Source organism: Bufo bufo, chromosome 5 (assembly GCF_905171765.1).
Source record: "Bufo bufo chromosome 5, aBufBuf1.1, whole genome shotgun sequence".
Lineage (NCBI taxonomy): Eukaryota > Metazoa > Chordata > Amphibia > Anura > Bufonidae > Bufo > Bufo bufo.
The window spans coordinates 117,691,396-117,979,753 of NC_053393.1; the positions used below are offsets into that span (position 1 = coordinate 117,691,396).

At 44.9% G+C, this 288,358-nt stretch overlaps 2 protein-coding genes across 3 annotated transcripts; one reads left to right on the forward strand and one right to left on the reverse strand.

The window, feature by feature from the left end:
• Positions 1–27,217: 27,217 nt before the first annotated feature.
• On the reverse strand, positions 27,218–84,668 carry MTFR1 (mitochondrial fission regulator 1). 2 transcript variants are annotated; one of them, XM_040431797.1, is made up of 10 exons: positions 84,522–84,668; positions 75,141–75,173; positions 68,617–68,681; positions 61,045–61,190; positions 54,133–54,231; positions 46,913–47,025; positions 39,068–39,306; positions 35,427–35,685; positions 29,588–29,750; positions 27,218–28,346 (listed from the first exon to the last, which is right to left on the reverse strand). In XM_040431797.1, exons 4-10 carry the CDS (start codon positions 61,108–61,110, stop codon positions 28,281–28,283), a joined length of 1,005 nt encoding a protein of 334 aa, XP_040287731.1. In that variant the 5' UTR covers positions 61,111–61,190; positions 68,617–68,681; positions 75,141–75,173; positions 84,522–84,668; the 3' UTR covers positions 27,218–28,280. The 2 variants fall into 2 exon arrangements, with proteins under 2 accessions (XP_040287731.1, XP_040287730.1); XM_040431796.1 differs by lacking the exon at positions 75,141–75,173.
• A 19,551-nt stretch (positions 84,669–104,219) lies between these two features.
• Positions 104,220–152,966, forward strand: ARMC1 (armadillo repeat containing 1). The gene is made up of 7 exons (XM_040432817.1): positions 104,220–104,309; positions 112,646–112,844; positions 116,792–116,883; positions 123,786–123,975; positions 138,647–138,763; positions 142,192–142,266; positions 152,607–152,966. Exons 2-7 carry the CDS (start codon positions 112,683–112,685, stop codon positions 152,796–152,798), a joined length of 828 nt encoding a protein of 275 aa, XP_040288751.1. The 5' UTR covers positions 104,220–104,309; positions 112,646–112,682; the 3' UTR covers positions 152,799–152,966.
• The last annotated feature ends 135,392 nt before the right edge of the window (positions 152,967–288,358 follow it).

Consider the following 288,358-nt stretch of genomic DNA (forward strand, 5'->3'; position numbering starts at 1 on the left):
CAATAAAGGCGGCGGGAGGCGGGGAGAGCAGCATTGGAGACACCTAGGCCGCTGCCCCCTTGACTTCAAACCTGACTTGAAGCACGGGGCAGCGACTGAATAAAACATTGATTTCTCAAGGAGGCTAAATGCGGCTAAACGAAGAAAAAGTGCATTAGGAAACTACTATGCAGCACTATAAGGTACTATTAACAGCTTAATAAGCGATTTTTTGGTGACAGATTCCCTTTAAGCTCACTTACATAAGGAACGCGGCGTCCGTCTTACAATAGTTGCCGGCCTCCACCCCCTGTTGGGGGTCAGTCACTGTCAGGGACACTGTTATGGGGGGGGGGGGCCCATACATTTTTTTTGCTATGGGGCCCATGCATTTCTAGCTACGCCCCTGCAATGAACATTTAGAAACGCTCAGTGAGGGTAGCATAGTAGAGGTGACAGGTTCCCTTTAAGGACTGGGCCCTTTTTATTATTTTTCCCTCCCCACATTATTGTAGCCTTACCTTTTTTAATTGTCCATTCATATAGGCATATAAGAGCTTATTTTTTGCAGGATAATTTTATTTTTATTTTTTTTCATGGCACCATTTAATTTGCCATGTCTTGTATTGGAAAATGGGTAAAAATGCTTTGAGGGGTGAAATTGAAAAAAAAAATAAAAAATACAATAAATGGTTTTTAGGTCTTGATATTACAGCATTCACTGTGCTAAAAATGACATGACTTCCTTATTCTGCGGCTCTATAGGAATACAGCGATGCCAAATTTGTATAGTTTTTGTTTTACTACTTTAAAAAAAATTAAAACCCCATAACTTTAAAATTTCTGTCCACAGAGCTGTGTGAGGGCAGTTTTATTTTGGACGGATTGTGCTTTTTATTGGTACCATTTCTGGGGTAGGTACCATTTTTTCTTTTTTTGGGGGGGGGGGGGAGAAGCTATGCAAGGGGGACCAAAAAAAATGGCAAATAGTTTTTTTTTCCTGTTATGGCATATACCACGCAGGAAAATTTTTAATAGTAAAGACATTTTGAAACATGGCAACAACTGATTTACATAGTTCATACGGTTGAAAAAAAAAAAAGACATAAGTCCAAGTTCAACCAAGGGATGGGTGGGGACATGACTTTTAGAAAAGGGAGTGAGACTCAAACTTCTACACATTTTCATAAGCATTAATGTAATTTACTTTTAGGAATTAATCGAAACCCTTTTTAAAACCATCCACTGTTCCTGCTGTGACCACGTCCTGAGGTAGTCTATCCCACAGTTCTCATAGTAAAGAAGTTTTGACTCTTCTGGAGACTGAACTTTTTCTTCTCCAGTCTTAGGCAGTGCCCCCTTGTCTTTTGAGGGGATTTTACATAGAACAGCTTTTCACCATGTTTTTCGTATGGCCCATTTAAGTATTTGTATAGGTTAATCATGTTCCCCCTTAGATGTCTCTTCTCAAGACTAAATAAATGTAATTATTTTAATCTTCACTCATAACCTCCATGCCCCTTATCAGTTTAGTTGCTCTCCTCTGTACTTTTTCCAGCTGCAGTGCGTCCTTTCTATGGACTGGTGCCCAGAACTGAACGGCATATTCCAGATGAGGCGGCACCAACGCTTTGTAAAGTGGTAATATAACATCCCTGCCCTGCGAGTCCATGCCTTGTTTAATAGATGACAATGTCCTGCTAGCCTTAAAAGCAGCTGATTGACATTGTATGCTGTTATTTAATCTATGATCTACAAGTGACTCTCCCAGTGCTACATCCCCTAAGACATATAAAGCACAGAGATTATTACTACCAAGATGCATAACTTTACATTTGTCCACATTGAACCTCATTTACCAAGTTGCTGCCCAAACACTCAGACTGTTCAAGTCAGCTTGTAGTTTATGGACATCTTCCATAGACTGCACAGTACTGCGAAAATAGAAATGGTGCTATTAATCCCATCCTCAATATCATTAATAAATAAATTAAATAATTAAGGGCCCAGCACTGAACCTTGGGGTACACCACTTATAACCTGGGACCATTCTGAATAGGAATCATTGGCCACAACTCTCTGGACACGGTCCTTCAGCCAGTTTCCAATCCAATTACAAACTATACTTTCCAAGACTATAGACCTTACTTTACCTATTAAACGTCTGAGGAACAGTATCAAAATCCAAGAACATCCACAGCTGCCCCTCTGGCCAGAGGTGTTATGTTTTTATTTTTTATTGTTAATTTATTTTTTTATATAAACATGAGAAATGGGGTGATTTAAATTGTAATATTTTTAACGCTAACTTTTAGCCCCCTGAGGGCTCATGCACACTACCATTATTTTAGTCTGCATCCGATCCACTTTTTTTTTTTTTGGGTCGCGTGCAGACCCATTCATTTCAATGGGGCCGCAAAAGATATGGACAATCACAATGTGTGCTGTCTGTATGTCCGTTTTGTGGCAACCACAAAAAAAAATAGCACGTCCTATTCTTGTCTCTATTACGGACAAAGATAGGACAGTTCTACTATGGGCCAGGCATTCCGTTCCACAGAATGCACACGGCTGGTATCCATGTTTTGCGGACCACAAAAACGGCTACAGTCGTGTGCAAGAGCCCTTAGGGGTACTAGATCGCTTGTCCCATAGCCCACAATAGAGAACTATTATGGTCTATGGCAGAGTTTCTTAACTCCAGTCATCAGGACCCACCAGTCATGTTTTCAGGATTTTCTTAGTATTGAGCAGGTGATATAATTAGTGTCCATGCATCAGGACTTACCACAGGTATTCATTCTGTGGGATATTCTCAAATCCTGACCAGTAGGTGGGTCCCGAGGACTGGAGTTGATGGCTAGGAGCGGAGATGGTGGCACAGAGGGAGCTGTATGGAGCAGGCTGCTGCATATGTGGTCATTTAACCCTATGGTGAGGTTAGGCAAAGGGAGGGTGCTCCCTCTGCCTTGCAATCATCACAGGGCTCCCATTGGTTAGCATGACAGCTCTGGGTCTGTTGAGGGTTTGGCTCAGCAGGCAGAGCGTCACAATCCCATAGACCAGGGTTTCTCAATCCCAGTGAAATACTTACCTTTCCTGTAGGGGTGCTGCACTGTCACACAGCATCAGGTCATAGTGCACGTAAGAGCGCACTATGTCCTGACGATGGCAGGTGACCACGGAGCAGAGAGTAATAGCAAGCGCTTCCCTCATGCTCCGTGGTCACATGCAAATATTTTGCATCAAGGTTTCATTTTTGTCATCAAGTTACTAGAGTACTTGTTGCAGCCCTAGTCCCATGTTCATAAGCCTGCATTGCTGAGAAAAATGATGTTTTAATAAATATGAATGAGCCTCTAGGAACAACAGGGGCATTGCTGTTACACCTAGAGGCTCAGCTCTCACTGCAACTGCCATGCCCTCTGCACTTTGACAAGGCCAGGCGGTGATAACGTCATCACACGGGGCTGTCCCATCCTGAGTGATAAAATACAAAAAAGAAAAGTCAGTCCTGTGTCCCAACACGGACAATTACTTGCGCTGCTGCTGGTCCCGGAGTAGTGTGGTAGGTCGTGCACACTGATAGATACAATATGAAGAATGGTGGAACCGCGCTGCTCTGGACTGTGTCTCCCGATAAAAGTGGATGGCATAGGGTGAGCCCCTTTCCCCGGCACCCAAAGGATCCAATCCTCCACAGATCTCCTCCTCTACAGGGTTAGAATGGGATAGGCAGAATAGTGAAGCACCCTTTGCAATCTTTTGTTAAAAGGTTTTATTATACTCACAAGAGTCGGTAGACAAAAAGCATGTAATACAAATCAGAACGTCAAGTTCCTGCCCGACCCGGGTTTCGCTGCCTCGCTTCTTCAGGGGCAATAACTGTGCATGCTTACACTCAGGCCCTTAAATAGCCCAGCTGATCTCAATCACTAAGCCGGTGTGGTTCCGGGCCATGCAGCAGTTTACAAAACACGATTATCTATCTTACATTATCAGTTTATCATTACCAATCCTTTATGTATTCACATCTACATTAAATATACAGAATAAATAAATAAAAAGGGAAATGACTCCCTCTATTACAAAATCATCCACATGTATATCCTTTTTTGGTTACCGCAATATTACACATTATATTTCAGCCTTTTTCACATTAAAGCTGTACCATCAAATACCCAAAATTTCCTACAGCATACAGTATCTATATTGCCGTCCCTTATGCTCCACCCACTCCTAAAGCATAGTACCGGTGTTCTCCACCCACTCCTATAACGTCGTCCGGGTATCCCTGACCCCGCCTCCCTCCTCTGTCGTGCACAGCATGTGGCGGCACCGTCCAATTAAACGGTCCAGCCACCATGACGTCACCCACAGGTCCTTAAGAGGCCAGGTAAAGGAAAGCCAGCTGACGCTAACGGTAAGGACAAACTTCTTCAGCATAAATTATATACACTGCCGTCCCTTATACTACCCACTCCTGGATCCAAATCAGGCAATCTCCACCCACTCCTATAACGTCATCCGGGTATCCTCGACCCCGCCTCCCTCCCCCGGCGTGCACATCATGGGGCATCACCGCCCAACCCCCATGGCGTCACCCACAGGTCCTTAGGAAGCCAGGTAGAGGAAAGCCAGATGTCGCCAATGGTAAGAACAATTTACAGTATACATGGTTTCAGGTCAAATTCAATGTTTAACCCGCCTGGTTGTAGGGTTCCTAGTTGATAGATCCACTCAACCTCTTTTCTATTAATCTGTGCCAACGAATCCCCTCCTCGCCAATGTTGTTTAACGCTTTCTACTCCGGCAAATTTTAGGCCCCGCGGATTTTTATCATGCTTTAACCCCTTAAGGACCGGGCTCATTTTCACCTTAAGGACCAGGCCATTTTTTGCAAATCTGACCAGTGTCACTTTAAGTGCTCATAACTTTAAAACACTTTGACTTACCCAGGCCGTTCTGAGATTGTTTTTTCGTCACATATTGTACTTCATGACACTGCTAAAATTGGGTCAAAAAAGTTAATTTTTTTGCATAAAAAAATACAATTTTTACCGTAAATTTTGAAAAATTTGCAAATTTCAAATTTTCAGTTTCTCTACCTCTGTAATACATAGTAATACCCCCAAAAATTGTGATGACTTTACATTCCCCATATGTCTACTTCATGCTTGAATTGTTTTGGGAATGATATTTTATTTTTTGGGGATGTTACAAGGCTTAGAAGTTTAGAAGCAAATTTTGAAATTTTCAGAAATCTTCAAAATCCCACTTTTTATGGACCAGTTCAGGTTTGAAGTCATATTGTGAGGCTTAGATAATAGAAACCTCCCAAAAATGACCCCATTCTAGAAACTACACCCCTCAAGGTATTCAAAACTGTTTTTTCAAACTTTGTTAACCCTTTAGGTGTTCCACAAGAGTTAATGGCAGATGGAGAAACAATTTTGAAATTTATATTTTTTGGAAAATTTTCCAATATAATCAATTTTTTCCAGGAGTAAAACAAGGGTTAACTGCCAAACAACACTCAAAATGGGTTGCCCTGATTCTGTAGTTTGCAAAAACACCCCATATGTGGTCGTAAACTACTGTTTGGCCGAACGGTAGCACATAGAAGGAGGGGAACACCATATGGGTTTTGGAAGGCAGATTTGGCAGGACTGGTTTTGTTTATACCATGTCCCATTTGAAGCCCCCTGTTGCACCCCTAGAATAGAAATTTCAAAAAAGTGACTCCATCTTAGAAAGTACACCCCTCAAGGTATTCAAAACTGGGTTTACAAACTTTGTTAACCCTTTAGGTGTTCCACAAGAGTTAATGGCAGATGGAGAAACAATTTTGAAATTTCTATTTTTTGGAAAACTTTCCAATATAATCAATTTTTTCCAGGAGTAAAACAAGGGTTAACTGCCAAACAACACTCAAAATGGGTTGCCCTGATTCTGTAGTTTGCAAAAACACCCCATATGTGGTCGTAAACTACTGTTTGGCCGAACGGTAGCACATAGAAGGAGGGGAACACCATATGGGTTTTGGAAGGCAGATTTGGTAGGACTGGTTTTGTTTATACCATGTCCCATTTGAAGCCCCCTGTTGCACCCCTAGAATAGAAATTTCAAAAAAGTGACTCCATCTAAGAAAGTACACCCCTCAAGGTATTCAAAACTGGGTTTACAAACTTTGTTAACCCTTTAGGTGTTCCACAAGAGTTAATGGCAGATGGAGAAACAATTTTGAAATTTATATTTTTTGGAAAACTTTCCAATATAATCAATTTTTTCCAGGAGTAAAACAAGGGTTAACTGCCAAACAACACTCAAAATGGGTTGCCCTGATTCTGTAGTTTGCAAAAACACCCCATATGTGGTCGTAAACTACTGTTTGGCCGAACGGTAGCACATAGAAGGAGGGGAACACCATATGGGTTTTGGAAGGCAGATTTGGTAGGACTGGTTTTGTTTATACCATGTCCCATTTGAAGCCCCCTGTTGCACCCCTAGAATAGAAATTTCAAAAAAGTGACTCCATCTAAGAAAGTACACCCCTCAAGGTATTCAAAACTGGGTTTACAAACTTTGTTAACCCTTTAGGTGTTCCACAAGAGTTAATGGCAGATGGAGAAACAATTTTGAAATTTATATTTTTTGGAAAATTTTCCAATATAATCAATTTTTTCCAGGAGTAAAACAAGGGTTAACTGCCAAACAACACTCAAAATGGGTTGCCCTGATTCTGTAGTTTGCAAAAACACCCCATATGTGGTCGTAAACTACTGTTTGGCCGAACGGTAGCACATAGAAGGAGGGGAACACCATATGGGTTTTGGAAGGCAGATTTGGTAGGACTGGTTTTGTTTATACCATGTCCCATTTGAAGCCCCCTGTTGCACCCCTAGAATAGAAATTTCAAAAAAGTGACTCCATCTAAGAAAGTACACCCCTCAAGGTATTCAAAACTGGGTTTACAAACTTTGTTAACCCTTTAGGTGTTCCACAAGAGTTAATGGCAGATGGAGAAACAATTTTGAAATTTATATTTTTTGGAAAATTTTCCAATATAATCAATTTTTTCCAGGAGTAAAACAAGGGTTAACTGCCAAACAACACTCAAAATGGGTTGCCCTGATTCTGTAGTTTTCATAAACACCCCATATGTGGTTGTAAACTACTGTTTGGCCGAACGGTAGCACATAGAAGGAGGGGAACACCATATGGGTTTTGGAAGGCAGATTTGGCAGGACTGGTTTTGTTTATACCATGTCCCATTTGAAGCCCCCTGTTGCACCCCTAGAATAGAAATTTCAAAAAAGTGACTCCATCTAAGAAAGTACACCCCTCAAGGTATTCAAAACTGGGTTTACAAACTTTGTTAACCCTTTAGGTGTTCCACAAGAGTTAATGGCAGATGGAGAAACAATTTTGAAATTTATATTTTTTGGAAAATTTTCCAATATAATCAATTTTTTCCAGGAGTAAAACAAGGGTTAACTGCCAAACAACACTCAAAATGGGTTGCCCTGATTCTGTAGTTTGCAAAAACACCCCATATGTGGTCGTAAACTACTATTTGGCTAAACGGCAGGACATAGAAGAAGGGGAACGTCATTTTTGGAAGGCAGATTTTGCTGGACTGGTTTATTGACACCATGTACCCTTTCAAGCCCCCTGATGCACCCCTAGAGTAGAAACTCCATAAAAGTGACCCCATCTAGGAAACTACGGGATAAGGTGGTTGTTGTTTTGGGACTATTTTTGGGGTAAATTTGATTTTTGGTTGCTCTATATTACTCTTTTTTGAGGCAATGTAACAAAAAAATGTAATTCTAAAATTGTTTCTACATTCACTATTTGGTTTTGTGGAACACCTAAAGGGTTAACATAGTTTGTAAAGTAACTTTTGAATACCTTGAGGGGTGTAGTTTCTTAGATGGGGTCACTTTTTTGGAGTTTCTAGTCTAGGCTACATCAGGGGGGGCTTCTAATGGGACATGGTGTCAAAAAAAAAACTGTCCATCAAAATATGCCTTCCAGAAACCATATGGAGTTCCCTTCGTTCTATGCCCTGCCGTGCGGCTATATAACCATTTACGACCACATATGGGGTGTTTCTGCAAACTACAGAATCGGGGCAATAAATATTTAGTTTTGTTTGGCTGTTAACCCTTGCTTTATTACCGGCAAAATGGATTCAAATTGAAATTTTGCCCAAAAATTGGTGTTTTGGCACAGTTTTTATTTTATATTTTTAACACCGTTCATCCGAGGCGTTTGGTCAAAAGTTATTTTTATAGCGACGACTTTTACGCACGCGACGATGCCCAATATGTATGGCTCTCAGACTTTGGAGACACTAAGCAGGCATCCTAAAACTGCGGCCCTCCAGATATTGTAAAACTACAATTCCCACCATGCCCTGCTGATGGCTGTAGGTTGTCTGGGCATGCTGGGAGTTATAGTTTTACAACATCTGGAGGGCCGCAGTTTGAGGATGCCTGCTCTAAAACTAATATTTTTTGGGGAAAGAAAAATTGTTTCCGTGTCTCCAAAGTCTGAGAGCCATAGTGTTTTATGTTCTCTAGTGGACTGTTGAGGATTATAAAAATTTAGTACTCCATGGAAGTGTGATACTCCCTGAAGCAACCGTCAATGCAGAGGCCCGGATGATCGGGGCAAGTGTCACATTGAGTAGTGGTGTCCTTCCGTATCCCCCTCCTGCGACACACTCTGCACTTTTTTTGGGTTCGTCCCTTCTTTCCAGTATGGGGGACCACACCTGGAAAGTGTTGGCCAGGGACGATCCGGGCGCCTCCAATTCCCGAGGTACTCCGGCCTGCTCTTTCCCGGTCCGAAAAGATCAGGTCTTTGAGGACTGCCTCATAGAACTGGAGGAATGTCCCTGTGCTGCCAGCGCTTCGGGATAGTACAAAAGAGTTGTACATGGCAACCTGTACCAAGTAGACCGCAACTTTTTTGTACCATGCCCGGGTTTTGCGCATGGCGTTATATGGCGTGAGGACTTGATCAGAGAGATCAACTCCTCCCATATACCGATTGTAGTCGACGATACAATCGGGCTTGAGGACCGTTGCCGCGGTACCTCGCACAGGGACAGGGGTGGTGCCGTTACCGTGGATTGTGGACAGCATAAGGACATCCCTCTTGTCCTTATACCTGACCAGCAACAGGTTTCCACTGGTAAGGGCACGGGTCTCACCCCTGGGGATAGGTACCTGGAGGGGGTAGGCAGGGAGGCCGCGTTGATTTTTCCGCACGGTCCCACAAGCGAACGTGGATCTGGCGGCAAGGGACCTGAACAAGGGAATGCTGGTATAAAAGTTATCCACGTACAAGTGGTAACCATTATCCAGCAGTGGGTACATAAGGTCCCACACGAGTTTCCCGCTAACACCCAGAGTGGGGGGACATTCTGGGGGTTGAATACGGGAATCTCGCCCCTCGTACACACGAAATTTGTAAGTGTACCCTGAGGCACTCTCACAAATTTTGTATAGCTTCACGCCATACCTCGCCCGCTTTGTGGGAATGTATTGGCGGAAACTGAGTCTCCCCTTGAACGCAACGAGAGACTCATCAACCGCGACCTCCCTTCCAGGTACGTAGGCCTCCATGAATTTGGCCCCAAAGTGATCGATGACCGGCCGTATCTTATACAGCCGGTCATAGGCAGGATCACCTCGGGGTGGACATGCTGCATTATCGGAATAATGCAGACATTTCCGGATGGCCTCAAACCGTGTACGTGTCATGACCATACTGTACAGTGGGGTCTGGTATAGGACGTCCCCACTCCAGTATTGCCTGACACTGGGTTTTTGGACTAGACCCATATGCAGCACGAGGCCCCAAAATGTCCTCATCTCGGCTGCACTGACCGGCGTCCAGCCACCGGGTCTAGCCAAAACTGAGCCTGGGTTTTGAGCGACGAACTGTTGGGCGTACAGATTCGTCTGCTCCACCATCAAATTCACCAGTGGGTTACTGAAAAAAAAACTAAAATAGTCTATTTCAGTAAACCCCACTGTGGGAATCTGGATTCCAGGATTGCCAGCAAAATCCGGAATCTCAGGCTCAAAGTCCACTGGGGGACACCAGCTAAGTTCATCGGCAGGGGGCTCCGGTGGACTTATTTGGTGGGCCGGGAAACCAGTACGAACCCCAGGGCGGCTCGTACTAGTGTGGGCCACAGGATCCCTAGCATGTGGGGCCCCTGGCTCCGCCTGGTGGCGTCTCCGACGCCTTGGTGGCTCATCGTCATCCGATGATGATGAGGAGGATGCGGATGACAAAAGGAATGTGGGGTCATCCTCATCCTCACTGGGGCTCTCAGAGTCGGAGGCAATCTGGGCGTATGCCTCCTCGGCCGAGAACATCCGGCGGGCCATGGGTGTGTGTGCGTGTAGGTGTGCGTGTGTGGAAACCTTTATTCTATGTGCGTGTGTGTGGGGGCAACGGGTGTTCACGTACTAAAAAAGGCAAAAAAAAAAGGGCAAGTGTTAGGAAAAAAAAAAGTTAAAACTTGCTGATCAGTGGTACAACGCTGATCAGCGGTCGGTGGGGTGGTGGGGCGGGCGATGCGCTAACACTGGACGGACGCAAAAAAGTGCCGGCCAGTCAGCGCACGCAAAAAAAAAAAAAAGTGGTGGTGAGGAAGGGGGGAGGCTGGTGTGGGGTGGGGGAGGGGGGCTGGTGGGGGGTGGGGGGGGGGGGGGGGGGGGGGGGGGGGGGGGACAAGTGGCAGGGGGGGTCTGGGTTAGGGTTAGATGGATAGATGGAAGTTTGGAATAAAAGTTTTTTTTTTTTTTTTTTTTTTTTTTTCCTAACTAACTTTTCCCTTCTTTCCCTGCCTAACGGTGCCTCTCCCTCACTGACCCTAACCTACCTGGATGGCGATTAGGGGGACACAGGAGCTCGTTCTGGACGGTGCTGCACGGTCAGGGTGCTGGACAGGAAGAGGAGGGGAGAGAGGAGCGCAGGAAGTTTGAATCTCGCGCCTCTCTCCCCTGCACCAATCAGCACCCTGGACAGCGGCGTTCAGCACCAGGGCCAGCACCGCCTCTCCAAATCCTCGGACTGCGATAGGTGGTGTAAAATTACGCCACCGATCGCAGTCTTTTTCCGGTTCATCGGGTCACAGGACACCCGAATGGACCGGAAACGCAGAAAACCGCAGGTCTGAATTGACCTGCGGTTTTCTGCGATCGCCGATACGGGGGGGTCAAATGACCCCCCCCTGCGTTGTTACGGGATGCCGGCTGAATGATTTCAGCCGGCGTCCCGTTCCGATTAACCCCTGCGGCGCCGGAATTCCGAATTTAAGTCAGGACGTACCTGTACGCCCTTGGTCCTTAAGGACTCGGGAAATAGGGCGTACCGGTACGCCCTGCGTCCTTAAGGGGTTAATTTAAAATGAGCTGATACACTATGGGTCATCAGGCCTTTTCTTATATTACGCAGATGCTCTTGTATTCTGACTTTCAGATTCCTGACCGTCCTACCCACGTACTGGAGCCCACAAGGGCACTCCAGCACGTATATGATGCCCTCCTTTTCGCATGAGCAGTCTCCTCTTATGCGAAAATCAACCCCATTCTTTTTGGATGTTACGGAATTAGTGTATCTCTGCCGTTCTTTCAAACTCCGATTTTTACACCCTGCGCAAAACCCACACCAGGTAAATTTTCCTCCTTCTTTATGCGTCTTTATATTCATTGGGGGGATGGCACTATGTACAAGTTTTGTTCTGATGCTTGCAGCTTTCTTAAAAATAAAAGAGGGATTCGTAGGTATCGTTTTTCCTAGTATCGGATCATTCTTCAGTATTCCCCAGTTCTTTTTTACCATTTTCTTAATGTTATCGGACATAGAACAAAATGTAGTTACAAAGGAAAATCTGTAGTCCCTATCCACCTTTTTGCCTATCCCTTTCATATATTCCTTTCCTCCCCCTTTTTCTATCTCCACATTTTGTATGCACTCATCCAGACTAGCCTCATCATAACCTCTTTTCACAAATCTATCCTTTAATACCCCACACTGTGTCCTATAGTCACTCGTCACTGTACAATTACGGGCCATCCTCTTGAACTGACCTTTCGGTATGTTCTTGAGCCATGGGCCGTAGTGACAGCTCTTTAAATCAATGTAGGAGTTGACATCTGTTTCTTTGAAGTATGACTTAGTCATGAAGCGGCCATCTTCTATCCGTATACACAGGTCTAAAAAGTTAACACTCACATTACTGATGTCCCCCCACAAATCGCAGGTTCCAATCATTGTTGTTCAGCTGGCTAATGAACAACTCAAGTCCCTCTCTTCCTCCTTCCCACACTAGGAGACAGTCATCGATATACCTCCTCCAGAAAGTCAATTTTCCTCCTGGGGTGTCCGCTCCTAGTGTGGGAAGGATGGCAGTCTCCTCCCAGGCACCCATGAAAATATTAGCAAAACTGGGGGCGAATTTCGCCCCCATCGCCGTGCCAATACACTGTACGTAGTGTGAGTCTTTAAACCAAAAATAGTTGTAGTCAAGGCAGTAACTGAGGCACCCTAAAATAAAATTTCTTTGTTGATCCCCTATTCTTTCATCATTCCTGATCCTGCTTTCTACCGCCTCCATTCCTAATTTCTTTGGGATAACTGTGTACAGGGATGCCACATCAATTGTGGCCATCCATGTATTCACGGTTGGAGGGCTAAGTTCTTTAATGAGGTGTAACACAGATCCAGTGTCTTTCAAATGCGAAGGGTTCTGTAACACATATCCCTGCAAATAAAAGTCAATGTACTCCGTGATCCTACACGTCAACGAGTTGAGCCCCGAAATAATTGGCCTCCCCGGGGGTCTGTTGGGTTTTTATGCACCTTGGGCAGGTGATAAATCACCGGCACCAAGGGAAATGGAATGGAAAGGTATTCATATTCCTTCTTATTCAGTATCCCTTTCTTAAAGCCCTCTGATAGAATATTATCAAGGATCCGTTTGTACTCCTGGGTGGGGTTGCTTTTCAGTTTTTTTAAAAAACTGAAAAGCAACCCCACCCAGGAGTACAAACGGATCCTTGATAATATTCTATCAGAGGGCTTTAAGAAAGGGATACTGAATAAGAAGGAATATGAATACCTTTCCATTCCATTTCCCTTGGTGCCGGTGATTTATCACCTGCCCAAGGTGCATAAAAACCCAACAGACCCCCGGGGAGGCCAATTATTTCGGGGCTCAACTCGTTGACGTGTAGGATCACGGAGTACATTGACTTTTATTTGCAGGGATATGTGTTACAGAACCCTTCCCATTTGAAAGACACTGGATCTGTGTTACACCTCATTAAAGAACTTAGCCCTCCAACCGTGAATACATGGATGGCCACAGTTGATGTGGCATCCCTGTACACAGTTATCCCAAAGAAATTAGGAATGGAGGCGGTAGAAAGCAGGATCAGGAATGATGAAAGAATAGGGGATCAACAAAGAAATTTTATTTTAGGGTGCCTCAGTTACTGCCTTGACTACAACTATTTTTGGTTTAAAGACTCACACTACGTACAGTGTATTGGCACGGCGATGGGGGCGAAATTCGCCCCCAGTTTTGCTAATATTTTCATGGGTGCCTGGGAGGAGACTGCCATCCTTCCCACACTAGGAGCGGACACCCCAGGAGGAAAATTGACTTTCTGGAGGAGGTATATCGATGACTGTCTCCTAGTGTGGGAAGGAGGAAGAGAGGGACTTGAGTTGTTCATTAGCCAGCTGAACAACAATGATTGGAACCTGCGATTTGTGGGGGGACATCAGTAATGTGAGTGTTAACTTTTTAGACCTGTGTATACGGATAGAAGATGGCCGCTTCATGACTAAGTCATACTTCAAAGAAACAGATGTCAACTCCTACATTGATTTAAAGAGCTGTCACTACGGCCCATGGCTCAAGAACATACCGAAAGGTCAGTTCAAGAGGATGGCCCGTAATTGTACAGTGACGAGTGACTATAGGACACAGTGTGGGGTATTAAAGGATAGATTTGTGGAAAGAGGTTATGATGAGGCTAGTCTGGATGAGTGCATACAAAATGTGGAGATAGAAAAAGGGGGAGGAAAGGAACATATGAAAGGGATAGGCAAAAAGGTGGATAGGGACTACAGATTTTCCTTTGTAACTAAATTTTGTTCTATGTCCGATAACATTAAGAAAATGGTAAAAAAGAACTGGGGAATACTGAAGAATGATCCGATACTAGGAAAAACGATACCTACGAATCCCTCTTTTATTTTTAAGGAAGCTGCAAGCATCAGAACAAAACTTGTACATAGTGCCATCCCCCAATGAATATAAAGACGCATAAAGAAGGAGGAAAATTTACCTGGTGTGGGTTTTGCGCAGCGTGTAAAAATCGGAGTTTGAAAGAACGGCAGAGATACACTAATTCCGTAACATCCAAAAAGAATGGGGTTGATTTTCGCATAAGAGGAGACTGCTCATGCGAAAAGGAGGGCATCGTATACGTGCTGGAGTGCCCTTGTGGGCTCCAGTACGTGGGGAGGACGGTCAGGAAGCTGAAAGTCAGAATACAAGAGCATCTGCGTAATATAAGAAAAGGCCTGATGACCCATAGTGTATCAGCTCATTTTAAATTAAAGCATGATAAAAATCCGCGGGGCCTAAAATTTGCCGGAGTAGAAAGCGTTAAACAACATTGGCGAGGAGGGGATTCGTTGGCACAGATTAATAGAAAAGAGGTTGAGTGGATCTATCAACTAGGAACCCTACAACCAGGCGGGTTAAACATTGAATTTGACCTGAAACCATGTATACTGTAAATTGTTCTTACCATTGGCGACATCTGGCTTTCCTCTACCTGGCTTCCTAAGGACCTGTGGGTGACGCCATGGGGGTTGGGCGGTGATGCCCCATGATGTGCACGCCGGGGGAGGGAGGCGGGGTCGAGGATACCCGGATGACGTTATAGGAGTGGGTGGAGATTGCCTGATTTGGATCCAGGAGTGGGTAGTATAAGGGACGGCAGTGTATATAATTTATGCTGAAGAAGTTTGTCCTTACCGTTAGCGTCAGCTGGCTTTCCTTTACCTGGCCTCTTAAGGACCTGTGGGTGACGTCATGGTGGCTGGACCGTTTAATTGGATGGTGCCGCCACATGCTGTGCACGACAGAGGAGGGAGGCGGGGTCAGGGATACCCGGACGACGTTATAGGAGTGGGTGGAGAACACCGGTACTATGCTTTAGGAGTGGGTGGAGCATAAGGGACGGCAATATAGATACTGTATGCTGTAGGAAATTTTGGGTATTTGATGGTACAGCTTTAATGTGAAAAAGGCTGAAATATAATGTGTAATATTGCGGTAACCAAAAAAGGATATACATGTGGATGATTTTGTAATAGAGGGAGTCATTTCCCTTTTTATTTATTTATTCTGTATATTTAATGTAGATGTGAATACATAAAGGATTGGTAATGATAAACTGATAATGTAAGATAGATAATCGTGTTTTGTAAACTGCTGCATGGCCCGGAACCACACCGGCTTAGTGATTGAGATCAGCTGGGCTATTTAAGGGCCTGAGTGTAAGCATGCGCAGTTATTGCCCCTGAAGAAGCGAGGCAGCGAAACCCGGGTCGGGCAGGAACTTGACGTTCTGATTTGTATTACATGCTTTTTGTCTACCGACTCTTGTGAGTATAATAAAACCTTTTAACAAAAGATTGCAAAGGGTGCTTCACTATTCTGCCTATCCCATTCTAACCCTGTAGAGGAGGAGATCTGTGGAGGATTGGATCCTTTGGGTGCCGGGGAAAGGGGCTCACCCTATGCCATCCACTTTTATCGGGAGACACAGTCCAGAGCAGCGCGGTTCCACCATTCTTCATATTGTATCTATCAGTGTGCACGACCTACCACACTACTCCGGGACCAGCAGCAGCGCAAGTAATTGTCCGTGTTGGGACACAGGACTGACTTTTCTTTTTTGTATTTTATCACTCAGGATGGGACAGCCCCGTGTGATGACGTTATCACCGCCTGGCCTTGTCAAAGTGCAGAGGGCATGGCCGTTGCAGTGAGAGCTGAGCCTCTAGGTGTAACAGCAATGCCCCTGTTGTTCCTAGAGGCTCATTCATATTTATTAAAACATCATTTTTCTCAGCAATGCAGGCTTATGAACATGGGACTAGGGCTGCAACAAGTACTCTAGTAACTTGATGACAAAAATGAAACCTTGATGCAAAATATTTGCATGTGACCACTGAGCATGAGGGAAGCGCTTGCTATTACTCTCTGCTCCGTGGTCACCTGCCATCGTCAGGACATAGTGCGCTCTTACGTGCACTATGACCTGATGCTGTGTGACAGTGCAGCACCCCTACAGGAAAGGTAAGTATTTCACTGGGATTGAGAAACCCTGGTCTATGGGATTGTGACGCTCTGCCTGCTGAGCCAAACCCTCAACAGACCCAGAGCTGTCATGCTAACCAATGGGAGCCCTGTGATGATTGCAAGGCAGAGGGAGCACCCTCCCTTTGCCTAACCTCACCATAGGGTTAAATGACCACATATGCAGCAGCCTGCTCCATACAGCTCCCTCTGTGCCACCATCTCCGCTCCTAGCCATCAACTCCAGTCCTCGGGACCCACCTACTGGTCAGGATTTGAGAATATCCCACAGAATGAATACCTGTGGTAAGTCCTGATGCATGGACACTAATTATATCACCTGCTCAATACTAAGAAAATCCTGAAAACATGACTGGTGGGTCCTGATGACTGGAGTTAAGAAACTCTGCCATAGACCATAATAGTTCACAATAACATAACCCCACCACACAGAAGACCACAGGTTCCCAGCGGTGTAAACATCATTACTTGTTGTTTGTGTGTGTCCATAGAGTGCAAGATAGCGGTGGTGACGTGATTAACCCATGTCATCCCTTTCTCTGCAATTTAGGACAAGCCCCAAAGTGGGGGACTAGTGGGATTTAAATTAGTTATCTAATTTATTTGTCCTTTGTGGCAGGGGTATGTTATTGTGACCAAAACATTTTTGGGATTTTTGTACTTACCATAAAATCCCTTTCTCGTTCAATTCATTGGGGGACATAGCACCATAGGTATATGCCCAGCTACCACTAGGAAGCGACACTAGATATCAAAAAGGTGAGCTATACCCTCTCCACAGCCACTTAGGCTAATCGGTTTGTACCAATAGCAGTAGGAGAGAGAAACAAAAGCGAAGAACCAACATGTCCCAGACTGGGAAAAGAAACAACAACAACAGCAGCCTGATGACAGGAAAAGAAGTGAAAACAAAGGGTGGGATCTATGTCCCCCAATGAATTGAACGAGAAAGGGATTTTACGGTAAGTACAAAAATCCAATTTTTGCGTTAATGCCATTGGGGGACACAGCACCATGGGACGTCCCAAAGCATTCCGCCGAGGGTGGGAAGGAAATCTCATGCAAAAAGTTGGACGCACAGGTGCTGGAGAACCCTGCATGAAATGGTTCCAAAGGAAAAAATAAAGGAGACGGTCAGGATTCCAAGCCTGGGAAAAGAGCCCAAGAAGGAACAAGGCTTTAACTAGTTTAGATAGAGATACATCAACTTTGGGGCAAGTTGTTAATAGGGTCTCGTCTTCACAGAAGGGGAGGCGACATGTCATCGTTTTTGGAATAAACAGTTTTTTATCTGGGTATTTCCATTCTCTTTAAATTAGTTCCATCATGTTTTTATGGACCGGAAACACCCTCTTTTTTCTTTGTTCTAGACCACTATACATTTGGTCCTGGACAGACCTCTGCACTTTTTCGTCTGAAAGCCCCATAGTAGCCCTAATGGCTTTTACTAACTCCTTTGTGTCCTCAGAGGGAAAGGAAGTTTTTATATTCTGAATCAGACCTGGAAGAGATCTCGGAATCCTCATCCTCCGAATCCAGTTCTGAGTCAGAGGATGACGACCGGGAGATGCTCATTTTAGTATCTCTGTGTTTAGAGCTAGATGTGCCAGGGGTAACTACAGGACTTTCTGCCATGGCAGATCTCATTTCTTCCCTTATTACATCTCGCAGCTCCTCTCTATTTAACGGGACTAAGTCCTTCACCATATTAGAGGTACATTTCTTATAAAGCTTTTTGTTATACGTGTCGGGCAATCTAGCTGAGCAAATAACACATTTTTTAGTTTTTGGACTAGCTTTTTTCTGAGCTACGACCTTCTCACTCTGCATTTACACAGGGAGAGAAACCAGAGAGAGAGAGACGGGCACATACTGGGGTTAGCAAAGGGTAATGTAACCAGCATTCCCCATCCCCAGGACCTTAACTTACGATAGAGGGTCCCTGAGAGGTTTCCATCTGACCAGCTTGCTCAGACATGTTAGCACCATCCCATCTACAAACCCCTCTTAAATACTCTCACCTGCAGACCTCAGATCAGTGGGCGACTTCCGCCATGATCCAGCGTGCCGACTTGTAGCTCCGCCCCCTCAGCATGCGTTCCACAGAGCGGAAGTTCCGTTTGGAACGCACGTGAGCCGCATACGACTTCCGGTGGCGTTATCGCGAGAGCCGAAACTATCGGATCGCAATGAGGAGCTTTTCAACAGACCGGAGGGACTCACTGAGTGTCCGGTCGCACATGGACTTCCACGCACAGCGGGAGGTAAGGAGCAGCAATCTCGGCCATCTTCAGAGCACCTCAATACCCAACTCCCTCATGTGCAGATAAGGCATGTTTTTCTTCTTACTGCTCTGCCTGCCTGCCTGAAACAGAACGGGCTCATAGCATGTGCCATGAGGATGATCCTTCTCCTACATCTGAAGGGACAGGAAGACACTGAGGAAGAGCTGAAGGAGGGTCTAATTTATACTTCCTGTCCCTACTTGGTTGGAGGCAGGTCATCTCTCATGGTATGCCGTCATGGAGGATGAAAGGGAAAACACCCGATTCCTTCCGAGGTGGGATAGGGAGCAAGGCAGATGTCCCACAAGAACCAAGAGTTGAACAAGTGAGCACTAAAGAGCCCAGAGGAAGGATCTGGAAGAACCAGGGCTACTCCTGAAGAAACAGGAGAGTAGCACTGCAACGTCTGTTGGTAACGACCTAGCACTTTGCATAAGGAAGGATGCTCCAGGAGGAGAATCCATAGGAGGACAGACACAAGAAAATTAGACTATGAGGGTACCTGGCAGGAGGAAAAATGCTTGGAAAAAAGGACAGAGCAGTCCTTAACCAAGGAAAAAAAACTTCCTGGAAACAAGCTAAAAGACCCTGTGGACCGCCCCTCGGCAAAAGGAAGGCGCTTCTATAAGGCCTGGAAGCAAAAGGAACCCGACCAGAAAGAGGACACAGCAAGGAAAAAACTAACTTGTCAGAGACCAAAAAGAGGGCCTGTCTGTGGCCAACTTCCTGTAAAGGCCAGGGTAGAGAGGAACCATGGGAAGGGAGCAAGCCTCCTTCCGCACCAAGGCATGTGGGCAAAGAGAAGCACCCTATGAGAAGGTGGAAACCCCATCCTGCTAGAGAAAGCAGCCAACCCATGGGGGAGGAGGGGGTCCTAGGTAATGGCCAGGAAAAGGGAACGTAAAGACCTGCTTCCCATAAAAAAGAGGCTAGGATCCAGCCGCCGAAAAACTAAAAATATCGCTGTGAAATGTAAGACCAGAGATATACCTTGCCACATGAAGTCTCAGGGAAAAGGGAAACCGTAGCAGGCCCTGGTAATACAAGCGGAGACACGTCTGAGAAATATTGGAGTAAAAGAGAGAGGACTCCAAACAGCCTAAGGAGGAACAGTTCTCACTTTCGGGATGGAGCTTACCTCGTTTTGAGAATACGATCCAAATTGCAAACCGAAGCATTAAACTCCCAGATACCAGGTACTTGGGGGGACCTAGGAGGGAAAAGAACCAAACTGGGCCCAAAGAAGCAGCTGTCATACAGAGCATGTGCGGTCAGGAATGCCACGAGTAGATTCCCCAGAGGTAACCGGCCAGCTAGATGGTCAAAGAATCATTGGGGCAGGGACCAAGCAATATTACCCAGACAGAAGCTCAAGTAGGGTCCACAGAACTGGACCACATGAGGACAATAATAGCCAGATTATCAAGGGAAAAATTAAAAGGTATCCACCCTGTGAAGGCGTACGTACTTGGGACACCACATAGGTGTGCTGGCGTGCTAAACACGGTGACGGGTAAAGCACCACGTACTGGAGAGGCGGCAAGCTGACTTACCTGTGTGGAATATCCTTTGCAGCCAGGTGAGTGCCATTTGAAAATCCACTAAGGGGATACCAACCCTGGAGAGGTTCCTCAGTGGACATTTGTCTTTGACAACCCAGAGATTCTGTATGGTGGAAGACCACCTGATGCTCTGTTCCGAGTCAGAATCGGTGCAGAGGTGTCCCCTGAGGAGGCGTAAGATGCGTCAGGGAAGAATACGTCACCAGCCTCAGACCTGTCCTGGGGGTGACCAGAGGATGCCGAGGAGGAGCGGGACTTAGTTGTGACAACCCGAGGTAGTTTGCGGCACCTGGTGTCTGAATGTGAGCGTGCCCTGTCCGCAGAGGAGTCCCTGGGAGGGGCAGAGGCGGTCGCAATTTGAGCAGGCAAGCGGTCCAGCGACTCCACCGTGGATTGGGAGAGTCGGACAAGGTTCCCTATGGCTTGGGACAGGGAAGAGACCCATTCAGGAGGGACAGACACAGAAGGGGTGGTCAGGGAGACAGGAAGGGCCTGTGAGCAAGGTACTGCGCACAGACAGGGAAGGCTTACCGCATGGCAACTTTTTATCGCAACAGGCACATGTAAAATACATGGCGACCAGATGCGGGAGCTGGGAATGAGAGTCCTCTCTGGAGGAGGATATGGGGGCTGATATTAAGCCAGAAAAAAAGAAAAACAGCCAGGCAGAGGCTGTCCTACGGAACCCCAGGTGCCGTGTCCCTGAAGAGGTGCTGCAGCAGCTGCAGAAACGTGCAAGGTTTGCTGGCAAGATGGAGGCTCTTTCTTCTTGAAAAAGAGGTAAAGTGGAAACCTCCCCCCACAGGGTTAAAGCCCGCACTTGGCTGGGATAGGAGGGGAAGAGAACCCCCATAAGCAGAGGAGCAGAAAATGGCGAAGAAAAAGCCCGGGAAGCGAGGGGGGGGTGTCTGGGAGAAGACACAGCCTAGGCGAGAAAGAAGCGCTGGAAATCTGGGGCTCTCCGGAAATGAAAATAAACGGGTGAGGGGGCTCCTGAGGAGCTACGCTCAGGGTGGGTAAAAATGGGGCAAAAGGAACACCAGGGGCCTAGTCCCGGCAGAAGCCGGGGACTAAATTAGAAGGAAAGGCCGGGAGAGGCATGGGTGGCCAGGGAGGTGAAGGATACCCAAGGGAGGGAAGAAAAAGGGGAAAGAAGGGACCTAACCAGGCCCCACAAATAAAATGAATCCCATCCCTTGGCCAGAAAGGGGGGTTTAAACCTGCGGGAACTCTTGGGGCAGGGACGTAGGGGAGAATACTTGCCGTCCGGCGTCTTCAGGCGCCGCAGGGTCACCCCTTCAGCAAACTCAACACTTACGTGGCATTGCCGGCAGGCCACTGCAGATGCAGTAATAGGGGACTGGGTGACCGGTGTAAGTACTTAAAAGTACGTGCCAGCAGGGGGTGCAACTATCCTGCAGCAGGTAGAGACCTGCATAAGAAAGGGAAAAAAAGAATAAAATAAAAATAAAAAGCAGCAAGACCTGCAAAAAACAGAGCAGGTCATGTCTGCCTCCTACAGACACTAAACTAAAACTGATTAGCCTAGTGGCTGTGCAGAGAGTATAGCCCACCTGGGCGGAGCCAACCTTTTTGTTTCTAGTGTCACCTCCTAGTGGGAGCTGGGCATATACCCATGGTGCTGTGTCCCCCAATTACATTAACGAGAAATGTATGTTTACATACCTTCACTGGACAAAGGTCACTATCACCATCCATCTTTGTATTTGCTACTGGATCTAGCAGACGACCTTCAGTTGTTCCCTTGGTAGTTTGGTCACGGTGGGACCAGACATTACACACCAAAAACAGAGTATGTGCCGCCATCTAAGACTACGTACAGGATAAACTGTGCAGAAACTTTTTTCTTCCTCACTCCAAATAAACATATTAAATGGGAAGAGCAGGTTAAAAGCAATCTTCTGACAGGTTAAATATGTCACCATCAATGTAGTCCGTACAGCCATGAAATTTCGGTTACTGGAAATGCCGTACATCAATGTTCAAGTCCTGCTGTACCACATTCAGACAGGGGCATATTGGGGGAGATTTACCATCTCCCTGGCACCAGAAAATTGGCTTTAAGAAGTCACAAGCTGTGCGTTTGTTAAAAAGTTGCAAGTGCCTCTTTTTACGGCACCCTCACCACTTTTCCAAAACAGGGTGTGGCCAACACTAATTTATCTTCATCTACACCAGTTTTCTGGCTGAAATGAAGCCAGAAATCTACAGCAGCGCAGAGCTTCCTTGGATTTTTGTTTAGGCACACGGACTGCCGATGATGCACCTAATTTTTGATGAGGTCTGTGCCTTGTCATAAATTAGGCACATCCTCCAGCAGCGCAGGGGATATCAAGAACAGCGCAAAATTCTCCCCCGTTGTGCCTGCATTTAACAGTCTGTACTTACCAGTGTTTAAAGAGAAGGGTAAGGAAGGCATTTTATTGGCACATATGGATAACTGGCACACACAACCTATACGTCAACGCAGCTTTAGTGTTTATTGTCCAAGTTGAAAACATAAAATCAATGCAAAACTCAATATGCAATAAAATATTCAATAGGTCCAACCGTAAAATATATATACGACTTTCCGGTTTACTTCTGCTGTACCTGTAAGGCCTCATGCACACACCCATATTGTTATTATCTGTATTTTCGTGGATAGCAAACTGCAAGGTCGACTCTACGGAACCTTGCACACGTCTTTTTTTTGCAGATCAATTTTCTGCAAATTATAGCACGTGTCCTGTACTCTATTTTGCAGACAAGAATGGTCTTTTCTATTGAGTGAGGAAAACACAGATGATATCCGTTTTTTGCTGGCCGAAATACGGACACTGTTGTGTGCATGAGACCTGTGTAAGCATTTAAGGTGAAAGCACAGGGATTATAAGCACTTCAAGGCATGATGAGGAGCAGTATCATGAGTAATGTGACGACCCGGATAATCAGAAACCCTTAGGCTACCTGCATACATTGCAGATTACGCAGGTATTTTCCATGCAGATTCTCCTATAGAAAAACCACAGCGTATTACCAGCAAATGTCATAAAACGTAGCTTTTTTTTTTTTATTCCATGCGGACATTGATCTGCCATGCAGATTTAGAAATCCGAAGCATGTCAATTATGTTTGCAATTTTTGGAGCGGATTTCAACTTTTTCAATGTGTGGCTAAACCACATCAAATCCGCAAGAAAAAAACGAAAAAAAAAAACGCAAGCAAATGCAAGTTTGTGCAGAAAAGCACAGAAATCAGCACAGATACTTTTACGGAACTTCTGCATGTTTAGCCACACCTGTGTGCAGGTAGCCTTAAAGAGCCACTAACCCTAAAGTAATCAAGCTGACGAAATAATAAATAAAAAGTTCAGCATTAGAGGCCAAGCGCTAATATTCATACCAATGTTTATAAAGGTTTCTGGATCTTCCCGAAATCAACAATTTTTTCTAAATGGAATTCCTGTCATACGTGAAGAAATCTAAATCTTCCTCTCCAGTCTAAAATGGACAAGAACAGGGGGTGTATCCAGTTACAGTTTGGGGTCCTATTCAATGGATTGTCCAGGCAGGTGTAAATAAAGTTTACGGAAATACTGTGTTCCCCCATCTTGTAATATCTCCAGAACTTGAGGCCAATACATGCACTGCTATACGGTATCAGTCTCGTGCTGCAATTTATCCCCATGTCCTACATATTACAATGTAGGTGCTTGTGGCCAATCAGATCACTGATTTCAAACGTTTGTCGTGTCAAAAAAAATAAAGTTTACATACAATGGGAATAGAGACGTGAACTATTTTTTTTTTTTTGTGAAACATGTCAGTGCACATAAATTCACCACCTGTGTTCCAAACAAGATTTCCTTGGGAAATTGAAAATTTTAGGCTGCCAAGTATAGATTGAGAGACACCACCCATCACTATTACCACTAAGAGATGCACCCAACTGCAAATAACCACAATCCACTGCTACACATCCAGAAACCCTTCATCATAATGCAAACACTTCCATGTACAACCCTATACAGCAAGGTGCTTAATGTGACATTGACAGTGTTACTAGTATTTATATGCTTTTATGTAAAGAATCATACCAAGCACTTTTTTTTTATTTTTTAAACCAACCGCAGTGTAGGGGTCTTTCACACAAGCAACTGTATTTTTACAGATTTTTTTTTTAAAAACAAGTATTTTTCGAGGTTTTATTCTGTAACTCTTTTCTTCTCGTCTGCTTTCAAGCTCTACAGAGACCGCAATAGTAAAAAAAAAAAATAATCTGTAAAAAATGCCACATCCAGGGCATGCTGTGCTTTGGTTAATTTAGAAAGAAAAAATGTCACAAACTGTAAAATCAAAAATGCTGTATTGACCTTCGAAATAACATAAACACCAACAACAAAGCCCTCTGTGTGAATCCAGCTTCAGACCTCATGCACATGGCTATAGTTTTGGTCCGCATCCGATCTGAGTTTTTGCGGATCGGATGTGGACCCATTCATTTCAATGGGGCTGCAAGGGATGCAGACACCCTGTGCTGTCCGCATCCAAAAATTCTTTCTACTGCCCCGCAAAAAAAAAGTAGAACATGTCCTAATCCTAATTTTGCAGACAAGAAGGAATTTCTCAAATAACAAAAAAATTTAAAAGGGGGAGGAGATGCAGATCAGCAGAATGCGGAACGCACACGATCGGTATCTGTGTTTCGCAAATCCGCGATTTGCTCATACAGTTGTGTGCATGAGGCCAAAGAAACATTAAGAAACCAACTTTTTTTTTTTTTTTTGGGAGAGCGGCATCTTCCTCTAGAGATCATTCTTCTACACAGTAATACAGGTGGCACAAGCACAGGGTGACATCTTCCACCAGTCCAAACAACTGGTGCGCACCCCCCAATACACACCAGACAGCATTACAACTTTACATTGGTTCTGCATCTTCCGGCACTCCAGCTGTTCTGAAACCACAAGTCCCAGAATTCTCTCACTTCTACGGGAGATACAAGAACAGTTGGAACAAGTGGCCATGCTGGGAGTTGTAGTTTCATAGCAACTGCAGTGCCAGACACAGGGATGATCAAACCTTTACCTAGCGCTTTTATTCTTCGAGAAGTGCGAAATTTATTATTACTACCTACAGGTATATGTTCTGACAGATATAGAATGAAATGGACGATATCTGGGTGCAGTCGTGAAACACCCACCACATGATGACCCACACATTTAGGCGCTCATTCCTACCCACAGGTGTATCTAAGTTATATGTTCCTGGGTATCTTCCGATTCCTGATGTTTGGAGACATATATACAAAATGGGGCAGTACTAAAGAAATATCCCTGACCCTCCAGACACTGCTTCCTATACCTAGGGACCCAATCTATAAGCAGCACCTGAACAGGCTTATAATGCAAGGAAATGGTACAATGTCTCATTTAAACAGCAGTATTTATCAGTTGAAGCAGTTTTGCAGATTTCTTAATATACTGATGAAAAGGTGGGGGATGGAGAGCCGAAACTTGCTTGTGTGGATGCACTTTGAGGTCTGAAGACCTGTTCTGGAGAGTAATACTGCGGTCTGGCATATATCACAATGTAACACACAGAATACAGATGCTGGAGACTTGTGATAGATCGCATCTAACGTGGGTGATGGCAATGCGTGGTACCACATTAGGCAGTGTGGAGAGGTTGAATATTAAAGGGGTTCTCCAGGCTTTTAATATTGATGCAAAGAAAAAGGGGGTTAGTCAGCACATCCCAATGCGAAGGTGCACACTGCCATGGCTAGAAACACAAAGAAAAAAAAAACTATGCGACAGCACTCTGCAAACCAAATAAAGTACAATCATGCCATAGTAATAGAAAATATTCTGGTGCTAATGCTACACTTATTTAGTACTGATCAGCTGTATGGTGAGACGGCACACGCAGTGCACACGTGCCGTTTCCTGTCTCTCTTCCTGTCCGCTGCTGTTCCATACGGCGGAGAGCAGGAAGAGAGAAGGGAGACAACACGCACCGGTCTCCTCATAAAGCTGATCGGCGCGGGTGCCGGGTGTCGAACCCCCGCCAATCTGATATTGTTGACCTATCCTGAGGAGAGGTCATCAATAGAAAAAGCCCGAACAACCCCTTTAATGCTCCCCAATAGTCAAGACTGCTTCAATACTTGCCAAGTGTTCACCACACACAAAAAAAACAAGACAACTTCTGTTATGTTGAAAAAAAAAAAAAAAATTTAACTTAAAAGGGGTTCTTTGGAATTTACATATTAATTATCTATCCTCATAAAATGGACCGACTCAGACTCCAAAAATATACAATAAATTGATAGTTAGTTCAATGCAGCATGTGCTGAATATATTTTCATTTGAATGTGGGAAAATGATGAAATGCCCTATAAATGTCTGATCTAAAGATCTAGGCTTTTAGTTGAGATGAATATGTGCTGCCCTTTATGTAGATGCTCAGTAGTGAAGCTCCTCCGCTACAGATCAGAGGAAAAAGGCACTGGGAAGGAATGGCTGCACTCATCTCAGATCTGATAGAGAAAACAAGATTAAAGAGGTTTTCTCACTAGTTACAAAGATCAGCTTTCAACATAAAGGGACAGTTAAAAGAAGACATTGCCTAAATCCATTGGTTAGTAGATTTTTCTTTAGTCAAACTATAGAGTCTAGACAGTTCAGCAGGTCTCTCACTGCACACAGGTTTCTATGGTAACCTGCAGATCTGATTAGCTGAGAGCAGGAGTGACCTCGCCCCCGCGGAACGATGGGACTGAGCTCTGAGTGAATTTATAAGGTTTAGCAGAATTACCTGCAGTAAGCAAAAGGTCCAAGTGTTGTGAGGACTGAGAAGCATGGCTTTACCTGTAATTGTGTTAGAGATCACAATCTCCTGCTTTGTCAAAGTTAATATATGCTAATAACTGCTGGAGACACCCCCCCCCAAGGAGACAGAGTGAGTGCAAACTGCCTGTCAACCAGTGAGAAAACCTCTTTAAGGCTACTTCTTAGTATATCTAAACTTTCAATAAACTGCACATAAATCATTTGTCCAGTTCATGTTCTCTCTCTATGCTTTATGTTTTAGTTTGCTCCTCTGAGCTCATGTTTGGAGAGGTTAGCTGCTCTGATGGCTTTTATATGCTATACATAGGATATAAGGGGGAAAACTGTTTTCTAGCAACTCAAATTTAGAAATACAGAAACACAAAAAAAGTTTAAATTATCGCTTAAACATGCACCATGTATGAGGGAGTGGGAGTCGGGGCTTTGGCTTACTGACTCCACAGCCCTGAGGGCATCAATATGTAAATCCTGGAGAACGCCTTTAAGAATAAAAATAAATAAATTACCAAGCAGTTCCAGAGCGACATCTGAAGATCCTGGTAACCAGTTAAACACAGTTACTGGAAAACACTTCAAAGGGAAATACATACAAAATGATCTTCTAATGTGTCACATGTATTAGATCACATTAGTTAGATTACAATCAGTGATTTCCAGAAGGAATGGGCTCTACAGAATGCGTTATACCCCCCCCCCCCCTTTGTCACTGCTCCGAGACTTCTGTTATTGGAAATCAGACATAAAAGGACCACATTAATGATGCTTGCATCAGATTTCCAGTAACGAACCAGAAAATCAGTGGTGAGCCAATGTGACCTTCTATGACATATCAGCAGACTGGATTACCTACCCATCAATATAAAGTGCCTCTTTGAAGTGAAGGGTGGGAGACCCGTCTACAACAGACCAGCAGCAATATACAATATGACTCTCGTTCTCAAGCCATAGTACCAAAACCTTTATAAATACATTGCTAGTACTCCATCATGTAGTTACTATGTACTACAATTCTATCTTGCAAGACTTAGTGTTCCATCAGATTGTGAGCAGTTCACAGGGTCCCTTCGGGGAATGACCCATTGCACTTCCACCATCACTATAAATACTGACAGCCCTGGTTAGAAGAGTCAGTTGTGAACTAGAAGAGCCCCAAATCTGTGGTGTCATGAATTTGAAGACTCAATAAGGCTCTTCATTTTCCCTGTTGATTTCAGCATGTGAGGTCCAAACTGGGGAAGAAAAAAAAAAAGGTAAATGGTTAGAAATTAACATAACCAATGGAAACTGAGAATAACACTTTTTTTTTCTTCTTTTTTTTTTTTTAGCTCTGCTACATCTGCACATCAATAGTCCTTGGTGGACCTGGAACCTTCAACACCATCATGGGCACTGCTGCTCTATTTAGCTTTATGGCAGGGGCAGACTGGCTATAGACCCTACTGAGAAAATTCTGGGTGGGCCGAGGCCCAGGAGCCACCTGAGCCCTCCTCAAGCCGCCAGATATGTAACGATCTGACACTGCCAATGCTAATTAATGATGGAAGCATCAGGTGCCTACCCGGTATATAACTGACCGGGTACCACAGGTGCCCTCCTCAATTCAACTGTATCACCAATAGTATGATGGTAATACAGGTAAATACTGTGGTGGGCACAGGAGTCCATGGCTTCCTGTCCTGCTGTTAATGCTCATAGAAACCAGGCCTTTAGGATAGAAGCCTATGGGGCAGTGTACAGGTGACATAGGGATGCAGGCATCTAAGGCCTCAAGCTGGAAGAGGCCTGTGGCCTGCACTGTGGATAGTATGGCTGACCCCACCTAATTGTATTTCCCCAACTTCTGTCAATTTGGTTGGGCCACCTTAAGGTCTTTCCCATCGAGTCCACCCATGCTCTATGGGTCTCCTGGAGACAGCTGAGAGCTTGTAGTGATTATCTTCAGCAATCCCATAAAGCTGAATGGAGCAGCGGACACATGGGGGAACATGGATCCCTGTTTTCATGATCAGCGGGGGTCCCACTGGTCAGATCCCTGACGATCGATACGTTCTTGTATTAGGACAACCACTTTATGGTCACGGTAGAGTATTATAACTGCAGAACTCTTTAACCCTGCAGCTGCCAGGGAATGTGTAGCCCTCTAACACATTGTGAAAATGCCACTCTGCACTTTACACTTGTGGGCACCTTTATGCCATCTTGCAACGTTTTATAAAGAAAATGAATAGAAAGTCGTGTTTGTAGCTAAACGTCTGGCCCAAGCAGAGCTATGCGGAAAGTCCATACATGCCACATATGTCTATGTCCTCGTGCTCATATCTTCCCAAAATCACCAGCACTGAAGAGACCAAAAAATCTATCATCCAGATGGCCCGATTTGGGTCCAGGGGCCATTAGATGTGCAAGTGGTCACTCCTTTAGTAGAAAAAGGAATAACAAATGGCCATTTTGTTACATGCTCCTCACTTACCAGTGGAGTTTCTGTGACCTTTTTGTGCTCCACTTTAGGAAGACTTTTTTCGTCCGATTCCCCATAACTGTCACTTCTATATCTGTAGGCAAACTTCTTTTTTAAAGCTTCTGCAATGAGAGTGGCAGGATCAGCAGGATCACTGGGTTTAGGTTCTTCACTCCTATAAAAAAATAAAATACTGGTATTAGGAATTCTGTTACATAGGAGGCTTTCAGAAGGTTGTCTGCTTCAGCTCATGGCATATTGGGTATTCGGTATGGATGTGGGGGTCACTGGATCAGGATCCCCTTTATTAGGTAAAGATGCCTCCAACTTAAACTGGAGGATCTCCTCCACTGAAAATAAAATTCTATAATGTTCCCTTTGACTGAACTGGAGACAATCCCTTTAAGGGGTAAGAGATTCATTTGGCTTTTAAGGTGGCCTTACAACTCACATAGGGCTCAGTCAAAGGTTCATTTGGCCACCAGCTATTTCTCCTAACACCCTCCCCATGAGAGCAAAGAACTGGACATGTTGAAATCAAATATGCCTGATCCTTCTTTCCCCGACATCTGCCATCAGAGAAGAGTCGGAAACACCATCCATATTGGAGCAATGCATTGTGGGAGATGATATCACGGTCACAGCTTAGTATTAGATCTGCAAAGTGCACATAAAAACAGATTCCAAAAAATTATCCAGCTGAGTTTTTTATTTTATTTTTTACTTTTTGTAGTGATCAGTGAGAAAGACTGCGCACAGCTCAAAATCAGTACAATATAAGTAAAGGAAAGGTACATAGTGGCTCAACTGCATATGGAGATCATAGCTAAAATGTTACATAGTCTTAAAAGGTTTGCCATTTTCTCATCCCAAAAACGGAATCAATATTATCCGGAGGCTGCGTCTGGTATCGCAGCTGCTCCTCATTCACTTCAGTGGGGTTGATCTGCAATACCACACACAACCCATAGCTTTATTTTGGAGAAGGAAGCAAGCCTTTTTTTCTAATCTTAAATAAGCTCTTTAAAGGGGTTATCCCACAAGAATATAACAATACAACGAAAATCCCATTTCAAATGAAGTATTATTGCAAGAAAAATAGTTCAGTTTTTCTATGCACATGACATTTTCCTCTCTGGTAGCGCCCCCTGCTGTTTATCCTTCTGGTCCACCTTCCCCTGCATTCAGTGGGGGACTAACATGCTCAGTACTTTCCCATGAGTGCAGGCGTAGTGATCTTGTAGTGAAGCAGCTGGGACATTCGTCCATACTTCTAAATTCATAGAACTATATACATATGTATTTTTGGCTCTATACACCACCAGAATGGATTTAAAATGCAACGAACAAGATGTGCTTTAACTGCAGACTGTCAGCTTTAATTTGAGGGTATTTACATCCAAATCAGGTGAACGGTGTAGGAATTACAACAGTTTGCATATGTGCCTCCCACTTGTAAAGGGACCAAAAGTAATGGGACACAATAATAATCATAAATCAAACTTTCACTTTTTAATACTGGTTTGCAAATCCTTTGCAGCCAATTACAGCCTGAAGTCTGAAACGCATAGACATCACCAGATGCTGGGTTTTATCCCTGGTGATGCTCTGCCAGGCCTCTACTGCAACGGTCTTCAGTTCCTGCTTGTTCTTGGGGCATTTTCCCTTCAGTTTTGTCTTCAGCAAGTGAAATGCATGCTCAATCGGATTCAGGTCAGGTGATTGACTTGGCCATTGCATAACATTCCACTTCTTTCCCTTAAAAACTCTTTGGTTGCTTTTGCAGTATGCTTTGGGTCATTGTCCATCTGCATTGTGAAGCGCCGTCCAATGAGTTCTGAAGCATTTGGCTGAATATGAGCAGATAATATTGCCCCAAACACTTCAGAATTCATCCTGCTGCTTTTGTCAGCAGTCACGAACCAGTTCCATTGGCAGCCATACATGCCCATGCCATGACACTACCACCACCATGCTTCACTGATGAGGTGGTATGCTTAGGATCATGAGCAGTTCCTTTCCTTCTCCATACTCTTCTCATCACTCTGGTGCAAGTTAATCTTGGTCTCACTTGTCCATAGGATGTTGTTCCAGAACTGTGAAGGCTTTTTTAGATGTTGTTTGGCAAACTCTAATCTGGCCTTCCTGTTTTTGAGGCTCACCAATGGTTTACATCTTGTGGTCAACCCTCTGTATTCACTGTGGTGAAGTCTTCTCTTGATTCTCGACTTTGACACACATACAGCTACCTCTTGGAGAGTGTTCTTGATCTGGCCAACTGTTGTGAAGGGTGTTTTCTTCACCAGGGAAAGAATTCTTCGGTCATCCACCACAGTTGTTTTCCGTTGTCTTCCGGGTCTTTTGGTGTTGCTGAGCTCACCGGTGCGTTCCTTCTTTTTAAGAATGTTCCAAACAGTTGTTTTGGCCATGCCTAATGTTTTAGCTATCTCTCTGATGGGTTTGTTTTGTTTTTTCAGCCTAATGATGGCTTGCTTCACTGATAGTGACAGCTCTTTGGATCTCATCTTGAGAGTTGACAGCAACAGATTCCAAATACAAATAGCACACTTGAAATTAACTCTGGACCTTTTATCTGCTCATTGTAATTGGGATAATGAGGGAATAACACACACCTGGCCATGGAACAGATGAGAAGCCAATTGTCCCTTTACTTTTGGTTCCTTAACAAGTGGGAGGCACATATGCAAACTGTTGTAATTCCTACACCGTTCACCTGATTTGGATGTAGATACCCTCAAATTAAAGCTGACAGTCTGCAGTTATAGCACATCTTGTTCATTTTATTTCAAATCCATTGTGGTGGTGTATAGAGGCAAAAATGTTAGCTTTGTGTCGATGTCCCAATATTTATGGACCTGACTGTAGCTACATCTCTCTCTAGACAGTGGAGAAGGAAATTGTAGGGGATTACATACCGTATGTAAGGGTAGTTTCAGACGAGCGAGTTGTCTGCGGGAAACGCTGCATGTGGGAGAGTGATCACCCGGCCTGGACTCTGCTCTTGCAACGGGATCTCACTGCATTATAATGATTTATAATGCTGTGCGTCCCAACCCGACATTGGCTGTGATGAACTGTACTGCCATAAGGCCGTCAGTGCAATTCATCACAGCTGATGCCAGGCACAGACACACGGCATTATACATCATTATAAGAAGGTTACAGGAGCAGAGTTCAGGCCTGAAATCACACACCCACATGCAGAGTGTTTCCCACCGACAACTGCTTGTCTGAAGCTACCCTACCTCGGGGGCTATATGTGAGGGACTATTTTCTATACAGAGGAGGAAGGGGGTTAACAAGAGCTAATTGTAATGCATCTTGGGAGATGCCGGTGCTGGATGAGCTGCTGCCCACACACAGAAAGGAAAGAAAGTTCTCCAGATAAGTGAGCAATAGAGTTTTAAACTTGTGCGATAACCCCTTTAAGCAGAAAACGTGCATTGTCATACACTATAGCCAAAGGCCCAAACCCCATGAATTGTAATAATTGTCATGGTGCTCATTTTACTTGGTGTCTATGACGCTTATAGCACTGTGCAGGTGAGAGACTATGAATGTAACCATATCCCAGTGTAACACAATGTGGGCAACGCAGCACACGGTACCTGGGCATCCAGCAATGTGCCACTGATGCAACAGCAAGAGAAAAGTAGTCTAAACTGCTTAGAAAGGAAAGAGTTAATTAGCGCCAGCGCTGCAGCCAATGCAATGCATGTGTGCAGAACTGTAAAAATACATGAATCTGATGACAAAATGATAAGAACACTTTCACATCCGTTATATAAAAAAATAATCTACATATACTGCACATCTATTTTATGGCAGCCATGTGCCATCATCCGCCCCACCACAAGACACCAGATTGCCCGCCGACTGCCACAGACAGCAAGTGACTTTAGTGTTACTTCCAGGTAAGGTTGCGTTCTTTGTTTTAAAGGGGTTGCTCAACTCTTTTTCACAGACCCCACATCGTGGCCAGACCTGTGATGGTAATCACACATATCTAATTCCAGCTGCTGGTGTCTGGCTCTATCACTGTCCTGCATCATTCTGCGTCAATGGCTAATTTGATTAGGGTCACGTGACCACTTCAGCAAATGACTGGCCGGAGAGGTCACGTGTCACCCATGCGGCACGTGGCCGCTGCAGCCAGTCACCGGATGTTGACTCTCGGAGACCCAAGCCCGCAGAGCTGGTGAAGGAGCAGGAACCTAGCATGTATGATTACCACCACAGGTCCACCTACGCTGTGGGGTCTGAAGACATGATAAGAGTATCAAGTGCTTATAAATATATTGTTCAAACCGCTGTCTGAGGTGGAACCCACACCCAGATACTTACATCAAGTGAATATGACAAATGAATTTGGTTGGAATATCCCTCGACTGCCCCCGTCCAATAAACCAGAGAACCCAACACCCTGCATGTTGCCGACGCACTAAAGCTGAATTTTACTTGCTTGGTGGGGAGTAGGGTTGTTTCTATACCATAAAAAAGTATTGAGATACTCAATACCACGCGGGAAAAAAATAAAAAACACCAAAAAAAAGCTGTGTGCGTTTATAAAATAAAGCGTATCATGCAGTTTTTATTTTTTCTGTGATAGCGTTCACCGCATAGGAGATATTTTTTATATTTTAATAGTTTGGACTTTTCGGACGTGGTGATATGGAATATGTTTATTTATTTATTGTTTATATGTTTTATATGTAAAATTGGGAATGGGGGCGATTTATACTTAATATTTTTTTTTTTTTTACTTTTTTACTGTTCATTTAATAACTATTTCCCCCCTTAGGGGCTAGAACCTGGGATCTTTTAATCCCTTATCCTATTCACCCTGATAGAGCTCTATCAGGGTGAATAGGACCTCACACTCTCCCTGTTGCCCTGTGTATAGTGCACACTGCAGCAGGGAGATTACCATGGCAGCCAGGGCTTCAGTAGTGTCCTGGCTGCCATGGAAACCGATCAGAGCCCCAGGATTACACTGCTGGGACTCCGATCAGAAGCTGCCACTGCCATCAATGAGGAGGGGAGGGGACCCTGTGGCCACTGCCACCAATGATTTTAATACTGGGGAGGAAGAGGGGGGGGGGGGCGCACTGCGCCACCAATGATAATTAATGTTTAATACAGGAGGCTGGGTGCAGGCAGCAGAATCACATAGCCGTCACCCAGCCTCTATGACAGGAAGCTGCTATCAGTGGCAGGTAACCCCCGGGGTTAACTGCTGCTGATCGCAGCTTCCTTTTATAGAGGCTGGGCGATGGCTATGTGATTCTGCACCCAGCCTCCTGTATTTGTATTAAACGTTAACTTTCATTGGTGGCGCTTGGCGCCCGCCCCTCTCTCTCCTCATTGGTGGCAGCGGCACAGAGGGAGGGAGAGAGTGACTCCTTCTCCCCTGTGCTGCTGAGGGAACATGGTGCGCGCTGATAGCAGCGCGCTCCATGCTCTGTGATACTAGGATGCGCTACTGGGCAGTCCAGTATAAAAAAAATGTCAAATCCCATTATAGAGTTCGAAACCGGACAAAAGTATCGAATGGATATCGAAAATTCGATACACGAAACAACCCTAGTGGGGAGACATTAGTGGTGACTGCACAGACCTTGGAGGTTCTGTTCATGGCGGTGTTGTGGTTTCCATTTAAAATAAAAACCATAGCGCAGTGCGGGTCATGACACAAGGCGGACCCCAATGGTGACCTGCATGGACATACTGGGGTCCATAGGGTTCAGTCATGGTGTCCTTCATTTTGTACACTACGCTAGGTCTCAGATCCACATGCACAAGGAATACAAATATGAAGGAAACAAGTTACCTTTTAACTGAGCGCAACTTTACTCTGTTCATGTCTTTAAGGACATCCAACATGCTTGGGATTTCAGGCTTCTTTGGCGTGCTGTCAATCACTGTGGTTTCTGAACTGCCTCGCTTTCCTTTTCTCTCTTTAATGAGATCAATAGCGGAGATACTCCGATGAAGAGCAGGGATAGGAGGTGGTGGTGGGGGCGGGGGTGGAGGTGGCGGTGCACACGCAGGAGGTGCTCCGGGAACAACCACAGCTGGAGGACTAGACACTGTAAATATACAATGGCAAAAATGTATTTAACATGGAAAATATCAGTTACATGGGTACAAATAGCTTGAGTGAAACGCATCCATCGATTCACTATGGGGAGATGCTTTATCTAAAGCTAGAGGAATTTGGCAGTTGTTTCTAAACTGCAGTCATATTGTTTGTCACAAATCAATTAGCTAACATGAGGCCGAAATATAAGTGTTTCTCAACTCTTAAAGGGGTTGTATAAGTTATATTTATTGATGACCTATCCTCAAGTCAGACACCCGGCACCCCCGCCGATCAGCCGTTTGAAGAGAAGGCACGCGCCGTGCCAGCGCTGCCTCCCCTTCATGGTTTACCTGCTCGCCGTAATTACACCCAAGCCGCCCCATTCATTTCAATGGTACGGATTGCTTCTATACACTTGTATAGGAGCGATCCGTACTATTGAAATGAAAGGGAAATGAAAGGGACGGCTTGGGTGTAATTACACCTGCTCACCACTGCAGATGCAACGGCGAGCAGGTAAACAATAAAGAGGAAGAAGCGCTGGCACGGCGCGCGCCTTCTCTTCAAACAGCTGATCGGCGGGGGTGCCGGACCCCAGCCGATCTGATATTGATGAACTATCCTGAGGATAGTTCATCAATAAATATAACTTGGACAACCCCTTTAACCCTTTCGCTACCAGTGCCGTACATGTACAGCGCTGGAGCGATGTGGGAACATGGCGCCCGCTCGCACGTGCAGCGGGCGTAGCGGCCAGCAAGTCTCTGCTGTTTTAAACAGCAGAGACCTGCGGCTAATTACCGTAACCGGCAATAATGCAGATCGCGGTAATTAAAGGCTTTAGATGCCGTGATCGAGGGCGATCACGACATCTAAAAAGAGCAAAACCCGCGGTTCCAGGTTTCCTACCGACACCATCTGCGGCCAATGAGGGCATCGGTAGTTGTGCTAAACACACTGAGCCTCGCTGACGAGGCTGATAGTGTTCATGCTGCAATTCTTATTTTGGCCACCAGATAACAGGCCAGGATAAGAAATGATTAATTTTCAGTCCAAGTAAAAATCCCTGATCGTACAAAATGAAGAATTAAAAAAACATAATTTATAGGCTCATATATGAGCTTCAAAATCATGACAAAAAAATTAATGTAAAAAAATATGAAAAGTTTCAATCACCCCATCATGGGTATCACCGCGACTGAAAACGCCCATACTATTAAAATATTTTAAAAAAAAATCCAATACGGCAAACGGAAAAAAAGGGTCAAAATGGACGATTTGCCATTTTTTCATTGGTTCTCTTACCCCAAAAAAAGTTATAAAATTTGATCAAAAAGTCACACACACACTCCAAAATGGTATCAATAAAAACTACAGATTGTCCTGCAAAAAATTTGCCCCTAAACAGCTCAGAAGACATAAGTATAAAAAAGTTATGGGGGTTAGAATATAGTGATGCAAAAAAAAAAAATTATATATTTTTTTTTATCAAAGTTTACATTTATTTTTACACTATTTCAACATAAAAAAAACTCTACATATGGGGTATCGTATTCGTACTGACCCAGAGAATCAGGGTCAGTTTTGCCGCAAACAATACGCTGTGGGAACAAAACCCCATTTGGATTTTTTTTTACTGATTCCCACTACATTTTATGCCATAATAATGGGGGCATTAAAAAGTACAACTTGTCCTGCAAAAAATAAGCCCTCATACAGCTATGTGAATGGAAATATAAAAAAGTTATGTCTCAAGGAAGATGGGGAAGAAAAATGAAAACGCAAAAAAAAAAAAAACCTCCAGTAGTGAAAGGGTTAAGAAAAACTCCATCAAGCTATTGTTACTGTTACAAACTCTGTTACCAAAAACAAACAAAAAAAAAATGCCATTATCAGTATGGCTACTGGTCTAACTTCTAATCGAAATATGTCCATTTTCCAGGCTGGGTAGAAACATTCCAAACGCCAACCAGCCAGTGAGCAACATTACCTGCCGACAGAGGAGCAGACTGGTCAGTGACTAAGGGCCACTGAAAATGGAAACTTCTCCCGCATATGGTAAGTGGCTCTCAATTATATTAACAGATGGGACGGGATTCTCTGCAGGTAATCGTTTACACTGTAGCATAAAAATTTAACTTTGGTAGGAGACTTCCAATGTGGTGGAGATTGGAGTACATAATGCATTGCCATAAGTTTGGGACGAGTCATATGCAAAATGACTAAGGGACTACCTTCAAGTCTGCTCAACTTAGTGCCAATGTCAGCCAAAAATATGAATTAAAGGGGTTTATCTAGATTAGAAAAAAAAAAAAAAGAAGAGGTCTACTCCCAACTCCCAGAAACAGCGACTGTCTCCTGACCACAGTCTATGTCTTGCATTGCAGCTCAACCTCATTTGCTTGAATACTGCAATATTAGATAGAGCCCATGAGTGACGCTGTTCCCTGGGAAAAGAAGGGCAACTCAATGGGGGTGGATTTACACTGCCAGATATTCTCTAACGAGCGTTCCTGTTAACGCTTATTAGTGATTATCTGGCAGATTCTCAGGCCGTGTAAAGGGCCCTTAACGGATTTTGATTCTAATGACCTATCCTCAAAATAGGTCATCAGTATCTGAGCGGTGGGGTACGACACCCGGCACCCTTGACAATCAGCTGTTTGAGAAGGCACCGGCGCTCCTGTGAGTGCTGCGGCCTTGTCTCAGCTTAGCACAGCGCAGCACATTGTATAGAGGCCGTGCTTGGTATCGCAATCAGCCGCATTCACTTCTATGGGGCTGAGCAAAACAACAAACAGTCACTATACAATGTATGACATTGCGCTTGGTGAGCCGAGAGAAGTTCACAGCACAAATGCGCAAAAATCTCAAAGCAATTTTGGCACCCAATGTTGCATCATAAACCACCACCCTTTTGCTATGTCACAGCCACTTGCAAAATGAGGAGCAATGGGTTATACCTTTTGGCTCATTTGCATCATAAATACGTCAAAAACGTAATGCACCCATTGTTGAAAATGTGCCAAGTATTTGAACATTTTACGCTAAAATTATAGGTGCACCAGGAAAGGTAGCATACAGAATGGGTGCAGTATATACAAGTGGAATCTGCAAAGGCAGCATATAGCATAGGTTCCTGTCCAAGAGAGGTCACCTTGCCGTGGTGGATAGGCACAAATATGTTAGATCAGATTGTTATTTGCTAAGAACATTCATTTATGTAGTGAGTATAGCATTAGTTTACATGTTTTGTGACCTTGTATTTTGTGTTTGTAGAGTGCTGTTGCAATGTATTGATTTTTTTAATTGTAAAATTAAAAGGTGCATTAATAAATAGTGCCCAATGTATTAAGTAACTTGAAGAGTGAGCAATCTGAAAGAACTACCTGCTGCCACATTTTGCTGCTCCTGGATGGTAACAATCTTAGCTATCTGGGCTCTTAAGTTGGCAAGTTCACTTTCCAGCGCACTGATCTTCTGCAGAGCTTCATTGGCCACTGGCTGGGGTTTGACCTCTGGTCCTTCCTTCAACAGCACAGGCAAAGATACTTGTCTGCGTATCGGTCTGTCAAAGAGAGCGACGTCGTCCTCCAGTGAGAGATGATGCTTCAAATTATTCTGCGTCCTGCAAGATCGGTCACATTTTATTAGTTAAAACACAAGTCTTTAGTGCAGTGCTTATCACAGTCCTGCAGTAGACACCAATTGCCCCCCTCACAATACCATGGGTCACTAATGTGTCAATGACACACCTTAGCAGACAGTAGCACATTGTATCACATCTATGTCACGAGATCATATCCTATGTTAAAGAGGACCTTTCACTAGATCAAGGGTACTCAACTGGCGGACCGCGGTCCAAATACGGACCCCGGCCATCCTTCAGAGCGCTCCTCCTCTCCTGCACACTGTACCGTGCAGGAGGAGGAGCTTACAGGCGCACTTCCTGCCCCAGGGGCGCAGTGAGAGACGGCTCCCTCCACATGCAGGCACCAGCGCTTTCATCCGGCACCTGCACGTGGAGGGAGCTTTCTCCCTCAGTGCGCTCACAGGTCCCTCCTCCCCCGCAGCAGCGGCAGCATGTAAGGGGGCTTCAAGCTCCAAAGGACACTTACGTGCTGCTGGAGAGGGAGGGACATCACCACTGCCACCAATGAAATAAATGTCACATTTGGGAAGGAAGGGGGGCGTGGAGAGGGCTACAGAGAGGCGGGAACACGTCACTGACTGCAGGAAAGGACTCCAGTCAGTGTCGTGTTCCCATCTCTCCTGGGCCATCTTCTTTAAAATTAAAGGTAACCTGATTAAATAAATTGATAAAGCCCCATCAAACCATGATAGTTTTGTTCCGCATCCAATTCCCATTATTGGGGCATTGGATGCGGACCCCTTAGTTTCAATGGAGTGGAAAAAGATGCAGACAGCACACAGTGTGCTGTCTGCATCTCTTGTGGCCCCATTGTAATTAAGGGGCCGCATCCAATCCCCCAATAATGGGAATTGGATGCGGAACAAAACTATCATATGTCTGTTCTGTGGCTTGGGTTGCCACCCGGCTAGTAGTTCACCAGCAAGGCTGGTATTTTAATTCCCTTGCCGGTGCCAGAATTTTCCTGTAAGGACTGTTAGGGTACTTTCACACTTGCGGCAGGACGGATCCGACAGGCTGTTCACCCTGTCAGATCCGTCCTGCCGCTATTTCGCCGGACTGCCACTCCCCATTGACTATAGCGGGAGTGGAGCTACGGCGCAGCATGGCAGTGCACGGCGTGAGGCCGCCAGACGAAAAAGTCGGACATGTAGTACTTTTAGTCTGGCGGCCTCTCACCGTGCTGCGCCGTAGCTCTGCCCCCATCCCCATTATAGTCGATGGGCACAGAGCAGCGGCACGGCGAAGTAGTGGCAAGATGGATCTGACAGGGTGAGCAGCCTGTCGGATCCGTCCTGCTGCAAGTGTTAAAGTACCCTTACTAATGAGCGCTTCCATCATGGAACGCCCATTAGTAAAGCAGTTACCTCCACCGCTACTTGTGCTAGTAAAAAAATTTATAAAATTACGGTACCTCCACCTCCATTTGCTCACGCTGTGGAGAACACTCCCTGCTGACTAGAAGCTCAGGACAGGACCTACAAGACGTCATCACGTTGGAGCACCGGTCCTGAGCTTGCAGTCAGCAGCGAATGTTCACCGCAGCCAGGTGAATGCTAATTATTATTTTTTTGCAAAAGCAGAGAAGGGGGGCACTAATGGGGGGATTACTCTTACTGGGGGCACTAATGGGGACATTATTCTTACTGGGGGCATTATTCTTACTGGGGCACTAATGTGGCCATTACTAATTCTGGGACTTACCCGGGGCGCTCCACTATAACGTCAGAGCGCCCCACGCGCATGGATCACATGATCGCATGGAATCTTTACTCTTGGCGTTCAGCTCGGACCTTCACCTGACTGCAGACCCAGGTATGTGGACCTTTAATAAAACTAGTTGAGTACCCCTGCACTAGACTAAAAAATCTAAACTAAGTATACAGACATGGAGAGCGGCGCCCAGGGATCCCCCTGCACTTACTGTTATCCCTGGGCGCCGCTCCGTTCGCCCGGTATAGCCTCCGGTATCTTCACATGTTAGGCTCCCTCCAGGGGAACCTGCCGGCGTCTCCTTCTCCCAGGCCGTGGCGCTGGCCAATCGCAGCGCTCAGCACATAGCCTGAGAGAAAAAAAACAACTCTCAGGCTTTGAGCTGAGCGCTGCGATTGGCCAGCGCTACAGCATGGGAGATTGAGACGCCGGCAGGTTCCACTGGGTGGAGCCTAACTATGAAGATACCGGAGGCTATACCGGGCGAACGGAGCGGCGCCCAGGGATAACAGTAAGTGCAGGGGGATCCCTGGGAACCGCTCTCCATGTCTGTATACTTAGTTTAGATTTTTTTTTTTATCTAGTGAAAGGTCCTCTTTAACATCCAGTGGAGCAGGATGTCATCTGCTACACCGACTGTAAAGTGTGCCTGTAGTATCAGAAAACTTCTGACACGTCATAGGTAAAATGTCAATTTTGATGGGTGGGAATCCAGGTCCCACTGTTGAAATGGAGGGGGTGAAGCTCTCAGCTGATCACAGGGTCACATTGGCTTTGATCGCCTCTCCTCAGAGCAGGCAGTGTATGATCACTTGGGGGGAGATTTATCAAAAGTGGTGTAAAGGAAAACTGGCTTAAATGCCCATAGCAACCAATCGGATGCCACATTTCATTGTCCTAAAAAAAATGAAAATTGGGCTCCGATTGGTTGCTATGGGCAACTAAGCCAGTTTTCCTTTACACCACTTATGATAAATCTCCCCCATACACTTTGTTTGGATCCACACGCCACCGTCTCCTCAGGACAGGTCACCAATATCAGATCGGAGGGGCCAAGCTGACGGCACCCCCACCAATTAGCTGTATAAAGATAAGGAGTGGTACTTTCTCTTCATACAGCTGCTTTGCATGGCTGCCGGGAGTAGGGCCCCCGCTGCTTTGATATTGATGAACTGTCCTGAGGACAGGTCATCAATATAAAAAAAAGCGGACACCCCCTTTAACCACCTCAGGACCGCCGTACGCAGGATTGCGTCTTTGCGGCGGTCCTGTTGTTCTGGGTGGACGCGCCGGTGCGTCCTCTCGCGAGACGCGAGATTTCCTGTGAACGCGCGCACACAGGCGCGCGCGTTCACAGGATCGGAAGGTAAGCGAGTGGATCTCCAGCCTGCCAGCGGCGATCGTTCGCTGGCAGGCTGGAGATGTGATTTTTTTAACCCCTAACAGGTATATTAGACGCTGTTTTGATAACAGCGTCTAATATACCTGCTACCTGGTCCTCTGGTGGTCCCCTTTGTTTGGATCGACCACCAGAGGACACAGGCAGCTCAGTAATATGTTGCACCAAGCACCACTACACTACACCCCCCCCCCCCCCCGTCACTTATTAACCCCTTATTAGCCCCTGATCACCCCTGATCACCCCATATAGACTCCCTGATCACCCCCCTGTCATTGATTACCCCCCTGTCATTGATCACCCCCCTGTAAAGCTCCATTCAGATGTCCGCATGATTTTTACGGATCCACTGATAGACTGATCGGATCCGTAAAAATCATACGGACGTCTGAATGCAGCCTTACAGGGGAGTGATAAATGACTGTGGTGATCACCCCATATAGACTCCCTGATCACCCCCCTGTCATTGATTACCCCTCTGTCATTGATCACCCCCCTGTAAAGCTCCATTCAGATGTCCGCATGATTTTTACGGATCCACTGATAGACTGATCGGATCCGTAAAAATCATACGGACGTCTGAATGGAGCCTTACAGGGGAGTGATCAATGACTGTGGTGATCACCCCATATAGACTCCCTGATCACCCCCCTGTCATTGATTACCCCCCTGTCATTGATCACCCCCCTGTAAAGCTCCATTCAGATGTCCGCATGATTTTTACGGATCCACTGATAGACTGATCGGATCCGTAAAAATCATACGGACGTCTGAATGCAGCCTTACAGGGGAGTGATCAATGACTGTGGTGATCACCCCATATAGACTCCCTGATCACCCCCCTGTCATTGATTACCCCTCTGTCATTGATCACCCCCCTGTAAAGCTCCATTCAGATGTCCGCATGATTTTTACGGATCCACTGATAGACTGATCGGATCCGTAAAAATCATACGGACGTCTGAATGCAGCCTTACAGGGGAGTGATCAATGACTGTGGTGATCACCCCATATAGACTCCCTGATCACCCCCCTGTCATTGATTACCCCTCTGTCATTGATCACCCCCCTGTAAAGCTCCATTCAGATGTCCGCATGATTTTTACGGATCCACTGATAGACTGATCGGATCCGTAAAAATCATACGGACGTCTGAATGCAGCCTTACAGGGGAGTGATCAATGACTGTGGTGATCACCCCATATAGACTCCCTGATCACCCCCCTGTCATTGATTACCCCTCTGTCATTGATCACCCCCCTGTAAAGCTCCATTCAGATGTCCGCATGATTTTTACGGATCCACTGATAGACTGATCGGATCCGTAAAAATCATACGGACGTCTGAATGCAGCCTTACAGGGGGGTGATCAATGACAGTTGGGTGATCACCCCATATAGACTCCCTGATCACCCCCCTGTCATTGATCACCCCCCCTGTCATTGATCACCCCCCCTGTCATTGATCACCCCCCTGTCATTGATCCCCCCCCCCCCTCTGTAAGGCTGCATTCAGTCTTTTTTTTGGCCCAAGTTAGCGGAATTTTTTTTTTTTTCTTACAAAGTCACATATTCCACTAACTTGTGACAAAAAATAAAATCTCACATGAACTCCCCATACCCCTCACGGAATCCAAATGCGTAAAATTTTTTAGACATTTATATTCCAGACTTCTTCTCACGCTTTAGGGCCCCTAGAATGCCAGGGCAGTATAAATACCCCACATGTGACCCCATTTCGGAAAGAAGACACCCCCAGGTATTCCGTGAGGGGCATATTGAGTCCATGAAAGATTGAAATTTTTGTCCCAAGTTAGCGGAACGGGAGACTTTGTGAGAAAAAAATAAAAAATATCAATTTCCGCTAACTTGTGCCAAAAAAAAAAAATTTCTATGAACTCGCCATGCCCCTCATTGAATACCTTGGGGTGTCTTCTTTCCGAAATGGGGTCACATGTGGGGTATTTATACTGCCCTGGCATTCTAGGGGCCCCAAAGCGTGAGAAGAAGTCTGGTATCCAAATGTCTAAAAATGCCCTCCTAAAAGGAATTTGGGCCCCTTTGCGCATCTAGGCTGCAAAAAAGTGTCACACATCTGGTATCGCCGTACTCAGGAGAAGTTGGGGAATGTGTTTTGGGGTGTCATTTTACATATACCCATGCTGGGTGAGATAAATATCTTGGTCAAATGCCAACTTTGTATAAAAAAATGGAAAAAGTTGTCTTTTGCCAAGATATTTCTCTCACCCAGCATGGGTATATGTAAAAAGACACCCCAAAACACATTCCCCAACGTCTCCTGAATACGGCGATACCAGATGTGTGACACTTTTTTGCAGCCTAGGTGGGCAAAGGGGCCCACATTCCAAAGAGCACCTTTCGGATTTCACTGGTCATTTACCTACTTACCACACATTAGGGCCCCTGGAAAATGCCAGGGCAGTATAACTACCCCACAAGTGACCCCATTTTGGAAAGAAGACACCCCAAGGTATTCCGTGAGGGGCATGGCGAGTTCCTAGAATTTTTTATTTTTTGTCACAAGTTAGTGGAAAATGATGATTTTTTTTTTTTTTTTTTTTTTTTCATACAAAGTCTCATATTCCACTAACTTGTGACAAAAAATAAAAACTTCCATGAACTCACTATGCCCATCAGCGAATACCCTGGGGTCTCTTCTTTCCAAAATGGGGTCACTTGTGGGGTAGTTATACTGCCCTGGCATTCTAGGGGCCCAAATGTGTGGTAAGGAGTTTGAAATCAAATTCTGTAAAAAATGACGAGTGAAATTCGAAAGGTGCTCTTTGGAATGTGGGCCCCTTTGCCCATCTAGGCTGCAAAAAAGTGTCACACATCTGGTATCTCCGTACTCAGGAGAAGGTGGGGAATGTGTTTTGGGGTGTCTTTTTACATATACCCATGCTGGGTGAGAGAAATATCTTGGCAAAAGACAACTTTTCCCATTTTTTTATACAAAGTTGGCATTTGACCAAGATATTTATCTCACCCAGCATGGGTATATGTAAAAAGACACCCCAAAACACATTCCCCAACTTCTACTGAATACGGAGATACCAGATGTGTGACACTTTTTTGCAGCCTAGGTGGGCAAAGGGGCCCACATTCCAAAGAGCACCTTTCGGATTTCACTCGTCATTTTTTACAGAATTTGATTTCAAACTCCTTACCACACATTTGGGCCCCTAGAATGCCAGGGCAGTATAACTACCCCACAAGTGACCCCATTTTGGAAAGAAGAGACCCCAAGGTATTTCGTGATGGGCATAGTGAGTTCATGGAAGTTTTTATTTTTTGTCACAAGTTAGTGGAATATGAGACTTTGTAAGAAAAAAAAAAAAAATGAAAAAAATCATCATTTTCCGCTAACTTGTGACAAAAAATAAAAAGTTCTATGAACTCACTATGCCCATCAGCGAATACCTTAGGGTGTGTATTTTCCGAAATGGGGTCATTTGTGGGGTGTTTGTACTGTCTGGCCATTGTAGAACCTCAGGAAACATGACAGGTGCTCAGAAAGTCAGAGCTGCTTGAAAAAGCGGAAATTCACATTTTTGTACCATAGTTTGTAAACGCTATAACTTTTACCCAAACCATTTTTTTTTACCCAAACATTTTTTTTTAATCAAAGACATGTAGAACAATAAATTTAGAGCAAAATTTATATATGGATGTCGTTTTTTTTGCAAAATTTTACAACTGAAAGTGAAAAATGTCATTTTTTTGCAAAAAAATCGTTAAATTTCGATTAATAACAAAAAAAGTAAAAATGTCAGCAGCAATGAAATACCACCAAATGAAAGCTCTATTAGTGAGAAGAAAAGGAGGTAAAATTCATTTGGGTGGTAAGTTGCATGACCGAGCAATAAACGGTGAAAGTAGTGTAGGTCAGAAGTGTAAAAAGTAGCCTGGTCTTTCAGGGTGTTTAAGCACTGGGGGCTGAGGTGGTTAATGGGCAGAGAGCCACTGTGAGCGTAGTCCAGCAGCAATGCTAGTAAATTGGAAAATACTCATGTCGCACGTTGCCCTGTTCACATCTGCATAGTAGTTTCAATTGATAATGTAGACCATGACACTGAGCCGGATCTATCCGAAGACAAAAAATGTTAGCGCCCAACAGCTTTCTAATGACGTCTGTAAGGTTCCAATGGGAAGACTAGCGCAGCAAACTGCCTCTGAAGCAGATGTGAACACGGCCATGGCCGGCACCAGACACACTTATAAAGTTATGCATCGCTCTGTACTTTTCTTTATATACACTTTTTATTACACATTTGATTGTGGCCCTTCAAGCTGCAATCGGATAACGTGGCCTTCACAGCAGCACGTGCCTAAAAGGAACCTCCATGAAGCCCGGATTCAGAGCCTGCCCTTCCCTGCTACATGATGTAATACAGTAACACTAAATAACCCACTACAGGGGCGTCAACTTTTATCAAAATCCAACACTCACCTCAGTCTCGCAAAGGCTTCTCCCTCGTCGTCTGCGAGCCATCCCACATCGGCAAATGAAGCTACGGCTCCATTTGGACTGCTGCCATTTAGTGCTACAGGATACGGAATGAGCTGAAAAAAGCAAAAGCATCCAATAAGAATAACCATGCATGACGCGTTACTTAAAAAAAATGCATGCACTGTGTGCAGCGCCATCTCTGCTGTATGTAGATGCACTGCATACAATGACCCCCAGGAAAACGAGGAGTTAATGTGACATTCTGTATCCACAGAACTAAGGCTCGTTTCACACTAGCGTTTACAGATCCAGTAGGCTGTTCCATTCGGAAACAGCCTGCCGGATCAGTCATTGCCGGGATGCCGTCCGGCCACATTAACTACACTGAGCAAAAATATAAACGCAACACTTTCAGTTTTGCTCCCATTTTGCATGATCTGAACTCAAAGATCTGAAAAATTTTCTACATACACAAAAGACCCATTACTCTCAAATATTGTTCACAAATCTCTCTAAATCTGTGTTAGGCCTATTGCACACGACAGTATGGCTTTTTCAGTGTTTTGCAGTCCGTTTTTCACGGATCCGTTGTTCCGTTTTTGTTCCGTTTTTCCGTATGGCATATACAGTATACAATAATTACATAGATAAAATTGGGCTGGGCATATTTTCAATAGCTGGTTCAGCAAAAAACAGAACGGAAACGGAAGACATACGGATGCATTTCCGTATGTGTTCCTTTTTTTTGCGGACCCATTGACTTGAATGGAGCCATGGAACGTGATTTGCGGGCAATAATAGGACATGTTCTATGTTAAAACGGAACAGAAAAACGGAAATACGTAAACGGAATGCATACCGAGTACATTCAGTTTTTTTGCGGAACCATTGAAATGAATGGTTCCGTATACGGACCGTATACGGAACGCAAAAAACAGCCAGTAAACGGGAAAAAAAAACGTCCGTGTGCAGGAGGCCTTAGCACTTGTCCTTTGCCGAGATAATCCATCCCACCTCACAGGTGTGGCATATCAAGGTGCTGATTAGACAGCATGAATATTGCACAGGTGTGCCTTAGACTGCCCACAATAAAAGGCCACTCTGAAATGTGCAGTTTTGCCTTACTTGGGGGGGGGGGGGGGGGTCAGAAAACCAGTCAATATTTGCCTCACGCAGTGCAACACATCTCCGTCACATAGAGTTGATCAGGTTGTTGATTTGTTGATTCTGGCCTGTGGATTGTTGGCCCACTCCTCCTCAATAGCTGTGCGAAGTTGCAGAATATTGTCAGGAACTGGAACACGCTGTCGTATACGCCGATCCGGAGCATCCCAAACATGCTCAATGGGTGACATGTCCAGTGAGGATGCTGGCCATGCAAGAACTGGGATGTTTTCAGCTTCCAGGAATTGTGTACAGATCCTTGCAATATGAGGCCGTGCATTATCATGCTGCAACATGAGGCGATTGGTCGTGGATGAATGGCACAACAATGGGCCTCAGGATCTCGTCACAGTATCTCTGTGCAATTAAAATGCCATCAATAAAATGCACCTGTTTGTTGTCCATAACATACGCCTGCCCATACCATAACCCCACCGCCACCATGGGCCACTCGATCCACAACATTGACGTCTGCAAACCGCTCACTCACATGACGCCACACACGCTGTCTGCCATCTGCCCTGAACAGTGAAAACCGGGACTCATCCGTGAACAGAACGCCTCTCCAACGTGCCAGACGCCATCGAATGTGAGCATTTGCCCACTCGGTTACGACGACGAACTGCAGTCAGGTCCAGACCCCAATGAGGACGACGAGCATGCAGATGAGCTTCCCTGAGACGGTTTCTCACAGTTTGTGCAGAAATTCTTTGGTTATGCAAACCGATTGTTGCTGCAGCTGTCCGAGTGGCTGGCCTCAGACGATCATGGAGGTGAACATGCTGGATGTGGAAGTCCTGGGCTGGTGTGGTTACACGTGGTCTGTGGTTGTGAGGCCGGTTGGATGTACTGCCAAATTCTCTGAAACGCCTTTGGAGACTGCTTATGGTAGAGAAATGAACATTCATTGCACGGGCAACAGCTCTGGTAGACATTCCTGCAGTCAGCATGCCAATTGCACGCTTCCTCAAACGTTGCAACATGTGTGGCATTGTGCTGTGTGATCAAACTGCACATTTCAGAGTGAGCTTTTATTGTGGAAAGTCTAAGGCACACCTGTGCAATATTCATACTGTCTAATCAGCACCTTGATATGCCACACCTGTGAGGTGGGATGGATTATCTCGGCAAAGGAGAAGCGCTCACTAACACAGATTTAGACAGATTTGTGAACAATATTTGAGAGTAATGGGTCTTTTGTGTATGTAGAAAATGTTTTCAGATCTTTGAATTTGGCTCATGCAAAATGGGAGCAAAACCAAAAGTGTTGTGTTTATATTTTTTGCTCAGTGTATAATGGGGTCCTTCGGAGATCCTGCCGGCAGAGTGAAACAGGCCTAAGGCATGCAATAAACGATCACCACACGCAAGTCACCAGTACTCATGTCAGATTAGTGTAATACCTCAAGTAGTACAAAGAAGCAGTGCAAAATAACGCAGAATCAAGACGTCTGCCGGCAAAAAAGGAAGATTTTTTTTTTATATATATATACAAAGTATATCCACTGATGTCACAAGAAACAGATACAGCTCGTGTGATCTGTGCGGTTCTAATTTTAAAGAAAAAATCTTCGCAATCTTAAAATCTGGTGCAGGGATAGACACTTCTCTGACTGCCCCTCCCGCTGGAAAAGAATTAATGTGAAATCACAAATTATAGAGCAGATATGATGTGTGCAATAATGTGCGATTTTTTTACGCTCTTTAATAAATGCCCCTCTTTGTTTTTACGCAGACACATTAGTAAATGGGGACCACTGTTTTGCATGAGTACTGCTTGGTCTGTGTGGCTGCAGACTGGGGGGAGAGTTCTTTTTCAGGTTAGAATTTGCAGACGTCATATTGATCGTGCATTGCTGAACAGATGATTACTGCGCATGTGCTGACGACTAAATGTATGGAAGAATCATCAGAATACAGAGCCAGGTTAGAAAAGTCTGATGGTGTCAGGTCCTGTCAGTGGAGGGGGAGTTGATGGAGCTTGAATGTGGAGGAGCCAAAGTGCTCTGATGGGCTAGTGTCCACCGTTACGGATCACCACCATAACGGTATGCTTTTAAGTCAGCAGGATCAGTCCCAACAGGCATTAGGTCTAGTTTAACAGGGTTGATCCTGCTGACAGACAGTGTCAAAAGAAAAAAAAGAAAAAATATTAGGTAAAACTATATATCTATATATACATACATAGATATATGAACCTCACTATTAAAGACCACACAACACACATGCATGAGAATGGCCAGAGACTGGGAAACATGCAGCACTCCATGAGCACTGACCTACGTTGGTTCAGCCGCTCGCTCCTTCGGAGAACAGACGAAGCAGGTGAAGAGAGATACAGCAGGTGAAGAGGGTTTGGTGCAATATATACTTATATATATATAGAAGTAGAAATCGACAATCCACAACACACAGTTCTATCTCCACGCATACAAACATCTTACATAAATAAGGAAAAACACATATACACGCGACTGCTCCGCCATGTACTTAACACCTTAGGAAACATTCACACGGCCGTTAAAAAAGAGATAAACTAAGAAGTTTCTCAAGGCCTATATGCGTCTACTTTCTGTCCGTCCATCAGTTTTTATTGTCAGTTTTGCCTCCGTTTTTAACAGCCATTATAAGCAGGTGAATTTCATTGGCTTTTTTTTTTTATGTCCCAACCCCTCCAGCTCCCTGAGGATATATTAATGCCCCTCTGTAGTTTACCCTGGACTTCTAATAACCCCATAGTGGCCCTAGTATCTATAATACATATAGCGCCCATATAACACACCCCTACCAACAATAGTGCCAACAAATAGAAAGGAAAAAAAACAAAACCACCTCACCAAAGGCCCTCCAGGGAACACTTGCTCCGCACTGGAGGCCAGAGGAGCTGACGCTCCCAGCTTGATCATGTGACATCATAACGCTGGCTCCAACGAGCAGCGAGTGTTCCCGGGAGCGCCTGTGGCGAGTTTCTTTGACCACATCTTCCCTGCCGCTCATGCACCTGTTGTTAGCGGCCGTTGGATGGGTGCTCTTCTGTATAAACATTAAAAACAAGCTTATTGATTTCAGTGAGGCCCTTGTGGACATCAAAATGGCCAAAAAAAGGACATGTCCTATTTTGACATTTGCTATTCCCTAGACATTTTTTTTAAAACGTCCATGTGAATAGCCCCATAGACTGTAATGGTGCTCTAAACAGCCATCACACGTGAGTGCACCCTTAGGCCTCATTCACACATACGTGGATTTTCACGGACCACGAGACCTGAGTGCACGAGTGCATGGCATCATTGGTTGCTATGACGCTGTGCGTTTCGTGCCGCTGTACAGTAATACACTTGTATAGATCATACGAGTATTACTGTACAGTGGCGGCATGAAGTGCGTGGTGTCATAGCAACCAATGACTGGGGTCCGTGAAAACCCACATGTGTGAGAATGAGGCCTTACACAGGCCAGGTGCCTCTTTGGCAGGATTGGGGATGCTTGTTTTTCGTCTGTACAATACGCTCGCTGTCTTATACTCGTCATTTCTAAGTAGAACAAAGACGGAATTGTCTGTACCCTACAGACCAAGAATTTGCATCGCTCCCACTTTCTTTTCAGTCTCCCGAGTAATCTGCACTGAATTCTTCTGTCACCTACCTAGTGGCATCTCTAAAATTCTTTGAGAAGTCAACTACTTAAAAAGGTTTTCCGAGACTTAAATACTGACGACGTATCCTCTCGATAAGTCATCGTTTATGATCGGCGGGCATCCGACACTCGGGACCCCCCGCCGATCAGCTGTCTGAGAAGGCGCCGGCACACCTGTACTTTATGGAGGGCTTTGCATGGTAGCATTTACCTATAGGCACAGGGCAGTTCTGGTGGAATTTCTCACAAGCCAATGCGTTCATAGACTCTCATTCAGAAGAGCCCATCATGACCCACATTAGGGCAGAAGAAAACCATGAGAGAGAAGTCTGGCTGGGTATGATCAGCCCGACCCATACAAACTCCATTATCGCTAGAGGAATCCTCACATGAACTGAGACAGCTCTTTATACGTCTATGTGGCTGCATACGATTTGTCTCCAGCGGGAGTGACGATCCCAAGAGGTGTCACAATTTACATGGGTATTTCAGTTTCAGAGAATAAGTGATACCATTTCACAATATTCTTTCAGCATCAGTTTCTCGGTTTTTAAGATCTCTGCTTGCTGTCATTCAGCGAGAACCTTCAATTCCTTCCCATTGATAAAAATATGGTGCAGGTATGTGAGGATCACACAGATGCACAAAAGCGCAATACAGTTAAAGTATGCCATATTTTTCAAGAAAAAAAAATCTTGCTAAAAAGTCCCTTCCCAGTGTACTGTGTGTAAGCAGAAGGCTCCATACACTGCACGGATTCTGACACCGGAGTATAGCAGCTCAGCTCCCCCATGACAGTGTACGGAGCTGTCTGCTTCCAGCTCTGGACCCCCATCAATCTGATAACGGATGACCTATCCTGAGGATTAGTTATCAAATTCTATAGCCCAAACATAGCCTTTAAATCAGGGGGTCTAGTAGTCTAAGATTCCCCCCGAATGCTTCCTTCTCAGGCACGGCGATAAATAAAGCAATCTGCCTGATCATAAGACAACTGTGCAAGGCAGCACTTCCTTAAACAGGGCCGTCATCTTGGTGGTGGTCCACAGACAGCACAGACTATCCCGACAGATCACAGCTCTCCGGTGTTACAACAGCTGGGTGAGGGGTTGGGTTCACCCGATGAAGAAGGTGGTACCGGTGAGCGGACCCTTCCACCCAGACACCTGCCGCAGTCACCAGCAACACACAAATGACCTGGCTGTGACCTATGGTTCCCAGAACAGCCGATGCCTTGTAGAAGTGCTCCTGCTGGCAAATGGGGGTTCTCCAGGCTTTTTAGGAAATCCGCCTTTCTACTGTCCAGCGGGAGAAAAACTGTTTACTTAGTACTCACCCCTGTCACACCGCCATCACTGCTGCGCTCACACAGGCTGCAGGCTCCTTCTCCTCGAGTCTCGATCAGATGTGTGCCCATAATAGTAAATGAAGCAAAACAGGAAGAGAAGGGCACACATCCAGACGGGACCCCAGCCTGTGTGGGTGCAGCGGAGAGGGCAGCATGACGGAGGGTTAAGTACTAATTAAACCATCTTCCTTCTCCAGGACAGAAGAAAGGCCGGATTTCCTAAAAAGCCTGGAGAACCCTTTTAACTCCATGGTACCTGCTGATAGACCCCATCCTCACAGCTCCACAGGTATCCTGAAGCATTGCGCTGACTGCCAAAGGCCTACTTCTATCGCCCTCTAACTCGGGCTTGGTAACCAAGACCAGGACTGATTTTAACCAACTGTAATTAAACAATTAAGGTTCCTCTTAAATGACTGCAAGCGGAGATCTTGAAAGCCATGAGGAACTGATAAAGAATGAGAAGAGAACACCTTTTTATTATCCAATGAATCAGTTTTATTTGCTGAATCCAATAAAACCCTTTCAGGGTACTTTCACACTAGCGTTGTTTGAATCCGGCAGGCAGTTCCGGCAACTCAACTGCCTGCCGGATCCGGAAATTAATGCCGGATCCGGCAGGTGCGGTATTGTTCCAGGATTTTGGGCTGAAAAAATACTGCAGCATGCTGTGGTATTTTGTGCGGTCAAATACCGTACAAGGGACGGAACGGAAGACATCCTGATGTATACTGAACGGATTGCTTTCCATTCTGAATGCATTAGGACAAAACTGATGCATATTTTTCCGGTATTGAGACCCTTTACCGGATTTCAATACCGGAAAAGAATAACGCTAGTGTGAAAGTACCCTCACCTGGCTGAAAATTACTGAAAAGCTCATCCATGATCATGTCCGTGCGCAGGGAAGGAGAAGCAGCTGTAGAAAAAAAACTAACACAGCGATCGCTGACTGATCCGCATATACCGGTATTAGAATAACCTAGATTACACTGAGCAGCATTCCAGCAAGGAGGAACCAGAGCTGAGGCTTTGTAACTGAACGTCTACTTGGTATGGAAAGGCCTCATACCTGGAAGTGAACTCTCGGTGACTGTATGATGGAGAGATTGGAGCCAATTTTTCGGACTATACTCCGAGATGATCCATATGATTTTCCAGACCAAAGTGCCTGAAATAAAATGAATACACATTAAAAAAGTGCAAAATAACTGTATAGAAGTAGGGTCTAAAGACATCTGCATCTATGCTGCTTTAAGATCTGATCATTAGATGCATATTTGGCTCAGCTGTCTTAAGTAAGCCTTAAAAATAATAATGGTATATTCCCAAACAGCAGATTGGCCTAAAATTTCTGCCATTGAAAATGAGTTCTATGTATCTGAATGGCGCAGTTTTGGTCTCAAGTAAATGGCTCTCTTTCAGCCCCAATCAAATGACTGGGAAGGACGTTTTGCAACAAATCTGTGGCATGTGAATAGACCCTAAATCTCATTTCTTAAATTTTCCTGTCCAAAAGTAGACATAGTAGTATTGAAGAGGCCTGGTTCATCTTACAATCCAGCTTTTACAAGGTTATACACAGGACACCTAAAAATGATGCACCAACGGAAAAAAGTCAAGATAAATATACAATTTTCTATTAAGGTTAATGAAAAAAAAAATTTAAAGGGGGAAATAATATCCACTGAGAATGGCAGGAACTTTGCAACAGTCAATTATATACAAAAAAATAACTACATTATAGTATCAAAAAGTGCCAAGGTAACATAAAAGTAAAAAACTCAGTTGAGCCAAAGAGCTTGCAATTTATATAGAATGGTCAGCAGAATATGAGCAAAAAGATTATCGTAAGGAAAATAAGTACTAACAGGATCAAATCACTGCAACCATAATTAGCAAGTAAGACTACTTTCACACTTGCGGCAGAGGATTCCGGCAGGCAGTTCAGTTACTGGAACTTCCTGTAGGATCTGGAAAAGGAGATTTTTTTGTGAAACTCACCTGTAAAATCTTTTTCTCGTCTTTTCCATTGGGGGACACAGACCATCGGTATAGCTTAGAGGTATTAGTAGGAGGGACACTATGCAAATACAAAAGAGCTCCTCCTCCTCGGGCTATACCCCCCGACTCCACCAGAAGCTCAGGCGTTGCACAAGCAGTAGGAGAAGGAGCAAGAAAAAATTATGGAAACCATCGGACCAAGCCATAAGGTCCAACCATAAACAGAAACTGAATTGAAGACCCCTCCTGCAACAGGCAGAATGGGTGGGAGCTGTGTCCCCCAATGGAAAAGACGAGAAAAAGATTTTACAGGTGAGTTTCACAAAAAAAATCTCCTTTTCTCGTACTTTTTTCCATTGGGGGACACAGACCATGGGACGTCCTAAAGCAGTCCATGGGGTGGGAAAAAATATCAGCACCGCCAGGAGGAACGTCCAACGGTCAAACAGGAACCACAGCCTGCAAAACCCTGCGGCCAAAGACCGCATCAGCCGAAGCCAGTTAATGCAACTGATAAAACTTTGTAAAGGTATGTAAGGACGAGCAGGTGGCCGCCTTACACAGCTGAGACGCAGAGGCAGGATTACGTCTTGCCCAGGAAGCCCCCACCGCCCTAGTGGAGTGAGCGGTAATCCTAGCCGGGGGAACTCTACCACAAGCGCGATAAGCCGCGGAAATAGCCGAGCGGATCCAGCGCGCCATGAACGGCGGACGGAAGCAGTAGCCGCGAGATACACCTTCAGGGCCCGTACGACATCCAGGGAATGCAGAGTGCGTTCCTTGGGGTTAGCCGGAGAAGGGCAAAAGGCAGGACAAGATCCTCATTAAGGTGGAAGGGAGAGACCACCTTGGGCAAAAAGGAGGGGACCGGACGGAGCACAACCTTATCCTGGTGGAAAACCAGAAAAGGCTCCTGACAGGAAAGAGCGGCCAGCTCCGACACCAGTCTGATTTCAAAGCTTGTGATGGGATTTGAACTCACAGCTTCTGCATAATAGCCCAGAACTTTAATCACTACGCTATGTAGCTGTATTAGAAGTTATGGCCACAAGGAAGACCACTTTCCAGGTGAGAACAGTCAGAGAACCCTCCCTCAAAGGCTCGAAGGGGGCCGACTGCAGAGCGCGCAGGACCAAATTGAGATCCCAAGGCGACAAAGGGGGAACATACGGGAGAACCGAATGTGCCACCCCCTGAAGAAAGGTCTTCACCGGATCCATAAGAGCAAGGGACCTCTGAAAAAAAGACGGCCAGCGCCGAAACCTGACCTTTCAGGGAACCAAGCGACAGTCCCTTCTCAAGCCCGGACTGAACAAAAGACAGTACCATCAGGATGGAAAAGCGACCATGCTCTGATCATGGTCCTAATCACTGAATCCGAGAACCCCCTCTTCTTCAGGATGACGGTTTCAACAGCCACGCCGTTAAAGGAAGAGACCGTAAATTCTGGTGGAAGAGCAGGCCCTGAGACAGTAGGTCCTGTCTGTCGGGAAGAGGCCATGGGGCGTCCGCCAGCATCCGAGCCACGTCCGAAAACCACGCGCTCTGGGGCCATTAGAACGGTCGGGATCCCTTCCGCCTCGATCTTGCGTAGAACCTTTGATAGGAGAGGAAAACAGAGGAGGCTGAAGTCCTGCCACGGAGACACCTGCGCGTCCATCCGTACGCCTTTGGACCTCGGGCGCCAGCCAGGAACACTGGGAGCTTGTTGTTGAACCTGGACGCCATTAAGTCCACATCCGGACGGCCCCATCTGTGGCAGATTTCTTCGAACACTTCTGGATGCAGAGACCACTCGCCTGGATCCACCTTGTTGCGGCTTAGAAAGTCCGCTGTCCACTCCTGGAACTCCTGGTTGCATTGTCCGATTGACTCCTCACTGGGAGGCCCGCAAGGAGAGGGGTCCAATGGGAGAGAGGGAGAGGGAGAGGGAGAGGGAGAGGGAGAGATAGAGGGAGAGGGAGAGATAGAGGGAGAGGGAGAGATAGAGGGAGAGATAGAGATAGAGGGAGAGATAGAGATAGAGGGAGAGATAGAGATAGAGGGAGAGATAGAGATAGAGATAGAGATAGAGATAGAGAAAATCGCCCTCAGTTCCAGAATGTTGATTGGAAGGCGAGACTCTGCCGCCGACCAAATCCCTTGAACCGTGCGAGACTGGAGAATGCCGCCCCAACCCAGGAGGCCGGCATCGGTGGTGACGACCGTCCAGGAGACAGGATCTCCCCGACCTCAGGTTCAATGGGGATAGCCACTAACGGAGAGCTGCCCGAACCCGCTGAGACAAGCGGATGCGATCGTCTACACCTCGAGAGGTTTTGTCCCAGAGGGAAAGGATCTCCTGTTGTAACAAGCGAGTGTGAAACTGGGCATATGGAACGGCTTCGAAAGAAGCCACCATAAAACCCAGGACCCGCATGCATTCCCGTATGGAGAGGAACTGGGATCGCAGTAGATTCGACACTGCCCCCTGGATCTGGGAGGACTTGGAGGGTGACAGGAACACTCTGGCGGACAAGGTGTCCAAAACCATTCCCAGGAAGGGGAGCTTCTGGGATGGGAGCAGAGAGGACTTTGGAAAATTGATTATCCAGCCGAACTGTTCCAGAGTCTGAACAGTGAACCGGACGCTGTCCTCGGCCTACGGAGGCGAGGGGGCTTTTATCGGGATATCGTCCAGATAGGGCAGCAATGCCCCTGGTATGAAAAAGCGCCATGATCGGTGCCAGGATCTTGGTAAAGACCCGAGGGGCGGTTGCCAACCCGAAAGGAAGGGCGACAAACTGATAGTGACGAGCCCCAATGGCGAAGCGCAGGAATCGTTGGTGAGATTCTGCGATTGGAACATGCAGATAAGCGTCATGGATGTCCACGGACGCGAGGAACTCCCCTGGAAGAAAAGAAACAAACAATAACGGAGCGGAGGGAGAAAAAAACGTTCCGGTGGTCTGGACGCGAACTCTATCTTGTAACCAGACGTTACAATCTCTAGAGCCCATGCGTCCTAAACATGAGTCCAAACCTGCTGATAAGAAAGCAGGCGGCCCCCCACCACGAGGGGTGGGGGCGCCACTTCATGCAGAAGATTGCTTGGGAGCGGCAGGGCGGGTCGACTGTGTCCTCGGGCGCCAGGTAGGCTGGGGTTTGAAAGAGGGCTGCTTGCGAGAGTCCTGTGACCCTCCTGCAGAGGAAGCAGGCGACAACTTGTTCGCAGAGAAGCGGCGAAAGAACTGGTACCGAGAACCGGAAGTCCTCGCCCGAAAGGGGCGCTTAGCCCTAGCCTGGGGAAGGTGAGTGCTCTTGCCCCCAGTAGCGGCAGAGATGAACTCATCCCGTTGAGCCCCAAAAAGTCTGGAACCCTCAAAGGGGAGGTACGCAAGGGAACGCTTGGAGGAAGCGTCAGCATCCCATACCTTCAACCAGACCTCCCTGCGTTGAATGACCGAGAGGGCCGAAATGCGGGCAAAAAGGGGACCAATGTCCATGGAAGCCTCACAGAGGAATTTGGAGGCCTGAGACATCTGGAGAACCAAATCCAGCGTGTCCGCCGACGCACCTTGGTCCGCCAGGTCCTGGTGATGGCGCTGCAGCCACATTGAGAGAGCTCTGGCCACCCATGCCGAGGCAAATGATAGGAGCGGGAAAAGAGCTCTCTGTGTAAAGAAGGCAAATAAAATGGCCCCCGGCGCCGCTCAGCGTGGAAAAAACTAAAGTAAGGCGTCCCCAGCAAGGAAGATGGCAAGCCCAGAGAAGCGGAGACCGGAGGGGGAAGTGCTCAGAGACATGATATGCCGCCAGAGAAGTGCTGCAGTATTTTCTCCGGCCAAAAAACGTAAGAGGGACTGAACTGATGCATCCTGAACGGATTGCTCTACATTCAGAATGTATTAGGTTTAAACTGATCAGTTTTTTTCCGGTATTGAGTCCCTGTGACGGAACTCCATATCGGAAAATAAAAACGCTAGTGTGAAAGTACCCTTACATTATGAATGCTGATAATATTGACTGCAGACCAAGCCGCCCAACACGTTTCGCCAATGGCTTCTTCAGGAGCCCTCATTGACTAATGCACATCTTGATGCTTACCGCAGTTCCTGCTTTTCTCAGTGGATATTATTTCCCTCTTTGACTTTATCAATATAACCTTAATGAAAATTGTATTTTGATACTGACTTTTCTGGTTGCTGACTTTTCTGGTTGCTGTCCTCCCTCAGGCCGAGAAAAGCAGCTGGTCCTCCCACAGGCCGAGAGAAGCAGCTGGTCCTCCCACTGGCCGAGAGAAGCAGCTGGTCCTCCCACTGGCCGAGAGAAGCAGCTGGTCCTCCCACTGCCCGAGAGAAGCAGCTGGTCCTCCCACTGCCCGAGAGAAGCAGCTGGTCCTCCCACTGGCCGAGAGAAGCAGCTGGTCCTCCCACTGGCCGAGAGAAGCAGCTGGTCCTCCCACTGGCCGAGAGAAGCAGCTGGTCCTCCCACAGGCCGAGAGAAGCAGCTGGTCCTCCCACAGGCCGAGAGAAGCAGCTGGTCCTCCCACAGGCCGAGAAAAGCAGCTGGTCCTCCCACAGGCCGAGAAAAGCAGCTGGTCCTCCCACAGGCCGAGAAAAGCAGCTGGTCCTCCCACAGGCCGAGAAAAGCAGCTGGTCCTCCCACAGGCCGAGAAAAGCAGCTGGTCCTCCCACAGGCCGAGAAAAGCAGCTGGTCCTCCCACAGGCCGAGAAAAGCAGCTGGTCCTCCCACAGGCCGAGAAAAGCAGCTGGTCCTCCCACAGGCCGAGAAAAGCAGCTGGTCCTCCCACAGGCCGAGAAAAGCAGCTGGTCCTCCCACAGGCCGAGAGAAGCAGCTGGTCCTCCCACAGGCCGAGAAAAGCAGCTGGTCCTCCCACAGGCCGAGAAAAGCAGCTGGTCCTCCCACAGGCCGAGAAAAGCAGCTGGTCCTCCCACAGGCCGAGAAAAGCAGCTGGTCCTCCCACAGGCCGAGAAAAGCAGCTGGTCCTCCCACAGGCCGAGAAAAGCAGCTGGTCCTCCCACAGGCCGAGAAAAGCAGCTGGTCCTCCCACAGGCCGAGAAAAGCAGCTGGTCCTCCCACAGGCCGAGAAAAGCAGCTGGTCCTCCCACAGGCCGAGAAAAGCAGCTGGTCCTCCCACAGGCCGAGAAAAGCAGCTGGTCCTCCCACAGGCCGAGAAAAGCAGCTGGTCCTCCCACAGGCCGAGAAAAGCAGCTGGTCCTCCCACAGGCCGAGAAAAGCAGCTGGTCCTCCCACAGGCCGAGAAAAGCAGCTGGTCCTCCCACAGGCCGAGAAAAGCAGCTGGTCCTCCCACAGGCCGAGAAAAGCAGCTGGTCCTCCCACAGGCCGAGAAAAGCAGCTGGTCCTCCCACAGGCCGAGAAAAGCAGCTGGTCCTCCCACAGGCCGAGAAAAGCAGCTGGTCCTCCCACAGGCCGAGAAAAGCAGCTGGTCCTCCCACAGGCCGAGAAAAGCAGCTGGCCCTCTCACAGGCCGAGAAAAGCAGCTGGTCCTCCCACAGGCCGAGAAAAGCAGCTGGTCCTCCCACAGGCCAAGAAAAGCAGCTGGTCCTCCCACAGGCCGAGAAAAGCAGCTGGCCCACCCACAGGCCGAGAAAAGCAGCTGGTCCTCCCACAGGCCGAGAAAAGCACATTGCTGGCGATCTATGAATGTAGTAAATTACATATTAGCGGTGATGGCGTTCTGGAGAACTTTGACTTGTTTAGTGAGCCTGAATTTCTCTTTACACCTTTACTACTATTATACGTACAGTTTCACATTCAATAATAGCAGTAATGCAACCAAAATCATCTGACAATGAACATTACTTTATTTTCTATTTTTGTACATTTTTTTTTTTCCACATTTAAATATTACATATGAAATGTCAGTTTCCCTCCACGATAACTAGCACTCTCTGTTGGCGGTCATTATTTGGCTCAGTTACAAGGGGTCATTTGGGGCGATGAGCTCAGGACTTACCGATTCCATGTTGCGGGTTACTTGCTGCAGAACCATCCTAACCAGACGTAAAAGCCAGTGCAGCATCGGACAGCACTAAAGGGTCCCGCAGAGAGCACTGCATAAACAGCCGGGGAGTGCTGGGAGGCTGCTGTTCCATAGTCAAGCTGGAAAGACAAATGTAAACCGCCCTGTGAGGAGAGCAACGCCGACTGTAGCGCCCAGAGAAAACGCTACCGGAAGACTCGCCTTACAAATCACCAATCTTACTATCTTTAGGATCTGCTCGTAAAGTTAATTTATTGTGTAATGTGTACAGGAGGTAAGTAATGGGTTAACAGGTTTACTGGATTAACACCGGATTAAAAGGTGGATTTACGCGGGCAGCAGATTGTCGGGAAGGAAGCGATAGTAGGCTGCTCGTTAAGTGGAGGTGAAGCGCTGCACCTCCGCAGTGTGAGGACAAGGGATCACTGTTTAGACCGCACAATCTTCTGCCCAGAGACGATAAGTTAGGTCAGTCATCGGCAGCACCTTTACACCGGCAGATTTTGTGAATGAGTGTTCGCAGGATCCGCCAATCTGCCCGTCCAAATCCACCTCAAGGCCTCTTACATACATCAGTCATTTAGTCAGTGTTTGGTCAGTGATTTTCACCAGTGTATAATGGAAAGATCTGCACCTGTTCTGTGTTTCTGACCTGCAACTGGTTTTGGATAGACATCACTGACCAAAACACAGACATGCGAGAAGAAGTTCATGCTTAGTGGCATACATTTTCGCCGATGGTATTTGCCTACTATATCCCTTTCAAGCTGACACTACACTTAGGGCTCATACACATAGCCGCGTGTAGTCTGGGAAACACGGACCGACAATGGCTCCTCTAACTCAAACCCACTGCATCAGAGTGATTTATGATGCAGATTTCCTGCACCTGATCATGAGTCTATTGCACTGTACCCGCCTCATCATGTGGGCACAGTACAGTGGACCCACAGTCGGATGGGAACTCACTGCATAGAAATTTACTACGATACAGTCAGTAAGAGACGTGGGCCATGTATCCGGAACACACACTGTCGTGTGCTTAACCCCTTCTATAGTTACTACGGCTGAGGAAAGACATGTTCATCAGAGATAGCTGCGGATGTGGATGAAAGGGGTGTGGGCAAACTTTAGAAAACTATTAATCCAGGAGACCCCCCACCAAATAAGGCAAGAGCCTATATGCCTCCAAAGGGAAACATTTCTTTTCTGATCCCAAGTCGATTCAGAACAAGATTTTTATACACTTCCATAAGGCCCCTTCCATACGAGAGAGTTTTCCGCACGGCTGCAATGCGTGACGTGAACGCATAGCACCCGCAATGAATCCTGACCCAGTCATTTCAATGGGTCTGTGGACATGAGTTTTTATTCACGTATCAGTTCTGCGTTGCGTGAGAATCGCAGCATGTTCTATATTCTGTGTTTTTCACGCAGCCCTGTCCCCATAGAATTGAATGAGGCTTCAGTGAAAAACGCATTGCATCTGGATGTAACCTGGATGCGATGCGTTTTTCACTGATGATTAATAGGAGATGTTGTTTGTAAACCTTCAGTGTTTTTTTCACCCGTGTGAAAAACGCATCAAAATGGATTACACCCGCGCGGAAAAATCTGAACAACTGAACGCAATTGCAGACAAAACTGACTGAACCCTGCTTGCAAAATGGTGCGGGTTTCACTGAACACATCTGGACCTAATCCGTCACGCTCGTGTGAAAGAGGCCTAATTATTACTGTTAGGGCTCAAGCACACGACCGTATGTTTGCAGTCCGCAAAAAATACAGGTGACATCCATGTGCATTCCGTAATCAGCTGGCCCTTCATAGAACTGTACTATCCTTGTCCGTAATGCGGACAATAATAGGACATGTTCTATTTTTTTGCGGAAAAGAAATACGGACATACAGAAACGGAATGCACACAGAGTTACTTCCGGGTTTTTTTTGTGGACCCATTGAAGTGAATGGTTCCGCATATAGTCCACAAAAAAAAAAAAACGGAACGGACACATTAAAAAAAAAACCTTTGTGTGCATGAGCCCTTAGGGCGTGTTCACACGACCGTTGCCCCTCCGTTGCTGTATTGCGGCTCGCATATGGCGGATCCGCAATACACGGGGCATCGCCGTGTACATTCCGCATCACGGATGTGAACCCGGATGGGTTCCATTCCGTGCCTTTGCACCACAAAAAGATAGAACTTACTCTATCTTTTTGCGGAACAGACGGATCGCGGACCCCATTTAAGTGAATGGGGCCGCGATCTGCATGCGGCAGCCCCACGGCCGGTGCCCGTGCATTGCGGAGCGCAATTTGCAGTCCACAGCACATGCACGGAGGGGCAACGGTCGTGTGAACAAGCCCTTATTCTAAGAAATAGTCTAAGCTTTCTTGAAGCAATCATCAGTTGGGGACTACTTCACAGATTCTCAGCTCTTACGATATAGAAGGCTCGTCATCTCTGGAGACTCAATCGATTTCTCTCCAGATGTCTTTTAGGCCTCTTGCACATGGCCGTTGTGGTTCCGTTCATCGGGGACCGCAAATGCACAGGCAACGTCCGTGCGGCGGCCGGGATGGTTCCAGACCCATTGAACTTGAATGGGTCCGTGATCCGTCCGTTCCGCAAAAAGATAGAACAAGTTCTATTTTTGGGCGGAACAGAAGCACGGATCTGAACCCCACGGAAGCACTCCGTAGTGCTTCCGTGGGGTTCCGTTCCATATCTCCAGACCCATTCAAGTGAATGGGTCCGCATCCATGATAGTAACATAGTACATAAGGCCGAAAAAAGACATTTGTCCATCCAGTTCGGCCTGTTATCCTGCAGGTTGATCCAGAGGAAGGCAAAAAAAACCTTGTGAGGTAGAAGCCAATTTTCCCCACTTTAGGGGTGAAAAAAATTCCTTCCCGACTCCAATAAGGCAATCAGATAACTCCCTGGATCAACGACCCCTCTCTAGTAGCTATATCCTGTAATATTATTACACTCCAGAAATACATCCAGGCCTCTCTTGAATTCCTTTATTGTACTTACCATCACCACCTCCTCAGGCAGAGAGTTCCATAGTCTCACTGCTCTTACCGTAAAGAATCCTCTTCTATGTTTGTGTACAAACCTTCTTTCCTACAGATGCAGAGGATGTCCCCTCGTCATAGTCACAGTTCTGGGGATAAATAGATCTCTGTACTGACCCCTGATATATTTATACATATTAATTAGATCTCCCCTCAGTCGTCTTTTTTTCTAAAGTGAATAACCCTAATGTTGATAATCTTTCAGGGTACTGTAGTTGCCCCATTCCAGTTATTACTTTAGTTGCCCTCCTCTGGACCATCTCCAGCTCTGCTATGTCTGCCTTGTTTACTGGAGCCCAGAACTGTACACAGTACTCCATGTGTGGTCTGACTAATGATTTGTAAAGTGGCAGGACTATGTTCTCATCACAGGCATCTATGCCCCTTTTGATGCAACCCATTATCTTATTGGCCTTGGCAGCAGCTGCCTGGCACTGTTTTTTGCAGCTTAGTTTGCTGTTTATTAAAATTCCTAGATCCTTTTCCATGTCAGTGTTAACCAGTGTTTTACCATTTAGTATGTACGGGTGACTTGCATTATTTCTTCCCATGTGCATAACTTTACATTTGTCAGTGTTAAACCTCATCTGCCACTTATCTGCCCAAGCCTGCAATCTATCCAGATCCCTCTGTAGTAGTTTACTGTCCTCTGTAGTGTATATATATACAGTATACTGTCCTCTTCAGTGTAAATTACTTTACACAGTTTAGTGTCATCTGCAAAAATTGATACTTTACTATGCAAGCCTTCTACAAGATCATTAATAAATATATAGGAGAATAGGGCCTAATACTGACCCCTGAGGTACTCCACTAGTGACAGTGACCCAATCTGAGTATGTACCGTTAATAACCACTCTCTGTTTTCTATCATTGAGCCAGTTACTTACCCACATACAGACGCTTTTTTCCCAGTCCGATCATTCTCATTTTATATACTAACCTTTTATGTGGTACAGTGTCAAATGCTTTGGAGAAGTCCAGATATACGACATCCATTGATTCGCCGCTGTCAAGTCTAGAACTTACCTCCTCATAGAAACTGATTAAATTAGTTTGGCATGACCGATCCCTCACAAAGCCATGCTGATATGGCGTTATTTGCTTATTTCCGTTGAGATAGCATCTCTCAGAAAACCTTCAAACAGTTTACCCACAACAGATGTTAAACTTACCGGCCTATAGTTTCCAGGCTCTGTTTTTGGACCCTTTTTGAATATTGGCACCACATTTGCCATGCGCCAATCCTGTGGGACATTCCCTGTCAGTATAGAGTCCGCAAATATCAGAAATAAGGGTCTGGCTATGACATTACTTAATTCCCTTAGGATACGGGGGTGTATGCCATCCGGTCCTGGCGATTTGTCTATTTTAATCTTTTTAAGTCGCTGTTGTACTTCTTCCTGGGTCAGACAGGACACTTTTAATGGGGAATTTATTTTTACATTTAGCATTTCATCTGACAGTTTATTTTCCTCAGTGAATACATTGGAGAAAAAAATATTTAACAGCTTTGCTTTCTCCTCGTCGCTCTCTGCGACTCCCCCCTCATTACTCTTTAAAGGGCCGACACCTTCAGATTTATACTTTTTAACATTTTAATAATTGAAGAACATTTTAGGGTTAGATTTACTCTCTTTGGCAATTAATCTCTCGGTCTCTAGTTTGGCCGCTTTTATTAGTTTTTTACATGTTCTATTTTTTTCCTTATAGTTTTTCAGTGCTTCCGTGCCACCCTCCTGTTTTAGTGATTTATACGCTTTCTTTTTGTCATTTATTGCTTTCTTTACAGTTCTGTTTATCCACATTGGTTTCTTTTTGTTCCTTAACCTTTTATTCCCATACGGTATGTACCTCTCACAATGAGATTTTAGGATGCTTTTAAAAAGATATCCCATTTTGTCGCTGTATTTTTATTTTTGAGGACCTTGTCCCAGTTAGTTTGGCCTATGGGCTCTCTTAGTTGGCAAAATTTAGCTTTTTTGAAGTTTGGTATTTTTGTTCCTCCCTGTAGAAACGCTCTTTTGAATGATAATTGGAAGGTTATTACTTCATGGTCACTATTTCCCAGGTGTCCCCCAACCTGCACGTCTGTTGTTCTGTCAGGTCTATTGGTTAATACTAAGTCCAGTATGGCCGTCCCTCTAGTCGGGTCCTGAACCAGTTGGGAGAGATAATTGTCTTTGGTTATTGCCAAAAACCTGTTTCCCTTATGAGATATCTAAGTTTCAGTTTCCCAGTCTATATCTGGGTAGTTGAAGTCCCCCATAATAACCACCTCATTATGATTTCCTGCCTCGTCTATCTCATTTAGTAGTAGATTTTCTGTGGACTCTGGTATATTAGGCGGTTTATAGTAAACTCCTATTAGTAATTTATTGTTGTTTTTGCCTCCATGTATCTCTACCCACAGTGACTCCACATGTTCATGTCCCTCACTTATATCTTCACCGAGTGTGGGCTTTAGACAGGACTTTACATAAGGGCAGACCCCTCCCCCTCTCCGGTTTTGGTGATTCTTTCTAAACAGACTGTAACCTTGTACATTTACTGCCCAGTCATAGCGCTCATCCAGCCATGTCTCAGTTATTCCCACTATGTCATAGTCCTCCTTACACATCACTAATTCCAGTTCACTAGTTTTATTAGTCAGGCTTCTGGCATTAGTATACATATAATTAAGAGGTTTATGTATATTTTTTACCCCACACCTTTCCTTCTGAACTGTTCTAGTCCCTCCTTCCATTCCTCCCCCAGTCCCACTACCTTGCCCCCGGTCTTTATCTGCACTATCTTCCCCTCTTATAATGTATTTACCCTCCCCCCCAGTCCCTAGTTTAAACACTCCTCCAACCTTCTAGCCATCTTTCTCCCCAACATAGCTGCCCCTTCCCCATTGAGGTGCAGCCCGTCCCTACGATAGAGCCTGTAGCCGATAGAGAAGTCGGCCCAGTTCTCCAGGAACCCAAACCCCTCCTTCCTACACCAGTTCTTGAGCCACTTGTTAATCTACCTAATCTCCTGCTGCCTTTCTTGTGTGGCCCGTGGTACAGGCGGTATTTCGGAAAATACTACCTTTGAGGTCCTTGCCCTAAGCTTTTGACCTAAATCCCTGAACTCATTTTTAAGGACTCTCCACCTACCCCTAACTTTGTCATTGGTTCCGATATGGACCATGACCGCTAGATCTTCTCCAGCCCCTCCCAGTAATGATGTGGAATGTACACAGCCGCTGCCCTGTGTATTGCGGAACAGCCATATGCGGCCCGCAATATAGCCACGGGAGCACAACGGCCGTGTGCAAGGGGCCTTAAGGGAATTTTATAACCAGGGACTACACTCTGGACGAGGTCTTTGAGACAGTTTTCAATCAATTGTCAGAGTTTCCAAACCTGCAAACCTTATTAGGTCCATGTTAAACGCCTTTGCAGATTTCAAAAGCACTCCATTCACAACAGTGCCTCTGTCCAGGTTTCTACTCACCTCACCAGGTTAGGCTGGGTTTACACATTTAACCTATGCATTTTTTGGCATATATTTTTTTTTAAATGAGACTATGGTGACGGATGCCACAGTATGACATTCGTGTGAGACATCCATTTAACATATATGTTTTTTTTATATACGTTAAACGTAAGACAAAAACATTATATGAACCCAGCCTTAGAAGCCGTTTTTGCTGCATGTCAAGCAGATACGTTTAGACATACAATAAAAAATGAACACAAATGTATGCAATTTTGAGGTAATCTATACTTTTCAATACGTTTTTGTGAAACCTTTTTTTTAAAATAAAGAGCGTCACAGCCAGGGAGAAGGTGACAGCCATTGAGAAACAAGGCAGTCTCCTCCTCCCTGTACCGATACGAACATTAGCATACCAGGCGAGAGAATACAACGGGGGCCACAGTGGGCGAACAGAGCAGCGCCCAGAAAAAATAGTAAGCGCTATTAGATCCCCGCTGTATGCCCTACATACCCGGATACTTCGTTTATAAAGTCGGGACCCATGAAAGGTCCTCTTTAACTCACTTTCACACGGTCACTATTTTGCATCTGTTTTTGAAGGCCAAAGTCAGACTTGGGTCCAAAACATGGAAGATATGCAAATCTTCCCATTATACTTTCTTCTGGTTTTGGCTTACAAATACTGGCGCAAAATACTGACCATGCAAGTGGCCACAGTGACAGTGTGCGGTAACTGGTGTGAACCCAGCCTAAGCCCCCATGCACACAACCGTGCTAGTTTTGTGGTGCACAAAACATGGATGCCAGACGTGTGCTCCCCGCACTTTCCTGTTCCACACTATTGTAGAAATGTCTTTTCTTTCCGCAATACGGAGCTATATTTGTGGAGCCACAGAACAGATATAAGGAGGCGGACAACACTACGTACTTTCCGCATCTTTTGCGTTTCTGATCAGCAATTTAAAAAAAAGTAATATATAGAAAATCTGAGGGTACCTTAACCAGTCTGGACGCTCTCCGGGGACAGTCTCAGCAGGACATTTCCAGTGGTGGCACGATCCCTAGAACACAGAATGTGAAACCATTTTTAGTGAAATCATCCCATCACTCGAGGATTATGATTTACATGGCATTCAGGAGAGGCCTTACTTCCCTATTGTAAAAGAAAAATAGTTTTTCCCAGGATCACATTAATTTCAACCAAATTTAGGGACAAAAAAAAGAACAAAACTTGGATCCAACAAGGGCCTGAGGAAGTGTTGGACAGTAGGATGCCCTGATATGAGCATTATCTATAGTATGTTGTCATTCTAATATTTCAGTTAAAACACAATAAAACATTAGGATTTCCCCTGTCACGAAAGCATCTATGCGTGCAATTTAAAGGGGTAGTCCAGTTTCATGAAACGGATGACCTATCCTCAGGATAGGTCATCAATTTTGGATTGACAGGGGTCTGACTCCCAGCACCCTTGCTGATCACCTACTTGAAGGGGCTGTGGCCTTTGTACGAGAGTAACATCTTCTTCAGTGTTTACCCTTTTTTGGGGGGGGGGGTCTTGTTTTTTGTGGAACAAGGTTTACTTTCTAATGTGACCATTTAATACCGCTATATGATGTAGTGAGAAGCTGGAGAAAAAAAAATGTGGTGGAATTGGAAAAAATAAATAAAAAGGCACACAGCTCCCACATTTTCACCACTTACTTATCTGGGGGGTTAAATGTCCGAAATCTGTTTTATCACCGATCGCAGACATTAGCCCACGGTGTCTGCTGTGTGATGCAGCAGGCAACCGGCAGTTATGGTGCTCCCTATGCTCCGGAGCGGGCACCATCTCTAAAGACCCGACGTCCACCATACATGTACGGCGGATATCGGGAAGGGGTTAAAGCTGTTCTTCCCATTCAAGTGAATAGGAGAGGAAGCTGTAATTACCCTGCAGCTAAACACTGAAGAGAATGCAGCGACCAGCAATCTGATATTGATGACCTATCCTGAAGATGGGTCATCAATATCATGAAACCAGACTACCAATTTAAGGCTAGGTCTACACGACGACATTTGTCTCGCGACATTTTGTTGCACCAATTCGAGATGACTTTTTCTGCGACTGTAGCGTCGAAGTCGCAGCATGTCGCATGTTGCAGTACGACACCATAGACTGCCGTTATAAAAATTGACGAGCGACATTGGTGCGACAAATGTTGCAGTGTAGTTGTGCCCTATCTGTCTCGCGACAAATGTCGTCGTGTAGACCTAGCCTTATGGTCTGCAAACTATGGCTCTCAAGCTGGGAGTTGTAGTCTTAGTGCAGACCACATTTCATTATTAAAATTATGGGGGTCATGTACTAACGTTCTATGACAGTTTTTTGGCGCAGAAAAGTAGAAAAATTTGATGCAACTGCCATATTGTGACAAAATTTGTGACTTTTTTTTTTTAGCTATTTCCCACACACTCACCACTTCTCCAAAAAGTGGTCGGGAAGAGGCAGGCCGCGGGCTGCACTCATTTAATAACACGTGCACCAGAAAAGTGGCGCAGATCACAAGAAATCAACTCCTGCTCCTGGTCGAAGCAGATTTCTGTTCTTGCATAAGAACAGGAGAAGATGCCACAAATTCATTGAGTGTGTCGTGTAATAAATAGGTCAGACCTTCTGCCAGCGTGGTTGGTTTTTTAATAAAACTGGCGAGTGAATCTTTAGTGCATAACCCCCAATGGTTTACAGGATATAGAGAACACCTGAAGGTCAGCCGCAGTTTATATAAAAATCTGCATGGTACGATTAAAGGTCATATTACAGACAACAGAATTATTGCAAAAAACTAATAGCTTCAGCGCCAAAAAGAAACGAGATTGCCAAACAAAACCTAATGATGGAAATGTACCAGAGGCTGCATGGAGGGCTGAAACAATTACTCCATTGAATAGAGTAATTCGACACAAAAAAATCCTCGAGATTTGTTTGTGTCATGTGACCGTGGAGCGGGAGTGAAGCGCTTGCTATTACTTACCGCTCCGTGGTCACCCGCCGGCCCGTACCACGCTGCACTTCCAGCCCTGACACATCGCCAGGACATAGTGCACGTAGGCGCGACGCTGTGTGACGTCAGTGCAGCGCGCAGAGAAGAAGATGGAGGAGCTGCGGAGCCCCTACAGGAAAGGTAAGTACTGGCCACTCCATGTTCACAACCTCACTGCAAGAAACAACAAAGTCGGAGTGAGGACGCTGCCATGAGCACACTACAGAGATCTGGGGTGACATGGTGCGGGCAAGGAGGATCCGGGCTGCCGGGGACTGCAGGCGATGCGCACTTGCGAGCTTCATTACTGCTGAACTCAGAGCTTCCAGAGCCCGGACACAGTCTATGAAAAGCATCCCGACTGGGCGGCGGGATTGCGAGCGAGCGGCCCTAACACTCTGCAGTCAATGGGACGATTAGCAAGAAGCTGAAGAGTCTGGAGAAGGGCACAGTCAGCATGGAGGGGGCGTATGGAATAAACCCCCAGGATGTGAGCTGCAGGCTCAGGAATAATAGGAATGGAAACTACTATAGGGAGCCCCCCAAAATCAGTGCTCAGGGGTGAAGACCTCATCTCAGGCGGATTGTGACTGAACCTGAGAGAGTGCCTTCATGAACAGAATGCCGGAACTACAGTAAAGACTAACACATGTCAGGGGGGGTGTCACCGCTTCTTCTCTGTAATATATGTCACAGAGTCATGCTCTATGGCTGGATGACTTACCTCCTGCTGTCCGGGGCACTCTGGACCGCTACCGCCTGGTTCATCACTCGGACTGGCTCTTAGCGGGGGCAAGCTGATGGCACTTAGGAGAACGGAGCTGATGGCACTGGGGGATAGTGGAGCTGATGGCACTGGGGGGAACTGATGCACTTGGGCTGATCGCACAGTGGGGAACGAAGGGTGTTGGGGTCTGATGAGTTTTTATAAAGGAAAACAGTCTATTCATTTATTTTTTCTTATTAGAGTACTCGATGAATCGTAAAAATAATCGGTAGAATACTCGATTTCTAAAATAATCGTTTACTGCAGCCCTAGCTGCATGGCACTAAAACCGCCTTCTTCCACTACGAACCCAGGCTGTAAAGACCCTCCACCGACTAACCAACGCCAGCACAGTGCCAGTGACATCAGTAGGTAGACGCTTTGTCAGAGGTTCTGGGCTATCAGTCTTATGCGACAGCTGAAGGGGTTTGGGTGCCACGGCTCAATTGTGTGCATCAAATGTATGACGACCATGTAAGACATTACCATGACGACCGTGTCCATGTTGTAGTCCGCCAACCACAGATCTGTACAATACAGACCCCAATCCCAATTTTTCTCACTCCTATTACTAGAAATCACTATTGTAATACGGACAAGAATAGGACATGTTCTAGAATTTATGGATGTGGACTGGACACGGATACAAAATACGGTGGTGTACATGAGGAGGTCTAAAAGAAAGGGGACTTTAAGGGACTTGTGTCTGTGATGTCCACACACCTTTAATAACACATTGTTCCATCAGACAAAATTGTAGTCATCACATAACTTTATAATTAGGACTAGTGTTGAGCGAAGCGAGCTTCGGATATTACATCCAAAGTCGCTTCGTTCAAAACTTTTAGATTAATACTGTACAGAGATCCGTTTCGGTACAGTATTAGAATGTATGGGCTCCGAAGTAAGCCATGTATGGCCTCATGCACACGACCGTTGTTCTGAACCGCATCCGAGCCACAGTTTTTGCAGCTCGGGTGCGGACCCATTCACTTCAATGGGGCCGCAAAAGATGCGGACAGCACTCCGTGTGCTGTCCGCATTCGTTGCTCCGTTCCATGGTCCGTAAAAAGAATATAACCTGTCCTATTTTTGTCCGTGCTTTGCGGACAAGAATAGGCAGTTATATTAAAGGCTGAAAAGGCTGGTAAAAAAAATATAAAAAAAATATAAAAAAGAAGAAGAATACACCAAACGCACCTGCATTTCAAAGGCTGGAAATCAGCTTTGTATTTTTTCAGCTTCAAAGTTCTGTCATTTGAACATATCCTTGGGGTAACTGCACATTGTGTGAATTTGCAGAAAAGTCACATGAAATCCACATAAAAAGCACATAAATCTGCACAATTTATCCCGAGTCTGGTGCACTTTTAGTTGAAGATTTACTGTTAATAACCTAATTGAATCTATGGGGAAAATTACTACATATAATCGTACAGCATGATTTAAAAAAAAAAAAGAGGGGGGGGGGGCAGGTGAATTTCCGCATAAGAAAAATATGCAAAGTGAACATGAGATATGGCAAACCTCATTCACTTTGCTGGTACTGTATTACGTTGCTTTTTTTTATCATTTACAAACCACACATAATCCGCATCGTGTGAAGTTACCCTGCTGGAATTCAATAGTAAAATTCACACCAGAGGAATTTGGTTGGGGAAATCTCAGTGTAAATTCTGCAGGATTGCTGCACATATCACTGTAATATGCAAAATAACTGGAGCCCCAGTTATGGGTCTTCAACACAGTGAAAGCCAGATATCCCTCAAAATAAGGAAAACCGAGCAAAGGGGTGTCCCCATTACAGACATCACCAAATTACTGTGTGCACTGTAAAGGGCGGGTACTGCTCCATACCGATGAAGGGCAAACACGCGAAGACAGCTGTCTGCGAGTAGATATTTGGCTTGCCTATTATCCCATGTTCCAAGGCTTCCCTGACTCATAGGGAATCCCTTCTCTGGGAGAACCTCTTTACATATTATTTTCCCATGGAGCACTGCCACTAAACCTCCACAAACAGCTGGTCTCCTTAAGGAGAGTCACTTCCTCCCCTTAGCTCCATCCAAGGCATCTCACGCATCCAGCCTGAATCATACTACTCAGTAATGATGCGGGGCAAACACCCCAAAACCGCCTGCGGATGGATATATGGCTTGCCTATGTTCCAATCAGACACTGACTTACAGGGAGCCATGTCCAGAAGGTGGCGCTAGCGAGACTGTTCTCTCTCTGGACCTCGTTGCACAGGGCGAAATCTTCGTCGGCAACATAAACACACAGGCTGTGGATTTACAGGTCTTACCACATGTCAAGTAACGTGTGAATTCTGTTGGGGACATTTTGTGTGTAGATCAGTTTTTTCCTGAATGTAATCCACTTTGCTTCTACTGTATACGCTACAGATTTTTCACACCCAATTCTGCTATGGAAAGTCCACAGCACATATACCACATGTCGTTGTACCCATAAAGCAGGATCCATCCTTCGCAATAAAATACATATACCGCGTGGTATCCTTTTTTTCCCAACTGTCTCTTAGGAATACTGTCGTCTGCTGGTACCACCGAACAGATGCGTCTGTTAATGGCATGCTCCGGGAAAGGTGTCGCATGCACACAGTGATGTGACGGCGTAGGCTACTTTCACACCAGTGTTTTTGCTGGATCCGGCAGGGTTCAGCAAAAACGCTTCTGTTCGGATAATACAACCATCTGCATCCGTTATGAATAGATCCGGTTGTATTATCTTTAACAGAGCCAAGACGGATCCGTCATGAACTCCACTGAAAGTCAATGGAGGATGGAGCCGTTTTCTATTGTGCCAGAGAAAACAGATCTGTCCCCATTGACTTGCATTGTGGGTCATTACGGATCCGTTTTGCTCCGCATCCCATGCTGCGGTTTGCTCTCCGCTATGGGAACGCAAACAAACGGAACGGAATGCATTTTGGAGCCTTCCGTTCAGTTACATTTTGTCCCCATTGACAATGAATGGGGACAAAACGGAAGCGTTTTTCTCCAGCATTGAGATCCTATGACGGATCTCAATACCGGAAAATAAAAACGCTAGTGTGAAAGTAGCCTGGGTGACCTCATGTCTGTGTACCTGATCATAGTTTCCAGGAAAGAGTTTTCCAGGCCAGGGAATATATCTGCAGTACGTACTATCAGTCAGTTACAGCAAACAGCATAGGGCAATGTCACGAGGCACAAGTAAGGGACAAACACCATGCGAAAGCGGATTCATTTACAGCTGGACTGTATTATGTCTAGACCTCCAATTTAAAGGGTTCATCCTGTTTTTCACATGTGACGGCCTATCCTCAGGATATGCAATCAATATCTGATCGTGGGGGTCAGACACCCTAATGATCAGCTGTTCTGCAGTAGCCCTAGAGCCAGAACTACACGGCATCATCCGCTGTAATGGACGTAGCTGCAGTACCAGCCCTGTCCACTACACAGCGGATGGAGCTGCTAAGCGGGGGGTGTAGGGTGTGGGACTCCCACCAATCAGATAGGGATGGGCAAACTGCGGCTCTCCAGCTGTTGTAAAACTACAAATCCCATCATGCTCTGCTGTAGGCTGAAAGCTGTAGGCAGACTGGGAGTTGTAGTTTTACAATAGCTGGAGAGCCGCAGTTTGCGCATCCTGAGGACTAACCTGAGGATACGCCATCACTTGAAAAATTCTGTACCTTTAAGCTTAAAAGGGGTTGTCTCACCTGAAGCATATACCACCAATGTCATCTCTATAACTCAGCACTCAAAGTTCGGAAGAGCACAGTACACAAACGTGACCGCCCTCCATTCACTTCCATGGGAGCGCTAAAAATAACTGAGCTGCGCGGTCGCTTATTTTTGGAAGTCCCATAGAACTGAAAGGACAGCACACCGCATAAGTGCGGCCATTGCTCTGTTTACGTCTATGGACCTGAGGCCTCCCATAGAAACGAATGGAGGGCGGCCACGCATGCGCTCTCGTTCTCTTTGCGAGCTTCGTTCAAGAGATAGGTGTCAGTCCCAGAGGTGGAACCCACACCTATCTGACATTGGTGGCATATTCGAGCGATATGCCACCAATGTTCCAGGTGAGACAAACTGTTTAACACTTTTGTCTAGTAATGTTACTCTAGTTTTTCTACGCCACCCTTGTCCTGGAGTGAGATTACGACTTTTTAAAAAGGCCCCAGTCATTATCGGAGTAAAGGTCATTAAAATAGATAAACCACGACCACTTAACCACCCGCTTTTTAAAACTGGAGGGACTGGTGTAAAAATAAAAAAAAATGTAGCAAAGTCTATGCCCAAGCAACCCAAAAAAAGTCGCAAAGCCTCTATTTTACGACATTTTGAAGTCAGAAATTCGGGCATGCAGGGCTTGATAACTTCTCCCCATGGACAGTTTTTATCCAGGAGGCACAAGTCATGAATATCTTTCTCCGTGGCCTCCATCCCAGGACCACATTTCTGCCACCATGGTTACCTCACAAATAGCTTCTTCTTTTCAGGAGACCACAGAGAGAGCTACCACGGTGGCCAGTGTTTACGTTCTATATAATTCCCTACAGAACAAAAACTTTACTTTCATACCCCGATGCCAGCAATCACCGTATGTAATCTGTGCAGTTTTGGTTAAGTCAATTATTAACTGAAAAAATGTAAGAAATGTCAAGGTTGTCAATGAGGAAATACCACAGCACAAAGACTGAGGCTGAACTGAAGGCTCTTCTACACCAGGGATCAGCCACGTCTGGCACTCCAGCTGTTCTGAAACGAACTCCCAGAAACTTTCTTTCAGTGGTCTTCTAGCAGGGTAGTATTCTTAAAGAAGATGGTCAGTAGACCGAACACAGGTGAAACTAAAAATCTGTCACAGGAACTATGGTCTGGACAAGGGGATGGTCATCTCAAAGAGGTGGTTTCACTGTCCAAACATAGGAGTGAACAGGACCGCACAGAAGTATAGAGGATTGACTGATGGCTTACCATGAGAACAGGCCACCAACATCTTCAACTGCTTCCTGGGGTTACAGGTACCAGAGGTGCCCACCAGCTGGCCACAGAGGGTCTGCTCACGCTGTCATTCATAAGCAATGCCAGGCTTACACATAGGCGGGCATGCACAGAAGCTACTTTACATTGTGCAATAGATCTTGAGCTCAGCACAGACAGAGGGACGGGGGTTGCTATTGGGGACCACTGCTGGAAAAGCAAGTAGAGATCCACAAAGAGGAGAATTTATGGAGACTGAGGTTTCTTACTTTTTTAGAAACGTGTCAAATGTGGTGTAAAGGGGGAAAATTTTTGTGCAAAACATTACAACTTTTTCACTGCTAGAAAACTGGTGTAATGTGAACCGAGTCTAAAACTATAGATGTCTGGCAGTTTCTCATAGATATATACAAGCGGGGTGTATATGAACCAAATTTAGAGACTAAAAATAGTAGAACGCTTGTCATAGAGACAGTTCTAGACAGATCTGTAATGATGGTCATGAAAGTGATAAATCTGGCAGGGCGTCTATGGAAACAATTATGAGTCACGGGGTGTAGACTCGTCTTCCTAAAACTAGTTTACCAACTGAGGGACATATCTGCTGCAGTAGCTGGGTGTACGGAGCCTGTAGAGTGCTGTGCAGTGCCCACCTAACCACCTGAAATTATAGAGACCTCCTCACCACATGAGGCAAGCAGAAGCCGAGTACAACAGGGTCCCAGCAGTAAGAATCGACACCGTATCATACATCATGACAGCGAAACCTCATGACTTACCTGGCATCACATATCAAACCGTGTGAACCTGGTCTAAAAGCGCCTACTGATCTCCTCAACGAGGTAGCTCAGAGGTTAGGAGCGGGTTCTTACAGCGCGGGCTTCCTATCTGACTATGCACAGAGTTTATAGGTTCTCCCCATGTTTGCTGGGGTTTCCTCCCACACTCCAAAAACAAAGGCAGTGACTGTAGACCAGGGGTGCACAACCTTTTCTGTTTGGGGGGCCACATTGTCATCCTGAACCAATTCAAAGGGCCACAAATAAAACTTAAAGGGGTATTACCAACTGAAATACTATATTTTTGCCATATTCAACACCTAGCAGAGGTCGCGCTACATTTTTTCTGGAAGAGTAAAAATACTCCTCCTACCATTTTTGAGGAGTATTTTTAGCCGATGAGGAGTACGAAAGTTACAAGAATTCAAATAGTTAATACGAAGGCCTACATAACATTAAAGGGAAAGGGTAAAGAGCTGAGGACACGGGCTGTTAGATGGACGCTAGCACATCTGCAATACCCAGTCCCCATAGCTCTGTGTGCTTTTATTGTGTAAAAAAACCTATTTGATACATATGCAAATTAACCTGAGATGAGTCCTGTACATGACTCATCGCATGTACAGGACTCATCTCAGGTTAATTTGCATATGGATCAAATAGTTTTTTTTTACACAATAAAAGCACACAGAGCTATGGGGACTGGGTATTGCAGATGTGCTAGCGGCCATCTAGCAACCCATGTCCTCAGATCTATACACAAAATCCAGGTGACAGGTTCCCTTTAAGGGGTTGCTATTTATGCAGGGAAACCATTACTAGTACTCTAGAACTGTCTTCCATGCATAAATAGCAAATTTAGACAATTTTATATTTAGCTGACATCATATACTAAACATAAGACCACTGCCACCTAAACAGTGCCACCAGTTTTAGCCGATATAGATGCGAACAGTAGACTCCTTATTACAGTCATTCCTCCAACACCTAAAGCTGGGGACACTGTTACAGTCAGCGGAAACTGAGTTTAGGGGCAACTTGGTACAAAGCACCACGCACATGAGAGCCTCCCCCTCTGCAGCGGTCTCAGATTGGATGCCAATGCTATGTAGGCTTAGGGTGGCACAGAGAGCTCTGCAGGGTCAGGGTGGTAGGCTTAGACCCCTTTCACGTGGGCAAGTTTTCCACACGGGTGCAATGCGTGAGGTGAACGCATTACACTCGCACTGAATCCGGATCTATTCACTTCAATGGGGCCGTGCAGATGAGCGGTGATTTTCACGTATCACTTGTGCGTTGCGTGAAAATCGCAGCATCTTCTATATTCTGCGTTTTTCACGCAATGCAGTCCCCATACAAATGAATGGGGCTGCATGAAAATCGCAAGTAAGTGCGGATGCGGTGCGATTTTCACGCATGGTTGCAATGAGATGATAGGAATAGGCAACCCCGGACCCCATTAAAGTAAATTCACTGTATTATTTTCCCTTATAACATGGTTATAAGGGAAAGTAATAGTAATCTTAATACAGAATGCTTACTAAAATATTGCTTGAGGGGTTAAAAAAATTAAAATAAAAACTCACCTCATCCACTTGATCGCGTAGCCGGCATAGTCTTCTTTCAGGACCTGCAAAAGGACCTTTGATGACGTAATCGCGCTCACCACGATGTGACGTCAATGCAGGTCCTGCTAAATGAAGATAGAAGATCCTTCTATCTTGGTTCAGCAGAACCTGCGCTGACATCGCGGCGCTCACCACGTGGTGAGCCTGATTACGTCATCAAAGGTCCTTTTGCAGGTCCTGAAAGAAGAAGAAGGAAGACGATGCCGGCTGCGCGATCAAGTGGATGAGGCGAGTTAATTTTTTTTTAATTATTATTTCTTAACCCCTCAATTGACATTTTAGTTACCATTCTGTATTAAGAATACTATTATTTTCTTTTATAACCATGTTATAAGGAAAAATAATAAAATCTACAGAACCCCGATCCCAAGCCCGAACTTCAGTGAAGAAGTCCGGGTTCGGGTCGGGGTACCACATCAGTTTATCACGCGCGTGCAAAACGCATTGCACCCGCGCGATAAAAACTGAACAACGCAACGGAATCGCAGTCTAAACTGACTGAAATTGTGTGCGCACTCGTGCGGGTTTCCCGCAATGCATCTGGGACGCCCGTCTGAAAGAGGCCTTAGGGTAGCACATTGTGATAGTTTACTGTATGTAGTGATTGTGTACTGTTTACTAGTGTCCATAGTCAGTCATGCTGTGACATCTGTGCATCAGCCAGGAGGCATGTGCTGGGCCCCGCACCGGGGACACAGGCACGTCACAGTCTGCTGCATCTATAAGCTGCTCCTCCTTTATTTTTCTGGCTACGGGACAATAGCATGACCTGCCCTGAGGGTCTCCCTCCCGTGTCCTCCCTCCCGTGGCGGTCAGACCCAAGTCTGAGGTTGGTGTTGCTTGCTGCCGGTCTCCTGTTGGCGTGTCCAGCGCTGAGACCCCCGCTGACTTCTATAAGCAGGAGTCTGAAGCGCTCAGCCACTTTTCCTCACTCCTGAGCGCTATAGTAAAGACGGTCCGCTGGACCTTCTATTGAGGCCGTCTTCAGTACCGCGCTCAGCAGTGAGAAGAGACCGCGCTCGGCTGAGCGCTTCAGACTCATCATTATAGAGAAAAACAAGGCGCTCAGATCCGGGACCCCCACTAAATTTCACGGCAAGGCCACTTACCCCCGCCAGTGAGGATCGTGCGCCTCCTTCCACCCTTTGTGATTGGTTGTTTCAGGCAGCAGCATCGCTGCGCTGCCTGTGCTGCTCGCGGCGCTAATGAATGGCAGGGAAAAGTCGAAGGCGTATCGGTACGCCTTAGACTTTTTCTAGGGAGTAAGATGGCCTGAACAGGCGTCTATGACGCTTGTACAGGCGTTATTGCGACCTCTGACATCCAGTATACATTATAAATGTCTAGTTACAGTTCCAGAAAGATACATGTGAGCAGCCACAAGACGTAGACATACATGTCTGTTACCGGATGGTTGGAGGCCGCAGGTTATTTTATGTAAGGGGCAGAATGAGGTTTAAAAAAAAATATATAATCATTACTGACTTTGCTGATCCCTGGCGATGCCGTTCCGATGCCTACCTGGTGTCCGCCGGTCCCAACTTTACACACAGGAAATCAGTGGATGAGGCTGCTCACCACTGCAACCAGTGACTGACGGGACCACTGGGAACCAGTAAGTGTTGTAAAGGAAGCAGAAGGGATAGGTTAGGTGGGTGAACCCTTTTATTTTTATTTTTTTTTAAGCTCATTCTGCTTTAAAAATAAAAAATTACATTAAAAAAGTCTCACTGATCAAGTCCTTTAAGGGCACAACAAAGCAACGTTTTGAGAAAAACTAGATTATGTGAAAGGACAGAGACAACATGTAGGAATCCCAAGTATGTGGTATAAACTATTCAAGAAGAACAAGAACTTACCTAGGCAGACATGTAAGTATGCATGGCCATATTAACAGCCAGTGCGAGGACGGTACATGTGTCACCGACAGCAGCAAGGTCCCACCACAGGAGAGCACGACCACCTCTTGGTGACCGCTTTCACCTGTCCCTGCACTACTAATCCGGGTGCGAGCGCAGCTGAAGCCTGGATGGAGGCGAGGCTAGATTTCAAACATGCCACCATCATACCTGCATCGCAACGTGTAAGGCACCGTTCATATGTCCAATAAGGCCTCGTTCACACTCCAGTGTTTGGTCAGCGATTTCCATCAATGATTTGTGAGCCAAAACCAGAAGAAAACCCTACACAGAGATCAGGAATAATGGAACCACCTGCACCTGTTCTGTGTTTAGACCCACACCTGGTTTTGGCTCACAAATCACTGATGGAAATCACTGACCGAACACTGAAGTGTGAACGAGGCCTAACCAAACAGTGTGGTCTCCCCGGCTATCATTTCTTACAAGGAAATAGGAAAGAAACCCAACAGATCAAAGGGATCGTCAGAATCCACTACCCATCTGGCGGAGTCAATCTCTGAATAGACTATGTTCAGCGGTATATTCACAGGGCAGATTTTTCCACCGCAACGATCAGCTGCAGAATCCGCAGAAATCCAAGGCTGACCATCGAGATTTCTTCTGCAGCTTAGGATGCCTCCGATCTGCCCGTCGATTTAGCCCCAATCAATGTTATGGCGGTGCTGGGTCTTGCTAGACCCATTATTTGACCAGTCACGTGACCACTGGAGCCCATAGAGGGAGCGGCGGTATTGCTGCCTCTATTCTATACATGGGGGATGGAGGGGATTTACTAATGATTCAAAAACAAAAATTTGCAACTTTGCCCCCCCATTTGTGCTGCATTCACCTATGCAGATTTAAACAGTACTAACTCCAAAATAACTGGTCCAAGTTAAACTTGTGCCGAATTTCAGCTTCTGGAGCTCCCGCTACGCACCACAATTTTAAAGATGTGTGCCTCTACGTAATTTTGGCACATCTTTGCATTAAGACCAATGCATGGAACGATTAATACATTTAGTAAATGGTCTTGGTACATCCCCCCCTTTGCACTTCTGTTCCAGCCACAAGGTGGCACTGTTGGAGGAGGCAATCTAGCGGGCGATTGTTCTCTTTCCTGGAGTTTTTTTATTTTTTTTTAGTAGGTATGACGGCAAAGGAGGCCAAAACTGCTATTAAATGCCAGTCCTCGGAGTGTTATTACATTCCAGACTACTTTCACAATACCTAGGTGTGGCAGGCGATGGAGTGAGCAGGTACGGAGCAGAACAAGCAGAATATACTGGAGCGGAAAAATGAAGAAAGAACTGGAACAAAAAGTTAGAAACACATGAAAGGGGATGTCTGGGCCTTTAATATTGAGGACCTATCCTTTAGGTTAGGTCATCAATATCAGATTGGCGGGGGTCCGACAACCAGCACCCCCGCCGATAAGCAGTATGAAGAGACGGTGCGCGCAGTGTGCACGTGCCGTCTCTTCCTGTGCGCTGCCGACTACAGAAAGGGAGACGGCACGTGCACACTGCGTCTTCTCATACAGCTGATCGCGGGGGTGCTGGTGTCCCGCCAATCTGATATTGACGAGTCATCAATATTAAAAGCCCGGACAACCCCCTTTAAGTGGAGTATCTGAGCACCACACAGTAAGGTATGCACAAGACCGTAGGTTTGGTCTGCAAAAAATGCGGATCGGATGCGCACCCCTTCATGTCAATGGGGCCGCAAAAGATGCTGTCCGCATCCGTATGCAGAAACAAAAAAACCTCCTATTCTTCTCCATTTTCCGGACAAGAATAGGCATGTGTAAAACAAAACGCAGAAGAGGAAAATGCGGATCCACGTGGCCGGTAAACGAATATCGTCTTGTGCCTGGGGCCTAAAGGAGGGGGCCGACAAGGGTTAATGTACTCCAGGCTGCGCGGCCATCTCTCAGCCAATCAGAAGTGGATCCTTCCTTTAGGCTGCTTTCACATTAGCAGGGTCCGGCAGGCGGTTCTGGCCTCCGTACTAACGCTAGCCCACGCGTGCCGCCAGAAGTCCGCTCCGGCCCAATCCACTGCCGAAAGAGCCTGCCAGACCCTGGTAGCGCTAATGTGAAAGTAGCCTTATTATACGCCCTTTTCTTTTTGAATCTGCTTCTGGCTCCAAAAAACGCGTGGGTGATTTCGGCCTCATTCAGATTGATAAATGCCGTCTCGCGGCTGGGACTGGAGCACACCGTAGCATTTTTCTTCAGCAGGCGTTCTTTTGTGAATCCGCGTGGCCGTTGCGCACATGTCCTATTCGTGTCCATATTGTGGAAGAGAATAGCCCTTTCTATTGGATTGAGAGAAAGGAGGAACGCACATGGAAGCCATCAGTATTCTGACAACCGAAGTACGGACATGTGCGGATAGCACACTGCTCATTTCTCAGGCACGGCATTACACCGATTTAGGCTACTTTCACACTCGCGTTTGGTGCGGATCCGTCAGGGATCTGCACAGACGGATCCGTTCAGAGAATACAAACGTCTTCGTCCGTTCAGAACGGATCCGTTTGTATTATCTTTAACATAGCCAAGACGGATCCGTCATGAACACCATTGAAAGTCAATGGAGGGCGGATCCGTTTTCTATTGTGTCATAGAAAACGTTTGGCTCAGTTTCGTCAGACGGACACCAAAACGGTGCAAGCAGCATTATGGTGTCCGCCTCCAGAGCGGAATGGAGACAGAACGGAGGCAAACTGATGGATTCTGAGCGGATCCTTTCCCATTCAGAATGCATTAGGGCAAAACTGATCCGTTAAAAGGCATTCCGTTTGCTTTCCGTCCTAATAGAAGTCTATGGGAAAGCATATTGGTTTTGATTCCCATAGACTTCTATTAGGACGGAGAGCAAACAGAATGCCTTTTAAAGGCTTCCGATTTGCATTCCGTCATAATACAAGTCTATGGGCAGAAGAACGGATCCGTCCTTCCGTCTTATAGATTCCGTTATAACGGGAAGCCATAACGCTAGGTGTGAACCCGCCCTTAGATGCATTTTATTCCCGCATGGATTTTCATGCAGAAAAGGTGCAGTGCAATACAGTACAAGCAAAGTCGGGTCCCGTCTGCGGGGCTCATGCACATGACCCTATGTATTTTACAGTCCGCAAAACGGACAAGAATAGGACATGTTCTATCTTTTTTGGCGTAACTGCCATGCAGAAATACAGAAAAGGAACGCGCACAAAGGCAGTTCCATTATTTATTTATTTTTTGTGAACTCCTGAAGTGAATGGGTCCGCAAAAAAACACCAAAAAACGGACCGAAACTGGAAAGAGAACACGCTTGTGTGTGCATGAGCCCTTAGGCAGAAACCTAGGGTAATGTCTGTGATCGGCGTTAACGACGATCACAGACATTTAACCCCTCAGATGCAAAAACAAAAGCGATGATAAATAGTGCAGATTTCTGTGCAGTTTTGATGGTGTTTTCGTCACTTATAATGGGAGAAATCCTGGAGCGGGGATCGGACAGATCACAATCCAACCTGTCCTATCCCTTGTTCACACCAGCGGAGATTTGGGGGCATCCACTAGACCCATAAAAGAACCAAACAGCTGTCTAATAGACCAGACATGAGGAGCTGCTCCTGCTGTAGAACTACAAGTGCCAGCACTCCCAAAGTTTCCAGTAGATTAGTCCCCCGCAGTGCGCACACGGGCCCAGGTGGGGGCGCAGCAGCTCCGGGGAGTCTGACCTTGACTCCAGCTGGGACGGAGCTGCCGCCGCCATAGGCACCGCGGTGACACCGCTAACAGCCACACGTACCTGCCGCCAGCTTCGGTTGCGCAGTGATGTCTCGGCCAGGTCACGTGTCTTCTCCCCGGTGACAGCGCACGCAGAACGGATCGTCCCCCGCGTCAGCTTCAGCGGCGGCAACTTGGACGTCCACGCTGCGACACCCGGCACAGTGAGTGGGCGGGGCCAGGGAGTCACGTCACCTGCGCGAAGCCTGCGGAGGACATGTTGAGATCTGGCAAAGGAGCCCATAGTACTAAACGGATTCCGTAAATGATTGCGATTCTTATCTTAGATGTATTTCATTTAAAAATGGGTTTTGTTTGTGTTACTTTTAAAGCTTTTATTTTTTGTTCCATAGAGAAAAATGTATCAAAACTGGTGTAAAGAAAAACTTGTTTGGTTGCCCATAGCAACCAATCAGATTCCACTTTTCATTTTCCAAAGGAGCGCTGAAAAATGAAAGTTGGAATCTGTCATTACTTCACATTCCCCATATGGCTACTTCATGTTTGGATCATTTTGTGAATGCCATTTTATTTATTTTTTGGGGGGGGGGGGGGACGTCTTGAAATGTTTTTAGAAAATTCAGGTCCGAAGTCACTTTGTGAGGCTTACATAATAGAAACCACCCAAAAATGACCCCATTCTAGAAACTACACCCCTCAAGGTATTCAAAACTCATTTTACAAACTTGCTTAACCCTTTAGGTGTGCCACAAGAATTAATGGAAAATGGAGATGACATTTCAGAATTTCACTTTTTGGGCAGATTTTCAATTTTAATCAATTTTTTTCCACTAACAAAGCAAGGGTTAACAGCCAAAAAAAACTCAATGTTTATTGCCCTGATTCTGTAGTTTACAGAAACACCCCTATGTGGTCATAAACTGCTGTACGGGCACACGGCAGGGCGCAGAAGGAAAGGAACGCCATACGGTTTTGGAAGGCAGATTTTGCTGGACTGGTTTTTTGACCCCATATTCCATTTGAAGCCCCCTTGATGCACCCCAAGAGTAGAAACTCCAAAAAAGTGACCCCATTTTGGAAACTATGGCATAAGGTAGCAGTTTTGTTGGTACTATTTTAGGGTACATATGATTTTTGGTTGCTCTATATATCACTTTTTGTGAGGCAAGGTAACCAAAAATAGCTGTTTTGGCACCGTTTTTATTTTTTGTTATTTACAACATTCATCTGACAGGTTAGATCATGAGCTATTTTTATAGAGCAGGTTGTTACGGACGCAACAATACCAAATATTTTTGGTTGTTTGTTTCAGTTTTACATAACAAAGCATTTTTGAAAAAAAAGGTTTTTTAGTGTCTCCACATTCTGAAAGCCGTAGTTTTTTTTTATTTTTTGGGCGACTGTCTTGTGTAGAGGCTCATTTTTTTGGGGATGAGATGACGGTTTGATTGGTACTTTTATATTTTTTGCTCGCTTGCTATTACACTTTTTGTAATGTAAGGTGACAAAAAATGGCTTTTTTGACACTGTGTTTTTTGTTTTTTTATGGTATTCACCTTAGGGGTTAGGTCATGTGATATTTTTATAGAGCCCGTTATTACGGACACAGCGATACCTAATATATCTACTTATTTTTTATTTATGTAAGTTTTACACAATGTCTCTGCCCTTCTCTTCCCTTGCGTCCTCCTTCTCTCCCAGCAAGATTCCGCGCCTGCGCTCTCCCTCGCTGGGCCGGGGCATGCTCACTGCGATGCCCATTGTGGGCACGGCATCACTGTAGCTACTGCGCATGCGCCGGCCAATGGCTCGAAACCAGCGGCAAGGAGGCGGACCAGAGGCGCAGTAGCTACAGTGATGCCGTGCCCACAATGGACACCTCATTGCGCATGACCCGGCCCAGCGAGGGAGAGCACAGGCGCTGGATCTCGCTGGGAGAGAAGGAGGACGCAAGGGAAGAGAAGGGCGGGCAGAGGCTGGGGCGAGAATATGACCAAAAGAGGCAGAGCAGCCTGGGCTCCAACGAAGTGAACGCTGCCCCTGGGCACTTGCGAGCCCTCATTTACATACTAATAAAAGTCAGTTTTTGCCTCGGGTGAACTTCACAAGAACACAACAAAGGTACCATTTGAATCATCTACGGTTTGCTGCGTTTCTGGGTTATTCGGGTCTCTAAAGACCCGATAACCCGGAACAGAATGGTGATCGGTGGTGTGATATTACACCACCAATCATCATCCTGCGAACCTAAGAGGTGATGTGACATCACCTCTCAGGATCGGCTCTGATTGGTAGGTGGGTAGGCAGCAGGAGGTTCAAATTAGAGCAGCGCTCCTCTCCTCCTCCTTTTGTGTCCGGGGAGCAGAGGAGAGAGGAGCACTGCCGCTGCACGTTGTCGGATCTCAGCACCCCCATCTGTCCAGGCATCACCCCATCTGTGCCCAGCACCCGATCTGTGCCCCAGCACCACCTATCTGTTCAATCAGGTACTTAGGAAAAGGCTAGGGAAAGGTTGAGTTAGGCAGGGATATAAAAGGAAAGTTAGTGGAAGTAAAAAAAAAAAAAGGCTTGTGATTGCATCACCCTAAATAGGGTGTCTGGGGTCCACAGCACAGCTGTGTGACCCTAGACCCCCAGGGGTGCTGCAGCTTGCGTCCGGCCACTGTTAGTGCATCGCACACCCCACCGCTGATCAACTTCGGACGGTTGATCAGCTGTTTTGAATTTTATTTTTATTTATTTTTTCACATTTTTTGCCCTTTTGTTAGTTAGTCTTTTTTTTTTTTTGTCTGTTAAGTTTAGGGTGAGTTTGCAAACACCCGTGCCCCCACACACACGCACACCGAATAAAGATTTACACGCACGCACACAAACACGCAGACACACACTCCCCTATGGCCTGCCGGATGTTCTCGGCCGAGGAGACATACGCCCAGCTTGCCTCCAACTCCGAGAGTCCTAGTGAGGACAAGGATGACCCCACTTTCCTGTTGTCATCCGCGTCCTCCTCATCATCTAGCGATGATGATGAGCCCCCAAGGTGGCGGAGACGTCGCCAGGCGGAGCAAGGGGACCGCCATGCTAGGGACCCTGTGACCCACCCTAGTACGAGCAGCTCTGGGGCTCGTACTAGTTTTCCGGCCCACCAGATATGTCCATCTGGTGTACCCCAGAGCGCTTTGAGCCCGTGATTCCTGATTTTGTAGGCCAACCAGGAATCCAGATTTCCACAGTGGGCTTCACTGAATACGACTACTTTAGTCTTTTTTTAGTGACCACTTTGTAAATCAAATGGTGGAGCAAACAAACCTGTTCGCCCAACAGTTTGTTGCTCAACACCCGGGCTCCTTTTTGGCTAGGCCCGGTGGCTGGACTCCGGTCAGTGCAGTCGAGATGAGGACATTTTGGGGCCTCGTGCTGCACATGGGCCCAGTCAAGAAACCTAGTGTCAGACATTACTGGAGTGGGGACGTCCTCTACCAGACCCCACTTTACAGTACGGCCATGACACGCTCCCGATTTGAGGCAACCCGGAAATGCCTGTATTATTCAGATAATGCAGCATGTCCCCCCCAAGGTGATCCTGCCTATGACCGCCTGTACAAAATCAGGCCGGTCATCGATCACTTTGGGGCCACATTTGTACAGGCCTATGTACCTAGAAGGGAGGTCGCGGTTGATGAGTCTCTCATTGCTTTCAAGGGGAGACTTATTTTCCGCCAGTTTGTTCCCTCAAAGCGGGGGAGGTATGGCGTGAAGCTGTACAAACTTTGTGAGAGTACCTCAGGGTATACTTACAAGTTTTGTGTGTACGAGGGGCGAGATTCCCGTATTCAACCCCCAGAATGTCCCCCCACTCTGGGTGTTAGCAGGAAACTTGTGTGGGACCTTATGCACCCACTGCTAGATAAAAGTTATCATCTGTACGTGGATAACTTTTATACTAGTATTCCCTTGTTCCAGTCCCTCGCCGCCAGATCCACGTCTGCTTGTGGGACCGTGCGGAAAAATCAACGCTGCCTCCCTGCCCACCCCCTTAGGTACCTATCCCCAGGGGTGAGACCTGTGCCCTTACCAGTGGAAACCTGTTGCTGGTCAGATATAAGGACAAGAGGGATGTCCTTGTACTGTCCACAATTCACGGTAACGGCATCACCCCTGTCCCTGTGCGAGGTACCGCGGCAACGGTCCTCAAGCCCGAATGTATCGTCGACTACAATCGGTATATGGGAGGAGTTGATCTCTCTGATCAAGTCCTCAAGCCATATAACGCCATGCACAAAACCCGGGCATGGTACAAAAAAGTTGCGGTCTACTTGGTGCAGGTTGCCTTGTACAACTCTTTTGTTCTGTCCCGGAGCGCTGGCAGCACAGGGACATTCCTCCAGTTCTATGAGGCAGTCCTCAAGGCCCTGATCTTTTCTGACCGGGAAAGAGCAGGCCGGAGTACCTCGGGAACTGGAGGCGCCCGGATCGTCTCTGGCCAACACTTTCCAGGTGTGGTCCCCCATACTGGAAAGAAGGGACGGACCCAAAAAAAGTGCAGAGTGTGTCGCGGGAGGGGGATACGGAAGGACACCACTACTCAGTGTGACACGTGCCCCGATCATCCGGGCCTCTGCATTGACGGTTGCTTCAGGAAGTACCACACTTCCATGGAGTACTAAATTTATATCCCAATTTAGCCACTGATATTCGGATAAAAAGCTGGTTCTCAGACTTGAGACACTAAAACCCCCCCAAAAAATTTTTTCAAATATTATTTTGTAAAACTAAAGACATATTAGGTATTGCCGCGTCCGTAATAATCTGCTCTATAAAAATCCCATCCCAACCCCTCAGATGAACACGGTCAAAAAAATAAAATAAAAACGGTGCAAAAAAAAGTTTTTTTGTCACCTTACATCATAAAAATTGTAATAGCAAGTGATCAAAAAGTCATATGCCCCCCAAAATAGTGCCAATAAAACCATCCTCTCATCCCGCAAAAAATGAGCCCCTACCTAAGATAGGCTACTTTCACACTTGCGGCAGTGTGATCCGGCGGGCAGTTCCGTCGTCAGAACGGCTCCCCGGATCCGCCGATCTGCCGCTGACTGAAAGCATTTGTGAGACGGATCCGGGTGCGGATCCGTCTCACAAATGCATTGCAAGGACGGATCCGTCTCTCCGCTTGTCATGCGGACCGACATTTTTACCGATATGCGCATGCCGGAACGACGGATCCGGCATTCCGGTATTCTGAATGCCGGATCCGGCGCTAATCTCATTCCTTGCATTCAGACAAGTCTTCAGTTTTTTTCGCCGGAGAGAAAACTGTAGCATGCTGCGGTTTTCTCTTTTGCCTGATCAGTCAAAACGACTGAACTGAAGACATCCTGATGCAAACTGAACGGATTACTCTCCATTCAGAATGCATGGGGATAAAACTGATCAGTTCTTTTCCGGTATAGAGCCCCTGTGACGGAACTCTATGCCGGAAAAGAACAACGCAAGTGTGAAAGTAGCCATAATTGGCTAAAAACGAAATAAAAAATTACTCTTAGGGCTCTTTCACACCTGCGTTGTTGTGTTCCGGCATAGAGTTCCGTCGTCGGGGCTCTATGCCGGAAGAATCCTGATCAGGATTATCCTAATGCATTCTGAATGGAGAGAAATCCGTTCAGGATGCATCAGGATGTCTTCAGTTCCGGAACGGAACGTTTTTTGGCCGGAGAAAATACCGCAGCATGCTGCGCTTTTTGCTCCGGCCAAAAATCCGGAACACTTGCCGCAAGGCCGGATCCGGAATTAATGCCCATTGAAAGGCATTGATCCGGATCCGGCCTTAAGCTAAACGTCGTTTCGGCGCATTGCCGCATCCGACATTTAGCTTTTTCAGAGTGGTTACCATGGCTGCCGGGACGCTAAAGTCCTGGCAGCCATGGTAAAGTGTAGTGGGGAGCGGGGAGCAGTGTACTTACCGTCCGTGCGGCTCCCCGGGCGCTCCAGAGTGACGTCAGGGCGCCCCAAGCTCATGGATCATGTGATCACATGGATCACGTCATCCATGCGCATGGGGCGCTCTGACGTCATTCTGGAGCGCCCGGGGAGCCGCGCGGACTGTAAGTATACCGCTCCCCCGCTCCCCACTACTACTATGGCAACCAGGACTTTAATAGCGTCCTGGGTGCCATAGTAACACTGAACGCATTTGGAAGACGGTTCCGTCTTCAAATGCTTTCAGTACACTTGCGTTTTTCCGGATCCGGAGTGTAATTCCGGCAAGTGGAGTACACGCCGGATCCGGACAACGCAAGTGTGAAAGAGGCCTAAGACTATGGAGATACTAAAAAAAAAAAAGTGCCAAAAAAGCAATTTTTGGCCAAATTTTCAATTTTGATCCGTTTTTTTACAATAACAAAGTAAGGGTTAACAGCCAAACAAAACTTTATATTTATTACCCTCATACCGCATGTTTACAGAAACACCCCATATGTGGCCGTAAACTGCTGTATGACCAAACAGCAGGGCACAGAAGGAAAGGAACTCTGTATGGTTTCTGGAAGGCAGATTTTGATGGCCTTTTTTTTTTGGCACCAAGTCCCATTTGAAGCCCCCCTGATGCACCCCTAGAGTAAAAAAACTCCATAACAGCGACCACATCTAAGAAACTACACCCCTCAAGGTATCCAAAACTGATTTTACAAACGTCGTTAACGCTTTAGGTGTTCCACAAGAGTTATTGGCAAATGGAGATGAAATTTCAAAATTTCTACACTGCGTGCAGAATTATTAGGCAAATGAGTATTTTGACCACATCATCCTCTTTATGCATGTTGTCTTACTCCAAGCTGTATAGGCTCGAAAGCCTACTACCAATTAAGCATATTAGGTGATGTGCATCTCTGTAATGAGAAGGGGTGTGGTCTAATGACATCAACACCCTATATTAGGTGTGCATAATTATTAGGCAACTTTCTTTCCTTTGGCAAAATGGGTCAAAAGAAAGACTTGACAGGCTCAGAAAAGTCAAAAATAGTGAGATATCTTGCAGAGGGATGCAGCACTCTTAAAATTGCAAAGCTTCTGAAGCGTGATCATCGAACAATCAAGCGTTTCATTCAAAATAGTCAACAGGGTCGCAAGAAGCGTGTGGAAAAACCAAGGCGCAAAATAACTGCCCATGAACTGAGAAAAGTCAAGCGTGCAGCTGCCAAGATGCCACTTGCCACCAGTTTGGCCATATTTCAGAGCTGCAACATCACTGGAGTGCCCAAAAGCACAAGGTGTGCAATACTCAGAGACATGGCCAAGGTAAGAAAGGCTGAAAGACGACCACCACTGAACAAGACACACAAGCTGAAACGTCAAGACTGGGCCAAGAAATATCTCAAGACTGATTTTTCTAAGGTTTTATGGACTGATGAAATGAGAGTGAGTCTTGATGGGCCAGATGGATGGGCCCGTGGCTGGATTGGTAAAGGGCAGAGAGCTCCAGTCCGACTCAGACGCCAGCAAGGTGGAGGTGGAGTACTGGTTTGGGCTGGTATCATCAAAGATGAGCTTGTGGGGCCTTTTCGGGTTGAGGATGGAGTCAAGCTCAACTCCCAGTCCTACTGCTAGTTTCTGGAAGACACCTTCTTCAAGCAGTGGTACAGGAAGAAGTCTGAGAACCTGTGGTCCATCATCAAATGTGAGATTTACAAGGAGGGAAAACAGTACACCTCTCTGAACAGTGTCTGGGAGGCTGTGGTTGCTGCTGCACGCAATGTTGATGGTGAACAGATCAAAACACTGACAGAATCCATGGATGGCAGGCTTTTGAGTGTCCTTGCAAAGAAAGGTGGCTATATTGGTCACTGATTTGTTTTTGTTTTGTTTTTGAATGTCAGAAATGTATATTTGTGAATGTTGAGATGTTATATTGGTTTCACTGGTAAAAATAAATAATTGAAATGGGTATATATTTGTTTTTTGTTAAGTTGCCTAATAATTATGCACAGTAATAGTCACCTGCACACACAGATATCCCCCTAAAATAGCTAAAACTAAAAACAAACTAAAAACTACTTCCAAAAATATTCAGCTTTGATATTAATGAGTTTTTTGGGTTCATTGAGAACATGGTTGTTGTTCAATAATAAAATTAATCCTCAAAAATACAACTTGCCTAATAATTCTGCACTCCCTGTATTTCTGGTAACCTTGCCTCACAAAAATGTAATATAGATAAACCTAAAATCATATGTAACCTAAAAATAGTCACAACAAAACTGCCACCTTATCCCATAGTTTCCAAAATGGGGTCACTTTTATGGAGTTTCTACTCTAGGGGTGCATCAGGGGGGCTTCAAATGGGACATGGTGTAAATAAACCAGTCCAGCAAAATCTACCTTCCAAAAACCACACGGCGCACCTTTTGCTCTACGCCCTACCGTGTGCCCGTACAGTAGTTTACGGCCACATATGGGGTGTTCCTGCAAACTACAGAATCGGGGCAATAAATATAGCATTTTGTTTGGCTTTTAACCCTTGCTTTGTTACTGGAAAAAATTGATTAAAATAGAAAATTTGCCAAAATATTGAAATTCTCAAATTTCATCCCTATTTGCCAATAACTCTTGTGCAACACCTAAAGGGTTAACAAAGTTTGTAAAATCAGTTTTGAATAACTTGAGGGGTGTAGTTTCCTAGATGGGGGTCACTTTTATGGAGTTTCTACTCTAGGGGTGCATCAGGGGGGCTTCAAATGGGACATGGTGTAAATAAACCAGTCCAGCAAAATCTGCCTTCCAAAAACCATACGGCGCACCTTTCCCTCTACGCCCTACTGTGTGCCCGTACTGTAGTTTACGGCCACATATGGGGTGTTTCTGCAAACTACAGAATCGGGGCAATAAATATAGCATTTTGTTTGGCTGTTAACCCTTGATTTGTTACTGGAAAAAATGGATTAAAATGGAAAATTTTCCAAAAAATTGAAATTCTTAAATTTCATTCCTATTTGCCAATAACTCTTGTGCAACACCTAAAGGGTTAATGACGTTTGTAAAATCAGTTTAGAATACCTTGAGGGGTGTAGTTTATAGAATGGGGTCATTTTTGGGTGGTTTATATTATGTAAGCCTCACAAAGTGACTTCAGACCTGAACTGGTCCCTAAAAATTGGGTTTTTGAAAATTTCTTAAAAATTTCAAGATTTTCTTCTAAACTTCTAAGGGCTCTTTCACACTTGCGTTCTTTTCTTCCGGCATAGAGTTCCGTCGTCGGGGCTCTATGCCGGAAGAATCCTGATCAGTTTTATCCTAATGCATTCTGAATGGAGAGAAATCCGTTCAGGATGCATCAGGATGTCTTCAGTTCCGGACCGGAACGTTTTTTGGCCGGAGAAAATACTGCAGCATGCTGCGCTTTTTGCTCCGGCCCATTGAAAGTCATTAATCCGGATCCGGCCTTAAGCTAAACGTCGTTTCGGCGCATTGCCGGATCCGACGTTTAGCTTTTTCTGAATGGTTACCATGGCTGCCAAGACGCTAAAGTCCTGGCAGCCATGGTAAAGTGTAGTGGGGAGCGGGGGAGTAGTATACTTACAGTCTGTGCGGCTCCCCGGGCGCTCCAGAGTGACGTCAGGGCGCCCCACGCGCATGGATGACGTGATCGCATGGACACGTCATCCATGCGCATGGGGCGCTCTGACGTCATTCTGGAGCGCCCCGGGAGCCGCACGGACTGTAAGTATACCGCTCCCCCGCTCCCCGCTCCTACTATGGCAACCAGGACTTTAATAGCGTCCTGGCTGCCATAGTAACACTGAACGCATTTTGAAGACGTATCCGTCTTCAAATACTTTCAGTTCACTTGCGTTTTCCCGGATCCGGCGTGTAATTCCGGCAAATGGAGTACACGCCGGATCCGGACAACGCAAGTGTGAAAGAGCCCTAAGCCTTGTAACGTCCCCAAAAACTAAAATGTCATTCCCAAAATGATCCAAACATGAAGTAGACATATGGGGTATGTAAAGTAATAGCTATTTTTGTAGGTATTACTATGTATTATAGAAGTAGAGAAATTGAAACTTGGAAATTTGCAATTTTATCAATTTTTTTGGTAAATTTGGTATTTTTTTATAAATAAAAATGATTTTTTTTTTACTTCATTTTACCACTGTCATGAAGTACAATATGTGACGAAAAAACAATCTCAGAATGGCCTGGATAAGTCAAAGCGTTTTAAAGTTATCACCACTTAAAGTGACACTGGTCAGATTTGAAAAAAATGGCCTGGTCCTTAAGGTGAAATAAGGCTGTGTCCTTAAGGAGTTAAAGATGTAGAACTGAATACGAATTCATTCACCAGAGTCTCACGTGACTTCGGGTGAAACAAAGTACAGCATTAAAACGACTTGTTTGAACAAATCAACTTTGGATCTATGATCCGAAGCTCGATTCGCTCAGCACTACTTCCCTCCTAGATATTCCACGATCAACAGTGAAAGGTATTATCGCAGAGTGGAAGCAATTAGGAACTACAGCAACTTGGCCACAAAGTGGCAGACCACGTAATATTACAGAGCGGGGTCACTGAGTGCTGACACTTTGCCCGAATCCCCTGAGGACACCAGTTTATCTGGTGAAACATGTTGGGGGGCAGTGTTTGGACAGTTTTTAACCCTTTCACGACTGCAATCTGTATATATACGTGATAGCTGCACATACCCCGTGCAGCTACCACGTATATACACGTTCTGGCAGCTCTTTAATCCAAGCGCTGCAAAGCTTCTGCCCCTGTCATGCTGCTGTCACGGACAGCATACAGTGCAGTAATTCGGGCAAGGGACCAATCAGAGTGGCTCCTTGCCGGCAATCGATCCGATTGGTTAGTCTATGCAGACTAACCAATCGGATCGCGGCAGTGTTAAAATGCCGGTTTCAAATCGGTAATGTGTCCCGAAGCCCCCGATCTGTGCCCCCTCCTTGTTCATGTCCTGCCCCCGATGCGGTCCTGCCCCGATCTGTGCCCCCTCCTTGTTCTTGTCCTGCCCCCGATGCGGTCCTGCCCCGATCTGTGCCCCCTCCTTGTTCTTGTCCTGCCCCCGATGCGGTCCGCCCCCTCCTGCACCGATCTGTGCCCCCTTCTTGTCCATCATCTTATCCTGCCCCCCCCCATGCGGTCCACCCCCTCCTGCCGCGATCTGTTATAAGTGAAATGGTGCCCCCTGTCCCCTGCCCCCGATGCGGTCCCCCTTGTGTGTGTGATGGCGGCGGCTCCATTCCTGAGCCGCCGCCATCAGCAGCATGTGTCAGCTCTATGCTGACACTGCTGTAACCCCATAGATGCCGCAGTAGCGGCATCCATGGGGGTAATAGAGGGAGGGGGCCCCCTCTCTCTCAACCATCAGGGCTGCTGCGATCGCAGCGCCCGATGGTTGCCATGGCAAACGGACGCTTTGCAAAGGCGTCCGGTTGCCATGGTATAGGCGTCCAGTGCTGCCACCTACAGGCATCTGATTGTATTATACTTTGCAATACAAGAGCATTGCAAAGTATAGTACAACCATCAGCCCCACTGGATCTTCAAGATCCAAGAGGGAACTGATAAAAAAAATGTGAAAATAATAAAAGTAAAAATAAATAAATAAAAATGTAAAAAATATATTTTCTTTTCCTATAAAAAAAAACAAAAAAACAACAAAAACCACACATATTAGGTGTCACCGCGTCCGTAACGACCATCTCTATAAATATATCACATCATCAACCCCGTCTAATAAACACCATAAAAAATAAAAAATAAAAACGGTGTAAAAAAATAAGCCATTTTTGTCACCTTACATCACAAAAAGTGCAACACCAAGCGATCAAAAAAGGCGAATATACCCCAAAATAGTACCAATCAAACCGTTACCTCAAAAAATGAGCCCATATTTAAGACAATCGCCCAAAAAATAAAAAAGCTATGGCTCTCAGACTATGGAGACACTAAAACATCATTTTTTTTGGTTTCAGAAATGCTATTATTGTGTAAAACTTAAATAAATAAGAAAAAGTATACATATTGGGTATTGCCACATCCGTAACGATCTGCTCTATAAAACTGTCACATGACCTAACCCCTAAGATGAACGCTGTAAAAAAAAAAAAAACTGTTCCAAAACAGCCAATTTTTTGGCCACCTTGTCACATAAAGTGTAATAATGAATGATCAAAAAATCATATGTACCCAAAAATGGTACCAATAAAAACCTCAACTCTTTCTGCAAAAAACGAGCCCCTGCACAAGACGATCGGTAGAAAAATAAAAAACATATGGCGTTCAGAAAACCAATCCAGCAAAATCTGCCTTCCAAAAACCATGCGGCGCTCCTTTCCTTCTGCGCCCTGCCGTGCCCCCTTACATCAGTTTACAACCACATGTGGGGTGTTTCTGTAAACCGCAGAATCAGAGTAATAAATATTGAGTTTTGTTTGGCTGTTAACCCTTAATGTGTTAAAGAAAAAAATGTAATAAAATAGAAAATCTGCTAAAAAAAGTGAAATTTAGAAATTTCATCTCCATTTTCCTTTAATTCTTGTGGAACACCTAAAGGGTTAATAATGTTTGTAAAATTGGTTTTAAATAACTTGAGGGGTGTAGTTTCTACAATGGGGTCATTTATGGGGGTTTCCACTATGTAAGCCCCACAAAGTGACTTCAGACCTGAACTAGTCCTTAAAAAGTGGGTTTTGGAAATTGTCTTAAAAATTTTAAGAATTGCTTCTAAACTTCTAAGCCTTCTAACGTCCTAAAAAAATAAAATAACATTTCCAAAATGATGCCAACATAAAGTAGACATATGGGGAATGTTAAATAATAAATATTTTATGAGGTATCACTTTCTGTTTTAAAAGCAGAGAAATTGAAATTTTGAAAATTGCGAATTTTTCAAATTTTTGGGTAAATTTGGGATTTTTTCATAAATAAAGGTGAAATATTTTGACTCAAATTTATGACTATCATGAAGTACAGTGTGTCACGAGAAAACAATCTCTGAATGACTTGGATAAATAAAGGCGTTCCAAAGTTATTACCACATAAAGTGAGATATGTCAGTTTTGCAAAATTTGGCCTGGTCAGGAAGGGGGCAAAGTGCCCAGATGGGAAGTGGTTAAGGTATTATATATTTCCAGCTATTAACAGGGAGATGGTAGCTGCGCGCTGACTAGCTGCTCCTTAGTAGCTAGTCCTACACTATAGTGTCACTATAAGGGTCCATCCAGACATCCCTAGTGCATTGCGGATCCACAATACACCCGACCGGCACCCCCATAGAACTGCCTTTTCTTGTCCGCAAGATCGGGGATCGGGGGCGCGCTCGGTGAGCGCTGTGTCTGCAGCGATCGTGAAGGCAGGGACACCTGGGAACTGTCCCTGCCTTGTCTTAGGGTTGCCCTGCTGTCACTGACAGCGGGCAACCCGATCAGCAGCTGCACGATTAGCGTGCAGCTGCTGTTTCTGAAAAGACGTTTTAAAACGTGCATTAGGAGATAGACGTCCACCCATAGGACGTTTATATCCTATGGGCGGACGTGAAGTGGTTAAAAATGTATACAAAAGACAAGGAAATATATCAAAACCATGTGACACAACTGATAGTTTTAATTATCTTTATTTTTTTATTTTTTTAACACTTCTAATATGTTTTAATAATTGGCATATGAAACAAATAGGGCACCTATGGGACTTAACCCCTTAAGGACACAGCCTTATTTCACCTTTAGGACCAGGCCATTTTTTGAAAATCTGACCAGTGTCACTTTAAGTGGTGATAACTTTAAAACGCTTTGACTTATCCAGGCCATTCTGAGATTTTTTTTTCGTCACATATTGTACTTCATGACACTGGTAAAATGAAGTCAAAATTATTATTTTTTTTGCATAAAAAAATACCTAATTTACCAAAAATTTGGAAAGATTTGCAAATTTCAAAGTTTCAGTTTCTCTACTTCTGTAATACATAGTAATACCCCCAAAAATTGTGATGACTTTACATTCCCCATATGTCTACTTCATGTTTGAATTATTTTGGGATGATATTTTATCTTTTGGGGATGTTACAAGGCTTAGAAGTTTAGAAGCAAATCTTGAAATTTTTCAGAAATTTACAAAAACCCACTTTTTAGGGACCAGTTCAGGTCTGAAGTCACTTTGCAAGGCTTACATAATAGAAACCACCCAAAAATGACCCTATTCTATAAACAACACCCCTCAAGGTATTCAAAACTGATTTTACAAACTTCGTTAACACTTTAGGTGTTGCACAAGAGTTATTGGCAAATGGGGATGAAATTTGAGAATTTCATTTTTTTGCCTAATTTTCCATTTTAACCCATTTTTTCCACTAACAAAGCAAGGGTTAACAGCCAAACAAGACTGTATCTTTATTGCCCCGACTCCGCCGTTTACAGAAACACCCCATATGTGGCCGTAAACTACTGTACGGGCACACAGTAGGGCGTAGAGTGAAAGGTGCACCGTTTAGTTTTTGGAAGGCAGATTTTGCTGGACTGGTTTATTTACACCATGTCCCATTTGAAGCCCCCCTGATGCACCCCTAGAGTAGAAACTCCAAGATTTAATGGAAAATAGAGATACAATTTCAAAATTTCACTTTTTTGGCAGATTTTCCATTTTAATATTTTTTTTCCAGTTACAAAGCAAGGGTTAACAGCCAAACAAAACTCATTATTTATGGCCCTGATTCTGTAGTTTACAGAAACACCCCATATGTGGTCGTAAACTGCTGTATGGGCAGACGGCATTGCGCAGAAGGAAAGGAATGCCATATGGTTTTTGTGGGCCAGATGTTGCTGGACTGTTTTTTTGACCCCATGTCCCATTTGAAGCACCCCTAGAGTAGAAACTCCAAAAAAGTGACCTCATTTTGGAAACTACGGGATAAGGTGGCAGTTTTTTTGGTACTAGTTTAGGGTACATATGATTTTTGGTTGCTCTATATTACACTTTTTGTGCGGCAAGGTAACAAGAAATAGCTTTTTTGGCACCCTTTTTTTTTTGTTATTTACAACATTCATCTGACAGGTTAGATTATGTGGTAATTTTATAGAGCAGGTTGTCACGGACACGGCGATACCTAATATGTATACAATTTTTTTTATTTATGTAAGTTTTACACAATGATTTCATTTTTAAAACAAAAAAAAAGTTTTAGTGTCTCCATAGTCTAAGAGCCATAGTTTTTCAGTTTTTGGGCGATTATCTTAAGTAGAGTCTCATTTTTTGCGGGATGAGATGACGGTTTGATTGGAACTATTTTGGGGTGCATATGACTTTTTGATCGCTTGCTATTACACTTTTTGTGATGTAAGATGACAAAAAATGTTTTTTTTTACACCGTTTTTATTTTTATTTTTTTTACGGTGGTCATCTGAGGGGTTAGGTCATGTGATATTTTTATAGAGCCGGTCGATACGGACGCGGCGATACCTAATATGTATACCTTTTTTTTGTTTATGTAAGTTTTACACAATGATTTCATTTTTTAAACAAAATTTTTTTTTTTGTGTTTCTATAGTCTAAGAGACATTTTTTTTTTTTTGTTTTTGGGCGATTATCTTGGGTAGTGTATTATTTTTGTGGGATGAGATGACGGTTTGATTGTTACAATTTTGGCGTACATGCGACTTTTTTGATCACTTTTATTACCTTTTTTGGGAAGTAAGGTGGGCAAAATTTCAATTTAATCATAGTTTTTTATTTTTTATTTTTATGGTGTTCACCGTTCGGGTAAAGTAACATGACCGTTTTATAGATCAGGTCGTTACGGACGCGGCGATACCAAACATGTGTAGGGAATTAAATTTTTTTAATTTTTTATCAGTGATAAATGTGTTTTTTGATTTTTACTTTTTTTTTGACCCAGACCCACTTGGTTCTTGAAGATCCAGTGGGTCTGATGTCTGTATAATACAGTACAGTACAATATATAGTGTACTGTACTGTATTTTACTTACACTTTGTCTGAACAGATCTATGCCTTTAGCACAGATCTGTTCAGCACCATGGACAGCAGGATGCCTGAGAAGGCGTCCTGTTGCCATGGGAACCTTCCCCGTCTGCTCAGTAGTGGCCAGAACTGCGCAGACGGGAAGAGTGAGGAGGGGGGCTGTCTGGGGGCTCTCTCCCTCTCCATCGGGGGGCTGCAAAGGCACAGCAGCCTCCCGATGGGAGAGGGAGGGAGCTCCCTCAGCTGTTAACCTTTTCCATACAGCGGTTGCTGACACCCTGGTATACCCACTAGCCACCAACGATTATTCAAGGGGAGGCGGGCGGGGGATCGCGATCCCGCCTGCCGCACCGCCCCCCCTGCACCTCCCACCGGGATAAAATTATTCAGGAGTGCAGGGGGGGGGGGGGTGAAATATATATATTTTAGGAATACTAAAGTTTCTGATCCCCGCGGATCAGAAACTGCAGAAAGCGCAGCAAACCGAAGGTCTGAATTGACCTGCGGTTTGTTGCGATCGCCGACATGGGGGGGTCACGGGACCCCCCCGCGTATTTAGCCGAGGTGCCTGCTCAATGATTTGAGCAGGCACCTTGTTCCGATCACAGCCGGCTGGGCGGCAGTGATCGGAACAACACATGACGTACCGGTACGTCATGTGTCCTTAAGGACTCGGGAAACATGCCGTACCGATACGTCATGTGTCCTTAAGGGGTTAAGGACTGTTTGTAAATAAATTTGGTATAAAAAAACCTGTACATATGCCAAGGGTCTAAGGTTTATTTCACACTAGCGGCAGGGGACCGGCGGTTGAACAGCCTGTCGGATCCATCCTGCCACTATTTCACAGGTGCCCCCGGGCTGCCGCTCCGTCCCCATTGACTATAATGGTGGCGGGGGCAGAGCTCCAGCGGCAGCACGGCAGCGCACGCCGAGAGGCGGCTGGACTAAAAGTACTGCATGCAGTATTTAGTCCGGATGCCTCTAGGCGTGCGCTGCCGTCGGAACTCTGCCCCCGCCCCCATTATAGTCAATGGGGACGGAGCGGCAGTTCGGGGGCACACGTGAACTAGCATCAGGACGGATCCGACAGGCTGTTCACCCGCCGGAGTCCCCTGCTGCTAGTGTGAAAGTACCCTAAAAAGGACTGATATTAGAAATCACTGAGTGCTGAGGCACAAATGGGGTCGTTTACTATGCTGAAATACGCCTGGAGGCATACGGGTTCTGTACGGTATCCTGCAGCACATTTGCCCCCAGATGTTACAGCTGGTCCTGGAGATCCTGGGCACTTGTAGGTTGGTGAAGCTGACGTCCCAGTTGGTCCCAATGCTTGACTGGTGATAAATCTGGTGATCAGGCAGTAGAAGGAAGTGTTGCAGTCTGGTGGAGACAAACCCTTGCTGTGTGTGGTGAGCATTATCCTGCTGAAAAATGCCAGTTGGAAGCCGTGCCATGAGAGGAACACATGTGGCGGTAGGATGTGCTGCACATATCGCTGAGCTGTTAGTGTCCCTCATGTCGCTGCTAGAGGTGACCGACTGTCATAGGCGATGGCTCCCAGATCTTCACACCAGCAGCTGGGGCATTGCGTCGCTCCACAGGAAGGGCAGGAATGAAGCGCTCACCACAAGGCCTCCATAGTCAAACCGGACATTCATCAAATCACAAACAGAACCTGGATTCATCACTAAAGATGATACAGTACCAGTTTGGGGCACTCCAGGTTTCTCGGCAAATGAAAGCAATAGTGTCTGTTTGTTAATGGCGGGACTCCCAATGGGCGCCATGGTACCACATTTTCTTTCTGCTGTGTGTAATGAAAGAACCACCTGTGTCTGGCTGGTGAACAACCAAATGTGGGGTCTTCCGTAACAGTCCTCCCCCATACTGGTGGTCTGTCCAGAGCATGTGTGCCCTCACGTAACCACTGCTCCCAGTATCTCCCAGCTAGGTCAGGCCTAGATGGCAGACAATTAGTCAAAACCACCATCTTGCTTTTCTCAGTCCAGTGATGCAACCCCTCTCAAAGTCTGTCTACTGGGAAAAATGTCTTCAAGCGCATTGTAGAGGCATGTCTAGCAGGCAACGATTTCTACACTACCCTAAAGTGGCAGGGATCTCAAGTCTCCCGGAGGTTCAGGGAGTCTCCCGCTATTGCATGTGAGACAATATATCCCGGAAAGGTTTACTGATAGCAGAGAGATAAGAGAAGTGACAGGACAGAGTTTAGATTACAGGTTGAATTAACCCTTTAGGGTCAAATTGGCTTCTCAGGAGATCTATATGTTAAAGGCATCCCTTCTTCTGTCTCATTCAGTAGCTATAGAACTATTGAGAGAGATGTATTTTTTTTAAATACATTTACACATTTAACCCTCCATTTTAATTATATTATTTACCCCAGTGTTAAATTCACACCCCCTGGATGCTTGTTTTTTTTTCCTACAGTGGGGTAGATAATTACACACAGGGATTTAAAGAATAAACTTCCTGACTCAGACCAAGAGCCGACTCAGCGAGTCAGCAAGTGAATTGAAGCATCCGCGCATGCGCATTGCGCAACCTAAGCTTCGGTTCACTTGCTTCTTGTCAGCTCAGCGAATGAACCGAAGATTCGATTCATGAATCGGTTCATGTGAAAGATCCGAACTTCCCATCTCTAGTTTACTCGCAGTAAACCTTTCCGGCAACCTGTAGCAGTGTCCCCTTCTCGGCGCGTGCGCATAATGCAAGAAGCCGATGCCAGCAGTCCGCAACGGCGCATCAGGCTGAGCCTGTGCGCACGCGCGGGATCTCAAAGCGGGAGGAGGGGGAGGGAGGGAGAGGCGGCACTGAGGAGTAGAAGGCTGCGCTGGGCACGAACGGCGATGCGTGCGGCCGGGCACCATGCATCCACAGACCTCCCCTGCTTGGGCACCTTAATTCAATGATTGACAGGTTAGTAAAACCTGTTTTTCTGCAGAATAAAGCCACAAATAGCTTTTATAAGGCCACCTTAGAAATCAGAATGCTGCCTGGACATGAGCAGATGTTTAGCTCACAGGGCTTATAGGTGGTGACCGAATCCCTTTAATCATATACATAAATATGATAATTTGGGGCAGGGTAATGAGCCCCGTCCTCCACACCATAGAGCAAAGTGTGCAGATACTGCATATGTCTGGAAAATGTCATAAAAAGTTTGTGAAAGAAAACCTCCCTGAAATGAGGTTTTGCAGGTTGGGATGTCTGAAGTGGCCTCTGAGAATCTTTTTATAGAGCAATGGGGGATTATATTTCTGGCTGAAACATAACTGCATGCTGAGTTTTGCAGCGATCCAGCATTTCTAGATGGGTGCATTTTTTTTGTTTTTCTCATTGATTGTATAATGCCTGTACAAGAGGACTGAGCTTATTAGCTAAATACATGTATACCCCTGAGCACATCAGTCCAGGGCTCGGGGTCTCGGCAATTCAGAGAACATGGGAAACTACTTGAGTCAGGACACTGGTGAGGGTCCCAGGGAAGAACATTCATCATTCCTAATCCACGTACGATCCCTTTAAAATAGCACGCCTTTACTCTATTGAAGGTGACAATTAAAGGTCATGTCATTATGTCCTGGTATTCTTCTCGGCTCAGCTTGTACAAGTCAAACCAAACTATCTGTCACCTCCTCCTGACTTTAGCTCTCTATCAGCCCACACTAAACATGGCGGCTAGTGACTGAGATTTTCTACCTGACAGCCAATCACAGACCGCTTTTAGATGGAGGCAGCTGATTGGATGGTTGGCCGGAGATTTGTTAGTAGCCAATTGCAGGTTTGGGTTGCGGGAGGTTGACCCAGGCCGCGGCTGGAGAGGCCCGGACCTGTAATCGGTAAGTGTTTACGGTTTCAAGAGCTGGTGCATGAGGGGAGATGATAAAACTGCAGTGTGGGGTGTCCCGGGTCTCGTACGTCCGGTTACCGGGCTGCCTGCGCCGGTACGACTGCTGACGTCACAGGAACACATTCCTGGACATGGAGAAGTGCAGGAATGGCCACCTGGGCAGGGTCACCGGGTCACCCCAGTGCCAGGTCTGCTCGGGCAATGTCGTGTGCTCCTAGCAGTGCCAGTCACCGGCTGCAGCAGTCCTGTGCCTCCCAGCATGCTGCACATGCCGGATACTAGCCCTGCAGCCAGACTGTGGTCCTAGTGTATTGTGTAGTACTGCTTTATATCAGGCCCCAAGATGCACTGAAGACATATATATATATATATATATATATATATATATATATATATATATATATATATAAAATCAGATGGGGCCTGCGGTATATACTGTGCCACTACCTACAGGGTATACATAGTCATATACTGTACCACCACATCGGCATGGACTGTGCCGCCGCATCCACATAGGCATGGACTGTGCCGCCGCATCCACATGGACATGGACTGTGCCGCCGCATCCACATGGACATGGACTGTGCCGCCGCATCCACATGGACATGGACTGTGCCGCCGCATCCACATGGACATGGACTGTGCCGCCACATCCACATGGACATGGACTGTGCCGCCACATCCACATGGACATGGACTGTGCCGCCACATCCACATGGACATGGACTGTGCCGCCACATCCACATGGACATGGACTGTGCCGCCACATCCAGTCATATACTGTACCACTACGGGGTATACATAGTCATACTGTCCCGCTATATCCACATAGTTATAAACTTTTAGTAGGAAGAATGGCACAACCTAGTGATAAGAATAGATGCCCAAGAATTATTACGAGGGGCATACAGGTAGTTACTAAAACAGACCTGACAGTATTGGTGACAGCTCCTCTTTAAAGGGGTATTTCCATATTTCTGCAATAACTGTTAGTTGTGGACTGGACCACTTTTTATCACTAATCCTGAGGATGGGGGATCCAGAGCCCCCCACCTGTATGAATGGCGTGGTCCAGCATGTGTGCATCCACTTCAGTCACTGTCTGTGGGTCTGACAGAGATAGCTGACCACAGTCCAGAGGAGAGCAGTTGTGCACATGCTCAGTGACTGCTCCATTCAAGCAAGGGTCTTGGAATACCTGTTCTGGAAATTTTGGGGGTGCCAGCAGTCAGACCCTCCACCGATCTAGAAGTTCGGAGATTACCTATTACCGGAATGTGGGCAGGGAGGCTGGTCCCATACACACCAGATCTGCAACTTATGGCCCTCCAAACTACAACTCCCAGTATTTACGCTTCCTCAGTTTTCAGAAGTCCCCTAGAAGTGAGTGGAGCATGGTGGGAGTATCTTTAAAAAAGTAAATTAACTGAAATCCACCACTCCATTTTTGAGCCAAATCCAGGAATGTGTCCCACGGAAGGAGACATGTGAGACCTTCCGATATCTGGCCATGATGGGCTGTGACAGGGGCCACTCTGTCCTCTGCACCAGTATTGACATCCAGTTGAATTACAGCCGGTTCTGCAACGTGCGCCGTAATGTTTACAAACCCGATTCCGATGTACAGGTCCAATTTTTTTTAGTCCTAGAAATTTCAGCAACACCTCTGCCCTGTTCACACACGGAGGATTTCCTACAGTAATTCCGGTCCCATTCAGATTCCTGGATTGGATGGTTCACGTACGTTGTGTGAACATAACCCTGAGATTGGCAGCTGCCTGTGCTGCGCGGTTCTGTCCTGTCTGTTTTGCTCTTACACGACTGCGATCTGTTGAGTTGTGCGACCTGCAGGAGCGTGACTGTGCAAGCGGTGCGATCACCGTCATGGCCCAACCTCCGTCAGAATGTTTTCCAGGTTACCGAGTGGCCCTAGACCAGGGGTCCGTGACTTCAGCTTTTGTGAAACTACAACTCCCAGCCTGCACACTTGCTTGGCTGTTTTCTGAGCTACCACAGAAGTGAATGGAGCATGCTGGGAGTTGTAGTTACACAACAGTCGGAGCTTGCTGAATGCCGACCACTGCCCTAGACTAAAAAGTTTGGAAGAAAACAAGGGGAGGTTGGAGGCCACTGGAAAAAAGTTGCTCACTGGTTTTGTTAAAGGGGTTGTCCAGTTTCATGACACTGAGGACCTGTCCTCAAGATTAGAGGTGAGTGGATCGAATTAGTTCAAAAATCAGCATCCTTGAGCAGCAAGGGGCTGGCCTCCCTGCTCAAGAGACGGGGCCCCCTTGATGGACAGGGTCAGACCTGCGCCGGTGCTCCACGTAGCGCAAGTGCAGAGGCGCTAATACTGCTGAGTAGTGCAGGTGCAGACTGTGCATGCGCCTCTACACTTCCAGGTGTACCCAGATATGAGTGGCGCTTGTACAGTCAGCTGAGTCATTGACAGGGCCAGGCAAGATTTGTATTGATCAAGAAAGAGGGGGAGTTCTCGTGAGCAGTGGGGCCACCCCCCCTCGCTGCTCAAGGAGGCTGATTTTTGAACGCATTTGATTCGTACAAACCCATACAAACTGCTCAGGATAGGTGATAAATATCAGCTCAGTGGGGGTCCGACTCCTGACGCCCCTTCCTTTCAGCTGTTTGAAGAGGCCACAGTGCACGTTTACCGGACAGTTTTTAGATTGCAGCGGAGGTGCAGGGTAATTACGAGTAAAAGGGACGAGTAGTTGTAATTCCCATGCAATGTATATGGCGTGCTGGTAAGCTCTGAAGCACAAGCACAGCGGCCCCTTCACACAGCAGATGGGGGGTGCCTAGAGTCGGATATCATAAGGACATGTCATCAGTATCCTGAAACAGGACCATCCCTTTAATTACCGCATTGCTCACGTGAAGTTTATGAAATCTCATTCACACAGCTTGATTGGAATTGGGCTTTTACTAGTCAGAGGCTTTCTCCAATAGGAATAGGTTAAAGGGTTTTCTAGGACACTGATACTGGTGTCACATCACCCCTTCATTGTTTACAGGCACAGCGCTGTCCATCTCATAGTGGTTGTGCTTGGTATTGCAGCTCATTTGCATCACTCTGATTGTCAGCCAGTATAATATATGTGCACAATGCATTTTATATATAATAGGATCAATCATTCAGTAGCGCTACAAAAATTCTCAGTTTAGGTCTCATGCACACAACCGTTGTGTGTTTTGCGGTCCGCCAATTGCGGATCCGCAAAACACGGATGGCGTCCATGTGCGTTCTGCAATTTGCGGAACGGCACCGACAACCATTGATATAACTGCCTATTCTTGTCTGCAAAACGGACAAGAATAGGACAGGTTATTTTTTTTTTTTGGCGGACCACGGAACGCAGAGTGCTGTCCGCATCTTTTGCGGCCCAGTTGAAGTGAATGGGTCCATTTCCGAGCCGCCTAAACTGTGGCTAGGATGCGGACCAAAACAGCCGTGTGCATGAGGCCTTAGGGCTTGTTCACACGACCGTATGGCTTTTTCAGTGTCTTGTGTGCCGTTTTTAACGGATCTGTTTCTTGTTTCGGTACTGTTTCCGGTTCCATTCCATTCAGTTTTTCCGTATGGCATATACAGTAATTACATAGAAAAAATTGGGTTGGGCATAAAATTTTAAATAGATGGTTCCGCAAAAACAGAACGGATATGGAAGACATATGGAGTACATTCCATATGTGTTCAGGTTTTTTTTTGCGGACCCATTGACTTGAATGGAGCCACGGAATGGGATTTGCGGTCAATAATAGGACATGTTCTATCTTTGAGCGGAAATACGGAAACGGAATGCATACGGAGTACATAACTTTTTTTTTTTTTGCAGAACCACTGAAATGAATGGTTCCGTATACGGAACACAAAAAACAATCATGTGAACGAGCCCTAACCCTATCCTTAAAGGATTTTTCCAGGATTAACATATTGTTGACCTGGCCATAGCACAGCACTTCACAATGAGATTGGTTGTGATCCGCCACCTCTTCGATCAGCTGCTAGCTGCAGCCGCAAGTGCACGGAGCCGGGACCGCACAGCTCTGTACATTGTGTAGTAGCCACTCTGGCATACTGCAACTCAAATCCAATTGGCTTGAATAGGAGCATCAGCTGCAGTACCCAAGAATAACCACTACATGGTGTATGGAGCTGTGCTGTTCTGTTCTATCTCTCTGCACTGTTTACTTTGGAACCTGGGGCTGCAGGTAACTGCTGATTGGTGAGGTGACGGGTGTCGGACCCCACTGATAAGATACTGATTACAATATGTTGTTACTGGATAATCCCTTTATTGTGCATTCACACAACTGTGCCGTGGTTTGCGGTCCGCGGATTGCTATATGCAAAATGCCTATTCTTGTCTGTTATTGCGGCCAAGAATGGGACATGCTCTGTTTTTTGCAGGGCCACAGACAGAACAACACATGCGGATAGCACACAGGGTGCTGTCTGCATCTTTTGCAGCCCTATTTAAATAAATGGGTTCGCAGCCGTTCCACAAAATTGCGGACCCATTCATACGGTCTTGTGATTGAGCCCTAAGTCTGCAAGCTGTTATTGAGGGAGCTGTCAATGGCTGATCATACACTTTAGCTATTGGTCTAACAAGCTATCTCTCCCAACTCCACCGACGCACGCATGCTTGTGGCCTCAATAGAGATATGGTGGAAAGCTGCCAGACTCCTCTTGGTACAAGCTCATACACATTAGATGATCGGCCAGTCCCTCTGAAATCAGTCTGTTTGACTAAGGCCTTATGCATATGACCATATTTTGTATCCGTGTCGGAGCCATTCATTTCTATGAACTGCTAAACGGGTATGGTTATGTGAATGAGGCCTAACATTAAAGTGTGTGACCATAAAGAGGTTCATGGAAGTGTATGGGACAGAAAACCCGTTAAGGCCTCTTGCACACAAACGTATTTTCATTCCGTTTCCGTTCCACTTTTTTTGCGGACCGTATAAGGAACGATTAATTTCAATGGGTCCACAAAAAAAACGGACAGTACTCCGTGTGCATTTTGTTTCCATATTTCTGTTCCGCAAAAAAATAGAACATGTCCTATTATTGTCCGCATTACGGACAAGGATAGGACTGTTCTATGAAGGGCCAGCTGTTCCGTTCCGCAAAATACGGAATGCACCTGGACGTCATCCGTATTTTTTGCGGACTGCAAAATACATACGGTCGTGTGCAAGAGGCCTAAGTCTCATGTCCCGCAGGTTAGAAGTTTGTGACTTTTTCCATTTATATGCCATAAAACCGAATAAGCAGAAAGCCCCTTTTAAAATTTGCAATAAATGGGGCAATCTGTCCCTGACCATGCTGCCTGTGATTAAGGGCGCCCTTCACATGCAGCAGATTTTGCGGCAGAAAATTCAGCGACTGAAAATCAGTTCCATTCACCTTAATGGGGCTTGCGGAAATCCATGTGCTTGCCGCCACCATTCTAGTGAGTGCAACTGATTTTCAGATGCAGAATTTTCTGCCACAAAATCTGCCGCGTGTGAATTCTACTTCCAGACCTCTACAAATGTGTTTTCTCATAGGATGGACGATTAAAGGGAATCTGTCACCAGCAACCTCCCCATCATTGACACGTAGCTGTGGTTCACCCGATAAAAACCTTGTTTTTCTTTTGTTGATCTGAGGCTCCATTCCTAAGTTATGATACTTCACCTTAATGTGCAGATTAGGCCTTTGGTGCAATAGGGGCATCACCATTGCTCCTGTTGCACCCAAGCTCCACTCCCTTCTGTGGCCAGTGTCTTCCTTTCAGGCAATGGCAAGGCAGCGAGGGAGCGCAGCTTGGGTGCAACAAGAGCAATGGTAATACCCTCATTGCACCAGAGGCCTAATTTGCATATTAAGAGGTAGTATGATAACTTGGGAATGGAGCCTCAGATCTACAAAAGAAAGATATTTTTAATCAAGTGAACGCCAGCTATGTGTCAGTGATAGGGGGGATATTGCTGGTGGCAGATTAATCGCCCCTCCTATGAGAAAACACATTGGTAGGTATCTGGCAATGTGTAGGGCAGCAGGGACAGAGACAGGTCGCTCCAGTTATTGCCAATTTTTATATATTTTGCTTATGAATAGCATGCAAAATAAGGCTATTTATTTTTAAAAGGGGGGGGGGGGTGACTGGTGACTGTAACATTTGTTTCTTTGTGATAGGGAAAGAGGCTTTATTTCTACGCGATTGCAGAGCACATGAGCCTTAGTGCGAGTGTATGGAGGCTTTTGTCATTACTAAATTCATTACAGCAGAGCTTTGTGATGGATATGTATTAAAGGGGTTTCCAAGTTCTGACACTCGGGACCCCCGCCGATCAGCTGTTTCAGAAGGCGCTGGTGCTCCTGTGAGCGCTGCGGCCTTCTCGCAGTTTACTAAGCAGAGTGCCATACATTGCATAGCTGCTGTGCTTGGATTTCGTGCTCAGCCCTATTCACTTCAATGGGGCTGAGCGCAATACCAGACACAGCCACTATACAGCGCTGCGCTTGGTAAGCACTGAGGAGGCCGCAGCGCTCACTTGAGCGCCAGTTCCTTCTAAAACAGCTGATCGGCGGGGGTCCTGGGTGTCGGAACAGATCAGATACCGATGAGCTATCCTATCAAAATTTCTGAAAACCCCTTTAAGCTGCCCATGCCCTTAAAGAGAACCACCAAATGCAGTGCAATCTGCAGGTATCACGTCATAGAGCAGGAGGAGCTGAGCTGATTGAATTATATTTAGTAAAACCTGTAATTTACACATTTATGTCTTTGCACTTTCCACTTCCTGTGAACAGGACAGGGGGGAGATGTTATCAATGACTGACAGCTACCCCTCACACTTAGGGCTCATTCAGACCACCATATATTTGTATTCGCATCCACTCCGCAAAATTTTGCTCAGCGGCTGCTCCACTTCATTTCAAAAGGGCCGCAAAAAAAAAAAACGGACAGAACACGCTGTGCCGTCCACATCCGTACTTCCATTCAGTCGTCCCTGCAAAAAAGATATGCATGTGTCCTACTCTTGTTCACAATTGCGGACAAGAAAAGGCATTTCTATCATAGAGCTGGCCTTTCCGTTCCACAAAATGCGGAAGGCATGCGGCCGGTATCCATGTTTTGCGGATCCGTAATTTGCGGATTGCAAAACAGATAGTTGTCTGAATGAGCCCTTATGCACGCAATGCTCACTTAAATAGGAGGCAGCTATCCCATTTGAAGTGAATGGAGCGGCTTAAAAAGGTTGTCCAAGTTATATATATCGGGATAGGTCATCAATATCAGATCGGTGGGGGTCCGGCACCCCCGCCGATCGGCTGTTTGAAGAGGAGGCGCGCGCCGTGCCAGCGCTGCCTCCTCTTCACTGTTAACCTTCTCGCCGTTGCATCTGCAGTGGTGAGCAGTCCCTTTGAAATGAATGGGACGGCTTGGGTGTAATTACACCTGCTCACCACTGCAGATGCAACGGCGAGAAGGTAAACAGTGAAGAGGAGGCAGCGCTGGCACGGCGCGCGCCTCCTCTTCAAACAGCCGATCGGCGGGGGTGCCGGGTGTCGGACCCCCACCGATCTGATATTGATGACCTATCCTGAGGTTAGGTCATCAATAAGTATAACTTGTGTCTCTTCTGAAAATGGCATTTACCATGTAGAGAAAGTGAATACAAGCCAGTTACTAATGCATTGTTATTATCCATATTGCTTCCTTTGCTGGCTGGATTCATTTTTCCATCACAGTATACACTGCTTGTTTCCATGGTTACAACCCCCCTGCAATACAGTGTGCAAGCACGGCCACTGCTGCTGGATTGCAGGATGGTCTGTAACCATGGAAACGAGCAGTGTATAATGTGATGGAAAAATGAATCCAGCCAGCAAAGGAAGCAAAAGGGACAATCACAATACATTAGTAAGAGCTTTGCATTAACTTTCTCTACATGATAAATGCCACTTACTGAAGTGAGACAACCCCTTTAAGGCTATATTACACAGGCCGATTTTTTTGGCCAATAATCGCTAACGAGTATTCGCAGGAACGCTTGTTAGGAATCATCTTGCAGTGTAATACTGCCGCCGATTGCCCCGTTCATTGGGCAGTTCTGATTTTTAGTTGCAGTTTTGCTGGCGGCAGAGCGTGCTGTCTAATAATGATCTGCCGCCGGCAACCAACTAGACAGTATGGGGACGAGCCATGGCACAGCTGATTGGCGCCCATCTGATGACCTAGGTCATCAGTATAAAAAAAAAAAGCGGACAACCCATTTAACTCTTCAATTTCTATTCTTCTTAAGGTATTCTGTGCGTATGGCATAAAGACATCTTCTGAAAATGAGCGGGGAGCTTGATGCGTTAGCTGTTGTCAATCAGCTGCGAGACTTGGCTTCAGATCCTTTAAACCGCCGAGCCATTGTACAAGATCAAGGCTGCCTGCCGGGCCTCATCCTATTCCTTGACCATCCCAATCCTCCAGTTGTTTACTCTGCTCTTCTGGTAAGTGCCAAATCTGTCCTTTATGTGACGTGTGTAGCTTCCTGTCTAGGGCCACAACCTGTAGTTGAGGTTCAGCTGGTCGAGCATGCTCGTTCTAGGAGGCTGTAACTGGGAACTAATGTGAGAGACTCGGCAGTGAGGGAGCACAATATGAAGTGCACAAGAGGGAGGACAGCAGTGCCTGATGGGAACTGTAGTCCGCTACCCAGTGCACCGAGAAGAAGCACATAGGAAGCAATTCTGTGATTAAAAAGGTCATCATACATGTATAGGATGTAGTATTAGGCCCCTTTCACACAAGCAAGTTTTCCGCGCGGGTGCAATGCGTGACGTGAACGCTAGCACCCGCACTGAATCCTGACCCATTCATTTCAATGGGGCTGTGTACATGAGCGTTGTTTTTCACGCATCAGTTCTGCGTTGCGTGAAAATCGCAGCATGTTCTATATTCTGTGTTTTTCACGCAGCCCTGGCTCCATAGAAGAGAATGGGGCTGCGTGAAAAATGCATTGCATCCGCAAGCAAGTCCGGGTGCGATGCGTTTTTCACTGATGGTTGCTAAGAGATGTTGTTTGTAAACCTTCTTCAGTTTTTTATCACGCGCGTGAAAAACGCATCAAAACGCTTTGCACCCGCACGGAAAAAACTGAACGCAATCGCAGACAAAACTGACTGAACTTGCTTGCAAAATAGTGCGAGTTTCACTGAACGCACCCTGAAAGCATCCGGACCTAATCCGTCACGCTCATGTGAAAGGGGCCTTAGGCTGGTTTCACACGGGCGTTGCGGAAAAATGTGCGGGTGCGTTGCGGGAACACCCGCGATTTTTCCGCGTGAGTGCAAAACATTGTAATGCGTTTTGCACTCGCGTGAGAAAAATCACGCATGTTTGGTACCCAAACCCGAACTTCTTCACAGAAGTTCGGGCTTGGGATCAATGTTCTGTAGATTGTATTATTTTCCCTTATAACATGGTTATAAGGGAAAATAATAGCATTCTGAATACAGAATACATAGTAAAATAGGGCTGGAGGGGTTAAAAAAAAATAATTTAACTCACCTTAATCCACTTGCTCGCGCAGCCCGGCATCTCATTCTGTCTCCTTCTTTGCTGATTGTAGGAACAGGACCTGTGGTGACGTCACTCCGGTCATCACATGATCCATCACCATGGTAAAAGATCATGTGAAGACCGGAGTGACGTCACCACAGGTCCTGTTCCTGCACACAGCAAAGAAGGAGACAGAAGGAGATGACGGCTGCGCTATCAAGTGGATTAAGGTGAGTAAAAAATTTTTTTAACCCCTCCAGCGCTATTTTACTATGCATTCTGTATTCAGAATGCTATTATTTTCCCTTATAACCATGTTATAAGGGGAAATAATAATGATCGGGTCTCCATCCCGATGGTCTCCTAGCAACCGTGCGTGAAAATCGCACCGCATCCGCACTTGCTTGCGGATGCTTGCGATTTTCACGCAACTCCATTCACTTCTATGGGGCCTGCGTTGCGTGAAAAACGCTGAATATAGAGCATGCTGCGATTTTCACGCAACGCACAAGTGATGCGTGAAAATCGCTGCTCATGTGAGCAGCCCCATAGAAATGAATGGGTCGGGATTCAGTGCGGGTGCAATGCATTCAACTCACGCATGGCATCCGCGCGGAATACTCGCCCGTGTGAAAGGGGCATTAGTGTTGTACTTTTCCTCTATATAATCACTCTGCAGCTTCCCTTCAGGCTTTTTGCTCTAGCACTGGAGCTTTCCAGGGCCATAAAAATTGTGGGAAAAACAATGAATGCTATAAAATGTAAAAAAAAAGAAACCTTCCTCACTGTTTCAGTCGACCACAGCTCCATTGCTCCTGTCTGCAGTGATGGCATTCCCGACTGCTGCAGTCAGTCATGGGTCTCAGTGGTCACATGAGGTAGTCGGGGATGCCATTGCTGTAGCGAGAACAGCATTGTTGAGATGACTTGTCCGACTATTCATGGTGAAGGCTGAGGCCAGTGATTGGCTGCAGCAGTCACATGGAATAGTGTGGCACATCATGACCGTAGCACTTTAAGCATGAGATCGGCGGTAGTGAAATGGCTGGTGATTGAGCAGGTGCTAAGGTCTCTTTCTTATTTTAGAACACTCTCCTGGCCTTACCCACATTTTTTTTGGGTTGTGGAAAACCCCATGCCTCTAATAGTCACAACGGGCCACTTTTATTTAAAGGGGTTGTGCAGGCTATCTCTGACGCACCCATAGAGATTGAATGGGGCAGCAGTGCGCACGCTCAACCTGCCACTATTATTATTTATTATTAAAGGGAACCTGTCACCGGGATTTTGGGTATAGAGCTGAGGACATGGGCTGCTAAATGGCCGCTAGCACATCCGCAATATCCAGTCCCCATAGCTCTGTGTGCTTTTAATGTGTAAAAAAACCGGTTTGATACATTTGCACATTCACATAATAGAGTCATATCTTACTTGTGTGACCAGAGAAGAGTCATATTTTCAAGCTCTGACTCATCTCAGGTTCATTTGCATATGTATCAAATCGTTTTTTTTTTACACAATAAAAGCACACAGAGCTATGGGGACTGGGTATTGTGGATGTGCTAGCGGCCATCTAGCAACCCATGTCCTCAGCTCTATACCCAAAATCCCGGTGACAGGTTCCCTTTAAAGTGCCATTCATTCCATGTACATGTGATAAGTGGTGCACATACATAATAAAAAAACAAGGAGTACCATGAGCAGGAACAAGACGAGTTGCAAAGCGGTACAGAAGGAGAGAGGGCCCTGCCCGCGAGGGCTTACAATCTACATGGTATGGGAGAAGGACACAGTAGGTGCGGGTGAAGCTGGTCATGGCGGTATAGAGGCAGCAGGGTCACTGCAGGTTGTAGGCTTGTCTGAGGAGGTGGGTTTTCTCTTGAAGGTTTCCATGGTAGGTGAGCGTCTGATATGTTGCAGTAGAGAGTTGCAGAAACACGGGAGAAATCTTTGAGGCGATTGAGGGAAGAAGAGTGTAAAGAAGGAGGTCTTGTGAGGATCGGAGATTGCGTGTAGGTAGGTATCAGGAGATCAGCTCACAGATATATGGAGGGGACAGGTTGTGGACGGCCTTACATGTCCTAGTGAGTGTTTTGTACTGGATTCTCAGGGCAACAGGGAAACGGGACTTCCTTTCCTGTGGTTGGTGGGTGTTTCAGCAGTAGGACCCCCAGTGATCAGCTTGTTGACCCCCCTCTCCTGTGGCGTAAGGCATAACTTAGAGACTGGACACAACCCCTTTAATGAGACAGTAAAGTATTAAAAATGACTTAATATTATGCTTAAGGGTAAACAATCTGTCACCACAAAAAAGAACCCTCCCCCACCCCCGAACTACTGTAATGGCTGAATAGATGAAAAGATACCGATTCAGAATTTGTCTTTTTTTTTTTTTTCTTTTCTTGGAATTCACTGGCATTAACGCTCAGTCAGTCCTCATTAACGCTCTGAGGCACTTAGGAGTCCTCTCCATTTGGCTACATTCACAGTGTTTTATAGAAAATGCCTATTCTTGTCCGCGCTCTATGTTTTTGCGGGGCCGTGGAACAGAACAACGGATGCGGACAGCACATGATGTGAAATAAATGGGACCGCACTAGTGTTGGGCGATATACCGGTGTTAATGATGTACCACGTTATTAAGAAACTGCGATATCACAGTTTCTTAATTACCGCAGTATTTTAGTGACGTCATAGGGGTGGTCACATTTGCGCTGACCGCTATGTCAGGCTATGCTGGACAAGAATCTCCTCTCTCTCTTCTTCAGCAGCTGAGCTGCGCCCCTACTTTACGGATAAAGAATATTAGACGTCAGCTTGACGTTCCGTGACCTCTATAAAGGCCTTAGGCCTTGTCTACTCTAGTGATTTGCCTTTTTATTTTTTTTCATTGCAGGCTCTTCGATATTTAGCAGAATGCCGCGCCAACAGAGAAAAGATGAGAAGCGAACTAGGAATGATGCTGAGCTTGCAAAACATTATTCAGAAGTAAGTTACATTTATCACATTTATTAAAGGGGTTCTAGATCAAAATATGAATAGCTTTTCCTCCGAACAGGCCATCAGTATCAGATTGGTGGGGTCCTACCCCCACTAATCAGCTGTTTGCAGGGCCTGCATGCCGTGTACATAGCAGCCATGGTGCTGAATAATTTCAGCTCCCCCTCATTCAATTGACAGAGATGAAGTTATAGTAACCTGCACTGCCGCTACTATCTAGACTGCATGCATTTCAAGCGTACCTAATATATATTTTATTCTAGAACTTCATAGTTCATTATTGGCACAGCACATCCCTATTTATACAAGGCGATGTGCTGCCGACAAAAGAGGATTTCAGGTGCCACGTTACATGGAACGGCAGCACCTTTGCGTGGGGAAATTATTTGGAACGAGCCTTCACAAGAACATTCATCCTCTCAATAATTGCCCCTGTGGGGTGTAAATGGGAGTTTGGAGCATGGGAAACCGTTAACAAAAACAATAATTGGGGTTCTTTTACCCAGGGCTGGTAGAGTAGACCGTAATCAGGAACTAAAGGGTGTTCCCAGTCATTGCCTGCTCAGATATTAGTGGCCACGCCATCAACAGTATAGGAGTGGACATGACTGTATGTATTTTGTGGTCCGCAAAACACGTATCCGCATAAAAAAAATGGATGACGTCCGTGTGCATTCCGTATCCTCCGGAACGGAACAGCTGGCCCCTAATAGAACAATCCTATGCTTGTCCGTAATGTGGAGAATAATAGGACGTTCTATTTTTTTTTTGGCGGAAGGGACGTACGGAAACAGAATGCACGCGAGTCACTTTCATTTATTTTGCGGACCCGTTGAAATGAATGGTTCCGCATACAGTCCACAAAAAAAAAAAAAATGACGCAGAAAGAAAATACATTCATGTGCATGAGCCCTAATGCTGAGGGTTTCTTGCCTTATAATAAGCCTGATGCTTTATTAAAACATACCTTAATTGTCAGTTGTTAAAGGGATTTTCTGGGATTATTTAACTGATGACCTGTGCTCTGGATAGGTCTTCAGTATCTGATCAGTGGGGGTCCAACAGCCGGGACCCCGCCAATCAGCTGTTTGAGAAGACACTGGAGCTCACAGTAGCGGCGCGGCCTTCTGTCCGCTGACGTCACATGGCCTAGGCGCAGCTCAACCACATTGAAGTAAATGGGGCTGAGCTGCAATACCAAGCACAGCCGCTATACAATGTACGACGCTGTGCCTGGTGAGCGGGGAAAAGGCCGCAGCACTACTACGAGCGCCGGTGTCTCCTTAACCCCTTTGGGACACAGCCTTATTTCACCTTAAGGACCAGGCCATTTTTTGCAAATCTGACCAGTGTCACTTTAAGTGGTGATAACTTTAAAACGCTTTGACTTATCCAGGCCATTCTGAGATTCAAGTTTCAATTTCTCTACTTCTATAATACATAGTAATACCTCCAAAAATAGTTATTACTTTACATTCCCCATATGTCTACTTCATGTTTGGATCATTTTGGGAATGATATTTAATTTTTTGGGGATGTTACAAGGCTTAGAAGTTTAGAAGCAAATCTTGAAATTTTTCCGAAATTTTCAAAAACACAATTTTTAGGGACCAGTTCAGGTCTGAAGTCACTTTGCGAGGCTTACATAATAGAAACCACCCAAAAATGACCCCATTCTAAAAAAAAATACACCCCTCAAGGTATTTAAAACTGATTTTACAAATTTTGTTAACCCTTTAGGTGTTCCACAAGAATTTATGGAAAATAGAGATACAATTTCAAAATTTAAAATTTTTGGCAGATTTTTCTATTTTAATTTTTTTTTCCAGTTACAAAGCAAGGGTTAACAGCCAAACCAAACTCAATATTTATGGCTCTGATTTTGTAGTTTACAGAAACACCCCATATGTGGTCTTAAACAGCTGTACGGGCACACGGCAGGGTGCAGAAGGAAAGGAATGCCATACGGTTTTTGGAAGGCAGATTTTGCTGGACTGTTTCTTTTTACACCATGTCCCATTTGAAGCACCCCTAGAGTAGAAACTCCAAAAAAGTGACCCCATTTTAGAAACTACGGGACAGGGTGGCAGTATTGTTGGTACTAGTTTAGGGTACATATGATTTTTGGTTGCTCTATATTACACTTTTTGTGAGGCAAGGTAATAAGAAATAGCTGTTTTGGCACCGTTTTTTATTTTTTGTTATTTACAACATTCATCTGACAGGTTAGATCATGTGGTATTTTTATAGACCAGGTTGTCACAGATGCGGCGATACCTAATATGTATCCTTTTTTTTAATGTAAGTTTTGCACAATGATTTCTTTTTTTAAACAAAAAAAATCATGTTTTAGTGTCTCCATAGTTTTTTTTCAGTTTTTGGGCGATTATCTTAGGTAGGGTCTCATTTTTTGCGGTATGAGATCACGGTTTGATTGGCACTATTTTGGCGTGCGTGGGACCTTTTGATCGCTTGCTATTACACTTTTTGTGATGTAAGGTGACAAAAAATGGTTTATTTAGCACAGTTTTTATTTTTTACGGTGTTCATCTGAGGGGTTAGGTCATGTGATATGTTTATAGAGGCGGTCGATACGGACGCGGCGATACCTAATATGTATACATTTTATTTATTTTTTACCAATTTTTTTTAAACTTTATTTAGGGAAAATGACGTTTTTGTTTATTTTTTACTTGAAACTTTTTAATTTTTGGGGGGAAAACTTTATTTTTTCAACTTTTTTTTTTTCACTTTATTTTTTGTCCCACTTTGGGACTTGAACTAATCCCTTTACAATGCATTCCAATACTTCTGTATTGGAATGCATTGGCTGTATGAGTAATACAGTGAGTATTACTCCTACAGCTTCCGGCCCTCCCTTAAGTACCAGGACAACATGCCGTACCGGTACGTCATGTGTCCTGAAGAGGTTAAACAACTGATCAGCAGGTGTCCCAGGTGTAAGACCCACCCCGATCAGATACTGATGACTAGGGATGAGCGAATCAACATCCGAAGTGAAGTTGATTCACATAAAACTTTGCTTCAATACTGTACGGAGCAAGCTCTCCATACAGTATTAGAATGTATTGGCTCCGATGAGCCGAAGTTATCTCGCAAGACGTCACATAATAACTTCAGAAATTAATTTATACTGTAAAAAAAACATTTCTCGGGTTCGGTTCCAAGTGGTACCTTGGAACCGAATCAGAGTTCGGGAAAAGTTTTTTTTTACAGCATAAATCAATTTCTGAAGTTATTATGCGTCGTCTTGCGAGATAACTTCGGCTCATCGGAGCCAATACATTCTAATACTGTACGGAGCGCTCGCTCCGTACAGTATTGAAACGAAGTTTCATGCGAATCGACTTCGGATGTTGATTCGCTCATCCCTACTGATGACCTATCCAGACGATGGGTCGTGAGTTAAAAAAATCTGTGAAAACCCCTTTAAAGTAAAATCTAAAATAAAATTATATAACAGATTTGATATATCTGGATAAGCGAGAGTCTATTTTATGTTCGGGTGAGCGACACGAACATGTATGAAATTCTGGTGACAAATTTGAACACTTTGACATTCAAAAAATGTCAGGAGCCGCTTGCAGATCATAAAGACAGCATAAAGGTTAACGAGCAGATGAACGACTGCTTTTCCTGGGTTAAATACGCCTCCTCTGCCTGATGATTTACCTCCCAATTACCACTGTTTTAATAAAATCTGCCGCTACTAATTTACACTTTGGAGAGCGGATCTGAACAATGTCTTGTAGTCGCCTCTTTCCTGCAGCAAGATGTTCCGTGCGTTAACCCCTTCAGCCCCTGCTGGTGTGCTTGACTGCGCTCCACTTGTATGGAGAAATCTTTTTGCAGGCCCCCGGCAGTGGAGGGCTTAATCTGGTCTCCACAAGGAAACTAAACTTTAAAGACATTTATGTTATGTCAACTTGGGAACTCTTTGTCAGCAGAAAGCTCGAATGTCAAGTCTGACTTCAAGTCAAGCTTAAAGACATATTTACTTGACTTTTCGGAAGAGCAGAAGTGACACCTTCCACAGTTCCACGCAGAAATAACACTGAGCGCATCCGATGCTGAGCATAATAAAGAGCGGAGCAGTTTGTCAATGCTGGTATTTATGCATGCTTCACACATTTTATTGTGTCCATATGAACTGCATTAAAGCTAGCAGCCTCAACTCTTACTGAATAATTGAATTTTATGGTCTGTAAAGACCCCCCCCCGTAACAGCTTTGTCTTATATTCCGAAGGCTAAAGTTTTTTAATAAACTTTTTTTTCCTCCCTTCTATGGCTTGATTTAATCGACGTTAACTATCTGCCTGTGAAAAAAAAAAAAAAAAAAGGCTCGACCAGATCATCCGCCTTTTTAACTAGCTGAAGAGAAATTAGCATTCGCTTTGGGTGATTAGGAGTATTAATATAGTACACGCTTAATGATCGGCTGTCCCTTAAAGGTGCAGATGTCTCAGGCATCGCACCACTGCTCCTGATGACTTTCTTTTCCCCAAGTCCTAATTGTATCTTGTAAATGATGATTGAATAGTCTGCTTGGCTATAGGTCCTCTGCGGTGATTGATGATCCAGCAGGACTACGTGCGCTTGTTTAGAACGATGGAGCAATCAGTGGACTGTATGGGGATGAATGATTGTTGTGACGATTATTCATCCCCATATTATTTGTATATTGTTGGCAGCACCTTCCGTTTACATGGCAGACGATTGACGCTGTTCACTGGGTATATTTACAGGTTTACAGGGGGCAATGATCGGTAACGTTTCTTTGGCCGTTTGTCGGTACATATAAATTAGCCTTCAGATTATTATTTTTATTACTTTGTATTTTGTTATACTTGTATTTAAATATTGTAGGGCAATTGTTGCTTTTTTGTTGAATTTGCTTATTCTCTCACTTCTGTAAAAAAAATAAAAATCTTTTTGATCTCACTCATTGATTTGAAATGACTGAAGTAGTGCCTTAGGCCTCATGCACATGGGCGCGTTATGGCTGTGTACCACCTCCAAATTGTATGGAGCCATAGTAGGGCATAGGGCTGCAGTAAACAATTATTTTAGTAATCGAGTATTCTATTGATTATTTTTTACGATTAATCGAGTATTCTAATAAGAAAAAATGAATTAATAGACTGTTTTCCTTTATAAAAACTCATCAGACCCCCGGCCATCAGTCCCCAACACCCTTCGTTACCCCCTGTGCGATCAGCCCAAGTGCATCAGTTCCCCCAAGTGCCATCAGATCAGCCCCTCCATGTCCCATCAAATCTGCCCCTCCATGTCCCCACTCCCATCTGCCCCTCCATGCCATCCATTGCCAGCTGTCCCCCTTCAGTGTCATGTCCCCAGCGCCAGTGAAATAAAATACTTACCTTTTCGGTAGGGGTGCTGTTCCACAGCCCCTTCCTCTTCTTCTCCATGTGCTGCACTGGATCCTGACGTCACATCCTGACGTCAGGATTGAATTGAGTAATTCGACACAAAAAAATAATTGATGCAAATTTTTTGCATCGAGTATTAGTTTGTGTCATGTGACCACGAAGCGGGAGTGAAGCGCTTCCTATTACTTACCGCTCCGTGGTCACCCGCCGGCCCGTACCGTGCTGCACTGGATCCTGACACATCGCCAGGATCCAGTGCAGCACGGTACGGGCCGGCGGGTGACTACAGAGCGGTAAGTAATAGCAATCGCTTCACTCCCGCTTCGTGGTCACATGACACAAACTAATACTCGATGCAAAAAATTTGCATCGATGATTTTTTTGTGTCAAATTACTTGATTCAATCGAGTAATCGTTTCAGCCATAATAGGGCACCCACTTTCTATGGTGTCCTACTACTTGGCATGGCATACTCCAAAGTATATGTAAAGATAGAAGCATGTAGAGTGCCTACAGCTCTATATTACTGTGCGCAGGGACTGTTTGTTCCGCCATTCAGCCTCCTGTACGCGGCTTATAAGGCTTTAAAGGGGAAGCCCAGCCCTTTACAACTCATGGCCCTTCACTTCCATGGGAGCTGCGCGGCAGTAATCGGCTCTGAGCACTGCACAACGGTCGGAGCTGTGTAGTTCTGCCATCAGAGCTACTGCAGAAGAGCTGATTGGCGGGGGGGGTGGGATGTCAGACCCCCGCTGATTAGACAGTGATGGCCTATCCTGAGGATAGAAACATAGAATGTGTCGGCAGATAAGAACCATTTGGCCCATCTAGTCTGCCCTATATACTGAATACTATGAATAGCCCCTGGCCCTATCTTATATGAAGGATGGTCTTATACCTATCCCATGCATGCTTAAACTCCTTCACTGTATTTGCAGCTACCACTTCTGCAGGAAGGCTATTCCATGCATCCACTACTCTCTCAGTAAAGTAATACTTCCTGATATTACTTTTAAACCTTTGCCCCTCTAATTTAAAACTATGTCCTCTTGTAGCAGTTTTTCTTCTTTTAAATATTCTCTCCTCTTTTTCCTTGTTGATTCCCTTTATGTATTTAAAAGTTTCTATCATATCCCCTCTGTCTCGTCTTTCTTCCAAGCTATACATGTTAAGGCCCTTTAACCTTTCCTGGTAAGTTTTATCCTGCAATCCATGTACCAGTTTAGTAGCTCTTCTCTGAACTCTCTCCAAAGTATCAGTATCCTTCTGGAGATATGGCCTCCAGTACTGAGCACAATACTCCAGATGAGGTCTCACTAGTGCTCTGTAGAGCGGCATGAGCACCTCCCTCTTTCAAGGATAGTCCATCACTTGTAAAGGGTTGAACAACCACATTAAGCTGGGATTCCAAATGCTCATTTTATGTCCACGAGCTGTACCTACAGTATGTGAGATGCAAAGTTTTTGTCTTGATTCAGGACTACCACACCAGGGGACACACAGCAGCTTGCCACAGAAGTCTATGATCTTCTGCAGTCATCCAACACAGCAGATGGGGATTGTATGAATGAGATGAACTCTAGACGGCGGAAGGCCCATTTTTTCCTTGGAGCTACAAATAAACGTGCCAAAACCGTGGTCCTGCATATTGATGGCCTTGATGACACGGTAAGTGTATGTTTGATCCCCTCATTTAGCTGGTTTCTTCCTACATACCATCAGCGTGGGGTGAGCTGGCATTAATCAGTAGGTGTAGGCACCGTTTTAGACCATCAACTCTAGCTAAAGGGGTCTGATATTTCGACAATCCATGGTATCTCAACAATGTTCGTTGTTGAACAGCATTTTCCAGTTGTACATTATAGGATCAATCTCCATGCAAAGTGTCAAAACCTGCATATTAAAGAATCAGTTCTACAAAAATCTTCCTAGTAGTGCTTGATGTATGTTAGTCTGTACTTGGGCTTGGTCATCAGTATTAAAATGGTGGGGGTCCGACATGATGCACCCCCTCTAATCAGCTGGTTGCAGAGCACATAGGTCCATATACGCTATAGCAGCCATGCCTGGTTACTGCAGCTTACTTTTTTTGCAAGTGAATAGTGTCAGTCAAGTGCGGTCTGTGTGATCAACTGATCGTTCCTGGAAGTTGGATAGGTTAGGAATACTTAGAGAGCCTGTCACCTCACCTCTCGATACTTTTGTACGGGTTTCGATACGATACCGGGATTTCCATTTGTTCGATACTGGGCTGCGCTGCTGCGCAGTCTAGTATCACAGAACTTGGAGCGCGCTGCTGTCAGCACGCTCCAAGTTCACTCAGCAGCACAGGGGAGAAGGAAGCAGTCTCTCCCTCCCCCCTGTGCCACTGCTGCCAATGAGGAGAGACGGGAGGAGGAGGAGGGGCGAGCGCACTGCCCCATAAATGAAAGTTAACTTCTAATAAAAATACAGGAGGCGGCAGAAAAATCACATAGCCGGCACCCTGCCTCTATGACAGAGCGCTGCGAACAGCCACAGTTAACCCCCCAGGTGCCGCACCTGAGGGGTTTACTGCCGCTGATGGCACCCTGATTCTGCAGGCACCTCCTCCTGTATTAAAGGTTAACTATCATTGGTGGCGCAGTGCGCCCTTCTCCCCAGTATTAAAAACATTGGTGGCTCAGTGCGCCCTTCTTCCCCCCCTCCCCAGTATTAAAAACATTGGTGGCGCAGTGTGCCCCACCCCAGTATTAAAATCATTGGTGGCAGTGGCCATAGGGTCCCCTCCCCTCATTAGTGGCAGTGGCAGCTTCTGATCGGAGCCCCAGCAGTGTAATCCTAGGGCTCCGATCGGTTACCATGGCAGCCAGGACACTACTGAAGCCCTGGCTGCCATGGTAACATCTCTGCTGCTGTGTGCACTATACACAGGGCATCAGGGAGAGTGTGAAGTCCTATTCACCCTAATAGAGCTCTATTAGGGTGAATAGGACAAGGGATCAAAAGATCCCAGGTTCTAGCCTCTAAGGGGGGAAAGGAAATAGTTAATAAACAGTAAAAAAAAAAAAGTATAAATTACCCCCTTTCCCAATTTTATATATAAACAATAAATAAACAGATCACATATTGCCACATCCGAAAAGTCAGAACTATTAAAATATAAAAAAAATCTCCTATGCGGTGAATGCCAGAACAGAAAAAAAATTATTAAAACTGCACAATTCGCCATGTTTTAGTCACCTTGTCCCCCCAAAAAATAGGATCGGACTGTTCAATTATGAGCCAGACGTTCCATAAAATGTGGAATGCACACGGCTTTTTTGGGTGTTTTATTTTTTTCGCGTAGTATAGAGTATTGCAATACTTTTTTATGGTATCGAAACCGAATCAAAATTTTGGTATCGAAACAACCGTAGCCTGTTGTAGTAACCACAGTACTTACATTTCCCATGTAGTGTCAATTCTGGAGCACCTATTCATGTGACTCTGTGTTGTGCCATTCCTTTTTTATTCCTTCTGGAAGGTATGAGTGAATTACTGCCAGTTTGCAGTGAAGGTCCAGTTGGGTGTTACTAGTTGGGGGTGTGACCCCGCACAGTCAGTTACTATCCAATCTGTGTGGCCAGTGTCAGACTGGGCAGGGACAGACATGTTAGAAGAGGAGACAGGTCGTCTTAAAGTGTATTTCTCGCCCAGTTTCCTTGGGGGACACAGAAGACCTTGGGTATAGCTCATCTCCATAGGAGGCGTGACACTAAGTGAAAGCTGTTAAGCCCCTCCTCCACAGCTATACCCTCAGCCTGGAGAGAGAGACTGCCAGTTTTTTGCTTAGTGTCCAAGGAGGCAAGACACTCCCTGCTCTGCAGGGCTGGTTTCTCCTTGTTTAAATTTTAGTTTTTTAGTTTTTTCTTTTCTTTTTGTTCCAGATCATCAGGGATAACAGAGACGCACTAGACCTCTCTGTTCTCCCGGGGTTGAGCTGCGCCAGTGGCGGTCACCCGCACTGCTGCCTCCCCCACAGAAGACAAGGTGGATCAGGGCAGCCCAGCTCCCCTACATCCCGCCAGCGCAAGGGTCGCCCGCACGCCAAGTCCCTCTTCCAGCGTCCTGCCACTACGGTGCCAGTAGCTGAAGGGGCGACCCTGCTGGAATGGACCGAGGGTGAAGACGGCTGTGGTAAGAGATTGGCTTCTCCAGCCCTACGTCTCCCACCCCCCCACCCTGGTCTCCTGCGTGCCTGACCCCCATATTGGGCCTCTAGTCCCCTGCTGGATCTATGCTGGCCCCTGGGGTGCCGCAGAGCGGCAATCTCCTTCTGCCCCCTTCCTGCCTGGGACATGCAGCCAGTGGCTGTCTCCACAGCCAGCTACAGAAGCGGCAACATAGTTTATTTCTTTATCAGCACAGGCACCCGGTCTCTGGGTCCCCCCCTACATCTCCTACCGGAGTGTTGCTCCAGGCCTGAGGCTCCTGACGGCTGTGGAGTAAGGCCTCGCCTCCGGCCGACATTGGTATTCCGGTGCGGCCGGGCGCCGCAAAAATCTTAGCCCAGGCTCCGCGGCCTGCCAGGCCGCCATTCCGGGTCCCTGACTTTTCCGGCCGGCGGGGTGGGCTCCCGCGGCCGGCAAGCCGCCATTCCGAGCAAGCCGCCATTCTGGGCCCCTGACTCTTCCGGCCGGCGGGGTGGGCTCCCGCGGCCGGCAAGCCGCCATTCTGGGCCCCTGACTCCTCCGGCCGGCGGGGTGTGCTCCCGCGGCCGGCTTTGGGCTTGACTTCTAGGCCCAGCAGGCCCCGGCCGACCGTCGGTGCCGGTCGGTGGGGCTCCGCAAATTTTGGCCCAGGCTTCGCGGCCTGCTGGGCCGCAATTCCGACCGGCCCGCGGGGTGGGCACCCGCGGCCGGTTTGATGCGCCACTCCGCCTCAGGTCCTGGCGGTACATACCGGGCGCCGCAAAATTCCGGCCTCTGGTGGAGGGGGCGGGAACTTCTCCAGGCGCGAATTTTTCCCGCTGGGAGCTTCCTCCGCCCCCAGGGGATCGCAGCGCCGCCCTCCAGGCCGGATCCATGTTAACCCTTTGGGTACAGGCCGGATCCCAATGGGCCGGTATGGCTGGCCCCCCTTTTTCCTTTTTCCTGACTATCTGTGCCCCTATATGGTGGCACCCTTTACCCTCAGAGAGGCTGTGTTTTTAATAAAAAAATAAATAAAAAAAAAGAAATAATAATAAATATATATATATAATAATAATAATAACAGATTTCTTTTGGACTGCGCAGGACGCTGCAGCCTCATCAGTAGTGCTGCATGTCTGCATGCCCTCTTTCCACAGGCGGCATAGTGTTGCGCTCCCAACCTGCGTCGCTGCTAGGGCATTTCCCCTTTTAGGCGGTTTTCCTGCCCTCTTCCAGGATACGGCGCTGGCCAAGTGCATGCGGCCCTTCCGTAGGCAGCATTCATCATCTCTCCAGTTATGGTGCCTGCCATGTGCATCCCCCCCCCTCCTAGGCGGGATACTGCACTCTCCCTGGCTGCCGGCTGGACATGTGCATGACCCCCTTTTAGGCGGAATACTGCACCTTCACCGGATACGGTGCTGGCCATGTGCACGACCCCCTTCCATAGGCGGAATGCTGCACTCTCTCTATGGATTTGCTGCCGGCCATGTGCACGACCCCCTTCTCTAGGCGGAACGCTGCACTCTCGCTGGATTCACTGCCGGCCATGTGCGTCACCCCCTTCCATGGGCGGAACGCAGCGCTCTCACTGGATTCGTTGTCGGCCATGCGCGTGACCCCCTTCCATGGGCGGAAGGCAGCGCTCTCACTGGATTAGTTGCCGATCATGTGCATGACCCCCCCCTTTTTAGGCGGAATACTGCACTCTCACCGGATACGGTACTGGCTATGTGCACGACCCCCTTCCATAGGCGGAACGCTGCACTCTCTCTGATGGGCTATGATGTACTTATGTACTATGTTACTATGCTGCACTCTCACTGGTTTCGCTGCCAGCCATAGGCATGACTCAGGCAGCATACATACATCCCTCTGTCTGTGGTGTTTTCTCGCAGGTACGTTACTGGCCATGTGCATGTACCCCATACATGGCGGGGTGCTTGCACTCTCGCTGGATCCGCTGTCGGCCATATGCATGACCCCCTCTTCCGTGGGCGGTGTACGCACTCTCGCTGGATTCGCTGCCTGCCATGGGCATGCCTTCCTTCCTCAGGTGACATACATACATTCTCACTGACTCTGTTTGTCTCTCACCAGTACGTTGCTGGCCATGTGTATGACTCCCATACATGGCGGGTGCACGCACTCTCCCTGGATGAGATGCTGGCCATGTGCATTACCCCCCCTTTTTGTCTGGGCGGCATGCTACACTCTCACCAGATACCTTGCTGGCCATGAGCATGGCCCTCTAACATGGGTGGAACGCTTGCACTCCCATTGGATACGGTGCTGGCCTTGTGCGTGACCACCCCACATTCCATGGGCAGAATTTGGCACGCTCATGAGATTCACGGCTGTCCTTGTATGGCTGTGCTGGACTTGTACATGTCCCCCCTTCATTGGCAGAGTAGTTGCACTCTCGCTAAGTCAGTGTTGGGTGTATTATTGCACACTCACTTAATGCTAGGATAACCCTGTGCATGTTCCCCTTTCACTAGGTGGACCTCCTGCGTTCCTGCTGGATTATATGGTATGTCCTGCTTCTCTGAAGTAGGTACGGCCTTAGGCATCACTCCCTTTTGGGACTGGCCTTTGCACTCTTGCCGACTGCAGTTTGCCAGATACAATTTCCCCCCTTTCGGGGCGGACTGCTTGCGTTCCATCGCATGCTATACTAGGCTTGTGCATAACTCCCTTGCAGGTTGCACTTTGCAATTACGTACATGCTGTGGCACTCTGTGGCGAGCCCCCTTTTTCGCTGAATTACCTTTTGCAGTGAGCGGACGTTCTTGTGCGTTGTTTGGGCCGTGTATGCCTTCTCCTCCTGTAGGTGGGTTGGCCTTCTCACTGCTTACGGGCTGCTCGTACGTATGCCTCATCTGCTTCCTGCGGCATACTTTTGTTTTCTTGGGATACGATGCTTGCCGCAAGCCTTGCACTCGTCTCTAAGGAGTTCATTCTGTCCACCTGACCCGGACGGGCTCTACTTGCTCTATGCTGCACGGAGCTGGGTGGTACTCATTCATTTAGTTGGCCCTTCATCCCAGGGAGTGTTCGTGGTTCCTAGATGCGTGCCCATTCGTCCTTCCGCGGTATTGCTTCCCTGCGCTAGTGGTCACATGGTCGAGAGTGCTGTTGTCTGGAGCGCCCCTCGAATTCTTCGTTGGCTCTGGCAGGACTGCGGTTCCCTTGCCTGCTCAAATTTCCTCCTCTTCGGATGTAGTGTGGTATGAGTCCTTCCTCTTGGCGCCTCTACGCTTCAGTCTGATCTGCTACCAAGTGCGGGCCGCTTTTCTCGGGAAGGTCACCCAAATTCTCTTGGGTGCTCGATTACCCAGGTCGGAGGACCTCCACCTTGGGTTCTTCAGGGTATTCGCCTTCTGCGAGGCGGTGAACCGGGCATCTCACAGTGTAGCAGGGTTCTGCTTTTGAGCTGTCCTATGGCTTCCCTGTTGCCCACTCCTCCGTTCGGTTGGAGGGTGTTATGCCGGCCTCTGTCTCGACTACCTTATCTCGCTGGCTCTGTTTGGCTCCCGCTCGGTACAGATCACTCCGATGTGGCTTCTGTCCCGCCAGACTTCAGAGGCTGTTCCTTCACTGTCCTCCCCTCTGGGGAGAGCATGGTTGTTCATGTGGATGGTTCCGGTGTTCCTTTTGGCCTCGTACTGTCTCCCTTGTTCACACTGGCTGTATTGGCTGTGCCTATTTACCGAGTCTACCGCGTTCTGTCCTCCCGCTGAGTGCAGATTGCGTGGTCCATTCTAAGACAATGGTCCTGCTGTAGACTTACCTTCTCGGTAACTTGGGGGGGACTACCTTTCGGTCCAGATTGTCCTTTGATCTCCCACACCGGGACTGTAGAACATGGCTACATCAGCATGGACTTTAGCCTGTCTTGTCCTGGCATCTGGCGGATACTGGGCGGACCCTTTGGTTCCGTTCCGTCTGTCCTTCTGCTCCCCCACTGGGTGGATACGGGACAACGTTGCTCGGGGGCCGACTGGACCAGTTTTGTCGACTTCTGCCCGTGTTACTGGTCTGCGCCTGATCACATTGGGTTTTCGCCCGCTTGCCAGGCGACTCCAGCGGGTTCGCTATTGTCCGCTCCTGGCTGTATTTTCGTCCAGGATCTGTCGTAAGACTTATGTTTTTTTTTTGTCTGGGGTTCTGTGGGAAGCTGTGCATTCCCCACTCTGACTTTTTCTCTCCCCATGGTTCTGTCTTTTTTCCAGTCCGGCCTGGACCTGGGACTGAGATTCCTTTACTTGAGGTGTCAAGTGTCAGCGCTGTTCTTCCTCTTCCAGCGTTCCCCGGCCCTCTGGGCCTGTCAAGACCTTCTTACTCGAAATGGCTCTTGGGTTCCTCTGTACTGTCCTTCGGTACCGCCCTGGGAACTACATACTGAGCTCTCGGCGCTCCAATCTTTTCCTTGGAGCCGTTACAGAAGTTCTCTCTACCCCGCCTGTCCTGTACGGTTGTGTTTCCGTATCAGTCGTGTCTCTGACGGGTGCCTGAATGGCCCCTTTTTTTGTTCTGAGCCTTCTGTCTTTTCCCAGGACAGGGCTGTTTCTACATCCCGTTCCTTCCTTCTGAAGGTGGTGTTGCCTTTCGCTTCAACACTTCACCGATTTGGACGTTGTTTGGGCCTTGCCGGTTTTACTTGGAGATCTCCGACTCTTGTCGACGTTCGGTCTCTTGGGTTTCCTGGAGGTCCGCGCTTAGAGTTGACGGACTCCAGGGTCGTTTTCCTCCGCTTTATCAGATTGGCTATTGCTGAGGTTACCGCACCGAGGGCAGGATTCTGCCTTTGCTGTCACCGTTCATTTCACCAGAGCGGTCGGTGCCTCCTGGGCCGGAGGTATTGGGCTTCGGCCATGCATTTGAGCAAGGCGGCCACAGGTCTTCCTTGCACGCTTTACAGAGTTCTACAGGGTGCATACTCTGGCTTCGGCGTATGCTGCTTTGGTCCGCCTGGGTCTGCAGGCGGCGGTTCCTTGATGCCTTCGGGTGCTTCGCCTTGGAGCTGTGGTCCCTCCCCTTTTGGACTGCTTTTGAACGTCCCAAGGTCTTCTGTGTCCCCCAAGGAAACTGGGCGAGAAAACGAGATTTTTGTATAACTTACCAGTAAAATCTCTTTCTCGCTCTTTCCTTGGGGGACACAGCACCCACCCATTCATTGTTTTTCTCTACACGGTTTCCGAGTTTGTGTTACCCGTTGGGTAGTTGGCTTGTTGGTTCTTTGTTGGACTTTGCCTTTTCTCACTGCTTGGACACGCAACTGGCAGTCTCTCTCTCCAGGCTGAGGGTATAGCTGTGGAGGAGGGGCTTAACAGCTTTCACTTAGTGTCACGCCTCCTATGGAGATGAGCTATACCCAAGGTCTTCTGTGTCCCCCAAGGAAAGAGCGAGAAAGAGATTTTACTGGTAAGTTATACAAAAATCTCGTTTTTTACTTAAAATAAAAATAAAAAAGTTTGATTTGACATATCAAAGGTTTTGATTAGTAGAGGTCCTAGTGCTAAGACCCTGGCTGATCACTAAAAGAAGGAGCTTTAACTTTTTCAAATTTGGCCCTCTAGACTTTGTTGAATCCATCTCCTGCAGTGAGAAGACAAAGTGTTCTATGCTAGATCTTCTCTCTCTCCGTTTTAGCCATTGTTGGGGGTCTCGGCACTCAGATCCCCACCAATCAAAACCCTTGCTATGTCGATATGATACACAACTTTTTTTTTTAAAGTACAGGGAAACTTTTAAGTCCTAGACAACCCCTGTAATTTGAGACTTTTGGATCCCTGGTTGAGGGTTTAGGTTTGGTTAACTGTTTCCATTACAGGTTTATGACCATCAGGAAGGTTCAGATGCTCACTTTCCCTACCACACTTAATATTTTACCTTGTCTTAGGGAGGGGGGGGGGGGTGAGTTCCCAAGTGGGGGTACCCTCTAAATAACTTCCATAAGCCCTAATGGGGAAATCCCACAAACAACCCATTGACAAGTATGGCTCTGATTTTGGAAGAAATCAGCCATGTTAAGTCAGAAGGGCTCCCCAGTGATTGGTTACAATGGTGAACTACCAGATTTTCCCTTGAAGGAGTATTCTGGATATGAGACGTCATCTCCTATTCATAGCATAGGAGATAACTATTAGATTGATGGGGGTCCTGCTGCTGGGACCCCCACCAATCACAAGAACCGAGGTTGTCATGCGCACTGCCACTGCATTCAACTGAATGGGCATGGGCACTGCCGATCCAATCTGTCACTCTGTTTCAGAGGGACTATGGGGTCTTGTCCTCGTGATCAGTGAGGCTGCCAGTGGCAGGACCCCACCGATCTAATAGTTTCCCCCTATTCCATGGATAGGGATAATTTCTGATAAGCCTCCCAAAGACCCCTTTAATATTTCTGCTGCATTATTTATAAAAGAGGTCTCACTGTCTGGGCGTCCAAATGACATTTTCTTTTTTTTACCCACAAGACAAGGGTACAAGAGCTTTCTTCTCTTTTTATATTCGCTTTATTTTGTGTCCCACTTAGTTCCGCACTGAAGACGCGTCACAAAAGCATGTACAAAAGATGAATGCGAATGACCCCCTCCTGTTATTTTATCAGAAACCAGTGGGCACGTGTCTGCCACAAAGAGTATTCATCCTTCAAGTATGACGCCAGTCCGCTCGTTTGAAAAGACTGTCTGGCTGCGGAGTGTGTAGAGCGAATACCGTGCACAGCGCTTGTGATCTCCGATTTGCTGAAGGGTTGCAACATCTGCTTTGATGCGTTCCGTCAGCATGCTTGCAAGGTGTCTGATAAACAGGGAACTAAACACTAACTGCTTAGCAATGAGCACTTCAGTCAATCAAAGCCTAACCAAGGGGAAATGCTTTCCTTATCATATGGAGCAAAGGACTCTTGGCTTTCCAGCAACGTCTTATGATTTACAGTTTACTTTATCTACTTCGATTTCTTTTTTTTCCTTTTTAGTATGTAAGCATTGTACCTTTTAGTCACGAGTGGAGAACACATGTCAAGGTTGTTCTCTGCCTGACCAAGCATGGATTATTTGATTGAACAGCTTGGCTCGCAGGCCAGAGGACCAGTTGTGTGCTTTCAGTCAGCATCCTTCCCAGTGTTGGGCACATTGCTCCGAACTGCCATCATCTTTCATGAAGTATTTCACTTAGGCCTCATGCACATAACCATATTTATGGTCCTCGTCCAAACCGTATTTTTTTGCAGATCGGAAGTTGACCCTTTCATTTCAGTGGTGCTGCAAAATATGCGGAAAGCCCACCGTGTGCTGTTTGCATCCGTATGTCCATTCCGTCTTCTCGGAAAAAAAAAGATAGAACATATCTTACTGACAAGAATAGGCATTTTTAACATAGGGTGGGGCGTGCGGAACAGGAAAATGCGGAACACGCACGACCGGTATCCGTGTTTTGTGAATCCATGGTTTGCGAACTGTATTAACTGATACGGTTTGGTGCATGAGGCCGTATTCTGTTAGTAAGATCAAGGAGAGGGCTTGTGATATCCATGACCTTTGTGTGAAATTAAAACAAATGATGGGGGTCATTTATTAATTCCGGCATCTAAAACGCATCTTTAATAACCCCTATATCTGTTGGTGGATATGCCGAATATAACGGCTGATCGGTGGGGATGTGGGTTGTCAGACCCTCACTGATCAGATGACCTATCATGAGGGCAAACCCCCTTTAATTGCATGTATTTTTTGCTGAAAACCATTTTTGCCATAGGGTTTTATAAAAAAATGTTGCCTAGTTTTGCTTCTGCAGTTTCTATGTTTTACAGTACATACCAGGCTGCAGGGTAACCCTTTTTTTAAGAGAACTCATCTCATGGCTTGTTCTCCAGCCCCTCTCTCCTGAATGATCTTCTGAGCTGATTTATGAACAATTCAGAGCTGAACTTCAGGAGAGGAGACTGAGCCCATCATACAGCCATCCTGACAAATTTGCTGGTATAGGTCATTCTGCAGCTTGCTATGTATTACTTGTTGGCTGCAGAAGCCAAATGGTCCAACGTTTTAATAAAATTCTACTACAAAAATCTTTTTTAGCCCAAAATGCATGCAGTTAAAGGGAACCTGTCATCAACTTTATGCTGATCTCACTGAGGGCAGCATAAAATAGTGACCGTGTCACTCGTGAGCTAAAAGTAAGTGGTTGCTGAGAACCAGCATCATAATCATTGCAGCACAGGTCTGGAAAAGAGTCAAATCTACCTGAGAAGAGTCATGGTTATCCATAATCTCCTGCTCTCCTGCCCATCTGCTGATGATTGGCAGTTCTCTCCTAGAGCGAAAGGGAGAAAACTAGGTAGAAGACTGTCAGTCATCAGCAGGTGGGGGGGAGAGCAGGAATTCATGAATAACCAGGACTCTTCTCAGGTGGCCGTGACTCTTTTCCATGCCTAGTCTGCAATAATTGTGATGTTTAATCTCAGCAACCACTTACTTTTAACTTATAAATGACAGACCGCTGAAATCAACTCGCCTGTTTCTACTTTATGCTGCTGTTAGTATGGGCAGCATAAAGTCGATGACGGGGCAAAGGCATTTCGGTGACGTACCGGGCTCTCTATGGGGCTGCCAGGAAGCCCGATGACGTCACCGGCACTGATGGGCGGGCTTTAGCGCTGCCCTAGCCAGTAAAACTGCTATGGCAGCGCTAAAGCACGCCCATCAGAGCCGGTGACGTCACTGAACACACTGCCGGGCGCAAGCTTCCGCCTGGCAGTGTGTTATTGTAAACAAAAGAGCCCTTGCCCTGCGCAATCTAGCACAGGGCAGGAGAGCGCATCGGAACATGAGATGCTCCGATGCTAACATCAGGGGGGCTGCCTAGGTGAAAATATGGGTATGTCCAGGTTCAGCTCTGAACCCGAACAACCACTTTAAATAAAAACAAGACCTAAAGGTGACCAGAGTTTTTAAGGGTCTGTTTACATGGTGTGGTGAAATTGCGGCAAAGGCTGCAAAATGACCACTATTGCTATGATTTGTGAAGGTTGGAGTTTCACAATGTGCGCCTAAAGTTAGTTATGTGTGGAAATCTGCTTCATATATACCGTATTTTTTTCCCCATAAGATGCAATCCCCCCCCCCAAAAAAAATGTGGTGGGGAAATGGCAGTGAGTCTTATGGGGGCAAATACTGCCATTTTTACTCTAACATTGATACATCGCGGGCCGCGATGCTACACAGCACGGCCTGCGATGTATCAGCGGTGAGGGAGGAGGGGCTGGAGGCGGCGGGGCTCTATTACACCGGGCCCCCACACAGCAGTATTCATATTTAAAGTGTAGGCAATCCATATGTAAAGTATAGCAATCCTCTGCAGTAGCGCAATCAATGTAGTACTCACTATGAAACTCCCGTATTAGCAGGCAGGCTGGCCGGTCATTCACTTCGTCACGCGCATGCTCTGCCTGCTTCATTAATAAAGTGGGAGGGCGCATGTGTGTGACGAAGTGGGTAGCCTGCCTGCCTGCTAGTCCGGGAGTTTCATAGTGAGTACTACCATCTACGCTACCGCAGAAGATTGCCTACACTTTACATATGAATACTGCTGTGTGCGGGGCCCGCTGTAATAGAGTACAGTGACTTCACTGTAAAAGTGTCATCCACAGATGCCCCCTCATAACAGTGTCATCCACAGACCACCATTAGTTGAAAACCCACCAAAAGCACACCTTTTGGTTCCAATTTTTTTACTTCTTATTTTCTTCCTCAAAAACCTAAGTGCATCTTATGGGCAGGTGTGTCTTATAAGGCGAAAAATACGGTAAGTGTGTGCAGGAATAACCGCAAATGACTCTCCCTATTAATACAGTGCCTTGGTTTGTGGAACCACCTTTTTCTGCAATTACAGATGTCTTGTGGTATGGTCCTGCTGGACGGTGACTCTCTCTGTCTCAAATCTCTGGGAGACTGAAACAGGTTTTCCTCAAGAATGTTTCTGTATTTACCGCCATCCAAAAGTATTGGCTTTTTCCTGGCCACTCTTCCATCAATCCTTATTTTGGGGGCTTATAGTGATCCCATGAACAGATACTTCCATCTCCGCTTCTGGATCTTTGGAGTTCCTTAAATCTTATTGTTGGTGTCTTTTGAGTCTCTGATTAATGTCCTCCTTGCCTGGTCTGTGAGTCTTGGTGAGTGGCCTTCTCTTGTTAGGTTTGTGGTTGTGCCATATTCTTTACCTTATGTTATAATGGATTCCATGGTGCTCCATGGGATGTTGAAAGTTTGAATATTTCTTTATAACTCAACCCTAATCTGTACTTCTCCACAACCTGTTTGGAGAGCTCCTTAGTCTTCATGTTGTTTGCTTTGTAGTGTTGCAGACTCAGAGTGGGGAGGGGGGCTTCCAGATCGGGCATCTTTATACTTGCATCATGTGACACTTTGATTGCATACAATACAACTAATTATGTGACTCTGAAAACTAATTAGTTGAGCCAGGGTTTTCATAGCAATAAGAGTGAATACATATGCACTCGCAATTTCTGAGTTAAATCTTTTATTTTTTTCCCCATTTCACTGTAAGGGTAAATGTACACTTTCAGGAATTAAGACAATCCTCACTGAAATTCGCAGGGAAATCCGTGCAGTCATTCTGCATCAATTGGTGCGGATTTTACTCTCCCCATTGAAGTGAATGAAGAAAATCCAGTCAGGAAAAATAAAATAAATAGACGTGCTGCGGATTTTAAAATCTGCAGCATAGGTCAAAATCTGCGCTGAAAAAAATCTGCATCGTGTGCTAGAGAATTTCAAATTCAGCCAAATGTACACGACCTACGGTGCGGAAGATCCGCACGCAATCCTGATCGTGTGCATTTACCCTAACATTTAAAATAAAATTTAAATCCATGTTCTTATGCAACAAAGCAGGAAAAACACCAAGTGGAGTGCATACTTTCACAAGGCTACGTATATGTCTGACATAAATTGGAGAATTAAAGAATCAGCACATGTTTTTTGTTTTACGTATATTGCTAGGTCATCCCCTGTATTGGAGCAGTGTAACTTGTTACACCCTAACTTGGTTAAGGTCCTTTTACATGGACCAATGATCTGACAGATTATTGCTGATGAGTGTTTGTCTAAACACCGGTTTCCCAATAATCTGCCTGTGTATAAGGTGCCGGCAGTCACCTGATGATCAAGCAACCGCTTGTTTATAGCCTGATCCTGTCGTTCTGCTGGCGTGGAAAATTATCATTCCTGTGCAGCAGATCGTTCAGTCAAAACGGCGATCTGCTGCGCTGGAATAATCTGCTGCGCAGAAAGCTGTATCAATCGCTTGTCCCCATAAAGCGGAGGTGATTGCTGCATGTAAATTCAGCCCCATCTCCAGTGATGATCTGACAGATATCGGGAGCGTCTGCTTTGCTCCCGATAATCTACCAGATCATCTGTACGTGTAAAAAGACCCCAATACCCATACCTTTTGAACCTTTAGATTACGGGAACCTGGTGATGTGACCTCAGGTCTAACCACTAGCCCAGAGCTCTCTCATGTAGACAGCAGTGTTCAGTCTCCCAACAGTCTTTCTATGTGAACTACAGGATGACATCATCGCCAATCAAATCCTTCCTGACAAATCTCAGGCCCCTCCCCTTACTCCATGTTCCTCTGAATATATAATGTCTCCCCTATCTAAAGGACCAGGAGTGCAGATATATAGTAGGTAAGTGTATACAGTGATTAGCTGCAGTTATATACGGTAAATCCCGTGACTCACACTGCCTGTCTGTACTATCTGTGTGTGCTGACTCTCCAGTGTAGTTCTATAAGATGCAGATTCACACTGGTCTCCCACCTCCTTCATATAAGAACTGACGGGGAAGAGAGAGATGATCGGTCAATCTGTCATGGCTGCCCTCCCCCCGTCTCTTCAAAGCCAGGCATGATGGAAAATTTAGGATTCATTAGGAAAACCATATCTGAGGGGAGAAGGAATTAAGATGGCTTCCAAACCGCAAATTACATGTAAAATAAAACGGGTATACTAAGGCATACACAAGAGCCTCTGTCTTATTAAATAATGGCCTATTCCAGTTCTGAATCATTCTATGTGATTCTCAATGTGATTATTCCACTCTGAATGCATTATTTCAAAATTTCACTTGACTTCTTTCTCTCCCCAGTCTCGAAGGAGTCTGTGTGAAGATGCCCTACTGAAAATCAAAGGCGTCATTAGCTTTACATTTCAAATGGCAGTACAGAGATGCGTAGTCCGTATTCGGTCTGACTTGAAAGCAGAGGTAAGGCATTATTTAAGGTCTGAGAATTGGAAACAGGCCTGGACTTTTGCACTACTGTTCTTCTGAATTGCATTTAGGAATATATTTTCTCTATTCCCTGTCAATAGATGTCATACATTATCATCAGTGGATCCCAAAATTCAACACACGTATTAGATTACATTCTTATACCTTCTTATAATGCCCTAATTGATGCTAATAGCTGGTCATCTTATCCGCGTCAGGGACTTGTCTCAAGGGAAACTGTCTCAGTGTATTCCTTTTAGCTCAGCACATCTATACATGCACCACTTAAGGCCCCTTTCAGACGAGCGAGTTTTCCGTGCGAGTGCAATGCGTGATGCAAACGCATTGCGCCCGCACGGAATCAGGACCCGTTCATTTCAATGGGTCTGTGTACTTGAGCGTTGTTTTTCACGCATCACTTGTGCGTTGAGTGAAATTCGCAGCATGTTCTATATTCTGCAATTTTTCACGCAATGCTGGCAGCATAGAAGCTAATGGCGCTGTGTGAAAATCGTATCCGCAAGCAAGTGCGGATGCGATGCATTTTTCACTGATGGTTGCTAAGAGATGTTGTTTGTAAACATTCCGTTTTTTATCACGCACGTGCAAAATGCATTAAATCGCATTGCACCCGTGCAATAAAAACTGAACACTATCGCAGACAAAACTGAATGAACTTGCCTGCGAAATCGCGCATTTTTAACTGAATGCATCCGCACCTAATCCGTTCACGCTCGTCTGCAAGGGGCCTAAGGCTTAAAGGGGCTGTGTCATCTCAGTCTATGATGGCATATCACTAGGGTGTGCCATCAAAGTCAAATACATGCGGGTCTCACCTCTGAGACCCACACCTCGAGAACGGGGCACTAAAAGTGAAGGAGAGTGCACTGCGCATGCGCAAAGTGCTCTCCATTAATTTCTATGGGATTTCTGAAAATAGCCGAGCGCGTGTACTAGTCTATTTTCAGAAATCCCATAGAAATGAATGGAGAGCTTACTGTGCAAGTGTGACCACCACGTCATTCAATTCTATAGGACCACTGGAAATGGCCAAGCTAGATATGAATGGAGGGTGGCTCTCCGCTCGCTTCGGGGGTCCTGTTCTGGACATACAGTAGGTGCAGGTGCCACCTCTGGGAATCGCACCTATCTGATATTGGTGGCATATCCTAGCCATGCACCTTAGATAAGTGTCAGCAATTCCTCCTGACTCCCCCATACACATGCACACTGGGGCTAGCTGAGCATACATGTGTCTGGCAGCAAGTTGTCTCTTGTGGAAGCAAAGGAGCTGCCACGTTGAATTCCAACATCTGGCATTGGGGAACCTCCACACACATGACATAGTAGGTTGGTCCTCCTAAAAATCAGTAGGGTTAGACGATCTGCTGTATTTGGCCACCTTTTTTATTGATCAGGGCTGACACTTTGGAGGCCTGCACAGTTTCTGCTTGCAGTGAGTTATGGCTTCAGGGCAGCGTCTCGACACCTCTTACCTGCATGGATTCAGAAAAGGCACATGGGCTTCCAAATATGCTTATCCGTGTGTGCCCCACTAGCACCTTAGCCATATTTATTGAGCACTATTGCTCTTTCCATTTCAGCTCTGGTGGCGTCACAGTCGGGCACCTTGGCTGTAGGTTCTTATCAAGACATTTTGCATCTATTCTAGCTTGGCTTTCTTACCCATGCTCAATAACTGGCTTTCAAGCTGCTGAAAATGCTCAAGACACTAAAATGGAATTATTTCATCATTTTGAGTCACCCTGTTCTACAGATGAGCAGTTCTGTTTTGAAGATGTATTTTTTCTCACATGTATATGTACGGTAGATCACAAAAGTGAGTACACCCTTGACATTTTTGTAAATATATTGTTATATCTTTTCATGGGACAACACTGAAGATCTGACACTTTGATACAATGTAAAGTAGTCAGTGTACGGCTTGTATAACGGTGTAAGTTTGGTGTGCCCTCAAAACAACTCAACACACAGCCATTAATGTGTAAACCGCTGGAAACAAAAGTGAGTACACCCCTAAATGAAAATGGCCAAATTGTGCCCAATTACCCATTTTCCCTCCCCGGTGTCATGTGACTTGTTAGTGTTACAAGGTCTCAGGTGTGAATGGGGAGCAGGTGTGTTAAATTTGGTGTAATCGCTCTCACACTCTCGCATACTGGTCACTGGAAGTTCACTGTGGGGCCTCATGGCAAAGAACTGAGGATCTGAAAAAAAGAATTGTTGCTCCACATAAAGATGGCCTAGGCTATAAGAAGATTGCCAACACCCGGAAACTGAGCTGCAGCATGGTGGCCAAGCCCAAGACCATACAGCGGTTTAACAAGACTGGTTCCACTCAGAACAGGCCTCGCCGTTGTTGACCAAAGAGGTTGAGTGCACGTGCTCATCATCATATTCAGAGGTTGTATGGGTGCTGCCAGAGGTTAAAGGGGTGGGGGGGTCAGCCTGTCAGTGCTCAGACCATACGCTGTATACTGCATCCAATTGGTCTGCATGGCTGTCGTCCCGGAAGATGGCCTCTTCTAAAGATGAGGCCTCTGAAGACAAGCAGAGTAAGGACATGGATTACTGGAACCATATCCTGTGGTCTGAAGAGACCAAGATAAACTTATTTGGTTCATATAGTGTCAAGCGTGAAGAGTACAAAGACAAGTGTGTCTTACAATAAAACATGGTGGTGGGAGTGTCATGGTTTGGGGCTGCATGAGAGCTGCCGGCTGTGGGGAGCTACAGTTCATTGAGGGAACCATAAATGCCAACATGTACTGTGACATACTTAAGCAGAACATGATCCCCTCCCTTCGGAAACCGGGGCGCAGGGTAGTATTCCAACATAACGACCCACCGCAGACTCGCCTCCAAGATGACCCACTGCCTTGCTAAAGAAACTGAGGGTGAAGGTGCTGGATTGGCCAAGAATGTCTCCAGACCTAAACCCTATTGAGCATCTGTGGGGCATCCTCAAACAGAAGGTGGAGGAGCGCAAGGACTCTAAAATCCGCAAAAAAATAATGGTGGCCACACAAAATATTGACACTTTGGGCACAATTTGGCAATTTTTTTTTAGGGGTGTACTCACTTTTGCTGCCAGCTGTGTGTTGAGTTATTTTGAGGGCACACCAAACTTACACCGTTATACAAGCCGTACACTGACTACTTTACATTGTATCAAAGTGTCAGACCTTCAGTGTTGTCCCATGAAAAGATATAATAAAATATTTACAAAAATGTGAGGGGCGCACTATAATGGATATGCATGTTGTTCCGCACTCATTTCTTTCATGTACTTTCATACTTGCATAATTACAGACCAGACTTCTAGGGGAGTAGATCTGTATGGCTCCTACGTTATCTAGACGTATGACTTACAGGGTTCTCTCTGTTTTTTCATATTTCAGGCTTTGGCAACAGCAATAGCATCTACCAAAGTGCTGAAAGCACAGCAAGTGGTAAAGGGCGAATCTGGAGAAGAGGTTGGTCACATTCTCGCCGAGCCAGCTATGCTTGTTTTAGGTTTTCATTTGTAGGTTAGGCCACGTTCACACTTCAGTTATTAGGTCAGTTATTTCCGTCAACCAGGTGCGGGTCAAAAACACAGAACCGGTGCAGACCTTTCCAATATACCCGATCTCTGAAGAGGCTTCACTACTGGTCTTGGCTCACAATTACTGATGGAAATAACTGACCACATAACTGAAGCGTGAACCTAGCCTTACCGTACTGTACAGTTGTTTTTCTGGTGCGGGTAAAAAAAAAAAAGAAGAAAAAAATGTATTGGGATGCCAGGGTTAGAATATTACCATAACTGAAAATCATGATTAGTTGGATATAGTACAGATGACTATGGCTCCATTCACTCTGGGAAGTCTGAGATTCATGGGGGCTCCAGCGGTCAGACACCCACCGATCCTATACGTATCTCCTGTTCTATGGATAGATGACTAGATCTTGTGGTGGGAAAAGCTCTTTAAAGGGAACCTGTCATACTGAGCAAGCGGTCGGCTCTGCTATCATCATTTTATAGAGTAGGAGGAGCTGACAGATTCAGTGTAAGTACTCCTGTACGTGACTAGAGATTGCAGTAACGCCTGTTCAGGCCATTTTACTCCCTAAGTCTGATGCGTATCAATATGTTATACTTATACTTGCCATGAGTGCAGGGCGCGCTGTGAACTGCACAGGAGCTTTGTTACTGGTTGGTTTGGGCGGACTTCCGGACCATTAGACGCACCACTTTAAGCTGTGGAGGGAGGCTTATTCAGTGGTGTGCGATCTTCACAGGGTGGTGCCTGGCCGGGTAAGCAGCCTCTTGGTGGGCAGTGGGCTTCCGTTTTTGAAACTCTTGATATATGAAAAGTGTTGATTGGCAGATCTGTAGAATGAGGAGTCAGAAGCGCTCAGCCTAGTGCTGCTTCTCCTTGCTGCTGAGCATGATTCTGAAGATGGCCGCAATAGAAAGTCTCTCAGGCTATCTTCAGTAGTGAGGAGAAGCAGCACTTAGCTGAGCGCTTCTGTCCCCTTGTTCTGGAGATCAGCAGGGGTTTTAGCGCTAGGACCCCCACGATCAACACTTTCTGGTATCTCCCTATGACATATCAAAAAAGTGCAGTTACTCTTTAATGTTGGTCAGTGTGTCTGCCTGGGGTTCCTAAGCCCCTGAAGGGGTCTGGAGTGATCACAGGCAGGTTATTATAGCCAAGGGAAGATGCAGTATATTGGACTGAAATGACCTGCTGTGCATTCGCTCCAGACCCCTCCCAGGGGCTTATTAACCCTATCCTGGAGGGAGGGGAGCAATCTTATTTATATGGGACTGTATGTTGGAGGGGGTGATGTTATTTACATGGGACTGTATGTTAGAGAAGCTGAAGGGAGGGGAGAGATGTTATGTTAGTAATGGTTCTCCTGCATACATTCCAACCTCTTAGGGCATGTTCACACCACTGCTATTTATTTCTGTTGTTGTGCTCTGTTAGGTGAGCAGAACAACAAGAATAATGGAAGTGCTGGATCGGGCACATAACTGACCTAAACAGACTCCATTGGCTTTAATGGGATCCGTTCAGTTTCCGTTCGGTATCTTGGCTTTTTACCAGACAAAAGCGTCCTGCACGCAAGGCTTTTTTTTTTTTTACCAGTCTTTTTGACAGAATCTGAGTCGGAGACCCTGATCGGAGCCTCCAACGCAGATGTGAACAATTCCTTAACATTATGTATGCATACATATTATTTATATGAATTACTGCAACTTTCATACTCCTCCTCTGCTAAAAATACTCCTGAAAAATTTAAAAAATGTAGTGTGACCTCTTTATGAAACCTTATGGGCGGAATTTATCATGAGGGGGAAAATTTGAAGTCAGTTTTGCTTGAGTCTGTGTTGGAATACTTTATGCCACATTTATCAAATGTCCCATGTTACTTGATAAATTGGCCCCTTTCACACGGGCGAGTATACCGCGTCGATGTGATTCGCGAGTTGAACGCATTGCACCCGCACTGAATCCTGACCCATTCATTTCTATGGGGCTGTTCACATGAGCGGTGATTTTCACGCATCACTTGTGCGTTGCGTGAAAATCGCAGCATGCTCCTCTTTGTGCGTTTTTCACGTAACGCAGGCCCTATAGAAATGAATGGGGTTGCGTTAAAATCGCAAGCATCCTCAAGCAAGTGCGGATGCGGTGCGATTTTCACGCACGGTTGCTAAGAGACGATCGAGATGGAGACCCAATCATTATTATTTTCCCTTATAACATGGTTATAAGGGAAAATAATAGCATTCTGAATACAGAATGCATAGTACAATAGCGCTGGAGGGGTTAAAAAAAATAAAAAAATGATTAAACTCACCTTAATCCACTTGCTCGCGCAGCCCGGCTTCTCTTCTGTCTTCTTTTTTGCTGTGTGCAGGAAAATGACCTGTGGTGATGTCACTCCGGTCATCACATGGTCCGTCACATGATCTTTTACCATGGTGATGGATCATGTGATGACCGGAGTGACGTCACCACAGGTCCTGTTCCTGCAATGAATGCTCACCACAGGTCCTGTTCCTGCACACAGCAAAAAAGAAGACAGAAGAGAAGCCGGGCTGCGCGAGCAAGTGGATTAAGGTGAGTTTAATTTTATTTTATTTTTTTAACCCCTCCAGCGCTATTGTACTATGCATTCTGTATTCAGAATGCTATTATTTTCCCTGATAACCATGTTATAAGGGAAAATAATACAATCTACCCAGCACCTAACCCAAACCCCAACTTCTGTGAAGAAGTTCGGGTTTGGGTACCAAACATGCCGATTTTTCTCACGCGAGTGCAAAACGCATTACAATGTTTTGCACTCGCGCAGAAAAATCGTGCATGTTCCTGCAACGCACCCGCACCTTTTCCTGCAACGCCTGTGTGAAAGAGGCCTTAGACCTAACACTTTTGTCTAGAGAAGCTTCTCCAGTTTTCCTCCTCCTCCTGGAGTGAGATTGTGTTTTTTTTTTTTTTTTTTTTTAAGTCTCAATGATAAATCTGGAGTGAAACTCATTAACATAGCTAACCACACCCACTTTCCCACCCACATAACAAAACTAAAGGGAGTTAAAAGGAACCTGTCACCGGGATTTTGGGTATAGAGCCGAGGACATGGGTTGCTAGATCGCCACTAGCACATCCACAATACCCAGTCCCCATAGCTCTGTGTGCTTCTATTGTGTAAAAAAAACGATTTGATACATATGCAAATTAACATAAGTCATATCTTACTTGTGTGACCAGAGAAGAGTCATATTTTCAAGCTCTGACTCATCTCAGGTTAATTTGATATGTATCAAACCGTTTTTTTTTTCCCCACAATAAAAGCACACAGAGCTATAGGGACTGGGTATTGCGGATGTGCTAGCGGCCATCTATCAACCCATGTCCTCAGCTCTATACACAAAATCCCAGTGACAGGTTCCCTTTAAGTAAAAATGCAAAAAGTCACAAAAGTCCTATTTTTGCGACTTTTTATGCCAGAATTCTGGAGTGAAGGTATGATAAATCGGGGCCTATATGTTTTGCTGTCCGCAAACCACAAATCCGCAAAACACGGGTCCCGGCTGTGTGCATGCTGCCTTTTTTTCCCATTTCCATAGAAATGATCTATCCTGGTCCACAAAAGGACAGCGTGCCGTCTGCACTGTTTGCATTCAGTGGAGGACTAACCTGCTCCGTATCTTCTCTGCTCCCTTCCTCTCCCCTCAGCACCCGTGCAGTGATCTCATAGTTAAAGGGGACCTCTCCCCTCGCCTGACATGTCTGCTTTAATAGCTCCATGCACTCCCCATGTAATAACAATTCTGGAGCATCTATTCTTATGGCTCTATGTTGTGCCATTCCTTTATTATTTCTGCTAGAAGTTATGAATGACTTGCAAGCAGTCTGCAGTAAGGGTACAGAGGGGTGGTAACCAATTGGGAGGGGGGGGGGGTGTACCTGCACAGTCTGAAAATGGCAGCACTGATTGGATAAAATTAGTTTGTGGAAGTACACCCCCCCCAACTGGTTACCTCCTCTCTGTACCCTTACTAAAGGCTAATAGCAATTAATTCATAACTTTTAGTAGAAATAATAAAGGCATGGCACAACATAGAGCCATAAGAATAAATGCTTTAGAACTGTTATTACATGGGGAAAGCATGTAGCTATTAAAATAAGCATGTCAGGAGTGGGGGAAGGTCCTCTTTAAGCAAGTTAGGCTACTCTCACACTCGCGTTTGGTGCAGATCCGTCATGGATCTGCACAGACGGATCCGTTCAGATAATAGAACCGTCTGCATCTGTTCAGAACGAATCCGTTTGTATTATCATTAACATAGCCAAGACGGATCCGTCTTGAACACCATTGACAGTCAATGGAGGACGGATCTGTTTTCTATTGTGCCAGATTGTGTCAGGACGGATCCGTTTGGCTTAGTTTCGTCAGACGGACACCAAAACGCTGCAAGCAGCATTTTGGTGTCCGTCTCCAAAGCAGATCGGAGGCAAACTGATGCATTCTGAGCGGATCCTTTTCCATTCAGAATGCATTAGGGCAAAACTGATCCGTTTTGGACCGCCTGTGAGAGCCCTGAACGGATCTCACAAACGGAAAGCCAAAACGCCAGTGTGAAAGTAGCCTAAAGCAGCTCAGACATCTTTCATTCATCTCTACTTCTAAATTCATACTAATATATCACTATACTATTCAACTGGATCAACACCACCAGTGCATGCAAGGGTGTACCTCCTAAATATGAATCGGCAAATAGATCTGGTACAAAAAAAATACCCAAATTATCAAAATTTATTAGCTCGACATAAAAAACATACATACACATATACAGACACATGGAAACACAAAGTGCCTGCAGCGGCAGCTCATAAAAATCCCATGATCTCACATATAACATAAGATGCGGACTACCATCAACTGAACAGACCATTCACATGAAGTCTAAATCTCCTAGCATAAGGTCCTAAGCATATGATGCGAGTGTGGCGTGCATCCGGTGGCTTACTATCTGTAGTACAAACATTTCCAGTAAGTAGAGTGGGTGCAGGCTAACTGCAATCAAGACTCTGTGCAGGGAATGTAGTAAGTGAATCTGGATCTCTTACCCGATGCCCCAGACAGGGACGTGCACAGACATTTTGAAGGGCAGGGGCTTAAAAAAAAAAAAAAAGGGCACTTGACGAAAATCGAAAAAGTGTTTGTACCACAAAGCTTAGTTGCTTTCTAAAAGTCTTTCCTTGTTCTCCATAAATGTATAGATACAGTAATAATGCAATGTATTGGTATATAAACTAGATTTGTGTTGAATTTTTTTTTTGAAATAAATTAAAATGCACAGAATATCGGCAGAAAAGAACAGCCTGAAAGTTCACAGAATATCGGTATCGGCAATAAAAAAAATCAATAGCGGTCGATCCCTATTGCAAACATCAAATACACATTCTTAGTGCCCCCGGTAGATGACCCCCATTACTGCTCTCCCCCTTTCCCATAGTACCAAGCAATGCAAGCATAGCGTGTCCAAGTATAAAATGCCATTGTACAGAACCCCCCATATAACATATACCCCTATTTTGTGGCCTCAGTAGATGCCCCTATATAGTGCCCACTGCCCACCAATAATGTGCCACTGTACCAGCAAGAAGTGGCCCCACAGACTGCAGGGGTGATTCATGGGCCTGGGACCTGGGTTTGCACTGCAGGCAGCCTGGCAGCACATATCATCCCCCCCCCCCCCCCCCCCCCCCAGTACATTTTTCCCGCCACTACCAGCCTCCATGATGGCAGTGGCAGGCAGCACAAGTAGCCAAAAAGCAGGGGTGCTGGCCTGCTGGGCCATAAAGGCATGATTGTAAACTGAAGCATGGGTGTGCTGTGCAGTGGGTGGGTTTTGCAGGCAGGTAGAGCATCTCCTCTCCTATACACCCTCCCCCCTCCCTGTTTTTTCCCGCCAGCCGCCACTAATGGGCTACCTCCATGACAGTGCTAACACAACAAGTAGCCAACAAGGCGCTGGGGTGGGCCAAAAATGAATCTGAAGCAAGCAGGGTCCTGGTCCAGGACTCAGAGGATGCTGCTGGCCTATTGGTCACATTTTTTCACCTCAGAGTCATAGGCCTGGTCTGGAGGACACTAATTTTTGCAGGCACATCTCGTTTTCCCGCCTCCTGGCCTCCATGATGGGCTTGGCAACAGGGCAGGGCAGGCAATGCATGCAGTGAAGAAGAACTAAGAAGACGCTGTGATAAATAAAGTAGCCTGCTGCTGCTGCTAGCCTGGAAATTCACAGTGAGTGTGGCAGGCTCAGTCAGCAGGCCAGGCAGCAGCACAGTAGCCAGAGCACAGAGCGGGGGGCGATCACAGACAGACACATCACACTCACACAGACAGTGACTCAGACCGACAGACAAGACAAGACAACAACCCAGTCACTCAGCACAAGCAAGCACACACAGGAGGAATTAAACTGAGTGAGCAGGGCAGGGCCGCAGGGCAGTGGTATGTCATCAATCATTTTCTTTTTCTTCACTCACCCACACTTGAATCCGGATTCCTGACGGGAGGGGCGGGCGGTGAGGCTCTGAGGCGGCTTGTCAGCAGGGGCAGGACGGGCGGGAGCACACACAGCCAGGCAGCTCTTCTTCTCTGCTCAGAAGACTGCCTGTGCGCGCCGCCCGTACCACGTGACTTGCCGGCGGGTCTGGTCTTGATAATTAACAAAGATTAATGCGCAGCGCACGTGACAGTGAGTGCCAGCATCTGCGCATTATGAAAAAAAAAAAAAGTTCCAATAAAATTTCTGTAAGAGCGGAGGGCATTTAAGGGGCCGGTGATGAAAAGGGCAGGGGCTCAAGCCCTCTTTCATCCCTATGTGTGCACGTCCCTGGCCCCAGATGTATGTAGATTGGATGAGCTGTCGCTGGCTGGCGTGCCCCTCTACGTGCGTTTCGCGTTTGCTTCTTCCGGAGGAGTACATTCCCTGCACAGAGTCTTGATTGCAGTTAGCCTGCACCCACTCTACTTACTGGAAATGTTTGTGCCTCGGATTGACTGTTATTTCAATGTACATGTGTTAGTCCAGTTTTTTTTAGTTTTTTTTACAAAAATCTTGTTGTTTTTTAAACTTCTGCCAAGCTGACTTGCTACCTTGTTGTTGACTTGCCGTGGACCGGAAGTTCATCTTTTCTGTCCTCCTTGAAAATGAATGGGTCCACACCCGTTCCGCGTAATTGCGGAGCGGATCCGGACCCAAAGTGTGGACGTGTGAGTGGAGCTTAACCAAAAAAGGTTAACCTGTTACTAGGGCTGCAACGATTAGTCGAAGTTATCGATAATATTCGATAACTGGATTCGTTGTCGACGAATCCCGTTATCGAATAATCGTCCGATTCGTTGCTATGTGGGTGGGAGCGGGCGGCCAGGTGCTATGCCTGCGGGTCCTTGAACTTTAAATCAGCACATCTTTATTACCTTACAATGAAGCTCCAGTAACAGGCAGAGCGGACGGCGGCGTACCGTCACTTACTCAAGTGACGCGCCTGCTTCATTCATAAAGATGTGCTGATTCTGTAATCTGTGCACTGTTATGGGGAGGGGGGATCTGTGCACTGTTATGGGGAGGGGGGATCTGTGCACTGTTATGGGGAGGGGGGATCTGTGCACTGTTATGGGGAGGGGGGATCTGTGCACTGTTATGGGGAGGGGGGAATCTGTGCACTGTTATGGGGAGGGGGGAATCTGTGCACTGTTATGGGGAGGGGGGATCTGTGCACTGTTATGGGGAGGGGGGATCTGTGCACTGTTATAGGGAGGGGGGATCTGTGCACTGTAATGGGGAGAGGGGATCTGTGCACTGTTATGGGGAGGGGGGATCTGTGCACTGTTATGGGGAGGGGCATCTGTGCACTGTTATGGGAGGGGGATCTGTGGATGGCACTGTTATGGGGAGGGGGGAATCTGTGCACTGTTATGGGGAGGGGGGAATCTGTGCACTGTTATGGGGAGGGGGGATCTGTGCACTGTTATGGGGAGGGGGGATCTGTGCACTGTAATGGGGAGAGGGGATCTGTGCACTGTAATGGGGAGGGGGGATCTGTGCACTGTTATGGGGAGGGGGGATCTGTGCACTGTTATGGGGAGGGGGGATCTGTGCACTGTTATGGGGAGGGGGATCTGTGCACTGTTATGGGAGGGGGATCTGTGGATGGCACTGTTATGGGGAGGGGGGGTCTGTGGATGACACTGTTATGGGGGAGATCTGTGGATGAAGCATATAGAATAAGATGTTATATAGTGTCATCCATTGATTCCCCCCCCCCCCCCATATCAGTGTCATCCACAGACCCCCCCCTCCCCATAACAGTGCCATCCACAGTTCCCTCTCCCATAACAGTGCACAGATCTCCCTCCCCATAACGGTGCCATCCACAGATCCCCCTCCCATAACGGTGCCATCCACAGATCCCCCTCCCCATAACGGTGCCATCCACAGATCCCCCTCCCCATAACGGTGCCATCCACAGATCCCCCTCCCCATAACGGTGCCATCCACAGATCCCCCTCCCCATAACGGTGCCATCCACAGATCCCCCTCCCCATAACGGTGCCATTCACAGATCCCCCTCCCCATAACGGTGCCATCCACAGATCCCCCTCCCCATAATGGTGCCATCCACAGATCCCCCTCCCCATAATAGTGCCATCCACAGATCCCCTCCCCATAATAGTGCCATCCACAGATCCCCTCCCCATAATAGTGCCATCCACAGATCCCCTCCATAATAGTGCCATCCACAGATCCCCCTCCCCATAACGGTGCCATCCACAGATCCCCCTCCCCATAACGGTGCCATCCACAGATCCCCCTCCCCATAACGGTGCCATCCACAGATCCCCCTCCCCATAATAGTGCCATCCACAGATCCCCCTCCCCATAATAGTGCCATCCACAGATCCCCCTCCCCATAATAGTGCCATCCACAGATCCCCCTCCCATAATAGTGCCATCCACAGATTCCCCCCCATAACAGTGCCACCCACAGATTCCCCCCATAACAGTGCCACCCACAGATTTTAATATGGCTTTTGAACATAATTTTTCAAGTAAAATCATATAAACCCCTTTTTTTTTTTTTTTGTCATTTTGGTGTTTTTTCCTGATTAATCGATAAAATTATCGACAACTAATCGATTATTCAAATAATCGTTAGCTGCAGCCCTACCTGTTACCATTCCTGAATTACTTCTCGACTCCTGATTGTAGATATTTTCCCCCCTACAGTCTGCTGTTTTATTTTCTGCTTCTTATATGCAAGTGAAGGGGTTGTGAACCTGAGCTGCTCGGGTAGTCAGAGCAGCTACAGTAATGTGAGCAAAAGCTCCAGTCCATATCTGCTTCCTCTTACTGCTGTGTGTTCCTCAGCCCTTGGATTCACTTGCGCAAAAGATTGTGTAATTTTCATAAAATGATGCTGCTAGAGTCACTCATACTGTCGGTGACAAAGCCGCTCAGGTTCACGTCCCTGACTCTGGGGTATGGAGGCTGACCAATTGTCAATGTATGCATTCATTGCATAACTGAGCAGACTGCAGGGGAATGGGAGGCGATGTACAATGCAGGGGCAAAGAATTATTCTGGCTTGGCGGCAGTTGAACTTTTTTGGGAAAGTAACAGGTCCTCTTCATTGCGACTGTGGAGACCTGTGACATACTGGTTGCTAGAGATATGCCCTGGTAGTCTGCATAGCCATACCAGCAAGACTGTGAAAGCTGAATTGGCATCATGACATTAAAGGGGTTGTCGAGGCTTTTTAATATTGATGACCCATCCTCAGGGAAGGTCATCAATCTCAGATCGGTGGTGGTCCGACACCCGGCACCCACGTCGATCAGCTGTACGGGGAGATGGCGTGCACCCTTCTCTCTTCCTGTCTGCTGACCCATAGACATACAGCAGCGACAGGAAGACGGAAGGGAGACAGCGTGTGCGCCGTCTCCCCATACAGCTGATCAGCGGTGGTGCCGGGTGTTGGACCCCCACCGATCTGATATTGAGGACCTATCCTGAGCATAGGTCATCAATATTAAAAGCCCGGACAACCTCTTTTAAAGAAGGGGGAAAAGCAGCTTGGCAGCAGTGAATCCAGCTCATTTTATTGCACCGTGTCTCCAAGCTGGGGAACTTCTAGAAATCTGTACCTTTTACAGGCCGAATGAGCATGTTTCTGCTTTTCTGTGACTATTTTAGAGTCTCCTAATGATGCCATGTTCTTCTCCCATTCCTTTTAAGTTGCTGGTGCCATTTCAAGACACTCCTGTGGATGTGGAGCAGAACACAGATTTACCAGACTACCTACCTGAGGATGAAAGCCCTATGAAGGAGCAGGATAAAGCCGTGTCTCGCGTCGGGGCACACCAGGACGGTGGGAGCAGTTGGCTTAGCACTGCGGCAAACTTTTTATCCAGATCCTTTTACTGGTGACATGCGATTTAGAGCCTAAAAGACTGCAAGACAATATTTCAATCATCCCAGTGAAGTGCAATTTGCAATAAAAATATTACACCACAAAAAAAAAAAAAAAAAAGTTTTAAACCGCGCAACTTACGCTGTGTTTTACATGTACAGGATATCCGAGCTGGTAAAGCAGCATGGCGGACAGAGGTCACAAGAGAGTGTTGCTTCATTTCTTGCGTGTTGCCTCACTTTGTAATGGGTCCACCCTTTGCTATTACATACACTGTCATGTTATAAGCCAAATAATTGTGATAGTGAACACTGATACTCAGCCTTAAGGTCACTGGTATGTTGTAATACACAAGAAGCGTCTCCTCACCTCAGTACTCAGGACCGCCAGTTCTCGTTCTGATTACATATTAGTGCACGAACGCCTTTTTAAGAAAATGTTTCTTTCTTTCGCCTTATATTACAGAAGGACTGGTTTCTGGGACACATGCTACTGTCCACAGTAACACAACCTCATTGTTTTTTTTTTGTTTTTTTTTTGGGGGCTTTTATTTGACACAAAAATTTGAAAACTTTTCCAAATCTGCAAGTGTTATGCCTTCTATAGGAAAGAGAATGTGAGTTCTGCGCAGGTCCAAACTGTTACTAGGCAATGATACCAGAGATTTGGATTGCAGCGAAGAACCTATGTAATAAAATCCACCTCTTCTCTTCAAAATATCAACTTTAGTCCTGCCCGAATATTATCGATCATATTAAGAGCTAATGATTTCAGTGAGAGCCATGAATATGCAATGTTTTAACCACGAGTAGAAATGATAGAAAACAGGCTCCCAGGGTCAGTCCGAGAGTCCAGTGTAATAACCACTATGGATATAAAAATGCATAGATCTATTTCTGCTGCCTGCTATATACCACGGTGCCATGTTTACAGACCCTCTATAGGAAGTCCAGCTCTTTTTGTTCCCTGTCTACGATGGTGGTGTTTTTATAGTTGCAAATGTTTGTGATGAGAAGAAAGGGTGAATCGTATGTTTTAGATGTCCAATTCTGTGATTGTTTCATACATTTTTTTTCCTTCTTCTGATGGACCACAAATTCACAGTCGCACAGTTTGAAAGTTTGTCATACAGTTTTTCGGTCACTGGAAAGTAAGAACTTGTGTGAAATAATTCTGTAAAATGGTTTGAAAAACTGTTTTTTGTCTTTCACACTTGCGGCAGAGCATTCCGGCAGGCAGTTCCGTCGCCGGAGCTGCCTGCCAGATCCGTCAAAACGTGTGCAAACTGATGGCATTTGTCAGACGGATCAAGACCTGGATCCATCTCTCCGGTGTCATCCAGAAAAAACGGATACGACTTTTTTTGCGCAGACCGCAATGCCGGATCTGTTTTTCCGGAACACTCGGGGCCGGATCAGGCATTAATGCATGTCAATGGGAAAAAATGCTGTATCCGGCATTCCGGCAAGTGTTCCGGAATTATGGACGGAGATAAAACCGCAGCATGCTGCGGTATTAGCTCCGTCCTGAAAGGTCAAAAAGACTGAACTGAAGACATCCTGATGCATCCTGAACTAATTGCTCTTCATTTAGAATGCATTAGGATAAAACTGATCAGTTCTTTTTCGGTATTGAGCCCCTAGGACGGAACTCAATACCGGAAAAGAATAACGCTAGTGTGAAAGTACCCTTACTTGAGATTTAACGCAACATTGTTTTAAAGGGGTTGTGTCACCTCAGACATGGGTGGCATATTGCTAGGATGTCAGATAGGTCCAGGTCTTATCTGTGGGACCCGCATCTGTCTCTAGAACGGGGCCCCCAAAGTAAGCGAGAGTTCACCTTGCATGCGTGGCCGACCTCCGTTCACTTCTTTGGGAGTTCCAAAAATAGCTAAGCAAGTGTACTTGGCTGTTTTCGGACTTCCTATAGAAATTAATGGAGGGCGCGTTGATTCCATGGGGCTGCTGGAAATAGCCATGCCAGCACTAGTCTATTTTCAGAACTCCAGTAGAAATAAATGGAGGGAGGCTGCACATGCGCCTCACTTCGAGGCTCCTGTTCGGGAGATAATGGGTCCCAGAGGTGGAACCTGCATCTATCTGACATTGCACCAATGTCTGAGGTGAGACATCCCCTTTATTGACCGTTTGCATAACCAATGTGAACTTGTGTGACAAATCAGAAGATCATTTGGACTAGGTTTTTTCTTAAAGGGTCAGAGACATCAAAAGTTTTCATCTGTGGGGGTCTGAGTGCTGAGACCTCCACCGATTGGTAGAACGAGAAGATTGCATTCTCTCCCCTCACTGCAGAGGATAGAATTGAGACGGGCCCATTGATTTTCTGCTGAGTCCGTCTCACTTCCTCTCCTTTTTGGAAGGATCAGAGGAATAAGCATTGTTTGTTCTCAGTCCCATGTAAAAGGGCCCTTAGGCTGGGGCTACACAACACCTGTTACAAGACCAAGTAGCAATGTGTAGCACTGCAGCCACTGAACTGAATGGGGTCACAAGTTGCTGTGACCTCAGAATTGCAAAAAATCAAGCAGTGTTGGATAATTTTTTTATTTTTGTGATTCTCTGGTTGAGGACACGACAAGTTGTGTTGAGGCCCCCAATCTGTTTACTGGCTGCAGTGCTACACAACTATTCTTGGTTGTGTGATTATTGTCGCAGCCAAGATCGCTGTGTAGCCCCAGCGTTATACCAGTGTTAGGTAAGATAGACAACAATAGCAATCTGTGTTCGCTTTTTAATTTATTACAGCTTTGGAGGCTGTGAATAGCATTTTGGTGTTGGTGTATATGAAGAACGTTACCTTTTTAAGATGAAAAATGAACAATAAATGATCCATAATTGATAGGCTGAGCACTTAACATACCTCATTTGCCTGTTACATTGAAAACAATGCACAATGCCTTTGGCTGAATGTGTTTGTAACGACTTGCTTGGCTGACTATACACAACTAGAGTCTCGAACAAACAACTGCGGTTTTCTCAAAAAATTTAGATTTATTTCAGGTTACCTGATGGCGCAAGAAATTTGGAAGTACATGTCATGTTGATATTGAGACCAGTACCTGTGGGTGAATCGCCTATACAAATGTCAGGCAGCTATTTTCCTGGTTGTGCGGGCTACAGATATTTGATGCAGGAAACTATACAGTGTATGGAGCCTTCTGCTTCCGCTTTGTACGCTGTATAGTTTCTGGCGCCGCAGGTGCCTCAAACAGTTAATCGGTGGGGTACCAGCCCAAACAAACTATCTAATTTGGTTACCTTTTAGCTCTAACACTACCAAATAATGTATTTATAAAAAATCTGATTAATAATGCCAGCTAAGATATGGAATTGAAATGGCTGCCACTTTACCCTCCTTTTGATTTTAGCTATTATTATTTTTATTTTTTTTGCCAGAAATTGAAATTGAGAACCTCTTTAATGGATTGTTTTATAATGAATGATGGCTGCCTCCAAAATAGCTGCTTCTATTATGTGGAGGCATTTGGACAGTGATTACCCCATATCATCCTGTGTTGGTAATCTGATATTTCAATGATTTATGTAGTAATTTATGGGGCATCGCAGTCATGTCACAAAGTGCTTTGTTTTACCCATTAGGGAGGATTGCAATGAAGAAAAGCACACAGAAGGTCATAGTAGTAGGAATGCAGTGGTTTATTTCCTGGAATGAAATGGTACATTGCTGATATTTAAAGGGGTATTCCAGTTTCTAATATATATGTATTTAAAATTCTCCATACATACCTTTCTTATATAACGAAGTTGACCTAGTAAAATGGTATAGCCCATGTATCAGTACTGTATAATGTATCCATGACACTCTTCACATCATATAATCTCTGAATCAGCACACAGGACACATTCATGAGATAATTAAATAGGACTAGTATTGGAATAATGATTTTATTGTGGTTATTACAGTAACAACATCACTGCCATGGTGGCCTGTCTCTAGGTGATGTTGCAAAATGGCTGCCTGTCTCTAGGTGATGGTATCATCTTGTTAATAAAATTTAGTGTAAAAAAAAAACAACAACAAACCTCTGTTTCTACAGAGCTACTGACAGACATGATATTGAGGTGCTGCTGTAGGGTAGTAATACTGTATATGTACTGCTCCCTTAATACACTATTCTTCACCTGTTAGAGACCTGGGCAGTTAACTGAAAGCATACTGGTGAGGGTCACATGACTGACGCCGTGTTTAGTCCTATTCAAATCTCCTATGCACGCATTTTACAGGACTAAGACGAGCTGTACAATGTTTTTTTTTCTTTTGGGAGATGCTGCTACATGGATATAATAAAAGCAACATTTTAAATAGATGTACATTAGAAAATTGTTCATCCTATTCTTTGAAGAAATGTAATAATTAAAACTGGAATACCTCTTTAGCATTTTCACAGTTCTAGTGTGAGTCTCTATTGAATACAATGCTACTGTAAAATAGACTGCAAACTAGTATTCTAATGGCTGGTAACCTTTTCCTGCTTGTATAAATATGCCGTAGAAGAAAATGTATGCACACAAACTAAAGGCTAATGCTATCAAGGTCAATTACTCTTTATAAAGCTGCATCACAGCAAATCTCTTTAAAGTCTGTACCATCATTCAATAGACTGAAAAGTGTGTTGTGAACCTTTCTGAATACATAAATATAAAGCCGTCCTTGTTTGCAGAGGAGCACATCAGCCTCTCAATATTCCAGCTATGATTTGCGCATCGTCTAAATAGTGGTAATAACCGTTGTAATCACATTTCTTTCTTTTCCAGTCACCAAAAAATGCATTGTTTGCTATTGCTGCTCTAACCATCTAACCATAACGGAAGCAGCCTGTAAATTACATTTTGAAATATGTTGTGTAAAATAAAATAATACAATTATACGCGTTTTCTCTTTCTTTAGGTGTTGCAAGGAACAGGTTTCACCATTGTACATTGTGGTACTTTACAATTGTAATACATAAGGCTGGGCCCACATCCTTTTTTCATTTTTCTTTGCCTATAGTAGAAATATCTCAAACAAAATGCATACTGTTGGGCAGGTCTTCCTATTGACTATAATTGTATCAAAGATATTTCAAAGTATTTTTATTTATTTTTTTGTGCTAGAAAATAGTGAAGAAGACGGAAACATGTCAAACATAGGAAGGAGACTTTGTTTCATCACTGTATGCAACTGCATATTTTTATGCAGGCTCTAGGCAAAAAAATATGCAGTTGTATACCATGATGCATAATAATAAAGTAATAACACCATCATTACTTCATCAATGGTTTTTCCCCTAGTCGTAGTGTTTTGTGGCCATTATGAATGGTGTTGTCGGCAATGTAACCAAACACCTATGTGCCCAATATCGCTATTGTATGATCTGCATAACCGGTAAGGAGCTGTAAAAGAAATTATGCATATATAAAGGAAAACTCAAAATGATTGTAGATAAAAGCTGGCCCAGCCATCAGCTTGGCCGTTGGTCTGTGTTCCCTAAAGCCTTTTGATCTCATGATGTGCTGGGAGAAGCTTTGTTTGACTATTCAAGTCAAACATACTCACATGCCAAATTTTTCCTCTGGAGCTCTAACCTGTGACGGAGTTTTTGAAAAAATTTCAGGTAGAAGTAATGCACCATTTGACCAAGCTAACAATCATCTAAGGGGTTGTCTGGCTTCATGAGGAAACTGGACAACCATTGGGATCCGCCAGAACTGGTAAGTTCTTGCCTAACTGATCTCATACCTCCACTCGGGTTCCCACAGCCGGGTTCTATTTACCTGTCTGCGGTGGTGATATCACGTCGACGGCACTTGACTGGTGCAACCAATCGCTGACCTCAGCAGTGCACCCGATGAGGCCAGTGACTGGTTGCAGCAGTCACATGTTGATATAAAGTGACCACTGCAACTGGGTCAATAGTGCCCTGTTAATTATGTACTTGCCAGTTCTTTACTGCAGGCGGATCGTGAGACTTGCCGGTTTCCTCCTGAAACTAGACAACCCAGAGCAACTGCCATTTCAGAAGCCGTGACGTCAGAAGTTTTGATTTGTTGAGGTGCGGATGCTGAGACTTCTACCAGTCCCTGAAAAAAGGTTCAAAATTGCTCAGCTGTTAACTATGTCCCTTTGGCTGATAGACTTTATGAATGTGCTGTTATAGGTATATTCTTATTATTAAAAACCTCATTTTGGGGGGGGGGACTTCTTGACAATAAGCTGATTAAAACGTGGGTCCCCAGTAATTTCCCTGCAGGCTTACCACAGGGAAAATGAAGCATTACTCAGTGCCTATTCAAATCAATGTGTTCTCTGTGTAATGTAGAAACTTCTCCAGAGCAAAATGTGCTCTTTGCAACTGCTTTCTACTATGTCCAGTCGAGGAACCTACATTGTCTCAGAATTCCCTAGTAGGCTGCATAGAAATGGGTTTTCTGAGCTGAAGAAACACTTTGAAAGGGTTGTCCAGGTGTTAAAAATTATTAGGAAAGGCATCAGACTGGGTTTAAAAGTAAGAGGCAATAGTGACTCTTGCGATCTCTTGTCACGTTTGCCAGGTTCCCGCTCCTTACTTATCTCAACACACAGGAGATGCCTACTCAGACAGTTCAAGTACACTGGTAGGGGCTCTCCACACAAACATGAGATCTGTTTGTACTACTCGCATGCGTCACGGCCTGACCGTGGGTTTAACTGACCTAAACTCCCAGCAACCTAGATCTTTATATGATTCTGTGAACTGGTGTCAGTTAAACCCATGGCCAGGCCTCGACACATGGAAGGATAATACGTCCAGAACACGCATGTAAGAACTTCCAATAATGGAATATAGGTGCATGGATGCCATGTCAGAAGCAGCACATTAAATATGTGGATTATAAATTGTACTTTTCACTATATAAATGAATATGAGGTTCTCAACACATAAGTTGATGAAAATGTATGCGCCTAATTGGTATATTAATATTCCATCGTCCAATCTTCTCTGGGAAGAAGGCCTCAAATAGGTGGGACCCTACACTAAAATGACTCATCTTTCCCTGGGCTGAGACCTCCAAATGAACACACGGTAAGTATGAGCTAGCTATATGCTGCTGCTAAAATATTTGTCTAACCACCTTGTATATCTCGTTCAGGCTTGGTTCAAAGAGCAAATAGCACATTAAAAGAGGAAAACCAGTTTTGAGATCTTTGTTAAGTCATTGAATGTGAATGATTTGGCCTTTCTTTCCACATTTAAGATCAATAAAACCCATATAACATTTCTCGATTTGTCTATCGGCATTGATCAATCTAGAAAAATAGTGACAAGGGTGTTTCAAAAGCCAACTACAAACACATTGCCCTAATGCAGTGCTTCTCAATTATTTTCTTTCATGCCCCCCCTAGGAAGAAGAAAACATTTCGCGCCCCCCGCGCGACTGTAAATAGTGTCATTTGTCTATAAAATTGTTATAAGTACTGCTACTGGGGCTCCCTCTCTCCAGCCGTAGAGTTGCTAGGCAACCGACGCCGCTTGTGGATGACGGACACTTATGGGGGATCTGTGGATGACGGACACTTATGGGGGGATCTGTGGATAACGGACACTTATGGGGGGATCTGTGGATGACGGACACTTATGGGGGGGATCTGTGGATGACGGACACACACTTATGGGGGGATCTGTGGATGACGGACACTTATGGTGGGATCTGTGGATGACGGACACTTATGGGGGGGATCTGTGGCTGGCACTGTTACAGGGGGATCTGTGGCTGTCACTGTTATATACACTGCGTGCAGAATTATTAGGCAAATGAGTATTTTGACCACATCATCCTCTTTATGCATGTTGTCTTACTCCAAGCTGTATAGGCTCGAAAGCCTACTACCAATTAAGCATATTAGGTGATGTGCATCTCTGTAATGAGAAGGGGTGTGGTCTAATGACATCAACACCCTATATTAGGTGTGCATAATTATTAGGCAACTTCCTTTCCTTTGGCAAAATGGGTCAAAAGAAGGACTTGACAGGCTCAGAAAAGTCAAAAATAGTGAGATATCTTGCAGAGGGATGCAGCACTCTTAAAATTGCAAAGCTTCTGAAGCGTGATCATCGAACAATCAAGCGTTTCATTCAAAAAAGTCAACAGGGTCGCAAGAAGCGTGTGGAAAAACCAAGGCGCAAAATAACTGCCCATGAACTGAGAAAAGTCAAGTGTGCAGCTGCCAAGATGCCACTTGCCACCAGTTTGGCCATATTTCAGAGCTGCAACATCACTGGAGTGCCCAAAAGCACAAGGTGTGCAATACTCAGAGACATGGCCAAGGTAAGAAAGGCTGAAAGACGACCACCACTGAACAAGACACACAAGCTGAAATGTCAAGACTGGGCCAAGAAATATCTCAAGACTGATTTTTCTAAGGTTTTATGGACTGATGAAATGAGAGTGAGTCTTGATGGGCCAGATGGATGGGCCCGTGGCTGGATTGGTAAAGGGCAGAGAGCTCCAGTCCGACTCAGACGCCAGCAAGGTGGAGGTGGAGTACTGGTTTGGGCTGGTATCATCAAAGATGAGCTTGTGGGGCCTTTTCGGGTTGAGGATGGAGTCAAGCTCAACTCCCAGTCCTACTGCCAGTTTCTGGAAGACACCTTCTTCAAGCAGTGGTACAGGAAGAAGTCTGCATCCTTCAAGAAAAACATGATTTTCATGCAGGACAATGCTCCATCACACGCGTCCAAGTACTCCACAGCGTGGCTGGCAAGAAAGGGTATAAAAGAAGAAAATCTAATGACATGGCCTCCTTGTTCACCTGATCTGAACCCCATTGAGAACCTGTAGTCCATCATCAAATGTGAGATTTACAAGGAGGGAAAACAGTACACCTCTCTGAACAGTGTCTGGGAGGCTGTGGTTGCTGCTGCACGCAATGTTGATGGTGAACAGATCAAAACACTGACAGAATCCATGGATGGCAGGCTTTTGAGTGTCCTTGAAAACAAAGGTGGCTATATTGGTCACTGATTTGTTTTTGTTTTGTTTTTGAATGTCAGAAATGTATATTTGTGAATGTTGAGATGTTATATTGGTTTCACTGGTAAAAATAAATAATTGAAATGGGTATATATTTGTTTTTTGTTAAGTTGCCTAATAATTATGCACAGTAATAGTCACCTGCACACACAGATATCCCCCTAAAATAGCTAAAACTAAAAACAAACTAAAAACTACTTCCAAAAATATTCAGCTTTGATATTAATGAGTTTTTTGGGTTCATTGAGAACATGGTTGTTGTTCAATAATAAAATGAATCCTCAAAAATACAACTTGCCTAATAATTCTTCACTCCCTGTATGTGCCATCCACAGACCCCCCACCCCATAACAGTGCCATCCACAGACCCCCACCCCTTAACTGTGCCATCCACAGATTCCTTGTGGCCGCTGCCGCCGTTTAAAGTTATTAAACATGCCCCCCTCACTCCTAATAGTACCGTATATCATTCATAAAGCAGGAGGCGCAGGCACGTGACATCACTGAGGGACGCGCCTGCCTGCTGGCATTATACAGAAGAAATTCGGATATACGGTACTATTAGGAGTGAGGGGGGCATGTTTAATAACTTAACTAAATAATACATTTTATATTAGTATACCGGAGGGAGCGGTGGGGCGGGGCTATAGTACAGTGACCCCACCGCTATCGCCGGCCCCCAGCTCCTCCTCCCAGTCCCTCCCCCGGCCCCCGCTCCGTACATCGCGTCCAGCGCCTGCGCCGGCCTCTGATCAGAGGAAGGGAGATGAGCGCTTCCACAATGGAAGCGCTCATCTCCCGGCCGCATATTACACTGCGAGCTGTCGGCTGTCCGGCGCCCTGAACGAGCCCCCCTTTACGGAGCCTGGCGCCCCCCCTGGGGGGCGCGCCCCACTATTTGAGAAACACTGCCCTAATGGGACAGGGCATTCCTAAGGGCCTGGGGTAATTGTTCTGAATGGGCAGACTTTAAGTTAGCTGCAAATGACCTCCAGAGGTTCATACAGAGAGGTTACCCGCAATCCTCTCTTAAAAGAGCTTACCAACATGCAGCGGTCTGTAAAAGGGGAAGTTTGCTGCACCCAAAAACATGTGAGATGGAAGACATATGGATGAGGATAACTGGGATACATGATGTGGCGTACAGAGAAGTACGTCAGGTACTAAAGGTCTATTGGGGTATCTTGAAATCAGACCTAGATGTAGGAAGTCTTGTCAGGGAATTCTCGGCAATCACCTACCGACGTGGGAGTAACTTGAGACATAGGTTAGTACATAGCACCTTCAACGCCCCTATGCAAGAGATGTGGCTTCCAAAAAGGCCACATGGTACCTTTAAAGGGATTATGTCAGCTAGGTTTAGCCTATAGAGCTGAGGACATGCGCTGCTAGATCGCCACTAGCACGTCCACAATATACATTTCCCATAGCTCTGAGTGCTTTTATTCAGTCAAAAAAACGATTTTATATATATATATGCAAATTAGGCTAGTAAGGAGCCCAAGGGGCTGTTCCTAACATTTCAGGAGCCCAGCTCCGCCCGCACCCTCTGAATCTCCTTGCTCCCCCGACATCACACAGTGACGCATACGCAGTTCATTCTCATTCGGTTGCAACCTTGTATCTTTCGGATTGTAGCTGGTCCGAATTTATACAGTTGATCTCAGGTACAAGCAGATGAAAAACAGATAGATAATTGTAATGAGTAAAACACAGAAAACCCTCCTGTTTAAGTCATATCAGAGGGAGTCTGTAAAAGAACTTACGTGCGGGGTAGGTATTCCTGGGTAGCTGTGCCTTAACACGGCGTCCTGCGTTTTCTTCGGCACCTAAAATCGCTTACCTCCCAGAGTTTTCCCCTATGCAGTCCTACCGATTTGGTCCGTTGGAGCCTTACCCGGACAAGGCTACGGCTTCCCAAGTGGAGTCTGGTGGTGCGCTTCACTAGGTTTAGAAGGTGCGGCTGTTTTCGCCGTCCCACCACGTATCCTACACACGTGACCGGGATGTGTTCAGTCTGGGAGAAAAAGGCAAGACCAGTGATATACTAAAGTCTCTGACTATATGAAAATAATAGAACTGGAGCTCTCCGATTATTTAAATTCGCTGTTATATTTTGTATAGTCCAGAATTATTTCATCTAGAAATCTAGGTAATAGTCAGTCCCCAAACTTCCTCAAACGCGTTTCTGGAAATTCGGGCCCTTCATCAGTGAGTGGGGGACTGTACATGCATAGTTCTTTTTATAAGGTATCCCATTGGGTTAGTTTCGATTGGATACATTTCACCTGAGACAATAATTTCCACCTGCAGCTACAGATTCACTTGGAGCTGCATTAATAGTTTCCACCTGGGATTGCATTGATATAGCTGACAATATACCTAATTGGTATATTAATATTCCATCGTCTTCATGAAAATAAAGGTAGAAGAATACATAAAAGTTGAAATACATCTATATAGTTAAGCAATCTTTCATCGTGAGAAAAAACAAAATAGTAAATAAAACTTATTTAAAATAAATATTTGTTAGGTCTTTCATTTAAAAGTTTTGTCCTTATTGTTAAAAATCTATAATAGATGAGTATGTGATAGAAATATAAACTTGTTTTATAAAACTATTTATTAAACAATAAAAAGTGTAACCTTATTAAAAATCTTACACATATAAGCATGTACCACAAATATAATGTGAATTGATTTTGTAGAAGAGTTCGCTTCTACAATAATTGTTGTGACTCCTGTTAAAATGTAGTATAATACTGCTTGTGCGATATCGCTGCGATTTTTTATATAAAATGCTGTTGATGCAGTTTTTACTGCGATTTAACTTTTTTATAATATTTTAATAAAATCCACAACAAAAGTTGGTAAAAAATGTATAATGGAAAAGTAATATTTCTCGTGCATGGCATTGGGGGACACAGCACCATGGGTATATGTCCAACTACCACTAGGAGGCGACACTAGACATAAAAAGTGTTGGCTCCTCCCCGTTGGGCTATACCCTCTCCACAGACACTAGGCAGCTCAGTTTTGTTCTAGTGTCCGTAGGAGGCAGACCTGACCTGCTTTTTTGTGCAGGTCATCCTGCTACTTTTTTTTTTTTTTTTTTTTCTTTAATCATTTTTTCTTTCTCTGCAGGTTTCGGCCTGCGGCAGGGGTGGCTCCATCGTGTTCCACTTTAGTTGCCCCCCCTGCGGGCGCGTACTCAGGTACCTGGCAGCCACCCAGTCCCCAAATCTGCTTCCGCAGTGGAATTCCGGTAGTCCCACGGTTCCCGTGTTGAGTCCGCCGAGGGGGTGGTTACTGCTGCGCCTGAAGACGTCTGAGGGTGAGTATTTTAGTTTAGGGTCTCCCTCCCTCCCGGGCCTGGGTGCGTTCCCTCTTCTCCCCCCTTCCCCCATATTTGATACAGCTGTGTGGGAGCCTTGCCTCTGATAAGTGCCTTTGCCTCTGATAGTGCCTTACCTCTGATACAGCAGGTTGTAGGTTCAGGCCCCAACAGTCACTTTTAACTCTCTGCTGTATCCTGGCCCCAGAAGCCCCCTGGCCTTCCGTTTTTCTTTCTCTGGGGGTCGCTTCTTCTGTTCTCCCCCCCCCACCTGGCCCCCGTTCGTCGCGGCTTCTCTGGGGCACTATCGCGATCGCGGACGTTTTTCGGGCCGCGCTCCACTAATTTAGTCCCCGGCTTTTCGGGCCTACTAGGCCGCAACTTCCCGCCCACTTTCTGACCTTCCCGGGCTTACTCTGTCACCTCCCCTCCGTGGGGGGAGCCTGGGAGGGGCCTCTCCTGCCTGCCAGTCCAGCCCCAGGTTCCTTCTCTCTCTCTGAGGGACGTTTCTTCCTTCGGCTGTCGGCTCCTGCACTCTCCGGTCGCCATCTTCTGGTCTCCAGCTTGGGGTGCTCTGCACAGTTACTGGGGTCTGGTAGGCAGCCTCTGGCTGAATTTCTCCACAGGCTTTTTTCCTTCCCTCCCCTCTCTATTGCTGCATTCTCCTGCAGCCTTTCCACTGCTCTATAGCTGCTGCAGCACCTCTTGGGGGACGTGACACCCGGGGTCAGATAGGACAGCCCTGCTGCTCTATGGGGCCTCCTCTCCCAGCCTCCCTATCGGATCGCCACGTATTTACGTGCGTCCGTTGTCTTCAGAGGTTTCCACGTGGTCGCCTTGTCCCCCCTCCCACCCTTTTGTGTGTAGGTCCCCCCTGAGTGGGCTTCCTCCATGTCGTTCCATGGGAACCTTGCCTGACTCGCCCAATCCCTGGCGGAGTCACTGGAGCGCTACCTACAAATTGCGGTCTCCTTCCCCCCCTCCCTGAGCCACGCTCACGCTCAGATACTGGGTCACGCAAGGAGTAGCCCATGGACCAACCTCGGGTGGTCTCAACTAGCTTCCACCCCTCCTCGGCATCCTCGGGTCCCCCAGGACAGGCCGGAGGCTGGTGACGAAGCCTTCTCTGTCAGTTGCCTCTGGGGACACCTCTGCACCGATTCCCTCGGAACAGAGCATCAGGCGGTCTTCCACTGTGCAGAATCCCTCTGCGCGGTCAAGTCAAACGTGCATGGTGGTACCTACCCTACCCAGGTTTGGTGCCCCTCTAGTGGACTTTCGGATGGCTCTCTCCTGCCTGCACAGGTAATTATCGCACAGGTAAGGCAGCAGTCACCGTGCTTAGCAACTGGGACACCTACGCGGTGTCTCTGGTATGTACGCCCTCGTAGGCTGTGCACGACAGACCTTCCTGGTTCCCCTATCCAGGGGCTATGTTCTAGGCAAGCTGATAATTCAGGCAAACGCCACTTTTAGGGTTGGCTCCCCTTCTCGGCCTCTAAAGGTTCTTTTGTAGTGCCTGTACCAGAGAATGCAGGCCGGCTTCTATGCCGTGGCGATTACATCTGTCTGTTTCCAGCTGCCTTGTTACTTTCGCAGGTAGAGTGCCTGCTGACTGGTTAGATGTTCCATGCGGCACTATTTCCCCCTACCGGCGAAATACACAGGCCGCCTTCAATTGCCGTAGCAATTGCACCTGTCTGTTTCCTGCCACCTTGCTCCCTTCATGGGTAGAGTCCCTACCCCATCTCCTGATGCTGTATCCAATATCCCTGGCGGGCTCTATTGTGTTCCGTGCGGCACTATTTCTCCCTTCTCGGCGAGATTTAGAGGCCACTCTCAATTGCTGTGCAATTGCCTCTGTTTGGTTCTAGTGGGCACCAGGCTGCCACCTCGTGCCCCTCATTTTTATTTAACTTCTCTATCTCCAGGAGCTGTTGCCGTTGCTCCTGTCTGGCCTTATGGTGTACCTTGCGGCACTATTTCTCCCTTACTGGACGAGATATTGAGGCCACTTTGTAGTGCCGTTGCCACTGCAACCTCATCTAGAGTGCACCAAACAGCCATCTTACTCCCTTCTTAGGTGAGTTCCTGCACCGCCTCTGATGCTGCAGCCGTTACACCTGTCGGGCTCTATGGTGTGACATGCGGCCCTGTTTCCCTCTTTTAGGTGAAATAGAGGGCATTCTTCAGTTGCCATTGCACTTACCTAGTTGTGGTGTGCACCTGTCGTTCCTTGTGGTACCGTGCGGCCCTATTTTTCCAGAGCGAAATATAGGTGCCATAGCTAACGTGGCAGCCGTTGCTCTTCTCTGGTCCTAGGGTGCTCCATGTGGCCACATCGCTCTAATCTTAGACCTAGTACCTCTGCCATTTCCAGATTCTGTACCCATTGCACCTCGCTGGTCGTATCTCTGCACTACACAGCCTTTTTTCTACCTTACAGGTTGAGGACCTGTACCCTCCAAATGCAGTCGCATTCCTGGATGCTGTGGCTTTGTTTCCACCCTCCTTAGTGTGCAACATGCAGCCACTTTACGTCGGTTTTGGGTGTGTATTTTTAGTCCCCACGTGCTGGGCCCTATGGTGCAATCTGTGGCCCATACAGTTTCTATATTACTGGGTGCTTCCTTCCCCGGGCTCTAATCTGTGCTGCGGATGTTGGTTACTTCCCTTTTCGGCCATCCTGGTTCAGCACGAACATGGTAGCCATATCTGGCAGGGGTGGGCCAGCCCAACCTCCTCCTTGTCGGTCTATTACTGCTTCTGGTGTACCCAGTATATGACTGATCTGTTCTGATCTGGTGGGTGGTCCACATACAACCACGCTCCCTACACCATGGCCTGGTGGTTGTTGGTTTTTGTGCTAAGGTTGCTATTGCCATCCCTATCAAATACTACTTTTGGCTGCACTCCGCGTTCCCCATATTATAAAGGAGCACCGCGTTGTTTTCTATTACAGGGCGGACCATTCCTGGTGGAGTACAGTGATCTCCTTGTTGGGATACGTAGCTTGCTGAGCACCGGCCGCTGCAGCAGTTTTCGGCCATCACTGGATGTCCTCCGCCACACGGAATCCTCCTGGGGTCAGCGACATATCCTCTCTGGACGTCCTCCCTGATGAGTCAGGGACAGAACCACTGAGCGCCACACACCTGCCTGGTAGGTGAATTTCTGCTGATTGCTCTGACATAGCACAGGGTTCCGTAGTTCCTTCTGGGTCCGGGTGTTCCCTTATATTCTCTGCTTAGTTGAACTATCTAACAGAGGGCAGTCCATCGGGACCTTGCTATTGTCTGCGCCCATCCGGTACTCTCTCCCCCTGGGAGCCTTCTGTATGTCGGTCGCAGCTGGTTTCTACATTTCGTGTAGTCACTCCCGCTTCTTTTATAGCGACTTCACCATTCCTTATGCATTTGGGCGTCTGTTGTTTTAGTTGTACAACGCAAGCCGCTGTTTTTTGTTGTCCTCTGGTGGTTCGGTTCCTTGTGAGCCCATTGCGGGTACTCCTTTCTGGAGTCCCTGTCCCCGTTCATTTGACCACACAGATTCTGTAGGATTATCGTTGTTTGGGAGGGGCCTGGGTTGATTGTTCCCCTTGCGGGTTCCAATAGCCTTTTGGACCTCATGGGGTTCATGTCTGTCTTCCCATCCTCCCACTTCAAGTACCTTGTATTGAGTGGTTTGGTGCTACGGTTTGCATTTCCACCTTATGGTCTCCTTCGGGAGGGACTTCCTCCTTAGACTGTTGGGAGTACTTTCCTTCTCCTTCCATGTCTCTCAGTCCAGTGTGTCCCTGCTGAGGTTTCCTTGCCCTGCATCTCCCTGATACTTCATTTGGCCGGAGTTTCTCCGGTCTTGCGCTTCTCAGCGATATTTTGTTTTCAGAGGCTCGTTCCTCATCTCCTGATTTTGGGATGCAGGTCTTCTCTTATTTTTTTCTTTTTACCAGGCCCTTACTTCCTACCTCCTCCCCTTCCAAGGGTTGGCGGTTTCCCTTAGCGCCTTTGGGGGTTTTCACTTTCCAATAGGACGTTTAACTTCATCACCTGCTTTGCAGTGGGGGGAGTCCTGCTCCTTTCATATGTGAGCCTTGCTATGGCTTCCCTCACTCCAGTGTGCTCCTGCTGAGATTCCTGGGCTTGCATCTGGTTCCCTTCTTCCCTGATAATTAGTTTCGCCAGAGTTTCTCCGGTCTTGCGCTTCTCAGCGATATTTTGTTTTCAGAGGCTCGTTCCTCGTCTCCTGGTTGGGGATGCAGGTCTTGTCTTTTCTCTTTTCCTGGTTTTTACTTACAACCCCCTCCCCTTCCAGGGGTTGGCGGTTTCCCTTAGCGCATTTAGGATTTTTTCCTTTCAATAGGGCGATTTTTAATTTTTTCACCTGCTTTGAGGTGAGAGGAGACCCGCTCCACTCACAAGTGAGCCTTGCTATAGCTTCACTCTCTCGTTTGGCCTTCAGTGATTCCAATTTCCCTTGCTCCCCTGGCCCTTCAGGGGTTCTCCTCAGGGTGTCTGTGCTTTCGCCTGAGGCAATTGGGATGTTGGGTAGATCCGATACGCGGCGCTGTCCTACTTTCCCTCCAGCCTTCGGCTGAGCTGGGTGTTCCTTTGCCTTCTTCTTGCATTTGGGACCTTCTCCCAGGCATTTGTCCTGGGGTGCTGACAGTCGTCACTGTGGCCTCCTTGGAGTTTCTCCCTTGTTATGAGGCTTCCTGCCTATTCCGTGCTTTTTCTCCTGTTGGGTCACATGGTTCTCCCGCACCTGTATGCCCACAGGTGGCATGGTTGTTCTTCCCACCCTCGGGGACTGCTTTGGGACGTCCCATGGTGCTGTGTCCCCCAATGCCATGCACGAGAAAATTGGATTTTTTGTACTCACCGTAAAATCCTTTTCTCGTAGTAGGCATTGGGGGACACAGATCCCTCCCTATGTTGTTTTACTTCAGCTTCTCCGGGCTGGTCTCTTGATCTTTCCCGGTACGGGAGTTGTTGGTTCCTTGCCTTTCTTCTCTCTCCTACTGCTTTTGGTACAAACTGAGCTGCCTAGTGTCTGTGGAGAGGGTATAGCCCAACGGGGAGGAGCCAACACTTTTTATGTCTAGTGTCGCCTCCTAGTGGTAGTTGGACATATACCCATGGTGCTGTGTCCCCCAATGCCTACTACGAGAAAAGGATTTTACGGTGAGTACAAAAAATCCAATTTTATTAACCACCTCTGCTCCCCTAGCTTAAACCCCCTTAATGACCAGACCACTTTTTACAATTCTGCACTTCACTACTTTCACGGTTTATTGCTCGGTCATACAACTTACCACCCAAATGAATTTTACCTCCTTTTCTTCTCACTAATAGAGCTTTCATTTGGTGGTATTTAATTGCTGCTGACATTTTTACTTTTTTTGATATTAATCGAAATTGACTGAAATTTTTGCAAAAAAATTTCATTTTTCACTTTCTGTTGTAAAATGTTTCAAATATAACTACATTTCTATATACATTTTTCTCTAAATGTATTGTTCTACATGTCTTTGATAAAAAAAAAATGCAATAAGTGTATATTTATTGGTTTGGGTAAAAGTTATAGCGTTTACAAACTATGGTGCAAAAATGTGAATTTACGCATTTTGACTTTCTGAGCACCTATCATGTTTCCTGAGGTTCTACAATGCCCAGACAGTAGAAACACCCCACAAATGACCCCATTTCGGAAAGTAGACACCCTAAGGTATTCGCTGATGGGCATAGTGAGTTCATGGAAGTTTTTATTTTTTGTCGCAAGTTAGCGGAAAATGATTTTTATATATATATTTTTTTCTTACAAAGTCTCATATTCCACTAACTTGTGACAAAAAATTAAATTTTACATGAACTCGCCATGCCCCTCATGGAATACCTTGTGGTGTCTTCTTTCTAAAATGGGGTCACTTGTGGGGTATTTATACTGCCCTGGCATTTTAGGGGCCCTAAAGTGTGAGAAGTAGTTTGGAATCCAAATGCGTAAAAATGCCCTGTGAAATCCTAAAAGTACTCATTGGAATTTGGGCCCCTTTGCACACCTAGGCTGCAAAAAAGTGTCACACATGTGGTATCGCCATACTCAGAATAAGTAGGGCAATGTGTTTTGGAGTATATTTTTAAATATATCCATGCTGGGTGAGATAAATATTTCTGTAAAAGACAACTTTTCCCATTTTTTTTTATACAAAGTTGTCATTTTACAGAGATATTTCTCACACACAGTATGGGTATATGTAAAAATACACCCCAAAACACATTGCCCTACTTCTCCTGAGTACGGCGACACCACATGTGTGACAATTTTTTGCAGCCTAGGTGCGCAAAAGGGCCCACATTCCAATGAGTATCTTTTAGGAGGGCATTTTTAGGCATTTGGATTCCAGACTTCTTCTCACGCTTTAGGGCCCCTAAAATGCCAGGGCAGTATAAATACCCCACATGTGACCCCATTTTGGAAAGAAGACACCCCAAGGTATTCCGTGAGGGGCATGGCGAGTTCATAGAATTTTTTTTTTGGCACAAGTTAGCTGAAAATTATTTTTTTTTTTCTCTTACAGAGTCTCATATTCCACTAACTTGTGACAAAAAATAAAATTTTACATGAACTCGCCATGCCCCTCACGAAATACCTTGGGGTGTCTTCTTTCCAAAATGGGGTCACATGTGGGGTATTTATACTGCCCTTGCATTTTAGGGGCCCTAAAGCGTGAGAAGTCTGGAATATAAATGTCTAAAAATTTTTACGCATTTGGATTCCGTGAGGGGTATGGTGAGTTCATGTGAGATTTTATTTTTTGTCACAAGTTAGTGGAATATGAGACTTTGTAAGAAAAAGCAAAACAAAAAAATAAATAAAAAATCTTCTATGAACTCGCCATGCCCCTCAAAAGTGATCTTTATAGCGCCGCAGCGATTTTACGGTGTTTTTGCAGTGATCAGAAAAAATAATATTTCTGTCACTGCGGTAGGGCGGACTGAACGCAAGTGTGCGCACAAGATCAGGCCTGATCGGGCGAACACTGCTTTTTTTGTAGAGCCTATAGAACATGTCCTATTCTTGTCCGCAATTGCGGACAAGAAAAGGCATTTTCTATATAGTTCTGGCAATGTGCGGATCCGCAAAATGCGGAAAGCACATTGCCGGTGTCCGTGTTTTGCGGATCCGCAAAACACATACGGACGTCTGAATGGAGCCTTACAGGGGGGTGATCAATGACAGGGGGGTGATCAGGGAGTCTATATGGGGTGATCAGGGGTTAATAAGGGGTTAATAAGTGACAGAGGGGCTGTAGTGTAGTGTGGTGATTGGTGCTACTTTACAGAGCTGCCTGTGACCAGGTAGCAGGTATATCAGACGCTGTTAACAAAACAGCATCTGATATACCTTTCAGGGGTTAAAAAAATCGCATCTACAGCCTGCCAGCGAATGATTGCCGCTGCCAGGCTGTAGATCAGCTCGTTTACCTTCCGATCCTGTGTACGTGTGTTCACAGGAAATCTCGCGTCACGCGAGATGACGCGCCGATGCGTCTAGGAGGAACAAACCGACCGCCCGCCGGACGCATCCCTGCGTTAGGCGGTCGGGAGGAGGTTAATCATTACATTTGTACAGTGTTTAATTTTCATTATTAGAAGACTTATATATAGCTAGGAATGGAGATATAATGTGGGTTAATTTCAATTATAAAGGAGTTTGCATAAACAATACTTGTTGTGGAGCTTATTAATATGTAGTGCAATACTTTTTGATTATGTACTATTGATGCGATTTTGCGTTTTTGTGGTATTTTCTCATATAAAATCGATAATCAATTGGGTGTCAAGAATTAATAAATTATATACTGTTTAGTTGTGGTATATAAGTCTAATTATAAAATATATATGTATAAGCGTCTGACCATACTTGCAAAAAGCAATATGTGGGGAAGACCAAACAAGAGTTTAGAAGACGTATCGGTGAGCATCTAGGTGATATCAAAAGGCAAGAACATACCCCACTGGCGCAGCATGTCCTTAAAAACCAATTGGGTGAGAAGGAGTGTATAAGATTTCAGGGGATAGAACATGTACGGATGTTCCCAAGAGGAGGGGACATTGGCAATTTTCTATTGTGCAAAGAAGCGCAGTGAATATTCACGCTTAAGGGAGCATTCACACGACCGTGTTGGTTTTGCGGTCCGCAAATCATGGATCCATGTGTTCCGTATGTCTTCAGTTGTCTTTCCGTTCCGTAAGTCCGTATAATACGGACGTGGTGCTTCTGTGTGTCATCCGTTTTTCACGGTCCACAAAAGACTGAAATGTGGTTTCCTAGAATGTTTTCAGTCCAGGGGTCCGCAATAAACGGATGACATACGGATGCATTTCCGTGTGCTATCCGTTTTTTACGGACCCATTGACTTTCTATGGGGCCACGGACCGCAATTTGCGGCCAAGTATAGGACATGTTCTAAAATAAAAGGAACGGACACACGGAACGGACAGCACACCGATAACAATGAAAGGCATACTGCAATTTCTGCGGACCCATAGAAATGAATGGGTCCATGCATTGTCCGCAAAAATTGCGGAACGGACACGGAAGAAAAACATGGTCGTGTGAATGCTCCCTTAAACTGTCAAACCCTTAGGACTTAATGATTACATCTCCTATACGTATTTTTTAATAAATCATGTGTACATGATTTAGAGCCTTCTTGTGAATCTACATGGGATTTGATCCACTTAGAATAAGTGGGTCTCCCCCCTGTTCCTGCAAAAAACTGCTTGTGTGTTATCTGATCAAACAAGAGTAAACGGGACCTTCTATCTGTAAAAAGAATCTGTCATACTGAGCACAATTACTGAGGGAGGCCTAGTAAGTAACTACAGTTGCAAGAAAAAGTATGTGAACCTTTTGGAATGATATGTATTTCTGCCCAAATTGGTCATAAAATGTGATCTGATCTTCATCTAAGTCACAACAATAGACAATCACAGTCTGCTTAAACTAATAGCACACAAAGAATTAAATGTTACCATGTTTTTATTGAACACACCATGTAAACATTCACAGTGCAGGTGGAAAAAGTATGTGAACCCCTATACTAATGACATCTCCAAGAGCTAATTGGAGTGAGGTGTCAGTCAACTGGAGTCCAATCAATGAGATGAGATTGAAGGTGTTGGTTACAGCTGCCCTGCCCTATAAAAAGCACACACCAGTTCTGGGTTTGCTTTTCACAAGAAGCATTGCCTGATGTGAATGATGCCTCACACAAAAGAGCTCTCAGAAGACCTACGATTAGGAATTGTTGACTTTCATAAAGCTGGAAAGGGTTATAAAAGTATCTCCAAAAGCCTTGCTGTTCATCAGTCCACGGTAAGACAAATTGTCTATAAATGGAGGAAGTTCAGCACTGCTGCTACTCTCCCTAGGAGAGGCCGTCCTGTAAAGATGACTGCAAGAGTACAGTGCAGAGTGCTCAATGAGGTAAAGAAGAATCCTAGAGTGTCAGCTAAAGACTTACAAAAGTCTCTGGCATATGCTAACATCCCTGTTAGCGAATCTACGATACGTAAAACACTAAACAAAAATGGATTTCATGGGAGGATACCACAGAGGGAGCCACTGCTGTCCAAAAAAAACATTGCTGCAAGTTTGCACAAGAGCACCTGGATGATCCACAGCAGTACTGGCAAAATATTCTGTGGACAGATGAAACCAAAGTTGAGTTGTTTGGAAGAAACACACAACACTATGTGTGGAGAAAAAGAGGCACAGCACACCAACATCAAAACCTCATCCCAACTGTAAAGTATGGTGGTGGGGGCATCATGGTTTGGGGCTGCTTTGCTGCGTCAGGGCCTGGACGGATTGCTATCATGGAAGGAAAAATGAATTCCCAAGTTTATCAAGACATTTTTCAGGAGAACTTAAGGCCATCTGTCCACTAGCTGAAGCTCAACAGAAGATGGGTGTTGCAACAGGACAACGACCCAAAGCATAAAAGTAAATCAACAACAGAATGGCTTAAACAGAAGAAAATACGCCTTCTGGAGTGGCCCAGTCAGAGTCCTGACCTCAACCCGATTGAGATACTGTGGCATGACCTCAAGAAAGCGATTCACACCAGACATCCCAAGAATATTGCTGAACTGAAGCCGTTCTGTAAAGAGGAATGGTCAAGAATTACTCCTGACCGTTGTGCACGTCTGATCTGCAACTACAGGAAACGTTTGGTTGAAGTTATTTCTGCCAAAGGAGGTTCAACCAGTTATTAAATCCAAGGGTTCACATACTTTTTCCACCTGCACCGTGAATGTTTGCATGGTGTGTTCAATAAAAACATGGTAACATTTAATTGTTTGTGTGTTATTAGTTTAAGCAGACTGTGATTGTCTATTGTTGTGACTTAGATGAAGATCAGATCACATTTTATGACCGATTTGTGCAGAAATCCATATAATTCCAAAGGGTTCACATACTTTTTCTTGCAACTGTATGTGTGATAATAATTAGTGATGAGCAGCAGGGGCAATATTCAAATTCGCGAATATTTAGTAGAATATTCGTCATATATTCGCAAATTTGAGATTTTTTTTCTTGAGCTCGAAAAAATCGGCAATGTAATATTTGCGTAATACGTGCAAAATACAGGCGTGGGTCACTATAGCTACATTTTTCAAGCTGCTAGAAGTTTCCTGAGAGTGGAGAAAATGGTTGGCACGGCAGAATATTACAATAGCGTTATATGCAGATAGAGTGCTCCAATATATTTGCGATTGCGAAATCGGCACTAATGATGCAAATATTTTGGCGCAATACGTGCAACTTCACATTTTAACAGGTCTGACTACTTATTAGAGATTGGTGCACTAAGTATTGTTGTGAACTTGTGACATCACAGCACTATGTATGTCTGCAGCATGTATGTATGGACAGCAGAACCTATCAGCTACACTATATCACTATCTAACCTACACTGACTATCTTCCACTAACTATCTGTATTTTATATATATATATATATATATATATATATATATATTATCTATCTATCTATCTATCTATCTATCTATCTATCTAATGTAATGACACAGGAAAGCAGAGAGCACAGCAATGACACTGCTTTCTCTCTCAGATCTGCAAAATACTGCATACAAGAGCTGCTGGGGAGGTTCTTATATACTGTAGTAAGGGGTAGGCAACTTTCCTATTGGTTGCTAGGGATGTTGCTAAGCTCAGATAAAGACATTGCAGCCTTCTCATTGGTCGACAAGCAAGAAGGGAGGTTACTGATGAAAAAAAAAAAAAGCTAGAATATTTGAAATTACGAATATATAGGGTGGGCCATTTATATGGATACACCTTAATAAAATGGGAATGGTTGGTGATATTAACTTCCTGTTTGTGGCACATTAGTATATGTGAAGGGGGAAACTTTTCAAGATGGGTGGTGACCATGGCGGCCATTTTGAAGTCGGCCATTTTGAATCCAACTTTTGTTTTTTCAATAGGAAGAGGGTCATGTGACACATCAAACTTATTGGGAATTTCACAAGAAAAACAATGGTGTGCTTGGTTTTAACATAACTTTATTCTTTCATGAGTTATTTACAAGTTTATGACCACTTATAAAATGTGTTCAATGTGCTGCCCATTGTATTGGATTGTCAATGCAACCCTCTTCTCCCACTCTTCACACACTGATAGCAACACCGCAGGAGAAATGCTAGCACAGGGTTCCAGTATCCGTAGTTTCAGGTGCTGCACATCTCGTATCTTCACAGCATAGACAATTGCCTTCAGATGACCCCAAAGATAAAAGTCTAAGGGGGTCAGATTGGGAGACCTTGGGGGCCATTCAACTGGCCCACGACGACCAATCCACTTTCCAGGAAACTGTTCATCTAGCTGGCATGTTCCCTGAGTTTTTCCAGCAAGATGGTGCACCACCACATTATGGGTGTCAGGTCCGAGCACTCCTAGATGAACAGTTTCCTGGAAAGTGGATTGGTCATCGTTGGCCAGTTGAATGGCCCCCAAGGTCTCCTGATCTGACCCCCTTAGACTTTTATCTTTGGGGTCATCTGAAGGCAATTGTCTATGCTGTGAAGATACGAGATGTGCAGCACCTGAAACTACGGATACTGGAAACCTGTGCTAGCATTTCACCTGCGGTGTTGCTATCAGTGTGTGAAGAGTGGGAGAAGAGGGTTGCATTGACAATCTAACACAATGGGCAGCACATTGAACACATTTTATAAGTGGTCAGAAACTTGTAAATAACTCATGAAAGAATAAAGTTATGTTAAAACCAAGCACACCATTGTTTTTCTTGTGAAATTCCCAATAAGTTTGATGTGTCACATGACCCTCTTCCTATTGAAAAAACAAAAGTTGGATTCAAAATGGCCGACTTCAAAATGGCCGCCATGGTCACCACCCATGTTGAAAAGTTTCCCCCCTCACATATACTAATGTGCCACAAACAGGAAGTTAATATCACCAACCATTCCCATTTTATTAAGGTGTATCCATATAAATGGCCCACCCTGTATATCACTATAATCTAAATATTCAAGAATTCTCGAAGTGCCGATATTCGCAATTAAAATTCGCTATTCTAATATTCGTGCCCAACACTAATAAGAATCTAAACTGCCTTTTGATCACTATGTGGGGAGCAGAGCGGAAGCACCTCCACTCTGACAGGAGGACTGCCGTGAAGACCCGACCCAGGGGGTGGGGGCTTACCACACTTAATGAGCGGCATTAGGCGGGCGCGCTACAGCCGTCATAGTGCCGGAGGCTTTGGCTGCACGCACACCATCATAGGCGTTTGCAGCGGACCGGACCGCAGGGGCAGTATGTGAGTGCACAGTAGGCTGATGGGGGTAGTAGTCGTACTCACTGTTTTGCAGCTCCCTGGGTCGGCAAGCACTAAATCCTCCAGGGCACTCTCTATTGCAGGACACACCAGCCAGATGGAAGTTGAGGTGCCCTTGATGGTAGCGGGTATGCTTAGGGTGCTTTGGTGGCTGGGCCCCTGTGTTCATGACGCCACCGTGAGGTGCAATGAGGAGATGATGTGAAATAAAGAGACCAAGTTTCTTACCAAACTCCCAGTACTTTACTGAAGCTGATCCAAAGGTCATCAATGTGTGCAAAACTCATTAACGGCAAAGCAGCTTTTACAGTGATTCAGATAAGTTCCCAGAAGTTGCATAAGTAGCAGTTTTCTATGACAATCAATGGTTCTCCCTTGTTTCTCCAGGCTGGAGGGATGGACTATGTCTGCTGTACTGTATAATCATATACCTCTGTATCCTCTCTAGGAATACTATATTCTGACAGATGACCTTTCTGTCATTGGTTATGGTGGGCAGTTTGTAGCTTATAATCTCTCCACCTAATGCAAAGGAGGCTAGAGCATGATAAACAGGGCTTTTTTTCTGGCGGAACGCACCGGAACGGCGTTCCGCCACCTTTTGACATCGCAGCCTGCGATGTATCAGCGGGGAGGGACTGGGAGGAGGAGCTGGGGGCCGGTGCGTTCACTGTGCTCCGGCCCCCAGCTCCAGTAGAGACTTATAAAATGTGTAATTACATGAATAATGATTCCTGCTGCCCCTCAGTAAGATAACTTTCAATATATTGTACTCACAGCCGGCTACTGTTATCCTAATGCAGGCCGGCCGGGCAGACGAGCGGCAGCGTCACTGACTGACGTCACATGCGTGCGCTGCCTACTTTATGAATGAAGCAGGCGGCCCAGGCAGGTAACGTCAGTCAGTGACGCTGCCGCTCGTCTGCCCGGCCGCCTGCATTACGATAACAGTAGCCGGCTGTGAGTACAATATATTGAAAGTTATCTTACTGAGGGGCAGCAGGAATCATTATTCATGTAATTACACATTTTATAAGTCTCTACTGGAGCGGCAATGGGGGGTCTGTGGATGACACTGTTATGGGGTGGGGGGGTCTGTGGATGGCACTGTTATGGGGTGGGGGGGTCTGTGGATGGCACTGTTATGGGGTGGGGGGGTCTGTGGATGGCACTGTTATGGGGTGGGGGGGGGTCTGTGGATGGCACTGTTATGGGGTGGGGGGTCTGTGGATGGCACTGTTATGGGGTGGGGGGTCTGTGGATGGCACTGTTATGGGGTGGGTGGGTGTCTGTGGATGGCACTGTTATGGGGTGGGGGGGGGGGTCTGTGGATGGCACTGTTATGGGTTGGGGGGGTTTGTGGATGGCACTGTTATGGGGTGGGGGGGGTCTGTGGATGGCACTGTTATGGGGTGGGTGGGTGTCTGTGGATGGCACTGTTATGGGGTGGGGGGGTCTGTGGATGGCACTGTTATGGGGTGGGGGGGTTTGTGGATGGCACTGTTATGGGGTGGGGGGGTCTATGGATGGCACTGTTATGGGGTGGGGGGGTCTGTGGATGGCACTGTTATGGGGTAGGGGGGTCTGTGGATGGCACTGTTATAGGGTGGGGGGGGGTCTGTGGATGGCACTGTTATAGGATGGGGGGGTCTGTGGATGGCACTGTTATGGGGTGGAGGGGTCTGTGGATGGCACTGTTATGGGGTGGGGGGGTCTGTGGATGGCACTGTTATGGGGTGAGGGGGTCTGTGGATGGCACTGTTATGGGGTGGCGGGGGTCTGTGGATGGCACTGTTATGGGGTGGGGGGGTCTGTGGATGGCACTGTTATAGGATGGGGGGGGTCTGTGGATGGCACTGTTATGGGGTGGAGGATCTGGGGATGGCATCCACAGATTCCCCATCCTATAACAGTGCCATCCCCAGATCCCCCATTAACAGTGCCATCCCCATCTGGGGGGTTTCTTTGCTGGGCTGGACTTTTATACCCCCCCCCCCATTTTACTTGCGGTCCTAGGGTTGGGTAGAGGGGGCGGTCCTAGGGGTGGGTAGGGGGCGGTCTTAGGGGCGGGTAGGGGGGGCGGTCCTAGGGAAGTTACCTTCCTTTGCCAATATTCTCATTCCCTCTCTGAGTTGCCTGGTTCTTCTGTAATCTTTCCCTTCTATAGGCTGGTACATGGAACTAACTATGGAGTTTGGATAACTCCAAAATGGCTGCTGAGGTCAGACATCTCAAACACTGACCTTCTTCTCCTTCTCCTCTGTACTGGGTGCAGGGCGGAGTCAACCCTGGGAGGCTTGTTAGAACCTCCCCCTCCCTATGCAACTTTATTTGAACTCCTATACAAGCACAATTTACATGAAACACGATCACAGTGTTAGGCCTCATGCACACAACAGTTATTTTTTGCGTCCGCAATTTGCGCGTCCGCTAAAAAAAACGGATGCGGCATCCGGTTTTTTGGGAGGATCCGTTTTTTTTCACAGATACCTTGTTATAAATGCCTATCCTTGTCCGCAAATGTGAAAAAAGTAGGACATGCACTATTTTTTTTTGCTGAAGGGAAACACGGACAATGGATGCGGAACACAAACGGATGAACTATCAGCATTTTTTTGCTGACCCATTGAAATGAATGAGTCCCCATCCTATCCGCAAAAAAACCAGAACGGAGGCCGAGAAAAACAACTGTCGTGTGCATGAGGCCTAAAGCAGTGTGTTTCAGGACACTGCACGTTCACGCTACTTTGTTGTTTTTATGATAAATATCATTCGTTTAGACTAGTTCTTCTGAGGAAACACGGGCAGTATTCCCGTTGTAGAAACATGTCGAGACTAACAAAAGTAATGAATATGTATTAGGAGAATAGCACTTGAGGCATGTAGAAGTTGTATACAGAGGGTACCTGTTATGTGTGGAGGCCCTTTAGTGTCCCACAATATCTGGAATAGGGAGCGCAGTGTGAGGCTCACCTAACAGCAGGGAGTAGGCGTACCACCTATTCCGATTAAGGAAAAAGGGGAAATGAGGTCTTACAAGGAAAGGTCCATATAGACTAGTGTGACCTACTAGGGGCAAGCTCAGACTTATCGGTATCGGGAACAAGTAGGCCTGTACATGTATACAAAAAAGGCGATGATGACCAACCGTTAATGTGTTGCACATTAGCAGCAATTTTTTATGGTGGAGGTAATAATTGAGCACAGGGGTATATATGTTCCTTTTTCAATGGTCTCTTTGTTTGCTCCTCGAACCAAGCCTGATGAGATATACAAGGTGGTTAGCCAAATGTTTTATTATTAGTAGAACCTAGCTATATACTGCTGTAACTAAAACTGGCCTTGGACAGTAGGGGGTGTAGGGTGTAAGACCAAGATGGAGGAAGACACACCCCCATATATACATGGTCTATGGTATCGGGTCCCATCTATAAGCAATACTTTGGTTTTCATTTTTACCCCATACCATAAAATGAGCAGGAAGCACAGATAGAGCATACAATTCCATTCTTTATGTGGAGATCACATCAATATGAGCACAGTCTCTGTAAAGCATTACAGGCTTTGTCTGTACTATATAAATGATGAATATATTCAGCATCTGGATGTCAGATTTCTACAATGGAAAAAAAAGACGTATGCGTCACTTAGTTTTAAGTAAAGAAAATAGAACATTAATACGTGCTACTTATTTGACCCCATCTGGTACTTTATTATATCAAAGGTGATTTATTAGTTTGTACAAACACTCCGCAAATGCTAAAAGTACTTCTGAAATGTGACTGTTATTCCATTGGTCCACTAGATGGCAGCATAGAAGTATGATTGGCCTACATTACAGTGCTGCTGGTACTAGTGATCATCTAGAAAGAAGAGAACAGTCCCTGTTGAGTTGGTTTTGAGTTATTGTATTATTATAAGTATTAGTCATAATTATTAATATTTTCTTAAATAGAAAAGGATTCTTTATGGTAAGAGCAGTGAGACTATGGAACTCTCTGCCTGAGGAGGTGGTGATGGTGAGTACAATAAAGGAATTCAAGAGGGGCCTGGATGTATTTCTGGAGCGTAATAATATTACAGGCTACTAGAGAGGGGTCGTTGATCCAGGGAGTTAGGCTCCATTCACACGTCCGCAAATGGGTCCGCATTCGTTCCGCAATTTTGCTATTTTCTATGGGGACGGAATGGATGCGGACAGCACACAGTGTGCTGTCAGCATCCGCATTTGCGGAGCGCGGCTCCGATCTTCAGGTCAGCAGCTCTGCAAAAGATAGAACATGTCCTATTCTTGTCCGCAGCTTGCGGACAAGAATAGGTATTTCTATAGGGGTGCCGGGCGGGTGTGTTGCGGATCCGCAACACACCACGGACGTGTGAATGGAGCCTAAGTCTGATTGCCTGATTGGAGTCGGGAAGGAATTTTTTATTCCCCTAAAGTGGGGAAAATTGGCTTCTACCTCACAGTTTTTTTTTTGCCTTCCTCTGGATCAACTTGCAGGATGACAGGCCGAACTGGATGGACAAATGTCTTTTTATCAGCCTTATGTACTATGTTACTATGTTAAAAAATTATTTTTAAAATTTCTCTTAGGACAAATTCATTTTCCTAATACAAATATAAAAAAATATCTCCAATATACACCAATTTACATGGTGACGTGCCTTTATACCCCACATGACTGTTGCAGCCAATCACCGGTGGATAGGACCTGAGTGCAGCACTGGAAATAACTTGTGATTTTCGCTTCTTTTGCTGTTTTGTCACCTTTCCTAGCAGTGGGCAAATTTTTAAAGGACTCCTACTCTTCACTTTGACTCCTGTTTCCTGTATACATCCTCCCTATAGCCACTTGATTTTGAATATTCGTGTGTAACCTTCAATCTGTTTTGCCTGATTTTTGTCAGAATGCCGGATAAAACCGTGTGCTGTACGCTTCAGTTTGTTGCAAAGAAGAAAAATCAAAAAGTTTTTTATTTTTTTATTTTTTTATTTTTTACATTTAATCAATGTAGTGAAGGTTACAGCAGATTTTATCTATGTTAGAGAAGCAGTCAGACTTTGAAGAGGGCCACATCCCTTTGTCATAGCAATTACTGTGGGCGATAGAGGAACAGAAATAAATTAAGGGGGTAATTCAATTATTTACTCCAGAAAATGGGCGTATAAAGCTTGTAAATGTTGGTGCACTAACTTTAGTGTCTTTTTATTTCCTTCAACACTTCTGAAAAGTGGGAGCAGATAGGCAGAGGCAGCGGGTCTACAGTTGCTCCACTGTAAATGATGCCAGAAATCTCAAGTTCTGTCCATTCAAATCATGCTCAGTGGTATTGAAGTCCTATCCGTAATAAAGTTCTGGAAAACCCCTTTAATAGTTTCATGCTTTTGTCTAAAGCTGGCATCTACTTTGGAAAACATCTCCCCCAACAATAAGCTGATCACAAAGTGTCCTACTGCTGAAACCTAGGCGATCAGCTGGCAGTAAGTGTTCAGTTTCCCTGCAGCGCCACCACAGGGGAAATTAAGCATTACACTATGACCATCCAAGTCATGATATATGCTCTGCTCACACTAGCATCAAGATGACGTTTTCATTTTTTAACAGATCCCAACAAATCTTGGCAATTCTACTGATTTATAAGGCTCATGTGGAGAACTATTTTTTTTACAGCAAGAATAGCGCTTCAGACTACATTGATCTTAACAAATCCTTAATAGAAAGTGGATAATGTAAATGTGAAAGGAGCCTTATCCCTATATGATCTAATATTATAATTGTACATTTAAAGGGGTTATCCAGGAATTGATAATCAGTGATGGTCAGTTCGCAGTGTTCGCCAGTGAACACATGCGGGCTGCCAATCTGCCATCTTTAGTAAGGTAGACTCACCCGTCCGGCGATGCACAGGTAAGCCCTTACCTGTGCCTGTACCGGGAGCCGGTCTGAAATCAAATGCAGTCACCGGGAGCAGGCAGTTCCGAGAACAGCCCGATGAAGGCCCCGGCGGCTGTTCTCTGAACTGCCTGCTCCCAGTGACTGCATTTGATGTCAGACCGGCTCCCTGCACAGGTAAGGGCTTACCTGTGCATCGCCGGACGGGTGAGTCTACCTTACTAAAGATGGCAGATTGGCAGCCCGCATGTGTTCGCTGGCGAACACTGCGAACTGACCATCACTGTTGATAATCATGACCCATCCTCAGGATAGGTCATCATTATCACATTGGTAGGGTTCAGAGTCCTGGCACCCCCCATCGGTCAGCTGTTTCAGACATCTCTGGTAAGCGCATCCGGCTTTTGGTAACTTTCCAAGCACAGCGCCGTACATTGTATAGCAGCTGTACTTGGTATTGCAGCTCAGCCCCATTCACTTTAATAGAGCTGAGCTGTACCTAGGCCATGTGACCGATGTACAGTGACATCACATGGCCTAGGAATAGGCCTCAGCGCTCAGGGAGTGCCCAGCCTCACCTAACAGCTGAGTCTGACACCCGGAACCCCGCCTATCTTATATCGATGACCTATCCTGAGGATAGGTCATCAATATTATTTCCAGGATAACCCCTTTAATCACAAAAAAAAAGTAGAAAAAAAATGTACTGTATGATAAATAATCTTAATAAATATATAAAAATCTTTGCTGTAAAGATCTTGGCTTTACTGAAGGCTTACCCAGCCCTGACCCTCGCATCCTAATCTACGCAGGCTTGCAGCACTATGAGCATATTTTTAGATCTTCAGAGTATACTTTGCTGTCTGTTGGGAGTCATTTTCTGAGGACTGGCCATGGTGACACCAGCTTAAGGCACACTTTTATTTCACTTGAATCAGCTTATTGTCTTGTTTCGTAAAATATGTAGCTTCTAGGCATCTCTCTTTTATTATAGTCATTTTCTAAGACAAGTAGCTTGCAAAAGTCTCTCCGATGACACTTTAGGACAAAGAACTTTGTTGTTTTTTTTTGCATCAAGGGCATTCCAACAGCTGTATATACTCTATATACATGTACCCAGTGACTACAGCATATGCCTCTGTGAACTTTGCCTGATTCAGTTCTCAGGCCCAATGGAGCTATTCAGTGCAAAGCAAGTTATTGCAGAGATTTTACATGCATCATAATGCATATGTTGTCCACTTTTGAATGGCATTTTCCAACCATTTATGATCCAAGTAAAAAGTTGACTACTGTTTATCTTGTACTGATTCTAAACATCCCCCCATTGTCACCCGAACCTGCTGAGAATGGCAGGCTCGGCGATAATCTAATGTGAGGGGAGCTCTTGACTCACATGCTAAACACTTACACTCTAAGGGCTCATGCACACGAATGTATTTTCTTTCCATGTCCGTTTTTTTGCGGACCATATGCAGAACCATTCATTTCAATGGGTCTTCAAAAAAACTGGAAGTTAGTCCGTGTGCATTCTGTGTCCGTATAAAAAAAAAAACACGTCCTATAATTGTCCGCATTACGGAGAAGGAGAGGACTGTTCTTTTAGGGGCCAGCTATTCCATTCCGCAAAATACAGAATGCACAAGGACGTCATCCATATTTTTTTGCGGACCGCGAGATACATAAGGTCATGCTCATGAGCCCTAAAACTGAATGTGTATGAGAGAGATGAAAGAGATAGCTGTCGGCCACACAATTGTTAAATATATATGGCCATTTTGGGATACAACCTGTTTCATAGGTGATATCTGCATTCAGAGCTGAAATCTCCCAGCATTTATTGCTGGCTTGATGCGTGCACAGACCTTGATGTGGTGATTGCCTTCTGAAAAGTGCAGTCCTTACATCATATTGGAAACACAAGTCCTCCCAGTGGATTACGAGGCCTCAGCTAAGGTGGTATGGATTTGGGTGTTTGTTTCCAATAACAACCTGCAGCATGTGAATACGGCTCTGACTATATAGGCTGTAACTCAGCATCAGTAGGACAGCAAACATGTGGATTGATGCAGGGCAGAAGTTGTATTGAGGTCCAGGGTAAACATGTGGGCAATGTTTTAGGCTAAACTCTTTATTAAAAGGGTTTGTGGCATGAAAAATATTCGACAGTTTTCAAACCATCACCTGGATCTGAATACTTTTGTAATTGCCTGTAATAAAAATTTAGTACAGTCAGCTATTCAATAATATGTATCTCTATAGCACCACCTGCTGTTTATTCTTTTCCTTCTTTCTTGTCCACATCACTGAAGTGGTCGCACGTGCTCAGTTTCAATCTTCAATTGTCACCCGCCATACCTTTTGTTGGAAGCTGTGGCAGTTACAGGGAAAGAGCTACAACAGAAAGGACATGCCCCCTGAGAAAGGACCCCCCCCCAAGCTGCCAGCCTGAAATAAATCTAGCAGAACAAATGATGCAATGAATGAAGAGCTCTCTGGTTATGAGGTATAGGGCTAATTCTAGTTTTTTTTTAGAAAGAGATTGTCATGTACTGCATGATGTCTGATTTTCATTTTTACATGAATCATGCCATAATTCCTTTAAGCTGTTCATGTAATATGACATCAGCAAGAAGGCAGAGTGCATAAGTATGAGATGCAATATACATCGTATACAGGGAGTGCAGAATTATTAGGCAAATGAGTATTTTGACCACATCATCCTCTTTATGCATGTTGTCTTACTCCAAGCTGTATAGGCTCGAAAGCCTACTACCAATTAAGCATATTAGGTGATGTGCATCTCTGTAATGAGAAGGGGTGTGGTCTAATGACATCAACACCCTATATCAGGTGTGCATAATTATTAGGCAACTTCCTTTCCTTTGGCAAAATGGGTCAAAAGAAGGACTTGACAGGCTCAGAAAAGTCAAAAATAGTGAGATATCTTGCAGAGGGATGCAGCACTCTTAAAATTGCAAAGCTTCTGAAGCGTGATCATCGAACAATCAAGCGTTTCATTCAAAATAGTCAACAGGGTCGCAAGAAGCGTGTGGAAAAACCAAGGCGCAAAATAACTGCCCATGAACTGAGAAAAGTCAAGCGTGCAGCTGCCAAGATGCCACTTGCCACCAGTTTGGCCATATTTCAGAGCTGCAACATCACTGGAGTGCCCAAAAGCACAAGGTGTGCAATACTTAGAGACATGGCCAAGGTAAGAAAGGCTGAAAGACGACCACCACTGAACAAGACACACAAGCTGAAACGTCAAGACTGGGCCAAGAAATATCTCAAGACTGATTTTTCTAAGGTTTTATGGACTGATGAAATGAGAGTGAGTCTTGATGGGCCAGATGGATGGGCCCGTGGCTGGATTGGTAAAGGGCAGAGAGCTCCAGTCCGACTCAGACGCCAGCAAGGTGGAGGTGGAGTACTGGTTTGGGCTGGTATCATCAAAGATGAGCTTGTGGGGCCTTTTAGGGTTGAGGATGGAGTCAAGCTCAACTCCCAGTCCTACTGCCAGTTTCTGGAAGACACCTTCTTCAAGCAGTGGTACAGGAAGAAGTCTGCATCCTTCAAGAAAAACATGATTTTCATGCAGGACAATGCTCCATCACACGCGTCCAAGTACTCCACAGCGTGGCTGGCAAGAAAGGGTATAAAAAAAGAAAATCTAATGACATGGCCTCCTTGTTCACCTGATCTGAACCCCATTGAGAACCTGTGGTCCATCATCAAATGTGAGATTTACAAGGAGGGAAAACAGTACACCTCTCTGAACAGTGTCTGGGAGGCTGTGGTTGCTGCTGCACGCAATGTTGATGGTGAACAGATCAAAACACTGACAGAATCCATGGATGGCAGGCTTTTGAGTGTCCTTGCAAAGAAAGGTGGCTATATTGGTCACTGATTTGTTTTTGTTTTGTTTTTGAATGTCAGAAATGTATATTTGTGAAAGTTGAGATGTTATATTAGTTTCACTGGTAAAAATAAATAATTGAAATGGGTATATATTTGTTTTTTGTTAAGTTGCCTAATAATTATGCACAGTAATAGACACACACAGATATCCCCCTAAAATAGCTAAAACTGAAAACAAACTAAAAACTACTTCCAAAAATATTAAGCTTTGATATTAATGAGTTTTTTGGGTTCATTGAGAACATGGTTGTTGTTCAATAATAAAATTAATCCTCAAAAATACAACTTGCCTAATAATTCTGCACTCCCTGTATATGTAACAGTGAAAACAGGAATTGCTGCTAGATGAGTAAATATGTAGTGTTGAGCTCGAATATTTGAATCGCGAATTTTAATCGCAAATATCGCCACTTCGAGAATTCGCGAATATTTAGAATATAGTGCTATATATTCGTATTCGCGAATAGTGTTGAATGTTCTCATCGCGAATTTAGTAGTAGTGGTTCCAATGAGGCCTCCTCAAGGACTTGGCCAGCACCATCTTATATTCTAAAATAAAATTCAACTTTTAAGATCAAACTGGATGAAACTATTATAAGACTGAATGCAAGTCAATGAGGTTAACAATACAACGCATCAATCTGGGAAGAGGGTTCACTTTAAGGGTCCATTCACACGTCCGCAACGTGTTTTGCGGATCCACGGAGCCGCGGATCCGCAAAACACGGACAGCGGCAATGTGCGTTCCGCATTTTGCGGACCGCACATTGCCGGCACTATAGAGTATGCCTATTCTTGTCCGCAATTGCGGACAAGAATAGGACATGTTCTATTTTTTTCGGGAACCGAATTGCGGACCCGGAAGTGCGGGTCCGCAATTCCGTGTCCGGGCAGCACATCGTGCTGCCCCATAGGAATGAATGGGTCCGCAAAATGCGGAACGAAATTGCGGACGTGTGCATGGACCCTAACAATGTGAATTCTGTTTACATACATAACCGTATAGACTGGGTCCGGCAGAGATTTATTCCTGTGTGAATCAGGCTATATCTATAAAGTTATTATTCATAATTTGCTTATAATTTCAGGTTAAACTACAATGGCTGCAAATGAGAGGATTCATCTCAATTATATCTAGAGTGTCACTGGATGACATGCAGTATATTATGAGTAATTAAAATGAAGCAGAAAAGGTGCACTGTATCAATATGGTAAGGAGCAGCAAGTATCCCTGTGGTGAAAGTAAGGACGTTGCAAGGGCTGGAACTTCAGTAACTTGGATTATGAATGTATAGGATTATGGTTTCCAAAATGTTTACACCACTGCTTAGAACTTGGATTACAATATGTAAGGAAAAGCATGGAGCCTATGTTCTCATGGAGCAATACTTCTACAATGTTCTATTTGAACATTTTATACAAGTTGTCAAAAAGGGGGTGAACTATATTAGCTTAATCTTAACTTTTATTACAATTCCAATATAAAAAGACAAAAAATTGATTCAAGAAGATTGTGATCGATGAAGATTGAAATACATAAAGATTGTAAATATGGGAAGGGCTACAACAAACATTAAAATCTTCTCCTCTGCATTGGGTACTCCAATCCTTGCGATATAGAAATATAACCACATTGGTTGTACCTCATTGGTCATTATGTAGGATAACCACTGGGTCCGGAGCTGAGTCGCTCCAAAAATAGGCAGTGTTAGCATAAACCTGGGGATGATAGCTCTCCTTCTTCTTCCATAGCTAGGGTCCTGTGCTAGTCTTGTTTTGCCTATCCACCCTTCTTATGTGGTCATCACCATCTGCAGCCTAGCCCTAGTCTCCTCCTTTATGAAATGCTAAATGGTGGAGAAGTGGAACCCCATAGTTGGGAGTCCTAGAAGTAGAACTAACTATACCTATCAGACATTTATTAATTCTGGAGACTAGACAGGCTAAGGAAGTGTTGTAATCTGGATACATTCCTGAGAAACCATTGCTGTGTGTGGGCGAACATTATTCTGCGGAAAAACGCCAGTTGAAAGCTCTGCCATAAGAGGCAACACATGTGGTGGTAGGATGTCCTGCACATATCTCTGAGCTGTTATTGTCCCTCGTATCACCACTAGGGGTGACCAAATGTCATGTGAGATGGCTCCTCAGATTATCACACCAGCAGTTGGGGCAGTGTGTCAGTTCACAGCAAAGGCAGGATTGAAGCGCTAACCACAAGGCCTCCATACTTGGACCTGACCCTCGTAAGACCCCAAACAGAACGTTGATTCATCGCTAAAGACAATACAGTTCCAGTCCGTAGCAGACCAGGTTTCTCATTGACGATAATAGTGATGGTAACTGGCTGTCAATGCTAGTAATGTATTGGGTGTTGTGACACCAAATTACCTTCTGCTAAGTGCCTGGATATGGTCTGAGACAGGGCTGTGTAATTAAGGTTCTACCTGTGTCTGGATGGTTGACAATGAAACTGTGGGAGCTGCTTGTGCTTGTCGGCGGATCAAACTATCCTCTCTACTGGTGGTCTGTATGGGCGATCAGCTGCCTGGTCACCATGTGTGCATGCCCTCGCATGACCACTGCTCTCAACACCTCCAGATAGCTAGGTCAGAACAGTCTAGATGGTTGGCAGTTCATAAAAATGACCACCCTGCTAGTCTCAGTTGACTGATGTGACCCCTCTCAAAGTCTGTCCACTGGGCAAAATCTTCCAGTGTGTTGTCAGGGCATGTCTAGCAGTCACCAATCAGCGGTACACTACCCAAAAGTAGCCTCTAAGAGACTTTTTTATAGGATAGCAGGGGAAGCACTTTTGAGCCCTCTTATAGCCAGATCCAGTGTCCAATCAGATCGCACCTGTAATTATTTACATATCTGTTTGCTGAGTTTTGCAGCAATCCAACATTTCTATCAGGGTGCGTTATTTATTTTTTTTGTCAATTTTTTTGTCAATGATTATATATTCTATATTCTTTGTCTTGTAATGTCTCCACTGGAGGTCAGTGGAGATTGTTTCTGCATAGCCATACAATTTCAGCACAGATATGTAAATAGCAATATAGAAGTACAATGACCCACCAGGCAAAACTCTATATGGACAGAATATGAAGACAAACTATGCAGGTGTAAATATGGCCTAAGATCTGTAGATCTTGGTGGAGGAGGTTGAGTGGAGAATAATTGAACAAATTGCTTAAATATATATGTGTAAAATCTAATTGTAGTATTTGATTGTGCAGATGGTTCTACTTTACTAACGTGTAGTGAGCTCCTGTGTAATATCCTCAGATTTAGCCAGAAATGGAAGGGCTGAACTCTGTCTTTGTTTTAAATAGAGATCTTGCTCCAGTTTAACAGTGTGAAATAAAATGAACATTTATTTCATTTGTTGAAATCATATATTGAACAGTTCTTTACCTTACAACTAAATGTGTGCGTTGTGCCCTTCAATGATTCTCTCGGCTCTCCAATCTCTCCAGCAATAATATGCTTGGATATTACTGAACTGTGACTGAATCATCATTTGTGCTAAATGTGACAGGGCAGAATGATAATCTTCAATAAACCTCTAAACTACATTAATCTTTCATGGAGGATCAGATGCTGAGCTCTACTTGAAATGAATTTTTTTTTCCCTTTGCTTTGTACGGCTAATTTATGGATAGCATCTCGCCACAAGCTCTGCCTTATTTAGCCGGGCTCTTGTTAAAACCAAAACTGTTATTACAGCGATCATATTCTAAAGGAGTCAAATTAGATAAAGTGGAAGTTGTTTGCTTCTAAATGTCCCTGCTGTGTAGGAGAGAAGTAGTCATGGGGGGCCGTAAATGAGAGCTCAAATCAAAATGGGGCCACTACATAACAACATTGTGGGACTGGAGGTATCAGTCCCTGTATGTCTCAATGTTGTGGGATTCCAACGATCTATCTTGGTAGACCAGATCATAGCTATGCTTTCCTTCACCCAGAGCAAATAATCAGCTGTCATAGCAAAGTATTTACATATGCCAGCCAGCACAAAATGTCTTGTTTGCACCCCTATGGCACCTAGGACACATGCCCCACTGGCACCCTCTAGTTGTGCTTCTGCGGCAATGTTGATCTCAGACTGGAAGATGTAGTCACGTGCGGGTGGGCATGCTGTCATTGAAGCTGCAGTGTGGAAATATGGCAGAGGTAAATGTGTCTTATACATGCTATATTATGTTAAAGTTATAGGTACTATCTAAAAGAAAAATTTGTCGGCCACAATAGTATATGTATGGGCATCACTTTGGTCAGCGAAATATGACAGCTATTTCTATGGCTTGCACATTTGTATAGGCACTGCTCCAACTGGCACATTAATATGGGTAAAGCTTCAGCAGTGACTTTTCTAAGGGCACTACTATGTGATTGGGGATGGCTGATACTATTTTACGGAATATTCTGGTATAGCTGTGCTTGGTCAGGATTACTGCAAATACCTTCTAGAGACCTCACTGCATATTATATGGCCTTAGCATGAGAACTTATCTATGTGTGCATCGGTAGTATTGATAGGACTAGGCACACAGGCAGAGACACAGAATAGTCTTTTGATTATGGCCAGGGGTCATTATGGGGGCGTGGTCAGGGTGCTCAGGGGTGGGGCTTAGATGGCGCTTTTATATCTGCTTCTATGATTGGGGCCACTGAGAAATAGCTAGCCATTAGTATGGTTGTCAATTACATCCAGGTGTTCTGGTAGAATATGGAGGTAGCAAAATAAAAATTAACATTACAAGGTAAGTTACCGCCTCTAGGCTCAGACATTTCATATATTTATGTGCTATGGACATTCACAATATTGGATCCACTGTGCTATAAAGAAGCACTTCAAACCAAGCCTGTCAGAGTACCCTTACTAATATCATTATCAGCTACTTAAATGACTTAGTATTGCAGTATTCATTGTTATGCTCTATGCAAATAGTAGAACATGAAGATGCCACATAGCAGGCATCTGAAACTGGCCCAAGGCTGTGTACAGACATGTGGTTTTTCTTGCAGTATATATAATACTATTGCAGTCTATGGGATTCAGAGAGACTGCCTGCTGAGTCGTGTCTCATGCACGGCTTTTCAGGCAGTTAGCCTCCACTAGCCTTGGGATGTCATGGCAACCGATCGGAGCCCTGTGATTTCACAGTGGGGGCTTTGATCAGAAGTCAGAGGGTACCCACTTCCTTCTGCCTAACTGCACAGATACCTCAGTCGCTATTGACAGCGACATCTGAAAGCTTAATAGACTAGGTTCTGATTTATCGCTGGTCCTGGTCATTGTAGTTGGGTGCTGGTTGTATTATATATCCAGCACCTGCAATGTATGGACGGAGCTCAGCATGTGAGCTTGCTTCATACATCTCCTTAAGGCTGATCACGTACATGTATGCGATTTTACATTAAGGAGTAAAGGGGTTTTCCACTTTCTGGTTGCTGTTGCTCAATGTAGACAAATCTTCTGTACTGTCTCCATAGAGGCCCTGTCTACAGGATGGATGCTGATGGAGGATCATGTGACCATTCATTCTCACTCAGCCTTCTCCATTCTAAGGTCGCTTTCACACAGTCAGTGTTTGATCAGTGATTTCCATCAGTAATTGCGAGTCAAAACCAGGACTGGAGCCTCCACAGACTGAAGGTATAAGGGAAACATTTGCACCTGTTCTGTGTTTCTGATCCGCACCTGGTTTTGGGTCACAATCACTGATGGAAATCACTGATGAAACACTGACTGTGTGAAAGCATCCTTAAACACTTTACTTGCACTAAACTCCCAAGAATGTTTTTGAAAGGAGAAGACTTGATTTGCCTGGTCACATGACCCTCCACCAGCAGCCACTTTATGGACAGGACCTCCATGAGGGTGCAACGTGCCACTCCCCAGGGCCGATCGTGTCCCAGGCTTATCAGAATTCCAAGTGGTGAGGTGCAGCCTTAATAGTCTGTGTGTGTGTCACGGTGCTCCTACCTGGATGCCGTCATTCCCAGGGTTAGGCTCCGAAGAGGAGTGTAATGGTGGAGGTGGAAAAATAGTCAAGTCCAGACTTTTATAAAGTTTAACAGCTTTACTTGAATCAACTTGCATCCATACAAGAAGTGGTGTTTCTCTTGGTTTCAGCAGGTTTTGGCATAAACTGGCAGGAAAAGTTAAATATTCTGCTTTATCTCTCTCTCTCTCTCTCTCTCTTCTGTGCTAAACTCGGCTTTAGTCTGGCAGCTGGACTTTAGGACTGTTGGGGTACCTCTGGAGTTGGGTGCCTTTGGCTGTTAGCAATTAAAGAGAGTAGCATGGTGTAGGAATAGTAATAACACTCTGGGGTATTTATTACAAGAGCAGCACAGGAGACTTGGCCAACAAGAGGGCATATCAAACAAAATATGGAAAATGGCACAGCACACCAACAAAGGCTATATTAGTAAGTACCATATAGTCACCTTACATACAGTGGATATAAAAAGTCTACACACCCCTGTTAAAATGTCAGGTTTCTGTGATGTAAAAAAATGAGACAAAGATAAATCATTTCAGAACTTTTTCCACCTTTAATATGACCTATAAACTGTACCACTCAATTGAAAAACAAACTGAAATCTTTTAGGTGGAGGGAAGAAAAAAATTAATTAATAAATAAAATAATGTGGTTGCATAAGTGTGCACACCCTCTTATAACTGGGGATGTAGCTGTGTTCAGAATTAAGCAATCACATTCAAAATCATGGTAAATAGGAGTCAGCATACCCCTGCCATCATTTAAAGTGCCTCTGATTAACCCCAAATAAAATTCAGCTGCTCTAGTTGGTCTTTCCAAAAAGCCATGGTCCACAGAGAGCTTCCAAAACATCAGAGGGATCTCATTGTTAAAAGGTATCAGTCAGGAGAAGGGTACAAAAGAATTTCCAAGGCATTAGATATACCATGGAACACAGAGAAGACAGTCATCATCAAGTGGAGAAAATATGGCACAACAGTGACATTACCAAGAACTGGACGTCCCTCCAAAATTAATGAAAAGACGAGAAGAAAACTGGTCTGGGAGGCTACCAAGAGGCCTACAGCAACATTAAAGAGCTGCAGGAATATCTGGCAAGTACTGGCTGTGTGGTACATGTGACAACAATCTCCCGTATTATTCACATGTCTGGGCTATGGGGTACAGTGGCAAGATGAAAGCCTTTTCTTACGAAGAAAAACATCCAAGCCAGGCTACATTTTGCAAAAACACATCCGAAGTCTCCCAAAAGCAAGTGGGAAAAGGTGTTATGGTCTGATGAAACCAAGGTTGAACTTTTTGGCCATTATTCCAAAAGATATCTTTGGGGCAAAAATAACACTGCACATCACCAAACGAACACCATACCCACAGTGAAGCATGGTGGTGGCAGCATCATGCTTTGGGGCTGTTTTTTTTCAGCTGGAACTGGGGCCTTAGTTAAGCTAGAAGGAATTATGAACATTTCCAAATATCAGTCAATATTGGCACAAAACCGTCAGGCTTCTGCTAGAAAGCTGAACATGAAGAGAAACTTCATCTTTCAGCATGACAACGACCCAAAGCATACATCCAAATCAACAAAGGAATGGCTTCACCAGAAGAAGATTAAAGTTTTGGAATGGCCCAGCCAGAGTCCAGACCTGGATCCAATTGAAAATCTGTGGGGTGATCTGAAGAGGGCTGTGCACAGGAGATGCCCTCACAATCTGACAGATTTGGAGTGTTTTAGCAAAGAAGAGTGGACAGATCTTGCCAAGTCAAAATGTGCCATGCTGATAGACTCATACCCAAAATGACTGAGTGATGTAATAAAAGCAAAAGGTGCTTCAACAAAGTATTAGTTTAAGGGTGTGCATACTTATGCAACCATTTTTTTTAAATATATTTTTTCTTCCCTCTACCTCAAAGATTTCAGCTTGTTTTTCAATTGACTTGTACAATTTATAGGTCACATTAAAGGTGGAAAAAGTTCTGAAATGATTTATCTTTGTCTATTTTTTTTTACATCACAGAAACCTGACATTTTAACAGGAGTGTGTAGACTTTTTATATCCACTGTACATACAACAGTAGCCAGAATGTGGCCAACCCCTTTAAGGTATAATTATCCTTACATGGGATTTTTCCATACGCTTTAGATTACCTAATAATGAGGCACGTATTCAGTCTGGATAAGACAATGTTCACATTTGCATCGGACGAATGGTTGGCAACCTAAATTGTTATATTTTCTGGGCAATTTATAAAAAAATAACGTACAGCCAACATTTTTTATGGACAAATTGGAAAACTATAATGAACTATAAAGTTTATAAGTAATTCATGTCTATAGGTCAGGTACTAATACTGACAATATTACCAGCATTTACTGTGAACTCTAAAATGCTCAGAATTACAAAGAGACCTGCTCAAGTACGACCAGCCTCAAAAATACATCACAAGCCCATCAAATTTTTTTCATGGGCACTGCAAAAAATTCACCTATTTTTATGGACTGTCCAGAAGTTTCTAAGTAGTTCGCAACCCTGATCGGAGGCTCCGCTAGGGACCACCATAGCAGATTCCTTTAATAATGGTGGATAAAATAGCCCAGCAGGCTACACTATTTTGTCGTCAAAATTCTGGGTTTTCTTATGGAAACCAGATGCCGTTATAATAGCCTTATAAAACTTTTACTGCAGTAGCAATAGTAGCAATTATCATATCATCATCATAACGAAAAATAGTCTCACTATGCAAAAACAATATAAATTATCGTTCAAAATTATAAAGCATAAAACCTATCAAGTTGCGCTGCTGTAATCACAGGTGGAGTGGTGACTAACAAATGCCTGGATACAGTCTGTCTGGATCCAGAAGCTCTGCCGTCCTGTAATGAAATGCATGAGTACAGCAGATAATAATCATTGCAGCCGTGGCTCTTTACAGCTCCCAGATGATTTGGTGCTGTCACAAGTGCACTGTCCTCTGACATCCCGGGAAGCGAGCAGCATCACTGACTGCATCCCCTGAATGGTGCAATGAAATATTACTGGCGAAAATTAAAAGGTCTCAGTGTCAAAATAATTCATGATATGCATATCTTCCATTCTGATGAAATGGCTGATATCTGGATTAGCAAGATAATAAAAATGATCAGGCTACAGTTAAACAATTTCAACTGGAGAGCTGTTCATTTTGTAGGTGTCACTTGTCAGATCACGGGGTCAGAGAAGAATGAGAAGTTCTCCTCGGTACCCTTCTGATGATGTGGCCTAAGACTATTCCTCATGATTTGCCCAAAGCTCTCATCAAAGCCATGCCTTGTAGCATTACTGCTGTCAGCTGTATTGTGACATTCAAATCCCGGGAATGACAGGTTATTAGGAATTCAGAACTAACTGTACATATATTACAAAGCACCTGACCTGTAATTTCACCTCACGTTAAGCATATATCACTAAACATGGGACGCCTAATACGGGTTATGGAAGAAATGACTTTTAGTTAATGTTCCCTGTTTAGCACTTGCCGATTAGGAAAAAAAAACAATCATGAAAAGAAAATCTTCATGGTTCACGGCCCATATTAAATATAGATGGAGCTGTGGGGTAAGTAATGTAATGCACTCCCTGTGGTGTCTTGCTTAAAAACACCCTTCTTTTTTATTTATAGGCTTAATAGAAGTTCTTCAATCTGAAAAGTCCCTAGTCATATGCTCAGGGACTCTGGAACGTGCTTTGCTGTTTGTTTAATTGGCTGTTGTAGGGAAGTATTTTACACTCCATTAAGCTAATTGCCCAAGTGTGTCTTTAAGGCACTGATATCAGGGATTTTTGGAGCTAGTAGGTTGAGATAAGGGCGACCTATGACAAGCGTGCAGGACATAGGTTTATGGAGCATTGTGTGCTGTGATTAGCCCCAACAGGAATGTAATAAAACATTCAAAATGTAATTCTCAAGAATACAGAGCAATATAATGAAGACAAGAATTCAAGAATATAAGACAATATAATGAAGACAAGAATACACGAATAGAGGACAATCCAAACAGGGCCGGTGCAAGGATTTTTGACGCCCTAGGCAAGATAAAAATTGCCGCCCCCCCTTATCAGATGATCTGCCCATATCATGACATCACATATGTTCCACCCGTTTCTCAGCTTTTAAATAAAAAGAACTGCTAGGTTTCCCTTAGGGTTAATCCAGCTTCTTGTAGCTGTCTTTTTTTGCAGAACAGAATTGCGGACCCATACATTTCTATGGGGCCGCATGACGTGCGGCCCCGATCCGGAAAAAAATAGAACATGTCCTATTCTTGTCTGCAATAGCGGACAAGAATAGGCATATTCTGTTAGTGCCGGCAATGTGCGGTCCGCAAAATGCGGAACGCACATTGCTGCTGTCCGTGTTTTGCGGATCCGCAAAACACACATGGATGTGTGAATGGACCCTAAATGTGAGGTAAATTAGTTTCCAATGTAGTATTAATTACTAAACAATTACATAATAAACATATTGCATTGTCTACTTACCACCAGGACAATAAGATGATCTGGTCTCTGGCTGCAGTCTGGCTCTGGGGACTCCCTTGTCACTCTCTTCCCCCCCCCCCCCCCCCCTTGTCACTCTCATTTTTCCACCCCTCCCCCGTCACTCTCATTATTCCACCCCTCCCCCCTCCCTTGTCACTCTCATTATTCCACCCCTCCCCCCTCCCTTGTCAATCTCATTATTCCACCCCTCCCCCCTCCCTTGTCACTCTCATTATTCCCCCCCCTCCCTTGTCAATGTCATTATTCCCCCCCGGCCCCCCCTCCCTTGTCAATGTCATTATTCCCCCCCGACCCCCCTCCCTTGTCAATGTCATTATTCCCCCCCCCTCCATTGTCAATGTCATTATTCCCCCCCCTCCCTTGTCAATGTCATTATCCCCCCCCTTGTCAATGTCATTATCCCCCCCCTTGTCAATGTCATTATCCCCCCCCCTTGTCAATATCATTATTCCCCCCCTCCCTTGTCAATGTCATTATTCCCCCCCCCCTTGTCAATGTCATTATTCCCCCCCCCTTGTCAATGTCATTATTCCCCCCCCCTTGTCAATGTCATTATTCCAACACCCCCCCCCCCCCCCTTGTCAATGTCATTATTCCAACCCCCCCTCCCCCCCTTGTCAATGTCATTATTCCAACACCCCCCCTCCCCCCTTGTCAATGTCATTATTCCCCCCCCTCCCCCCTTGTCAATGTCATTATTCCCCCCCTCCCTTGTCAATGTCATTATCCCCCCCCCTCCCTTGTCAATGTCATTATTCCCCCCCCTTGTCAATGTCATTATTCCAACACCCCCCCTCCCCAATGTCATTATTCCAACCCCCCCTCCCCCCCTTGTCAATGTCATTATTACCCCCCCTCCCTTGTCAATGTCATTATCCCCCCCTCCCTTGTCAATGTCATTATTCCCCCCCCCTTGTCAATGTCATTATTCCAACACCCCCCCTTGTCAATGTAATTATTATTCCAACCCCCCCTTCCTGTCAATGTCATTATTCCAACACCCCCCCTCCCCCCTTGTCAATGTCATTATTCCCCCCCCCTCCCTTGTCAATGTCATTATCCCCCCCCTCCCTTGTCAATGTCATTATTCCCCCCCCTTGTCAATGTCATTATTCCAACACCCCCCCTCCCCAATGTCATTATTCCACCCCCCCCCCCCCCCCTTGTCAATGTCATTATTACCCCCCCTCCCTTGTCAATGTCATTATCCCCCCCCTCCCTTGTCAATGTCATTATTCCCCCACCCTCCCTTGTCAATGTCATTATCCCCCCCCCTCCCTTGTCAATGTCATTATCCCCCCCTCCCTTGTCAATGTCATTATCCCCCCCTCCCTTGTCAATGTCATTATTCCCCCCCCCCTTGTCAATGTCATTATTCCAACACCCCCCCTTGTCAATGTCATTATTCCAACCCCCCCCTTCCTGTCAATGTCATTATTCCAACACCCCCCGTGTCAATGTCATTATTCCAACACCCCCCTTGTCAATGTCATTATTCCAACACCCCCCCTCCCCCCCTCGTCAATGTCATTATTACCCCCCCCTTGTCAATGTCATTATTCCAACCCCCCCCCCTTCCTGTCAATGTCATTATTCCAACCCCCCCCTTCCTGTCAATGTCATTATTCCAACCCCCCCCTTCCTGTCAATGTCATTATTCCAACCCCCCCCCCTTTCTGTCAATGTCATTATTTCAACCCCCCCCTTCCTGTCAATGTCATTATTCCACCCCCCCCCCCCTGTCAATGTCAATATTCCAACCCCCCCCCTGTCAATGTCAATATTCCAACCCCCCCTCCCCCTCCCTTGTCAATGTCATTATTCCCCCCCCACACACACCTCTAATGTAGCGTGGCCGAGCTCTCTTCGGTCCGCGATACAGGAGCATTTGTTTCCTGTACCCGGCCGGACTGACAGGAAGTGCACACTAAGTGAGCACTTCCTGTCAGTCCGGCCGGGTACAGGAAACAAAAGCTCCAGTACCGCAGACCGAAGAGAGCTCGGCCACGCTACATTAACAAAAGCACAGAGCAGGCACACAGCAGGCGCAGGCTGCGCAGCAATGAGCCGGCCGCCGGAGACTCAGGAGGCGCAGCATGAGGGGCGCCGCCGGCCAAACTTATATAACCAACTTTTTTTCTTTTTTTTTTTACACCGCAACGGGCGCCCCCTGCTAAATGGCGCCCCAGGCGACTGCCTAAGTCGCCTTACTGGTGGCGCCGGCCCTGAATCCAAAGACATACTAATAGGGACCTTAGATTGTTATCCCCACTGGGGACAGTTGGATGCTAATGTCTGTAAAGCGCTGCGGAATATAGTGGCGCTATATAAGTGCATAAAAAAAAATAAAAAAAATATATAATGAAGACAAGAATACCGGGACAAGAATACCAGGACAAGAATTCAAGAATACAGGGCTATATAATGAAGATGAAGACAAGACACAAGAATACGGGACAATATAATGAAGACAAGAATACAGAACAATATAACGAGGACAAGAATACAGGACAGAATAATGAAGGCAAGAATACAAGGACAAGAATTCAAGAATACAGGACAATATAAGGACAGTATAAGTGAAGACAGTAAAGAGTTAATACTAGTAATCTTTCAGTGGACTAGCTTAAAGGGGTTGTCTGGTTTCAGGAGGAAACCAGACAACCCCTAGGATTCCTCTGAGCAGGTAAATATTTACTTCACAGATCCTGTGCTGCAACTCGGTGCACCCAACAAGGCCAGTAATTGGCTGTAGTGGTCCTTAACTGGCAGCACAGCTGGCGTCTGGTTACTGGGGTAACAGGTCAGCCTCCACAACAGGAGAGCTGGCCAATCAGGGATTACATAGACACGTCCAGCGTAGTGACGTCAGGGGTCACGTGACTCTGGCCACGTCACGTGACCCGTAGCTCGGCCTATTTTAAACAGACAACTGCTGGCGAAATTTGCCTGTGTTTGGTTTGTCTTTAGATATCCACGCTAGCCTTACTTATCTGCTCTGGACTATAGGATTTTGGACCTCTGCTTTGGATTCTGACACTGACCCTTTGGCTGACGATTTGGACCCTGACTTCTTGGTATTGACCCCTGGCGTGGTATTGTTTCTAATTATTATTCTCTGGTCCTGTCTGTCTCTCCTGGTATTGACTTTGGCGCGTAGTTTGGTTACTGATTTGTCTCTTGATTCCTTGCGTTTTTATCGTTCCTGGTTTGACCCGACATCTGTTTATGTCTTGACTTTACTTGGTTTTGGCCAATCTCTCACTAGTTTATTATTTTGCCCCCATGATACCTTCCCGTATAAGCCCCATTACCTATTTAAGGAGTAACTATAGACCAGTTGTGGGGCATCAACTAGTATGGATCCTGCAAATTGTTTGGGACAGTGGTTAGGGAAGATCAGCTTCTTACTTCTCCCTGCCATGACACATGTGTTATAGACATGACATCACCATTTTAGCTCAGTAAATAGAGCCCTGCTGGAAGAACTGGAGTGGCGACGAAGGATATGTGAGGTAGGTACTTACTTGTTCTTTATTTCAGGTGGATTCCGTGGGTTGTCCAGTTTCCTACTGAAAGCCCATTAAGAGGATCATGTGAATAAGTAACCACCTTCGACCTTTCATATATCGCAGCTCCTCCAACGCGGCTGTTCTGGTCCCTCCAGTGACAGAGGTTAGAAGATCTGAAAGACTGGCTGTACATTAGGTCATCTGACAGCCTATCTGTTTTCACTTGTTGCAGTGTTGTTGTTGGTAATGACCACACCTTTTGTCTCAGGTGTAGCTTGTGGTCATTACTGTTCCTCTATTTAGTCTGGACTCACACTTCATAACATTGCGGTTGATATTCTCTGCCTGGAGTTGGAAGAGCTGTTGTGTGGTCCTCATCTGAGTTCCTGCTCATACATTTTCTATTGAAGATAAGTGTACTTCTCTTGGTATTTTGTTGTTCCCATTTGCTTGTTGTTTACTAGGCCTCAGGGAGACGTTGGTTCATTCATCTAGGAAGGAACCAGTAGTCTCAGGCCCTGTCACTAATCCTAGGGATTTTCAGGGTTACTGTCACGAGGGTATCGAGAACCACGCCTGACTCCGTTATACCCGGGGTCAGGAAGTCGCAGCGGTTGGCTGCACGCTCTATTTAAGATAGGGCTGTTTTCCTTATGGTAGCTTTCTGGGTTTGCTTTGCAAACCCTTTTGGCTCACTCATGGATCCGTAGCTCCTTCTCCTCAGCTGTTCCTTGTCCAGCACTCCCAGACCTCCTTATATTCCTCTCTCACACTTCTCTGGTTGCCAGAGATAGAGCTTCCTGCCTGGACATCTATTCTGACCTTCTGGAGCTGTGTTGCTGCGTTCTCTGGTAGTTGGTCCAGAACACTACCCTCCGGATCCCTCTTGGACCTTTTTGGTCTATTGTTGTCGCCCACCTGGGTGTATGTGTTTGTCTGTTATGTCTGTCCTCTCCCTGGTGTTTCCCTCTTAGTGATAGTGGTGCGGACTAGCGATCCCACCGGCCTGTTCACTATCTAGGGCTCATATTAGGGAAAGCCAGGGTTTAGGCACGTGATCGCCGCACGGGTGAGGAACCCGTCTAGGGACGTCAGGGCAGTCAGGTGCCAGCCGCAAGGTGAGTTAGGGGTCACCACCTTTCCCTCTCCCTTGGGCAGGGCTTTCCCTGTTTTCCTCCCTGTGCGTGACTTCGGTCATTACATTATCTCTGGCCCTTATTTTGTGTAGGTAAAAAAAAAAAAAAATTTTTTTTTTTACCTACTTAGAATCCAGTATGGATCAAATTGCTGCTCTGTCCAAACAATTTCATGGCCTGTCTTTGGAGGTGGTAGGATTGAAGGCGTCGGTCCTCCAGCAACAGCAGCGATTGCAACTGACTGCAAGCCCAGCGGTTGCTACTGGTAACCAGGCTGTTGCGGAACCCAAGGTCCCTCTCCCTGACAGATTTTCTGGGGGAAGGGACAAGTTTTTGACATTCCGTGAGGCCTGTAAGTTATATTTTAAACTGCGCCCTTACTCCTCTGGTAATGAAGATCAGCGGGTGGGGGTTGTTATTTCCCTGCTGCAGGGGGATCCGCAGTCCTGGGCGTTCTCTTTACCTACTGATTCCCAGGCTCTTCGGTCAGTGGATGAGTTTTTCGGGGCCTTGGGTCTCATATATGACGACCCTGACCGAGTCGCACTGGCTGAATCAAGATTATGGAGACTCTTACAAGGAGAGCGGCCGGTAGAGGAGTATTGCTCTGAATTCCGTAGGTGGGCTACGGATACCCAATGGAACGACCCGGCTCTCAGGAGTCAGTTCTGCTCTGGGTTATCCGAAAGGGTTAAGGATGCGCTTGCATTATATGAGACCCCCTTTTCCCTTGATGCGGTTATGTCCCTTTCTATCCGTATAGAGAGACGCCTTAGGGACAGGTTGAAAAAACCGGAGCAATTGGTAACCCCTCCCAAGCAGCAGTTAGTCTGTACGGACTTAGACGAGCCTATGCAGCTAGGAGGAACTACTCGTCAGGTCCGTCCTCCTGAGGCTCGCAGTAGGCGTGGGGTTTTTTTTTTTTTTGTGGGGAGAGGGGTCATTTCATTAATGTCTGTCCTTCTTTCCTCAGAAACAAAAGACCGTCGGAAAAACTACTAACCCCAGGCTGTGTGGAGGATGTCAGCCGGGGGGTATACGTTTCCTCCATACGTACATCGCAATTTGTGTTGCCAGCAGTTATTATTTTTGGTGATAAGACGGAGACTATTTCTTTCTTTCTAGACAGTGGAGCAGGGGTAAATTTGATAGATGCCCATTTTGCCCGCACTTTGGGTTTGTCTCTCTGTACTTTACAGAGACCCATTCCCATATTCGCTATTGATTCTGCTCCCCTGTCTCAGAGAAACCTCACCCACATTGTTCATAATTTACACCTTCGGGTAGGGGACCACCATAACGAGATGCTTTCAGGTTATGTTCTGGAGGGGCTTCCCACTCCGGTAGTGCTGGGTCTTCCCTGGTTGGTAGCGCACAATCCAGTAGTGGATTGGCAGGCCAGGGAGATATTGGAGTGGAGTGAGCAGTGCAGAGAAAATTGCTTACATAGCAATTGCTTAGTCGCCTCCATAACTACCCTACCTACATTTATTTCGGATTTTGAGGATGTTTTTTCTGAAAAGGGTTGTCAGAAGTTACCACCTCATCGTCCTTATGATTGCCCGGTTAACCTTATTCCCGGCGCAAAATTACCCAAGACCAGGTTATATAATCTTTCGGGTCCAGAGAGACAAGCCATGAAAGATTATATCTCCGAGAGCTTGGCTAAGGGACACATCAGACCATCTTCTTCACCCGTGGCTGCAGGGTTTTTCTTCGTTAAAAAGAAAGATGGGGGCCTGCGTCCTTGCTTAGATTTTCGCGAATTAAATCAGATAACCATCCGAGACCCATACCCTCTTCCTCTCATTCCTGACCTGTTTAATCAGATTGCGGGTGCTAGGTGGTTCTCCAAACTTGATCTTAGGGGGGCCTACAATCTGATTCGTATTAAGGAGGGGGATGAGTGGAAGACAGCGTTTAACACCCCGGAGGGGCATTATGAAAATCTAGTTATGCCTTTCGGTCTGACCAATGCTCCTGCCGTCTTTCAACATTTCGTTAATGACATTTTTAGTCATCTAATCGGCAGGTTTGTGGTAATATACCTAGATGATATTTTAATTTATTCGTCTAATCTGAAAACACATGAGGTGCATGTCAGACAAGTACTACAGGTCCTAAGGACGAATGAATTATATGCTAAAATTGAAAAATGTGTCTTCGCCGTTCAGGAGATAAAATTCCTGGGTTATTTTTTATCTGCTTCAGGTTTCCGTATGGATCCTAGGAAGGTCCAGGCAATTTTAGATTGGGATCTTCCTGAGAACCTCAAAGCACTAGAACGGTTCTTGGGCTTCGCGAATTTCTATAGGAAATTCATTAAAAATTATTCGCTTATTGTAAAACCGCTTACTGACATGACTAGGAAGGGGACTGATTTTTCTAAATGGTCTGACGCCGCTAAAGTTGCTTTTTCCTCTCTAAAAGAGAGGTTTACCTCAGCACCTGTACTAGTCCAACCTGATGTCTCTCAGCCGTTTATTGTTGAAGTCGATGCGTCAGAGGTGGGAGTGGGGGCTGTGCTGTCTCAGGGTCCGTCTCCTGGCAAATGGCGTCCTTGTGCTTTCTTTTCTAAAAAACTATCTGCAGCAGAAAAGAACTACGATATTGGCAATAGGGAACTATTAGCTATTAAACTTGTGTTTGAGGAGTGGCGTCACTTCTTAGAGGGGGCAGTCCACCCCGTCACTGTGATTACGGACCACAAAAATCTTCTGTACCTCGAATCAGCTAAGCGTCTCACCCCTAGACAGGCTAGGTGGTCGCTATTTTTTACCAGGTTTAACTTTGTGATTACCTATCGTCCTGGGGCAAAGAACACCAAGGCTGATGCACTATCTCGTTATTTCCCTGGAGGGGGTAATGTGAGTGATCCGGTACCCATTCTTCAAAGAGGAGTGGTTGTTTCTGCGGTACACTCTGTTTTGGAGGGGAAGGTGTTAGAGGTCCAGGGGGACGCCCCGGTCTCTTGCGCCTCAGAGAAATTGTTTGTACCGTTGAACTTACGTTTCGAATTATTAAAGGAACATCATAATTCGGCACTTGCTGGGCACCCGGGTAGTAAAGCAACCTTGGAGCTATTGTCTCGTCGTTTTTGGTGGCCAAGGTTGCGTCAGGATGTATTGGATTTTGTGTCTTCTTGTTCTACCTGTGCGCGTGCAAAAGTTTCACATACACGTCCTGCAGGGTCTCTATTACCACTCGTCATTCCCAATAGACCGTGGAAACATCTGTCAATGGATTTTATCACTGACTTACCTTTGTCTGCGGGTAAAACAGTTATTTTGGTAGTGGTGGACAGGTTTAGCAAAATGGTACACTTCATTGCGTTACCCGCACTACCTAATGCTAGGACTCTTGCTCAGGTATTCGTCAGTGAAATCGTGAAGCTTCACGGGGTCCCCTCCGATGTTGTTTCGGATCGGGGTACCCAGTTTATTTCTAAATTTTGGAAAGCTTTTTGTTCCCGTTTGGGGGTACATTTGTCCTTTTCCTCAGCTTTCCATCCTCAGTCGAATGGACAGACTGAGCGTACCAACCAAAACCTGGAGACATATCTAAGATGTTTTGTGTCTGAAAACCAAGAGTTGTGGTCATCATATTTACCGTTAGCTGAGTTTGCCATAAATAATCATCGTCAGGAATCCACTGGCAAGTCACCATTTCTTGGTGCATATGGTTTTCATCCCCAATTCTGTACTTTCAAAGAGGGGGGGTCTTCTGGGGTTCCCGAAGAGGAACGGTTTTCGTCATCTCTTTCATCGGTATGGCAGAAGGTGCAAGGTAACTTGAAAAATATGGGAGGTAAATACAAATGCATGGCTGATAAGAGACGGTCGCCAGGTCTGGACCTAGGAGTGAATGACTATGTGTGGTTGTCTACTAGGAATATTAAATTGAAGGTTCCCTCTTGGAAACTGGGTCCTAGGTTTATTGGCCCTTACAAAATTGTAGCCATCATCAACCCCGTGGCTTTTCGCCTGGAGTTACCTCAGACTTTTAAAATTCATAATGTTTTTCATAAGTCGTTACTCAAAAAATATGTTCCACCTCTAGAACCGTCACCACTGCCACCCCCTCCTGTTGTCGTGGATGGTAATCTAGAATTTCAGATATCCAAAATTGTTAATTCTCGTCGGGTCCGCCGCTCTCTTCAATATCTGGTGCATTGGAGAGGTTACGGTCCCGAGGAAAGAATGTGGGTTCCTGCGTCTGAGGTAAACGCCGACAGGTTAGTTCGGGTTTTTCATGCCTCTCATCCTGAGAGACCTGGTCCTGAGTGTCCGGAGGCCCCTCGTAGAGAGGGGGGTACTATCACGAGGGTATCGAGAACCACGCCTGACTCCGTTATACCCGGGGTCAGGAAGTTGGCTGCACGCTCTATTTAAGATAGGGCTGTTTTCCTTATGGTAGCTTTCTGGGTTTGCTTTGCAAACCCTTTTGGCTCACTCAGGGATCCGTAGTTCCTTCTCCTCAGCTGTTCCTTGTCCAGCACTCCCAGACCTCCTTATATTCCTCTCTCACACTTCTCTGGTTGCCAGAGATAGAGCTTCCTGCCTGGACATCTATTCTGACCTTCTGGAGCTGTGTTGCTGCGTTCTCTGGTAGTTGGTCCAGAACGCTACCCTCCGGATCCCTGTTGGACCTTTTTGGTCTATTGTTGTCGCCCACCTGGGTGTATGTGTTTGTCTGTTTTGTCTGTCCTCTCCCTGGTGTTTCCCTCTTAGTGATAGTGGTGCGGATAGCCCACTATCTAGGGCTCATATTAGGGAAAGCCAGGGTTTAGGCACGTGATCGCCGCACGGGTGAGGAACCCGTCTAGGGACGTCAGGGCAGTCAGGTGCCAGCCGCAAGGTGAGTTAGGGGTCACCACCTTTCCCTCTCCCTTGGGCAGGGCTTTCCCTGTTTTCCTCCCTGTGCGTGACGTCGGTCATTACAGTTACTAGGGCTTAGGTTAACGGTGTATGAATATTCCCATCTTCAGGGTCTATTCATACTGACAGGAGTCAGGGCTAGGTTTAGGGTTTCCGAAGGTGGCCACCTTTTCCATTTCCCTATCCTTGAAGCCTAGTTCCTGGTCATTTTTCTTCTGTTGTCATTCTGGTTTTCCTCCTCTCCCCATACACTCTGACAGCGGCTTGGCAGACTGGCAGAAGCCGTACACCCCCGCACATATAAACCCTTTGGGCAACACCACCCCAAAACTCTGCATACAATGCCCTAACTGTTGCTGGCTTCCCTAAATACCTTAGCCCAGCAACAATCCCACTATATGACATCTCCCTGACCAATCCCCTGTTACCTGCCCTAGCCTTGTAACCCAGGCTATTTTTAGCCATCTTGACCATTGATTTTGGCGGGAAACCTCACGCCAAAACCAGCTATAATCCACCTTTGGGATAATCATAATCCTATGAGGATCCCTCCATATGGGATTTTTGTGATCCTGACATTCAGGCTCTTCTTGAACTTGTTCAATGAATTGACCATCAAAACATACTGTGGTAGAAACTTCCATAATGTCACACAGTAAAGATTCCCTGTGTATTTTGATGGGGAAATATTTCCTCTACAAGTAGAGGATGTCCTATTGTCATTATTACAAGTCTAGTTATAAAAAGATCATTAGAAAGATTTCTACTAACCATTCATATGTCAGTAATTAGATATCCTATAATCCATCTTTTTTCCAAACTAAATAACACCAAATTTGATAACTGGTCTTGGTACTACAATCCACCCATTTCTTTCGTGACCTTAGTTGCCCTCCCCTGTACCACTTCTAGTTCAGTGATGTAATTCCTATTCACAGGTGGCCAAAAGTGTACTCCATATTCCATGTGTGGTCTGAATACAGATTTGTATAGAGAAAAAACTATGGGGGCCATTTATTAAGACCGGCTTTTTAGACACCATTCCTAATAAGCCCCTGTGCTGGCAGTTGATCCACCGAAGTTATGTAGAGGCGCTGGCCTCTACATAACTTCAGCGTATCCACCACGGATTGCAAATTTAAGGCAGCTTCCTTGCTGTCTTACATGTAGACAATTTTCTACGCCTAAAACAGGCATAGAGAATGATGAATGAGATGGGCTAGCTGGCCCGTTCCTCTTCCCACCCATGCCACGCCCACTTTTTTAGACCTGGCATGAGCGGTAAAACGTCGCAGATTACGACGCAAATAACCTATAGGCATAGTTCTGATCGTAAATGACCACCTATGTTCTTGTTATGAACATCTCTGCCTCTCATGATTTCACGTGCCTTGGCAGCAGCTGCCTGGGCTTGCTCACTAACATTAAGTTTACTGTTCCCCCATACCCCTTAGTCTTTTTCAGTGGGAGTTTTTCCTAGTTATTTTTTTTATCATTTAATACAAAATTGTATATTCTGTTTCCTGGGCCCAAGTGTATGACCTTACATTTATCCATCTTTGTTTGCCATTCCTTCACCCAAGGCTACAGCTTAAAGAGGACCTTTCATGGGAATTTTCTAGTTTAATTAAATACCTTTCCTTGCGGGGTACCCTCCGCTTATGTTGACACCCTGGTTGTTTTTTTTAAATACTGCTCATACGCCCCGCTGTGCCCCCCCTGCAGTTTTCCCGCTCAGTATGTTAATCCTGAGCATCGGTACAAGGAGGAGGAGACGCCAGGGTTTCTCAATGGGCGTCTCCTTCTCCCTGGCTGTGCCACGGTCCAATCACAGCGTTTTTTTCTCCCTGGCTGTGACGCTCTCCACTGTGATTGGACAGTGGCACAGCTAAAAATGGTGGGCCCCATAGAAAACTTTTAAATAAGCCCAAGACCAGCGCCATTTCAGTGCATATGTTGGTGGGAAAAAAACACTAGGGAGGAAGAATAAGGGTTCTCGCATGACCCTGAGAGGAACTGTCGAGGAGGGCTTGCCGTAATTGGCTCCCAGGCGGACAGACAGCCTGGATAAGCCAATCAATGCTGCAGTAGGCAGGGAGGTGCCCTAGCAGAACGCCATTCTATGCAGGGGTGTGAAAGATGGTGGTTGGGTGTTACAGTGTCTGCCAGGAAAACGATCTTAGGGAGTCAGAAAGAGTGAAAAAACAACCAGGGACAGTCAGAAATCAATCAAGCTTGTATTCTACTGCCAGAGACAATGAAGGGAAAGGCTAGAATTACGAAGAAGAATTGTGTGTGTAGAATAGGGAGGCAGGGAAGTTATCAACCAGGGAGGAAGGAAGGAGGAGCTGTTAGTGCTGTTCCTCCCAGCAGAACTGCAGCTGCTTCAAACCTCAAAAGCAGCTACCTGCAAGGAAATCTATTTTTTTTTCACCATTTTCACAGAAATCCTTTATTTAATTTTTTTTGGGGGGGAGGGGTTGGAGGGTGGAGTAAGCAAAAACTGTACATCACGTGTTCTGCCATCAATCTAGCATAGAATTTACAATACTAGTGAGCTCTCTGTGTCAGATCATCTCACATATTTAATTATATAATATATTTTTTCTTTTAGTCTGAAAAAACTGTGATTGAGAATGAATATTAGGGCAAAATCCATTTATCATCTCCACAAACACACACGGTTCAGTTCCAATTATTATTTTTTGTGTGTGTGTGTGTGTGTGTGGAAGGGGTAGGAATTCATTTAAACCAGCATATAGGTGATCAATAGTCCATTTCTGTTTATTCTATATCCACAGGGTTAGAATTAAATTTTTTGGGGGTCTGTTCAATTTAATGAAACCAGCATATATAAATGATTATTACAAAGAAACACAGGGTAGTGCAGCAATCTACCTGTGAGTGTGAAATTAAAAGTCAGGCTTGGCCCTTAATCATCCGTTTACGTTCATTTATTTCTCAACACGGTTGGAACTTTTTAATTAAACCAGCTAATAGATGATCAGATAACCAAAAAAAGAGAACCACCATATAACCAAAAATCATGTGTGGAGACATATCTACAAAACCGAAATACAGGCACCACACATGTAATACAAAAACATCTTTATTGTGTCACATATAAAGGACATACATCACATAAATAGCAAAATAGAATATCAATACAGACAGGTGCTGAGAAGAGTGATAACCCCCAGTTACTAGGTCCTCATGCATGTCTCACTTATAGACATATCCTTATTATAATGCGATATAAAATCTCTAATGCAAATGTATAGATGGAGTTACCCCTTAACATCAGTGCCCTGTCTCTCATTACATAGTGCGACTATAGTCCAGTTCTGTGATTGATATTATATTGACACATCTATGTGATGATGATGATGATATACTGGATAATGTACTCTAATACCATGTACTGAGAGACAGGGCACTGATGTTGATGGGTGACTCCATCTATACATTTGCATTAGAGATTTTATATCCCATTATAAGGATATGTCTATATAAGTGAGACATGCATGAGGACCTAGTAACTGGGGGTTATCACTCTTCTCAGCACCTGTCTGTATTGACATCTTATTTTACTATTTATGTGATGTACAGTATGTCCTTTATACAGTCCTGATCAAAAGTTTAAGACCACTTGAAAAATGGCAAAAAATCATATTTAGCATGGCTGGATCTTAACAAGGTTCCAAGTAGAGCTTCAACATGCAACAAGAAGAAATGGGAGTGAGACAAACATTTTTTTTAGCATTCAATTTAATGAAAACAACGAATAAGCTGAAACAGGCTGTTTTTCAGCTGATCAAAAGTTTAGGACCACACCTCCAAAAAAAAACAAAAAAACCCCCAAAGAAGAAATCCAACTTCCAAACATGAACTCAGTAATGAGTAGCTCCGCCGTTATTGTTTATCACTTCAAAAATTAGTTTCGGCATGCTTGATGCAAGCGTTTCCATGAGGTGAGTGGGAACATTTCTCCAAGTGGTGAAGACAGCCGCACGAAGGCCATCTACTGTCTGGAACTGTTGTCCATTTTTGTAAACTTCCCTTGCCATCCATCCCCAAAGGTTCTCAATTGCATTTAGATCAGGGGAACACACAGGATGGGCCAAAAGAGTGATGTTATTCTCCTGGAAGAAGTCCCTTGTTCTGCGGGCATTGTGTACTGTAGCGTTGTCCTGTTGAAAAAGCCAGTCGTTACCACACAGACGAGGGCCCTCAGTCATGAGGAATGCTCTCTGCAACAACTGGACATAGCCAGCGGCCGTTTGACACCCCTGCCCTTTTCTGAAGCTCCATTGTTCCACTGAAGGAATAAGCACCCCAGACCATTATGGCGCCCCCTCCACTGTGGCGCGTAGAAAACATCTCAGGTGGGATCCGCTTGTCATCCCAGTAACGTTGGAAACCATCAGGACCTTAAAGGTTACATTTTTTCTCATCAGAGAATAAAACTTTCTTCCACCTTTGAGTGTCCCATGTTTGGTGCTCTCTTGCAAAGTCCAAACGAGCAGTTCTGTGGCGTTCAAGGAGACGAGGTCTTTGAAGACGTTTTTTGTTTTTGTAGCCCTTCAGTCTCAGATGCCGTCTGATGGTTATTGGGCTGCAGTCATCACCAGTAAGGGCCTTAATTTGGGTCGAGGATCGTCCAGTGTCTTGACGGACAGCCAATTGGATCCACCGGCTCAGTGCTAATGAATTTTTTTGGGTCTTCCACTTGACTTTTTTGGTCCACAACCCTCAGGATCATTTAAAGGGGTTATCCCATCTTAGACAATGGGGGCATATCGCTAGGATCATAGCGATATGCCCCCATTGACTGATAGTTGCGGGTCCCACCGCTGGGACCCGCACCTACAAGGAGAACGGAGCCGAGGAGAGTCCACCACCAGGCGCAGCTCCCCACCTCTGCCATTGAAGGTAATGGGAGCGCACCGTACATGTGCGGCCACCGCTCCCATTCATTTCTATAGGGCCGAAGGAAATAGCCGAGCCAGTTACGCTCCATAGAAATGAATGGAGGGCGGCTGTGCATGCGCAGTGCGGCCTCCTCAAATTTCTCCGCTCCGTTCTACTTGTATATCCTAGCGATATGCCCCCATTGTCTAAGATGGCATAACCCCTTTAATAAATTCCAAATGACTGTCTTACTGCGTTCCACCTCAGCAGCGATGGCGTGCTGTGAGAGACCCTGTTTATGCAGTTCAACAACCCGACCACGTTCAAAAAGGGAGAGTTTGTTTGCCTTTGCCATCACATGTGTGACTACCTGACAGAAAATGACAATGAATCCACATCTTTGCACAGATTTGGCCTTTTAACCCCTTAGGGACCCGTGACGTACCGGTACGGCATGGTTCCCGAGTCCTTAAGGACCCAGTCCTTAGTTCCGATCACCGCCGCCCGGCGGGCGGTGATCGGAACCCGGTGCTTGTTCAAATCATTGAGCAGGCACCTTGGCTAAATGCGCGGGGGGGTCCCGTCAATTCAGACCTGTTTGTGGCTTTTACCTGGTGCAGCAGCGGCGGCGGTGGTGCCATCTGGTCCCCATGGGGCTGTAGGGGGGACCCGATAGCATGGAAGGCAGCGCGATGCCTTCCTTAGGCATCAGCGCTGCCTTCCGGTGACGAGCCTGTGAGATCCAGCCCGCTGGATCTCACAGGCCTGAAGCTGTATGAGTAATACACACAGTATTACTCATACAGCTAATGCATTCCAATACAGAAGTATTGGAAGGCATTGTAAAGGATTAGACCCCCAAAGTGGGACAAAAAATAAAGTGAAAAGAAATGTTGAAAAAATAAAGTTTTCCCCCCAAAAAAACTAAAAGTTTCAAGTAAAAATAAACAAAAACTTAATTTTCCCCAAATAAAGTAAAAAAAAAAATTGGTAAAGAATAGGGGGAAAAAAGTATACATATTAGGAATCGCCGCGTCCGTATCGACCGGCTCTATAAACACATCACATGACCTAACCTTTCAGATGAACACTGTAAAAAATAAAAACTGTGCTAAATAAACAATTATTTTGTCACCTTACATCACAAAAAGTACAACAGCAAGCGATCAAAAAGGCGTTTGCCCACCAAAATAGTACCAATCTAACCGTCACCTCATCCTGCAAAAAATGAGCCCCTACCTGAGACAATCGCCCAAAAAAATAAAAAAACTATGGCTCAGAATATGGAGACACTAAAACATCATTTTTTTTGTTTTAAAAAATCTGTTATTGTGTAAAACTTACATAAATAAAAAAAAAGTATACATATTTGGTATCGCTGTGTTCGTATCGACCGACTCTATGAAAATATCACATGACCTAACCCCTCAGATGAACACCGTAAAAAAATATAAATAAAAACTGTGCTAAATAAACCATTTTTTGTCACCTTACATCACAAAAAGTGTAATAGCAAGCGATCAAAAAGTCATATGCACCCCAAAATAGTGCCAATCAAACCGTCATCTCCTCCCGCAAAAAAGGAGACCCTACCTAAGATAATCGTCCAAAAACTGAAAAAACTATGGCTCTCAGAATATGGAGACAGTAAAACATGATTATTTTTTTTTTGTTTCAAAAATGATATTATTGTGTAAAACTTACATAAATAAAAAAAAGTATACATATTAGGTATCGACGCGTCCGGCTCTATAAAAATATCACATGACCTAACCCCTCAGATGAACACCGTAATTTTTTTTTAAATAAAGACTGTGCTAATAAACCATTTTTTGTCACCTTACATCACAAAAAGTGTAATAGCAAGCGATCAAAATAGTGCCAAAATAGTGCCAAAATAGTGCCAATAAAACCGTCATCTCATCCTACAAAAATCATACCCTACCCAAGGTAATCGCCCAAAAACTGAAAAAATTATGGCTCTCAGACTATGGAAACACTAAAACATGATTTTTGTTTGCTTCAAAAATGAAATCATTGTGTAAAACTTACATAAATAAATAAAAAGTATACATATTAGGTATCGCCGCATCTGTGATAACCTGGTCTATAAAAATATCACATTATCTAACCTGTCAGATGAATGTTGTAAATAACAAAAAATAAAAACAGTGCCAAAACAGCTATTTCTTGTTATCTTGCCTCACAAAAAGTGTAATATAGAGCAACCAAAAATCATATGTACCCTAAACTAGTACCAACAATACTGCCACCCTATCCCGTAGTTTCTAAAATGGGGTCACTTTTTTGGAGTTTCTACTCCAATAACTCTTGTTATTGGGTTAACGATGTTTGTAAAATCTGTTTTGAATACCTTAAGGGATGTAGTTTCTTAGATGGGGTCACTTTTATGGAGTTTCTACTCTAGGGTTGCATCAGGGGGGCTTCAAATGGGACATGGTGTAAAAAAAAACAGTCCAGCAAAATCTGCCTTCCAAAAACAGTATGGCATTCCGTATGGCATTTTCATCCATTTCCCCACATATGGGGTGTTTCTGTAAACTACAGAATCAGGGCCATAAATATTGAGTTTTGTTTGGCTGTTAACCCTTGCTTTGTAAAAGTCAAAAAAATTCTTAGAATGGAAAATCTGCCAAAAAAGTCAAATTTTTCAAATTGTATCTCTATTTTCCATTAATTCTTGTGGAACACCTAAAGGGTTAACGACGTTTGTAAAAATCTGTTTTGAATACCTTGAGGGGTGTAGTTTCTTAGATGGGGTCACTTTTATGGAGTTTCTACTCTAGGGGTGCATCAGGGGGGCTTCAAATGGGACATGGTGTCAAAAAAAACAGTCCAGCAAAATCTGCCTTCCAAAAACTGTATGGCATTCCTTTCCTTCTGCGCCCTGCCGTGTGCCCGTACAGTAGTTTTCTGTAAACTACAGAATCAGGGCCATAAATATTGAGTTTGGTTTGGCTGTTAACCCTTACTTTGTAACTGGAAAAAAATTATTAAAATGGAAAATCTGCCAAAAAAGTAAAATTTTGAAATTGTATCTCTATTTTCCATTAATTCTTGTGGAACACCTAAAGGGTTAAAAAAGTTTGTAAAATCAGTTTTGAATATCTTGAGGGGTGTAGTTTATATAATTGGGTAATTTTTGGGTGGTTTCTATCATGTAAGCCTCGCAAAGTGACTTCAGATCTGAACTGGTCCCTAAATATTGGGTTTTTGAAAATTTCAGAAAAATTTCAAGATTTGCTTCTAAACTTCTAAGCCTTGTAACATCCCCAAAAAATTTAATATCATTCCCAAAATGATCCAAACATGAAGTAGACATTTGGGGAATGCAAAGTAATAACTATTTTTGGATTTATTACTATGTATTATAGAAGTAGAGAAATTAAAACTTGGAAATTTGCAATTTTTTACAAAGTTTTGGTAAATTTTGTATTTTTTTATAAATAAAAATGATTTTATTTTACTTAATTTTACCAGTGTCATGAAGTACAATATGTGCCGAAAAAACTATCTCAGAATGGCCTGGATAAGTCAAAGCGTTTTAAAGTTATCAGCACCTAAAGTGACACTGGTCAGATTTGCAAAAAATGGCCAAGTCCTTAAGGTGAAATAGGGCCGAGTCCTTAAGGGGTTAAAGGCATGTGGTCCTAAAATTTGGATCAGCTGAAAAACAGCCTGTTTCAGTTTAATCGCTATTTTCAATTAATTCAATGCTCAAAAAATATTTTGTCTCACTCTCATTTCTTCTTGTTGCATGTTGGAGCTCTACTTGGAACCTTGTTAAGATCCAACAATGTAAAATATGATTTTTTGCCATTTTTCAAGTGGTCTTAAACTTTTGATCAGGACTGTATGTGACACAATAAAGATGTTTTTGTATTGCATGTGTGGTGCCTTTATTTTGGTTTTGCTAATAGATGATAAGTCAACCAATACACAGGCCAAGACACAAAAGTGATAATGAATTTATGAGTGATAATGAATTTAGGCCTAAATATGTTTCCCTCTTTTTCAGTCTTCACACGTTTTCAATCAATGATTATATGTTGATTATATTCAAAGCAGCATATATATATACGTGAATACTACACCAACACACAGGGTAGTGCACAACATTATCTGAGAGGCCCAAACATTTCCGGGATACGGAAGGGTTCCAAACAAAGGACCCAGAGCCAGAAATGTGGATAGTAGCAGCTATCTTGCCAGAAATAGTAGTAGTAGTAGTCGGCTGCAGTTGTACATTCTGGCTTCGTAAAGGCGCAACATTATAGTTGAGGAGAAAGAGGATGAAAATGTGGATTGGATGGCTCATTCTCCTTTCAGTCACAGCAGGATGATGTGGAGGTGACTTCAGAGTCCAATACCATGCCATGGAGCAAGGGGTCACAGCGTTCCTCCTGCTCCTCCTCCTTGCAGCCACAAAGAAGGCTTTCAGTGGAGTCCTATCAGTCTTCACTGCCCCTTCCTAGAGGGGTGCCTTACACCCCTGTATGGCAGAGAGTAAAGAGATTCTTCCTATTGACAACTTGTGTGAGAGCATTTGTAGTGCCCTGAGGAGGAGGTGGAGGAGGAAGCTGCAGACCCCAGGCATAGCCATGTTGTTGGTGGTAGTAGTGGCACTCATAGCCACAGTATTGGCGTTGGGGGCAGCGACTGTGGCAGTCAGACCAGAGCTAGGGAGTGGGGCCAAATAACTCACCAATATATCCTACAGTCTTATAGAAACAAAAGGGAGGGTGAGGACTCCAATAACTATTGTATGCTGGACAGGACCTAGGAGCTGAATAGGGGTGCTGAGGAGGAGGCAACATCAGAGGAGGAGGGTGATGGCAACAGCAATAAAGAGCAGAGGTCACGTACCTCCCAAAGAAAAGCCAGGGCCACGTCTACTTCAGGATGATGCCGCTGACGCTGTAGCGGAGTTCGGCTGCCTCTTCCTCTGCTGCGTGAGTATCTCCCATCTGGCATTTTTTTCTCCACACTGCTGGAAGACAAAGCATTGCCTTGTACAAGCTGTACAAGAGCAAAATAAGATGTGGGCGGGCAAACACAAACGTAGGTACTGAAGGAGAAAATGGGCAACAGCTCTGGTAGACATTCCTGCAGTCAGCATGCCAATTGCACGATCCCTCAAACGTTGCGACATCTGTGGCATTGTGCTATGTGATCAAACTGCACATTTCAGAGTGGCCTTTTATTGTGGGAAGTGTAAGGCACACCTGTGCAATATTCATACTGTCTAATCAGCACCTTGATATGCCACGCCTGTGAGGTGGGATGGATTATCTCGGCAAAGGAAAAAGTGCTCACTAACACAGATTTAGACAGATTTGTGAACAATATTTGAGAGTAATGGGTCTTGTGTGTATGTAGAAAATGTTTCAGATGTTTGAGTTCAGCTCATGCAAAATGGGAGCAAAACCGAAAGCGTTGCGTTTATATTTTTGCTCAGTGTATATTGAAGCCACCATATCAGGGAAAGACCAGCAACTACAAATATGAAAAAATGGAAAAAACATAGGAAACAGCAAGAGGCTTCAAACAATGGGGCTACAAAAGCCTGCTGTAGCCCCATCTGCCCCACCCCCATATCATAAAACAGCCAACTATAGTGAACTGCTAGTGCAAGATAAACAAATATCTACTGAAAGTGACTCGGTGGAACACATGGGACATATATCCCTCAGCAGGTAGTGGTATAAGTATCCCCTAGTAATCGTAAAGGATTCTAAGATCAGAGCCAATGTTAAATTGGGAAGTAAAAACACAAAAAAGGAAGATAGCGCTTCTTCAGAAGAAGAGGAGGGGGATTTGTCAGGTTTGGGGGAGTTAGGAGATAATATATGGGTTAATATTTCTGGTTTAGTTTCTCTTAAAAAAAAAAACAATTGACTAGACTGCTTAAAAATAGTCTGTGAGGGGAGTTTGGAGTTACACAGACTCCTAAAGTATCAAAACCTTCTCTATGTGCTACCCCCCTTCATCTGTCTCCTATTGACCTCCCTGACCCTTTTGCATTAAGGTAGGGGGATGGACCTGTGCTGGAGTCTGTAGATAAACAAAGTGACCAGAGGATCGCTGTATAAGAAGACTGCGCTGCTGCTGACTCCTCTGAGCCTTCTCTTTTTTCGGTACAGAGCAAATATCTGGCATGGAAACGGACCATCAAGCTCCACAGATGAGTATCTCTCCTCTACCCAACCTTCCTGTAGGTAATCAAGGAATCGCAACCATAGTGAAGCACTGACTTCCTCCGTACATTAAAAATGTTTTATTATACTCACAAGCAGAAACTTGGTTAAAACGTATGTATAAAATCACAAAGGTGCACAATCGAAGGTTCACTTGAATGGAGCTTAGCCCCGCCCACGCTAGTTGATACTAGTCGTGATGTCACTGTGCCTGCGCTAAACAGTGAGAAGGCCGCAGCGCTCCTGGAGCGCCACTTCCTTCTCAAACAGCTGATCGGCGGGGGTCCCGGGTGTCAGACCCCCCGCCGATCAGATGCTGATGATCTATCCAGAGGATAGATCATTAGTTTAAACAAACTGTAGAACCCCTTTAAGGTTGGTGTACACTCTACTATGGAGGTTTGATGGGTGTAGATGTAGGTGAGAGCAAACTAATTCCATAAACTATATGTTATACTATAACACTTTTGAAAGGATTAAGGGTACGTTGATTGGCATATAAGACCTGATAGTAGATTTCCCAGTTTACAATTGTGAGTGAGAGTGTCTATGGAGTCGGTTAGGTGAAGCTAGAGAGGCTTCTGTGTAGTTTGTATGCACCCCCCTCCTCTCCTTGGAGGATGGGGTATGGCCGGCATAGACAGAGGAAAGAAGGAAGCTGGAGAATGAGTCAAAAAGGTCTTGAAATGATGACATAGGAAAAATGCCAAATGAAAGTAGAGATGGGGAGAGGTGCTGCTGGTTGTAGAATGGTTAACAGATGGAAAGTCTAAAAAAAGAAAAGAGCAAACCTTCAGGGCTTTGTTCTCTAGCAGGGAGTCAAACTATGAGATGGATGAAAGTAAGTAATATGGGTCGAAGTATGTGATAACAAGGAAGTGGTTAATCCAGTATAATGTGAGGTTTATGAATTTTATGTAATTATATTAATTAAGATGTTTGTTCTCTTTCCTAGGAGATGAAGATGCTGTGACATTTACCATTGCTTTATTGTGTGAAAAAAGAATGCATAGGAAGTAGGGTGTGGTGTGTGGTATAACTGAGAATGTCAAGAGTACTCTCCTAATAACTATACATCGTAATTGGATATCCTAAAAAATAAAAACATTAAATAAATGGGATAATAGAAACTCCATGTGGTAAAAAATGAGCCAATTGTTAAATGTAATATTGGGTGAACATGGTTCTTTAATTATAAAAACAACTGTTTTATGAGTTTTATTTTGCAGCTGTATTTGACGGACGTCAGGAACGCTTGGAGGCTTCTTGCTAATTACTTTTACTTTCTCCCAAATGTTTGATTAGTTGAATGTTTTATTTGTAGCAATAATGAAGACCCTGACAGAACGTCTGGATAGAAAATTGGTTTGGAGCTCCAATGAATTTTTTTATGTTGAAAGGTGTTATGTCAAAAGGGGCCCTTTCTCTGTTTTATGTTGGTATTGTGTTATATGTTGTATGTTATATATGTTATGTGTTGGGACATCTGATTAGGACCAGTGCACTGTTATGCACCAAAGCAGAACTGACTTAGGAAACATGGTACATTTCACCAGACCCCAAGGGGTGTGGACAAGTGATGTGAAGGGGAGGAGGAAAGGTGGGATATTGTAATGAGTGGACTTCCATTACATCCTATCTACTGATACATGATCCTATAGGTAGAAAGAACCTACTTATTAACAACTGCAGAACAAGATGTTCAAACAATCAATTGTATCTAAACCAAACACTGAGATTTCTCCAACGCAGCAAGAGTTCTTCTTTACATTTAATGATGGCACATGCAGTGACGAAACACTTCAACAAACTCACTGTAAGCGTATGTTTACTGTAAGTCTCTCTCCAGGTAGTAAACTTCCCTCCTCAGCAGCATTTTAAAGGGAAAACAATCAGGTGGAAGTAGGGGCGTAACTAAAGTTCTATGGGCCCCGGGGCAAACTTTGATTTGGGGCCCCCCCACTGGGCCCGACCCCCCCTTCCCGTCATACACAGGGGACTGGCATAGCAGCAAATCTTTCATAGGGGCCCAGCCTTGGGGGCAAAATCATGAAATATATACAGAGCGGGCAAAATGGATATATATATACAGGGGGCAAGGGCAGGGTCATAACGATAGGGTCGTAATGCCCCTGCCTTTATATAAATCCATTTTGCCCCTCTGTATATATTACATTTGTCCCCTGTGTATATATTACATTTTTTGCCCACTCTGTATATATAAAAAAAAATTCACTTTACCCCTATATATGTCATGATTTTGTCCCCCAGGCCGGGCCCCTATGAAGGATTTGCTGCCATACCAGTCCCCTGTGTATTGCCACTGTGCCACACTGCCAGGTGCCCCTCTGTGAGTTAAGAAGCCAGCGGTGTTTGCACATTTACACACCTTATCTGAGGAGACTGCTCTGCTCCACTCCCGTCATCCTGCGTGCGCCGCGGGCCCGCGTGAACTGGTGAGATTATTACAGCAAGAAAGCAGCGCCGGATTGGTGGAGGCGGGGCCGGATGTAATTAACTGTGAGAGCGCAGCGCTGTGCCGCCGGTCAGGCATGACCTGACTGGCCATTATAAGATTAAACATTTTTAAATCACTCTGCGACCGCGATCGTTACCACTGGCAAAGGGGGCCCTCTGGGCCCCCCTGGCTTAGGGGCCCGGTCGCAACTGCGACCGCTGCGACCCCTATAGTTACGCCACTGGGTGGAAGGATGGGTTACCAGTGTATTTGCATCAACAGAATATAAGGGGAATACAACTTTTCCAATTAATAATCCAGACTGAGTTTCTTGTAGTTGCTTTCAGATTATTCAAAGATGGATCATCTTGGACAGGATGTGCTGCCTCTACCCAAACTGATGTTGTCAAATAAGAACCACTCTCTCCAGGAATGTCAGTGCAGGAGACGGAGCTGAAGGCACTCGCTGAGGTTTGTAAGATGGCTCAGGGTAAGACTGCTAACATTAATATAGATTATATAGATTCTAGGTATGCCTTTGTCATCATCCATTATTATAGTGTAATCTGGAGGAGCAGAGATTTTGTTGGATCCATGGGTAAGCTCATCAATAATGAATGTTGAATGTGTGAAAGGTGTTTGATGCCCTGATGCTACCTGAGGAGCTAAAGGCTCAACTATTACCTGAAGCCTACTGTAAGTGGGGGTCTATGTGATACAGGCTGGTTTAGGGCCAGTAGACTTCCAAAATGTGAGTCGATACAGGCTACAGAGGCTGAAGGGAAAAATGGAAGCAAGAAGTAGAAGTGATGAGTGAGAATGAACTCTGGAGGGTTGTAAACTCTACCTTCAGAGGGCATTCTACCCAATGAGGATGGATTTAGAGCATGGGCAAATGAAGAGAGGGAATATGTGATTGGGTTCAGTGGTGGATGGCTCCTGGGTTCAACGATGCTGGCATCAGGTTAGTTCGAGGTTGAATGAGGTTTGCTATAATAATGATGGGAGAACTATGGGACTTCTAGGGGGGAATATGCCCAGGTCATCTTACCCATTTCAGAGACTGCGTATTGACTACATTCAGTTACCAGATGTAGAACAGTGTGAATGTGTCCTTGTCTGTATTTCCAGGATATTCAAAACCCTGGCCTGTAGCAAAGGCAACAGCTACGAAGATACTGGCTGAGGTAGTATATAGATATGGGGTTCCAAAGAGGATGGAGGGTAATAAGGGAATTAATTTCATAGAAGAACATTGGGTATGGTGGAGAGATAGAATAATGATATGTTATTGAAAGATCAAGGCAAAGAGAAATAATGTCACTCCATAGTTCTGTATTCAGGATGGATCGTGACTCAGAAGAATATCTTCTTGTCACCGTTTGAGATATTCTTGGGCTATATTATCTAGGAGAGGACTATACAGTATTATCTCCAACAGGCCCAGACACTGTATTTTTTTTTTTATTACCTATTGTTATGGTATATGGCTTTTGACCCATGAGGATCAGAGACACCAAAGTGGGGAATTGGGCTATACTTTAATACAGTCTAGAATTTATAGTTGTTTTAGAGAGGAGCAGTAGAGACAAGCTGCTAGTGTGACATCTGTATGGGAGTCCTACAAAAACAACTGATTGCTGTAGATAACTAAGTGTGTGATTCCCTTCCAGATGTGAATTCAGTGGCTTTACCTTTCCACAAACCCTGTGAGCATTGATGATTGGGCATGTGTTAAGAGACATAAGGAAAACTTTCAATTACTGATTTGATCACTTCAAAATGAGTGAAGCGTTTGAAGGAGAAACCACCTGGAGACGCACCGACCAATACGAATACATCTGTAACTAAAGGGAAACACAAGGAGAGTCTTCAGTCTCTGCATTGTGCTGCTTATTGGACTTATGAGGTTTAAAGGACATTTAGGACAATACATTTATTAATCGTCATATGGCTACTGTAAAAATGATCAATTTGATTGTTTGATATGTACAAATTGTTCAAATGATTCCAATGTTATGTCTTCTATTCCTGTTACTGAGGAGGAGCTGATGACACCATATTGCTGGAATTTTATACTGTACAATGTGAAGAAGTGGGTGTTAGGCTTATTAGTATTACTGATTTATAATGATGTCTATATAACATATATTTTCAGGTTTAGCTGCATATAGATTAGGAATATTAGTAGGTTTCGTAGAAGTATTGGGGTTGTGCAGGCCAGACTCTTTGGAACTTCACTTCCAACTTCAGCTTGGTAAACAATACTGATCGGTGTAAAAAAGTATGGAGAGATTTTGTAACAAAATAAACTTGTGAAGATCCAGAAGAGAAAGGTCTCAAAGTCACAGAAAAGAGGGAATTTAATATATGTTATTTAATGATGGGAAAGAATAATGTTTGGGACCAACATTTAATATAAGTCAAGGGACTGCTGTACTGGTTGATATGTATTGGCAAAATGGTAGTATGACATATACCAGACTCCCTAGAGACTGGTCAGGTGTGTGCTCAATGGTTATATTAATCCACCACTTGTTGGTAATCCCTAAGCATGCGTGGGTTCCAGGTTAGGGTGTGTGAATTAAGAGTCTATGCTGTAGATGACATTGAAGGCTGGAATCTTTTTTGCCACTTAACTGACTCATGGAGTACAAGCAGCAGCAAATGTGAAATGGATCCAGAAAACAGGTACGAACCATTAAAGTTCAGAAAGATCAGATGAGGCCTTGAATGTCTTCAAGGAGAAGCTAAGAGGTCTGAGACTGACAAGGCTGGAGTTATAGGTGACTGGTTCTCAGGGTGGTCTATGAATCTTCTATCTGGGTCCTTGCCATTACTGAGGACTGTCATGCTTGTATGTGCTTCAGTATTGATATTGTGTCTTGTATGACTGTTATTTTTATGCTGCAAAAGACTGTTTTTGAAAGCCATCATGATGTTTAACTACGCACCTATTGCTACAGAGGAAGTCAAGGATCCGGAGTGTGAAGTTTGTTCATTGGATGAGGAGAACATCATATATTGAATTGCAGAAAGCCAGAGACATTGTGTGTGTGTGTAGTATAAATACTACAAGAAAATTTAGACTAGAACACTCAGAATCACAGGTGCATATCCATAAAGCAAACATGATTGATAAAAAAGAAAATGGCTGCACACCATTATACATACAAACAATAAAGCTAAGAAATGGGGATCATTCTAAATAAAAGTGGTATCATACCTACTATAAATGAGTCAATGGAAGCTCTTAGCGCACATATTTGATCAAACGTGTGTTGAGCCCATCTACCAGGCGTCAAGGTGGCTTCCGCAGATGGGCCCTACAAGCTTCCATTGACTCATTTATAGTAGGTATGATACCACTTTTATTTTGAATGATCCCCATTTCTTAGCTATATTGTTTGTTTGTATAATGGTGTGCAGCCATTTTCTTTTTTATCAATCATGTTTGCTTTATGGATATGCACCTGTGATTCTGAATGTTCTAGTCTAAATTTCTTGTAGTATATATTGAGGGTAGTGCCTCTTTTAGACTGAACAACGCCCATCTACCTGGGACTTCTGAGCAGAGTACGTATGTAGCTGGTGTCTACACTGCACTGAAAATTGTTGGCTTAGGTAAGTCCAAAGAGAGGCGGTATATTTCGTGTTAGGGACCCATCTGTGGAAGCCACCTTGACGCCTGGTAGATGGGCCCAACACACATTGGATCAAATATGTGCCCTAAGAGCTTCCATTGACTCATTTATAGTAGGTATGATACCACTTTTATTTAGAATGACCCCCATTTCTTAGCTATATTGTTTGTACGTATAATGGTGTGCAGCCATTTTCTTTTTTTTATCAATCATGTGTAGTATAAATATCACTATCTGTGTGTGTGTGTGTGTTGGGAAAACCAACAACAAGGGGGAATGAAGGAGAAAATGAAAAATATATAGTATAATGCCGCCTGATTATGCTAGACATTATATTCCCAAATTGTATGTGTGTGTACACATTCCTAAGGTCGGGGCACTCACTTGGGTGAGGGGGTGTAGATTAGACAGGATGAAGCAAGCATTGGTAATGAATAACAGATGTTGGCCAAGAAGAACATGAAGCAAGCACACATTGTCCATGCATGGAGATGTCCAATGGGGTTGTAGAGAGAGTTTAACCTATCCAATGAGGATAAGACAAGTATGTGAAGTTTAGGATGGTTATGTGTATAAGATGAGTGTGGGCCTCTCCCCCTTTGAGCATTTTCCTTTGTGCGATTGAAGATGTTAATGCTCCCGGCTAGCCGCAATAAACCTTATTCTTCCTGAAGAACGTGTTTTCTGAGTGGTATTAGACAACAGTACCACATCTCTATTGAACCACATGAAGCGGCATCACCTCATCCTGTGGGCAAACAGAGGTGGCAACCAACCACTGCAGCAGGAGTTCCCTCCTTCTCCCGATCCCCCTTGTGCCAGCCAGACCGCATCCACGTGCAGTACGGTGTCTTTCATATTGTCATCATCCCTTTTTGCTTCTCCTGTTCAGACTCCTCCTTCTCCTCTCCATCATCAGCCATTGAAAATAGAATGTGTGGCCAGAAACAACAGCGGAGAGGAAGCATCCTGACAACGAGGCCAGGTCCTTTTGACGACCCATTATTGTGTTGGCCTAGCTCCCACACCAAGCACTTATCCGCCTCCTCCTCCTCCATGAACACATTCCCATCCCTAACAGCAGCAGGGCACAGGGTCGCTCGCACTACCCCTCCTTCTTATCACATGTGTCATGTCAAGCTTTGCCATGCCGTGTTGGAGCTGATTGGCCTTGGAGAGAATAGCCACAACACCAGTGAGCAGTTGCTCAAGTATATCAAGCAGAAAACATCTCACTGGCTGTCCCCCGCCGACTCCAACTGGGCAAGGTGGTCAGCGACAATGGCCTCAACATCCTGGCCGCCCTGAACCTGGGCGAAATAACACATGCTTCCTGCATGGCGCACATCATCAATCTAGTGGTGCAGATCTTTCTAATTAAGTACACTGGCTTGTGCAAGGTGCTGGCAAAGTCCAGGAGACTGTCTAAGCACTGCAGCCACTCTTACGTGGTCAGGAATCAGAAACTCCTTGCAACAGCATACAGAATACAGAGACCGGCTCGTACTGCATGTACACCTGACCTTAGGATGATCTATGTCAGTTAAACTCCATATACCTGTAATGGAAGCCTTGAGGTAAGGAGAAAGAGGAGAGGGGGAATGCAGGGGCGTAGCTATAGGGGGTGCAGAGATAGCAGTCGCTACCGGGCCCAGGAGCCTGAGGGGGCCCAAAGATCCTTATGCCATATAAGAGGACACTGGTATTATAGAAAGTACATGCTGGTCAAGTTACACCTCTGTCTGAAGGGAAGGGGTTAGGTCAAGAATTTGGATTGAGGGGGGGGGGGTGCTGTTTCAATTTTTGCCTCAGGTGGCGCAAAGACTATGTGTTTCCCTGTCCCTTGCCACAAAGTAGGGGGCCCAAACTGAACTCTTGCACCAGGGCCCATGAGCCTTTAGCTACGCCCCTGGGGGAATGTATTGCCATGTGTCCCCCAAGCAAGATTCTCGGAGGGGGGAAACATTAACATTCTCCTGATACAGCATCCTACCTTGCATACTATTCATAAGGTGTTACCAAATCTTGGGGTTGTCTCACTTCAGCAAGTGGCATTTACCATATAGAGAATATATTGCTTCCTTTGCTGGCTTGATTAATTTTTCGGAGCAGACATACGGATGCGAACAGCAGACGGTGTGCTGTCTGCATGTGTTGCGACCGCATTGATATGAATGGGTCCACATCCAATCCACAAAAAACACACGGTTGTGTGAATGGGGCCTTTTTTCATGGGCCAATAGAGCCTTCATAGGATCAGGTCTGGCTCCAGGCTCATCTGGGCCCTTGGGTGATAAAGTCTCATTGGTCCCCCTTACAAAGTGATAAATCTATGAGTACAGATAATATAGTAGATGTCCCCTGCAGTCCTATGTAACAGCACAGATAACACAGTGATGGCTGAGTACAAAAAATTTAGTAGTGTTACCCGCAGTCCTATGTAAACCACAGATAACACTAGTGCTGATAATGTGGTAGTGTTACCTGCAGTCCTATGTAAAACTACAGATAACACTAATGCTGATAATGTGGTTGTGTTTCCTGCAGTCCTATGTAGAACCACAGATAACACTAGTGTAGATCATGTGGTAGTGTTACCTACGTCCTAAGTATGCCTCCCTGTGCGTCTCCCGTGAGATTCCATGATGGCAGTGCTGCTTCCTCTTCCTTCTTCTTCTTGCCCTGCACAGAACGTCCTGATGCAGCTGCGTCAAGACATAGGAACACTGTGAGCATGGTGATGGTGACACACACACAGAGGGACAGACACACACACAGGGACAGACATACAGAGAGGCAGACACACACAGGGATAGTCAAATACACACAGGGACAGACACACAGAGAGGTAAACACACACAGGGACAGACACACACACAGGGACAGATGCACTCACAGGAATGGTCAAATACACTGTAGGAAGGCGCAAGGGACCGTTGTTGTCGGAAGGTATGTGTCACCGAGATTCCTGGCCTCGGTGGAGTAAGAGCCAGTTTTCATGTGTCAGCAGCAGTTGCTGTTTGACACCTTGCTATTTAGTATAGCTGTAATAGCTGATCTGGGATGGCTCTTACTGGGAGTAGTCAAAGTGCTGGGTCGGTGACTACTCCCCACGTTCCAGGCTGGGTCTTGACTGGCCTATATAAAAAACCCAGCCAGCAGAGTCAGCTGGTGGTAATTACCTCTCTCTCTGACAGAGGAGCTCTGGCAATCGCTGGATTGGGATCTGGGCCCTGTGCTAGGCTGGAGGCATGAGTTTGGGAGGTCTGCTCTGTCCTGAGCAATGCCGATCGGGTGTGAACTAACACCTAGGATAACAGGTAACTCTTTTGCTGTATGAACTGTCTAGGTGTGAACAAACAACAAAACTACTAATGGACTGTTGTACTGTTTTGTTGTCATAAGTGCGAATAAAACACTGAAGTTTTTGAGTTACAAACTGGTCTTTGCCTCTATATTGTGTCCGCTTGTCCTGTCTACCAGAGCGAATCCCCACAACACACAGGTACAGACACACACACAGGGAAGGTCAAATACACACAGGTACAGATACACACACAGGGATGGTCGAATACACAAAAATAACAGACACACACACAGGTACAGACACACACAGGGATGGTCAAATACACACAGGGACAGACACACGGGGACATACACAGGGACAGACACACATACACAGAGACAGGCACAGACACACACACACACACACACGGACAAACACACACAGGGACTGAAACATACACAGTGACAGACACACAGGAACATAAATACAAAAAAATCCGCAGCACTCGCAATTTGTACAAAATCCAGTGATGTTTTATTCCAATTTGATTGCTTGAAAAAGGGGATGACACACACACACAAGGATATGAACACACACACACAGGGACATGGAAACACACAGGACAGACACACATACACAGGGACACATACACATGGACAGAAACACACACAGGGACACATGCACACAGGGACACACACACACAGGGACAGACACACACGAAGGGACAAACACACACAGGGACAGACGCACACACACAGGCACATGCACACAGGGACACACACACACACAGGGACAGACACACACGAAGGGACAAACACACACAGGGACAGACGCACACACACAGGCACATGCACACAGGGACAGACACACACGAAGGGACACACACACACAGGGAGAGATGCACACACAGGGACAAACACACACAGGGACATACACACATAGGGACACACACAAATGGACACACACAGGGACACACACACGGATAAACACACACAGGGACATACACACAGTGACATACACACATATGGACACACACAGGGACAAACACACACAGGGAAACACACAGAGACAGACACACACACAGGGACATACACACACAGGGACACGGACACACATACAGGAACATGAACACACAGAGACAGACACACACACACAGGGAGAGAATTACACACAGGGACAGACACACACAGGGACAGACACAGGGATGGTAAATAGGCACAGGGACACACAGACAGACATAGTCAAATACACACAGGACAGACACACACACAGGTACAAACACACAGGGACAGACACACATAGGGATGGTCAAATACACACAGACACACACACAGGGACAGACACACACACAGGGACAGACACATACTCAGGGACAGACACATACACACAGGGACAGACACACACACAGGGACAATCATACAGGGACCGACACACACAGGGACCGACACACACACCGGGAAAGAAGCGCACACAGTGACAGACATACACACAGGGACAGACATGCACACAGGGACAGAGATGCACACAGGGACAGACGCACACAGGGACAGACACACACACACGGACACACACAGGGACAGACACACATACAGGGACATGGACACACACAGGGACACACAGACAGGGAAAATCATACAGGGACAGACACACACAGGTACAAACACACAGGGACAGACACACACAGGATGGTCAAATACACGCAGGGACAGAGACACACACACAGAGACATACACAGGGACAGACACACACACACACAGTGAAACACACACAGGGACAGACACATACACAGAGACAGACACACAGACAGGGAAAATCATACAGGGACAGACACACAGACAGGGAAAATCATACAGGGACAGACACACAGACAGGGACAATCATACAGGGACAGACACACACACACACACACACACACACACACAGGGATAGACACACATAGGGACAGACACACACAGGGACAGACACACACACACACACACACACAGGGACAGACACACACACAGGGACAGACACACACACAGGGACAGACACACACACACATAGGGACAAACACACACACAGGGACAGACACACACACACACACACAGGGACAGACACACACACACACACAGGGACAGACACACACACAGGGACAGACACACACACAGGGACACACAAACACACACAAACACACACACACAGGGACAGACACACACACAGGGACAGACACACACACACACACACAGGGACAGACACACACACACACACACACACACGGACAGACACACACACACACAGGGACAGACACACACACACACAGGGACAGACACACACACACACAGGGACAGAGACACACACAGGGACAGACACACACACACACACACACAGGGACAGACACACACAGGGACAGACACACACAGGGACAGACACACACACAGGGACAATCATACAGGGACAGACACACACACAGGGACAGACACACACACAGGGACAATCATACAGGGACAGACACACACACAGGGACAGACACACACAGGGACAGACACACACACACACAGGGACAGACACACACAGGGACAGACACACACAGGGACAGACACACACACAGGGACAATCATACAGGGACAGACACACACACAGGGACAGACACACACACAGGGACAATCATAGAGGGACAGACACACACACAGGGACAGACACATACTCAGGGACAGACACATACACACAGGGGCAGACACATACACACAGGGGCAGACACAGGGACAGACACACACAGGGACAATCATACAGGGACAGACACACACAGGGACCGACACACACACCGGGACAGAAGCGCACACAGTGACAGACATACACACAGGGACAGACATGCACACAGGGACAGAGATGCACACAGGGATAGACGCACACAGGGACAGACACACACACACGGACACACACAGGGACAGACACACACAGGGACAGACACACATACAGGGACATGGACACACACAGGGACACACAGACAGGGAAAATCATACAGGGACAGACACACACAGGTACAAACACACAGGGACAGACACACACAGGATGGTCAAATACACGCAGGGACAGAGACACACACACAGAGACATACACAGAGACAGACACACACACAGTGAAACACACACAGGGACAGACACATACACAGGGACAGACACACAGACAGGGAAAATCATACAGGGACAGACACACAGACAGGGACAATCATACAGGGACAGGCACACACACACACACACACACACACACACACACACAGGGATAGACACACATAGGGACAGACACACACATAGGGACAAACACACACAGGGACAGACACACACACACACACACACACACACACAGGGACAGACACACACACAGGGACAGACACACACACAGGGACAGACACACACATACACATAGGGACAAACACACACACAGGGACACACACACACACAGGGACAGACACACACACAGGGACAGACACACACACAGGGAAAGACACACACACAGGGACAGACAGACACACACACACACAGGGACAGACACACACACAGGGACAGACACACACACAGGGACAGACACACACACACACACACAGGGACAGACACACACACAGGGACAGACACACACACACACAGGGACAGACACACACAGGGACAGACACACACAGGGACAGACGCGCACACAGGGACAGACGCGCACACAGGGACAGACGCGCACACAGGGACAGACATGCACACAGGGACATGGACACACATAGGGAGAGATGCTCACACAGGGACAAACATACACAGGGACAGACACACACACAGGGACAGACACACACACACACACACACACAGGGACAGACACAGACACACAGGGACAGACACACAGGGACAGACACACAGGGACAGACACACACACAGGGACACTCGCACACAGGGACACACACACACAGGGACACACACACACGGAGAGATGCTCACACAGGGATAAACACACACAGGGACAGACACACACAGGGACAGACACATACCCACATGGACAGACACATACAAAGGGACATACACAAGGGCAGACACACACAGGGACACACACAGGAACAGACACGCACACACACACACACACACACACACACAGGGACAGACATACAGGGCCAGACACACACACAGGGACAGACACACATAGGGATAGACACACACACAGGGACAGACAAACACACAGGGACACACACAGGGACAGACACACACACACACACACACACACACAGGGACATGGACACACAGGGACACACATAGAGAGATGCTCACATATGGACAAACACACACAGGGACAGACACATACACAGGGACAGGCACACACAGGGACATAGACACACAGGGACACACATGGAGAGATGCTCACACATGGAAAAACACACACAGGGACAGACACATACACAGGGACAGACACATACACAGGGACACACACACACAAATAGGCACACACAGACATAGGGACACACACACAAATGGGCACACACACACATAGGGACAGACACACAAACAGGGACAGACACACACAGGGACAAACACGCAAACACATGGACAAACATACAGGGACAGAAACACACACACACAGGGACAGACACTCACACAGGGACAAATGCACACAGGGACAGACACACACACAGGGACACACACAGGGGCAGACACTCACACATGGACACACACATACAGGGACAGAAACACACAAACAGGGAAAGACACACACAGGGACAGACACACACACGAGGACTGACACACATAGGGACAGATACACAGGGAAACGGACACACACACACACACAGACAGACACACAGGGAGAGACGAACACACAGGGACACACACACAGACACACACACACACACAGGGACACAGACACACACAGTGAGAGACATACACACACACACACACAGGGACAGACACACATAGGGACAGACACACACAGGGACACAAACACACACAGGGATGTTAAATACGCACAGGGACACACATACACACAGGGACACACACAGGGACAGATACACACAAACAGGGACAGACACACACACAGGGACATGGACACACAGGGACAGACATGAAGAGATGCTCACTCATGGACAAACAAATACATTCACAATTGTGGTCCACATCCGTTCCGCAATTGTGCGGAACGGGTGCGGACCCATTCATTCTCTATGGGGACAAAATGGATGCGGACAGCACAAAGCTGTCGCATCCGCATTTCCGGACCGCGCCACCGATCTTCCGGTCCGCGGCTATGGAAAAAAATAGAACATGTCCTATTCTTATCCGCAATTGCGGACAAGAATAGGCATTTCTATGGGGGTGCCGGCCGGTTGTATTGCGGATCCTCAAATTGCGGATCTGCAATACATTACGGACGTGTGAATGGACTCTAATCTGACTGGTTTTGTCAATCAGGACAGAAGGGCCTTGTGTAAGTTTCCCCCTCCACCTCATTTCCAAGACCATTAGGACTCATGCAATCCCATTCAACAAGTTCTATTTTATTGCGATGTTGAGGCATGGACAGAAAACTACGGAAGCACTCCGCAGTGCTTCCGTGGGGTTCGTGCCTCCGTTCTGCAACGCTCCTTCCGGATTGTTGACCCATTCAAGTGAATGGGTCTGCATCCGTGATGCGGTGCACAAACAGCCAGTGCCCGTATATTGTGGACCTGTTGTTTGCGGGCCGCAATACTGGCACCAGCCAACAATGAGCTCTTAGGCCAGATCCCCAGGTAGAGGATAGGTAACAATGCAGTTCCTCCTGTACTGGTTCTAAGTGCCTAATAACGCAGGAGAAGACACCAAGCAGCCGGTCTAGGCGCCCATTTCTCCAAAGGTCTGCATCTCTGCATGTACACATACACGTACGTGTGTGTATGTATGAAATGTGACTTTGTTTTTTGGTATCTACTAGAGTCAGGCTTATACTTTCACACCTCCATAGTCATCAGTACTATATGTGGGTATTGACTTTATGGTTTTATTTCTTATTTTGCTACTAGACGCATGATTTTGCATCAGTTTTTCTCCGGCCTCATGTCTGTCTTGTTCTCTTGTTCTTTCCAACTCATCTGTGTTATTTTTTTTCTTTTCTTTTTTTTTTTCAAATTCGACAGATGGCCTCATGATGAATCCTTGATAATGCTGTCATGTAAGTCTGCTAAGACTAGAAATCATTTTAAACAATAATTTACAGCAAAAAAGTAGAAAATTCAACCCAGATAAACAGACAAATTTCAGCAGGGCCGTCGGTGTATGATGCCTCCTGCGAATAAACAGATTATAGAGCTGCCGCTTGTGAACCGTGCCTCCTGCTAATATATTTCCTTATTTGTCATTATTTCGGGTTATTATTTCCTCACGTGTTTTATATTCATAACATTTAATGTATCCTCCAGTTTTTTTTTCCCTTTAGGTCTTTCTAATTGTGGATCAGGTGATGTTTTCTTCCATTCATTTCAAGGTCATGCACCAGTACGACCATTTTCGTGACTGAGAGGGCACGTAATTTCACAGTCGTGTACTTCTCATTAATCCCCCCTAAGTGGGTGATCAGGAAGTTCCAGATCACAGGTTTTTTTTGTCTTCCTCTGTGATTCATTGCTTCACAAAGGGATTGGATTAACCCCTTTTGATTGTTTTTTTTTTTTACGAAGTCTCTGTATAAGAATAAACAGGAGAGAACTATATTTTCTGCTGCTTCTTTAATAATTGCAGGGTGGGTTAAAATAGAAAAGATTCACAATTATTCCCCTGTCGCAGGTTCAAGAAGTTATGGCCTGCAGCAGGTGCTAGATATGTCTGGATATGTCACGTCATCGTTGACGTGACATGATGTAAATTTGTCATGGCAGCAAAGGGGAAGTGCACACTATAGACTGGCACTTCAGATGTGATACAAAATGGCAGATGAGGTCAGGGCTTGACATATGTCAATGCAGCATGTAACTAACGGCCGCAGTTGCTTTAAGGAAGGAAAGGGGTAAAATAGCCTAAAACTACAAAAGTGGTAACAGATTTGTATATGAAAAATCTATAAAAAAAAAACTGATTGCAACTCCCCCCCAAAAAAAAAAAAATTTGAAAAACACCTGGGAAAGTTCGATAGTAGTGGGAAAATACTGATAAAAACACAGCGGATTTATCAAAACTAGTGGAATAGAAAACTGTCTATGGGAGCTCTGAGAAATGAAAGGTGGAATCTGATTGGTTGCTAAGGCAGTTTTCCTTTCCACCAGTTTTGATAAATCTCCCCCACAGATTTTAAAGGGGGAGCTTATATTTCAATAGGAGACAGAATTGAAGTTCGTGGCCTGGCGGGGTCATGCCAGGTGAGGTGTGCGGACAGCAGGTGCTTGAAGCCCTGACAGCTGACCGCTTGCCACATAGCTCATCTTAGTGGAGCTAAGCCTTAGGCTTCATGCACACGGCCGTTGTGCAGCGGCCGGGACGGATCGAGACCCATTCAACTTGAATGGGTCCGTGTTACGTCTGCACCGCTAAAAAATTCTATGTTCTATTTTTTTTGTGGTGCGGAGGCACGGACAGAAACACCACGGAAGCACTCCTTACTGCTTCCGTGGGGTTCAGTGCCTCCATTCTGCACCGCAGCTCTGGATTGCGGAACGATTCAAGTGAATGGGTCCGCATCCGTGATGCGGGGAGCACGCGGCCGGTGCCCGCATATTGCGGACCCGCTGTTTGCGGGCCGCAGTACGGCCACGGGCGGGCAACGGCCGTGTTCATGAGGCCTTAAGCAAGTCCGTAGCATCTGACTAAACAAACTTAGCAGAAACCGTCACAGTAGAAGTGGTGGATTTTGACAGCATCAGTCTGCTGTGTGAATGGCCCCTTAGTGTATTATCACGAGACAGATTAATTGCAGCAATCTCTGCAGCTAAAAAGTCTATTCCATACATGTGCATGTAGTGGCTTCTGCAGCATGTGCATGGATTTCTGCAAGCCGCTTTCACATTAAGGCTTCATGCCCACGGATCTGCAAAATACGGATACCAGCCATGTGCGTCCCACACTTTTCCATTCTGCACATCTCGCACTATTGTAAAAACGCCTATTTTTGTCTGCAAAACAGACAAGCATAGAATATATTCTATCTTTTTTGGGGCCCCAGATGTTTTGCCCAGTATACCAGTTTAAAATACTACGGTGGGGTATTGGAGCCCGTGGCTTCTGTCCCTGCCATTCACTCTCAAATGCAACAAGCCTCTAGGCCTGAAGCCTATGAGGCTGTAGAGTGCAGACAAGCAGGATGACATCATCGCGACTGCCTGCATCAGGACGTGGGAGGCACAATGATGTCATTGTGACTGCCCGTGAAGGGAACTGCCAACACAGGCCTCAGGTCTACATCCCAGATGGCGGGGTGAGGTAACTGTATATTTATATACAGTATGTCTATATTTATATTTTTTTATATATTTTTAGGCGTGACTGGTAGCAATAGGCCCGACTGGGGACAATAAGCACTATTGGGGAGCATATAAGTACTGGGGGCACATAACTACCGGAGGCGCTACGGGGGGGCAGTGTAACTACTGGGGTTGTTATAGGGGCATTATAACTGCTGAGAGTACTTTTGGAGTGGATGATGGAAAAGTAAGAAAAGTAAGATGTCTGTGTGGTAAACTCTACAGAGACAATACGTGACTGAAATATCATGGCGGTCTGCTTTCAGTGGAGAAGATGTAGGAAGAGAACATCTACATCACAGGAGACGTCACTGGATGTGAGAGGTATATAGTGATGTATCTCTGTATGTGTGATAGTGCCGAATTTAGGGGCACATTTATTAAGATCAGCGTTTTAGACCCCGGTCTTAATAAAGCCCTAAACTGGCGGAGAGGGGCTGGCCTCTCCATAACTTCTGCGCATCCAGCGCCAGTTCTAAATGTAAGACAATGTCCGAGCTGTGTTACATTTAGATAATTTTCTACTACTAAAACATGCGTAGAAAATGGTAAATCAGACAGGCCTGCCCACACCACCCCCACAATTTTAGACCTGGTGTGAGCAGGGCGAAGTCGCTGTTGCACCACTATCTGCGCTTAAAATACGACTAATTTAGCACTATGGCTGGCGAGAGGAGTATACTGTGCAGTATTCTCATGGGGCGCAAGCTTGAGGGACAGCCCTGGGCCTTTGGGCCACGTTAATTCGCCCCTGAATACAGGACCAGCAAATTATGAGATTTCACAAATCTCATGTACACGTTGCTTTTTTGTTCCATGCGGAAAGTAACCTGCTGGGTGGATTTTGAAATCCACAGCATGTCAATTCTATGTGGGATTTTTTTGTGCAGATTTCACCCTTTGCATATCTTACCCTTGAATTGAACATCAAATCCACACCAAAAATCGCAAGTAACACGAGCAGTTTTTGGTGTGGATTTGGTAAGGAAATAGTCAACGTTCACATCGACAGGACAGGGAAATGTGCCATTTATATTAGGGCTCAGACACACGACTGTTGTTGTTTTGCGGTCCGTTTTTCACAGATCCGTTTTTCTGTATCTGAGGTTTTTTTTTCTGTGATTTAAGTCCTCTTAGATATCCGTATGGTTTCCGTATTCGATCAGTTTTTTTGCGGATCGGAAACGGAAACAGTAACTTATTAATCATCAAACACATGAGCAATATGGGCTGGGCATAGCATTTCTACAGTATGGATCCGCAAAATACGGATGAAATACGGATGACATACGGATGTGTTCCGTATTTTTTGCAGACCCATGGGGCCTCGGACCATGATTTGCGGACAATAATAGGACATGCACTACTTTTTTGTGGAACGGAAATACGGAAACGGAATGCACACAGAGTACCTTCCATGGTTTTTGCGAACCCATTGAAGTGCATAATTCCACATACGGTCGACACAAAAAAACGGAACGGAAGAGAAAAGAAAATACGTTTGTGTACATGAGCCCTTACTGGTATCTTCTTATGTTGCCAAGAGGCCTTTGGGCCTCTGCAGGAAACAGGGCTTGGGTGTAAATGCTCCCTCTGTATCACCTGTAGATACTTCCCTGTTCACCTTCATGTTTTCATTTTTAAATATTTTGGTCTTGTTAGTTTTAGCTCTTAGTGCCATTTGTGTCATCCACATACTGAAGGTTGTAGACAATATATATATATACATAATATTCTTTGTAATCAGTTTTATTTTCTTCCATAGGCTCTGATCACACCAAATTTGTGTTGTCCATTTTCCAGACTTCTAAGCCAAACATGTTCTTTGAATGTTATGAGCACTTCAATTTGTTAAGCCCCTTGCACACGAACGTTGTGCATCCGTTCCATACATTGGGGACCGGAATTTGCGGTCCCCAATGCATGGGCAACGTCTGTGCAGTGGCCGGGACGGATCGAGACTCATTCAACTTGAATGAGTCCGGGATCCGTCCACACCGCAAAAAAATATTATTTTATACCATTTGTTATGTTTGTTACTAGAGATGAGCGAATAATTAAAAAATTCTATTCGGTTGCTCCGCCGAATGTTACAAATTTTTTTTCTTCGTAACAAGAAGCTCATTTATTTGTAAGTAGTGGGTGCAATCACAGGATCGCTTCCCGTCATTGTACCCCTTTAGATTCCGCTTTCATACATGATTATGGCATCTGATTTAAATAACACAGTGTAAAATCATACTTACCTGATCCATATGCTCGCAACAGGCCAGCCGCTGCCATCTTGCTTGAAGATCTGGTGAGAAATCTTGCGCTGCTCGTGATGACGTCATCATGCCAGGCAGCATGGTGACATCATATGACACCGTGCTGGGATTTCATGCAAGATCTTCAAGCAAGATGGTGGGCCCGTCGTGAGTAAATGGATCAGATAGGTATAATTTTTTATTTTTTTTTACACTATGTTAAATTGATTCGCTTCTACCAAGCACGAGGAAATTCGGCTTTGTGGCAAATCAAATTTATCCTGAAATTTGGATCGAAGTTTGCTACGTGGGCTTCGATTCGCTCGACACTATTTCTTACAGTATGAGTCAAGGGGTGTCATTTGAAACTTATAACATACCGTTGTATACATCAGGATCTGACATTTGGAAAATACATTAATATATTTTTTCAGCTTATATACAGCATCAAGCATTGTATAAACAGTATGTTATGGTTACACTTTTTGCCAATTTTTTTGCCTTTTTACATTTAAGTGCCATCCATGTTTAAAACTGCAACTGCCTAGACTGAAAACTAAACCACCTTTTTTTCTCATGCAAGATTGCTCTGTGTAAGGGCTCATGCACACGAACGTACTTTATTTCCGTATCCATTTAGTTTTTTTTGCGGACCGTATGCGGAACCATTTATTTCAATGGGTCCGCAAGAAAACCAGAAGTTACTCCGTGTGCATTCCTTTTCCGTATGTCCTTATTTACGTTCCGCAAAAAAATAGAACATGTCCTATTATTGTTCGCATTCCGAACAAGGATAGTACTGTTCTATTAGGGACCAGCTGTTTCGTTCCGCAAAAAACGGTATGCACACGGACGTCATCCGTATTTTTTGCGGATCCGTTTTTTGCAAACAGCAAAATACATACGATCGTGTGCATGAGCCCTAAAAGAAATGAAGACTATTCTATCTTGTGGTTTTTTCACGCAGCAATTGTCTATCCAACTCAATGGGTGAGTGAAAAAAACTGAACGACATCGAAGCAGACTGAAATATTATCCATTTTCACTTCCAGGCCTTTGGAAAAATGCATTAAAATTGCTAACATTCACATGAAAAAATTGAAGAACTTGATAGATTTGCACTGAAGAAAACTAAAACGAAGCTGAAGGAAAACTGTCAGTTTTTCGCTGGCAGAACACGTGCAAGTTTAAAACTGCTTGTGTGCATGGACCCCTTATGCATTTACTTATTTACACTACATTTGTGGCATATTTGTATTCTGTCCCCGCATTTATTTTTCATGGTATCAGCACTCTATCTATTTCACCTAGGTAAGGATAGGTTTACTGTTTAGTTTTCCATTCTTCTGATCCATCAGAAGAACAGAAAATAAGTAAAGAAGCAGATCCTTTAGGGCTCATGCACACAAACGTATTTTCTTTCCGTTTTTATTTTCTGGACTGTATGCGGAACCATTCATTTCAATGGGTCCGCAAAAAAAAAACTGAAATTACTCGGTGTGCATTCCGTTTGCGTATGTCTGTATGTCCGTTCTGCAAAAAAATCCTCATCACGGACAAGGATATGACTGTGTCGGGATAATTATAGGCCCGAAATGAATCAAAACAAACATTTATCGAACTTATATACTGTTTTGCAGGATCTATGGGATGGTTGAGTTTGTTGACCATCCAAGTCATGCGTTGGGTAAGGTTCTCCAGAAGGACTTTAGCCAAGCTCTGGTTGAAACACTATAAACCAAGTCTACGCATTGTAGAAGACATATGAAAAGCCGTTTTGAACATTCCAAATATATTCACACTTTAGGGAAATTTTTTGGAATGAAGGGGGATTTGTTGTGCATTTTCATAAGTATACAATATTATCTAATGATACTATAGCCAAAATGAATGCTCATTGCCTTTAAGAGGAAATCAGCTTGAACCAAAGTTCTGTTATGTGGCTGAAGATGCCAAGATGAGTTCATGGCAAGTTCAGTTTATATGAGAATAAATGTAAATATAAACGGACATTGTATTTTAAAAGTTATTGCTAAAGATATGAGTTTATCTATGAGGAGTACACTAGCTTCCTTCAGACATGTCTGTCTGAAGGGAACAATGTTGTTTCATGGATAAGCCATGACAAGATAAGAATTCATATACTTAAAGGTGTTCTGCACTTTGTTTTAACTGATGATCTATCCTCTGGATAGATCATCGGCTTCTGATCGGCGGGGGTCCGACACCCGGGACCCCCGCCGATCAGCTGTTTGAGAAGGCAACAGAGCTCCAGCAGCGCCGCGGCCTTCTCACTGTTTACCGGCGGCCCAGTGATGTCATGACTAGTATTAGCTAGCGTGGGCGGGGCTAATCTCCATTCAAGTGAACAGAGCTTAGCCCCGCCCACGCTAGTTAATACTAGTCGTGACGTCAAAACAGTGAGAAGGCCACTGCACTCCTGGAGCGCCGCTGCCTTCTCAAACAGCTGATTAACGGGGGTCCCAGGTGTCAGACCCCTGTCGATCAGATGCTGATGATCTATCCAGAGGATAGATCATCAGTTAAAACAAAGTGCAGAACCCATTTAAGGCACACCTGCTGTGTGAGGTCCAATTCATATATTCATAATTATATTATATATATTTCTGTATGGTATATTTAGTTTCACAACATATTTTAACCAATTAATCTGCATATTTTTATAATACCTGTGTATTATTGTATAATGTAGGACTACATTTTTATCATTAACGTCATCTCACGTCAACTTATTTATCTGAGGAAATAGTCGGACTCAGATGGGAGTTGTATCGATTAGTTTGTCTACAATTCACCAGGTCATGATTATAAGAATTTATAACAAATTTTTAAATTTTTTCTTTATGGTTCATTATTTTATGAAAATGCACCAAACGGATATGCCACTGACTATACTAGCTAGTCATACAAGCAGATATTAAAAGCTGAGACTTTTGCCAATATATTCCTGTCAGGAACATATCGGAGCCCATCGTGCACCACGTCACGGTCTCTCAGCATGGCAAGGGTCCTACCACTATGCTAACTATGGTGTGAACAAGGTCTGAAGGTGATGAAATCCAGCTCACAGCTAAGCTTCCACACAACCGCATAGCAGGACAACTAATGCAATGTGAACAAAGCAAGACTGTAAGCCACACCCATATCAGACCGTGTGATGGAGGTTACCAGGTGCAAAAGAATGTTTAAATGCCAGGTAAAGGCACATTCAATTCATATAAAACAAAATCACAGAAATATAGTGGCAAATATGGGGGAGCTGCTCAAACCCCAAACACTGTAGCGTGTTTTTCATTGGGGGAGCAGTCCCACCGCATGTGGAACGCAGCAAACGACGATGAAATCCAGCTCACAACCAATATATTCCTGTCAGGAACATATCGGAGCCCATCATGCACGAATGTGCCTTTACCTGGCATTTAAACATTCTTTTGCACCTGGTAACCTCCATCACACGGTCTGATATGGGTGTGGCTTACAGTCTTGCTTTGTTCACATTGCATTAGTTGTCCTGCTATGCGGTTGTGTGGAAGCTTGGCTGTGAGCTGGATTTCATCACCTTCAGACCGTGTTCACACCATAGTTAGCGTAGTGGTAGGTCCCTTGCCATGCTGAGAGACCGTGATGTGGTGCATGATGGGCTCCGATATGTTACTGACAGGAATATATTGGCAAAAGTCTCAGCTTTTAATATCTGCTTGTATGACTAGCTAGTATAGTCAGTGGCATATCCGTTTGTTGCATTTTTTTTCTGTGATTTATATAATTATATTTTCATCCGCACAATGCTCCGTTTTGTGTAGGATGCCTTTGTGGTGCATGTGGACCGCGCCGGCATCCTCCATTGTACGCATTTTTTTGCTGGGGATAGTCGTTTGCTGCGGTCCACATGCGGTGGGACTGCTCCCCTAATGAAAAACAAGCTACAGTGTTTGGGGTTTGTGCAGCTCCCCCATATTTGCCACTATATTTCTGTGATTTCATTATTTTATGACCATAATTAATAATTCTTAATTGAATTTTTACCGCCCGACAACTGTTCGATTAGGGGCCAGCTGTTCCGTTCCGCAAAATACGGAGCGCACACGGATGTCATCTGTGTTTTTTGCGGATTTGCTTTTTGTGGACTACAAAATACATACAGTCGTGTGCCCTTATTTTGAGCATCTGTAGTGCTTATTTTGTATGCATTTTAGACATTGTTTTTTCCACCACAAAGGACTTTTTACCCCCATCAAAAATAACAGACCTCTGACAGAATTGGCTAAAATGGATGCAAAATAAACATCATGGATGAAATAAAGTGTTCAGTTTTTTTAATATTTTCTATTGTTCTGACGGATCAGAAGGATGGAAAACTAAATGGTGATGTGAACCTAGCCTAAATTAGTAAGGTCAATACCTACCTCACCATCCCATTTGGAAGCTTTTGTGATCTGTTTACCTGGTATGGTACTGTGTAGCAGCTGTGGTGCCATGCCTATAGGGTGGTGTTTACAAGGGCCAAGGGAGCTTAGCCTGACAGCAGAAGGTACTGTTGGTTCACCTTCCCTGCAGGTGCTTGTGGCAGTCGCCATGTGGTGCCAAATCCCATTTCACGGACAATTTGAAGAACATCAATGTGAAGTTGGCAAGTGGGCTTATACATTTCAATCAAAACATATGCTAAGAACCTCATGTTCATACATTTTGCTTAACAGCAATAGATCAATGTATAGCGTGGATGTAAGATCTCTGTCTTTTTCTACATTTGTGGTGCACACTCAAAAATATCTGAGACTATCTTGTTCTAAGGCAGTTTTACTTTATGTCCTTGAAGGAGACTGTTCATAATTTCTTGCTTCAGAAAACAGGACTCACCTCCTTGTGCCAAATGCTGTATATTAGATGGTAACATATTTCTGGTCTCTCATGGAAGGTTTCTTTAGCGTTTCTAAGACTAGAGGTGTAGGCCCAGGGTAATAATTTATCTGATATTTTCTTCCCAACATTTAATAGGGAAAATACAATTCAAGTGAGCAGCAATATTGCCTGGTATAAATTATCTGTGGGCTATAGCCAATGGACTGTGTGCACAGTGCTCTGATTTGTAGCTGGGCTGGTAGCGGCATCAGTGTGGGCTGGTTCTTTTTAAACCTTAGGGCTGAAGTTTAATCTCAATCTTCTGCTGAGATGACTTGTCCAAGAGCACACATAAAACATGAAATTTTTTGTCAAATTGAAGCATACTGCATGCATGGCAGCTGAATTTTAATCTTGATAAATGTAAAGTGATGCACCTAGTACTCAGTAATCGTATTACTGCACATACACAGTCAAGTCACATTATTATGAATACTATGACTACTGTGGTGAAAGTGTATGGTGAGTGCACAAATGGCACCATTGCGAATAAGTGACGTGGAAACTTCAGAGCACCATGTTCTATTGAGGTGAGAGGTGAACGTTGTCTACGAAGGTACGCAAGGTAAGACTGACACTACAGTTGAGCAGCTCACCGCCATGATGAACCAGGGGGCTACTAGACATGTTTCTAAAACAACAGTTCAGTAAACCCTACTACATATGGGGCTCCAAACCAGATGCAACAACTACACCTTAGAGCAGCACCAGTACCTGACAGACTTCCTCAGGTATGTATCAGCTCGTCCACAACCATAGATCCTCAATGGTCAAAAGATCAGTGAAAAACCAACAGATGACAGCAGCATATCCAAAACCAGGGTCCTTTATTCACCAAACGTCCATGAACAATGTACAAAAAAGTATGAACAATGCAACGTTTAGGCTACATACTAGCCTTTGTCAAGCATATTAGACAAGGACTATTGAGAATTTTTAAAGTGCTTCATGTTCCACCCACCGTCATTAAAAACCAATCAAGTATCTCTACGTATTAAGGATTCACCTATTCATTACGATCTCTCCAATGAACACATCTCATTCATAATAAACGTCACCCAATCAAACATGTGAACTAGATAAGTAATTACCTTTTGAAATCATAGGTGTTCCCCACATGGTAGATGGCGGGCAATGGAATCCACCCTACATGCACGTAGGGTTGTTTAGATACCAAAATTTTGATTTGGTTTCGATACCATGAAAAAGTATTGCGATACTCGATACCATTCGATACCACGTGAAAAAAATAAAACGACAAAAAAAGCCACGTGCATTCTGTAATTTATGGAACGTCCGGCCCATAATCGAACAGTCCGATCCTATTTTTTGGGGGGACAAGGTGACAAGAAAAATTTGCGAATCGCGCAGTTTTTCTTTTTTTCTTTTTTTTTTTCTTTTACGGCGTTCACCGCATATGAGATATTTTTTAATATTTTTATAGTTTGGACTTTGCAGACGTGGCGATATGTAATATTTTATTTATTTATTGTTTATATATTTTATATGTAAAATTGGGAAATGGGGTGATTTATACTTAATATTTTGGTGTGTTTTTTTTAACTTTTTTTTTTTACAGTTTATTTAACAACTATTAGCCCCCTTAGGGGATAGAACCTGGGATCTTTTAATCCCTTGTCTATTCAACCTAATAGAGCTCTATTAGGGTGAATAGGGTCTTACACTCTCCCTGCTGCCCTGTGCTCTGTGCACACAGCAGAAGGGAGCTTACCATGGCAGCCAGGGCTTCAGTAGCGTCCTGGCTGCCATGGTAACAGATCGAAGCCCCAGAATTACACTGCTGGGACTCCGATCAGAAGCTGCCACTTAATACTGTAGAGGGGGGGGGGAGGCGAACTGCGCTACCAATGTTTTTAATACTCGGGACAGGGGGGCGCTCTGCGCCACCAATGTTTTTATTAATGGGAACGGGGAGGGGGAGAAGGGCGCACTGCGCGACCAATGATAATTACCGTTTAATATACAAATACAGCTGGCGGCAGAAACACATTGCCGGCATCCGACCTCTGACAGGGCGCTGCGATCAGCGGCAGTTAACCCCTCAGGTGCGGCAGGGGTTAATTGCCTTGGATCGCAGCACCCTGTCAGAGGCAGGGTGTCGGCAATGTGCTTCTGCCGCCGCCTGCATTTGTAATGTATTAAATGTTAGTTATCATTGGTGGCGCAGTGGCCACAGCCCCTCCCCTCCTCCGCCCCTCTGCGCTCTCAATGTAGGCAGCGGCAGCAGCACAGGGGGGAGGGAGAGACTGCTTTCTTCTTCCCTGTGCTGCTGAGGGAACATGGCACACGCTAAGAGCAGTACGATCCATATTCTCTGATACTGGGCTGTGCGGTAGCACAGCCTAGTATCGATAAAAGACAAATCCTGGTATCGTACTGATATCGGGCTAAAAGTATTGATTGGGTATTGAAAGTTTGATACCCGAAACAACCCTACATGCATGTATAATCTACAACAGCGTCCATCAGATTCCTCTGCGCATGCTCACACGTGATCCTGTCACTTCCGCCGTGTGGGTATGACGTCAGTATGTTATGTGACACAAACTGGTCTCATGATCTACTCGGAACTACACTAGTGAAGAAAGCATCTATATCCCCATGGAGATCGGTACACCGCGCCGCAAACCAGATGGATGGTCACTGCACCTCTGATAACTAAACTGCATTAGCAGAAAAGTCTTTTGCGGCATTATCGGAAATATACCTCCGCTGATAAGCAATGGGTTGCCTTTTCCGATGAACCATGTTTTCTGATTTATTGAAGGGATGAACGTTGGTCGTAAGAGCGCTGCGTTCTCTTCAAACAGCTGATTGGGGGGGTTTCGTCAGTCTGCCCCCCTCCGATCAGATATTAATGACCTATCCTGAGAATAGGGCATTAATAACAAAAGTGGGCAAGCCCCTTTAATATGGAGCCACCCACTCTTCGGGGAAGGCTTTCTACAAGATTTTGTAGTATATCTGTTGGATTTTGTGTGTCTGTGAGGTCAGACACAGGTAAAACTTAAAAAATTCAAATATTGTGCAAAGTTCATTTATTTCAGTAATGCAACTTAAAATGGTGAAACTAACATATGAGAGACTCATTACATGCAAAGTAAGATATCTCAAGCCTTTTTTTGTTATAATTTGGATGATTAAGGCTTACAGCTTATAAAAACCCCGAAGTCACAATCTCAGGTGCCCTTTGCTCAGGGTGTATGGATTAATTAGCTGACTAGAGTGTGACACTTTAAGCCTAGAATATTGAACCTTTTCACAATATTCTAATTTTAAGTTGCATTACTGAAATAAATGAACTTTTGCACGATATTCAAATTTTTCGAGTTTCACCTGTATGTTGGATGAGATGGGCTCAATTACCATTCTAGTTCATCCCAAAGGTGTTGGATAGGATTGAGGTGAAGGCTTTGTGCGGGCCTGTCAATGTTTACCCCACTAAACTCACTCAGACATGCCAGGAACAGAAAAGGGCCATCCCCAAACTGTTTCCACACAGTTGGAACCATACAATTGTCCATAAAGACATTAGTAGGTGAAACCTTAAAAATTCCCTTCATTGTAAATAGGGGAGCTAGGCCAACCTATGAAAAACAACCCCATAACCTTATCCCTCCTCCACTAAACTTTCCAGTTGGCATAATGCAGTCGGACAGGTAATGTTCTCCCGGCATTTGCCAAACCCAGACTTGTCCATCAGATAGAGAAGCGTGATTCATCACTCCACAGAACACATTTCCACAGCTCCTGAGTATATTGGTGGTGTGCTTTACACAGCTCCATCTATTGATTGGCAATGTGCCTGGTCAGGGGCGTACATAGAAATCATTGGGCCCCATAGCAAGAATCTGAATTGGGCCCCCTAATTCCACCCACTACCCATCCCACCACCTGCCCTTTTGTGTTTTTTTTCCCTTTTTTTCCGCTAAGGCGTTCACTGTACAGGTTCTTTTTTTTAATAGTGCAGACATTTTCAGGCGCGGCAATACCTAATATGATTTTTTTTATTGTTTATATATTTTTATATGTAAAATTGGGGTGATTTAAACGTTTAATATATCAGTGTTTTTTAATTTTATTTTCATTTTTTTTTAAACTATTAATCTATAATTTTTTTTTACTATTAATTGATCGTGGGACCTGAGGAGTTAAATTACTATTGGGTAGTGCACTGTCCTGAGTCCTCTGAATAATAATGAGCCTTATAGAATAGTGTTCCCCAAACCTTCAGAAACTCTGCTTTCTGCTGCCCTCTTGCCCCCACTAACCATCCCCCCATGACACAGTCCTCTAAATTAGCAATTCAACTTCAGAGTTCATTGGGGGAGGGAAAGAGGGGGGGCTGGAGCACACTGTCCTCCTGAGTCCTCTATATAATAACCCTTAAAGAACAGGCCCCGCCCCCCAACCCTGCAGGAACTCTTCTTGCTGCTGCTGCCCTTTTCCCACAATACCCATCCCCCACCACACCCCATGAACTTTTTTAACTGCTGTGAGTGTACAACTTACTTTGTCCATGGTGGCAGATTGGCAGTGGCACACAACAGGCCAGGGGCATGCCAGTGATGCTGGGGGCTGGTTGGAGTTGGGACTTGGGTCTCAGTGGAACTGGTGGCAGTCGCAGCTGCAGCACGTGACGTGAGCGCGGTAAGCACAAGACTGCCGTCCTGCCCATCCACCCGCCTGCACAGTTATGCTCTGAGCTTTGCACCACTAAATGCTGATTGGCCAGTGCAGTGCGAGTGCCCAGCAAACAGGGGAGAATGAGCGGCATTGCGGTATGTCACTGGCTGGGTCGGGGAAAGGGGCTGAGCAGAGGGAAAGCAGGGCCCGCCCAAGCTTCAGATAGGGACTCGGGACGGAAGACTGTGGCAATGATGAATACAAAACTACAGACATAGGGCCGGAGCCTTCCATGCACTCCGGCCCCCCCCTTGCCACGGGCCCCATAGCAGCTGCGTATATTGGCGGTACACCACTGTGCCTGGTGATCTAAGGCTTGCATGCAACTGCTCAGCCATGGAAACCCATTCCAGGAACCTCATGGAGATTAGGATTTCTGCAGGTATTGAGTCAGCAGAGCATTGACAACTTTATTATGCACTATGCGCAGAGAAAGCTGAGCCTCTAGGTGTAACAGCCTGTTGCTCCTGGAGTCTAATTTAAATATATTAAAACTTAAAGGGGTTGGCCACTCTTTAAATACTTTCCACTACTGTGTGGCAGGCAGGGAAAAAAATGAAGTTCCTAATATACTTCATTAAACATATCTGCCTGCTTTTCTTTCAATTATAAGCCACGCCCCCTTAGTCCTGCTCTACCTTGACCCTAAGTTCGTCCACGGCTGCACGCAACATAGAGTAGCTTGAGAGGAAGCTCGTCCATGCGCATGTGCAGTCTGCTCCTGTCAGTGGTCGGCTCCCTGCTTCCCGCTCCAACTCAGGACAGGAATCAGCTGCTTGTTCCCTCTCTACAAACAGCTGATTCCTGTAAGAAGCTGGCTGTAATAAAAACCTTCCGAGTCCCTACTGCAGTAGCTACTTAGTCAATCCCCATCCCCCCCTGCACTACCACCATACAGGCAACCCGCTAAGCCACGCCCACCGGTCCTGTTAGGTCACGCCCCCTGCAACCAACAGGGAAAGCAGGACATCTAGCCAGGAACTATGATATATATATATATACACTCTTTTGCCTTCAGAACTGCCTTAATTCTACGTGGCATTGATTCAACAAGGTGCTGATAGCATTCTTTAGAAATGTTGGCCCATATTGATAGGATAGCATCTTGCAGTTGATGGAGATTTGAGGGATGCACATCCAGGGCACGAAGCTCCCGTTCCACCACATCCCAAAGATGCTCTATTGGGTTGAGATCTGGTGTCTGTGGGGGCCATTTTAGTACAGTGAACTCATTGTCATGTTCAAGAAACCAATTTGAAATAATTCGAGCTTTGTGACATGGTGCATTATCCTGCTGGAAGTAGCCATCAGAGGATGGATACATGTTCTCATTCTGTTTACGCCAAATTCGGACTCTACCATTTGAATGTCTCAACAGAAATCGAGACTCATCAGACCAGGCAACATTTTTCCAGTCTTCAAAAGTCCAATTTTGGTGAGCTCGTGCAAATTGTAGCCTCTTTTTCCTATTTGTAGTGGAGATGAGTGGTACCCGGTGGGGTCTTCTGCTGTTGTAGCCCATCCGCCTCAAGGTTGTGCGTGTTGTGGCTTCACAAATGCTTTGCTGCATACCTCGGTTGTAACGAGTGGTTATTTCAGTCAACGTTGCTCTTCTATCAGCTTGAATCAGTCGGCCCATTCTCCTCTGACCTCTAGCATCCACAAGGCATTTTTGCCCACAGGACTGCCACATACTGGATGTTTTTCCCTTTTCACACCATTCTTTGTAAACCCTAGAAATGGTTGTGCGTGAAAATCCCAGTAACTGAGCAGATTGTGAAATACTCAGACCGGCCCGTCTGGCACCAACAACCATGCCACGCTCAGAATTGCTTAAATCACCTTTCTTTCCCATTCTGACATTCAGTTTGGAGTTCAGGAGATTGTCTTGACCAGGACCACACCCCTAAATGCATTGAAGCAACTGCCATGTGATTGGTTGACTAGATAATTGCATTAATGAGAAATAGAACAGGTGTTCCTAATAATTCTTTAGGTGAGTGTGTATATATATATATATATATATATACAAACATTGCGTCCACATGAGTGAGTAATCTTTTTTCTATTTTCATCTAATGAGAGTGCTGTTGTTTTGCTTTATATATATACACGTGTTTACGGTACGCAATGCATGGGCACTGACCGTATGTGTATATATATGTATATATGTGTGTTTGTATCTTATATGTATGTATATATATATATATATATATATATATACACAGTGGATATAAAAAGTCAAGACAAAGATAAATCATTTCAGAACTTTTTCCACCTTTAATGTGACCTATAAACTGTACAACTCAATTGAAAAACAAACTGAAATCTTTTAGGTGGAGGGAAGAAAAAATATAAAAATTAAATAATATGGTTGCATAAGTGTGCACACCCTTAAGCTAATACTTTGTTGAAGCACCTTTTGATTTTATTACATCACTAAGTCTTTTTGGGTATGAGTCTATCAGCATGGCACATTTTGACTTGGCAAGATTTGCCCACTCTTTGCAAAAACACTCCAAATCTGTCAGATTGCGAGGGCATCTCCTGTGCACAGCCCTCTTCAGATCACCCCACAGATTTTCAATCGGATCCAAATCGTGACATATTTTCTCCACTTGATGACTGTGTTCACTGTGTTCCATGGTATATCTAATGCCTTGGAAATTCTTTTGTACCCTTCTCCTGACTGATACCTTTTAACAATGAGATCCCTCTGATGCTTTGGAAGCTCTCTGTGGACCATGGCTTTTGCTGTGGGATGCAATTAAGAAAATTTCAGGAAAGACCAACTAGAGCAGTTTAACTTTATTTGGGGTTAATCAGAGGCACTTTAAATTTTGGCAGGTGTATGCTGACTCCTATTTAACATGATTTTGAATGTGATTGCTTAATTCTGAACACAGCTACATCCCCAGTTATAAGAGGGTGTGCACACTTATGCAACCACATTATTTTTTATTTTTATTTTTTCTTCCCCCCCACCTAAAAGATTTCAGTTTGTTTTTCAATTGAGTTGTACAGTTTATAGGTCACATTAAAGGTGGAAAAAGTTCTGAAATGATTTATCTTTGTCTCATTTTTTTACAGCACAGAAACCTGACATTTTAAAAGGGGTGTGTAGACTTTTTATATCCACTATATATATATATTGCAATGTGCAATGCGTGGGCACTGACAGTGTGTCCACTGTCTGCAGACATGAACCCATTCACTTAAATGCGGTCTGCAATCTGCATCTGACAGTACTTTTTCCCGGTGCGGAGGCATGGACAGAAAACCCATAGGTTTCCAATCTGTGCTTCCATTCCGTACCACACCGTATCTTTTGGATTTCAGACCCATTCACTTGATACGGTGCGCACACGGCTGGTGCCTGTATATTGCGGGCCACAATACAGGCACAGGCAGGCTTTGGTCATGTGCATGAGGCCTAAATCCATACCTCCTTCCAGTATGTGTTTTGCCCTAATGCATTCTGAATGGAAAAGGATCCCCTCAGAATGCCTCAGTTTTCCTCCGATCAGTCACCATTCTGTTTTGGAGGCAGACACCAAAACGCTGCTTGCAGCGTTTTGGTGTCTGCCTGACGAAACTGAGCCAAACGGATCCGTCCTGGCACACAATGTAAGTCAATGGGGAAGGATCCGTTTTCTATGACACAACCTGGCACAATAGAAAACAGATCCGTCCTCCATTGACTTTCAATGGAGTTTAAGATGGATCCGTCATGGTTATAGCAGACATAATACAAACGGATCCGTTCACGACTGATGCATGCGGTTATATTATGGCAACAGAACCGTTTTTGTGGATCCATGAGTGTGAAAGTAGCCTTAGGCACATAATGTCCCTCTTCCTTCTATTCTAAAGTTGGGAGGAATGCTAAAGCGCTGATGAAATGACACCTAAGGTGCTGTTGTTACTATGGTATCACAGTTGGCCAGGGATGTCATGTGACCACTCCTCTGAAGATGCTTGCTGTGATGCATGCTGGGATTTTTACTTTCACTTTGCAGCTGCTCCGCCCACAAAGCCTCTCATTAATGGGGGCATGCTATGCTAAATGCAGTAGAAAAATGATATATATACAATATATCTGTCATGATGCAAATTCCTCTTGGCTTTAGTTATTGCCTGGCCACTTTATTTGTTTTTATACTTACAGTGGCCAACCCCTTTAATTTTTCTCAGCAATGCGGGCATCCAGCTGCCAAGCGCACATATAACAGGTCAGCCAGTCTCATAGGTACAAATCTGCTGACAGATGCCCTTTAAAAAAGGGATAGACGTTTATCGAATAGGAAATGACTTTGAGGGTTACAATACGATAACATTTAATGTTGTATAATTGATCTGAGAAAGGTTGAACATGATGGACATGTGTCTTATTTCAACCTATGTATCTATGTATAATATGTGTAGTAGATGGAATCACATGAAGCTGCTATGAAGCCAGACAGTGTTAGGTGCCCATAATCTTATAACTGTTGGCAGGATTCAGCTGGAGCCCCGTTAGTACTCATTTGTCACTACTTTTCTGCATGCGCTGTCTAAGCTCTTCTTGGTCATTTACTTTAAATTGACCTTTAGAGTAATTGTTACAATATTACAACATTTTTGTTGAAAATACATATAAATATGCCCCCATATGTGCCTTTTATTGCTTCCATTTTTACTTTAATTTAGGTTTTTGGAGACTGCCTTTCAATAGTTGCTCTCAAGGTCACTTTTGCAGCATGTAATTTCTTCATCAAGTAGTTTTTAATTTCTTGATTCTCCCTTGCATTAAATATACTATCAAATTTAACGAGCGATCGTTTCGATATTCTTGCTGTTTTAATGAATGATGGTTTAAAAAGTAAGGTAGCTAGATGATTTGTCGTGTTCACTTAGGCAGTAAAATGTCTTTCTTCAAAGAGGGCAAGATACCAGAGATGACCATTCTCTAATAAGTGCTATCAAACCAGACTGGCTAAAAATGCAATTAAAAAGAAATAATACAAACTAAGTCAAATAAAAACAGTAGTGTTTACAGTAGCAAACTGCGTTTCTATCTGCCAGATTCATACAAAGTTTGAAATTGGAGGCATATAGCCCCATGCATTTTGGGTACTCTATAACAGCTCTGTAACTAGAACCATAATAAATAGGTGAGCAGGATGTCCTTGGCTAGGTTCTCATTTGAGTTTTCTTTTCTAGTTGTTTTATTTGTTCTGCAACTGTAAATTGATTAAAAAAAAACTTTTTTAAACTATCTCCTATTATCTCCGAGGACAATATGTATAACACAAGGGAATCCTCTACATCTAGAAGAAAGAAGGTTTCTACACCAGCATGAGCAGTGAGACTATGGAACTCTCTGCCAGAGAAGTAATGGGGAGGGTTTAAGTGGGCCTGGATGTATTTCTGGAGTGTAATAATATTACAGGTTATAGTTATTGGATTTCTGAAGAAGGATTCAGCTTATTTTGACAGCCAGGTTTGCTATCAGGAAGACATTTCCAAGATGAGTTAAATTGGCTTCTACTCAGTGGCGTAGGTATGGGGGTCGCAGCAGTTGCAATTGCGACTGGGTGCCTAAGCCAGGGTGGCTCACAGGGCCCCTTTTGCCAGTGCCTAACTGCCAATTATTGTATTTTCCATTTTATAAGGCACAGTGCGTCTTTTAAAATGAATTCTAGTGAGTGCTTTAATTATGGAAGCTCTCACTACTATGCAGGAGGGGGGAGCATTGAGTGAAATGGTGCCTTCTCTTTGGCCTTCTCTGGGCCGTGCTGCACTGTCCTGACTGCATACAGCATCACCACGTACTGCACGTACTATGTCCTGATGTTGTACGCAGTCAGGTGACAGTGCAGTGTGGGCCCGGAGAAGACCAGGGAGCGCGACTGCAGGCGAGGAAACTGACCGAGAAACTGAGGTAAGTAAATTTATTTATCTTAAAGTCTGATATGAGGTCTGATATTGGATAGAGGTGGGTCTGCCATGGATGTCTAATGAGGATTTGATCTGAGGTCTGATATGGGGGGTCTGACATGGAGGTCAAATGGGGATCTGATCTAAGGTCTGATATGGGGGTGGCTGACATGGAGTCCTGATCTGAGGTCTGATGCGGGGGTCTGACATGGAGGTCTGAAATGGAGGTCTGAAGGGATCTGATCTGAGGTCTAATATGGGGTCTAATATGATCTGAGGTCTAATATGGGGGGTATGGCATGGAGGTATAATGGGGAACTGATGTCCTATATGAGGGGAGGTCTGAAATGGATGCCTGATATGAGGTTTGATGCGGGGGTCTGACATGCAGGTCTAAAGGGGGTCTGATCTGAGGTCTGACATGGAGGTCTAAAGGGGGTCTGATCTGAGGTCCATATATAGGGGCCCAACATGAAGGTCTGATAGGGGTTTCATCTAAGGTTTGACATGGGGTCTGATCTGAGGATCTAATATGTGGGTCTGATTTGAGAATCTGATATTGGGGTCTGATTTGAGGTCTGATATGGGGGTCTCATTTGAGGTCTGATATGAAGATCTGATTTTAGGTTTGATATGGGGGTCTGATTTGAGGTGTGATATACAGGTCTTATCTGAGGATCTGATATGGGGGTGTAATTTGTGGTTTGCTATCGTGGTCTGATCTGAGGATCTGATATAGGGGTATGATCTGAAAGGTTCACATTATAAGGGGATATTTTTTACTGGAACATATTATAAGGGGGTATTTTTGTACTGGCACACATTAAAAGGGGTTATTTTTGTACTAACACATATTATAGAACATTTTTCTACTGGCGTACATTAAAAGGAGAAGTATCAGTACTGGGGGGGAGGGCTATTGAGAACATGATTACTAGTTTAGGAACAATGAGGTCATTATTACTATTGAGGACACTATTGCTACTAAGTGTGCTCTTGCAAAGAATTACTTCTTTTGGTGGGATTTTGGGGAGCACTATTACTGAGGTGGGCCTCCTGGCACATTATCAGCTTAGTACAATTATTTTTTGGGGGCATTATTTTTACAACACTATTACTGTCAGGGGCACTATTTGCTGGGTGCAGTATTATTTTAGGGCAATAATTATTGAAGGGGTAACTATCTGCCTGGTACTTGTATTTTCAGGGGGACTATTTCTGCAGTATAGTATTGGGGAGCACAGTGGGCACAGTATTGGGGGTGGCAGGATGAGGCGTTCAGAAGGTGGAAGGATGATGGAAAAGTGGGAAACTAAGATGTCTGTTTGTCAAACTCTGCAGAGACAAGAGATGTTTGAAAGAAATCATCATGGTGATCTGGTCTGAATAGAGAAGATGAGGACATCTACTAAGAGGTATGTGGCACTGTATTGCCCAGTATGCTTTCTAGTGCCGTATGTAATGTTTTCTAAATATGTCTTTAACAGTAGGGCTGGAGGGAAGGGGTTAGGTTGAGAATTTGGCATGGGGAAGGGGGGGTGCCCTTTCAATTTTTACCTCAGGCAGCAGACAGGCTAGGTTCTCCTTGGCCCTTGCCACAAAGCACTGAGGGAAGGAGGGCTCAAGCTGAGCTCTTCCACCAGGGCCCATGAGCCTTTAGCTATGCCCCTGCTTCTGTCTTATAGGGTTTGTTTTTCCTTCTTCTTGATCAACATTGCAGAATAATGGGTTGTTCATGAGTAATATTCTTATTATTCATTTATCCCCATATATTTATCCTTGGATTTCTCTCTAGACTCCCATCCAGGAAAGAGAAGCCAGATAGTGAAGTACGATTCATGGCGGCTAAACTAGGCAAGATTTATTTTTATCTGAAAAGAGAAGAAAAGAGGATTGGAGGCTTTCCTTCAGAAAATTAGGGTCCATTCACACGTCCACAACTGTTTTGCGGTCCGCAAATTGCTGATCCGCAAAACACAGACACCGGTCATGTGTGTTCCGCGATTTGCGGGGCTGCAGAACGGAAGTGCGGATATGGACAGCACACTGTGTGCTGTCCGCATCTTTTGCGACCCCATTGAAAATTAATGGGTCCGCACCCGTTCCGCAAAATTTGCGGAACAAATGCAGACCCATTTTGCGGACGTGTAAATGAACCCTAAGTGAAAAAATACTGGACCTAGCGTATGGTTAGCCAGAAGTCTATATGCCTCTTAAATTTAGACATTTTACTGACAATGATAATTGTACTGATAATAAGGATTATATCAGTCAGAGACAATTAATTAAGAAAAAGTTTGTTAAAAAAGGATATGACCCTTTGAATTTGGATGTGATTATTGTAGAAGTTGGAAAAGGAGGGGATAGAAAAAAGTGCACAAAAGATAATTATGATATGAAATATTTGTTTGCCACCCTATTTAACCCCTTAAGGACACAGCCCTATTTCACCTTAAGGACCAGGCCATTTTTTGCAAATCTGACCAGTGTCACTTTAAGTGCTGATAACTTTAAAACGCTTTTACTTACCCAGGCCGTTCTGAGACTGTTTTTTCATCACATATTGTACTTCATGACACTGCTAAAATTGGGTCAAAAAAGTTAATTTTTTTGCATAAAAAAATACCATATTTACCCAAAATTTTGAAAAATTAGTAAATTTCAAAGTTTCAGTTTCTCTACTTCTGTAATATATAGTAATACCCCCAAAAATTGTGATGACTTTACATCCCCCATATGTCTACTTCATGTTTGTAGCATTTTGGGAATGATATTTAATTTTTTGGGGATGTTACAAGGCTTAGAAGTTTAGAAGCAAATTTTGAAATTTTTCAGATATCTTGTCACGAGTTGGAGGTCCCAGGAGAGACCACCGCGTCGTCAAGCAATAAACGGAAATCAGGTACAGACACAAGAGTTTATTGCACAAACAAAAACATGAAGGCAGCACAGACAAAACATGAGCTCTATGTACCGTCAGCACAGTGGGAGAAAACCCCCACTGCGCCACTGTCTAGTAATACTCCAGAGGGGCGTGACTAAGCAACTCCTGGTGTTCACTAGAGCCCTAGATGGTAGGGTTAGACTTTGCCGCAGGAAGTTGCCAGGGTCCACTCTGGAGCGTGAACTAGACAGTGACAGCAGGGACGAATGGACAACAGGTACCAGAAGGTACCGACGGCACATAGGCAAACATAACAGACAGGTAAATACAAAACAGGGCAAATAATAACACAAGCAGGAGTTCATGCAAGGGAGCAGGAGTGGCAATGAGCAGAGAAGGACTTGCTCCACCAGTAGTAAACTGCATGGCCTTGTCATGCCACTCTGCTGCAAAGGCTTGCTGAACACAGACATATGAATACAAAACAGGGCAACTAATAATACGAGCAGGAGTTCACGCAAGGGAGCAGGAGTGGCAATGAGCAGAGAAGGACTTGCTCCACCAGTAGTAAACTGCATGGCCTTGTCATGCCACTCTGCTGCAAAGGCTTGCTGAACACAGACATCAGAATAAACACAAAGTAACTAAAACATAACTAGCAGAACAGATAACAGAAAGACAGGAAAGAAGACGGGAAAGGACGTAAAAGGACATAAGTAGGGAAACCCACAGAGCACAGACAGACAGACACGGATCCCATGGGTCAGCAGCATGGGAGAGAGTACAAACCAGGAGCAGGACAGACAACACACACCAGGAGAGCTGAACCAGAACTGAGGAAACCTCAGCCTTATATACAGGTTCCATGGGTGCAGCAGAGAGACCACACCCATGGAGCAGACAGAGGATTAACTCCTAATAGGCACACAGGGGAGTTAACCCATAAAGAACCACAAATGACACAGGAACAGAACTTCAGTGAGGAGCGCCGAACAAGCAATGACGGAAGGTCACAGCCAGAGATAGTGGCTGTGACACTCCCACCCCTCAAAGCCCCCCCCCTCTCCTCCCAAACAGAAAGGGGAAGAAGTGGGGCAACAAACCAAACAGAACCAGGCAAGGGGACAGAAATCAAAGGGGTGACGAGGTACAAGGGCAGGAACACATACGACAACCGCAACCAGCCCAACCCCTGAAAACCAGCCTACACAGAGGGTCCGCAGCCAGTACGCCAGGGGAAGATAGCCAGCCAACACGGCATACACGTCAAGTGAACCGCACCATGCAGTTACCTCCCCCTCCACTCTCCCTCCGGAGAATGACATGTCTGCCAAGAACTGATTGGTCAGACATGCTGACACCCCCTTCCGGAGGAGTGGGACCAGGAACAGGAACCAGACTAGAAAACAAAGAAAATCTGAATCAAAGGGGTACAGAGGTACACAAGCAGAACACATAAGACGACCGCAGCCAGCACGCAGCCCCTAGCAACCAGCCTACACGGTAAACGCAGCCAGTACGCCAAGAGGAATGCAGCCAGCCTACACGGCCACAAAAGTCATGGTGAACTGCAGTGTGCTAACACCTCCCCCTCCACTCTCCCTCCGGAGAATGGCATGTCTGCCAAGAACTGATTGGTCAGACATGCTGACACCCCCTTCCGGAGGCCCAGGAGCAGATTCCTGCGCCGATAACGGAAAACACGACCGTAGGCAGAACTGCAAGCAAAAAAGGTTACACCGGACGTCGCCCCTGGCAACCAGCATACACGGAAAACACTGCAGCCAGTACACCAAGGCAACCAAATCCGATACCTAAAGGCAGCATCGAGAGGGAAATACAGAATGCACACACATTACAGATAAGCAGAAAACAGAACAAAAAAAAAAAACTCTGTGAAAGTTCACTTGTTCATTCTGTCACGAGTTGGAGGTCCCAGGAGAGACCACCGCGTCATCAAGCAATAAACGGAAATCAGGTACAGACACAAGAGTTTATTGCACAAACAAAAACATGAAGGCAGCACAGACAAAACATGAGCTCTATGTACCGTCAGCACAGTGGGAGAAAACCCCCACTGCGCCACTGTCTAGTAATACTCCAGAGGGGCGTGACTAAGCAACTCCTGGTGTTCACTAGAGCCCTAGATGGTAGGGTTAGACTTTGCCGCAGGAAGTTGCCAGGGTCCACTCTGGAGCGTGAACTAGACAGTGACAGCAGGGACGAATGGACAACAGGTACCAGAAGGTACCGACGGCACATAGGCAAACATAACAGACAGGTAAATACAAAACAGGGCAAATAATAACACAAGCAGGAGTTCATGCAAGGGAGCAGGAGTGGCAATGAGCAGAGAAGGACTTGCTCCACCAGTAGTAAACTGCATGGCCTTGTCATGCCACTCTGCAGCAAAAGCTGGCTGAACACAGACATATGAATACAAAACAGGGCAACTAATAATATGAGCAGGAGTTCACGCAAGGGAGCAGGAGTGGCTATGAGCTGAGAAGGACTTGCTCCACCAGTAGTAAACTGCATGGCCTTGTCATGCCACTCTGCTGCAAAGGCTTGCTGAACACAGACATCAGAATAAACACAAAGTAACTAAAACATAACTAGCAGAACAGATAACAGAAAGACAGGAAAGAAGACGGGAAAGGACGTAAAAGGACATAAGTAGGGAAACCCACAGAGCACAGACAGACAGACACGGATCCCATGGGTCAGCAGCATGGGAGAGAGTACAAACCAGGAGCAGGACAGACAACACACACCAGGAGAGCTGAACCAGAACTGAGGAAACCTCAGCCTTATATACAGGTTCCATGGGTGCAGCAGAGAGACCACACCCATGGAGCAGACAGAGGATTAACTCCTAATAGGCACACAGGGGAGTTAACCCATAAAGAACCACAAATGACACAGGAACAGAACTTCAGTGAGGAGCGCTGAACAAGCAATGACGGAAGGTCACAGCCAGAGATAGTGGCTGTGACATATCTTCAAAATCCCACTTTTTATGGACCAGTTCTGGTTTGAAGTCATATTGTGAGGCTTAGATAATAGAAACCTCCCAAAAATGACCCCATTCTAGAAACTACACCCCTCAAGGTATTCAAAACTGTTTTTTCAAACTTTATTAACCCTTTAGGTCTTCCACAAGAGTTAATGGCAGATTGAGAAACAATTTCGAAATTTCTATTTTTTGGAATATTTTCCAATATAAGCAATTTTTTCCTGGAAAAAAACAAGGGTTAATTGCCAAACAAAACTCAAAATGGGTTGCCCTGATTCTGTAGTTTGCAGAAACACCCCATATGTGGTCGTAAACTACTGTTTGGCCAAACGGGAGCACATAGAAGGAGGGGAAGACCATATGGGTTTTGCAAGGCAGATTTTGCAGGACTGGTTTTGTTTATACCATGTCCCATTTCACGCCCCCCCTTGCACCCCTAGAATAGAAATTTCAAAAAAGTGACTCCATCTAAGAAAGTACACCCCTCAAGGTATTCAAAACTGGGTTTACAAAGTTTGTTAACCCTTTAGGTGTTCCACAAGAGTTAATGGCAGATGGAGAAACAATTTAGAAATTTCAATTTTTTGGGAAATTTTCCATTTTAACCCATTTTTTCCAGCAATAAAATAAGAAGTAACAGCCAAACAAAACTCAATATGGGTTGCCCTGATTCTGTAGTTTGTAAAAACACCCCATATGTGGTCGTAAACTACTGTTTGGCCAAACGGGAGCACATAGAAAGAGGGGAACGCCATATGGGTTTTGGAAGGCAGATTTTGCAGGACTGGTTTTGTTTATACCATGTCCCATTTCAAGCCCCCCCTTGCACCCCTAGAGTAGAAATTCCAAAAAAGTGACTCAATCTAAGAAAGTACACCCCTCAAGGTATTCAAAACTGGGTTTAAAAACTTTGTTAACCATTTAGGTGTTCCACAAGAGTTAATGGCAGATGGAGAAACAATTTCGAAATTTCTAATTTTGGGGAAATTTTCCATTTTAACCCATTTTTTCCAGCAATAAAATAAGGGTTAACAGCCAAACAAAACTCAATATGGGTTGCCCTGATTCTGTAGTTTGCAAAAACACCCCATATGTGGTCGTAAACTACTGTTTGGCCAAACGGGAGCACATAGAAAGAGGGGAACGCCATATGGGTTTTGGAAGGCAGATTTTGCAGGACTGGTTTTGTTTATACCATGTCCCATTTCAAGCCCCCCCTTGCACCCCTAGAATAGAAATTCCAAAAAAGTGACTCCATCTAAGAAAGTACACCCCTCAAGGTATTCAAAACTGGGTTTAAAAACTTTGTTAACCATTTAGGTGTTCCACAAGAGTTAATGGCAGATGGAGAAACAATTTCGAAATTTCTAATTTTGGGGAAATTTTCCATTTTAACCCATTTTTTCCAGCAATAAAATAAGGGTTAACAGCCAAACAAAACTCAATATGGGTTGCCCTGATTCTGTAGTTTGCAAAAACACCCCATATGTGGTCGTAAACTACTGTTTGGCCAAACGGGAGCACATAGAAAGAGGGGAACGCCATATGGGTTTTGGAAGGCAGATTTTGCAGGACTGGTTTTGTTTATACCATGTCCCATTTCAAGCCCCCCTTGCACCCCTAGAATAGAAATTCCAAAAAAGTGACTCCATCTAAGAAAGTACACCCCTCAAGGTATTCAAAACTGGGTTTACAAACTTTGTTAACCCTTTAGGTATTCCACAAGAGTTAATGGCACTTGGAGAAACAATTTTAGAATTTCTATTTTTTGGAAAATTTTCCATTTTAACCCTTACTTTATTACTGGAAAAAATGGGTTAACAGCCAAACAAAACTCAATATGGGTTGCCCTGATTCTGTAGTTTGCAAAAACACCCCATATGTGGTCGTAAACTACTATTTGGCTAAACGGCAGGACATAGAAGAAGGGGAATGGCATATGGTTTTTGGAAGGCAGATTTTGCTGGACTGGTTTATTTACACCATGTACCGTTTCAAGCCCCCTGATGCACCCCTACAGTAGAAACTCCATAAAAGTGACCCCTGGTGGGGGGGGGGAAGTGGCAGGGGGGGTCTGGGGTCTGATAGATGGATCAAAGAAAGTTTAGGGTAAAAGTTTGAATCTCGCGCCTCTCTCCCCTGCACCAATCAGCACCCTGGACAGCGGCGTTCAGCACCAGGGCCAGCACCGCCTCTCCAAATCTTCGTACTGCAATTGGTGGTGTGTAATCACGCCACCGATCGCAGTCTTTTTCCGGTTCATCGGGTCACCGGATACCCGAATGGACCGGAAACGCAGAAAACCGCAGGTCTGAATTGACCTGCGGTTTTCTGCGATCGCCGATACGGGGGGAGTCAAATTACCCCCCCCCCCCGGCGTTGTTACAGGATGCCAGCTGAATGATTTCAGCCGGCATTCCGTTCCGATTAATCCCCGCGGCGCCAGAATCGCGATTTAAAGTCATGACTTACCGGTACGTCATGTGTCCTTAAGGACTCAGGAAACATGCCGTACCGGTACGTCATGTGTCCCTAAGGGGTTAAAAGAAATGTAAGGGAATTAAAATGTATTCTGAAGTGTAATTGAGTGATTTTACAACATGACCCTATTATCGGAGGGTGGTATTCTGGATATAATCCCTGGTGACCCTTCAACCCAAAGGGCTTAATGTAGATTTTGATGGAAATAACTGCATTCATTATAATTAATAAATTATAGTTGGTTCGCCTGTTTATCACCCTTTCGGTCAATTAGCATTAAAAATTTGTAAAATAAAAAGTAGAGTTGAACCAGATTGGTTAGTTGAAACATGTAGTTTGATGATGTAGCTGGTACGAGCTTCATGCATTCCCCATATAATAACAGTTCTGGAACATCTATTCTTATGACTCTATTCCTGCTAGAAGTTATGAATGAATTGCCAGCAGTTTGCAGTAAAGGTATAGATGGGTGTTACCAGTTGGGGGGGGGGGGGGGGGGGTGTCCCTGCACAGTCTGACACCAACAGCAATGACTGGATAGAGTGAAACTGTGTATCTCTTGGGAATAAAATCCTTGGGTGAACTGCCAATTAGTTTTTTTTTATCTATCTATCTATCTATCTATCTATCTATCTATCTATCTAGAGCAGAAAAAGTAAGGCAGCACTCTGGTCTTCTGGTGACTAGGTGAATACTTTATTACACTCTCCGAAGCTCCCGTTCCACCACATCCCAAAGATGCTCTATTGGGTTGAGATCTGGTGACTGTGGGGGCCATTTTAGTACAGTGAACTCATTGTCATGTTCAAGAAACCAATTTGAAATGATTTGAGCTTTGTGACATGGTGCATTATCCTGCTGGAAGTAGCCATCAGAGGATGGATACATGTTCTCATTCTGTTTACGCCAAATTCGGACTCTACCATTTGAATGTCTCAACAGAAATCGAGACTCATCAGACCAGGCATTGATTCAACAAGGTGCTGATAGCATTCTTTAGAAATGTTGGCCCATATTGATAGGATAGCATCTTGCAGTTGATGGAGATTTGAGGGATGCACATCCAGGGCACGAAGCTCCCGTTCCACCACATCCCAAAGATGCTCTATTGGGTTGAGATCTGGTGTCTGTGGGGGCCATTTTAGTACAGTGAACTCATTGTCATGTTCAAGAAACCAATTTGAAATAATTCGAGCTTTGTGACATGGTGCATTATCCTGCTGGAAGTAGCCATCAGAGGATGGATACATGTTCTCATTCTGTTTACGCCAAATTCGGACTCTACCATTTGAATGTCTCAACAGAAATCGAGACTCATCAGACCAGGCAACATTTTTCCAGTCTTCAACAGTCCAATTTTGGTGAGCTCGTGCAAATTGTAGCCTCTTTTTTCTATTTGTAGTGGAGATGAGTGGTACCCGGTGGGGTCTTCTGCTGTTGTAGCCCATCCGCCTCAAGGTTGTGCGTGTTGTGGCTTCACAAATGCTTTGCTGCATACCTCGGTTGTAACGAGTGGTTATTTCAGTCAACGTTGCTCTTCTATCAGCTTGAATCAGTCGGCCCATTCTCCTCTGACCTCTAGCATCCACAAGGCATTTTTGCCCACAGGACTGCCGCATACTGGATGTTTTTCCCTTTTCACACCATTCTTTGTAAACCCTAGAAATGATTGTGTGTGAAAATCCCAGTAACTGAGCAGATTGTGAAATACTCAGACCGGCCCGTCTGCACCAACAACCATGCCACGCTCAAAATTGCTTAAATCACCTTTCTTTCCCATTCTGACATTCAGTTTGGAGTTCAGGAGATTGTCTTGACCAGGACCACACCCCTAAATGAATTGAAGCAACTGCCATGTGATTGGTTGACTAGATAATTGCATTAATGAGAAATAGAACAGGTGTTCCTAATAATTCTTTAGGTGAGTGTATATATATATATATATATATATATACGTATATATATATACACACACACAGTGTGTGTGTGTGTGTATATATATATATATATATATATATATATATAAAAGAAAAAATGTCCGCACTCTGAAACACTTTATTCACCCCTGTGGTCGCAATGTTTTCAGCTTATTCACAGAGTCTCTTTTCAAACCATGAGCTGAAATGTTGCGACTAGTGTTCAGTGAACTTGTGTTTCAAGTTTGGCGTACAAAGTTCAGGTTATCTAAGAATTCCGTTATGGATTCAGCTACCACCGACCATAAGGGTCCATTTACACGTCCGCAACTGTTTTGCGATCCGAAAATTGCGTATCCGCAAAACACGGACAGTGGCAATGTGCGTTCCGCATTTTGGCTGTGGACAAGAATAGGACATGCTCTATTTTTTTGGCAGGGCCACGGAACAGAAGTGCGGATGTGGTCAACACATGGTGTACTGTCCACATCTTTTGCGGCCCTATCGAAAATCAATGGGTCCACACCCCTTCTGCAATATTGCGGAACAGATGTAGACCCATTATGCAAATGTCACGGTGGGGAGTAGGGGAAACCCCCCACTGTACGGTGTAAAAGGATAAAGGATGGCTGCTAGGCCAAGATGCCGGGATCAGGGAGTAGGTCACCTCCTATTGCATCCCTATACCTCGCCCTAACTCCTAACCGTATGAGCGAGCCTGGATGATAGGACGGCTCATACCCTGGATACCTGAGGCCCTGAGTGGCCCTGAGAATCCCTCACAAAGGAGCTGAGGAGAGGCGCCCTGTTCTTCCAGGACACGGAAGAACAGGAGTCTCAAAAGGCCTAGAAGCAGGGAAAGGAAAACACCATATGCAGCAACTGGATCGGCAGGTAAGAACACCGAAAAACACACTTACCTGCCGCTGCCACCACGACTGGAACCAGTGCATACGTACCGGAGCCCTAACACCAAACAGGACGCCGTACCAGCAACTCACACAGGTATCCAAGACACCAGACTCCACCAGGACCTCCATGCCGCAAGGTGCATGTCAGCTCCAGGCAGCGCTGCATACAGGGGAAATGTCAAGCAACCATGCTGGAAGATACAACCAAGCATACCAGACATGGAACACCAAGCTAGACATTACAACACACCAAATCATAACCCCACACCAAACATACAACACATGTAAGGGAGGGAAGACATCGCTGGAGACCTCAATGTCCCACTAGGAGGCCGACACTCTGGGAGATGAAACATGAAGACCAGGAGCATGACTCCAGCACACACCATGGCTGGAGTACCACTGACTCCTGGCCTCTAGCCACAGGTAAGTTGAAGCACCTAGTGACCACACCCAACAAGGTGGTTAACCCCTCCAGCGCCGGACAGAGGAGGAAACAACTTAAAGGGGAAGTGCACACACCAGCATAAAAAGCTACACGTTGCCGCAGGCAACAACATGCAAGGCAACCATGTCACGGCACAACCACAAAGGCCGTGACACTGCCCCCGCATGCTGAAACAGCAACACGTTGCCACATGCAACAGCAAGCGTGGCAAAAGTGTCACAGTGCAAACCAAAGGACGTGACAGCAGACGTGTGAATGGACCCCTAGTTATGGTCCATGGTAGCAGAATCCATAACGGAATTCTTACATAACCCGAACCTGAACCTTGTACTCCAAACTTGAAACACTAGTTGCAACCACAGGGGAGAATAAAGTGTTTTTCTTTTCACAGATTTTTTGTGAGAGTGCTGACATTTTTTTAAATTCTTACATTGTCCTGGATTTGTTGTCGGATCCATTGGCCTGCACCTCAATATTGATATTTGGCCTGATGTGCTGCCATTGTTATATATTTATATTTGGGTTATTCCTGCAGTATATAAGTCTATTGGTAGAGGTAGTTGTGCATTTTGTGTGTGTATATACAGTGGATATAAAAAAAGTCTACACACCCCTGTTAAAATGTCAGGTATCTGTGCTGTAAAAAAATGAGACAAAGATAAATCATTTCAGAACTTTTTCCACCTTTAATGTGACATATAAACTGTACAACTCAATTGAAAAACAAACTTAAATCTTTTAGGTGGAGGGAAGAAAACAAAACAAAAAAAAACTAAAATAATGTGGTTGCATAAGTGTGCACACCCTCTTATAACTGGGGATGTAAATGTGTTCAGAATTAAGCAATCACATTCAAAATCATGCTAAATAGGAGTCAGCATATACCTGCCATCATTTAAAGTGCCTCTGATTAACCCCAAATAATGTTCAGCTGCTGTAGTTGGTCTTTCCTGAAATTTTCTTAGTCGCGTCCCACAGCAAAAGCCATGGTCCACAGAGCGCTTTCAAAGCATCAGAGGGATCTCATTGTTAAAAGGTATCAGTCAAGAGAAGGGTACAAAAGAATTTTCAAGGCATTAGATATACCATGGAACACAGTGAAGACAGTCATCATCAAGTGAAGAAAATATGGCACAACAGTGACATTACCAAGAACTGGATGTCCCTCCAAAATTGATGAAAAGACAAGAAGAAAACTGGTCTGGGAGGCTACCAAGAGGCCTACATCAACATTCAAGGAGCTGCAGGAATATCTGACAAGTACTGGCTGTGTGGTACATGTGACAACAATCTCCCGTATTCTTCATATGTCTGGGCTATAGGGTAGAGTGGCAAGATGAAAGCATTTTTCTTACGAAGAAAAACATCCAAGCCAGGCTACATTTTGCAAAAACACATCTGAAGTCTCCCAAAAGCATGTGGGAAAATGTGTTATGGTCTGATGAAACCAAGGTTGAACTTTTTGGCCATAATTCCAAAACATATGTTTGGCCCAAAAACAACACTGCACATCACCAAAAGAACACCATACCCACAGTGAAGCATGGTGGTGGCAGCATCATGCTTTGGGGCTGTTTTTCTTCTGCTGGAACTGAGGCCTTAGTTAAGCTAGAGGGAATTATAAACAGTTCCAAATACCAGTCAATATTGGCAAAAAACCTTCAGTCTTCTGTTAGAAAGCAGAACATGAAGAGGAACTTCATCTTTCAGCATGACAACGACCCAAAGCATACATCCAAATCAACAAAGGAATGGCTACACCAGAAGAAGATTAAAGTTTTGGAATGGCCCAGCCATGAAGAGGGCTGTGCACAGGAGATGCCCTCGCAATCTGACAGATTTGGAGTGTTTTTGCAAAGAAGAGTGGGCAAATCTTGCCAAGTCAAAATGTGCCATGCTGATAGACTCATACCCAAAAAGACTGAGTGCTGTAATAAAATCAAAAGGTGCTTCAACCAAGTATTAGTTTAAGGGTGTGCGCACTTATGCAACCATATTATTTTTTATTTTATTATTTTCTCACCTCTAACTAAAAGATTTCAGTTTGTTTTTCAATTGAGTTGTACAGTTTATAGGTCACATTAAAGGTGGAAAAAGTTCTGAAATGATTTATCTTTGTCTCATTTTTTTACATCACAGAAACCTGACATTTTAACAGGGGTGTGTAGACTTTTATATCCACTGTATATATTACTCTTTTTGTGAGGCAAGGTAACCAAAAAATGGCTGTTCTGGCACAGTTTTTATTTTTATTATTTTACAATATTCACCTGACAGAGTACATAATGTGATATTTTTATTGAGCAGGTCGTAATGACTCGGTGATACCTAATATGTCTATTTTTTTTTATTTATTTTGGATTTACACAATAAAAAAAAATTGAAAACAAATCATATTTTTATCATTTTCTGAAAGCCATATTTTTTGGGCAATTGTCTTAGGTAGGGTCTCATTATTTGCGGGATGAGATGATGGTTTGATTGGTACCATTTTGGGGCACATATGACTTTTTAATCGCTTGCTATTACACTTTTTGTGTTGAAAGGTGATAAAAAAATGGCTTTTTTGGCACGGTTTTTATAAAAAGAAATTACGGCGTTTACCAGACGGGTTAGCGCATGTTATATTCTTTTATAGAGCCAGTTGTTACGGATGCAGCAATACCTAATACTGTATGTCGGTTTTTTTCTTATATATTTTGATTTACAGAATAAGAGCATTTTTAAACAGAAAAAAATCATGTTTTAGTGTTTCCATTTTCTGAAAGCCATATCTTTTTTATTTTTTGGGCAATTGTCTTAGGTAGGAGCTCATTTTTTGCGGGATGAGATGACGGTCTGATTGGTACTATTTTGGGGTACATATGACTCTTTTGATCACTTTTTATACCATTTTATGGGAAGTGAGTGTGGAATATTTCCATTCCATCATAGGTTTTTTTTATGGCGTTCACCGTGCGGTAAAAGTATGGGATCCTTTTATAGATAAGGTCATTACGGACGTGGCGATACCAAACATGTTTAGTGTTTTTTATTTTTTACATTTTTAACCAATTATATGTGCAGATAAAGTTTATTTTTTTTTAACTTTTTTACACTTTTTTGACTCAGACCCACTTGGTTCTTGAAGATCCAGTTGGTCTGATGCCTCTACAATACACTGTGTATTGTCATTCACATTAAGCCTGATCATGCTCCGCTATACCATGGCAATCCGGATGCCTGTGAAGGCATCCGGTTGCCATAGTAATCATTGGGACGCTGCCACAGCAGTGCAGCGGCCTGATGGGGGAGGGAGCTCCCTCCCTCAGTTTACTCTTCAAGCATAGGGCGCTGCCACAGCAGAGCAGTGGCCCGATGGTTATCCCCTCCATGCTGTGGCCGTTTCAAGCAGAGTGTCAGCTGTATGTTACAGCTAACACTCTGCAAACTTTGACTACAGGTGGGAACTGCCATACACAGTTTCCACCTGTAGTTGCGTCGCGGGGGGGCTTGTTGCCTCACCGGACATCCTGAAGGAAGGGGGGGCAGGGTGGCTTGTTGCCACGCCGGCCATCCTGAAGGGGAGGGATGACTGCTTGTATGGAGGTGAGGACGGCCACCCTACACGGCAGAAGAAGGGGGGGGGAGGGATGACATCAGGCCGCTGCCACAGCAGGACCATGGCATGGAAGGGGTTATGTCTGCAGTTTGAAGCAGACTGTCAGCTGTATGTTACAGCTGACAGAAGGGGTCTCACTACATTTTTTCCAGAAGAGTAAAAATACTCCTCTTAACAATTTTAAGGAGTATTTTTAGCCGAGGAGGAGTACAAATTTTGCTGCAATTCATATATATAATGCATAGGCCCACATAACGTTATGATATTTCTGCAGGAAAAACATTGCTAGTCTCCCATGCAGAAATAAATGTAGACAATTTTATATTTATCCAACATCATACACTAAACATAAGACCACTGCTGCCATACACAGTGCCCACCTGACGCTGCCACACACAGTGCCCACCTGAAGTTGCCACACACAGCGCCCACCTGATGCTGCCACACACAGCGCCCACCTGACGCTGCCACACACAGCACCCACCTGACGCTGCCACACACAGCACCAACCTGACGCTGCCAAACACAGTGCCAACCTGATGCTGCCACACACAGCGCCCACCTGACGCTGCCATACACTGCGCCCAACTGACTCTGCCATACACAGTTCCCACCTCATGCTGCCACACACAGCACCCACCTGACGCTGCCATACACAGCACCCACCTGACACAACTATATACAGCACCCACCTGACACAACTATATACATATTACATACACAGCTCTACCACATGCCCATTATAGTTTACTATATACACATTGCACACACAGCTCTGCTACATGTCCATTACACAGGTAGAACTACTGTGCGCACATTACACACAGAAAACTGTACAATAGACTGGTTATACTGACAGCCCTGCTTTATACACAGCTTCCATACATAACGTACCTCTGCATTCTCCACCAGCACAGTCCTACAGGGAGCCTGTGTTCCCCTAACTACTCCCACACACATGGCTGATCACATGACTGTGACATCACCACAGGTCCTGTAACCACAATGTAGTCTGGAGCTGCTCCTGGTGAGAGAGATGTCCGTGAGGGGGGGGGGGGGCTTCTCGGTATAGGGGCGTGGCTTTTTGTGTGCCGGACCAGGAAGCCTCTGATACAGCGCTCCTGACTAGAAAAAGACCATGCGTAAAAATACCCATAAGTCTTTTTCCAGGGAGTAAAATGGCCTGAACAGTCTGCTCTGGACTGTTCTGCCATCCTGGGGGGAGGAGGAGGGAGACAGTGCGCGAGCTACAGAAAATCCATCAGATGACGGATTCTCTAAACTCAGTGAGTGCTGTGCATAGGAAGCAGGCTGTAGAACAAAAACGAAAAAAGATACATAAATAGAACCAATTGGAGAAATGATTTTCTCCACAAAATAAATTAATTAGTGTAAAAAAAATATAGTTTTTTTTCTTCAAAGGTGTCCATATCCTTTAATATACCACAAACACACTGAGACATGACCGTGAGTGAGTTGCCACCTTCAAGCAATTGCCCAATGTTAATGTAACTATTCCCCCTCCAATTCCCTAGATAGGCAGTGCTGCTGGCAGGAGCCTCTGAGGATTCAGAACAAGGAAGAGGAAGGCCTCAGTTCAAACACTCCCACCCCGAGCATACATTTTGGAACTACATTACACATATAGAGCTTGTCATTAAGTCTAGAGAAACAAATCACATGTGGATAAAAAATGTTTACTGGTTTGTGTCAGCTTCTGGTAATTCAATGAATAATTCATTTCAAACTAGTAGAATTTACATAAAATAATACTTTGCAAATTTATGGTAAGTACTAATTACTTGCCTTATTTGCCATGACTATGATATTAAATATTCATAAAAATGTGATTATTTCTTTGATTTGGCAGGCATTTAGATTTCTCTACAGCTTTTCACACTGCTAATTTTAATCCAGCAAATTATGTGGAAGAAAACAGTATACAGCCGAAAAACTGTTCAGAATTCACTCTGACAATAAGCGTGTTAAGAAAGTCATGATCCATTGCAACCAAAACTTTGGGAATGTCTTGCAAGAAACACAGAATGGCTAACCAAAGTCTTAAATGTTTGCTATGTGATAAATTCCTTTCCTTCAAATAAGAGTAAAAGGGTATTTCAGTTAAAAATGTTATCTTCGTACTATTGTAGATTCATTATTGTGAAGGACCCAGTGTCTTTGTATTTTCATTTTCTACTCCCAGTCTTCTCAGAGCCATAATTATTTTTTTCATTTTTCCGTTCATATACGACGGCTTGTTTTTTGTGGGACAAGTTGTACTTTGTAACAGCACCATTTTATATTGCACACAATGTAGTGGGAAGCTGGAAGAAATTCCAAACGGGCTAAAATGGGAAAAAATGCAATTCCGCCATAGATTTATGGGTTATGTTTTTATGGCATTCTCATAACTTTTTATAGGTCAGTATGATTGCAGTAATAGCACTTTTTTAAAAAGTTTTTCTTGTGTTTTAATACTTAACATTTAAAAAAAAAAACATTTTATTCCTTTTCATCACCATATTCTGACCCCCATAACTTTTTTATATTTACGTCTATGGTGTCAGGGCTCATTTTTTGCAGTGCAATCTGTACTTTTGATAACATTTTGATATTGATACTATTTTGGGGTGTGTATGACTTTTTGATAACTTTTTGTTGAATTTTTTTTGGAAGGTGAAGCAATGAAAAAATGTGAATCAGTCATATCGATTTTATATTCCATTACGAAGTTCACCGCAAGGGATAAATATGTTTATATTTCAATAGTACAGGCATTTTGGGATGGGGCATGCCAATGGTACAAATTTTTTAATTGTTTTTTTATTTTTATTTATAATATCAGGAAAGGGGGGGTGATTTGAATTTTAACTTTTTATATATTCAAAAACCTTTTCTTAACTTTTTTTTACATATTTTAAGTACCCCATGGGGACTTTAACATGCTATCATCTGATTGCTTCTCCCACAGACTGCAATGATTTAATATTGCAGTCTATGAGAGATTTATCATTTTCCTAGGCCCCGCCATGGGCTGGGTTTCAGAGAAACTTTACTGTGCAAAGCCTCTGAGCCTTCAGAAGTCCCAAGGCTGCTATAGTAACTGAACGGCTTCCTCAGACTCAGCGCAGGGAAGCTGACATACTGGGATTGCAGCACTCCAGGGATTTCACCACTAAGATGCTGTGGTCACAATTGACCATGCCATCTGAGAGGTTAAAAATCCATGATCGGCATTATCATTGATCACAAACAATGCCTCCTGGTGTCTGCTGTGTAAAACAGCAAGCACCCTTCGGCTATGGCGTCTGCTCAGCTTCTAAGTGGGTGCTATGTTTAATGTGCAGACTTTTGCCATACATGTATGGTGGAGGTCCTTTAGGGTTTAAATAATGTAACTTTTCTTATTAGTTTCTTACTGTTTCAAGATCTCTGCTTGCAGTTATTCAGTAGAAACCTTCATAGATTATTTTCAGTGGAAATTAATTTGTCCTGGTCATGGGACACAGATACTTTGCTTGTTACAGTACAGATATCAGAGCTATGTCTTGTAATGACCAATGCACCTTTGTGTCCAATACATTACCATGGAAAAATGTTATTCCTTGAGAGCAAAGGTTTCTATTAAATAGCAACAAGCAGTGATTTGGAAAACCATTAGGAAATAAACATGATATAAAAAAAAAACTCACATAGAAAAGAAGCAGCTCTCACCTGCTCCTCTTTGCCATGAGCCCGGAACCAGCTCCTGGAACCCATGTCATGAGTAAGGACCGAAAACCAAAGGTCTAAACCCGCATAGACAAGACTGTCCTGTACAGGAAGTTATTATCGCTTCAATAAAGTATTCCTCTTTGCCACAAGTTTGAGCTGGATTGTAAGTTTTCTTTTTTAAAACTGTATAATTTTTTGCTTGAAATATCCCTTTAAAGCAATAATTCTTGAATTTGTGTATTATGCCATATTATAATAGTAAGGTGAGAGGAATAATGTGCTTTTCTTGAAGTAGAATGCAGGTCACATTCTAGTATTCTGGTATGGGTATATTGTTTAAATATAATAAAGTTTAATTAATAGTTTCTAAAGTTCATCGAGTCAGTCTTCACAATACAAAAAAAAATAAAACTCTTACTGTCACAGAAACAGAAGCAGTGGAAATTGATCCTTTTTTGGAGACTTCATCTATAGCAGGTAAACTCAGAAGAAATCTCATTAGTTAAAACTGACAAATGATCTGCAATTTCTTAGTCAAGTATCTCTTAAACCAGGCCATACTAGCATTACACGGATTACTTGATCATTAGTGCAACAGCCGTTCAAATATAATGGCAGAGCCTGGACCCATAAGAGATCCTCTTGTCCTCTGTTATTTTCTTATTTTACCAAAAGAATGGATTTGGATGGTCTTGGCCCCCGTGCTGCAGCTCAGTTTTAGGGTGTTGGCAATCTTCTTATAGCCCCAGCCATCTTTATGTAGAGCAACAATTTTTTTATTGGAAAATGGCTAATTGGGCACAATTTGGCCATTTTCACTAAGGGGTGTATTGTATTGGCTTTTGTTGCCAGTGGTTTAGACATCGAGTTATTTTGAGGGCACGCCAAATTTACACTGTAATACAAGCCGTACACTGACTACTTTACATTGTATCAAAGTGTCATATCTTCAGTGTTGTCCTATGAAAAGATATAATAAAATATTTACATAAATGTAAGGGGTGTACTTACTTTTGTGAGATACTATATATATATATATATATATATATATATACAGTATCACACAAAAGTGATGAGCAAAAGGGTAACAATGTTTTGACTACAGCTTTGAACGTGAGACTACCATCACTTTATAGACAATCATCTTGGCTATCTCATACATAAATTGGACTTGCAACTATTAAAGGGGTTCTCTGGGAATTAAGGAAATGAAAATACTTAAATATTACTTAATTATAAATATATTACCAAATACCTTTCATTAGTTCTAATGGCTCGCTTTGTCCGGGGAGTAGGGTTGAGCGAACCCGAACTGTAAAGTTCGGGTTCGTACCGAACTTTAGGATTTTTGGACCCCGGACCTGAACATTTTCCGTAAAAGTTCGGGTTCGGGATCGGTGTTCGGCGGGTTCTTGGCACTTTTTGAAAGGCTGCAGAGCAGCATGTGACCCAGGCTCTATATAAGCTTGAGTCACATAGCGCTGCACGTTACTCTGCTGTTACAAGTGTAGGGAGAGGATGCTGCTGGACTTGTGATTTCAGGGAGAGAATAGGAGAGAATCTAACTCAGCGATCTACAGAGAAATAGTTGTGTGGGTGCAGGGCACAATCGTTTTACCCTGCCCTGAGGCCATTGGCAAAAAAAAATAAAACTTTTATAATTCCGTTAGTTAGGTGGGCAGTGGTGGCAGCCATTTTATGCAAGCTCAGTGCACCAGCACTGCATCTGAGCTTTTGGGAAATTGCAAATCACCAGATGTTGGCAAACTAAAACATCTGGAATAGTCAGTGTGCAATTTAAGGTAGAAATACATCCATCATTTTCTGGGGTTTGAAAAACACACATTTTTTTTTCAAAAAACAATATTTTCCTGATCTGCAAGTGTTAAATTCAAGTTTAATATATACAGCTTTCATATTCTGTTACCAAAAAAATACTTTTTTGTCAATCTACAACATCTGGATTAGTCAGTGTGCAATTTAAGCTAGAAATACACCCATCATTTTCTGGGGTTTGAAAAACACACTTTTTTTTTTACAAAAAACACTATTTTCAGGCCTTGCAGCATCAGCACGTGTGAAATTACAGCCTTTTATACTGCTGTCAAATTCAGTTGTTAAATAAACACTCGTTTGGGCTCAAAACATTTAGTTGGCAGCCTTTGATGCAGATGTCATTGTGAGATACACCCTTAATACATTTTGGTTATATTCATAGATTTTAAATACCGCCATTTGGTGCACCAATATTGAATTCAGGCCTACACTGGTTCAGGCCGTGTGAGATACACCCTCTACATACAGGGGTTTGATTCAGGCATTTGAAATACAGCCATTTGAAATATAGCCATTTTTGGCAAAGAAATATTTAATTTAGGCCTACACTGGTTCAGGCCGTGTGAGATACACCCTCTACATACAGGGGTTTGATTCAGGCATTTGAAATACAGCCATTTGAAATACAGCCATTTTTGGCAAAGAAATATTTAATTTAGGCCTACACTGGTTCAGGCCCTGAGAGATACACCCTCTACATACAGGGGTTTGATTCAGGCATTTGAAATACAGCCATTTGAAATACAGCAATTTTGGGCAAAGAAATATTTAATTTAGGCCTACACTGGTTCATGCCCTGTGAGATACTCCCTCTACATACAGGGGTTTGATTCAGGCATTTGAAATACAGCCATTTGAAATACAGCCATTTTGGGCAAAGAAATATTTATTTTAGGCCTACACTGGTTCATGCCCTGTGAGATACTCCCTCTACATACAGGGGTTTGATTCAGGCATTTGAAATACAGCCATTTGAAATACAACCATTTTGGGCAAAGAAATATTTAATTTAGGCCTACACTGGTTCAGGCCCTGTGAGATACTCCCTCTACATACAGGGGTTTGATTCAGGCATTTGAAATACAGCCATTTGAAATATAGCCATTTTTGGCAAAGAAATATTTAATTTAGGCCTACACTGGTTCAGGCCCTGTGAGATACACCCTCTACATACAGGGGTTTGATTCAGGCATTTGAAATACAGCCATTTGAAATACATCCATTTTGTGCAAAGAAATATTTAATTTAGGCCTACACTGGTTCAGGCCGTGTGAGATACACCCTCTACATACAGGGGTTTGATTCAGGCATTTGAAATACAGCCATTTGAAATACAGCCATTTTTGGCAAAGAAATATTTAATTTAGGTCTACACTGGTTCATGCCCTGTGAGATACTCCCTCTACATACAGGGGTTTGATTCAGGCATTTGAAATACAGCCATTTGAAATACAGACATTTTGGGCAAAGAAATATTAAATTCAGGCCTACACTGGTTCATGCCCTGTGAGATACTCCCTCTACATACAGGGGTTTGATTCAGGCATTTGAAATACAGCCATTTTGGGCAAAGAAATATTTAATTTAAGCCTACACTGGTTCAGGCCCTATGAGATACATCCTCTACATACAGGGGTTTGATTCAGGCATTTGAAATACAGCCATTTTGGGCAAAGAAATATTTATTTTAGGCCTACACTGGTTCAGGCCCTGTGAGATACACCCTCTACATACAGGGGTTTGATTCAGGCATTTGAAATACAGCCATTTTTGGCAAAGAAATCTTTAACTGAGGGCTAGTCTGGTTCAGGCCGTGTGAGATACACCCTTTACATACTGTTGTTCTATTCTACTACTAATTAAACACCCATTTAGGGCAAGATCCTAAATTCGAAAAATATGAGGAGAGCGTCAAATAAGGGACGTGGCCTAGGTTGTGGTGCTGCTGGTGGAGCTCCTGTTGCAGGGAGAGGACTTGGTCGATCTGTGCCAGCTACACACACAAGTGAAACCCCTTCCTCAGGTGCGAGAAGGCGACAGAACCTGCAGCGGTATTTGGTCGGGCCTACGAATGGTGAGGCCTGAACAAGTACAGGCGATAGTAGATTGGGTTGCTGACAGTCGATCCAGTTCCTTCATATTGTCTCCCACCCAGTCTCCTGCTGAAAGACCACAGTTGGCACCTGCAGCCGATGTCCATCAGTCTTTCACCTCACCCCCTTGCAAATCAGCAAAGCAGTCTGAGCCCCAAGTCATGCAGCAGTCTCTTCTGCTTTTTGATGACTCTGTTAGCAGGGTTTCCCAGGGTCATCCACCTAGCCCTGCCACAGAAGTGGAAGAGATTGAGTGCACCGATGCCCAACCACTTATCTTTCAAGATGAGTACATGGGAGGACCATCGCAGCACGTCTCGGATGATGACAAAACACAGGTGCCAACTGCTAGGGATTTCGAAAGTGTGCAGACCGACAAGGAAGTCAGGGGTGAAGAATGGGTGGAAGATGATGTGGAGGACGATGAGGTCCTCGACCCCACATGGAATCAAGGTCATGCGAGTAACCTATGTAGTTTGGAGGAAGAGGCGGTGGTCGCACAGAGCCACCAGCACAGCAGAAGAGGGAGCAGGGTGCAAAAGCGGAGCTGCCGTCCTCTAGACAGTACGCCTCCTACTGCCCACCGCAACAAGGGACCGAGCACACCAAAGCCAGCTCCAAGGAGTTCCCTGGCGTGGTAGTTCTTCAGACAATGTGCTGACGACAAGACACGAGTGGTTTGCACGCTGTGCAATCAGAGCCTGAAGCGAGGCATAAACGTTCTCAACCTGAGCACAACCTGCATGACCAGGCATTTAAGTGCAAAGCACGAGCTGCAGTGGAGTAGACACCTCAAAAACCAAGAATGGTCTCTGGCTCCTCCTCCTTCCTCTTCTGCTGCAGTCTCGGCCTCTTCATCCACCTCTGGAGTGACAGTGCCACCTGCCACCCCGCAAACAGAGGATCTGCCAGCAACACCAACACCTGGGTCACCAAGCATCTCCACAATGTCCCACGGAAGCATTCAGCTCTCCATCTCCCAAACACCTCCCTACCCACCCACGATCCCTAGCCCTGAATTCCAGCATTTCTAAATTACTGGCCTTTGAAATGCTGTCATTCCGTCTGGTGGAGACGGATAGTTTTAAAGGCCTTATGGCGGTGGCTGTCCCACAGTACGTCGTGCCCAGCCGCCACTACTTTTCCAGGCGAGCCATTCCTTCCCTGCACAACCAAGTAGGGGACAAAATCAGGTGTGCACTGCGCAACGCCATCTGTGGCAAGGTGCACCTAAATACGGATATGTGGACCAGTAAGCACGATCAGGGCCGTTATATCTCCATAACAGCACACTGGGTAAATGCAGTGGCGGCTGGGCCTGAGGCGGATTGCAGTTTGGCGCATGTCCTTCCACCACCGAGGATTGCAGGGCGCTTCAGTTTGCCTCCTGTTGCTTCCTCCTCCTACTCTGCCTCCTCATCCTCTACGAGCTCCTCATCCCATCAGCGTAACACCTTCACCACCAACTTCAGCACAGCCAGGGGTAAACGACAGCAGGCAGTTTTCAAACTTATCTGTTTGGGGGACAAACCCCACACCGCGCAGGAGCTGTGGACGGGCCTTGAACAACAGACCGATGAGCAGCTCTGGGACTAGCCGGTTTGACGCACATCCCTTGCCTGGCGCACGTGCTGAATTTGGTGGTGCAGAGATTCCTTAAAAATTACCCCGATATGTCAGAGCTGCTGCATAAAGTGCGGGCCGTCTGTGCGCGCTTTCGGCGTTCTCACCCTGCTGCTGCTCGCCTGGCTGCAGCGTAACTTCGGCCTTCCAGCTCACCGCCTCATATGCGACGTGCCCACAAGGTGGAACTCCACCTTGCACATGCTGGCCAGACTGTGCGAGCAGCAGCAGGTGATAATGGAGTTTCAGCTGCAGCACGCACGGCTGAGTCGCTCGGCGGAACAGCACCGCTTCACCACCAATAACTGGGCCTCTATGCGAGACCTGTGGTCCTTGTTGCGCTGTTTTGAGTACTCCACCAACATGGCCAGTGCCAATAACCCGTTGTCAGCGTTACTATCCCACTTCTATGCCTCCTTGAAAAAACGCTCCTGGCGATGATGGAAGAGGATGTGGCACAGGAGGAGGAGGTGGAGGAAAAGGGATAATTTCGTAGGGTTTCCGGCCAGTCCTTCCCAATTGGCTCCGAGGGTGGGTTCCTTTACCCACAAACCCAAGGTACACAATTGTCTAGCCAAGGCACAGTTCTGGAGGATGAGGAGGTGGAGGATGAGGAGGAGGAGATGGAGGAGGAGGAACCATGTTTACAGCAGGGTGGCACCCAGACCAGCTCATGGCCATCACTGGTGCGTGGATGGGGGGATACAGAGGACACAGACGATACACCTCCCACAGAGAACAGCTTTTCATTGCCTCTGGGCAACCTGGCACACATGAGCGATTACATGCTGCAGTGTCTCCGCAACGACCGCCGAGTTGCCCACATTCTAACTTGTGCTGATTAATGGGTGGCCACGCTGCTGGATCCCCGTTACAAGGACAACGTACCGTCCTTAATTCCGTCACTGGAGCGTGATCGTAAGATGAGCGAGTACAAGCGCACGCTGGTAGACGCGCTGCTGGTGGCATTACCACCTGACAGCGGGGGCACAGTGGAAGCACAAGGCGAAGGCAGAGGACGAGGAAGAGGTCGCCAACGCAGCTGGGGCACCGCCAGCACCTCAGAAGGCAGGGTTAGCATGGCCAAAATGTGGAAAAGCTTTTTCAGCACGCCACAACAACCAGCACCACCAGCTGATATGGAACGTCTTAGCAGGAGGCAGCATTTCACCAACATGGTGGAGCAGTATGTGTGCACACGCCTACACGTACTAAATACGGGTCTACCCCCTTCAACTTCTGGGTCTCCAAATTGGGCACATGGCCTGAGCTTGCCCTTTACGCCTCGTAGGTGCTGGCCTGCCCTGCAGCCAGTGTATTATCTGAACGTGTGTTGAGCACGGCAGGGGGCGTCATCACAGACAAGCGCAGCCGCCTGTCCACAGCCAATGTAGAAAAGCTCACGTTCATTAAAATGAACCAGGCATGGATCCCTCAGGACTTGTCCCTACCTTGTCCAGAATAGACATGTATACCGGCACTAATTAGCCATTGTTATACTGCAGCGCAATTGCTCATGTTTGTATTTTGGATATTTCACACTCTTTTGGAGTGTACCTTAATTTAAAAAAATTAAATTAAAACCAAAAACCTGTGTTGGCTATCTCGTCCTCCTCCACCGTCGCTTCCACCTACTCCGCTACATTCACCGCCTCCTCAAACTCCTACTCCATATGGAACTCCACCTCATAAATACATATATTTTTTTTTTTGTACATGTTTTATTTTATATCATTTCACTTATTTGTCATTTACATTTCTGGGTGAAATTCACCAATTTTTGGGTGTATAGTACCACTGCTATACTTAGTAGGCCGGTTAAAAAAAATAAAAATTGTTATTAACATTTTCTGGTAAAATTAACCAATTTTTGGGTGTATAGTACCACTGCTATACCCAGTAGGCCGGTTAAAAAATAAATAAAAATTGTCATTAACATTTTCGGGTGAAATTCACCAATATTTGGGTGTATAGTACCACTGCTATACCTAGTAGGCCGGTTAAAAAAATAAAATAATTGTCATTAACATTTTCTGGTGAAATTAACCAATTTTTGGGTGCATAGTACCACTGTTATACCTAGTAGGCTGGTTAAAAAAATAAAAAATTGTCTAAAATTTTCGGGTGAAATTCACCAATTTTTGCTATACCTAGTAGGACGGTTAAAAAAAAATAATAATTGTCATTTACATTTTTGGGTGAAATTCACCAATTTTTGGGTGTATAGTACCACTGCTATATCTAGTAGGCCGGTTAACAAAAAAAATAAAAAATTGTCAGTTTCATTTTCAGTTGAAATTCAACAATTTTTAGGTGTGAAGTACCACTGCTATGCCTAGTAGACAGGTTAAACAATAAAAAAATGTGTCTGTTACATTTAATAGTGAAATTCAACAATTTTTGGGTGTGATGTACCGCTGCTATACCTAGTAGGCCGGTTTAAAATAAAATAAAATTGTCAACTACATTTTCGTGGTGAAATTAACCAATTTTTGGGTGTATAGTACCACTGCTCTGCCTAGTAGGCCGATTAACAAAAAAAAATAATTTGTCAGTTACATTTTCTGGTGAAATTCAGCAATTTTTTGGTGTGAAGTACCACTGCTATACCCAGTAGGCCGGTTAAAAAATAAATAAAAATTGTCATTTACATTTTTGGGTGAAATTCAGAAATTTTGGGGTGTATAGTACCACTGCTATAGCTAGTAGGCCGGTTAACAAAAAAAAATAATTTGTCAGTTACATTTTCAGTTGAAATTAAACAATTTTTGGGTGTGATGTACCGCAACTGCTATACCTAGTAGGGCGGTTTAAAATAAAATAAAATTGTCAGCTACATGTTCGGGTGAAATTAACCAATTTTTGGGTGTATAGTACCACTGCTCTACCTAGTAGGCCGGTTAACAAAAAAAAAAAATTGTCAGTTACATTTTCTGGTGAAATTCAGCAATTTTGTGGTGTGAAGTACCACTGCTATACCTAGTACACCGTTAAAAAATAAAATTTAAAAAATTGGCAGTTACATTTTCTGGTGAAATTCAGCAATTTATAGGTGTGATGTACCACTGCTATACCTATTAGACTGGTTAAAAATAAATAAATTGTCATTAACATTTTCTGGTGAAATTAACCAATTTTTGGGTGTACAGTACCACTGCTATACCTAGTAGGCCGGTTAAAAAATAAATAAAAATTGTCATTAACATTTTCAGGTGAAATTCACAAATTTTTGGGTGTATAGTACCACTGCTATACCTTTTAGACCAGAAAAATAAATGAAAAAAATTATCTGTTACATTTTCTGGTGAAATTAACCAATTTTTGGGTGTATAGTACCACTGCTATACCTAGTAGGCCGGTTAAAAAAATAATAATAATTGTCATTAACATTTTCTGGTGAAATTAACCAATTTTTGGGTGTATAGTACCACTGTTATACCTAGTAGGCTGGTTAAAAAAATAAAAAATTGTCTAAAGTTTTCGGGTGAAATTCACCAATTTTTGCTATACCTAGTAGGCCGGTTAAAAAAAAATAATAATTGTCATTTACATTTTTGGGTGAAATTCACCAATTTTTGGGTGTATAGTACCACTGCTATATCTAGTAGGCCGGTTAACAAAAAAAAAAAATAATTGTCAGTTTCATTTTCAGTTGAAATTCAACAATTTTTAGGTGTGAAGTACCACTGCTATACCTAGTAGACAGGTTAAACAATAAAAAAATGTGTCTGTTACATTTAATAGTGAAATTCAACAATTTTTGGGTGTGATGTACCGCTGCTATACCTAGTAGGCCGGTTTAAAATAAAATAAAATTGTCAACTACATTTTCGGGTGAAATTAACCAATTTTTGGGTGTATAGGACCACTGCTCTGCCTAGTAGGCCGATTAACAAAAAAAAAAAATTTGTCAGTTACATTTTCTGGTGAAATTCAGCAATTTTTTTGGTGTGAAGTACCACTGCTATACCTAGTAGACAGTTAAAAAATAAAATAAAAAAAATTGGCAGTTACATTTTCTGGTGAAATTCAGCAATTTTTTGGTGCGATGTACCACTGCTATACATATTAGACCGGTTAAAAAAAATTGTCATTAACATTTTCTGGTGAAATTAACCAATTTTTGGGTGTATAGTACCCCTCCTCTTCCTAGTTGACAGCTTAATAAATTTCAATGATTTTTATTTTACATTTTCGGGTGACAATAAACAATTGTTTTCTGTCATAGACCCGTGCACTACCAAGTAGACAGGTTAATTAATTTATGTAAATTTTCTGTTACATTCTTGGGTTGACATTATACAATTTTAGACTTGAATAAACCCCTGCTCTGCATAGGTGACAGGGGATAAAATTTCTGAAATGCTTCTTTAATTGTTGCGCGCCACCTTCTTTGATTCAATGCTTAAACTTAAACAAGTTGTACCACATTTAAGCTTCAATACTTTGTCCCACATTTCCGCTATACTCTTTTGGCCAACATTTGGCCTCAATAGCTTTTCCCACAATTCCGCTTGACTCTTTTGGCCCACATTTGGGCTTCTGTAATTTGTCCCACATTTGCGCCTCAATAGCTTTTCCCACATTTCTGCTCGATCCCAATTTTTTAAAATAAATTTATCTCCCTTAAATTTGGTCTCTTTTTCTCACGCTCCCTCTTTGGCCTGGAACCCTGATTCCCCGCCACCCGTGATCACCATGGTAGGCGCATAAAAGAACATTGAAAGTTGATAGAGCAGATATCAAATTGGATTGTGAACATCACGGGGACGTGCGACATGGTGGGGCAGTAAGTATGCACACGCCAACACGAACTAACTGACAGGGGTCAGCCCCTACAACTTCTGGGTCTACAAATTGGGCACATGGCCTGAGCTTGCCCTTTACGCCTTGGAGGTGCTGGCCTGCCCTGCAGCCGGTGTATTGTCTGAACGTGTGTTTAGCACGACTGGAGGGGGTTATCACAGGTTATATTTCCCAATGTTTTGGGGTGTACCCTAATTTAAAAAAATATAAATACATTTTAAACCAAAAAGCAGTGTAGGCTACCTCCTCCTCCACCGCCACTTCCACCTACACCGCCACATCCACCGCCTCCTCAACCTCCTACTCCATATGGACCTGGTCCTCCTAGATCAACATTATTATTTTTTATTTTTCTGTATTTTATGTTATTTTAAGTCATTTCCCTATCCACATTCGTTTGCAGAGCACTTGCCATGCTCTTAACCACATTTTGACGACATTTGCAGCCCTCTAGTCCTTCCCATGACATTTTTACAGCCATTTTAGTGCTCAAAAGTTCGGGTCCCCATTGACTTCAATGGGGTTCGGGTTCGGGGTCAACCTGGTAGAACCCGAACATCCAGGTGTCCGCTCAACTCTACCAGGGAGCAATGATCAGGAAGAGTAAAATGGCCGCCATCCTACTAGTCCACAAAAAACCTGTCCTAATTACACAGGAATACAAGTTAAAGAGATGCGCCATCTTCCACTCTTACTTGTCAGGGATTATGATCCTAAATACAGTTTAATATGATCTTCAGATGAATCTCTGTAGGAATGGAGTTCATGAGGAGACGAAGTACAGAGAGGAGGGTGGGGGTAATGAGCAGCAGCACCTGTATGCAGTCTCCATTACCACAGTCTGTACTTTGTGTCTCCTCATGAACTCCTTCCTACAGAGATTCAGGTGAAAATCTTATCATCTGTATTCAGGATCATAATCGCTGACAAGTAGAGCAGAGAGGAGGATGAGGCAGCTCTTTAGCTCAGTGTTGTTAAGTAACTTATCCTGCTGTGTGATTTGGACAGGTTTTATGTGTGCTAATAGGACGGCGGCCATTTTATTTCTCCTAATGATTTCTCCCTAGACAAAATGAACCATTATAGATAATGAAATATATTTGGGAATATATTTATACTAAAGTAATATTTAACCCCTTAAGGACACGGCCATATTTCACCTTAAGGACTAGGCCATTTTTTTTGCAAATCTGACCAGTGTCACTTTATGTGTCAATAACTTTAAAACACTTTTACTTATCCAGGCCATTCTGAGATTGTTTTTCGTCACATGTTGTACTTCATGACACTGGTAAAATGGAGTAAAAAAAAATTCATTTTTATTTATAAAAAATGTAAGCAAATTAGCAAATTTCCAAGTTTCAATTTCTCTACTTCTATAATACATAGTAATACCTCCAAAAATAGTTATTCATTTACATTCATGTTTGGATCATTTTAGGAATGCCATTTTATTTTTTGCAGATGTTAGAAGGCTTAGACGTTTAGAAGCAAATCTAAAGAAAATTTTCAAAAACCCACTTTTTAAGGACCAGTTCAGGTCTGAAGTAACTTTGTGAGGCTTACATAATAGAAACCACCCACAAATGACCCCATTATAGAAACTACACCCCTCAAGGTATTCAAAACTGATTTTACAAACTTTGTTAACTTTTTAGGTGTTCCACAAGAGTTATTGGCAAATGGAGATGAAATTTAAGAATTTTCATTTTTTGGCAAATTTTCCATTTTAATCAATTTTTTCCAGTAACAAAGCAAGGGTTAACAGCCAAACAAAACTCAATATTTATTGCACTGATTCTGTAGTTTTCAGAAACACCCCATATGTGGCCACAAACTACTATACGGGCACACGGTAGGGCGTAGAGTAAAAGGTGCGCCTGTGGTTTTTGGAAGGCAGATTTTGCTGTACTGGTTTATTTACACCATGTCCCATTTGAAGCCCCCCTGATGCACCCCTAGAGTAGAAACTCCATAAAAGTGACCCCAACTAAGAAACTACACCTCTCAAGGTATTCAAAACTGATTTCTACAAACTTTGTTAACCCTTTAGGTGTTCCACAAGAGTTATTGGCAAATGGAGATGAAATTTGAGAATTTAAATCTTTTTGCAAATTTTCCATTTTAATCCATTTTTTTCCAGTAACAAAGCAAGGGTTAACAGCCAAACAAAACTCAATATTTATTGACCTGATTTTGTAGTTTGCAGAAACACCCCATATGTGGCCGTAAACTACTGTACGAGCACACGGTAGGGCATAGAGGGAAAGGAGTGCCGTGTGGTTTTTAGAAGGCAGATTCTGCTGGACTGGTTTATTTACACCATGTCCCATTTGAAGCCCCCCTGATGCACCCATAAACTCCATAAAAGTGACCGCATTTTGGAAACTATGGGATAAGGTGGCAGTTTCGTTGGGACTATTTTTAGGGTACATATGATTTTTGATTGCTCTATATTACATTTTTGTGAGGCAAGGTTACCAAAAACAGAAATTCTGAAATTTCATCTCCATTTGCCATAAACTGTTGAGGAACACCTAAAGGGTTAAAAAAGTTTGTAAAATAAGTTTTGAATACCTTGAGGGTTTTAGTTTCTTAGATGGGGTCACTTTTATGGATTTTCTACTCTAGGGCTGCATCAGGGGTTCTTCAAATGGGACATGGTGCAAAAAAAAAAAGGCCATCAAAATCTGCCTTCCAGAAACCATACGGCGTTCCTTTCCTTCTGCGCCCTGCCGTTTGGTCATACAGCAGTTTAGGGCCACATATGGGGTGTTTCTGTAAACTTCAGAATCAGGGTAATATATATTAAGTTTTGTTTGGCTGTTAACCCTTGCTTTGTTACTGTAATAAACGGATTAAAATGGAAAATTTGCCCAAAAATAGCTGTTTTGCCACCGTTTTTATTAAATTTTTTTGACCGTGTTCATCTGAGGGGTTAGGTCATGGGGTATTTGTATAGAGCAGATTCTTACGGATGTGGCGATACCTAATATGTCTACTTTTTTAAAATTTATTTAGGTTTTACACTATATTATCCTTTTATAAACAAAAAAAAAAAAAACATTTTAGTACCTCCCTAGTCTAAGTCATTTTTTATTTTTAGCTGATTATCTTAGGTAGGGGCGGTTTTATTGGCACTATTTTGGGGGGCATATGACTTTTTGATCGCTTGTTATTACACTTTTTGTGATGTAAGGTGACAAAAAAATACCTTTTTTTGCACCGTTTTTATTTTATTTTTTTGACCGTTTTCATCTAAGGGTTTAGGTTATGGGGTATTTTTATAGAGCAGATTCTTATGGACATGGCAATACCTAATATATCAACTTTTTTATTTATTTTAGTTTTACAAGCAACTTTTTTGTACCATGTCCGGGTTTTGCGCATGGCATTATATGGCTTGAGGACTTGATCAGAGAGATCAACAACTCCCATATACCAATTGTAGTCGACGATACAATTGGGCTTGAGGACCATTGCCGCGGTACCTCACACAGGGACAGGGGTGATGCCGTTACCGTGAATTGTGGACAGTACAAGGACATCCCTCTTGTCCTTATATCTGACCAGCAACAGGTTTCCACTGGTAAGGGCACGGGTCTCACCCCTGGGGATAGGTATCTGGAGGGGGTGGGTAGGGAGGCCGCGTTGATTTTTTAGCACGGTCCCACAAGCGGACGTGGATCTGGCGGCAAGGGACTGGAACAAGGGGATACTAGTATAAAAGTTATCCACGTACAGGTGGTAACCCTTATCTAGCAGTGGGTGCATAAGGTCCCACACAAGTTTCCCGCTAACACCCAGAGTGGGGGGACATTCTGGGGGTTGAATACGGGAATCTCGCCCCTCGTACACACAAAACTTGTAAGTGTACCCTGAGGTACTCTCACAAAGTTTGTACAGCTTCATGCCATACCTCGCCGGCTTAGAGGGAACATACTGGTGGAAAATGAGTCTCCCCTTGAAAGCAATGAGAGACTCATCAACCGCGACCTCCCTTCCAGGTACATAGGCCTCCAAAAATTTGGACCCAAAGTGATCGATGACCGGCCTGATTTTGTACAGGCGGTCATAGGCAGGATCACCTTGGGGGGGACATGCTGCATTATCTGCATAATGCAGGCATTTCCGGATGGCCTCAAACCGGGTACGTGTCATGGCCGTACTGTAAAGTGGGGTCTGGTAGAGGACGTCCCCACTCCAGTAATGCCTGTCACTGGGTTTTTTGACTAGGCCCATGTGCATCACGAGGCCCCAAAACGTCCTCATCTCGAATGGACTGACTGGAGTCCAGTCACCGGCCCTAGCCAAAATGGAGCCCGGGTGTTGAGCAATGAACTGTTGGGCGTACAC

Bases quoted from the DNA above. Each gene is read 5' to 3' on its own strand.
- MTFR1 (XM_040431796.1), bottom strand. From the start codon at position 61,110: ATGCTGCACTGGCTTTTACGTCTGGTTAGGATGGTTCTGCAGCAAGTA. The intron at 54,232-61,044 runs GTAAGTCCTGAG...ATTTTATTTCAG, and splicing joins TAACCCGCAACATGGAATCG to GCACTTTGGTCTGGAAAATC. The intron at 47,026-54,132 runs GTATGAGGCCTT...TGCTTTTTTCAG, and splicing joins CACCGAGAGTTCACTTCCAG to CTCATTCCGTATCCTGTAGC.
- ARMC1 (XM_040432817.1), top strand. From the start codon at position 112,683: ATGAGCGGGGAGCTTGATGCGTTAGCTGTTGTCAATCAGCTGCGAGAC. The intron at 112,845-116,791 runs GTAAGTGCCAAA...TTTTCATTGCAG, and splicing joins TTGTTTACTCTGCTCTTCTG to GCTCTTCGATATTTAGCAGA. The intron at 123,976-138,646 runs GTAAGTGTATGT...TTCTCTCCCCAG, and splicing joins TTGATGGCCTTGATGACACG to TCTCGAAGGAGTCTGTGTGA.